Source organism: Ranitomeya variabilis, chromosome 1 (assembly GCF_051348905.1).
Source record: "Ranitomeya variabilis isolate aRanVar5 chromosome 1, aRanVar5.hap1, whole genome shotgun sequence".
In the NCBI taxonomy this organism is placed as follows: Eukaryota; Metazoa; Chordata; class Amphibia; order Anura; family Dendrobatidae; genus Ranitomeya; species Ranitomeya variabilis.
In genome coordinates this window covers 1,011,287,239-1,011,575,596 of record NC_135232.1, presented here as the reverse complement: position 1 = coordinate 1,011,575,596, position 288,358 = coordinate 1,011,287,239, and the positions used below count along the sequence as shown (strand labels likewise).

Sequence of the window (288,358 nt, the reverse complement as noted above, 5' to 3'; positions counted from 1 at the left end):
GGGCAAGAGCAAACCGCTGGCACGAGAACAGCAAGGCTTAGCTCGAGCACAAGTCCCACAGGACTGCACAAATGACCGCACATCCCTTGACAAGGAAGGCCACCAAAAGGACCTGGCCACCAGATCTCTGGTGCCAAAAATTCCCGGGTGACCTGCCAACACCGAGGAATGAACCTCGGAAATGACTCTGCTGGTCCACTTATCCGGGACAAACAGTCTGTCAGGTGGACAAGACTCAGGCCTATCAGCCTGAAATCTCTGCAACACACGTCGCAGATCCGGAGAAATAGCTGACAAGATAACTCCATCTTTAAGAATACCAACAGGATCAGCGACTCCAGGAGCATCAGGCACAAAGCTCCTAGAAAGAGCATCGGCCTTCACATTCTTTGAACCTGGTAAATACGAGACAACAAAATCAAAGCGGGAGAAAAACAATGACCAGCGGGCCTGTCTCGGATTAAGGCGTTTAGCAGACTCGAGATACATCAGATTTTTGTGATCAGTCAAGACCACCACACGATGCTTAGCACCCTCGAGCCAATGACGCCACTCCTCAAATGCCCATTTCATGGCCAACAACTCCCGATTGCCCACATCATAATTTCGCTCGGCAGGCGAAAACTTCCTAGAGAAAAAGGCACAAGGTTTCATAACAGAGCAACCAGGGCCTCTCTGCGACAAAACGGCCCCTGCTCCAATCTCTGAAGCATCCACCTCAACCTGAAAGGGAAGTGAGACATCGGGCTGGCACAAAACAGGCGCCGAAGTAAACCGGCGTTTCAACTCCTGGAAAGCCTCCACGGCAGCAGGAGCCCAGTTAGCTACATCGGAGCCCTTCTTGGTCATATCCGTCAAAGGTTTCACAATGCTAGAAAAATTAGCGATAAAACGACGGTAGAAGTTAGCGAAACCCAAGAACTTCTGTAGACTCTTAACTGACGAGGGCTGAGTCCAATCAAGAATAGCTCGGACCTTGACTGGGTCCATCTCCACAGCAGAAGGGGAAAAAATGAACCCCAAAAAGGGAACCTTCTGTACACCAAAGAGACACTTTGAGCCCTTGACAAACAAAGAATTTTCACGCAAAATTTTAAAGACCAACCTGACCTGCTCCACATGCGAATCCCAATTATCAGAAAAAACCAAAATATCATCCAGATAAACAATCAAAAATTTATCCAGATACTTCCGGAAAATGTCATGCATAAAGGACTGAAAAACTGAAGGTGCATTGGAGAGCCCAAAAGGCATCACCAAGTACTCAAAATGACCTTCGGGCGTATTGAATGCGGTTTTCCATTCATCACCTTGCTTAATGCGCACAAGGTTGTACGCACCACGAAGATCTATCTTGGTGAACCACTTGGCACCTTTAATCCGGGCAAACAAGTCAGACAACAGCGGTAAAGGATACTGAAATTTGACAGTGATCTTATTTAAAAGCCGATAATCAATACAAGGTCTCAAAGATCCGTCCTTTTTTGCCACAAAAAAGAATCCCGCACCAAGAGGGGAAGAAGACGGACGAATATGTCCTTTCTCTAGAGACTCCTTGATATATGAACGCATAGCGGTATGTTCAGGTACCGACAGATTAAACAGTCTTCCCTTAGGAAATTTACTGCCTGGGATCAAATCTATAGCACAGTCACAGTCCCTATGAGGAGGCAGTGCACTGGACTCAGACTCACTGAAGACATCCTGATAATCAGACAAATACTCCGGAACTTCCGAAGGCGTAGAAGAAGCAATAGACACAGGCAGGGAATCCCCATGAATACCACGACAGCCCCAACTTGAGACTGACATAGCCTTCCAGTCCAGGACTGGATTATGGGTCTGTAACCATGGCAGCCCTAAAACAACCAAATCATGCATTTTATGTAAAACCAGGAAACGTATCACCTCGCGGTGTTCAGGAGTCATGCACATGGTAACCTGTGTCCAATACTGCGGTTTATTTGCTGCCAATGGCGTAGCATCAATACCCCTAAGAGGAATAGGATTTTCTAATGGTTCAAGAGTAAAACCACAGTGCTTAGCAAATGACAGATCCATAAGACTCAGGGCAGCACCTGAATCTACAAACGCCATGACAGGAAAAGACGACAGTGAGCAAATCAAAGTTACAGACAGAATAAATTTAGGTTGCAAATTACCAACGGTGACAGGACTAACAACCTTAGCTATACGTTTAGAGCATGCTGAGATAATATGTGTAGAATCACCACAGTAGTAGCACAAGCCATTCCGGCGTCTATGAATTTTCTGCTCATTTCTAGTCAGGATTCTATCACATTGCATTAAATCAGGTGTCTGTTCAGACAACACCATGAGGGAATTTGCGATTTTTCTATCACATTGCACCGAATTAGGTGTCTGTTCAGACAACACCATGAGGGAATTTGCGGTTTTGCGCTCCCGCAACCGCCGGTCAATTTGAATAGCCAGTGCCATAGTATCATTCAGACCTGTGGGAATGGGAAAACCCACCATAACATTCTTAATGGCTTCAGAAAGGCCATTTCTAAAATTAGCGGCCAGTGCACACTCGTTCCAATGTGTCAGCACGGACCATTTCCGAAATTTTTGGCAGTACACTTCAGCCTCGTCCTGCCCCTGAGACATAGCCAGCAAGGCCTTTTCTGCCTGAATCTCAAGATTGGGTTCCTCATAAAGTAAACCGAGCGCCAGAAAAAACGCATTAATATCAGCCAATGCCGGATCTCCTGGCGCCAGCGAAAAAGCCCAATCCTGAGGGTCGCCCCGTAAGAACGAAATAACAATTTTTACTTGCTGAGCAGAGTCTCCAGATGAACAGGGTCTCAGGGACAAAAACAATTTACAATTATTCACAAAATTCCTAAACTTAAACCTGTCTCCGGAAAACAGTTCAGGAATCGGTATTTTAGGTTCTGACCTAGGATTACTGATAACATAGTCTTGTATGCCCTGCACACGAGTAGCCAGCTGGTCCACACTTGTAATCAAGGTCTGGACATTCATGTCTGCAGCAAGCATAGCCACTCTGAGGTAAAGGGGAAGAAGAAAAAAAAAAAAAAAAACTCAGAATCTTCTTTCTTATAATCCCTCTTCTGCAATGCATTAAACATTTAATGTTGGCCTGGCAAACTGTTATGACCCCAATGGCGAGGGTCTCAGAGGAACGTGGAAGTCTGCAGAATACAAAAATCCAGCTCATAGGGCAGTGGTAGCTGGGTTGACCATATATCTACTCCTAACGCCAACACTAGAAGTAGCCGGGGATCATTCCTACGTTGATTCTAGATGACACGCTCCAGCCGGAGAATCTAGCTACCCCTAGTAGAGGAAAACAAAAGACCTTTCTTGCCTCCAGAGAAGGGGACCCCAAAGCTGGATAGAAGCCCCCCACAAATAATAACGGTGAGGTAAGAGGAAATGACAAACACAGAAATGAACCAGGTTTAGCACAGAGAGGCCCGCTTACTGATAGCAGAATAAAGAAAGGTAACTTATATGGTCAACAAAAACCCTATCAAAATCCACACTGGAAATTCAAGAACCCCCGAACCGTCTAACGGTCCGGGGGGAGAACACCAGCCCCCTAGAGCTTCCAGCAAAGGTCAGGATATATATTTGGAACAAGCTGGACAAAAATACAAAACCAAAACAAAATAGCAAAAAGCAAAAAGCGGACTTAGCTGATATAACTGGAACCAGGATCAGTAGACAAGAGCACAGCAGACTAGCTCTGATAACTACGTTGCCAGGCATTGAACTGAAGGTCCAGGGAGCTTAAATAGCAACACCCTTAACTAACGACCCAGGTGCGGATAAAAGGAATGACAGAAAAACCAGAGTCAAAAAACTAGTAACCACTAGAGGGAGCAAAAAGTAAATTCATGTGCCAACATGTATGAGGACACTGTGACCAGAAAAGGCGCTGCGTCTGCTGGGGATCGCTTGTGAGGTAAGTATGAAAAAAGTTTTTTCCTTTATAAAATTAATAAATGGGTGAGGAGAGGGTGAGGAGGGGATGAGGGGGGTCTGCCAATCATGAAAGGGGAATGCCAATGATGGAGGGGGGTCTGCACATGATGGAGGGGGGTCTGCACATGATGGAGGGGGGGCTGCACATGATGGAGGGGGGCTGCACATGATGGAGGGGGGCTGCACATGATGAAAGGGGGGCTGCACGTGATGAAAGGGGGGCTGCACATGATTAAAGGGGGGCTGCATATGATGAAAGGGGGCTGCATATGATGAAAGGTTGGCTGCCAATGATGAGGGTGCTGCAAATGATGGAGGGGAAATGATGGAGGGGTGCTGCAAATGATGGTGAAGGGTGCTGCAAATGATGGAGAAGGTGCTGCAAATGATGGAGGAGGTGCTGCACATGATGGAGGGGGATCTGCACATGATGGAGGGGGGTCTGCACATGATGGAGGGGGCTGCACATGATGGTGGGGGGCTGCACATGATGGAGGGGGCTGCACATGATGGAAGGGTGGCTGCACATGATGGAGGGGGGCTGCACATGATGGAGGGGGGCTGCACATAATGGAGGGGGGCTGCACATAATGGAGGGGGGCTGCACATGATGAAAGGGGGCTGCACATGATGAAAGGGGGGCTGCACATGATTAAAGGTTGGCTGCCAATGATGGGGGTGCTGCAAATGATGGAGGGGAAATGATGGAGGGGTGCTGCAAATGATGGTGAAGGGTGCTGCAAATGATGGAGGAGGTGCTGCAAATGATGAAGGAGGTGCTGCACATGATAGAGGGGGGGTGCTGCAAATTATGGAGGGGTCTGCACATGATGGAGGGGGGCTGCACATGATGGAGGGGGGCTGCACATGATGAAAGGGGCTGTCAATGATGAAAGGGGGGCTGCCAATGATGAAAGGTTGGCTGCCAATGATGGGGGTGCTGCAAATGATGGAGGGGAAATGATGGAGGGGTGCTGCAAATGATGGTGAAGGGTGCTGCAAATGATGGAGGAGGTGCTGCAAATGATGAAGGAGGTGCTGCACATGATAGAGGGGGTGCTGCAAATTATGGAGGGGGTCTGCACATGATGGAGGGGGGCTGCACATGATGGAGAGGGGCTGCACATGATGAAAGGGGCTGTCAATGATGAAAGGGGGGCTGCCAATGATGAAAGGTTGGCTGCCAATGATGGGGGTGCTGCAAATGATGGAGGGGAAATGATGGAGGGGTGCTGCAAATGATGGTGAAGAGTGCTGCAAATGATGGAGGAGGTGCTGCAAATGATGGAGGGGAGCAGCAAATGATTGGGGTACTGCAAATGATGGAGGAGCTGCAATTGATGAAGTGAGGGAGAAGATGGAGGGCTGCACATGAACGGAAGGGGACTGCACATGATGAAGTGGGGGACTGCACATGAATGCACATGGTGAAGTGGGGGAGAATGGGGGACTGCAAATGATGAAGTGAGGGGGATTGCAAATGATGAATTGAGGGGGAAGAGGACAGAAAATGATGAAGTGAGGGGCGGGGGACAGCAACTTAATTGAAGGTGGGTGATGGGGAGATCAAATGAAGACCTGGGGAGAGCAAATAATGAATTTTGAGGGTGATGGGAGAAAATGGTGTATTGAATGTGGAGGGAGAGCAGTTGATAATGGATAGAGGGTGGGGTGGGAGAGAAAGAAGACATTACAATGAATTGGGATGGAAGGAGCATGTAAATTTAAAAAAGTGGGGAATGTGCTCTGTAAGTGGGCTCTAGAAAACTGTGTAATTTTATGCAGAGACGTGTCCTGGCTGGAAGAAATGTTGGCGGTCTGCACTGCATGAAAAAGAAAAGCAAAGATAAAGGACTTCAGCTAGAGACGTCACTGGTGAGTCAGTGTGTTACCTGTATACTGACACTATACACTCTATTACCTGTTCACTGTACACTATATACAGAGCTCCTGTGTATAATGTCACTGGTGATCACTGTATTACCTGTACACTGACACTATATACAGAGCTCCTGTGTATAATGTCACTGGTGATCACTGTATTTCCTGTACACTGACAATATATACAGAGCTACTGTGTATAATGGCATTAGTGTTGTGTGTTCTTATTAATGATCAGTATTGTAGCATTTGGTCACTATGTGGTGGTAGTATGTGATCTGGCTATAGTGTGGCGGTATTTCTCCCTGTATGTGGTATTATTTGGTCAATATGTGATGATAATATGAGATCTGGTCATGGTATGGAGGTATTTGTTCATTGTATGTGGTATTATTCGGTCACTATGTGGTGGTAATATACTGTAAGGTCTGGTCATGGTGTAACGGTTTTTGTCCCTTGTATGTGGTATTAATGGTCATTTTTAAAAATATATGTGACTCAATCCCTTAAAGAAAAATAAAAATATAAGATACAGACCAAAAGTTTGGACAAATATTCTCATTTAAAGATTTTTCTGTATTTTCATGACTATGAAAATTGTAAATTCACAATGAAGGCATCAAAACTATGAATTAACATATGTGGAATTATATACTTAACAAAAAAGTGTGAAACAACTGAAATTATGTCTTATATTCTAGGTTCTTCAAAGTAGCCACCTTTGGCTTTGATGATTGCTTTGCACACTCTTGGCATTCTTTTGATGATCTTCAAGAGGTAGTCACCGGGAATAATCTTCCAACAATCTTGAAGGAGTTCCCAGAGATGCTTAGCACTTGTTGGCCCTTTTGCCTTCACTCTGCGGCCCAGCTCACCCCAAACCATCTCGATTGGGTTCAGGTCTGGTGACTGTGGAGGACCCCATCACTCTCCTTCTTGGTCAAGCAGCCCTTACACAGCCTGGAGGTGTGTTTGGGGTCATTGACCTATTGAAAAATATATGATGGCCCAACTGAACGCAAACCGGATGGAATAACATGCCGCTGCAAGATGCTGTGGTAGCCATGCTGGTTCAGTATGCCTTCAATTTTGAAAAAATCCTCAACAATGTCACCAGCAAAGCACCCCCACACCATACAACTCCTACTCCATGCTTCAGGGTGGGAACCACGCATGTAGAGTCCATCCGTTCACCTTTTCTGCGTCTCACAAAGACACGGTGGTTGGAACCAAAGATCTCAAATTTGGACTCATCAGACCAAAGCACAGATTTCCACTGTTCTACTGTCCATTCCTTGTGTTCTTGAGCCCAAACAAGTCTCTTCTGCTTGTTGCCTGTCCTTAGCAGTGGTTTCCTAGCAGCTATTTTTCCATGAAGGCCTGCTGCACAAATTCTCCTCTTAATAGTTGTTGTAGAGATGTGTCTGCTGCTAGAACTCTGTGTGGCATTGACCTGGTCTCTAATCTGAGCTGCTGTTAACCTGCGATTTCTGAGGCAGGTGACTTGGATAAACTTATCCTCAGAAGCAGAGGTGACTCTTGGTCATCCTTTCCTGGGGGGGTCCTCTTGTGAGCCAGTTTCTTTGTAGCGCTTGATGGTTTTTGCAACTGCACTTGGGGACACTTTCAAAGTTTTCCCAATTTTTTCGGACTGGCTGACCTTCATTTCTTAACCCCTTAATCCCCGAGGGTGGTTTGCGCGTTAATGACCGGGCCAATTTTTACAATTCTGACCACTGTCCCTTTATGAAGTTATAACTTTGGAACGCTTCAATGGATCTTGGCGATTCTGAGAATGTTTTCTCAAGACATATTGTACTTCATGATTGTGGTAAAACATTTTTGATATTACCTGTGTTTATTTATAAAAAAAACAGAAATTTGGCAAAAATTTAGAAAATTTTGCAATTTTCCAACTTTTAATTTTTATGCCCTTAAATCACAGAAATATCTCACACAAAATACTTAAGAAGTAACATTTCCCACATGTCCACTTTACATCAGCACAATTTTGGAAACAAATTTTTTTTTTGTTAGGGAGCTATAAGGGTTAAAAGTTGACCAGTGATTTCTCATTTTTACAACGAAATTTACAAAACCATTTTTTTTAGGGACCACCTCACATTTGAAGTCACATTTAGGGGTCTATATAGCAAAAAATACCCAAAAGTGACACCATTCTAAAAACTGCACCTTTCAAGCTGATCAAAACCACATTCAAGAAATTTATTAACCCTTCAGGTGCAGAAGCAATGTGGAAGGAAAAAATGAAAATGTAACTTTTTAGTCACAAAAATGATCTTTTAGCAACAATTTTTTTATTTTCCCAAGGGTAAAAGGAAAAATTGGACTGCAAAAGTTGTTGCTCAATTTGTCCTGAGTACGCTGATACCCCATATGTGGGGGGGAACCACTGTTTGGGTGCACGGCCGGGCTCGGAAGGGAAGGAGCGCCGTTTGATTTTTTCAACCTAAAATTGGCTGGAATTGCAATCGGATGCCATATTGTGTTTGACGAGCCCCTGATGTGCCTAAACAGTAGAAACCCCCCACAAGTGACCCCATTTTGGAAACTATTGTAAATACAGGGTGCACTATAGCCGTTAAATAAAAAGAAAAGGTGCTAGGCTAAGTCCAATGTAATTCAACACCAAAAGAAAAGAAAAAAGAATGGACTAAATCAAGCCTGCACAACCATATACCAAAAAATACCAAAACATGTTTATTGAACACCACAAAAAAGACATTAAAAGCATCTAAAATACAACTATGTGTAAAACACCCCAATATAATCTCCTAGATATACAACAGTAATATATAGCAGCCAACCATATTACACATATAGTGATATATATCACTGAACCTGAATATATAGTGTAAAAATACATTACCACATAGATGACAGAATGTGTGGCACCTAGGTCACTGGAAAGTGTAGCCCTAAAGGATTGAAAGAGACCTAGATAAATGAGGCAAGATTCCCCACTGGAAGATCTATAGAATCGGCATATCGCCGAATGGACACTTTACTGGATCCGCAATCCTGGTAAGTATAAATCAGCAAGTCAGGGAATAAGGCCAGAGCTGCAAAGTTACAAAGCCACATGCCATAAATGGCCGATCAGTGGTCGACTCAGAGCCGCATCTGCGCATGCGCCGACCATGTCCTACGGAGGCCTCCGTATCTTTTCCATCTCTCCACACGCGGCTGCATCTTTGCTCCGCCTCTCTCCTGCCGCTCCACGTTGGAGCACACCGGTATGCTATGACATAGATTTTGGCTCCTATTTATATGTGGGTTCAACACCAGATACCCCACTTCCCCTGACGAAGCCGCAGCAGCGGCGATACGCGTGGGGCTCTGCTTTTTACACCCTCTCCTGACCACTGATCGACCATTTATGGCATGTGGCTTTGTAACTTTGCAGCTCTGGCCTTATTCCCTGACTTGCTGATTTATACTTACCAGGATTGCGGATCCAGTAAAGTGTCCATTCAGCGATATGCCGATTCTATAGATCTTCCAGTGGGGAATCTTGCCTCATTTATCTAGGTCTCTTTCAATCCTTTAGGGCTACACTTTCCAGTGACCTAGGTGCCACACATTCTGTCATCTATGTGGTAATGTATTTTTACACTATATATATTAAGGTTCAGTGATATATATCACTATATGTGTAATATGGTTGGCTGCTATATATTACTGTTGTATATCTAGGAGATTATATTGGGGTGTTTTACACATAGTTGTATTTTAGATGCTTTTAATGTCTTTTTTGTGGTGTTCAATAAACATGTTTTGGTATTTTTTGGTATATGGTTGTGCAGGCTTGATTTAGTCCATTCTTTTTTCTTTTCTTTTGGTGTCCCATTTTGGAAACTAGACCCCCTGAGGAACTTATCTAGATGTGTGGTGAGTAGTGTTGAGCATTCCGATACTGCAAGTATCGGGTATCGGCCGATACTTGCTGTATCGGAATTTCCGATACCGAGATCCGATATTTTTGTGATATCGGGTATCGGGTATCGCAACAACATTAATGTAATAATGTGTAAAAAAGAGAATTAAAATAAAAAATATCGCTATACTCACCTGTCCGACGCAGCCGGGACCTCAGCGAGGGAACCGGCAGCGTTGTTTGTTTAAATTTCGCGCTTTTACTTGGTTACGTGAAGTCCCGGCTTGTGATTGGTCAGGGCGGCCATGTTGCCGGGACGCGGACCAATCACAGCAAGCCGTGACGAAATTACGTCACGGCTTGCTGTGATTGGTCCGCGTCCCGGCAACATGGCCGCCATTAACCAATCACAAGCCGTGACGTCACGGGAGGCTGGACATGCGCGTATTTTGAAAAGCGCGCGTGTCCAGCCTCCAGTGACGTCCCGGCAACATGGCCGCCATTAACCAATCACAAGCCGTGACGTCACGGGAGGCTGGACATGCGCGTATTTTGAAAAGCGCGCGTGTCCAGCCTCCCGTGACGTCACGGCTTGTGATTGGTTAATGGCGGCCATGTTGCCGGGACGCGGACCAATCACAGCAAGCCGTGACGTAATTTCGTCACGGCTTGCTGTGATTGGTCCGCGTCCCGGCAACATGGCGCCGTGACCAATCATAAGCCGGGACGTCACTGAAGGCTGGACACGCGCGCTTTTCAAAATACGCGCATGTCCAGCCTCCCGTGACGTCACGGCTTGTGATTGGTTAATGGCGGCCATGTTGCCGGGACTCGGACCAATCACAGCAAGCCGTGACGTAATTTCGTCACGGCTTGCTGTGATTGGTCCGCGTCCCGGCAACATGGCCGCCCTGACCAATCACAAGCCGGGACCTCACGTAACCAAGTAAAAGCGCGAATTTTAAACAAACAACGCTGCCGGTTCCCTCGCTGAGGTCCCGGCTGCGTCGGACAGGTGAGTATAGCGATATTTTTTATTTTAATTCTTTCTTTTACACATTAATATGGTTCCCAGGGCCTGAAGGAGAGTTTCCTCTCCTTCAGACCCTGGGAACCATCAGGAATACCGTCCGATACCTGAGTCCCATTGACTTGTATTGGTATCGGGTATCGGTATCGGATTGGATCCGATACTTTGCCGGTATCGGCCGATACTTTCCGATACCGATACTTTCAAGTATCGGACGGTATCGCTCAACACTAGTGGTGAGCACTTTGAACCCCCAGGGGCTTCACAGAAGTTTATAACGCCCAGGCATGAAAATAAAAAATTATATTTTTTCCACAAACATGATCGTTTAGTCCTCAATTTTTTTATTCTCCCAAAGGTAACAGGAGAAATTGTACCACAAAAGTTGTTGTACAATTTGTCCTGAGTACGCTGATACCCCATATGTGGGGAGGGACCACTGTTTGGGCGCACGGCAGGGCTTGGAAGGGAAGGAGCGCCGTTTGATTTTTCAACCTAAAATTGGCTGGAATTGCGATCGGACGCCATGTTGTGTTTGACGAGCCCCTGATGTGCCTAAACAGTGGAAACCCCCCACAAGTGAACCCATTTTGGAAACTAGACCCCCTGAGGAACTTATCTAGATGTGTGGTGAGCACTTTGAACCCCCAGGGGCTTCACAGAAGTTTATAACGCCCGGGTGTGAAAATAAAAAATCCTATTTTTTGCCCACAAAAATGATCTTTTAGTCCCCAATTTTTTATTTTTCCAAGGGTAACAGGAGAAATTGGACAACAAATGTTGTTGTCCAATTTGTCCTGAGTATGCTGGTACCCCACATGTTGGAGAAAACTACTGTTTGGGCACACGTCAGGGCTCGGAATGGAAGTAGTGATGTTTTGGAATGCAGGCTTTGATGGAATGTTCTGCGGCCATCATGTTCCGTTCGACGAGCCCCTGATGTGCCTAAACAGTGGAAACCCCCCACAAGTGACCCCAATTTGGAAACTATACCCCCTAAGGAACTTGCCTATATGTGTGGTGAGAACTTTGAACCCCCAAGTGTTTCACTAAAGTTTATAACGCCCGGGTGTGAAAATAAAAAATCCTATTTTTTGCCCACAAAAATGATCCTTCAGTTCCCAATTTTTTAATTTCCCAAGGGTAACAGGAGAAATTGGACCGCAAAAGTTGTTGTGCAATTTGCCCTGAGTACGCTGGTACCCCACATGTGGGAAAAAACTGTTTGGGCACATGTTGGGGCTCGAAAGGGAAGTACTGACGTTTTGGAAAGCAGACTTTGATGGAATCGTCTGCGGGCGTCATGTTCCGTTTGCAGAGCCCCTGATGTGCCTAAACAGGAAAAAAACCCACAAGTGACAACATTTTGGAAAGTAGACCCCCAAAGAACTTACGTAGATGTGCCAACTTTGGAATTATTCTATTTCCTGTAAAGTAAATTAGTAATGCATGGAGGAGTGGTACAATTTAAAGCAATCCTTCATACACAGGCCAGGTTTGTCGGGGCAGGTGTCGCATTGATAGATGGTGTCCCTTCGAATTCCTCTTTTGTAGCACACTCGGCACCTTTTTTGCGGCTTACCTTTTTTTTCAGTTGGCGGGACCACCCCAGGAAAATGCTGGCCTGGTACGATACGTGCACCTTCAGTTCCATAAGTACTGGGGACCGCTCCTTCCCTCGTGCCAAACATCAGGGCCTTAACCACTGCCTCCTGGAAATGAAGGTACGACGTATCGGTGTTGCGTACACATCGTGACAGCAGGAAAGCGTTGCGCATTGCCATTTGTACAATGTGCACGGACAGCTTTTTGTACCACACCCTGGCCTTTCTCAAAGTACTGTACGGTTGGAGGAGTTGATCGGAGAGATCAACACCCCCCATGTTTTTGTTGTACCCCAGTACGCAGTCCGGTTTGCAGACCTGTGCAGAGGTCCCCCATACAGTGCTGAGGGCGCTGCCATCACCGTGTATGGTGGTCAACAGAAGGACATCCCTTTTGTCCTTGTACTTGAGAACCAGCAGGTGGTCGCTACATTGGGCTTTGCTCTCACCTTTTCTGAGAATCTGCCCAAGTAGCATCTTCGGGAGGCCTCTCTGATTTTTGCGGACAGTACCGCAGGCTGCGGTACCTCGCGCAAAGAGAGATTTGTAGAGTGGGATGCTGGAATAAAAGTTATCGGTATAGAGGTGATAACTAGGGTTGAGCGACTTTTATTTTTATAGGATCGGGTCGGGTTTCACGAAACCCGACTTTCTCAAAAGTCGGGTCGAGTGAAATCGGCCGATCCTATAAAAAAGTCGGGGTCGGGGTCGGCCGAAACACGAAACCCAATGCAGTGCAATGGGATACTATGGATCCCAGGGTCTGAAGGAGAGGAAACTCTCCTTCAGGCCCTGGGATCCATATTAATGTGTAAAATAAAGAATCAAAATAAAAAATATTGATATACTCACCCTCGGACGCGCCTTGGTACTAATCGGCAGGCTTCCTTCCTAAGAATGAGCGAGTGAATGACCTGCGGTGACGTCGCGGCTTGTGATTGGTCGCGAGCGGTCACATGGACAAGCCGCGACGTCATCTAAGGTCCTTCACGCGCTCATTCTTAGGAAGAAAGGCTGCCGGAAAGAAGCAGGGCGCGTCCGAGGGTGAGTATATACCTAATAGGAATATACTCACCCTCGGACACGCCCTGCTTCTTTCCGGCAGCCTTCCTTCCTAAGAATGAGCGCGTGAAGGACCTTAGATGACGTCGCGGCTTGTCCATGTGACCGATCGCGAGCAATCACAAGTCGCGACGTCACCGCAGCTCATTCACGCGCTCATTCTTAGGAAGGAAGCCTGCCGATTAGTACCAGGGCGCGTCCGAGGGTGAGTATATCAATATTTTTTATTTTGATTCTTTATTTTACACTTAAATATGGATTCCGATACCGATTCCCTATATCGCAAACATATCGGAACTCGGTATCGGAATTCCGATACCAGATTCAGAAGATCGCCGACCTCATGGCCGACCCCACACAGGGGTCGGGTCGGGTTTCATGAAACCTGACTTTGCCAAAAGTCGGCGACTTCTGAAAATGGCCGACCCGTTTCGCTCAACCCTAGTGATAACCTTTATCCAGCAGTGGGTGCACCAAATCCCACACAATTTTCCCACTCACTCCCAGGATAGAAGGACACTCAGGTGGTTCAATCCTGGTGTCCTTCCCTTCGTAAACTCTACAGCTGTGGGTGTACCCTGAGGTACTATCACACAGCTTGTAGAGTTTGATTCCGTACCTGGCCCTTTTGCTGGGCAGGTATTGACGGAATTTGAGCCGCCCCTTAAAATTAATTAAGGACTCATCCACGCAGATGTCCCTTTGAGGCACGTACAATTCAGCAAACATTTTGTTGAAGTGTTCGATGACTGGCCGAACTTTGAACAGACGGTCAAAGTTGGGGTCATCTCGTGCGGGACACCGTGCATTATCGTTGTAATGCAGGAACTTATGGATGGCCTCAAAATGCGTCCGGGTCATGACCATTCTGAATACTGGAGTGTTATATAAAATATCCACACTCCAATATTGCCGAAGTTCAGGCTTCTTCAGGATCCCCATGTGGAGGACCAGGCCCCAAAACTGCATCATTTCAACTGCGTTTACAGGAGACCAGTTAGAATATGATGAACCCGAGTTTTGGTCCAAAAATTGCCGAGCATACATATTAGTTTGCTCCACCATGAGGTTGACGAAAGCCTCAGAGAAAAAGACTTTGAAAAAGTCTAGTTCTGTGAGGCCGGTGGTGTCAAACTTGATTCCTCATTCTGCCACAAAATCAGGAATCAGTGGCTCGTAATTTTCGGGTTGCGAGGTCCATATGGGGTCCGCAGTGGTGTGCTCTGGTTCGTTTTTGGGAATGGTGGGCGCTTCTTCATCATAAATGATGGGCGCCGGCTCATCTTCTGTCCTGCGGCATCTGCGTGGCGGTTCCGCAGGGCCGGAGGAGGAAGATGAGTGGGAAGAGGATGAGGAAGAATCTGAAAAATAAAGAAAAGTGGGATCCTCTCCCTCGCTATCAGTGTCGGAGGCAAGGAAAGAATATGCCTCCTCCGCTGAATAGCGCTGTTGGGACGAACGGGACGAGCGGGACATTTTTTTTGTAAGTGTGGTGCTTGGGTGTACTTTATTGGTAACTATGTATAAGTGTGGGGGGGATAGTGCTTGGTGCAAACTACTCTGAAAAGAAAAAGCTAAAGGAAAAAAAAATACCTGTGAAAGAAAAGTCTAAAACAGCAGGCCCTAGCTCTGATAAGTGAAACGCGTCACTTATCAAAGTTTGGCGGCTGCTGGGTGTGTGAATTGGGATGTGAAAAAAATGGCAGGCACGAGAGCTCTGATAAATGAACCGCGTCACTTATCAAAGTTCGGTGGCTGCTGGGTGTGCGAACGCTAATGTGAAAAAAAACGCAGGCACAAGAGCTCTGATAAATGAACAGCGTCACTTATCAAAGTTCGGTGGCTGCTGGGTGTGCGAATGGGGATGTGAAAAAAACGGCAGGCACGAGAGCTCTGATAAATGAACCGCGTCACTTATCAAAGTTCGGTAGCTGCTGGGTGTGCGAACGGGGATGTGAAAAAAAACGCAGGCATGAGAGCTCTGATAAATGAACCGCGTCACTTATCAAAGTTCAGCGGCTGCTGGGTGCGTGCACAGGGATGTGAGAAAAAAACGCAGGCACGAGAGCTCTGATAAATGAACCGCGTCACTTATCAAAGTTCGGTGGCTGCTGGGTGTGCGAACGGGGATGTGAAAAAAAAGGCAGGCACGAGAGCTCTGATAAATAAACCGCGTCACTTATCAAAGTTCAGTGTCTGCTGGGTGTGCGAACGGGGATGTGAAAAAAAAAGGCAGGCACGAGAGCTCTGATAAATGAACCGCATCACTTATCAAAGTTCAGCGGCTGCTGGGTGCGTGCACAGGGATGTGAGAAAAAAACGCAGGCATGAGAGCTCTGATAAATGAACCGCGTCACTTATCAAAGTTCGGTGGCTGCTGGGTGTGCGAACGGGGATGTGAAAAAAAACGGCAGGCACGAGAGCTCTGATAAATGAACCGCGTCACTTATCAAAGTTCAGCGGCTGCTGGGTGCGTGCACAGGGATGTGAGAAAAAAAAGAAAAGGAAGGCACAGGCTAGACACGGCGGCGGGGTGAGCGCATGGAGATGTGGGGGAAAAAAAAGGAAAGCACGGGTTAGACGCGGCGGGGTGAGCGCACGGAGATGTGGGGAAAAAAAAAAGAAAAGGAAAGCATGGGTTAGACGCGGCGGCGGGGTGAGCGCACGGAGATGTGGGGAAAGAAAAGGAAAGCATGGGTTAGACGCGGCGGGGTGAGTGCACAGAGATATGGGGAAAAAAAAGAAAATGAAAGCACGGGTTAGACGCGGCGGCGGGGTGAGCGAACGGAGATGTGGGGAGAAAAAAGGAAAGCACGGGTTAGACGTGGCGGGATGAGCGCACGGAGATGTGGGGAAAAAAAAAAGAAAAGGAAAGCACGGGTTAGACGCGGCGGTGGGGTGAGCGCACGGAGATGTTGAGTAAAAGAAAGGAAAGCACGGGTTAGACGTGGCGGGATGAGCGCACGGAGATGTGGGGAAAAAAAAAGAAAAGGAAAGCACGGGTTAGACGCGGCGGTGGGGTGAGCGCACGGAGATGTTGAGTAAAAGAAAGGAAAGCACGGGTTAGACGCGGCGGGGTGAGCGCACGGAGATGTGGGGAAAAAAAAGAAAAGGAGACCGGGTAGGGGCTGTTAGCACTTACCTTTTGTAGTCTCTCTTCTTTCTTTGTTTTTTTTTTCTTCTTTCTTCTTTCTTTCGCCAGACAGGATCTGGCTGTGTGACCGCTCAGCAGGAGTCCCTCAGCTAGAGTGAGGACCCCTACAGAGCGGTCCCACAGGTCACCTGCAGGTGACAGACAGGTCACAGAGCGGTCACACCGCTGCTGTGAGCTGTCATTGGTGGGATCGAATAATCACATCGATCCCACCAATCCCTGCAGGGCTTGGTGACCATGGCAACTGCCTAGGATCCCTCCGATCCTAGGCAGGTCACTGCCAGGTTACCAGCAGGGCACACAGCGGTCATAACGTGACCGCCGCTGTGCCCTGTGATTGGCGCGATCGTCGATCACATCGATCGTGCCAATCAGCTCCTGCAGGCCCTGCTGGGCCTGCACTAGGCTCTGGCCTACGATCGGTGCTATTGCAGCACCGATCCAGGCCATTACAGCAGGGCATAGAGGTACCGCCGCTGTGCCCTGCGATTGGCGCGATCGATACAATCGGCGATCGCGCCAATCTGGGGGGTTTTTGCCGGTGCCTGGTGTTGCCAGGTACCGGCCCTAGGATCGAGTATATCGGTACTCGATCCTAGCCTGCGACCTCATTGTTACAGCCGCTCCAATTGGCTGAAACAATGAGGAACGCTGTGATTGGCTGTTCAGAATTGAACAGCCAATCACAGCGATCCAGAGGCCTGGGGGGAGGAGCCAGGCCCCGGGATGTCAGCGCCATCTTCCTCCAGGTAAGATGGCGCCGGAAGTTTAATGCGATCACCGCGACTTAAGTCGCGATGTCGCATTAATCAGTATGACGTACTATCCCGTCGGTGGGAATTAAGGCCCACCCCACCTCGACGGGATAGTACATCATATGGGATTAAGGGGTTAAAGTAATGATGGCCACTCATTTTTCTTTACTTAGAATTTGTATTATGGCCAGAAAAAAACAGCTAACAGTCTATTCAGTAGGATTATCAGCTGTGTATCCACCAGACTTCTGCACAACACAACTGATGGTCCCAACCCCATTTATAAGCCAAAAAATCCCACTTATTAAACATGGCAGGGCACACCTGTGAAGTGAAAACCATTCCCGGTGACTACCTCTTGAAGCTCATCAAGAGAATGCCAAGAGTGTGCAAAGCAGTCATCAAAGAAAAAGGTGGCTACTTTGAAGAACCTAGAATATAAGACATAATTTCAGTTGTTTCACACTTTTTTGTTAAGTATATAATTCCACATGTGTTAATTCATAGTTTTGATGCCTTCAGTGTGAATTTACAATTTTCATAGTCATGAAAATGCAGAAAAATCTTTAAATGAGAAGGTGTGTCCAAACTTTTGGTCTGTACTGTACCTAAAAAGAGTATTGGATATTTTAAAAAATGTTTAATAGGTTAGAGTAGGGCCCAGCCAAGAGAGTCTACCTTGTTATGGTAGCGGCTTAAAAATTCTTTTGGCCAAAACAAAAGCTGCTGGCTATCTATGTGATCTGGTGTCTGCTGGGAACTGTTAACCCCTTCATGGCCTTGGGATTTTCCATTTTTCCGTGTTTGTTTTTCGCTCCCCTCCTTCCCAGAGCCATAACTTTTTTATTTTTCCATCAATATGGCCATGTGAGGGCTTATTTTTTGCGGAACGAGTTGTACTTTTGAAAGACATCATTGGTTTTAGCATGTAGTGTATTAGAAAACGGGAAAAAAAATTCCAAGTGCTGTGAAATTGCAAAAAAAGTGCAGTCCCACACTTATTTTTTGTTTGGCTTTTTTGCTAGGTTCACTAAATGCTAAAAGTGACCTGCCATTATCATTCTCCTGATCATTACGAGTTCATAAACACCTAACATGACTAGGTTATTTTTTATCTAAGTGGTGAAAAAAAATTCCAAACTTTGCTAAAAAAAAAATAAAAAAGTGTGCCATTTTCCGATACCCGTAGCGTCTCCATTTTTCATGATCTGGGGTCGGGTGAGAGCTTATTTTTTGTGTGCCGAGCTGGCGTTTTTAATCATACCATTTCGGGGCAGATACGTTTTTTGATCGTCTGTTATTGCATTTTAATGCAATGTCGCGGTGACCAAAAAAACGTAGTTCTGGCGCTTCTAATTTTTTTCTCGCTACGCTGTTTAGCGATCAGGCTAATGCTTTTTTTATTGATAGATTGGGCGAATCTGAACGCGGCGATACCAAATATGTGTAGGTTTGATTTTTTTTTTATTGATTTATTTTGAATGGGGCGAAAGGGGGGTGATTTAAACTTTTATATTTTTTTCACATTTTTTTTCCTTTTTTTTTCTTTTTTTTGCCATGTTTCAATAGCCTCCATAGGAGGCTAGAAGCTGGCACAACGCGATCGGCTCTGCTACATAGCAGCGATCATCAGATTGCTGCTATGTAGCTGAAATGCAGGTGTGCTATGAGCGCCGACCACAGGGTGGCGCTCACAGCTACCGTGGATCAGTAATCATAGAGGTCTCAAGGACCTCTATGGTTACTGTACAGAAGCATCGCTGACCCCCGATCATGTGACAGGGGTCGGCGATGCGTTCATTTCCGGCCGCCCGGCCGGAAGCGCCGGTTAAATGCCGCTATCAGCGTTTGACAGCGGTATCTAACTAGCTAATAGGCGCGGGCGGATCGTGATTCTGCCTGCGCCTATTGCGGGCACATGTCAGCTGTTCAAAACAGCTGACATGTCCCAGCTTTGATGCGGGCTCACCGCCGGAGCCCTGCATCAAAGCGAGGGTTCTGACCTTGGACGTACTATCCCATCCGAGGTCAGAAAGGGGTTAATATCAGAATGGTGAGGATGTGGTGCAGAAGACGAGTTTTTCCAAGAAAGCGGGCGGTGGGACTGCGGAAGGTTCGCGGTGTGGAGACGGAGCTGGGGGGTGGAGCATGGCTGGAGTCTCAAGTGGGCCCGAAAATGTTGCCAGAATGAGGCCCCGAAATTCCTAGTGGCAGCCCTGGACTCGAATATTAAGGACTTAAGGCCTAGTGGGAAATACCAGTGACCCCCGCTAGGGTCAGTGTAACAATCAGAGGAGTTTACAGAGACTACAACGGGGTCAGGCATAGTACTGAGAATGGCAACTGTTAAGCTGAGGCATAAAGGCATGAATAGTCATTTAACTGCTAGATAATAAGAACATTAAGAACAGTGTATATAATAGATTGTTGCATAGATATCATATTTAGTCTCATCGCAGTGTCGTGACAGTGTCATAATATACTGTATTGTCCTTGCTACTGTTACAAACAGTATAGTGTTTACTTGTGTGTGTATATACACACATACATATATATATACACATACATACATATATATATATATATATATATATATATATATATATATACATACATACATACACACACACACACAGATATATATATTTTCTTTGTGTCTTAGTCAAATAGTGTTCATTAAGTACCCCTGTCTCCTCATTGTCTGCGTTATTACATTCAATTATATTAAAAGAGGAAAATTAGTCAATTCTAATTATTAAACAATAAACATATGATCATCACACATAAAAAGTTCTTTTTAGATTTAGTAAACAAAAAAAAAATGTAATTTGCAGAGCAGCCAATATATCAATATGTAAACACATGGGTTAGTGACAAGTAGTCCAAATAAATGAGTGCCGGTCACGATATCCTGGCATAGAGGGCAAGCGTTAGGTAAAGAATTTGCTGTAATAAACAGAATTTCATATTGTAACAGCGAGTAGTCGGTTAAATTGAAGGGTGTTATGGATCTGTCAGAATCACAGACATGTGACTGCCTCTATACAAGCTAATTGCTACTGACATGTGATCCGATTAAAAAGACCCAGTGAGGATAAACTTATTGCACAGGCGCGCAGCGGCTAAGTCTCAGAACGCCGCATACCAGCACCGTCCACCCAAGCCAGGTCACGTGGAGCGGCTGGCAACTAGCCATCACCACGCAGCCAGGCATATGGGAGGGCGACGACGGCACACAGCGGAGAACAAAAATAAAAAGACCACGCATAAAAATAACTTTTTATGTGTGATCAACTGAGATAAAGTCTTTTCATAGGTTTAATAATTAGCATTGACTCAGTTTCCTCTTTTAATATAATATATTGTTGAGTCGCTGTTTCCTCACAACATGAAATTCGCATATAAAAATAAATAGATGTAAGGTAATACACCTTGATAAATATGTTTTGGGGATTATATATACAATTTATGCTTTCTGTGTTTATCACAGCTTCCAGCTCCAAAACAGTTATGGACTATAAAGCACGTGAGCAGACCTGGCTTACATGTATCAATGAGATTTTTAGTGACAAATCCAAAGTATCGGTGGCAAGTTTCAGCAGGGATACACATGAGGCAACCAAGAGACTTAAAGATTTACTATACAAACGCACCCGGGTTTGGGGGAACAGTGCCTTCCTAAACAAATATATTGAAACAGGTCTGACACCGAGGGGACTTAGAGTCCAGGTGTTTCCATCGTTTGAGGTAGAGGATATAGTTATTTGGCAGAAGTGGGAGGAATGTGCTAACACATGTTCCAGAGGGTTCATGGAGTTATTGGCCCAATTTAATAAAGACACAATAGACACCTTGGAAAAAGAAATTGAAATAGTTCAAAACATACTGAAACAGGAACTCTCTGAGACAGATTTACAAGTATTAAATCATGAGATTGATAGTTAATTTCAGAAATGGGAGAAGGATGTCTGTTCAATTAAGACTACAAAATTTCAGAGAGATATTGGTGATAAGCAGACCAACACCATGTATAGGTGGAATCGCAAGTCACCAAGGCATACAAAGGGATCTAGGAGAAGATCCATATCTATGTCTATGACATCTCATGCATCAAGTGAAGAATCTTCAAAATCACAAGTAAAAATTATAGATCCTCACAACATGTTTCCGAACAAAGAGACCCAAGTGGTCAAGCGCAAAATTACACAGCCCAATAGACAGGATAAAAGGAATAAAAATAATCATCTAGAGGTAATTAATTTATCTGAACATGTCCTTACCCAGACTCAAATAGAGGTTCTCTCAAAAGGACTGACTTTCTCACCAACCAATAACTTTGATTCTTTCACAGCGATAACAGACCTCTTCTTGTTTTCAAGAAAACTCATTCTCAAAAAATTACATATAAAAGGAACATGCGAACAACAACATGCTGACCAAACAGAGGAGGAGGCCTTAAGAGCCCTTGAGGAACTTTTGAATGAGCAGGATCCAATAACTGCAGGTACGTACCCATGGTCCACTCGCTTCCCCCCTTGTCAGTCTGTCTGGCTGTTGACATATTCACCAGGTTAGTCATGGATGACTTTAAACAAATATCACAGGTACGGAGAACTGATAATCTCACGGCCCGACAGCGGGTTTCCCTGAGAGAACTTAAAAGTTATGGTGACATTGTCTTCAAGCCGGCTGACAAGGGGGGAAATATAGTTTTGTTGCCGCAACACATGTACGAAAAGGATGCATTTAAGCAGTTAAGAGATAAAAAAAACCATAGTTACCCCTTGAGTGTAACCCACTGGCAGCCTTCTCAATGGAATTGGAAATGATTCTACATCAGGCTTTAGAGAAGAGAATCATTCCCAAGAAAGTCTTGGATGACTTACTAATTAAGTCTCCAAGAATTCCCACAGTATATTTTATACCAAAAATCCATAAGGATCCGTTGAGTCCACCGGTGCGGCGTATCGTGTCCGGCATCGGGGGGGGGGTTGTGTGAACCCATCTGTAAATTTATAGATTATTATTTGAAACCACTTGTGGAATCCCTCCCCTCCTATGAGCGGGACACGATGGACGTCCTGGCTAGGATTGACGGTATGTGTTGTGAATTCTGCTTTTGGGCTCCCTCCGGTGGTTGTAGGTGGTAATGCAGTTGTCCCTGAGTTGCAGTCCTGGTCAGGTGTATCTGCTGATTGCAGTTCTGACTGGGGTATTTAGGCGTGCAGGATTCATTAGTCCTTGCCAGTTGTCCATGGTTGTTGGGAGGTTTTGGTCCTGGTTTGGTTCCTTCTGCCTTCTGCCAAATCAGCAAAGATAAGTGTCTGGTTTTGTTTCTGTGGCACACATGCTGTGTGCTTAATAATTCTGTGCTATTCAGTGTTTTTTTTTGTCCAGCTTAGATTGTGTCAGTATTTTCTCAGTCTTGTTGGATTCTCTGGAGTGGCAGATATACATTCCATGTCTTTAGTTAGATTGTGGAACTTTTTGTATTATCTGCTGTGGATATTTTTGGAAGGGTTTTAATACTGACCGCTTAGTATTCTGTCCTATCTTTCCCTATTTAGCTAGAGTGGCCTCTTTTGCTGAATCCTGTTTTCTACCTGCGTGTGTCTTTCCTCTCCTACTCACAGTCAATATTCGTGGGGGGCTGCCTATCCTTTGGGGTTCTGCTCTGAGGCAAGGTAGTATTCCTATTTCCATCTATAGGGGTATTTAGTCCTCCGGCTGTGTCGAGGTGTCTAAGGTTTGTTAGGCACACCCCACGGCTACTTCTAGTTGCGGTGTTAGTTCAGGTTTTGCGGTCAGTACAGTTTCCACCTACTCCAGAGAAAGTCCATGCGGCTCCAAAGTAACCAGATCATAACAGTACAACTGGCCCACTATGAGTTAAATGCATCTCAGAAGAAGGGAAGAAAGGTGTTGAGTCATTTTTTTTCTGCAGTTTGCTTTGCCTTTTCTTCCCTCTTTTTCTCTGGGTGGCTAAGGAGTCTTGTGTTAGCATGGATGTTCAGGAATTAGCTTCTCATGTAGACCAGCTTGCTGCTAGGGTACAGGGAATTTCTGATTATATTGTTCAGACTCCTGTTTTAGAGCCAGAGATTCCTACTCCTGATTTGTTTTTTGGTGACAGGTTCAAATTTTTGAGTTTTAAAAACAACTGTAAACTGTTTTTTGCTTTGAGACCTCGATCCTCTGGGGATTCTATTCAGCAGGTTAAAATCGTCATTTCCCTGCTGCATGGTGATCCACAGGATTGGGCATTTTCCCTGGAATCTGGGAATCTGGCTTTGCTTAATGTAGATTCCTTTTTTCAGGCTTTAGGACTATTATATGATGAACCTAATTCTGTGGATCAAGCGGAGAAGACCTTGTTGGCCCTATCTCAGGGTCAAGAGGCGGCAGAATTGTATTGTCAGAAATTTAGAAAATGGTCTGTGTTGACTAAATGGAATGATGATGCTTTGGCTGCAATTTTCAGAAAGGGTCTTTCTGAATCCGTTAAAGATGTTATGGTGGGGTTTCCCACACTCGTCGGTCTGAGTGATTCTATGTCTTTGGCCATTCAGATTGATCGGCTCTTGCTGGAGCGCAGAACTGTGCACGCTGTGGCGTTGTCCTCAGAGCAGAGTCCTGAGCCAATGCAGTGTGATAGGATTCTGTCTAGGACAGAACGACAAGGACTCAGATGTCAGAATAGGTTGTGTTATTATTGTGGCGACGCTTCTCATGTCATTTCAGTCTGCCCTAAACGGACAAAGAGGATCGCTAGTTCATTTACCATCAGTACTGTACAACCTAAATTTCTGTTATCGGTGTCCCTGATCTGCTCATTGTCATCATTTTCTGTCTTGGCGTTTGTGGATTCAGGCGCCGCTTTGAACTTAATGGACCTTGAGTTTGCCAGGCGTAGTGGTTTCCCCTTGCAGCCCGTGCAGAACCTTATTCCTTTAAGGGGCATTGGTGCTACACCTTTGGCTAAAAATAAGCCCCAGTTTTGGACACAGGTGACCATGCGCATGGCGCCAGCCCATCAGGAAGATTGTCGATTTCTAGTATTGCATAATTAACATGATGCTATCGTGTTGGGTTTTCCGTGGTTGCAGGTACATAATCCTGTGTTGGATTGGAAGTCTATGTCTGTGACTAGTTGGGGTTATCAGGGGGTTCATAATGATGTTCCTTTAATGTCCATCTCTTCTTCTTCCTCTTCCGAAATTCCAGAGTTTTTGTCTGATTTTCAGGATGTATTCGATGAGCCCAAGTCCAGTTCTCTTCCACCACACAGGGACTGTGATTGTGCTATTGATTTGATTCCAGGCTGTAAGTTTCCTAAGGGCTGACTCTTCAACCTGTCTGTGCCGGAACATACCGCTATGCGGAGTTATGTTAAGGAGTCTTTGGAGAAAGGGCATATTCGGCCATCTTCTTCACCGATGGGAGCGGGATTTTTTTTTGTTGCTAAGAAGGATGGCTCCTTGAGACCCTGTATTGATTATCGCCTCTTGAATAAGATCACGGTCAAGTTTCAATACCCTTTACCTTTGCTTTCCGATTTGTTTGCTAGGATTAAGGGGGCTAGTTGGTTTACGAAGATAGACCTTCGGGGGGCATATAATCTTGTTCGTATTAAGCAGGGTGATGAATGGAAAACTGCGTTCAATACGCCCGAAGGCCATTTTGAATACCTTGTGATGCCGTTCGGGCTCACTAATGCTCCATCTGTTTTTCAATCTTTCATGCATGATATCTTCCGGACTTATGTTGATAAATTCTTGATTGTATATTTGGACGATATTTTGATTTTTTCTGATGATTGGGAGTCTCATGTGGAACACAAAATTTGTTTGTGAAGAGGTCTAAGTGTCTCTTTGGGGTGCAGAAGGTTTCTTTTTTGGGTTTTATTTTTTCTCCTTCATCTATTGAGATGGATCCGGTTAAGGTTCAGGCCATTCATGATTGGATTCAACCCACGTCCGTAAAGAGCCTTCAGAATTTTTTGGGTTTTGCAAATTTTTATCGCCGTTTCATTGCTAACTTTTCCAGCGTGGTTAAACCCTTGACCGATTTGACGAAAAAAGGCGCTGATGTGGCGAATTGGTCCTCTGCGGCTGTTTCTGCCTTTCAGGAGCTTAAACGTCGATTTACTTCTGCTCCGGTGTTGCGCCAACCGGATGTTTCCCTTCCGTTTCAGGTTGAGATTGACGCTTCTGAGATTGGCGCAGGGGCCGTTTTGTCCCAGAGGGATCATGTTGGTTCCTTGACGAAACCGTGTGCATTCTTTTCCCGTAAATTTTCGCCTGCTGAACGCAATTATGATGTCGGCAATCGGGATATATAGCAAGAAAGAACAATGGAGTACATGTCCATAGATAAATAAATACAACTTTATTTGAACACAAGTTCACAAAATACAAATATGTATATACAAGTAAGTCAAGACAAACATAAACATATTCAGATTGAGAGAAACCGGGTAGCACAGACCAAAAGCTAGTGTGGATCATGAAAGACGTCATATACCGCCATAAAGTGCATAGTGCAAATGTAACGGGCATCAAGTATATTTTGTTGATTTATTTCTCCCCTGTAAACTCTCCCCACTGTGGTAAGAGTATGGTGGAGAAAATTAGATATTTACCCTCCACTTTGGGCTTATTTCTCGGCAATCGGGAGTTGTTGGCTATGAAGTGGGCATTTGAGGAGTGGCGACATTGGCTTGAGGGAGCTAAGCACCGTATTGTGGTCTTGACCGATCATAAGAATTTGATTTACCTCGAGTCTGCCAAGCGGCTGAATCCTAGACAGGCTCGATGGTCCTTGTTTTTTTCCCGTTTTGATTTTGTGGTCTCGTATCTTCCGGGTTCCAAGAATATTAAGGCTGATGCCCTTTCTAGGAGTTTTTTGCCTGATTCTCCTGAGGTCCTTGAACCAGTCGGCATTCTGAAAGAAGGGGTGGTTCTTTCTGCTATTTCCCCTAATTTACGACGGGTTCTTCAGGAATTTCAGGCTGACAGACCTGATCGTTGTCCAGTGGGGAAACTGTTTGTTCCTGACAGATGGACTAGTAGAGTGATTTCTGAGGTTCACTGTTCTGTGTTGGCTGGTTATCCTGGTATTTTTGGTACCAGAGACTTGGTTGGTAGGTCCTTTTGGTGGCCTTCTTTATCACGTGATGTGCGTTCTTTTGTGCAGTCCTGTGGGACTTGTGCGCGGGCCAAGCCTTGTTGTTCCCGTGCTAGTGGGTTGCTTTTGCCATTGCCGGTCCCTGAGAGGCCCTGGACGCATATTTCTATGGATTTTATTTAGGATCTTCTGGTTTCCCAGAGGATGTCGGTTATCTGGGTTGTTTGTGACCGGTTTTCTAAGATGGTTCATTTGGTGCCTTTGCCTAAATTGCCTTCCTCTTCAGATTTAGTTTCATTGTTTTTTCAGCATGTGGTTCGTTTGCATGGTATTCCGGAGAATATTGTGTCTGACAGAGGTTCCCAGTTTTTTTCTAGGTTTTGGCGGGCCTTTTGTGCTAGGCTGGGCATTGATTTATCTTTTTCCTCTGCATTTCATCCTCAGACAAATGGCCAGACCGAGCGAACTAATCAGACTTTAGAAACTTATCTGAGATGCTTTGTGTCTGCTGATCAGGATGATTGGGTGGCTTTCTTGCCATTGGCCGAGTTTGCCCTTAATAATCGGGCTAGTTCGGCTACTTTGGTTTCGCCCTTCTTTTGTAATTTTGGTTTTCATCCTCGTTTTTCTTCGGGGCAGGTTGAGCCTTCTGACTGTCCTGGTGTGGATTCTGTGGTTGACAGGTTGTAGCAGATTTGGGCTCATGTGGTGGACAATTTGGTGTTGTCTCAGGAGGAGGCTCAACGTTTTGCTAACCGTCGTCGGTGTGTTGGTTCCCGGCTTCAGGTTGGGGATCTGGTCTGGTTGTCTTCCTGTCATGTTCCTATGAAGGTTTCTTCTCCTAAGTTTAAGCCTCGGTTTATTGGTCCTTATAGGATTTCTGGGATTATTAATCCGGTGTCTTTTCGATTGGCGCTTCCGGCCTCTTTTGCTATCCATAATGTCTTCCATAGATCTTTATTGCGGAAATATGTGGTACCCGTAGTTCCCCCTGTTGATCCTCTGGCCCCTGTGTTGGTTGATGGGGAGTTGGAGTATGTGGTTGAGAAGATTTTGGATTCTCATTTTTCGAGGTGGAGGCTTCAGTATCTTGTCAAATGGAAGGGTTATGGCCAGGAGGATAATTCTTGGGTTTTTGCCTCTGATGTCCATGCTGCTGATTTGGTTCATGCTTTTCATCTGGCTCGTCCTGATCAGCCTGGGGGCTCTGGTGAGGGTTCGGTGACCCCTCCTCAAGGGGGGGGTACTGTTGTGAATTCTGCTTTTGGGCTCCCTCCGGTGGTTGTAGGTGGTAATGCAGTTGTCCCTGAGTTGCAGTCCTGGTCAGGTGTATCTGCTGATTGCAGTTCTGACTGGGGTATTTAGGCGTGCAGGATTCATTAGTCCTTGCCAGTTGTCCATGGTTGTTGGGAGGTTTTGGTCCTGGTTTGGTTCCTTCTGCCAAATCAGCAAAGATAAGTGTCTGGTTTTGTTTCTGTGGCACACATGCTGTGTGCTTAATAATTCTGTGCTATTCAGTGTTTTTTTTTGTCCAGCTTAAATTGTGTCAGTATTTTCTCAGTCTTGTTGGATTCTCTGGAGTGGCAGATATACATTCCATGTCTTTAGTTAGATTGTGGAACTTTTTGTATTATCTGCTGTGGATAGTTTTGGAAGGGTTTTAATACTGAACGCTTAGTATTCTGTCCTATCTTTCCCTATTTAGCTAGAGTGGCCTCTTTTGCTGAATCCTGTTTTCTGCCTGCGTGTGTCTTTCCTCTCCTACTCACAGTCAATATTCGTGGGGGGCTGCCTATCCTTTGGGGTTCTGCTCTGAGGCAAGGTAGTATTCCTATTTCCATCTGTAGGGGTATTTAGTCCTCCGGCTGTGTCGAGGTGTCTAGGTTTGTTAGGCACACCCCACGGCTACTTCTAGTTGCGGTGTTAGTTAAGGTTTTGCGGTCAGTACAGTTTCCACCTACTCCAGAGAAAGTTCATGCGGCTCCAAAGTCACCAGATCATAACAGGTATGACCCTTGATCGGGAAATGATACTTGTAACGGCCGATATTGAGTCGCTGTATACATGCATCCGACATCATGATGGACTCGAGGCCTGTTGCTTTTACCTTGCTAACAGCAACTGGGATGGCCCCATGTGTAACCTCATAATGGAGCTACTCAATATATTTTAACTCACAACTTTTTTGTATTTTTGAGACATCCTTTATCTGCAGCATTGCGGCACTGCAGTGGGGGCTACCTGTGCGCCCACCTTCGCAAATCTCTTCCTTGGTTACTGGGAGAGGGGGGTCTTTGGGGGAGGGTGCCCAGGCCGCGGACCATGTGCAGTGCTGGCTGCGGTATATAGACGATCTCTTCATTATTTGGCAGGGTAGTGAACAACAACTACAATGCTTCATGGATGGTTTGAACTCCCACAAGTTTAATATCAAACTGACAGACAAATGCAGTAGGACCGAGGTGGACCTCCTGGATATCAAAATATCGGTTTATGGACACCTGCAATTGCAGACGGATGTCTATTAGAAGCCCACGTTGGTCAACTCATTACTTCACGCGAGTTCTAGCCATCCAGATGCCACCATTAGGGCCATCCCAGTGGGCCAATTTCTGAGGATGAGGCGCATATGCTCATCTGAGGAAAGGATTGAATGCCAGGCCGAGGACCTCAGGGACAGATTTCGGATGCGTGGGTACAGCAATAGATGTATTAGGAAGGGCTATATGCGGGCAAAAAAAAGCAATCACACTGCACTTTTACACTGCCAGACAGTGAGTAAAAAAGATCTACATTTAATGGCCAATGGGCACAAATGAGAGAATGCCTTAAATGCCATTGAAACATACTGCAAACTGATCCTGCTGTATCCCTTTGATGACAGCAAGAAGAGGTCAAAACCTAGCTGACATCTTAGTCCAGAGTCATTATGTCCCTGAGACTAGGAACCCTTTTAATTCTTGTGGCCCACCACAGGGATGTTTTCCCTGCGGTAACTGCATAGTTTGTAAAAACATCCTGCAAACTACTACCTTTTCATCGGCCAATGGCACACGTCACTGTCATTAAACAATATATCACATGTACTATTATATTAAAGATTCAAGAGAAGTACTCAAAATATTTTCCAGAAAAACTTGGCAGAGCAATTTTTCATGGCTCTGCTTGTAATGAATGGAAACGTAGGCACAGAAGTTGAAGTTCACATTCGTTTTTATTTAGATTTTATGTGGAACCTCGGGACCACGGTCAGGGGGCTCCGAAGGGGGCGTGACTACGTGAGCCCCAGACACCCGTGGTAAGTCCCCTCGAATAGGGACAGAGTGGGAAGCCTGGGGGACATGGGTGCTACCTCCAGTTAGACCCCGAACTTGTGGCAGCTGTCCCAGCAGGACAATCGGACAAGCAGGGTTAGCGGGAGACGTGGAGCTATCCAGGTGATACCGGGTGTACGGGTAGAAGCTGGTTCCAATGGTACTGGCGTTGTCCGGAGATGATGATGGCAGGTTGGCAGGACAAGGCGGGATTGTGTAGATAGAACAGTCATCGTCCAAGATAGCCAGGTAACTGATAGCTGATGATCTGTGGAAACAGACAGTATAAGTGGAGTACTAGTGAAAGCACTACAGAAACAGGAGCACATGCAGACAGGAACCGGAAGTAAGCAACAGTGGATACTTGTTGCTCCGGCGCCCTCCTAATGGTAAAGGAGCTAGAAATAGCAATGAATAACACGCCATTGGCTAGAAGCATATTTTTAAAAATGCGCACTGTCTCTTTAAGAGACCGGGAACGAGCGCGCGCGTGCCCTAAGCACTCTGCCCGAGAACCTGCTGGCAGCACGCCAGGAAGCAGGAGAGGGAGGAGGAGGGGAAGCTGCATCCTGACAGCTTGGAGCCAGCACAGAGCGGGAGTCCCGGCGGGGACCCCGCAAAGGTACAGAGACCGGACCGGGTGTAACAGTATCCCCCTCTTTATGCCCCCTCTTTTTCAAGCCTGCCTAGAATCTTTTCAGAAGAGGAGCCCCGATATTCTCTTTAGGCTCCCATGACCTCTCCTCAGGACCAAAGCCCCTCCAATCCACCAGATAATAGATCTTACCCCTTACTCTCTTAGTGGCCAAGATATTCTCTACCTCAAAAACATCCTCCTCACTGATGGTATTTGGAGTGGGACCCCAGTCTTTAAAGAAGGAGCTCAAAACTACTGGTTTGAGAAGGGAAACATGAAAAGACTTAGGCACACGTAAAGAAGGAGGCAATTTCAATTTGTATGAAACTGCTTTAATTTGTTTCAAAACTTCAAGTGGACCGATGAATAGGGGACCCAGTTTGTATGAAGGCATCTTCAGATGGATATACCTGGAAGAAAGCCACACCTTATCTCCAGGCCGAAAGATTGGAGCATCCAGACGTCTCTTGTCCGCATGCCTCTTCATAGATTGTGAGGCTTTCTCCAAGGCGACTTTTGTGTCACTCCATATTTTTGAGAATTCCCCAGTAAAAGTGTCAGCTGCAGGAACCCCTGAAGACCAGGAGATGGGAAGAGAAATTCTGGGTTGGAGTCCAAACACAATCTGAAAAGGAGATTTTCCGGAAGATTCACTTACTTGATTATTGTACAAAAATTCTGCCCAAGGCAGCAACTTAGTCCAGTCATCATGATGCACATTGACGGAGTGATGCAGGAATCCTGTCAGGATTTGATTGGTCCTCTTTACTTGCCCATTGAATTGAGGGTGGTATGCAAAAGAGAAGTCCAATTTCACTTGCACAGATTTACAAACTGCTCTCCAAAATTTGGAGGTGAACTGGACACCCCTGTCGGACACAATGTGGAGAGGAAATCCATGAAGACGGAAGATGTGCTGTATAAAATGGTCAGCGAGCTCAGAAGCAGATGGAAGACCAGGCAGCGGAACGAAATTAGCCATCTTCGAGAACCGATCCACCACTACCCAGATGACTGAACAGCCAGAAGAAACAGGAAGATCAGTAATGAAATCCATCGCGATGTGCTGCCAGGGAACAGTAAACATAAAATTCACCGCACTCTCTCTAGATTTTTTATGCAAAATTTAGTATGAATTTATTATACATAAACTGGGAGCGTAACAGAATATTAAAGCATATGCGATTTTTTATACAACGTTTCGGCTCAACCAGAGCCTTTGTCATGTAATCGCTGTAAATAAAAAGAAAAGAAAATATGCAAAATACAATGAATAAACAATAAAGTAACACATGTCAAAGGTGTCAAAATAGTGGATCATCCTAATCTAGAAAAAAGGAGAAGAAAGTTCATCTACCAACAATAGTGATGTATATAAATCGGTGGAGATGGTGAAAGTGGAGTATACGAATCGTCAAGCAACGAACAAAAGGAATTAGCGCAATGATCCTGAGTGCCCTGTGAGTAGGAACAATCATGTGAATAACGTAACAATGTACAGTGTGACAAATATATACAGCCTAAAAGAGAAAGAGAGCAACACAAAGGAACCATATAAAATACACCATAACATCACAGCAACAAGATAACAACCATTAAGGCTATCTTCACACAAATTGTAGACAACAGAGTAGTCATTTACCTTATTCCAGATAAGATAGAGAAGGGAGAAACCTTTACCTTATACTGCCAGGGAACAGACAGAACAGAAAGAGGTAATAACTGCCCGGAGGGCAGATGCTTAGCAGTCTTGTAGCGAGCACACGAAGGACAGGCAGCAACGTATCCCTGGATATCTTTTCCCATGGTGGGCCACCAGTAGTAACGAGAAATGAGTTGCAGAGTCTTCCTCTGACCAGCATGACTGGCCAACTTAGAAGAGTGACCCTAGCGGAGAACTTGAGTCTTGTCAGAACTAAATACAAGAGTCTTACCCGGAGGACACAAATTTAGACAGCTCAATGATGTGTTGCAGTTCTTCCTCGGAGTTGGGAGGCAGGAATGCTCTAGAGAGTGCATCAGCTTTAATGTTCTTTTTATCTGGACAAAAATGAAGAACAAAATTTAATCGAGCAAAAAATAAGGCCCAGCGAGCCTGGCGAGGATTCAGTCTTTGAGCGGATTGAAGATAAGTGAGGTTTTTATGATCAGTGAAGATGACAACCTGATGAAGAGCTCCCTCAAGGAGATGACGCCACTCCTGCAGGGCCAACTTGATTGCCAACAATTCTCGATTTCCTACAGAATAATTTCTTTCTGAAGTGGAAAAAACCTTGGAGAAAAAAAACACAAATAACCATCCGACCAGTAGACGACTTCTGGGTGAGAGCAGCTCAAGCACCTATAGAAGAAGCGTCTACCTCAAGAAAAAAATTGTTGATCAGAATGCGGACGATGGAGAACAGGTGTGGAAGAAAAGGCCTGTTTTAGAGAAGCAAAAGCCTCCTCCGCCTCAGGAGTCCATTCCTTGGCGTTCGTACCTTTCCGGGTCAAGGCCGAGATGGGAGATACTCGGGTGGAAAAAATGTGGAATAAACAAACGGTAATAGTTGGCGAACCCCAGGAAGCATTGTATGGCTTTCAGGCCGGATGGACAAGGCCATTTTAGGATAGCGGATACCTTCTCCGGGTCCATCTTTAAACCTGTGGATGAAACTATGTATCCAAGGAAAGGCAGAGAGGCTTGTTCAAAGAAACACTTTTCAAATTTAGCATAAAGTCTGTTCTCCCTGAGTCTTTGTAACATCAGACGTACTTGTCTCCGGTGAGAAGCTAAATCTGGAGAGAAGATCAGGATGTCGTCCAGATAAACAACAACACAGGAATATAGCAGATCTCTAAAAATATCATTAACAAATTCCTGAAAAACTGCAGGTGCATTGCTTAGGCTGAACGGCAGTACCAGGTGTTCGTAGCATCCATCCCGGGTGTTAAAGGAGGTCTTCCACTCATCTCCCTCACAAATGCATATCAGGTTGTAGGCTCCTCTAAGGTCCAATTTGGTGAAAATTTTAGAACCCCTAAGACGGTCAAACTACTCAGAAATTAGTGGCAACGGATACCTGTTCTTTACCATAATCTGATTCAGCCCCCGGTAATCATTACAGGGCCGTAGAGAACCATCTTTTTTCTTCACGAAGAAGAATCCTGCTCCAGCTGGTGAGGATGACATCCGGATAAATCCCCTGGCCAGGTTTTCCTGGATGTACTGAGACATGGAGTGAGTCTCTGCTTGAGAAAGAGAATAAATTCGCCCTCGAGGAGATGTTCCGTGGAGCAGATCAATGGGGCAATCATACAACCTATGTGGAGGTAATTTCTCTGCCTCCTTTTTCCTGAAGACATCAGCAAAGGACCAGTAAGAAGGCGGTAGACCCGGCACAGCAGTGGGCTGGACTGGAGGAAGAACAGGACGGACGGGAATGATACACCGATCCAAACAGAAGCCTCCCCAGCACAGAACCTCTCCCGTCTTCCAATTTAAGACTGGTTCATGTATCTGAAACCAAGGTAGGCCTAAAAGCAAGGGGTGAGATGAATCTGGCAACACATAAAAGCGGATTCTTTCAGAATGCATTGAACCTACCCAGAGTTCCAAAGGCTCAGTCTGGAACCGAACGAACTCGGACAGGGGTTTACCATCCACGGATGTCACCTGCAACGGCTCCAGAAGATGCTGGACTGGAATCTGATATCGATCCACCAATGCCTGCTGAATGAGATTTCCAGCAGCTCCGGAATCCAGGTGACAGAGTTCTGAACATTTTACCTTGCCAAAGGCCACAGAGACAGTTATTTGCAGTGAGAGAGAGAGAGATGATCCTTACCTAGGGTAGCCTCTCTTACAGACCCTAGGCACTGGAGTTTCCTGACTTCTTTGGACAAGTGTGGATATAATGCCTGGAACTGCCACAGTAGAAACAGCTCCCCTCCAGGTGGCATGCCTCCTGGCGGCGGTTGCCCAAGCTTACACGATACACCTCCATAGCCATAGGTGAGGGAGACGAATTTGAGGAAGTTGTGGATTTAGGAGTATTAGAACCTTGATGATAGGACCCCTTTTCACGTTTGGTCTCCTTGGATCGTTCTTGAAACAGTAGATCAATCTGAATTGCCAGGGAAATAAGGTCAACTATAATTGTACGTATGTCCCGTCCCGCCAGCTCATCCTTTATTCTTCCTGAAAGGCCCTGCTAGAAGGTAGCTACCAAGGCTTCATTGTTCCAGGATAGTTCAGACGATAGGGTTCGAAACTGCACTGTACACTGAGCCACTGTAAGATCCTCCTGTCGTAGTCGAAGAAGAGCTGAAGCTGTCGACGTAGCACGACTGGGTTCATCGAAGGTCCTGCGAAATGCCTCTAGAAAGGACTGAAGATTAGTAACCACAGGATCCATTCTCTCCCACAGCGGATTCAACCAAGCAAGAGCCTCTCCATCTAGGTGAGACATGATGAAGCCCACCTTGGCCCGATCAGAAGCAAACATATGCCCCAGGAGTTCAAAGTGTAACGTACACTGGTTAATGAACCCCCGACACTGAACAGGATCACCACGGAAGCGGTTGGGAGCTGCCAGGCGAGGGCCTTTACTTGCAGTACAGCTAGATACCTGGATACCAGAAGCAGAGACAGGTGCAGTCGAAGCGACCAGGGTATCCATGCGAGCAGACACGTTGTGCAGAAAAGACATGATCTTGTCCTGTTGGCCCTTCAGATGGGTAACTTCTTGACATAGCTCCACGGCCGGTAGAGTCTGGGATCCAGTGGGTTCCATGGCCGGAGCAATCTGTAATGAATGGAAACGGAGGCAGAGAAGTTGAAGTTTGTCACGATCCCTTAGCCGCGGCCAGCAGTTTGTCACGAAATCCACAGGGATTCCTGACCACTGCCACCAATATGTCACGGATTGGGGTGACACTAGACCAACAGACGGCTATCACATGTGCAGGGGGCTTATCTTAGTTATTCCTCCACTGCCACAATGTGATGGAAAAAGAAACACACACAAGGCTAGGGACCTCTTAGTTTACAGCAGGGGCTTATTTTAGGTATCCCACTGCTCTTCAATATACCATGAACTGCAGGGATTTATGTATATCCCGCTTACAGTTCCACTTAAACCTTGCAGCTCTCTGGCGCCCCCCTTACTGTCAGGTCAGATTAGGTACTGCACCTAGGGTAGTTAGTCGCCAGAAATGCTGCCTGCTATGTACTGGCTATTGGGCACGCTGCAGCGACGCGATAACTACTCCCACTCAGGCAGGAACAATAATTATCAAGCCGCAGTCGCTACAACACCCAAAGGCCTGCACACGGTAGTGCCGCCACCAGCTTCGATTAAACGGGTCCGAAGCTAACCCAAAACAGTAGCGTAATTCCCTTCCGGAGACAGGGTATGTGTTAGAGCAGGGAGAACGAACTAGTATTAAATATTATACCCCATAAATGATTTTCAGGCAGTGTTTATATAAAAAATATACAAGGATGTTACAAAAGAGACAATTGCAAATTTGTACAAGGTAATTATAAAAAAACAGGGAATAACATGAGAAATCACACTTACAGTTGTTCAAAGCATTGCAGGCAACAGGCTAGGGGAGTTTCCATCTATCCCAGTGCATTAGCACTCGCAGTCAGGTCGCTTCAGGTAAAACTCACATCTGACTCCTGGAAGCCTGCCAGCAACTTATAACCTGCAGCATGTGACATCACAGAAAGGGCTGGCTTTTCCACACCCTCCTACCTCTTCAGTCTGAGTACTTCAGCCGCAAAATTTGTCTAAGTTCTATAACTCCGCTACAAAACATGTCATCGTCATATCACACCCAGCATTCATCTCGGATTATCGCTGGCATTCTAATGAGATCAAATATGTCCTATTTGGGATGTATATTTACCGAGAAATCCCTACTTCTTTACCTGATGGAGTTAAAAGCTGATGCTTAGAGTGAGGGGTAGGTCGACCGAGGGAGATTCCAAATATGTATTTATCATTCTCCTATCTTAAATAGTTTGCCTAATATCTTACAATAACCGAATAAAGGACCGCATGGTTTAAAAGGGATTTGTGCCTATGCAAGCATAATGAACCTTCCTGGGAGTGGGGGCAGGGCAGAGCATTGAGAAGAGTAGCTTCACACACAAGCTTCAGGTTACCCAGTGTCTGCCATGTGTTTTTGGGACCATGGTCAGAAGTGCAAAAATCCGTCAGCTATGGTTTTTACATTATCGTGACATACATTTCCCTCACACCTCCCCCTTCTGGTGTGCGCTACGGAGGCAGGACCACTCGGTGCTCCTCCATGCGCACCTCAACAGGTTCACCCCAGCGGGAAAGTCCATCTGCATTCCCATGCTCCCTGCCCGTTTGGTGTTCAATGGTGAAGTCAAACTGCTGAAGGGCAAGGCTCCAGCGTAGCAACCTGCCGTTGGTTCCACACATGGTGTTTAGCCAGAGCAGAGGGTTGTGGTCAGTCACCACAGTGAAGGTGCGACCGTACAAGTAGGGCTGCAAGCGCTGCAGGGCCCAGACTATGGCCAGGCACTCCTTCTCGATGGTGGAGTAGGCCACTTCCCTAGGCAAAAGTTTCCGGATCAGGTACAACACGGGGTGCTCTTGGTCCTCCGAGTCAACCTGGATGAGCACAGCACCAAGGCCAAACTCGCTGGCATCGGTCTGTACCAAGAATAGTCGACTGCTATCGACTGCTTTCAACACAGGGGCATTGCACAGTGCTGTTTTCATTGCCTGGAAGGCCCCTTCACAGCCATCTGTCCAGTTGACGATGTGGGGTAGCTTCTTCCTGGTGAGGTCCGTCAAAGGTTTTGCCAGGCTACTATAGTGCTGTACGAAGCGCTTATAGTACCCTGCAGTGCCCAGGAAGGACATCACCTGTTTCTTGGTCCCGGGAGTGGGCCAGTTCACGATCGCGCCCACTTTGTCAGGCTCTGGCTTTAGGGTGTGTCCGCCTACCCGGTGCCCCAGGTAGTGAATCTCCCTCATGCCCATCTGGCACTTTCCCGGCTTGAAAGTCAGTCCTGCTTGGTGAATTCGCCTGAGCACCTCCTCGAGAAGCTGCAGGTGTTCCTCCCAGGAGGGACTGAAGATGGCAATGTCATCCAAGTAGCCACTGCGTACTTCTCCAGTCCCTGAAGCAGGAAGTTGACCAACCGCTGGAAAGTGGCAGGGGCATTCTTCATGCCGAAGGGCATGACCGTGGACTTGTACAGTCCAAAGGGTGTGATAAAGGCGGATTTCTCCTGCGCCTCGGGGCTCAGGGGAATCTGCCAGTATCCTCGACTCAGATCCATTATAGTCAGGTATTTTGCGCCAGCTAACTTCTCAAGCAGCTCATTAATGCGCGGTATTGGGTGTGCGTCAGAGGCTGTAATGGCGTTGAGCCCCCTGTAGTCCACGCAGCATCGGGTAGTCCGGTCCTTCTTTGGCACAAGAACTACAGGTGAGGCCCACGCGCTCTTTGACCGTCGAATCACCCCCAGCTGTAACATCTCATCGATCTCCTGGCGCATAATCTGCTGCACCTGGTCAGAGATTCGATAGGGTGTTCGCCGTAGTGGGGTGTGATTCCCGGTGTCCATATCATGGATGGCTAACTCAGTCCTCCCAGGTCGGTTGGAGAACACGACCCGGAAGGGTTCCAGTGTGGTTTGCAACTGCAACCGCTGTGGTTCAGTGAGCGAGGCGCTTACCTCCACGTCCTCAATGGACCCACGGGCCTTGGCTTGGGCCAGCATGTCCAGGAGGGTGTCTTCCTCCCCATCTTCGGGTAAGCTGCAGACCGGTAGGACGAAAGGTTCACGTTCGTGATGAGCCTTCATCATGTTGACGTGAAAGGCCTTTCGCCTACCCCGAGCGTGGTCAAGCGTGACCACGTAGGTGACCGGGTTGAGCTGTTGGTGGACGACGTACGGGCCCTCCCAGGCTGCCTGAAGCTTATCCGTTGGTACGGGGACCAGCACCCACACCTTTTGACCCACGTGGTAGGTCCGCTCCCGGGTGTTCTGGTCGTACCAGTGCTTCTGATCAGCCTGAGCCTGCATCATGTTGTCATGCACCAACTGCGTCAAGGTCTGCATCTTGTCACGAAAGCACATGACATACTCCACTATGGACACTTCAGAAGGGTTCGGCTCCTCTCCCCAGGATTCTCTTACCAACCCAAGGGGTCCCCGGAGTCGCCTGCCATACAGGAGCTCGAAGGGGGAGAACCCCGTCGAGGCCTGCGGAACCTCTCGGTAAGCGACAGCAGGTGTGGGAGATACTGCTCCCAGTCACGCCCTTGAGTCTCAACCAGCATGCGTAGCATCTGTTTGAGGATACCATTGAAGCGTTCACACAAGCCATTGGTCTGTGGGTGATACGCACTCGATACCAGGTGCTTCACCTGCATTCTCTTACAGAGAGCCTCCATTAGGCGAGACATAAATTGGGTCCCTTGATCAGTAAGCATTTCCCTGGGAAATCCTACATGTGAAAAGATGGCCAACAGGGCATCCGTCACCTTATCTGCCCTAGTTGACGACAGAGCTACTGCCTCTGGGTACCAGGTAGCGTAGTCTACCACAGTAAGAATATATCGCTTTCCAGAGCTGCTGGAGACGGCCAGCGGGCCCACAATGTCCACCGCGATCCTCTGGAAAGGCTCCTCTATCTCTGGCAAAGGGATCAGGGGAGCCTTAAGAGCAGGCCCCGCCTTCCCCACTCTTTGACAGGTGATACAGGAGCGGCAGTAGTTTGACACATCTGTCCCCATCTTAGGCCAATAGAAGTGTTGAGACAGCCAGGCCTTTGTTTTGCTGATCCACAAGTGTCCAGCTAGCGGGATCTCATGGGCAATCCGCAACAACTCACCCCGGAATTGCTGCGGGACGACCAGCTGTCTTTCCCTCAACCACTCCTTTTGTGTTTCTCCGGGTACTGTCTCCCGGTACAACCTTCCTCCTTCCCAGAACACCTTCTCCTTATCAGTCTCGGAGGAGCGCATCCCGGCGAGTTGTCTCAAACTCTCTAGGCTCGCATCTGTGTGCAGAGCAGCCTGAAACTCCTGGCCAGGGGAAGCCAGAAGCGATGTCAGGGTCCCTTCCCCACGGGAACCCTCTGGGACCTACTCTGGGTCCCCCTCTGGTTCAGTCACAATGATGACTGAGGAGGGTCCGGGAGGCAGACAGTTATCTGCGTTCCGGGCACTCTGACTGCGGGTGACAGAAGCTACGTAGGCTGTCTCCCCGGGGGTTTCTACAGACCCATCAGCCGACGCTGCTATGGGCTCTACCTCCCCATCCACCCCCATTACCTCAGGAGCATTGCTACTGATGGGCCAGTTACCTTCCTCGGTGGCACTGGTCAATTGCATGGCATCACCTTCCTCACGGTTCCCATGTATCTCCCCATTTCCGGTAGCACCGACACTTGCCCCTGCTAGGGGTTCCTCAGCCGTCTCACTCCGCAGAGAGACGTGGCTGAGCACTCCTGTACCTACGGACACATCAACTTTCACAGAAACATCATTATCAGGTACAGTTGGCACAGGTACAACATTTTCACCATCAATCCTAGGGGAAAAATGATTATCAGATGCATCATTACAAGATAAAGCATGGTCAGGTAACACATGCGATTTCCCATCATCATCATCATCATCATCATCAGGGTTAACGTTACCCTCATTAGTAGATTGGGGAGGGGTGTCATCGACGTAGTATGCAACCAACCTCCCCAAATCAGTCCCCAACAAAACATCAGTGGGCAAATTATCAGACAGCCCCACTTCCTTCACCCCGCTCCCGGCACCCCAATCAATATAAACCCGGGCCATCGGTAAGGGACAGCTGATGCCCCCAATCCCAGTGACAGTTAGGGTTTTCCCCGGAATGATTTCTTCAGGGGCCGCCAGTTCGGGTCGGATGAGGGTTCGTTCAGCCCCGGTGTCCTTGAGGCCTGTTGCAACATGACCTCCCACAGTGACGTGCTGTACGTTGTCACACACCCTCCCAACCACACCACCCACCAAAAGAACTGCTGCATTAGGCCCTGAGGCCTTGGCTGGGAGGTTCTTCTGCTTGTTTGGACAGAAGGTACTGATATGACCAGGCTGCCTGCAGTGGTAACACTGGCGAAGTTCGGTGGTAGGTCTGGTGCTGTTGGCCACGGGGACAGGACCTCTGGTGTGTTGGCTGGCTGGGGTACTGGCGTTGGTTGTAGGCTTACCCCCTCTCCAGCTGGTGGTGACTGGCTTCCGCACTTCCGATCTACGGTTGGCCTCATAGGCATCGGCAATCTGCGCTGCTTTCGTCACGTCTTTGGGTTCTCTGTCCATCACGAACTGTCACACCTCAGCTGGGCAAAGATGGAAGAACTGGTCTTTGATCATCAGGTCTCGCAGCTGTGCAAAGGTGGTCACTGACAGTCCTTGGGTCCACTGGTCAAAGTGGGTCCCCAGTCCATGCACCACATCACTGTATCTGTCGTGTGGGCCACGTTGGAGGGTCCGGAACTTTTTACGGTACACCTCGGGTGTAAGCTGGTACTTGGCTATGAGGGCCTGCTTGATAGCCTCATAGTCACCATCTTGTTCTTGAGGGAGTGCAGCAAACGCCTCCAGAGCTTTGCCTCTCAGCCCTGGTGTCAGGTATCGTGCCCATTCTTGTGTAGGCAGCTGGTACTGTCTGCAGGCTTTCTCAAAGGCCCGCAGAAAAGTGTCCAAGTCCCTATCCTTATCCATCGCAGGAAAGTGCTCGGGCCGGGGCTTCGGTGTCTGAGCGTTGCTGGGCTCACGGCCGGACTGGGACGACCCCTGCATTTGCAGTCGGGCTAACTGCAGCTGGTACTCCCGCTCCGCTTGGGCCTCTTGCTCGGCTCACTGGGCCTCTCGCTCGGCTCTCTCAGCCTCCCGCTGGGCCTCTCGCTCGGCTCTCTCAGCCTCCCGCTGGGCCTCTCGCTCGGCTCGGGACTCGGCCTCCTGCCGGTATTGCTGAATCAGCTGCAGACGTCCCTCATGGTCGTCAGCGGGGAATTCTTTCAAGGCCGCCTGCAGGTGGAGGTCCAATTCGCCCGGGTTGCTAACGGGGCCAGCATTCAGTGGTTGAACCTCTGCGGCAGCACCATGTTCGCTGGTGCTGGCTTCTGCGGCTTCTGGGCTCTGAGAGTGGTCTAGAGCGGCTTCCCATTGCATCAGGACTGCGACCAGTTGGCTTTTGTTTTTGCTTGCATAGTCAATGTGCTGTGACTTGCATAAGGCAACAAGGGTGTCTCTGGTCTGCTGTTCATAAAAGGCTTCTCCCAGCCCAACCATGGTTGCCAAATAAAAGATAGGATAGAAAAACGAAGAGAAAGGGAGGGGATAATTACCAGTACACAATTGTCTCACAACTAATAAACACTGAGTTCGTTCTCCAAACGTATTTGCGCAGAGTCCTCGCAAGAACTTTCTGCAAGTTTTTAGTGAGAGGAATGATTGCTCAACCCAAATCACTAATGCTCTAATATCCCACCGCCTTGCCACCAATAGTCACGATCCCACCACTGCCACCAATTGTCACGATCCCTTAGCTGCGGCCAGCAGTTTTTCACGAAATCCACAGGGATTCCTGACCACTGCCACCAATATGTCACGGATTGGGGTGACTTTAGACCAACAGACGGCTATCACATGTGCAGGGGGCTTATCTTAGTTATTCCTCCACTGCCACAATGTGATGGAAAAAGAAACACACACAAGGCTAGGGACCTCTTAGTTTACAGCAGGGGCTTATTTTAGGTATCCCACTGCTCTTCAATATACCATGAACTGCAGGGATTTGTGTATATCCCACTTACAGTTCCACTTAAACCTTGCAGCTCTCTGGCGCCCCCCTTACTGTCAGGTCAGATTAGGTATTGCACCTAGGGTAGTTAGTCGCCAGAAATGCTGCCTGCTATGTACTGGCTATTGGGCACGCTGCAGCGACGCGATAACTACTCCCACTCAGGCAGGAACAATAATTATCAAGCCGCAGTCGCTACAACACCCAAAGGCCTGCACACGGTAGTGCCGCCACCAGCTTCGATTAAACGGGTCCGAAGCTAACCCAAAACAGTAGCGTAATTCCCTTCCGGAGACAGGGTACGTGTTAGAGCAGGGAGAACGAACTAGTATTAAATATTATACCCCATAAATGATTTTCAGGCAGTGTTTATATAAAAAATATACAAGGATGTTACAAAAGAGACAATTGCAAATATGTACAAGGTAATTATAAAAAAAACAGGGAATAACATGAGAAATCACACTTACAGTTGTTCAAAGCATTGCAGGCAACAGGCTAGGGGAGTTTCCATCTATCCCAGTGCATTAGCACTCGCAGTCAGGTCGCTTCAGGTAAAATCTCACATCTGACTCCTGGAAGCCTGCCAGCAACTTATAACCTGCAGCCTGTGACATCACAGAAAGGGCTGGCTTTTCCAGACCTTCCTACCTCTTCAGTCTGAGTACTTCAGCCGTAAATTTGTCTAAGTTCTATAACTCCGCTACAAAACATGTCATCATCATATCACACTCAGCATTCATCTCGGATTATCGCTGGCATTCTAATGAGATCAAATATGTCCTATTTGGGATGTATATTTACCAAGAAATCCCTACTTATTTACCTGATGGAGTTAAAAGCTGATGCTTAGAGTGAGGGGTAGGTCGACCGAGGGAGATTCCAAATATGTATTTATCATTCTCCTATCTTAGTTTGCCTAATATCTTACAATAACCGAACAAAGGACCGCATGGTTTAAAAGGGATTTGTGCCTATGCAAGCATAATGAACCTTCCTGGGAGTGGGGGCAGGGCAGAGCATTGAGAAGAATAGCTTCACACACAAGCTTCAGGTTACCCAGTGTCTGCCATGTGTTTTTGGGACCATGGTCAGAAGTGCAAAAATCCGTCAGCTATGGTTTTTACATTATCGTGACATACATTTCCCTCACAAAGTTCACATTCGTTTTTATTTAGATTTAATTTGGAACCTCGGGACCACGGTCCAAGGGGCTCCGAAGGGGGGCGTGACTACGTGAGCCCCAGATACCCGTGGTAAGTCCCCTCGAAGAGGGACAGAGTGGGAAGCCTGGGGGACACGGATGCTACCTCCAGTTAGACCCCGAACTCGTGGCAGCTGTCCCAGTGGGACAATCGGACAAGCGGGGTTAGCGGGAGACGTGGAGTTAACCAGGTGATACCTGGTGTACAGGTAGAAGCTGGTTCTAATGGTACTGGCATTGTCTGGAGATGATGATGGCAGATTAATGGGACGAGACATGATTGCGAAGATAGAACAGTCGTCATCCAGGATAGCCGGGTAACTGGTAGCTGATGATCTGTGGAAACAGACAGTATAAGCGGAGTACTAGCGAAAGCACTACAGAAACAGGAGCACAAGCAGACAGGAACCGGAAGTAAGCAACAGTGGATACCTGTTGCTCCGGGGCCCTCCTTATGGTGGCACCATATGCCATGGTGCAGGCGGCTCCGGTCACATACATGTAGTGTGAGGTTACACCATATACCATGGTACAGGCGGCTCCGATCACATACATGTAATGTGAGGTTACACCATATGCCATGGTGCAGGCAGCTCCGGTGATATACATGTAATGTGGGGTTACACCATATGCCATGGTAAAGGTGGCTCCGGTCATATACATGTAATGTGGGGTTGCACCATATGCCATGGTGCAGGCGGCTCCGGTCACATACATGTAATGTGAGGTTACACCATATGCCATGGTGCAGGTGGCTCAGGTCACATACATATAGTGTGAGGTTACACCATATACCAAGGTGTAGGCAGCGCCGGTCATATACATGTATTGCGGGGTTACACCATATGCCATGGTACAGGTGGCTCCGGTCATATACATGCAATGTGGGGTTACACCATATGCCATGGTACAGGCGGCTCCGGTCATTTACATATATTGTGGGGTTACACCATATACCATGGTGCAGGTCGAGCGTCCCCCACGTAAGGGCAATGGGGTACTCGGTACCAGGTCCCTTGGTTCAGGGGATGTCATGGTGGCCTGACCCGGTCCGTGGCCCTTTGAGGGACGTCCACTAAAAGGGAAAGTTTGTATAATGTTCGTGACGCCACCTGTGGTATTCGGTCAGGGTGACCGACGCTGCTTAGGGGTCCGCTGGGGTGATGTTATGGCAGCAAGATGGTATACCTTCCCACAGGTGAAGTGTGTCCCCAGGGCTTCCCAGAGTGTGGGTGATGGATGGCGGATGATGTAAGGCGCAGTGAAAAACGAGGACACAAGGTTGCAGTCTCTTTACCTTTTACTGAAGACTTCAGCATCCACAGTCCAGGGTACAGACCACAGGGTAGGCAGAGTCCAGCTGGTCTGAAGGCAAATCCAGAGTCCCCTTATCCAGGTGGAAATCAGTAGCCTTCCTCTAGCGCCTGTGCGTTGTAGTACCTCCCTGCTGAGCTTCTCGGTAAGGTCCTCACAACTATTTTAGATGGAATGTCTCTTTCTCTGTCCCCCAGATGGTATGGATAGGACAAACCCGTATGACTGCTGGCCTGAGACTTTTTACAGGGACCCTACGACGCCCCAGCCCCCACAAGTTGCCACCATGCCTCCTGGGTATATGATCGGGCAGCCAACGTGGAATTGACTGTCCTGCCGGTCTCTGGAGCAAGGCTTAGAGACTGTTGCTCCCTCAGAAGGAGGCGGCCTTTTGCAGGGCAGAACTCCCTCTGGTTTTCTCTCCTTGTGCTATGACTTCATTTCTCACCCGCTACAATACAATTCTCTTTCGTGTCCTTCCTTAGGATGCTGCCGCACGTGGGGCAGGCGCACCTCCGTGGCCCTCAGTCTTGGCCTCTGACAGGATCCCACCCCTGTCAGGGACCTCTCTGTCTGCAGCTCTGTGATGTTCCTCCTTCCCCTCTGTCTGCCTGACAGGGTGCTGCCTGGGAGAAGCCCAGTCAGCGTCTGCCTAACTTTCTATCCAGCCCACCAGTTTTACCTAATTGTGAGGAGTGCCCTAGTAGATAGGAGCAAGTCTCCCCCTGGTGGTCTGGAGTGTGAAGTGTAGTGTGTGGTTTGTGATACCTGGTAGGAAGATCTCCTTGATTGCCCCCAGACGTAACATCACTCCCACTGGTGGAAGAACGACATTACTGCAATGACCAGGGCTCTGGAGCGCTGCACAGGCAGCTCCGATCACATACATGTAATGTGAGGTTACACCATATGCCATGGTACAGGCAGCTCCGGTCTTATACATGTAATGTGGGGTTACACCATATGCCATGGTGCAGGCGGCTCCAGTCTTATACATGTAATGTGAATTTACACTATATACCATGGTGCAGGCAGCTCCGGTCACATACATGTAATGTGGGGTTACACCATATACCATGGTGCAGGCAGCTCCGGTCACATAGATGTAGTGTGAGGTTACACCATATACCATGGAGCAAGCAGCTCCGATCACATACATGTAATATGGGGTTACACCATATACCAGGATGCAGGCAGCTCCGGACACATACATGTAGTGTGGGGTTACACCATATACCATGGTGCAGGCAGCTCCGGTCACATACATGTAGTGTGGGGTTACACCATATACCATGGTGCAGGCAGCTCCGGTCACATAGATGTAGTGTGAGGTTACACCATATACCATGGAGCAAGCAGCTCCGATCACATACATGTAATGTGGGGTTACACCATATACCAGGATGCAGGCAGCTCCGGACACATACTGTACATGTAGTGTGAGGCTACACCATATACCATGGTGCAGGCAGCTCCGGTGACATACATGTAATGTGGGGTTATACCACATACCATGGTGCAGGCACCTCCGGTCACATACATGTAATGTGGGGTTACACCATATACCATGGTACAGGCAGCTCCGGTCACATACATGTAATGTGGGGTTACACCATATACCATGGTACAGGCGGCTCCGATCACATACATGTAATGTGGGGTTACACCATATACCATGGTACAGGCGGCTCCGATCACATACATGTAATGTGGGGTTACACCATATACCATGGTACAGGCAGCTCCGGTCACATACATGTTGTGTGGGGTTACACCATATACCATGGTGCAGGCGGCTCCGGTCACATACATGTAATGTGGGGTTACACCATATACCATGGTACAGGCGGCTCCGGTCACATACATGTAGTGTGAGGTTACACCATATACCATGGCGCAGGCAGCTCCGGTCACATACATGTAATGTGGGGTTACACCATATACCATGGCGCAGGCAGCTCCGGTCACATACATGTAATGTGGGGTTACACCATATACCATGGCGCAGGCAGCTCCGGTCACATACATGTAATGTGGGGTTACACCATATACCATGGTACAGGCAGCTCCGGTCACATACATGTAATGTGGGGTTACACCATATACCATGGTTCAGGCAGCTCCGGTCACATACATGTAGTGTGGGGTTACACCATATACCATGGTGCAGGTGGCTCCGGTCAGATACATGTAGTGTGAGGTTACACCATATACCATGGTACAGGCAGCTCCGGTCACATACATGTAATGTGGGGTTCAGTGGCGTAACTACAAAGTTATGGGCCCCGGTGCAAACTTCCAAATGGGCCCCCCCCTACCCCCCCCCTACCCCCCCTACCCCCCCTACCACCCCACCTTCCCCTAGATACGCCTCGGACTGTTGCAGGAATCTCCTGCACTGCAACATGGTGTTGGGTGCCAGCACAGCCCGCACAGTGGTATATCCAGCACAGCCCGCACAGTGGTATATCCAGCACAGCCCTCACAGTGGTATATAGAGCACAGCCTGCACAGTGGTATATAGAGCACAGCCCGCACAGTGGTATATAGAGCACAGCCCACACAGGGATATATACGGCACAGGGGTATATAGAGCACAGCCCCCACAGTGGTATATCCAGCACAGCCCGCACAGTGGTATATCCAGCACAGCCCGCACAGTGGTATATACAGCAGAGCCCGCACAGTGGTATATACAGCACAGCCGGCACAGTGGTATATACAGCACAGCCGGCACAGTGGTATATACAGCACAGCCCGCACAGTGGTATATCCAGCACAGCCCGCACAGTGGTATATACAGCACAGCCGGCACAGTGGTATATCCAGCACAGCCCGCACAGTGGTATATACAGCACAGCCCGCACAGGGGTATATACAGCACAGCCCGCACAGGGGTATATACAGCACAGCCCGCACAGGGATATATACAGCAGAGCCGGCACAGTGGTATATACAGCACAGCCCGCACAGGGATATATACAGCACAGCCCGCACAGGGGTATATACAGCACAGCCCGCACAGGGATATATACAGCACAGCCCGCACAGGGATATATACAGCACAGCCCGCACAGGGATATATACAGCACAGCCCGCACAGGGATATATACAGCACAGCCCGCACAGGGATATATACAGCACAGCCCGCACAGGGATATATACAGCACAGCCGGCACAGGGGTATATCCAGCACAGCCCGCACAGTGGTATATACAGCACAGCCGGCACAGTGGTATATCCAGCACAGCCCGCACAGGGGTATATACAGCACAGCCCGCACAGGGATATATACAGCAGAGCCGGCACAGTGGTATATACAGCACAGCCCGCACAGGGATATATACAGCACAGCCCGCACAGGGGTATATACAGCACAGCCCGCACAGGGGTATATACAGCACAGCCCGCACAGGGATATATACAGCACAGCCCGCACAGGGATATATACAGCACAGCCCGCACAGGGATATATACAGCACAGCCCGCACAGGGATATATACAGCACAGCCCGCACAGGGATATATACAGCACAGCCCGCACAGGGATATATACAGCACAGCCCGCACAGGGATATATACAGCACAGCCCGCACAGGGATATATACAGCACAGCCCGCACAGGGGTATATACAGCACAGCCCGCACAGGGGTATATACAGCACAGCCCGCACAGGGATATATACAGCACAGCCCGCACAGGGATATATACAGCACAGCCCGCACAGGGGTATATACAGCACAGCCCGCACAGGGATATATACAGCACAGCCGGCACAGGGGTATATACAGCACAGCCCGCACAGGGATATATACAGCACAGCCCGCACAGGGATATATACAGCACAGCCCGCACAGGGATATATACAGCACAGCCGGCACAGGGGTATATCCAGCACAGCCCGCACAGTGGTATATACAGCACAGCCGGCACAGTGGTATATCCAGCACAGCCCGCACAGGGGTATATACAGCACAGCCCGCACAGGGATATATACAGCAGAGCCGGCACAGTGGTATATACAGCACAGCCCGCACAGGGATATATACAGCACAGCCCGCACAGGGGTATATACAGCACAGCCCGCACAGGGGTATATACAGCACAGCCCGCACAGGGATATATACAGCACAGCCCGCACAGGGGTATATACAGCACAGCCCGCACAGGGATATATACAGCACAGCCGGCACAGGGGTATATACAGCACAGCCCACATCTCATCTCCCCCCCCCCCCCGATAATGGCCTCACAGTCCCGTTAAAAAGAAAAAAACCTCTCCTCACCTTTCCTTTTGCCCGCGCTGCTCCTGGCTCCTGTCTCGGCGGCTGAAGTCTGCCCAGGACACAGCAGGTGCTTTTTTTTTGGAAGTGCATCTGAACAGCAAGGTGGATTGCTGTTGAGGGGAGATAGAGAGAAAAAAAAAAAATCTATAAATCTTCAGCACAGCGAGTGTGAGCGAGCTGAGTGTGACCTGAGCGTAAGTGTGAACGGCGGTAAGTGTGTGACTTGTGACTCAGTGAGGAGGTATTTGGAAGGCCTTTAACAAATACCTGTGTGAATTTGTGTGAGTTGCTGAATTGGGAGTAGCTATATTCATAAGGAGTTAACTTAGGGTGGGGGCTCATAATTAAGGGGATATAAGGGGCAGCTGTTTGGGGCTCAAGTCCTTTTTGGAAGTGCATCTGAACAGCAAAGTGGATTGCTGTTGAGGGGAGATAGAGAGAAAAAAAAAATCTATAAATCTTCAGCACAGCGAGTGTGAGCGAGCTGAGTTTGACCTGAGTGTAAGTGTGAACGGCGGTAAGTGTGTGACTTGTGATTCAGTGACTTTGGAATCAGGGAGTTTCCAAGGGAGGAATTGCTTCTGTTTTTTTTTATTTAATTAATACTTTGTATTTATTTTTAATTAACGTTTCTGTGTGGTGCAATCCCCATTAGGAAATGTGCTCCACAATTGTTAATGCCATCCAGTGCATATCTTGCCACATGTATGCAGTCCTTGACCAGCCGGTCGAGGGTGCATACTGCTGTGCGAGATGTGAGCACATTGTGCATTTGGAAACCCAGATTCTGGATCTAAATGTGCAGCTGGCAACACTGAGATCCATAGACAATATGGAGAGGAGTCTTCTGCTCACAGAGCAGACGCTCAATGGGATAGATGAGGAGGGGGATGGTAGGATGGAGCTGCAGGACAGTGTGGCAGTTAGCTGGGTGACAGATAGAAGGCGGGGTAGAGGGAAGAGTGCCAGGGAGGCTAGTCCTGATCTGGCACACCCCAATAAGTTTGCTAAGTTGGCAGATGAGGGGGGTGCCAGTACAGGGGTAGCACTGCTGCAGCCAGGCATGTCCTCTGAAAGCCGGAGGAGTGACTGCTCCAGTAAGGAGGGAAATAGGAGAGCAGGGCAGGCCAGACAGGTGCTGGTAGTGGGGGACTCAATTATTAGGGGAACAGATAGGGCAATCTGTCACTAAGACAGGGATCGTCGGACGGTGTGCTGCCTACCTGGCGCTCGAGTCCGACACATCGCTGATCGGGTGGACAGATTACTGGGTGGGGCTGGTGAGGACCCAGCGGTCATGGTGCACATTGGCACAAGTGACAAAGTTAGAGGTAGGTGGAAGGTCCTTAAAGATGATTTCAGGGAATTAGGCTGCAAGCTGAAAGCAAGGACCTCCAACGTGGTATTTTCCGAAATACTGCCTGTGCCACGTGCCACGCCAGAGAGGCAACGGGAGATTAGGGAGGTTAATAAGTGGCTCAAGAATTGGTGTAGGAAGGAGGGGTTTGGGTTCCTGCAGAACTGGGCCGACTTCTCAGTTGGCTACAGGCTCTACGCTAGGGACGGGCTGCACCTCAGTGGGGAAGGTGCAGCTGTGCTGGGGGAGAAAATGGTTAGAAGGTTGGAGGAGTGTTTAAACTAGGGATTGGGGGGGAGGGTATTCATTTTATAGGAGGGGAAGATAGTGCAGATAGAGACCTGGGCACAAATAAGGAAGTTGGGGGTGGCGGAGGCATGGGGGGTGGGGTTAGAACAGTTAGTAATTTAAGAAAGAATAGAGGTACAGAGAGGAACATCAAGTGTATGTATACTAATGCCAGAAGCCTCGCCAACAAAATGGATGAATTAGAACTAATGTTGTTGGAGCATAATTATGACATGGTGGGAAATATCTGAGACGTGGCTGGATGAGAGCCATGACTGGGCTGTTAACTTGCAGGGCTATAGCCTTTTCAGAAATGACCGTACAGATAAGCGAGGGGGAGTGGTGTGTCTATATGTAAAATCTTCCTTAAAACCCATCCTGCGTGATAATATAGGTGAATTTAATGAAAATGTAGAGTCCCTGTGGGTGAAGATAAGGGGAGGGGGAAAAAATAATAAATTACTGATAGGGATTTGTTATAAATCTCCAAAAATAATGGAAGCAATGGAGAATATCCTCGTAAAGCAAATAGATGAAGCTGCGACTCAAGGAGAAGTCATTATTATGGGGGACTTCAACTACCCTGAAATAGATTGGGAAACAGAAACCTGCAGTTCCAGCAAAGGTAATCGGTTTTTGACAACTATGAGAGACAATTACCTTTCACAACTGGTTCAGGACCCAACAAGGAGGGGGGCACTGCTAGACCTAATATTAACCAACAGGCCAGACCGCATATCAAATATAAGGGTTGGGGGTCACTTGGGGAATAGTGATCACAAAATAATAAGTTTTCATGTAACCTTTAACAAGATGGGTAGTAGGGGGGTGACAAGGACACTAAACTTCAGGAGGGCAAATTTCCAACGGATGAGAGAGGATCTTGGTGCAATTAACTGGGACGATATCCTGAGACATAAAAGTACACAAAGAAAATGGGAGACGTTTATTAGCATCCTGGATAGGACCTGTGCACATTATATACCGTATGGGAATAAACATACTAGAAATAGGAGGAAACCAATATGGCTAAATAGAGCTGTAAGGGGCGCAATAAGGGACAAAAAGACAGCATTTAGAGAATTAAAGGAAGTAGGTAGTGAGGAGGCATTAAATAAATACAGAAAATTAAATAAATTCTGTAAAAAGCAAATCAAGGCAGCAAAGATTGAGACAGAGAGACTCATTGCCAGAGAGAGTAAAAATAATCCCAAAATATTCTTTAACTATATAAATAGTAAGAAACTAAAAAATGACAGTGTTGGCCCCCTTAAAAATAATCTGGGGGAAATGGTGGATGAGGATGAGGAAAAAGCCAATATGCTAAATGACTTTTTTTCATCAGTATTTACAAAAGAAAATCCCATGGCAGACAAAATGACTAGTGATAAAAATTCCCCATTAAGTGTCACCTGCTTAACCCAGGAGGAAGTACAGCGGCGTCTAAAAATAACTAAAATTGACAAATCTCCGGGCCCAGATGGGATACACCCCCGAGTACTGCAGGAACTAAGTACAGTCATTGATAGACCATTATTTTTAATCTTTAAAGACTCCATAATAACAGGGTCTGTACCACAGGACTGGCATATAGCAAATGTGGTGCCAATATTCAAAAAAGGGGCAAAAACTGAACTCGGTAATTATAGGCCAGTAAGCTTAACCTCTACTGTGGGTAAAATCCTGGAGGGCTTTCTAAGGGATGCTATACTGGAGTATCTGAAGAGGAATAACCTCATGACCCAGTATCAGCACGGGTTTACTAGGGACCGTTCATGTCAGACTAATTTGATCAGCTTCTATGAAGAGGTAAGTTCCGGACTGGACCAAGGGAACCCAGTGGACGTAGTGTATATGGACTTTTCCAAAGCTTTTGATACGGTGCCACACAAAAGGTTGTTACATAAAATGAGAGTAATGGAGATAGGGGAAAATATGTGTAAGTGGGTTGAGAGCTGGCTCAGGGATAGGAAACAAAGGGTGGTTATTAATGGAGCACACTCGGACTGGGTTGCGGTTAGCAGTGGGGTACCACAAGGGTCAGTATTGGGCCCTCTTCTTTTTAACATATTTATTAATGACCTTGTAGGGGGCATTCAGAGTAGAATTTTAATATTTGCAGATGACACTAAACTCTGCAGGGTAATCAATACAGGGGAGGACAATTTTATATTACAGGATGATTTATGTAAACTAGAAGCTTGGGCTGATAAATGGCAAATGAGCTTTAATGGGGATAAATGTAAGGTCATGCACTTGGGTAGAAGTAATAAGATGTATAACTATGTGCTTAATTCTAAAACTCTGGGCAAAACCGTCAATGAAAAAGACCTGGGTGTATGGGTGGATGACAAACTCATATTTAGTGGCCAGTGTCAGGCAGCAGCTGCAAAGGCAAATAAAATAATGGGATGTATTAAAAGAGGCATAGATGCTCATGAGGAGAACATAATTTTACCTCTATACAAGTCACTAGTGCGACCACACTTAGAATACTGTGCACAGTTCTGGTCTCCAGTGTATAAGAAAGACATAGCTGAACTAGAGCGGGTGCAGAGAAGAGCGGGTGCAGAGAAGAGCGACCAAGGTTATTAGAGGACTGGGGGGTCTGCAATACCAAGATAGGTTATTACACTTGGGGCTATTTAGTTTGGAAAAACGAAGACTAAGGGGTGATCTTATTTTAATGTATAAATATATGAGGGGACAGTACAAAGACCTTTCTGATGATCTTTTTAATCATAGACCTGAGACAGGGACAAGGGGGCATCCTCTACGTCTGGAGGAAAGAAGGTTTAAGCATAATAACAGACGCGGATTCTTTACTGTAAGAGCAGTGAGACTATGGAACTCTCTGCCGTATGATGTTGTAATGAGTGATTCATTAATTAAATTTAAGAGGGGACTGGATGCCTTTCTGGAAAAGTATAATGTTACAGGGTATATACACTAGATTCCTTGATAAGGCGTTGATCCAGGGAACTAGTCTGATTGCCGTATGTGGAGTCGGGAAGGAATTTTTTTCCCCATGGTGGAGTTACTCTTTGCCACATGGTTTTTTTTGCCTTCCTCTGGATCAACATGTTAGGGCATGTTAGGTTAGGCTATGGGTTGAACTAGATGGACTTACAGTCTTCCTTCAACCTTAATAACTATGTAACTATGTACTGTCAGAGGCAGAGCGGGGAATGATGGGAGAGGGAGCGTCAGGTGACGCTCTCTCCTCCATCATTGCATTGAACTATACCGGTGTCATAGACGCCGGTATAGTTAAATGCGGCGGCGGCAATGGGGGGGGTTCCGGGGGAGGAACAGTGCAGCGGCCCACTACTGGCATCGGCTCTTCTGGCATTTGCCAGAAGTGCCCGATGGCCAGCCTGGCCCTGCTCTGACCTGCCGGCCCGGGGCCCCTGACCTGCGGGGCCCGGTCGCAATGGCTCCGGTCACATACATGTAATGTGGGGTTACACCATATAGATAATGCAGGTGGCTCCGGTCACATACATGTAGTGTGAGGTTACACCATATACCATGGTACAGGCAGCTCCGGTCACATACATGTAATGTGGGGTTACACCATATACCATGGTACAGGCAGCTCCGGTCACATATATGTAGTGTGGGGTTACACCATATACCATGGTACAGGCGGCTCCGGTCACATACATGTAATGTGGGGTTACACCATATACCATGGTACAGGCGGCTCCGGTCACATACATGTAATGTGGGGTTACACCATATGCCATGGTCCAGGCGGCTCCGGTCACATACATGTAATGTGGGGTTACACCATATACCATGGTTCAGGCAGCTTCGGTCACATACATGTAATGTGGGGTTACACCATATACCATGGTGCAGGCAGCTCCGGTCACATACATGTAGTGTGGGGTTACACCATATACCATGGCGCAGGCGGCTCCGGTCACATACATGTAATGTGGGGTTACACCATATACCATGGTACAGGCGGCTCCGGTCACATACATGTAATGTGGGGTTACACCATATACCATGGCGCAGGCGGCTCCGGTCACATATATGTAATGTGGGGTTACACCATATACCATGGTACAGGCAGCTCCGGTCACATATATGTAATGTGGGGTTACACCATATACCATGGTACAGGCAGCTCCGGTCACATATATGTAATGTGAGGTTACACCATATACCATGGTGCAGGCAGCTCCGGTCACATACATGTAATGTGGGGTTACACCATATACCATGGTACAGGCGGCTCCGGTCACATACATGTAGTGTGGGGTTACACCATATACCATGGTACAGGCAGCGCCGGTCACATACATGTAATGTGGGGTTACACCACATACCATGGTGCAGGCAGCTCCGGTCACATACATGTAATGTGGGGTTACACCATATACCATGGCGCAGGCGGCTCTGGTCACATACATGTAATGTGGGGTTACACCATATACCATGGTGCAGGCGGCTCCGGTCACATACATGTAGTGTGGGGTTACACCACATACCATGGTGCAGGCAGCTCCGGTCACATACATGTAATGTGGGGTTACACCATATACCATGGCGCAGTCGGCTCTGGTTACATACATGTAATGTGGGGTTACACCATATACCATGGTGCAGGCAGCGCCGGTCACATACATGTAGTGTGGGGTTACACCATATACCATGGCGCAGGCAGCTTAGTCCTCCCCTGCCAGTGAGCTCAGCAGGGCACCCGCACCATGCACTATGCCCGACCCGCACACTTGGCAGAACAGCTGTTCATCGTTGGTCCTGAGACGTCTTTCCCTAATTCCAGCCCCTGGAACTGACAAGAGGGAGGAGATGAGGAGGAGACACTTCCAATGAGGGGATGAGGGGGAGGACTAGTGAGCGCAGCCTCCTCCTCACACTGCCTCAGACCTGCCATCCCTGTGTGCTTCTCATTATCACCCCCTGCTCATGCCGACCACTGCTGTCTCCTGATGCCAGGCAGCACTGCCCCCCACACACGTGTGCCCCCCGCTCTGCGCCCGTCCCCATGCTGGCACTACACCCTGCAGCAGCACTAGATTGCCGCGGGCTCCTCGGATGTGCCATCTCCTGAGACCACTTTCTCCTGCTCCTTGGCCACCTTTGCTGGGAAGAGGCTGATGCTGGGGGACTTGCTGCACTGAGTGAGGGGATTACTGGCGCTCTCTGTGCCCTGACCCACAGCCAGGATCTGAGCCTCAGTCCGGACTGGAAAATGCACTTGCTGGAAGTCGCGCTACTCTTCCTATACACAGTGCTGATTCAGGGGGACGTCGCGTATGAGTCGGGACAGGGCTATTACGACGATCCGGAATTTGGCGACTTCAAGGTAAGAAATGGCTGGGGAGACTGTGTGCAGTGCGGTGGCAAAGCTGGGTGCCAGCTGTGCCACCCCAGGGCACCGGGACGCCGCTGACAGCACAATGGCACTTACTGACAGGGCACCAGATGCAGCTGTGCCACCCCAGGGCACCCACACCCAGCTGACAGCGTAGTGGCACCTACTGACGGCACCAGATGCAGCTGTGCCCCCAGGACACCCAGACCCAGTTTACAGCACAGTGGCACTTACTGACAGGGCACCAGACCCAGCTGACAGCACAGTGGCACTTACTGACAGGGCACCAGACCCAGCTGACAGCACAGTGGCACTTACTGACAGAGCACCAGATACAGCTGTGCCCCCCAGGGCACCCAGACCCAGCTGACAGCACAGTGGCACTTACTGACAGGGCACCAGACCCAGCTGACAGCACAGTGGCACTTACTGACAGGGCACCAGACCCAGCTGACAGCACAGTGGCACTTACTGACAGAGCACCAGATACAGCTGTGCCCCCCAGGGCACCCAGACCCAGCTGACAGCACAGTGGCACTTACTGACAGGGCACCAGACCCAGCTGACAGCACAGTGGCACTTACTGACAGGGCACCCAGACCCAGCTGACAGCACAGTGGCACTTACTGACAGGGCACCCAGACCCAGCTGACAGCAAAGTGGCACTTACTGACAGGGCACCCAGACCCAGCTGACAGCACAGTGGCACTTACTGACAGGGCACCCAGACCCAGCTGACAGCACAGTGGCACTTACTGACAGGGCACCCAGACCCAGCTGAAAGCACAGTGGCACTTACTGACAGGGCACCCAGACCCAGCTGAAAGCACAGTGGCACTTACTGACAGGGCACCCAGACCCAGCTGAAAGCACAGTGGCACTTACTGACGGCACCCAGACCCAGCTGACAGCACAGTGGCACTTACTGACAGGGCACCAGACCCAGCTGACAGCACAGTGGCACTTACTGACAGAGCACCAGATACAGCTGTGCCCCCCAGGGCACCCAGACCCAGCTGACAGCACAATGGCACTTACTGACAGGGCACCCAGACCCAGCTGACAGCACAGTGGCACTTACTGACAGGGCACCCAGACCCAGCTGACAGCACAGTGGCACTTACTGACAGGGCACCCAGACCCAGCTGAAAGCACAGTGGCACTCACTGACAGGGCACCAGATTCAGCTGTACCCCCCAGGACACCCAGACCCAGTTGACAGCACAGTGGCACTTACTGACAGGGCACCAGATGCAGCTGTGCCACCCAGGGCACCCAGACCCAGCTGACAGCACAGTGGCACTCACTGACAGGGCACCAGATGCAGCTGTGCCCCCCAGGACACCCAGACCCAGTTGACAGCACAGTGGCACTTACTGACAGGGCACCAGATGCAGCTGTGCCACCCAGGGCACCCAGACCCAGCTGACAGCACAGTGGCACTTACTGACAGGGCACCAGACGCAGCTGACAGCACAGTGGCACTTACTGACAGGGCACCTAGACCCAGCTGACAGCACAGTGGCACTTACTGACAGGGCACCAGATACAGCTGTGCCCCTCAGGGCACCCAGACCCAGCTGACAGCACAGTGGCACTTACTGACAGGGCACCCAGACCCAGCTGACAGCACAGTGGCACTCACTCACAGGGCACCAGATTCAGCTGTACCATCCTAGGGCACCCAGACCCAGCTGACAGCACAGTGGCACTTACTGACAGGGCACGAGATGCAGCCGTGCCACCCAGGGCACCCAGACCCAGCTGACAGCACAGTGCAGTGGCACTTACTAACATGGCACCAGATGCAGCTGTGCCACCCAGGATACCCAGACCTAGCTGACACCACAGTGGCACTTACTAAAAGGGCATCAGATGCAGCGGTACCACCCAGGGCACCCAGACCCAGCTGACAGCACAGTGGCACTCACTCACATGGTACCAGATGCAGCTTTGCCACCCCAGGGCACCCAGACACAGCTAAAAGCACAGTGGCACTCACCGACAGGGCACCAGATGCAGCTGTGCCACCCCAGGAGAACCAGACCTAGCTGACAGCACAGTACAGTGGCACTTACTGACAGGGCACAAGATACAGCTGTGCCACCCCAGGACACCCAGACCCAGCTGTCAGCACAGTGGCACTTACTGACAGGGCCCCGGGTGCAGCTGTGCCACCCCAGGGCACCCAGACCCAGCTGACAGCACAGTGGCAGTCACTGACATGGCACCAGATGCAGCTTTGCCACCCCAGGGCACCCAGACCCAGCTAACAGCACAGTGGCACTCACTGACAGGGCACCAGATGCAGCTGTGCCACCCCAGGAGAACCAGACCCAGCTAACAGCACAGTGGCACTCACTGACAGGGCACCAGATGCAGCTGTGCCACCCCAGGAGACTGAGACCCAGCTGACAGAACAGTGGCACTCACTGACAGGGCACCAGATGCAGCTGTGCCACCCAGGGCACCCAGACCCAGCTGACAGCACAGTGACACTTACTGACAGGGCACCAGACGCAGCTGACAGCACAGTGACACTTACTGACAGGGCACCAGACGCAGCTGACAGCACAGTGGCACTTACTGACAGGGCACCAGATACAGCTGTGCCCCCCCCAGGGCACCCAGATGACAGCACAGTGGCACTTACTGACAGGGCACGAGACGCAGCTGACAGCACAGTGGCACTCACTGACAGGGCACCAGAAACAGCTGTACCATCCTAGGGCACCTAGACCCAGCTGACAGCACAGTGGCACTTACTGACAGGGCACCAGATACAGCTGTGCCCCCCCCAGGGCACCCAGACCCAGCTGACAGCACAGTGGCACTCACTGACAGGGCACCAGAAACAGCTGTACCATCCTAGGGTACCCAGACCCAGCTGACAGCACATTGGCACTTACTGACAGGGCACCAGATGGTGCAGGAGGAGCTGAGGTCGGTGTTTGCAGATCAGCGGAGTCTCAGGGCAGAATATTTGGATTTTTTCTGGATTCAAAGACATTGCAAAAGAAAAGAAGCTCAGAAACTGCACTTTGGCCTGATGCCATGAGCTGAGCAGATATTAGTTGTTTGTTGCTTGTTGATGTAGCGTTTGTTTATTTGTTTGTTTCGTTGTTGCTTTTTATCAGTAAATCATCTGCGTGTCCACTAATGGCTTCACACAAGCGTTCATCATTCTGGTTTATATGAACCAAAAAACATAAGTTTCGCAAAAGTGCCTCCTTATTATGCTAGATACAAATGGCTGCACCCGGAGCCCGTTCACTACAAGGGGCCTCTATTTGGCTGTCACCCTGCAGGACGTCATTTTAACAGGAAAAAGTTTAGCATTTTCTTCCTGAATAAATATGTTTATTGCAAACAAAGCACAAAGAAAAGTACAGCAGCAAGGCTTAACAAAAGGCAAAAACAGAATAAAAAAGTCAGAGGAGATGGAAGAACGGTGTGAGCTGTATGGGTCATTGGTGACCATGACACTGGTGGAGGTGTTTGGGCCTTGCTCATGTGGGGCACATTTGGTAGTTCACGGTTTATTGATAGTAGCCTTCATTTGTACTGTGTAGTAAATGGAGCAGAATGACGTTTAATAACTTGGAGAGATTCACTAATCTCTGTAGTAAATGGCTATTTTACCGGGGAGTGTAGAATACAGAATTTTAAAAAATCACAATTAAGATTTTTAATTAAATCGGTGCATTTTTTGTGTATGAGAAAACTCACTGACGTCTGAATGAGGCCTTATAGTATTTTATTAAAGTGTCATTCTCATAGCAGATGCATCATTTTAGTCCAATGAGTTTTTGAAGAAAAAAAAAATAATAATAATAATAATAATAATAATTCTCCATTGTGTTGTTTCATTGTTTATTTACAGCGTTAGTGCATGTGCACACGGGACGTACAATATATACAGCAGGTTTTCCATCCCAGTTTCTGAGTCTGAATGTTATAGCTGCAGCATTGAGGATGAGATGCCATGAAATTCATAACATAAATGGATGAGATCTGCAGATTTGAAATACTAAAAAAGTCAATTTATGCTGCAGATTTTACCCTTTGTAACGTAAATGGTGGAAATATATGTGAAATCAGCTGCATTTTCTTCCCCCCTGAATCCACAGAGGGTATTTCTTACTGACCGGTGCCTTCCATGTTGGCATGGCGTTCAGGAGTGTACTGTACTTTGGATTGCCTTGTGTGTGTAAGTATGCCCCTGTGGGATAAGGGAATTCGATTTGGGGTCCCACAAGGGACAGGGACTGATGTGAGCGATGACAATCTCCATACATCCTAGCTGGGTCCAAAGGCCATTCTGTCAGGGCATCAGTGGGGGTCCGAGCTCGGGGAACCTCAGCTATATCATTTTCTGACATTCCATGAGCGGTGAACTAGCAGCACAGTGCACCCATTTGTCCACACACAGGTTAACAGGCATTTTATGACATGCTAAGAATTCCTCCCAGTATAGCAGCACGTGTTTTCACTCACTTCAGCCTTTCAGACACAATTTGTTTCCATAATATGAAAAGCTTTTATGTTTTTATGAACAGCTCAGTAAATGGAGTAGGACTGCTTGCCCGATCCTCCAATGTGCCTTGGTGGGGTGGGGTGTACATGATATTATGGAGGTTTAGCTCCCAGACCAGGGGGCACAGAGTTAGGATTTCCTAATGCTAAGTAAACGTAGACATCAGGAGATAACATTATTTATTCTGCAGATGGGAGCTGCAAAGGTGTAGAGTCAGAGCTGACATTCACCCTATAAGGTCTGACATGGTTTTTTTTTTTTGGATTTCTATTTTTCTTTATGTTTTCCATATTATTTGCACAGTGTTCATTCATTTAGTTGTGCATTTTGTGGACAGATGGATTTGTGTTGCCATAAGGTTGTTCCATTTTTTGTAGAACTGTTGTAGATTCCTTTACATTGTTGTATCGTAAACAGACTGATGATTTCTTTGTGACAGTAAGCAGTGGCTCTCGCGGTGTTGATGGCACATGTGGCAGGTCGTGCTGTGGTTTCCCAATGTTTGTGCAGTTTAGGATGTAGAACATTGTATATGGCATTCCTGGTGTTTATCTGTGATACGTGAGGAAACATAGTTATCAAACAGTGGATTAAAGAATTCACAGGAAATCCCAACGTGAAGAATATTCTTTCACCGCCTGTTTACAAACAGATTACTCCATTCTCCCATTGCAAACATTGCGTGTCTGAGTAAGTAGCTAGCAGCACATTGTAGTGACAGTGCGTAGGAGCGGCCTCTGGACCTGTCAGACCGCACCAGCTGCTTGTACCATACACCGGCTAGGAATCACCGGGACCGGGATTACAGTGCTTAGGATACAGCACCACAAAGCTGAAGGAATAATCCAAGGCTTCACGTCTTTAGTAACGCTTACACTACTCTTCCAAAAAAAGCATTTTGACATTTGCAAGTTTTTTTTTTTTTCATTTTGGATTTTTGGCAGCTTTTTCCATCCCTAATCTCCCAACGCTGTGGGTTTGTGTGTCACTTGGCATTTTTAAGATTTCAGACGATTATTGCCTCAAGTTAATCATTGACTTTCAAAAACAAAACTACTTTAATATCTTTTTTTAGAAGAATCTAAATTCCATTTTCCTACCACTCTCACATCCTTATACTGCTGACACTTCACTCTCCGCTGCACAGGCATGAAGTCTATCCCAGTCCCTATCTGTAATAGTCAACTTAATTCGGATGGCTTCACATTACTGGGAGTGCCAGTTGGGTTCCAGCTCTGAATTGTCTCCTTTTTTTGTATTCCTTGGAGAGTAAAGCTAATTAAGACGTTGAAAAAGTCATCCAACTGCAGTAAAGTAGTTGGGCAGAAAGGAATGCCGAACACCATTAAGGAATAGTTGCAGACAAAAGTCAGATCCGTGTCTTGCAGCGTATGGAACCTGCTCTCTTCCCAGGCAGAGCAAAATTGTGGCAAAAGATCAGCGTCAACATTTTAGACATTCAGACAGAACAGGTACATGACCCACGGACATCAGTGTTCTTCATGGATAGCACATTATATTCTGTTGGGCTCTTCACATGTCAGTGTACCCAAAAATCATAGGGACTCGTCTGTTTTCCATTCCAAAGAAAATGACTCATACAAGTCTATGATTCCGGGGAAATGATGGACCGCACATGATAGTATGACAATATTCTTTTTATTTGGGAGGATTATTTAACAATTTCTGGGAAGGGGATTATAGTTATAGTCAATAAGGTGAGTAATAAAACATAACAGAGTGATCTAAAACTTCTATTCTTCTGTTCTATTAAACAATGAAGTAAGAAGATATACAGGTCCTTCTCAAAAAATTAGCATATAGTGTTAAATTTCATTATTTACCATAATGTAATGATTACAATTAAACTTTCATATATTATAGATTCATTATCCACCAACTGAAATTTGTCAGGTCTTTTATTGTTTTAATACTGATGATTTTGGCCTACAACTCCTGATAACCCAAAAAACCTGTCTCAATAAATTAGCATATCAAGAAAAGGTTCTCTAAATGACCTATTACCCTAATCTTCTGAATCAACTAATTAACTCTAAACACATGCAAAAGATACCTGAGGCTTTTAAAAGCTCCCTGCCTGGTTCATTACTCAAAACCCCCATCATGGGTAAGACTAGCGACCTGACAGATGTCAAGAAGGCCATCATTGACACCCTCAAGCAAGAGGGTAAGACCCAGAAAGAAATTTCTCAACAAATAGGCTGTTCCCAGAGTGCTGTATCAAGGCACCTCAATGGTAAGTCTGTTGGAAGGAAACAATGTGGCAGAAAACGCTGTACAACGAGAAGAGGTGACCGGACCCTGAGGAAGATTGTGGAGAAGGACCGATTCCAGACCTTGGGGAACCTGAGGAAGCAGTGGACTGAGTCTGGTGTGGAAACATCCAGAGCCACCGTGCACAGGCGTGTGCAGGAAATGGGCTACAGGTGCCGCATTCCCCAGGTAAAGCCACTTTTGAACCATAAACAGCGGCAGAAGCGCCTGACCTGGGCTACAGAGAAGCAGCACTGGACTGTTGCTAAGTGGTCCCAAGTACTTTTTTCTGATGAAAGCAAATTTTGCATGTCATTCGGAAATCAAGGTGCCAGAGTCTGGAGGAAGACTGGGGAGAAGGAAATGCCAAAATGCCTGAAGTCCAGTGTCAAGTACCCACAGTCAGTGATGGTGTGGGGTGCCATGTCAGCTGCTGGTGTTGGTCCACTGTGTTTCATCAAGGGCAGGGTCAATGCAGCTAGCTATCAGGAGATTTTGGAGCACTTCATGCTTCCATCGGCTGAAATGCTTTATGGAGATGAAGATTTCATTTTCCAGCACGACCTGGCACCTGCTCACAGTGCCAAAACCACTGGTAAATGGTTTACTGACCATGGTATTACTGTGCTCAATTGGCCTGCCAACTCTCCTGACCTGAACCCCATAGAGAGAATCTGTGGGATATTGTGAAGAGAAAGTTGAGAGACGCAAGACCCAACACTCTGGATGAGCTTAAGGCCGCTATTGAAGCATCCTGGGCCTCCATAACATCTCAGCAGTGTCACAGGCTGATTGCCTCCATGCCACGCCGCATTGAAGCAGTCATTTCTGCCAAAGGATTCCCGACCAAGTATTGAGTGCATAACTGAACATTATTATTTGATGGTTTTTTTGTTTGGTATTAAAAAACACTTTTATTTGATTGGTCGGGTGAAATATGCTAATTTATTGAGACAGGTTTTTTGGGTTATCAGGAGTTGTATGCCAAAATCATCAGTATTAAAACAATAAAAGACCTGACAAATTTCAGTTGGTGGATAAAGAATCTATAATATATGAAAGTTTAATTGTAATCATTACATTACGGTAAATAATGAAATTTAACACTATATGCTAATTTTTTGAGAAGGACCTGTATTCAAATGATAGTATCAATGCACAGTCCATGTGCCGTCAGTGAGTAACATTGTAGTGGATAGGAAAAGCTTTCAGGGTTTGTTTTTCGATCAGTAAAAAAATTACTGATGGGGAAAAAAGTAACACAATGATCAATCATTGATGACTAGAGATGACAGAACCCAAACTGTAAAATGGGTTCTAAACTCCGAACATGGACTTCACCTGGAAGTCCGGAAAGAGAGAGATTTTCCTCCATGAGGTTCAGGCTCAGGTACAGTTCTGGTACCCAAACTACACAGTGGAGGGTACTAGAACCAGAACGTCCACAGGTCCGTTCATCTCTACTGATCCAAATCACTGCAGGATCACGGGCCGTGTTTTTACGTGTGAGAAAAATGTCAGACGTGTGACTAAGGCCTTGATTGTAGCTTTATCGGTGTTTTATTTCTCTGATATACATAATAAACACAAATCAGAACGTTGAGAAGTCGCTAGGTCTACTTGTGTCTAGGTTCGCATAGTCACAATGACACAGTGATATTTAATTGCTCTATTAAATTATTTCGCTCCAGATATGTTCATTGTAAGCATTTTTATTTCTTTCCATAATATACCCTATAGTAAATGATTCATAGTTTTTACCATGTTTGTTGTAAATACTGATAATAATTACCAAATCTTATCCTTTAAATGTTATTTCCCCATCAGCAATCAAACCCAATCCTACCTGCTAGCAGAATGGAAGGGAAAAAAGATGGCAGATATTTAATGTGACATGTCGCAAAGGAATACATTATATTGATACCGTATGATGTGCTGTCTCGTGCACTTGCTGTGGATTGAGGTCCTTCCCACATATTGGCATTACACACAGTGTAGAGGAGGGAAGCAGCAAGTGTCGCAGGCAAAAGTACGAAATATGTGGCTAATTAATGGTCAGTGTGTAATTATAAGGCGGCCACAAAGGGGGCTAAGAAAGCGCAATACTTTGCTAATAATCATGTATGAAAGGTAAACAGATGGACACAATGTTTAGCTATTAAAGGGACCGCTAGCTAAAACATTCATCGCTGATCTGCTGGTCGAGACCCCCACCATACGATAGAATGAAGGATCCGTACCATGCACAGTGGAATCCATTAGTAATCTATGGGACTGAAAAAAACACAATTTGTTGTGAAGCTTCTTCTGTCTTTTTTTTTTTAAAGTCCCAGAAAGATAGGAAAATCCCACAGCCCTATAGAGAAAATCATCTGTATGTGTCAGGCCTCATTCAGACATCAGTGATGGTTCTGGTACACAAATAACCAGTGGGATATTCATCAGTATTTTGGATCAGATTTTGCCGCTAGATTTTCAGAATTGATTTTTTATTATGAAAAAATAATTACATTACAAAGCTTCTCCCAGCCATTGTACACATGGATGAGAATGCGTCAGTCTTCACCGGCCCATACACTTATATGACTAATTATGATTACATGCCTGCTTTTTTCCCTACCACTTGGCCCACAAGAGACGATGATAAGTACATGTTCTATCCCTGCACTGCCCAGATCGAACACATGCATGAAAAACAGATGAATAAGGCATACAATTACTGCACCCGACTCTGGATCCATTTCTCAGCAATGCTGCTTTAATTTTATGGCAGGCACATATACCTACAGTGTAGGACACATATGACAATAAATTAGCCTTTTACAAGACGAGTAACAACCAGATCCTGCGGGCATATGCTTTTAGACCATAAAAAGACCAGATTTTTGCTACCCAATCTGAGAGCAGTGTTATGTAGGGGCAGAGACCCTGATTCCAGTGATATATCACTTATTGGGCTGCTGGCTGCAGTTTTGATCCAATCACATCTACTGCAGATCTACCAGTTCTCATGATGCTGAGCTCTGCATAACCCCGCCCATGCCACTGATTGGCTGCTTTCTCTGTACTGTGCATAGGCAGAAAGCTTCCAAACAGCAGTGGAGGAAGGGGTTATGCAGAAATCATGAGTAGTGAGAATTACATGGCAGCAGGTTTACTAGTCCTGTAGTGATAATCTGCACTGCAAATAAAACTTTGTCAAAATTACACCAAAGCAGACCAATAACTGACACATCATTGGAATCAGGGTCTGTATCAATATTATGCTGCCCTCAAATTAGGTGGCAAAAACCTGACCACACTTTCCCTTTCGTGACCATTAGTCATCCACCACTCTTTAGTCACTAGTGTATGGCCAGGTGTAGTTCAGGAGCCACTTACACTATCCCCCAAATAACAGGTTAATTTTTGTAGTAGCCAAGCAATAAGAAATTCCACTGACAGCAGATTTCTGTGCATTTTGGCTACCTGATTCCTCGGATTCTTCCAGCCCTGACTGTTTTTTCTCTTTCCTTTTACTCTTCCAAACATAATTGACTTGTGCAGTGAACCGCATCCTCTGTATATCCAAGAAATATTGCTTCAATCTTGTCATTTTAACTTCAAGTGTTTTCGGGAAGGATTTATTTGTTAGTTTTCCTTGTAGTTCTTGATGCTGTCAGTTGTCTTTGCCAACACTAAAGCTCTTACATCTTTTAATAGACACATCAAATGCCATCACTAAAACATATTCTTAAAGGGATATTCCAGGGAATAAAAACAGATTCTATACTGACAGAAGCACAATCTATGTAATATATAGCTAATAAAATGTCTGAATTATATTTCTGGCTCCTTCCCACTTAGCAGAGGATTGGTGGCTCTCTACTGTGATAAAGTTACTGGCAAAGTACTGGAGATATGTATCACTGATGATGTTAGCCTCAGTGATATGTACCGAGGAAAATTATCCAGCACACTAAGCGCTGAGAAGGGTTAATCGGCCTTGTTTAAGGGCTAGGTTTAGTGAACAGCTGTAGAGTGGGTGGGAGGCTGTTCACCATATCTCCACCTCAGGGTGGAGTCCAGAGGATAAATACACAGCCTTCTGGATCATTCAGTGTTCAGTGTCTTTGGAGACGAGATCTCCAGAGCTGTATTCATGTTAAAGAAAACTTTACCGTGTGCTTGTTTTTCTTTGTTTTTTTTTTCTTCTTCCTTTTATATGACGCTTTGAGTATCCCAGTGCATGCTGGGATACTGAAAAGGAGCATCATCAAGGGGCAGTGACCTTGCTTTCAGAGACTGTGCTAGTCCCTGCTCTGTCACTGTGTGATGTGCACAATGACACTGCGCTCTCTCACCAGCTCAGATTAGCAGTAACGAGCCTGCAACAGAGCACACTGTCAGTGCACGTTGTCAAAATACCCGGCGTGCAGAGACCAGCAAAAACTAGTAAAACAATTCAGAATTTTTAGTAGATGTATAATACAAATATTATTTAAAAAATATATTCCTTGAAACACAACTTTAAATTAAAGGAACACTCATGTCCATCTATGACATGACATTCCAAAGACATACTGATAGGGAATTTAGATTGTGAGCCTCAATGGGGACAGCGATGATAATGTGTGCAATCTGTAAAGCGCTGCGGAATATGTTAGCGCTATATAAAAAATAAAGATTATTATTATTATATTATTATGATAGTATTCCAATATAAGTAGCTATATGACTTTCCTAGTGGTACACATTGAAGATGGTAGGTTTTACACTTTCCCTAACCCTCCTTATAGATATACATTGCACGTTGCACATTTCATCTTGTGTTTTTTTTGTTACACTAAAAAGATGTAAGGTCTGGTTTCCGACATACATCTCTACCTAAGTAGCCATAGCCAGAGCATGGGTGCCTTCCAGTATCACAGAGCACGCTCCTAAATACCTGTATTACTCGTATATGTTTATTATGCCAGTGACACACGGGCTCTAATCGACATTTCACATTGTTTCTGAAAACATTCTGCAATTAATTTACCTTGAAACATAATTCAAGGAGATTTAGCCTATGCCTGCTTTGACTTTAGAGGACTTTGAAGTGGTACAGTACTTTCTTACATCATGATCATCAGGTATCATGTAAGGAAAACAGACAACGCGTTCCTGGTGGCTGTTTCTAATCAGGTTCGAATGATCAGTTTATGTGGATTCCCATGAGGATTGGATAGTGAAACAGCTGTAAAGTCTAAACCTAGGACTTAGTGCACATGGGGTTTTCTGTACCTTCTGTAGCAACCCGCATAGATTTGTGAGACCTACTCAAAGATGAAGACTAATCTTATTTAGTAACGAATATGCTAAAAAAGGAAATCTGCAATTAACGTTTTTCATTCAAAATGTGTTGTCCCCCCAAAAAAAGCTAAAATAAAATCATTCCCAAAGTGCGAATTATTAGGTGTCTCCCTTCTGCATAACTTGCTATCCACTGCCTGCTGTCAAGTGTAATCCATCTCCAGCAGAGAAGGCACTGAGCCAGATTACAGGAAGTCTGAGTGGGTCTTTGTATACCTGCCTTCCTGCTGTCAGTTTGAGCCAGGCAAGCCATTGGACAATGGCAGGAGTAAAACATAATGGGATGTGATGGGAAAGAAAGTTCTAGCTCCTATAGTGCTGGCAGGTTTCTGAAGAGGAGTGACCCACTCAAAAAGAGTGGATGGCGAGTTTCAGTGCAGGAGAATTGGGACAGTTTCTGTAAATATTAGAATGTCTTGTTTTGTATGAGCGGACTGGCAGGCTTCAATGATAGCATGTAATCTCTACATTACCAATGTGTATAGTAGCTAATAGGTTGAGTATATTAGTACTGTTTCTGATCGCACACGTTGCGTATTGTTTATCACAAAGCTTAAAGGGTTTTATGATGGTGCAGATTTACCATGAATCTGCAGCATGTCAATTCTTTTCAGCGTTTTTGCTGCAGATTTATACTAATGAGTTGGGAAACATCTGCAACAAAAACGCATGTAAAAAACAAGTCAAAAATGCATCAAAAACGTGACAAAAGCTTGCGTATTTTTTACGCTTTATTTTTCCCTCCAAGAGATGCAGAAATGGTGTAGAAACCTCTGCGCCAAATACTTAATGAGCGCACATACCCTCAGATTCAGGACAACACAGAAATGTCAAAGTTTTGTCCAGTGGACGACCCCTGTCTTCATATCTAAAGTGGACTAGTTGAATTATGGAACATTACACAGCACTTGCCTCCCAGAGCGGCTCTGCCCCGTGATCTTGGCCCCGTGTCTCCTGACAGTCCTATGACTGGCTGCAGCCGTCACACGATGTAGTCAGTGGCCTCTGATCATCTGCAGCCTTTTCAGTATTCTGTGAGAGCGGATGTCACTGGAGCGGCACCAGTCCGGGAGGTAAGTATATGTTGTTATTATTTTATTACTGCTACTTAGCATTAATGGACCAGCCCTTTAAATGACAGACTCATCTTACAGCCTGAATCCATTTCCCACCTCAGTGGAGTGACAGCGCGTATAATGCTCCATATTGAATATACACAGTGTACCAGCACAGAGCGTGTTCGCCGTTACATGTGAGCGGTAAGAGGGGCAGTGTTATGTAAGAGGGGAAACGCGTGTGATTACATGCCGCTATTTATTGGGAAGCCATGGCCGTGTACGAGACCATCACATCATGTAAGGGCGGTGCAGCGAGGAATGGAGCAGTAACACTCTGCATGTGAGGAAAGCTTACAGATCGGCCATAAACATTTCTACAATTATTGCCTTAAAAAAGGTAAAAGCCAGAGGGAGAAGCGGACACGTTAGCCATCATGGACACTCTCCGCCCCCAGGAGAAGTTTGACCACAAATACTCGGCTTGTCCATCACCATCATATGATGGAGAACTAATAGAGGGATTAAAAGCCACAGCTGGTTAATAAAGAGTGGGCACCATAAAGGGTATCCCATCTTGGGATGAAAGTCTGCAGTCACTATGTGTTGACCGCACACTGTAACGACCCTGCAGTGCCGGCGGGGAGAGCAAGAGGAAGATGTCACATGACTGCAAGTATATGATTTGCATACATACGGTCACATGCCGACTAGACGTGCTCGGCCTCACTCAGTTCACTTATATTGCATTAGTTGGAATATAGTGGGATATATACAAATGATAGTCTTGCGGTCATGTGACTGCCCGGCCTAGGAGATTCCTGACAGAGTTCATGCTGGAAGGACTTTCATCCCAAACCTGGACAACACCTTTTAAATTACTATTTTTTTGATGCATTTGTTTGCATACTGTTGGTTTAACATGCGGTGCAGATTGTCTCATCGCAGGATTTGGCTGCTCAGTTATATTTAACGCTTCTGCTTATACTGATAACTGGAATATCAGATGATCAGATGGTTAGATAACGCAGCAGTGCCCCCTACTGGATGACATATCTGTCTGGGGAACTCATCTCTGTACTTTTTTTTTAAATCAAATAATTTTTATTGAAAAACTCCAAATACAAATTTTCCATCTTTCAAATAACATAAATGACATAATAATATACAAAACATACATAAACAAAGTAACTCATTGTCATTTCCCTTACCCACCCTAAACACAAATGCCAACATTCCACAGAGCACCATATTCATTGAAAGAGCAGTTCTAGAATAACAGAGTATAACATACGTAGAAGGAAAAAAGAGGACAAACAATTAAAGGAAACCTGTCAGCAGGATGGTGCTGAGTAACCTACAGACAGTGTCAGATCGGCGCCGTTATACTGATTACAATGATACCGGCGGTGATGAAATCTGTCTTGTGGTTGTTGTTTAATCTGTATTTGCTGTTTTCGGTTAATGATATGCTCGTGCTCCGGGGCGGCCTGTGGGGAGTTCATGTGGTGCTCTACTTACATGTGCATCCTTATGGGCTTATGACAGGTCATTGATGATTTAGGGACCTGTCCCCCTATTTTATATACTGCATATAATAAGTGTTGGCTTTGAAAAAAAAAAAATCTCCCTGACTTGAGATTTATGCTGCATGAATCAGGCCCTGGCTGCATTATTGAAGCCATATATGTTTTACTCTGAAAGGTTTAAGAGAAAACATATTTTGAGAAGAAGCCAGCCTGGGCCAGTGCGGCTCAGATACCTAATCTGGGGTAGGTCTATGGCAGCTAGGGAACTGGAAAGGTGGGGAGAAGTCACTCAGAAGACTACCTCCCTTAAACTACTCATCCAAACCACATAGTCCTTAAAGGGAACCGGTCAGCAGGTTTTTGCTATGTAATCTGAAGACAGCATGAGGTAGGGGTTAAAACACAGATTTTATGATTCTAGTGATGCCCGTCTTGTCAAACTCGAGGTATTGTTTACCTGTAATGGTTGCTTTAGCTCCAGTAATCATTGTTCAGACACAGCAGCACTTGCCTCCTAGTCTGACACGCCCCCTCCTGTGATAGGCTACTCACTGTCTATGGACATTGTATATACTGGTGTGGGCAGGGTTAGCTTTCTCAGCTCTGCTTCATGCTAAATCTAAAAACTTTGTGTCAGAACTGCTGAACCCAGTAAACTAAGTGACACAACATTGGATTCAGGGTCTTGTCCCTACATCAGGCTGCTCACATATGAAGTAGCAAAAACCTGCTGACATATCGGCTTTCCACTACTTGGAAAATTTCTTCTGAATCCATAGCACTCGTCCGTATTACGGACTAGTGTGACCCCGGCCTTATACTCAGCTCCTGTGCCACCACCTTTCCAGAGATATCCTGAGAATCACTGCATCACGTTGTTATGTCACGCTATCCCTGCGGCCACTCAGTGTTGGTTTTACTCTCCCTGTCTTTTGCTCTCTCACTTTCTCCGGATGTGTGTGATATGTCTGAAGGTGAGGAGAGTGAACATGAAGGTAGTATGAAGAGAGCACTAGAAAAGCATACATTCATAATGACAACAATAATGTCATATAGATATTACCTGAAATGCCCGACGCGCGTTTCGCCAACTTACACAGAGCCATTGATTTGCTGCAGGGCTGATGATGTGATATGAGCACTGAAGGCAATAACATAGAGGGATCAATGGCAGAGACCCTGGGAGGAAAAGTAAAGCATAGCTTGTTTTTTTTTTATCACAAACTGCAGTCAGGTTTTCAAAAAAAACAAAAAAAAAAACTGTAATAATTTAAAAAACATTTTTTATTATATTTTACTAAATTTTTTAGTCTCCTTTTGGGGAATGAATTACTTTTGATTGTTTCTACTGTGTAGTGCGATACTTAGGTATTGCAGTGCTTCATATGTTCTCCAATGAAGTGCAGCCTGGTGTACAAATATGGCGGCGACTGGATTTTTCAGAAGGCCCGCATTTGCCATGATAACACATCAGTACCATGCAATCACAGTCTCTTATTCATGTAAATGCTGCTGTAAGTGATTGATATTGGTATCTAAATGCTTTTACAGCAGCACTTACTGATATTAGAAGTCGGGTAAGAGAAAGTTCCTGGGTAAATTGCAGATTCCCTTGTGGCCCAAACAGGTGAAGGGGATTACCGTATTTTATATTCTAGGCCGTTCAAGCATGTATAGGGTCATAGTAAATTCATGTTGCTCCTGGTGGTCCAGTTTTTCAGGGGGCTCACTAGAAAATGAAAGCCCTAGGCAATTGCCTAGTTTGCAATCCCTAAAACTGTCTAACGTTGCCTAAAGCCCCCTGTACACTTTAGATAGTACTCCACCTACCATATCACCACCTACAATGATGTATCAAAGGTTCCCGTACACATTAGACTATTGGCCGAACCAGTTGGGTTGAGCCAACTTTGGTCCAATATGTATGGGGGCGGTTACTACATTTTGGAAAGATTAAAACTATCAACACTAGCGTGTCTCACTAAGAGATGGGATCTACAGTGAGACATGTGGAAAGACTGACCAGCATCATTTATTGGGCTATTCACGACAGGGAATCTGTGCACTCTGCATACAGTGGAGCGGGTATAGATGTCACATGGCCATTCTATGGCTAATTGTTCTCAAACCTAGACTGAGTATTTTTAAGACTTTGTTGTAACAATATCCCAGGAGATGAAAGTCCTTCCAGTAAACAGCTAATAGGTCCTGAATGAAATGGGACTTCCTTCATTTAAAATCTTGTCATGATTCACTCAGGAAGCACACGAGTGTGAAAAAAAGAGGAAACAACTTTCACAAGAAACTTGGGGAAATGCACAGTACACAGTGTGGTGCTGCCATAAAGCGCTGCTGTCTTCAGAAGTAGAAATCATGTCTTGTAACATTTCTATGCAGCTACTAATGCGTATGATCATATTTGGGATTTGGACAAATTCTGTATGGTGCAGATCCATAATATACAAAGTGCTATTATTGCGTGGAGATTTCGGTGTCTCGCTGTGACACTTGGTCAGAGATGGCATTGACTTTTTCTGCTGTCTGTCGTTGTGCTTAGGTGCTAGATGGGAGCTCATTGCAGACCCAAAGTCGGTCACTCAGTTCACCTGACCTGTAATATCTAAGAAATTCTTGCATTCATCGTGAAATAGCATTTCTCGAGCATATTTTCTTTTAACACTGTTTTACGCTCCCCTCTATTAATTCCTCCTGGAAATTATTAATAAATTGCAGTGGGGTGTGACTAGTTAAGTGTGTCCCTACACATGCTGAGTCTGCTGACTGGAAAAAGCCATAGACCTTTCACAAGAAGAATGATAGCACTCAGTTGCCATGTATTTGTACATTTTGCAAAGGAATAAGTGAGGAATTACACAATGCAGTATTATGAGATAAGATGCTCCAGAAATGTTACTTGTGAGGAACTCAGAAGAGATATATGAGCCGGTGACAGGTTTTATTTAAATATTTTGAAAGCTGTTGTGGGGCTAGATGATAAATCATGTTTCTTTAGAACAGGAGTAGGTATTTTATTTCAAATATTAGAACAGACTGACCTGGTGGACAGCAGTGTGAGCAGCATCTTCTTACCTCAGTACCCTCGAATCTCCATTGTTAGATCAGATAGAAAGGGTGGACAGCAGTGTGTGCAGCCTCTTCTTACCTCAGTACCCTGGAATCTCCTTTGTTAGATCAGATTGACAGGGTGGATAGCAGTGTGTGCAGCCTCTTCTTCTCAGTACCCTGGAATCTCCATTGTTGGATCAGATAGAAAGGGTGGACAGCAGTGTGTGCAGCCTCTTCTTACCTCAGTGCCCTCGAATCTCCATTGTTAGATCAGACAGAAAGGGTGGACAGCAGTGTGTGCAGCCTCTTCTTTCCTCAGTACCCTCGAATCTCCATTCTTAGATCAGATAGAAAGGGTATACAGCAGTGTGTGCAGTCTCATCTTTCCACAGTACCCTCAAATCTCCATTGTTTGATCAGATAGAAATGGTGGACAGCAGTGTGTGCAGCCTTATCTTTCCTCAGTACCCTGGAATCTTAGTTGTTAGATCAGATAGACAGGGTGGACAGCAGTGTGTACAGCCTCTTCTTTCCTCAGTACCCTGGAATCGTCAATGTTAGATCAGATAGACAGTGTGGATAGCAGTGTGTGCAGCCTCTTCTTACCTCAGTACCCTTGAATCTCCATTGTTAGATCAGATAGAAATGGTGGACAGCAGTGTGTGCAGCCTTGTCTTGCCTCAGTACCCTGGAATCTCCATTGTTAGATCAGACAGAAAGGATGGACAGCAGTATGTGCAGCCTCTTCTTTCCTCAGTACCCTCGAATCTCCATTCTTAGATCAGATAGAAAAGGTATACAGCAGTGTGTGCAGTCTCATCTTTCCACAGTACCCTCAAATCTCCATTGTTAGATAAGATAGAAAGGGTAGACAGCAGTGTGTGCAGCCTCGTTTTTACTCAGTACCATGGAATCTCCATTGTTAGATCAGATAGAAATGGTGGACAGCAGTGTGTGCAGCCTTATCTTTCCTCAGTACCCTGGAATCTCCGTTGTTAGATCAGATAGACAGGGTGGACAGCAGTGTGTGCAGCCTCTTCTTTCCTCAGTACCCTGGAATCATCAATGTTAGATCAGATAGACAGTGTGGATAGCAGTGTGTGCAGCCTCTTCTTACCTCAATACCCTCGGATCTCCATTGTTAGATCAGATAGAAATGGTGGACAGCAGTGTGTGCAGCCTTGTCTTGCCTCAGTACCCTGGAATCTCCACTGTTTTAACAGATAGACAGGGTGGACAGCAGTATGTGCAGCCTCTTCTTACCTTAGCACTCTGGAATCTCCAGTTTTAGATTAGGTAGAAAGGGTGGACAGCAGAGTGAGCACTCTCTTCTTAATGCAGTACCCTGGAATCTCCAGTTTTAGATTAGGTAGAAAGAGTGGACAACAGAGTGAGCATCCTCTTCTTAGACTGGGATCATATAGCATTTTTTCCTGCTTTCAGTGACCCATTCGGGGCTTACGTCCAATGACCCTTGCAAATTAGGATTCAGACGTATGTGCTGATAGGACCGTTAACTATAATGATGCAGACTGAGTCACCATGTACTCTGTTGTCATCATTTTCGCCCATATATACCTTTTGCAGACAGACACTAAGACGTAGTTTACAAAGTCTTGCTGTCTACCTCCAATAGGCTTATAAGGACGAACATAATGCACGACTGAGCTCATGATGACTCCATCTGCATCATTATAGTTAATGGCTCCATCGGTGCATACGCCTGAATCCCGTTTTGCGGGGAGTTCAAACAAAAGTTCTGATGAGTCCACTGAATGAGGAAAAAAGTGCTATGTGTACCCAGCCTTACATTGGCACCCCTAGTTATCTCCAGTATTAATACAGAGACATGGTGTACAGCAGTATGAGCAGCCTCTTTTCACCCCAGCACCCCTAGTTTCGCATGCGCTAGATAAAAAAGACATGGAGGACAGCAGTGTGAGCATTCTCTTCTTATCTCGGGATATCTAGTATAACCCAGTATTAGATAAGAAATATAAGGTTAGCAGCAGTGTGAACAGCCTCTTATTACCTCTTAGAACAAAATATCCACATAGAGAACATTTTCCTACACATGAACAGGGGTGGGCAGAGTTTCACATGCATCGGTCATACTAAAACTCTAGGACAAGTTTCGGTCTTGGTATCAAGCCAGTGGCCATTTTAATGTGCTAGTGCTTAGTAGACAAAACAGATTTTTTTTTCTAATTCAAGACATTTAAGAATTTATTCATAATTACATTTTCTTGCTTTCTTTTTTCTTATTTCCAGGAAACTATTTTAATCATTGACCGTTCATCAGTTATCATATTGAGCTGTAAAGTTATAAGTGAGGGTTGCATTCTTATTGCACTTGGGTACTAAGACGGCTTGTCCATCTTTCTTTTTACAATTATTTTTCATTTTTCTGCTTGTACACTTTCTTTCAATATACAACTTTATAGGGAAACTATATGATGAACTGTCTCCTTTTATGTTCACTAAGAGTCGTTGTATGTCTTGTTTTAGGCATCTTTTGCATAGTAAACTTTTCCCGCTGTCCAAGGAAGTAGAGGTTTATATGGAAAGAAACCCAAACCACTACTACACCATTCTTTTGCCTGTGAGAGGTTTGAGTGAAAGATTTCCACAGCAGATTGTTAGTATGTGAGCCAAGTTTAGTGACTGCAGGAAGATTTATGGAGTAAAAGGGGAAGTGGTCCTGTACTGTGAGAAATGTGTTATGGTCTAAAGGAGAAACCAGCTAAAGTCATTGTGTGACAGGACTTGGTAAATCGCCAGGCGTGTTGTAGAATTAGAGCTAATGCAGCAACAGAGCAGGTAGAAATACTCCATAATTGAGAGACCTCACCATCACCAATTGTCAGATCAGGTAGAAATACTCCATAATTGAGAGACCTCACCATCACCAATTGTCAGATCAGGTAGAAATACTCCATAATTGAGAGACCTCACCATAACCAATTGTCAGATCAGGTAGAAATACTCCATAATTGAGAGACCTCAACATCACCAATTGTCAGAGCAGGTAGAAATACTCCATAATTGAGAGACCTCAACATCACCAAGTGTCAGAGCAGGTAGAAATACTCCATAATTGAGAGACCTCAACATCACCAATTGTCGGAGCAGGTAGAAATACTCCATAATTGGGAGACCTCACCACCACCAATTGTCTGAGCAGGTAGAAATACTCCATAATTGGGAGACCTCACCATCACCAAGTGTCAGAGCAGGTAGAAATACTCCATAATTGAGAGACCTCAACATCACCAATTGTCAAAGCAGGTAGAAATACTCTATAATTGGGAGACCTCACCGTCACCAAGCGTCAGAGCAGGTAGAAATACTCCATAATTAAGAGACCTTAACATCACCAATTGTCAAAGCAGGTAGAAATACTCCATAATTGAGAGACCTCACCGTCACCAAGCGTCAGAGCAGGTAGAAATACTCCATAATTGGGAGACCTCACCGTCACCAAGCGTCAGAGCAGGTAGAAATACTCCATAATTGGGAGACCTCACCGTCACCAAGTGTCAGAGCAGGTAGAAATACTCCATAATGGAGAGACCTCAACATCACCAATTGTCGGAGCAGGTAGAAATACTCCATAGTTGGGAGACCTCACCATCACCAAGTGTCAGAGCAGGTAGAAATACTCTATAATTGAGAGACCTCGACATCACCAATTGTCGGAGCAGGTAGAAATACTCCATAATTGGGAGACCTCACCGTCAAGAAGTGTCAGAGCAGGTAGAAATACTCTATAATTGAGAGACCTCAACATCACCAATTGTCGGAGCAGGTAGAAATACTCCATAATTGGGAGACCTCACCGTCACCAAGTGTCAGAGCAGGTAGAAATACTCTATAGTTGAGAGACCTCAACATCACCAATTGTCGGAGCAGGTAGAAATACTCCATAATTGGGAGACCTCACCGTCACCAAGCATCAGAGCAGGTAGAAATACTCCATAATTGGGAGACCTCACCGTCACCAAGTGTCAGAGCAGGTAGAAATACTCTATAGTTGAGAGACCTCAACATCACCAATTGTCGGAGCAGGTAGAAATACTCCATAATTGGGAGACCTCACCGTCACCAAGCATCAGAGCAGGTAGAAATACTCCATAATTGGGAGACCTCACCATCACCAATTGTCAGAGCAGGTAGAAATACTCCATAATTGAGAGACCTCAACATCACCAAGCATCAGAGCAGGTAGAAATACTCCATAATTGGGAGACCTCAACATCAGCAACCAGCGTAACAGATTAGCAGATGAAGGGAGATTGGGTGCCTTCAAGATTAATTGCAGTGGTATTCTCTGGTTAAATGTAACATGGACACATTTAACTCAATATCTTATCAGGTATAAATGGCTTCTGCTTGTTTGTATTTTAAGAAGAAATGTTGTATGTGCCACTTGTGTTCAGAAAGGAATAACATTATTGAAGCATTATGGCATTTGGAGAATTTTTACAAATGGATGAACGTCTCAATATACAATGGTGAATACATGTTGTGATACAAATTGTCCTTTTGGATTGTATTGGCAATGACAAAGAATTGCCTAAAGTTGTAATATACAGCATTCTTTTTGACTAATGCTAATATTTTGTGTATATGAATCACAGTTTGTAATAATTTCAATGATAATAATTTCGGTGATCTGAAATGTGGTCAGCCACTCAAGTCTCACGTCAATCTTAAAAGGATTCTGTCAGCAGGTTTTTGCTATATAATCTGAGAATAGCATTATATAGGGGCAGAAACCCTATCTCCACCAATGTATCACTGACTGGGCTGCTTGGTGCAGTTTTGATAGAATCCCTGTTTTTCTGCTGTACATGTGGCAGTGCTCTGAATGCTGAGTTGTGTGTATCCCCGCCCACACCTCTGATTGGCAGTTTCCTGTGGATACAGTGCATTGTCAGCAAGCTGCCAATCAGTGGTGGGGGCGGGATTACACAATTTAGCTGGATTGGCCTAGCAGTGATAGTCTCCTGTTGATAAAACACTGATTGCACTAAAACCTACAACACATGGTCTACTACGCTGCGTATTTATGCAGCATCAAACCCGCAGTGGACGGATGTTACAGCATAGTGGATGGGATTTCAAGAAATCCCATGTCCACTATATGTGCACAGACGCCCATGGAGACAGACATGCGGCGCATCTTTCCAGACTGCAGCATGTCTATTTCTCTGCAAGAGAAATTTCACCAATAGAATGTATTGGATGCGGTAAATCAGTGAACACATGCGGATTCATGTGCGTGCAGTAGACGGCAGCGCTTTGTACGTGACGAACATATGCTGCATCCAAAGCGCTGCCAGTTCCGGATCGTGGGCACCCGACATAAGAAGTAAATACAAATCTTTAATGATACCAACCACATATGTGCTACTTTTATCTGTAAAGCCAATACTTTGTGCCGACCTCATTGTATACAGCCACGTCTACATCTTATTTTGAAATCTGATCAAATGTGTTCAACTTATTAAAACAAAGGAGATTTGTATGTGTAGCAGATACTTCATGTAAGCTGGAAACATGACAAGCGACCTTCCCCAGTACAGGATAGCCTTCCAGTGCATTTGAACTAATTTTAGCACTTAGATGTTGTAAATTCTCCTTTTCTGTGGGTTTTATTCCAGCACTTGACTCATTACTGCCTGTACGCTCTGGTTCCTGCTGCAAGCGAGCCAGGTCATATTATATAGTGAGCCAAACCGTGTACAAAAAAGACTGGAAAAAAGGAAGAGGCTGAAAGTGATAGTAACAATTTGTATTGTGTGTCCACCAAGAGGAATTGGACAATATCTGATTGCCTGATGAAACGATTGTATTTTGTGTCCCAGCCTTTGAATTTGATGAGAGCTCAAGACAAACAAAAAGTAGACGGATCATCCCTTTCTGGAGCTTTTTTTCTGCTGTTCAACTCTGCGTCTTTACATTTGCTCTTCTCAAATCAATTTTGTTTTTATTAATAGCATTTGATGAGCTGCTGATTAACCCCTGATGATGCTAAATACTGGTTTTGTTTTATTTTCCTTCACTTAAATATAACATCCACATCGTAACTCCAAACCAAACTGTTATTCCTTTTATTGCACATGTTAAAATGTATTTAGATATAAAAAGTGTCAACATTTTTGTGGCAATTCTAATTTAAATTGTCTTTTTCCTAAGCACTAAAAAGCTGCAAACCCATCAGATAACTGAAAGCTTCATCTCTTTGCCTGCCTCCATAAACACGCACACCCCACTCAGCCGGAGGTGCTTGCATTCTCTATTGGTTGAAGAAAGTTAGCTTTGGTGAGCACTTATTAAAGGGAATCTGTCAACAGGTTTTTGCTTTGCAATTTGAAGACAGCGTGCTGAAGGGGTTAAGACATATTTCAGGATGCCTCTCTTATCATTCTCTGTTTTTATTTGCTTACAATGATTGTTTTAGCACCAGGAGCTTATCATTGCTGGGACTAGTGCCTCCTGGTCTGACACGCCCCTCCTGTGATAGGCAGCTCACTGTCTATGGCCCTGGTATATACAGAGATGTGAGTGGGGTTAGCTTTCTCAGCTCTGCTTCAGTCTAAATCTAAAAACTTTGATTGGGTCATGACGGCTGCACCCAGTAATCTAAGTGATGCATCATTGGATTCAGCTTCTTTTTGTCTACATCATGCTGCCCTCAGAGGAGGTAGCAAAAACCTGCTGACAAATTCCTATTAACTGTTGTTTGTGCAATTAGAAAGTGCTCAAATACATTACATGATCAGCTGATCGCAAAATTAGCAACTGATTTTACTTAAAGGGAGCCTGTCACCCCCAAAATCGAAGGTGAGCTAAGCCCACTGGCATCAGGGGCTTATCTACAGCATTCTGTAATGCTGTAGATAAGCCCCCGGTGTAACCTGATAGATGAGAACAAGAGATTAGATTATACTCACCCAGGGGCGTTCCCGGTTCTGTTCTGGGCATCGCGGTCCGGTCCGGGGCCTCCCATATTCTTACGATGACGTCCTCTTCTTGTCTTCAGGCTGCGGCTCCGGCGCAGGCGTACTTTGACTCCCTGTTGAGGGCAGAGCAAAGTACTGCAGTGCGCAGGCACCGGGAAAGGTCAGAGAGGCCTCTCCCGCGCTTAAAATGAAAAATATATGAAACACAAAAACCTAATTTAACCAATAGGTCATTTTCTGATGATAGCTAGTTTCCCTTTAAGGCAGGGTGTGCACTCTGCAGATTTAATACAGTATTAGGGCATAAATTGTAACCCCTATGGGGTTTTTGCTAGCCCTCCAATCTGTTACATGATATTATCTTTATTCTTGAATTAATCTCTTTTTGAGCTTATTAATTATGTGATATGTATTACTTTCATACCTGAATTAATTATTTTTTTACCTACCAATCATATGATATAAATATTTATATACAGAATAATTTGTGCATAGATTAGTTTCTATAGTGATGGGACATTACTTTGTGGTGCCCCTTGATTTTTTGGGGGAATTTTCATTTGTGGCTTACCCACCATTTATCTCTGTGTCTGTCATGTTTGATATATATGTGTCCTTTTAAGCTATCTAATAAAAAAAAAATAATAAAAAAAAAAAAAAAATATATATATATATATATATATATAAATATATATATACAGTACAGACCAAAAGTTTGGACACACCTTCTCATTTAAAGATTTTTCTGTATTTTCATGACTATGAAAATTGTAAATTCACACTGAAGGCATCAAAACTATGAATTAACACATGTGGAATTATATTCTTAACAAAAAAGTGTGAAACAGCTGAAATTGTCTTATATTCTAGGTTCTTCAAAGTAGCCACCTTTTGCTTTGATGACTGCTTTGCACACTCTTGGCATTCTCTTGATGAGATTCAAGAGGTAGTCACCAGGAATGGTCTTCACTTCACAGGTGTGCCCTGTCATGTTTAATAAGTGGGATTTCTTTCCTTATAAATGGGGTTGGGACCATCAGTTGTGTTGTGCAGAAGTCTGGTGGATACACAGCTGATAGTCCTACTGAATAGACTGTTAGAATTTGTATTATGGCAAGAAAAAAGCAGCTAAGTAAAGAAAAAAGAATGGCCATCACTACTTTAAGAAATGAAGGTTAGTCAGTCCGAAAAAGTGTGAAAACTTTGAAAGTGTCCCCAAGTGCAGTTGCAAAAACCATCATGCGCTACAAAGAAACTGGCTCACATGAGGACCGCCCCAGGAAAGGAAGACCAAGAGTCACCTCTGATTCTGAGGATAAGTTTATCCGAGTCACCTGCCTCTGAAATCGCAGGTTAACAGCAGCTCAGATTAGAGACCAGGTCAATGCCACACAGAGTTCTAGCAGCAGACACATCTCTACAACAACTGTTAAGAGGAGACTTTGTGCAGCAGGCCTTCATGGTAAAATAGCTGCTAGGAAACCACTGCTAAGGACAGGCAACAAGCAGAAGAGACTTGTTTGGGCTAAAAAACACAAGGAATGGACATTAAACCAGTGGAAATCTGTGCTTTGGTCTGATGAGTCCAAATTTAAGATCTTTGGTTCCAACCACCGTGTCTTTGTGCGACGCAGAAAAGGTGAACGGGTGGACTCTACATGCTGGTTCCCACCGTGAAGCATGGAGGAGGAGATGTGATGGTGTGGGGGTGCTTTGCTGGTGACACTGTTGGGGATTTATTCAAAATTGAAGGCATACTGAACCAGCATGGCTATCACAGCATCTTGCAGCGGCATACTATTCCATCCGGTTTGCATTTAGTTGGACCATCATTTATTTTTCAACAGGACAATGACCCCAAACATACCTCCAGGCTGTGTAAGGGCTATTTGACCAAGAAGGAGAGTGATGGGGTGCTGCGCCAGATGACCTGGCCTCCACAGTCACCAGACCTGAACCCAATCGAGATGGTTTGGGTGAGCTTGACCGCAGAGTGAAGGCAAAAGGGCCAACAAGTGCTAAGCATCTCTGGGAACTCCGTCAAGATTGTTGGAAGACCAACCTCTTGAAGCTCATCAAGAGAATGCCAAGAGTGTGCAAAGCAGTCATCAAAGCAAAAGGTGGCTACTTTGAAGAACCTAGAATGTTTCAGTTGTTTCACACTTTTTTGTTAAGTATATAATTCCACATGTGTTAATTCATAGTGTTGATGCCTTCAGTGTGAATTTACAATTTTCATAGTCATGAAAATACAGATAAATCTTTAAATGAGAAGGTGTGTCCAAACTTTTGGTCTGTACTGTATCACAATACAGTATTATCTAAATTAATGAGATTTTAAAACTCTTATCTACACATTGCAGAAATTTTCCTAACATAACCTGATACGCCACACTGATTCTAAAGTCTGCAGTTTGTCAATTCTTTGTGTGGATTTTATTGTGGTCTTTGCTCTGGCAATACATAGTGTAAAATTCCCTTTAAAGTCAGCAGGTGACCTGTGCAGATTTTTCTGCAGAAATGCTGTGGAAACGCTGCAGATAGGCAGTAGAAAATGCACATCAAATCCACAATGTGTGCATGCAGCCTAAGGGTACGTTCACACAGGACTTTTTTGCTGCTTTTTTTTGCTGCTTTTTTTTATGCTAATTTTCAGCTGCTTTTTACAGTACCAGTAAAGCCTATGAGACTTCAGAAATCTCATGCACACACGTTGGTTTTTTGTTTGATCAGTATTTTCTGCTTTGCTGCTTTTTTTGGACATAGGGCATGTCACTTCTTTCAGCGTTTTTGCTGCGTTTTTGCAGCGTTTATTCACCCATTGACTTGAATGGGTGATGAAAAAAACGCTGCAAAAACGCATGTAGCATTATTTGCTGCGTTTTTTGTGCAGAAAATCATGGCCAGCAGGAAGGGATCTCACAGCCAAGAGCTTAGGGGTGTGGTTAGTGAGGTGTGAAGAGCCATTGTGAGTCATTGTGAGGTGTGAAGAGCCATTGTGAGGTGTCCTGATTGTGATCTATTGTGAGGGAGTTCCTGGTAGTAAGGTGTGAAGAGCCATTGTGAGGTGTGAAGAGCCATTGTGAGGTGTCCTAGCAGCTGAAAATTGGCATAAAAAAAGCAGCAAAAATCTGCAGCAAAAATCTGCAGCAAAAAAGTCCTGTGTGAACATACCCAAAAAACGCACCAAATACGCACCAAAATAACGCACCTAAATTAGCATTAAAAAAAGCAGCAAAAAAAAGCAGCAAAAAAGTCCTGTGTGAACGTACCCTAAGTCTAACAGAGGTGTAATTTTTTTTTAACCGTTTGTTTTAAATGCTTGGTTTAAAAAAAAAAAAAAAAAAAAAAAAAAAAAAATCAATTGATATAACTTATATTCATATTATTTTTCATTGTTTACTGTGTAACGGCACTGGTAAACAACCACCTAGTAAATTGTGCCGTTTGATGAGTAATGTGTTCAGTGTGTATTGAGCTGTATATCTTGTAAGCATAGTAGAAATGTAGCCACTTTGCACGCAGGGCTGTGGAGTTGGAGTCGTAGAGTCGGAGTCGGTGTCCATTTTGGTGGAATCAGAGTCGGTATAAAATGGACAGACTCCGACTCCTAAAATGTATAATAAATTGGTCACATTAGTATAATGCAGGAAGTGCTGTAAATGTTTTCATAAGAATTTGAGAAAGTTATGAAATGTCCTATAAATGTCTTCTGTTCCAGATCTCAGGATCTCGGCTTTTAGTTGAGATGAATCTGTGCTGCACTTTATGTACATGCTCAGTAGTGATCAGTGCTGTGGATTGGAGCTAAGATGAAACTGTGCTGCTCTTTATGTACATGGTCAGCAGTGAGGCAGTGCTGTGGAGTTGTAGCTGAGATGAATCTGTGTTGCACTTTATGTACATGCTCAGTAGTGACCAGTGCTGTGGATTCTGAGCTGAGATTAATCTGTGCTGCACTTTATGTGCATGCTCAGTAGTGAGGCAGTGTTGTGGGGTCATGGATGAGATGAATCTGGGCTGCACTTTATGTACATGCTCAGTAGTGAGGCCATGCTGTGGAGTTGGAGCTGAGATGAATCTGTGCTGTACTGTATATCCATATCCCAACCTCAGTAGTGAGGCTGGGATATGGAGTTATAGGTGAGATGAATCTGTGCTGCACTTTATGTACACAATCAGTAGTGAGGCAGTGCTGTGGAGTCGGAGCTGAGATGAATCTGTGCTGCACTTTATGTACATGCTCAGTAGTGAGGCAGTGTTGTGGGGTCATGTGTAACGGGGTCTACCGTGCTGGAGTACCTCTTTAGTACCACCCTGTGTTTCAGGAGGTCCACTTTGCTTTAGCTGGAGTCTGAATGAAGGACGCTGGCTGGAATTCCTTGATTACATGGGCGCATATAAAATATCACTGCTTCTCCACGTATTTCCAGTATGACAACACTTTACTCACAGGACACAAAATATATATCACACAGGTACAGAGCACAGGCCTATTGAAAAGCGGCAGGCCAGACATACATTACAATAGCCGCAGGGGGCCGGAGCCTGCCGAAATTTACTGTGGGAATTACAAAGGTGGGAGAGGTCAGAAGGGGGATATCTTGTCCCCTCTGCCCAGGGGTGCAGCCTGTGGGCTGATGCATTAGGGACATGCCTCTCACATGGAAACTATTATACATACATATAATTGCACAACATATTCTGGGTACTGAGGGGTTCCGTAACACCATGCATGAGATGAATCTGTGCTGCACTTTATGTACATGCTCAGTAGTGAGGCTGTGCTGTGGAGTCTGAGCTGAGATGAATCTGTGCTGCACTTTATGTAGATGCTCAGTAGTGAGGCCATGCTGTGGAGTCTGAGCTGAGATGAATCTATGCTGAATTTTATGTACATGCTCACTAGTGATCAGTGCTGTGGAGTCTGAGCTGAGATGAATCTGCTGCATTTTATGTACATGCTCAGTAGTGAGGCAGTGTCCTGGAGTCCGAGTATGATGGCGCTCAGCAGTTCGCCCAGGTGAATCTCACTGAAGTTTATATCCAATGATACAGCAGTTTGTGGGTGTACTTACTTATGATTATTTGTATCACTTATGGTTCTTTAGAATTTATAGAACATTGTCTAATTTTATATTGTTACCACAAGCAAATCAGTGAAATGTACTAAAGGAAGGTACATTTTAGACTTATGAAGCTTCCATACATTGTCCATCCCTGTGACTTACAATCTAATCATGTGCTAGCCTGGAACTTTCCTGTAAAGTTTGGTTTAGGGAGAATTGCTCCATGTGCCACATGTCATGTAAGAGTAATGAGGTGTATATTACACAAGAAAGCCTTGGCGTCCCTCACTCCTCTGTATTGTGTTCTCTTTTGGATGTACACATAATGGCAAAACTTGCAAAAAGTTAAACTAATGAAAATAAGTATCTAGTTACCATGGCTTGTGACTTATTTATCCCTTTTTCCACAATAAGCTTTCTACAGAATCCTTTTACTAAGCTATTTATTATGGATTTCTAGGTCATGTGTTTAACGTGGATTTGTCAGAAGGTTTCACAATATAAATTGCATACATTATTTAATAGGTCTCTTAGACCTGATGTCCATGGTGTACTTATTTTAAAAAATTCTTGTCACAATGACTGTAGAGTCCTCTGTGAAAGTTTATCTTGATCTCTGCACACCCAGCCTAGGTGATGGGATGGATGGAGATTGAATATTGCTGTATTTAATAATGTGCACAGCTTGTATAGTGATATCTGGTGACAGATCCACCTTAAATGCAGTATTGAATGGGAGATCGTGCCTGATGTAGAAGATTCAATACTTGTACTGACTGCACCTCACAGCTCTTATAAAAATTGACATCTATAATATTTCCTGTTTTTTTTTTTCTTATCCAGGTATGCAATTTTCACAGCAGCAAATATTTTTGAATGTGTGTCCTCATTAAATGCTCATTTACACTTTTCGATAATTGGCAAAAGAGTACTCATAATAATTCTCATTCGTGATTATTGGCAGGATCGGCATCAGCACCTTACGCACCCCCCAAGTGTTGGGGCCCTGAGCAGGCGAGAGGGCCCACTCACCATCGGGGACACCAGCACTCTATGGGGGCCCAGTGCCAGCTGCGGCGTCTTCTGCGTCTCCTGACGTTTCAGGTTAGAGGGCGCAGAGACGTCACATCTGTGCATCCTCTGCCTGAGCAGTCAGGGCAGAGAGCCGGAAGAGGCTGACGCTGAGAAGTCTGGAGCAGAGCAGCGGCCAGTGAGGAGAGGTGAGTATTTCATTTTTTTATTATTTTTGAAGCATTATATGGGGCCCATCATTTATTGGAGCATCATATGGGGCCCATCGTGTACTGGAGCATCATATCGGGCCCATTATATCGAGAATTATATGGGGCCCATTATATACGGAGCATCATATGGGACTGGTGTTATTAATCTGGCAAGGGGCCAATATCCATGGCCCTTACCAGCCTATTAACCCCTTTACTACCCAAGCGAGTTTTCACCTTCATGACCAGGCAAAATGTTACAATTCTGACCACTGTCCCTTTATGTGGTAATAACCCTGGAACGCTTCAGCGGATCCCAGTGGTTCTGAGACTGTTTTCATGTGACATATTGTACTTCATGATAGTGGTAACATTTGTTCGATATGACTTGCGATTATTTTTGAAAATATCAGAAATTTTGCGAAAATGTCAAACTTTTAATTCTTATGCCTTTAAACCAGAAAGTTATGTCACACAAATTAGTTAATAAATAAAATTTACCAGATTTCTACTATACATCTGCATCAAATTTTGTTTAGGAAGTTAGAAGGGTTAAAAAATGATCATCAATTTCTCATTTTTCCAACAAAATTTGCAGAACTATTTTTAGGGACCGCATCACATTTGAAGTGACATTGGGGGGCTATATAACAGAAAATACCCAAACGTGACACAATTCTAAAAACTCTAGTTGTTCAGAACCACATTCAAGAAGATTATTAACTATTCAGGTGCTTCATAGTAATTAATAGAATGTAGAAGGAAAAAATGAACATTTAACTTTTCTTTCATTAAATTTTACTTTAGTCCCAATTTTTTTTATTTTCACAAGGGTAACAGTAGAAAAATGGACCCAAAAAGTGTTTCTCAATTTCTCCTGAGTACACCAATACCCCATATGTGTAGGAAAATTATTGTTTTGGTTTACAGCTTTTGACTTTTGGAGCACAAAATTTGCTGGAATCATTAGCGAACACCATGTGCATTTGGAGAGCCCCTGATGTGCCTAAACAGTGGAAACTCCCCACAAGTGACTCCATTTTGGAAACTAGAGCCCCCAAGGAACTTATCTAAATATGTGGTAAACATTTTGAACTCCCAGGTACTTTACAGAACTTTATAACATAGAGAGCTGTGAAAAAAATCAAATTTTACCCACAATTGTTACTTTAGCCTCAATTTTTTTTTTCACAAGGGTGACAGGAGAAGATGTAACCCAAAATATGTTGTGCAACTTCTCCTGAGTACACTGATACCCCATATTGTTGGGAAAATTATTTGTGTGCATTGCAGGGCTCGAAAGGGAAAGAGCACTGTTTGACTTTTTGAAGGCAAAATGGTCTGGAATCAAGAACGGACACCATCTCGGATTTAGAGAGTCCGAGATCCATCCTTAACAGTGGAAACCCCCACAAGTAACCCCACGTTGGAAACTAGCCCCCTCAAGGAGTATATCTAGATGTGTGGTTAGCACTTTGAAACCCAGGTGCTTCACAGAAGATTATAGCATAGAGCCGTGAAAATAAGAAATATAATTTGTCCCACAAAAATGTTTATTTGGTCCCAAATTTTTAATTTTCACAAGGGTAACAGGAGAAAATGGAACCGAAAATTTGTTGCGCAAATTCTCCTGAGTACGCAGATATCCCATATGTTGGAGAAAAATACTGTTTGGGCGCATGGCAGGGCTCAGAAAGGAAGAATTGATGTTTTGGAATGCAGACTGTGAAGTAATGGTGTGCGGGTGTCATGTCGCATTTGGCGAGCCCCTGATGTGTCTAAACATTGGAAATTACCCCACAAGTGACCTTATTTTGGAAACTGGATCCCTCAAAGAATTTATCTAGACGTGTAGTGAGCACCTTGAACCCACAGGTGATCACAGAATTTTACAATGTTGAACTGTGAAAATGAAAAAAAGAATATTTTCCCCACAAAAATGTTTTAACCCCAATTTGTTTCATTTTCACAAGGATAGCAGGAGAAAATGGATCCCAAAATTTGTTCTGCAAATTTCCTGAGTACACCAATACCCCATAATTAGTGTTGAGCATTCCGATACCGCAAGTATCGGGTATCGGCCGATACTTGCGGGTATCGGAATTCCGATACCGAGATCCGATACTTTTGTGGTATCGGGTATCGGTATCGAAACAACATTAATGTAATAATGTGTAAAAGAGAGAATTAAAATAAAAAATATTGCTATACTCACCTCTCCGACGCAGCCTGGACCTCACCGAGGGAACAGCAGCTTGCTGTGATTGGTCGCGTCGTGGCCACATGGGCGGCACGCGACCAATCACAAGCCGGGACTTCACGTAAGGAAGTAAACGCGCAAATTTTAAGCAAACAACGCTGCCGGTTCCCTCGGTGAGGTGAGTATAGCAATATTTTTTATTTTAATTCTTTCTTTTACACATTAATATGGATCCCAGGGCCTGAAGGAGAGTTTCCTCTCCTTCAGACCCTGGGAACCATCAGGGATTCCGTCCGATACTTGAGTCCCATTGACTTGTATTGGTATCGGGTATCGGTATCGGATTGGATCCGATACTTTGCCGGTATCGGCCGATACTTTCCGATACCGATACTTTCAAGTATCGGACGGTATCGCTCAACACTACCCATAATCAGTTTTTGCATTCTCTTGTTTTGAAAGCTACAATTTTCCTATATTTCTACCAAGAGAGTCATGTTATGGCTTGTTTTTTTGTGGAATAAGTTGCCATTTTTATTGGTAGCATTGTCGGGCACATGAAATTTTTTAATCGTTTTCTATTCTGATTTTTGTGAGGCAGAAAAAACAAAAACTATCAATTCAGTAATTCTGCATGTGGTAAAATTGATAAGGCAGCTTTATTCTTTGGGTCAGTACAATTACAAGCGATACTACATTTAAATGATTTTTTATGTTTTTGCGCTTTTACTATTCTACAGAAAAAAATAATTATTTTTGCATCGCTTTATTCTGAGAGCTATAACTTTTTTTCTTTTTCCACTGATGGAGCTGTATTGGGGCTTGTATTTTTGCGAGATTAAATTACGTTTTCATCTATACCTTTTTATGTACATTTGTCTTTTTAATTGCATTTTATCCCACTTTTTGTTCAGCAGTATGATGAAAAAAGCATAGCTTTTTGCCCTTTTTTTTACGATTTTCACTGAAGGGGTAAATTAATGTGACAGTTTTGGGTTGAGTCCCTACGGACACAGCAATAACAAACGTCCTTTTTTTGGTTTTATTTTTATTTATTTTTTGTTACGTAAAATTGCAAATTTATGGGTACAATATATTTTTATTTTTTGTTATCTTTTGATCAAATATTTTTGCACTTTTTTTTACATTTTTAAAAAACTTTTTTTCTTAGTCCCTTTATGGGGACTTTTTACAGTGCGATTGCTGGTATAAAGCACTAGCATTGCAGTGCTTTATAAGGCCTGGGTCACACTGCGAGAGCATCGGAGTCAATATGCAATTGACACTCGGCTCCACCTGTTCTGTGAGCGGGAGCCAAGTGTCAGTACTCTGTACCCCGATCATCTCACATGAGAGAATCGCAGCACAGGTGTGGAAGAGATGGAGAAATTAATTTCTCTATCTGCTCTGCTGCCGGCGTTGGTGGGAATCCCACTGTACTCAGGTGATATCCGAGTGTAGTGTGATGTTTCACACGCATTCATGGACTGGTGGGTACAATCCGAATTTTGCATGCAATCACAGCATTTATCATTGTATGTGGTATGTTGTATGTGGTAAATCCTGAAGAAGGGGCCATAGGAGCCTTGAAACGCGTTGAATAAACCACTGTCTTAATTCTACTATCAACTGGAACCTCATCATTATTGCGGCAGCACGGATTTAATCCACATTTCCTATAGTTTACAGCATTTATCATTACGAATACCTTAACGACCTTCCTGACCATGCTCCGTAACGTTTCAGAGTCAAAAGTACATGGCTGTCTGTGCATATGGCAGCAGGTATCGGCTGTCAGGTTCTCTTTACTTATGTCTATGGCAAAGGATTTGGAGCGTTGTGTCAAACACAGCTCAAACTAATATATATTTATGTTGGTCAAACGTTCACTGTAATGATATATTGAGGAATTAATTGACAAAAATATAAAAACTAAAAGGAACTTTTTTTTAACATCCCAGGCCTTTATATAGTAGTAGTCGGTCTCGCTATAAATTCTTTGCATTCTGTCAATGAGACAAATGACTAAAACTGGAAATGTTATTTACATTCCGTTCATTAAAATCTTGCAAATCTAACTTTCCTTTGTCAAAAATGTAATCTTTTTAAAATGAAGGCGATGAAACAATGTGAAATGTACACTTTTTCCATTTCCCTGTTTGCCATTTGTATTTTCCACTTGTATTAAAGTACAGGTTCCACGCAATAATATTTCACTAGATTAATGAAATCCATACTACTTCCGAGGACATAGCACAGGGTTATGTTTACTATCTGGGATGGGATATATAACCCAACATCACTCATATGTATATAAAAATGTTGGAAAAATCATTAACTCACTAGGATGCATCCATCATTGTAACAAACACTGTGTTTTCCTTGCTGAAACTGCAGCTTGCCATTTGTCATGTGGAGGAACGCCTGCTTCTTTCAACACATATTTTGCTTGCCATTTATTTTCCTAATTACATTTTTTTCTGTGTTAAAACCAGGGATCCATAGGTTGATGCAAATATAGTTCTTGATTTGTATATTAGATAAATAGTGATAACTTCTGTGTTCAAATCTGTTTATTTACTATTTTTTTATATACAGTATTTTATGCTTTATTCTGAAAACGTTCCAGTTTGGCATCATAATGTGTATTTATTTATTAAAATACTATCAATTATGCCCAAAAAGAATGTAGTAACTCGATCAAATATGAAAATACTGAGAACACAGAATCCACTTAGTAAAAGGTACATTTTATTAATCAAATACTATGTTAAACTATATATACTATAAAATGTTAAAATATTTGATTCATAAAAAATACCTTTTATTAAGTAGCATGGACTCTGTATTTTCATATTTTATGCTATTGTTCACATCTGTTCTGGAAGTTCCATTCAGACCTTTTGTCACCACTTCCAATAGAAGGGAGCAGCCTAGAACTCTACTCTTACCGCCAGGATGATTGCACCCCGACGGAGCTCAATCTTAATTGGAGTTAGTCCAGTGCCAGTAGGATCTGTCATAAACTTCATCAAGAATAATATTTTGATTTCTGTTATGGCTGAAACCTCCAATCCAGATGTGATCATAGCCCAATATTTTATCAATCAGATTATACCGTACGTTGGATTTCAGGCCATACCACGCAATAATGTTTATGAAGTAGCACATAAAATGAATAGTTCACACTGTGGCAATAAAATGCATGTTACTACCTAAAGTGAGGTTTTAATGGTAGTTTTTAAGTGCTGAATTTTTTTTTCTGGAAGATGCAGTTCTTGAAAGTTGGGCTTTTTTAACCACTTAACAACCGAGGCAAAAAACAATGGTTTACCATCATACCGCCGAACAAAAAGAGCAATAAAACAAGATCAAAAAGAAGTATGTAAATAAAAAATGGTACTGCTGAAAACGTAATCTTGTCATGCAGAAAACAATCTACATCAAATCGTCAGTGGTAAAATAAAAAGTTATAGCTCTCAGAATAAAGCGATGCAAAAATAATTTTTTTTTTCTATAAAATAGTTTTTTTTGTGTTAAAACACCAAAACATAAAGAAATTATATAAATGGGGTATCGTTGTAATCATACTGACCCAAAGAATAAAGCGACCTTATCAATTTTACCACACGTGAAATGGTATAAAAAAAAATAATAAAAAAAAAAATTTCCTGAATTTCTGTTTTTTGTTTATACTACCTTCCAAAAATTAGAATAGAAAGTGATCGAAAAATGTCATGTGGCCCAAAATGATACCAATAAAAATATCAACTCGTCCCACAAAAAAGAAGCTGTCACATGACTCTTTTGGCCGAAATATGGAAAAATTATAGCTGTCTAAATACGGTGATGCAAGTTTTTGCAATAAAAATCATCTTTTAGTGTGTGACAGCAGCCAAACATAAAAACCTGATATAAATCTGGTATCACTGTAATCGCACCGACCTGAAGAATAAATGCGCCTACTCACTTATACAGCACGAGGAACGGTGTAAAATATAAATAAAACCAATTCTTCACCTGCTGGGGATTTGTTCATTCTGCCTCTCAAAGATTGCAGTAATGCTCGGCACACATTTGTCTTGCACTCTGCTCTGAGCACTTATACCAGGGTTTCCATGTAAATCTCTGAAACACGTAAGTCAGAAGAAACCCCCGTATTAAGATTCCCTATAATGAGGCAGATGGAGTCACTGTGGACACCATGGGACCTGTGATTTGGCGGTGTCTGTCTTTTTAGGCAAGCATAAAAGCGTGGTTTTATGAACCGCTGAACAGAGGCCAGATGGAGTCCAGAGTAACTCTGCTGCCTCATTATAGTGATTGTATCCCTCGGGGGTTTCACCTGTCATGTCACTCGGAGATTTAGATGAAAACCCCAAAGTAAGTGTTTGTCAGGACTCTGAACATTTTTTACCTTTTGTGCATTACTGCCCTATTCCAAGATGGCGTCTTTGGTCTCATGTGCACTGTGTCTTCCTGCTATAAAACTCCACCCCAGCCTTCAGTCTGTGCTAGAGTATTCTGCCTTGCAACCAGCACCTGACCTCTGATTACTCCCTGGCTATATACCTGCTCCTGTGAACCTGTGTGGTGATCCTGCTACTCTGCTCTGAGTTCCTGCTGCATACACCAGTTCCAGTAATCCTCCTTCATCTGCTGCTCGTGTTTACTTCCATCTGCATTTGCTGGACATGTAAGCTGTTTCTGCTCTGCAAAAACCTGAGACTATTAACCAGGTCTTCCTGGTTGAGCTGAGATGCGATTTGAACTGCCTTATAAGCTTATCTGTCTGTGTTTGGACTAAGACAAGGATTTATTCGTGTCAAGTATCCTCAAGAATAACTTTGCTTCATAGACTTTCTGCTTGATTGCATTTTCCTCTGAATTTTCCTATAGACTGCTAAGCTGCGTTTAATATTTACACCAAGTGTTGTGGACTTGAGTTTCTCTCTGCACCTGTTTGAATCACCGTGCGATAATATAGACTTTACCACTTATAAAACTGTGTCCTGTAGTTGTCTTGTTCCACGCAAAGAGTCTCCTGAGTTATCCCCTATAATTATTACAGTGTTCAGTGTAGAGCGCCGGATAAATGTGATCCTAAGCATTATTTTTTAATGTTCCTAATAAGAGCTTCAACTCAATCCATAAAAAAGCAAGTCCCCACTTAGGTCTGTCATCTGTTAATGTAAATATAGGGGGCCTCCATGGTACTGGTAGTACAAAGGCTCTGGAAAAGCGAAATGGCTCCTCACGCCCAAAAGAAATTCAAAACATTCTGCGCTCCCAAATCCAAATGTCCCCTTCCCTTCCTTCTGAGTCCCAGTGTGTCTAAACCACATTTAACACCCACATGTTTGGCATTTCTGTAGTGATGATAGCAAGCCTAATTTATGGGTGCGTGTCTCCAGAAGCATTAGCTAGGCACAATGTACTGGTTACTACAACGTTCTGGTCACTTCAACATACTGGGCACTACAATGGCAGTTTGCAATTTACACTCAGCAACATCCCCTACTGCTTGTTTCTGGAAAACACCCATGGAGTCAAAATTGTCACTACACCTGTAAATATATTCTCAAAGGGTTATAATTTCCAAAATGGGGTCACTTGAGGGGGTATTCTGCTCTTCTAGCACTCAGGGGCTCTGTATATAGAGTCCACAAACTATTCTAGGAAAATCTTTCCTCCAGGAGGCAAATATCACTCCATCCCTTTCCTAGTCTCTCCGTATGTCTAAGCAGTACTGTACAGCCATATAGGGTATTTCTAAATTCAGAAGAAATTGTGGGACACATTTTGGTGCCATTTTTACCCATTTCCCAGTATGAAAATGTAAAAATTGGCGCTAACACACAACCTTGTGGAAAAAGTGTAAATTATTTTTTCATCACTGCCAAATGGGTTAAAATTCTGTGACACACCTGTGGTGTCAATATGATTGCTGCACCCCTAAATTAATTAATTGAGAGGTGTAGTTTGTAAAATGGGGTCATTTATGGGGGATTCTGCTGTGTTGCACCCTCAAACCTGTGCAGCAAAATCCGCTCTGAATATGGCACTCCTTCCCTTCTGAGTCTTGCACTGTGCCTCAAAAGTAGTTTTCAACCACATATGGGGTATTGGTGAACTCAGGAGAAATTGCGCAACAAATTTTGGGGTCCTTTTTCTCTTGTTATTTTTGTGAAAATACCAAATTTGAGGCTAAAAAATATTTTTGCTGGAAAATAAAAATTTTTATTTTCACGGCTCAATGTTATAAACTCCTGTGAAGCACATCTAGATAAGTTCCCTGAGGGGGTCTAGTTTCAAAAATGGGGTCACTTGGGGGTTTCCACTGTTTGGGAACATTAGGGGCTCTCCAAGCACGACATGGCATCCTCTAATTGTGCCAGCAAATTTAACATTCAAAAAGTCAAATGGCGCTCCTTACCTTCAGAACCCTTCCGTGCCGCCCAAACAGTACTTTTTCTCCACATATGGGCTATTGGCATACTCAGGAGAAATTGCACAACAAATTTTGTGGTGCAATCTATCCTGCTACCCATATGAAAATTCTAAATTTGGAGCTAAAAAACATTTTTGTGGTAAAAATGTGATTTTTTTTTATTTTCACATGTCAATGCTATAAACTTCTGTGAAGCACCTCTTGTTTTAAAGTGCTCAATACACATCTATTTTCTCCTGTTACCCTTGTAAAAGTAAAAAAAAAGGATCTAAAAGAAAATTTTTGTGAAAAAAGTTAAAAGTTTATTTTTTCCTTCCACATTCCATTAATTCCACTGAAGCACTTGAAGGCTTAATAAACTTCTTGACTGTGGTTTTGAGTTCCTTGAGTGGTGCAGTTTTTAGAATGGTGTCACTTTTGGGTATTTTCTGTCATATAGACCCCTCAAGGTCACATCAAATGTTATGTGGTCCCTAAAAAAATGGTTTTGTAAATTTTGTTGTAAACATGAGAAATCGCTGGTCAACTTTTAACTGTTACAACTTCCTAAGAAAAAAAAATAATTCAAATATTGTGCTGATGTTAAGTAGACATGTGGGAAATGTTATTTATTATCTATTTTTTGTGACATACTTCTATGATTCTCTGATTTAAGGGCATAAAGATTAAAAGTTTGAAAATTGCAAAATTTTCACCAAATTTTCGATTTTTCACAAATAAACTTGTCGTATCAAAGAAATGTTACCAATATCATGAAGTACAATATCAGAAAGCAATATCAAGAAAACAGTCTCAGAATCGGTGGGATCCATTGAAGCGTTCCAGAGTTATTACCTCATTAAGTGACAGCTGTCAGAATTGAAAAAATTGGCCTTGATTGGTCTTGATGGTGAAAACAGGCTTCGGAGTGAAGAGGTTAATATTGGCCAATTCTTCTACAGCATATTTATTATATTTTTTTGTGAATGTTTCAGCTCTCGTCTGCATCCCAGAAAAGCAGTAAAGTCATATGTAATTTCCTAACTTTTTCTTAACTGGTCCTGAACGTGGGGAATTTTGATGTAATCCTTGGAGACACTTCTCGCTCACTTGGGGATATAGTTATAGTTATACGTCGTCTTGTGCCTCAGACTTGCATGGAGTCTTACGAAAACAAGCAGTTGACAAGTGTTTTGTTTTATGTCAGACTCTTGTTGTTTTAAACGTCCCTTTGTTCTTTTTATGGAACACAAATATTTTTGGGAAAACCACAAACTATTTGGCTGTTATATGTGATCTTTCAGAAATATCAGCAGTGTGCCTCATAAAATATATATTTTTTCTAATATATGAGACCACATTAGTAATGTGTGGGACATTTGTGAGATGTGCTGGGACATTTTAATTGTATTCTTCTGAATAAAATATTACACCCAGGCTAGGGGTAATTTCAGGTCATGTGTTTTATAATATGTATTTACTTTTACAGAGGGATGCAAACTGTTTTGCTGTGTTGATTCTTTTCTAAAATGGATCCTATTACTTAGATTCTATTTTCCAGTCTTATTCTATGCCGTCTAACTCTGTCCTGTGCCATTAGCTGCCAGTTTTATGTAAAATCATCTTGCGTCATGATGTTTAATAGGCTTGGTCCATTTATTAGTCACTCTCTCCCTGGTTTACTGGCAAGAATGATGTTGCATTTCAGAATCCTTCTAGTAAGGTAAAGGTTATGGACACATACTGTATACAACCATTTTCTTTTATTGTAGTGACTAGTGATGCATTTAAAATGTACGATATGAAGAAACTTTTCAATAAGTGTTTCTATACCTCCTATGCAAGGTAGGGAAGTATGGCTGCAGGATGGGACTCCAAAGGGTTCGATGTGTTACCATGGCTAAACATACTGTAAGAGCTGAAGAAACAATACAATAGGATTTTTGAAAACTAGTTTTATTCCACATTTTTTCTTTTTGTTTTTTTCAGTTTTTAGCAACTTCCAGGCCACTCATGAGCGCTGATTCATCAAGGTGTGTGTATGCCATAATTCAGGCCTAAATCATCTTAATAAATTGCTGTACTTTTGTACAACTCGCAAGTTGTTCAAAAATATTGTGATATTTATCATTTTTCATTCCAGCCTGGGCTAGCTACGCCAATATGGGCACAGCATTGTTTGGATATGGGTGGGATAGGACATGGCTAAGCCCATCTGCCAACTCATGAACAGTTACTTCTCTTAGTGCTATATGTAATTACAGAACTGTACTCAAGTCATTGACTGGTTGGGGCGAATGCCAGTCAACAGATGTGACTAATTCATTAAGTGGCTTGTGCCTCTTAATGAATTGAGGGCATCATACTCGTGCCAGGCCCTACATTACGACTACTGTGTGCAATGCCGGTCTAAATTAATTGGCCTCATACACTTTAACTGTTCGGGAGGTCAATATATTGCCTTGCAATGATGTTCTAATACATAGTAAGCAGGAGCAGATAGCCAGATGTCAGAACAGCTGAACTCACCAGAAAGAAGTCAGAGATAGTTTATTACTGTCTCTGCCTTCCAGATGGCTGTATATACTACATATACAGATTAGTGGGTACTGACGTTTCTTTCTCTAAAACCAGCAATCATGTGATTGCCGGGTGCCGAGACGGAGCAAGAACTGCTTGCCACTAATAGCTCAGATCTGCAGTGCAACCAATTGCAACCAATGTTGCAATAAAAAACGTAATTCTGGTGTTTCGATTTTTTTTCTCGCTACTCCGTGTACCGATTAATTCTTTCTATATATTGATAGATAAGGCGATTCTGAATGCGGCAATACCAAATATGTATATTTGATTTTTTTAATTGTTTTATTTTGAATGGGGCGAAAGGGGGGTGATTTGAACTTTTATATATTTTAAATTTTTTAAATATTTTTAAAAACCTTTTTTTTACTTGCTTCAATAGTCTCTATGGGAGACTAGAAACTGCTCTATGCAGCAGATATGCTCTGCGGCGCTCATAGGTGTCCGGCTATGACAGCCACAGGGGTCTCCTGCCAACCCATTCTTCGACCCGCGGTCATGTGAGCAGGTGCCAATGGGAGGTGGTAATGACACGCTTCCTGGGGTGCATGTTAAATGGCGCTGTCAGAGTTTGATAGCGGCATTTAATATGCTAATGGCCACGGGTAGATCACGATTACACCCGCCGCTGCTGTTAGGGGCACATGTCAGCTGATCAGATCAGATGTCATGTGCCGGAAAAGGTGCGGGCTCTGGCTCTGAGGCGTCCAGTGACAGACACTGCCCTTCATTGGACGTTAAGGGGTTAAAGGAGTAGTCCATAATTTTTACATACATTGTTAATGGGCCCAGGATGAGTCAAAAGTAAAGCAAAAACACCATACCAACCAGCTGTGATCCTCAGCTCTGCTGTCAGCGTGCCACACCAGGTTTCACATGACCTCTGGAGCCAATCAACAGCTCCTTTTATATTGTGTTAAGAAAAAAAAAATACTGGCCCCGAATCCATGAAGACCGGTGATTTTGTCACCATTCTTCATGAGGTGACGAGGTGGAGGCCAACCATCCTGATTCATGAAGAGTTGCACACCTCTTAATGAATCGGGAACGTGTACGTCTCCGTGTGCTATGCCAAAATTCTCAGATTTCTGGCCTAGGAAATGCCACAGCTAATCATGAATTAGAGGAGCTGTGGTATTGGGCCCCTGCCGTGCCCCTGAACCTTCTTGCCGTGCCCCATCTTCCGCCAGCTCCGCCTGTTTTGATGGAGCTGGGAGAAGTTGGCATGAAAATGACAAAAGTGGAAAAATGTTTGAGAACCTCTGAGGTGCACAAAACTTTTACCACTCTTCAAAGCAATTTACGTCAGAATTCTGAAAACATTTCTTTGCTGTATCGGGGCAATGGTTTCCTCAGAGTGCAGACACCACTCTTACTTCCATTGTGAAGCTGACATACTGTTAAGTTTTAAGCCTAATATTCAGAAACATATCACACATTTGGTCTTAACACAGATTTAGATTTCTTAGCAGATAATCATAGATTAGTATTTAGTTGTGTGAATTTATTCAGGTCTGCATTTAAACAATTTTCTACATCCTAAACTGGCAGTTAATAATGTAACCATAATCCATGTAAAAAATAATTTATTACTATAACAAGACAAAGAAAATGGACACATTTATTTTCTACTTCTTAGCAATTAACAAATGTGTAGCTGCCAAAATTCTCCAAACTACCCACCAAATATAAAGGAACAATGAAACAACAAGTCCAGTATATAATCCAAGTTCAGGATTAGGTAGTATACATTGCAGGACGATCACTGAGATTAGTCACTTTACGTCCTCCCATAATGTCCGGGCATAGGCCTAGCCCCACCACATATGTATCGTAATAAAGGTTTTTTTTTTCTTGAAGGCAGACGCTAAAAATCTGGGTATATCATATTGGTGAAAATAATGCAGATTTTGTTTAGGGGTGATGCCAAAATAATTATATCCCATGTATATTGCTAACACAAAATGTGTACATTTCATGGGATATAACTTGATGCCAAGCATTTTTAGTGGAAGCCGCATTCCAATTTCTCCCCAAGTTCTGAATAGATTTTTTTTTTATGTTTCACAGCCCTTATATCAACGCTTTACAATTTAATGACTATGGTATGAACGCTGCACTATATAACACTACATACCAATCTCCTAAGGTGGAAATACTGATGAAAAAGCTCTTAATTTTTAAGGTTCCTTTTTCCAGGTCAGAAGGTTCCCTCTACCACGAACGCTCAGCTAATTTCAAAAAAGAAAATTATCCAGTTGCCTGTACGTTATGGATAAAATCGATGATTTAGGCCACATTCACACTAGCAGTATTTGGTCAGTATTTTATCTCGTTATCTGAAAGCCAAAACCAGGAGTGGGTGATTGTTCCACTCCTGATTTTGGCTTACAGATACTGATGTAAAATACTGACCCAATACTGAACATGTGAACGTGGCCTTATTCTTATTCATTTAAAAAAGGGTATCCAAAAACATTTACCAAAAATATTTGGAGAAAAGGGGGAGACATGGGAGGAAAAAACATGTAATCACCAGATGCTTTTCGAATAAGACATGTTCTTAGACTTTGTGTGAATAAGGCTAATAAAAATAACCCTGCCCACACCACTGATTGGCAGCTTCCTGTGTACACTGTGCATAGGCAGAAAGCTGCCAATCAGTCGTGCGTGTGTGGGCAGTGTGAGGCTGTGGCCTCTGATACAGCTAGGGGGCGCTGTTTGTTCTCCCCAGAATGTGCATGCAGACGGATGAAGTCCATAGGTGTGCATGAGAGTCACGGATTTCCGGTCCAGGTTTTCCATGTGGCTGAAGGCCACAGGTTTGTGTGTGTGTTTAAAAACCCTGCAGTAAGGCCGGTTTCACACTTGCGTATGGAGCAAGCTGCGGAGGGCTGCGGACTTCCTCCGTGAAGCCCCGCCCTCCGCCGCTAGCTCCGCCTACTTCTGCATGCGGCCGGCATGCGGCCTGTGTACCTATATTTAACATTAGGTACGCAGGTCGTGCCGCAGTATGCGGAGGCTGCCGCATGCGGCGTTTTGACGCTGCAGCTACCAGCATAGGACGCAGCCTGTAGCATTTTTTTTTTTATCTGCAGCGTCAAAACGCCGCATGCGGCACCATCCGCATTCTGCGGCAGATCCTGCGTACCTAATGTTAAATATAGGTACATAGGCCGCATGCAGAAGTAGGCGGAGCTAGCGGCGGAGGTGCGGCGGGGCTTCACAGAGGAAGTCCGCAGCCCGCTGCAGATCAGGTAAACGCTAGTGTTAAACTAGCTTAAGGGGTATGGGTGTGTCAGGTCAGATGTGCGAGGTGCACGTCAGTGTCAGTCTGTTGTGTGCTGGTCTGCAGAGTGCATGGAGGCAGAGGCCAGCAGAGCCAGCACCCAGGGCAGCTGAATAGCCTGGCACCCACAGCGTACACAGAGATGCAAGTCGTCCATGGTACTGGTCTCAGATGTGGACAGTCCTGTGCCCGGAGGTGGATGTCCTGTGCCCGTAGGAGTTGGATGTGAACAGTCCTGTGCCCGAAAGGTGGATGTCCTGTACCCGAAAGAGGACTAGCATGTGTAACGATTGCAAACAGGTGGATATGGTGCCCGGCTGCTATCCGGAGGATATCCTGAACTGTGTACGACTGTGTGAGTAAAGAGTCTGTAAAGAGACTGTGATACAGCGATGCAGGACACCCACGAGAACTAGTCAGAGGAGGGCTGGCGTGTGTAGTGTCTGCAACATATGAGGCTGTGTGTATGGAGACGTATAGAGACTGTGAGATGGCATGCGGTCGCCCAGGGAAACTGGACAAGGGAAGTCTGGCCTGTTTAGAGTCCGCAAATCTAAAGCCATGTGATATGTATTGCTTTGAACTGGTGTAAACTGGTCACTGATAATATCCACTGAAGTTATATGCATTTATGTGAATTGGACTTTAATGCTGTGAAGAAACACATTAAAAGAGACTTTTGTGTTTGAATTTGTGGGTCACTGCTTCTTCACTGCGTATGATGCTACTGCAGCTTTACAGCAGTTATACGGGGCTCAGCATTCAGAGAACTGCTAGATCTGCAGCAGATAAATAGGGATAAATAGGGATTGCATCAAAAACGACAGCAACAGCCCAGGTGGAATAAGGATCTCTGCCCCTGTATTATGTAAGGCTAGGTTCACATTTCGTTTTTGGGTGATCGCTAACGGACAGCGTTGCACGGCGAAAATGTCGCAATTAACGCCGTGCAACGGGTCCGTTAGCGCACCCATTGACAGCAAGGTTCTTTTTGTCTGAAGCGCATCGCTAGCGTGTGCCTTTTTCGGCTCGCGCTAGCGATGTGCCGTTCTTTTGCAGCGCGCCTCGGACGCTGCTTGCAGCGTCCGCAGCGCGCCCGAGGTCCGTTCCCCGCTCTCGCAGATCGGGGATCTGCGAGAGCGGGAACGTTAACGCGACCCCTAAAAATACATTGCGTTAGCGCAATCCGCTAGCGCTCGCGCTAAACGGATTGCCCTAACGCAATGTGAACCTAGCCTTACTCTCAGTTGGGGTAGCAAAAACCTAGTGACAAATTTCCTTTAACACAATCACTGTTGTCACTGTTTAAATTGTCTTAACTTGTATTGAATTTATTGTCTGTACATGTCCCCGCTTAATTGTAAAGTGCTGCGGAATATGTTGTAATCCTCTTAACACTAGAGATCCTTTAAAAGTCTGCCATTTGATTGGCCTGATAACACACGTTGCCTATATGCTGCCCATATGTTGCCCGGCCTGATGCAATTTCCACAAACAAATATGGCGGATATCAGCACTTTTGGCCAATTTTTAGCAGCATTGGAACTATTTCATTACACATTGTCTATGGTAATGTTTACCAGGTAGAAACCATAAAATGGCATTGTAACATGTGTTTGTATGAAATCTATGCTGGAGCTCAAAAGGCTGTAAATAGATTTCCTGCACATATTGTTACTCCAATCTGTTTCATTGATCCAGTGGAATGTGGTGGCTAGATTAAGCAATACTTTTTGACAGTGAGGGTAATCAATGAGTAGAACAAGCTTCCACGAGAGGTGGTGAGTTCTCCTTCAATGGAAGTCTTCAGAGGCTGGACAGACATTTGTCTGAGATGGTTTAGTGAATCCTGCATTGAGCAGGGGGTTGGACACGATGATCCAGGAGGTCCCTTCCAACTCTAACATTCTATGATTCTATGACATTTGGCATTTCCACCCCAATTTCTCCCAGCTTCAACAAAATGGTCGGACCAGGACAGGGTAGGACGCCACAGCTCATTTAACTTCTGAGCTCTGACTGGAGTAAGGTTTCAGACTTGGTGAACCTCTTCATGAATTACCACAGCCTGATGATTTTCTTCCTGGTCTTGATGAATCAGGGCCCTAATGTCTATAAAATTGCATTTAAAGTATCAAGCTAACCACTTTCATATCTTATTACTAATGGTAAATTGTTGACAAGACATAGGAAGGATTCTCTCTGCTGACCCAACTGAGAGCAAGGAGCTCATTTACTGCTCAGGCACAGGGACCGACCAGTGTCTATGCCACCTCCCCCAATACATGCAAAGTTATAGTACAATAATGGATATGTTTGGTCTATTTGCAGCTTAAAGCATTAATTTCAAAAGACCATTTGGCAGATTAGTTCATTTGCAAATTGTGCATTTTTTGAAAATTATGACTTTCAGAAATGTACTTTGCAGGGTTCTTCTCATTCTCTGTGTTCAGGAGTTCACCGTTCCCCAGTCTTTCTGCCTTCTGCTGCTGGAGCAGCGTGCGTATGATTAATCAACAGCTCCAACCAGTGGCAATGTTAGACACCCGAATAAACAGGATTGAGATCAGACCGCTGTGCTTGGACTGGCCACGCCTCTCCTGACCCGCGAGTGAAAGCTTCATATATTTCTATGCAGCTGTCATGCTTGGGGCGGGAGGGCCACTGAGCAGTCCGTGCATTGCGGTCAGCCCTCGATCCGATTTATTCTACCTTTATACTGCCATCTGTTTGCGTCCTTACACCTCTAAGCTGAACTGTGCTCTTTGCATCATTCTAGACTAGAACAGTCAGTATCCTATCACCTTGTTAGGTGTCTAAATAATGGAATGCTCGAGCAATAAAAGAAAAAGTAAAAATCCCTTCATTCTTGGGAATGAAGCTCCTGACGCTAGATGTACATTACAAAGTTGCTTTGCAGTTTTACCCTTTTAATACACTAAGAATAACTCTTAGCTAAAGTATGTTTTGTTGTTTTCTAAATCCAGCATGCAATTCCATGGATATAGACCTATTGATTTTCCTTGTCTTTACCAATAGGGAGTGACTCATAGGGTAATAATGGAGGGCAGCCTAAAGTCACGCCCCCGGGGAATCATGTGATCCACGCCCCCTTGGTAAAAGCCATAGCAAAATTGTACTACATATAAAGGATAATATCACTGAAACCGTAAGGTAAATTTAGGAAAATCAGAACAGAAAAAAAACCAGGAAATTTGGGAGCAGCAGGAGTAAAATTAGAGCAAAACCTGACCATTTGTGACCTAGTCCCTAACATTACAATGTTTAGCAATGATCCTATGCTAAATGCCACCCTTCATGCACATTTTTAGGCTCTTTCCTTTGGATGTACAATGAGTGTATACAATATACAAGCACGCGGAGGGTTACTGTTACAATCCGACCTCTAATCTCACGAACTGATGGCGATTGGACCCTCTACAATAAGCTCTTACCTATTGTACATGTTACATTGCCTAATGGAAAAACACCAACGTTACGTCTAAACAGTATCACAAATGCAGAGCAAATACCATGTAGCAATGGAATAAGGTCTTTAATGTGAAAGGCTTTGACTTTCTTGGTGACAAGGACTTCCTTCCTTCCTTTATTTGTCATTAGCAGGGGTTACAGTTACTTAAGAGTAATACATAGAAGTCAGACGTTTTCTAGAACATTAATTATTGTGTCTATTATTTCTAAAAGCTGCAAAAGAAAAGTTTGAAAAACTACAGATTTTGCCATCAGCTTTTTAATGCTAATTTACATTTTGACTTTTTTTTTCACTTTGTTGGGTAAATAAATAAAACAATTTCTTTTTCTCAGCATGTAAAAGAATAAATGTTGACATTGACTTCTTCTAGTAGTATGCTATTCTTACCCCAATCTGCCTCAATTATTAAAAAGAAAAAAAATATACGGTATTTATCTATGGACTATATAGACTGCAGCAGCCATTCAGATGTGCTGCATGGATTTTCATCACCAGCTTTATTGTTAGAACTAGATGGTGGCCCGATTCTAACGTATCGGGTATTCTAGAATACAGTGGGGCAAAAAAGTATTTAGTCAGTCAGCAATAGTGCAAGTTCCACCACTTAAAAAGATGAGAGGCGTCTGTAATTTACATCATAGGTAGACCTCAACTATGGGAGACAAACTGAGACAAAAAAATCCAGAAAATCACATTGTCTGTTTTTTTTATCATTTTATTTGCATATTATGGTGGAAAATAAGTATTTGGTCAGAAACAAACAATCAAGATTTCTGGCTCTCACAGACCTGTAACTTCTTCTTTAAGAGTCTCCTCTTTCCTCCACTCATTACCTGTAGTAATGGCACCTGTTTAAACTTGTTATCAGTATAAAAAGACACCTGTGCACACCCTCAAACAGTCTGACTCCAAACTCCACTATGGTGAAGACCAAAGAGCTGTCAAAGGACACCAGAAACAAAATTGTAGCCCTGCACCAGGCTGGGAAGACTGAATCTGCAATAGCCAACCAGCTTGGAGTGAAGAAATCAACAGTGGGAGCAATAATTAGAAAATGGAAGACATTCAAGACCACTGATAATCTCCCTCGATCTGGGGCTCCACGCAAAATCCCACCCCGTGGGGTCAGAATGATCACAAGAACGGTGAGCAAAAATCCCAGAACCACGCGGGGGGACCTAGTGAATGAACTGCAGAGAGCTGGGACCAATGTAACAAGGCCTACCATAAGTAACACACTACGCCACCATGGACTCAGATCCTGCAGTGCCAGACGTGTCCCACTGCTTAAGCCAGTACATGTCCGGGCCCGTCTGAAGTTTGCTAGAGAGCATTTGGATGATCCAGAGGAGTTTTGGGAGAATGTCCTATGGTCTGATGAAACCAAACTGGAACTGTTTGGTAGAAACACAACTTGTCGTGTTTGGAGGAAAAAGAATACTGAGTTGCATCCATCAAACACCATACCTACTGTAAAGCATGGTGGTGGAAACATCATGCTTTGGGGCTGTTTCTCTGCAAAGGGGCCAGGACGACTGATCCGGGTACAAGAAAGAATGAATGGGGCCATGTATCGTGAGATTTTGAGTGCAAACCTCCTTCCATCAGCAAGGGCATTGAAGATGAAACGTGGCTGGGTCTTTCAACATGACAATGATCCAAAGCACACCGCCAGGGCAATGAAGGAGTGGCTTCGTAAGAAGCATTTCAAGGTCCTGGAGTGGCTTAGCCAGTCTCCAGATCTCAACCCTATAGAAAACCTTTGGAGGGAGTTGAAAGTCCGTGTTGCCAAGCGAAAAGCCAAAAACATCACTGCTCTAGAGGAGATCTGCATGGAGGAATGGGCCAACATACCAACAACAGTGTGTGGCAACCTTGTGAAGACTTACAGAAAACGTTTGACCTCTGTCATTGCCAACAAAGGATATATTACAAAGTATTGAGATGAAATTTTGTTTCTGACCAAATACTTATTTTCCACCATAATATGCAAATAAAATGATAAAAAAACAGACAATGTGATTTTCTGGATTTTTTTTTCTCAGTTTGTCTCCCATAGTTGAGGTCTACCTATGATGTAAATTACAGACGCCTCTCATCTTTTTAAGTGGTGGAACTTGCACTATTGCTGACTGACTAAATACTTTTTTGCCCCACTGTATGTAGGTAGTATACAGCACAGGCTACGTACTATATTGCACAGTGACGTAGTATATAACACAACCGATGTAGTATATAACATAGCTACGTAGTATATAACAGAGCTACGTAGTATGTAACACAGCGTACATAGTATATAGCAGAGTTACGTAGTATATAACACAGCCACGTAGTATATAACACAGCCACATAGTGTATTGCACAGGTATGTAGTATATTGGTCAGCCACGTAGTATATAGCAGAGCCACTTAGTATATTGTAGAGCCACATAGTACATTGCACAGGCACGTATTGTATTGCACAGCTACGTAGTGTATTGCACAGCTATGTAGTATATTGGTCAGCGATGTAGTATATAGCAGAGCCACGTAGTATATAACATAGCCACGTAGTATATTGCACAGTCGACGTAGTATATAACAGAACGGACACAGCCACATAGTATATTGCACAGCTACGTAGTATATAACACAGAGCACGTAGTATATTGCACAGCCACGTAGTATATTGGACATCCACGTAGTATATTGGACAGTCACGTTGTATATTGCACAGTCACATAGTATATAGCACAGAGATGTAGTATATAACAGATCCCATGCAGTATGTAACACAGCCCACATAGTATATAGCAATGTGGCCACTATATGCGTGGTTAAAAAGACTTAAAATAAAAAATAAACATATACTCACCTTCCGAAGGCCCCTGGAAGTCCTGGCGCCTGTGAACGGTGCATGCGGCAGCTTCCGATCCCAGGTTGGTATGAGTGCAGGACCTGTGATGACGTCACGGTCACATGACCGTGACGTCATGGCAGGTCCTTCTCGCATAGCATCCTTGGCACCGGAACCTGCCGCTTGTACTGCTGAAGACAGCATGCGACGTCAGAAGGTGAGAATAACCTTACTATAGGCAGCATCAATAGTATAAAGTTGGTCACACAGGGTTAATGGTGTGCGTTACACCGCGGCATAACGCGGTCCGATAGCACTGCCATTAACCCTGTGTGAGGGCTGACTGGAGGGGATTATGGAGCGGGCACTGACTGCGGGGAGGAAGAAGCGGCCATTTTGCCACGGGACTGTTCCCGTCGCTGATTGGTCGTGGCTGTTTTGCCGCGACCAATCAGCGACTCGGATTTCCATGACAGACAGAGGCCATGACCAATGAATATCCGTGACAGACAGACAGAAGGACAGATGGAAGTGACCCTTAGACAATTATATAGTAGATAATTATGATTTTCATTGTCGGCAGACAAGCAATTTACAATGTTAGACCTTAAAGGGAATCTGTCACCAAAAAAATCGTATATGAGCTAAGGCCACCGGCATCAGGGGCTTATCTACAGGTTATATTATACTCACCCAGGGGCGTTCCCGCTGCGGTCCGGGTCCGATGGGCGTCGGGTCCGATGTTTTTCTTACCTTTCAGGTTACATCAGGGGCTTATCTACAGCATTACAGAATGCTGTAGATAAGCTCCTGATGCCGGTGGCCTTAGCTCATATGCGATTTTTGGGGTGACAGATTCCCTTTAATTCAGTTTCCATGTTGCAAAATAACACTTCAGTAAAGTATTTTTCCGACATGTCCAAAAGTTACAAGCCTTGTATGAAATCATTACAGAAAGTGTGTTATCAGAAATTTTTGAAATCTGACCAGTGTCACTTTATGTGGTAATAACTCTGCAACGCTTCAATAAATCCCAGTGGTTTTGAGATTGTTTTTTCGTGACACATTATACTTTATGATAATGGTAAATTTAGGTCAATATGTTTTGTGGTTATTTATAAAAATATAAAAAATTTGAGATAAATGTTAAATATTAGCAATTTTCTAAATTTGAATGATTATCCCTTTAATCCAGATGGTCATACCACAGCAAACCATTAATAAATAACATTTCCCTCATGTCTGCTTTACATCAGCACCATTTGTAAAATGTTATTTTATTTTGTTAGCATTTTAGAAGGTTTAAAAATGTATCAGCAAATTTTCATTTTTTTTCAAGGAAATTTACAACATTTATTTTTTTAGGGACTTATCCATGTTTGAAGTGACTTTAGGGGTCCCATATATTGGGAAACCCCCAAATGTGATAGCATTTTAAAAACCGCACCCCTGACCTGCTGTCAGGTAGTTTATTAACCCTTCAGGTGCTTTACAGGAATTAATGCAATGACAGAAATGAAAATGTGTATTTTTACCACCTAAATGCAATCTAACTTCTGAACAGATTACTAGAGCTGTCGGACTGTAAGGCCGCTAATTGGTTGTGAATTGCCATGGCAAACATCAGGACCGCACAATCATGATCTGAGGGCACCAATTTGGATAAAGAGGAAGCCCCCACACTCTGTTAACCATTTATAATGATGTAGTCACTATTGACGGCAGCATCTAAGGGGTTAAACAGATTTAGAAGGTGCAAATACTGATTGTGGCTGATGCAGCAAGCTATAGTGCACAACCGACAGCTGCAGGATTGTCACCTGTATGGGGAGACTATTCTCTTATATCTCAGGTCAGTTAAAAGACGTATTGGCTGTCATTAAGGGGTTAAATCAGATCCTTGTGTTACATTTTTAGTCTAAAATCTGTTAGCAATATTTTTTTTTCCATTTCTCACTATTAAAAAACAAAACAAAAAGAAATCTTGCAATTCTCACACTGGCCACTGATTTTTTTTTAGACTCTTAACTTCCTGTTGTTTCTGGAAATCCACGTGTACACTAGCAGCAATGGCACAGGCTCAAACTCTAAGTTTCGTGCTGAAACATCTAATGAGCATGTGGAAAGGTCCTTCTGAAGGGAAGAGGAGCAGGGTCAGTTGTGACTTAATCTTTTATTTTTTATAATAATCTTTTATTTTTATATAGCGCTAACATATTCCGCAGCGCTTTACAGTTTGCACACATTATCGTCGCTGTCCCCGTTGGGGCTCACAATCTAAATTCCCTATCAGTATGTCTTTGGAATGTGGGAGGAAACCGGAGTACCCGGAGGAAACCCACACAAACACGGAGAGAACATACAAACTCTTTGCAGATGTTGTCCTTGGTGGGGTTTGAACCCAGGACTCCAGCGCTGCAAGGCCGTAGTGCTAACCACTGAGCCACCATGCTGCCCATGACTTCACCTATTGTGATTGGTGGATTCTGTATTATCAGCTGTACTGTATGGCGAGTTGTTACTTGTCATTGTAATCCTGTCTCTGCTGATAATGAGCCGTAATCGAGAGGATGATAGGTGCGTCAGTCGTGTCAAAAGGAATCTATAAGTGGTAGATGGTGGAAATGTTGTCTATGACCTGACGAGATCCAGTCTTGAGCAGGTGAATTCTCTCAGAAACAAATGTTTGTCCTCCCGTTTCATACTATGGAGGTCAATAAAGGCTAAAAATATCCATCTCCCAAAAGCAAATCCACTGTCTCATAGTACAATAAAAGGAGAAACTCTGGAAACCTGTGACAACCATGATGAAGAAAAGTGGTTCTTTCTGAAATTTGTAGGACATTTTTTGTCTCTCCTGACCTCCATAGATTACTGTGACGTCACTAATGGAGCTCTAACATTTGTTTTCGAGAGCTCTCAGAGTTGGATCCCATCATGATGTTTGACGACACAACCACCCTCTACTAGCTTGTACCCATATATGTATTCTTGGCATATCACTGGAGCTATGATAAGAGGGTGGATTACCTGATACCTGTGTAGAGTGCGGGGCGCACATTGAGTTACTGTAAACTTTTATACTATTGATAATATTTTTTAAGTACCGTAAGTAGATGCACTCTTATTGCCCGCTGCTACCTGAGAGAGCATGGATCCCTATCATACACTCATACACAGCATTTCTATTGTTAGTGTGTTGACTCATGACCATTAGGGGTGGTGATACGGGGCTTCTGGTCTAAAACTGGTCAAAGAACGGATAATTGTTCTTACAGCAGTATGCATGCACGCGTCCCATTGCAGGTTATTTTATATCACGTTAGACTGACTCAAATCAAATAAAATGTTCTATGAATTTATATATTTATAGTCCTTGAAGCCAATCTGATTAGCGATTATTGCTGGTGTGACGGCTTTATATGTTATCTATAACCAGCATAATTTACCATTTCCCAGAAATGGCACCTTTGTGAAACATGCGAAGGAATGCTGCTGCCTCTATATCAAGCGCTGCACAATGTCACAAAGCCAGATGGTTTTCACATAGCAAAACAGACAAAGCTGATACTAGAAATGATTGATAAAAAGTGATTGCATCCTCTACCCACACATTGCACCTCTCCAGACGTATGGATTTCATTATTAGGTTTAGCACAAAAAGCTGTACACAGTGCAGAAGTTATTATTTTATGGACAAGAATGAACTGTCAGACTCCTCAGTATAATAAATAAGATAATGGTGTGCTATATTTTTAATATTTTTTCTTTAGGCTGAATATATTGATGTAGAATAGCAAGCGTAAATAGTAACTAAAGTTTTTTAAAAAGTTGTAGCCACTTTTTGTAGACTTTATCAATGGAAATTCACATCCTTAGTGGTGACCAGTCACTCAAAAGATGTGAAGGAAGTGCTTAGAATAGTCGTATGGGAAAAAAATGCTGTTACTTAGTGGTCGGATTTTGTAAAAATAACAAAATAATTCATATTCACCTGCAGTCACCCTCCTGGTTCCAGCTCAGGCCGCTCCATGGTCGGTGTCAGAAGCTGTAACCTCACCTTTCAACCAGCCACCAGACCACTATGTCACGTAATAGGCTGCAGTGGTCAGGTGACATGAACTGCGTGTCATTGGATGCTTTTCTGGTGACATGCGGTCAGATGACCTCACCGCAACAGCCTATCATGAGTCGCATTAATTCTGTGGCTGGTTGAACGGTGCGGTCATCGCCTCATTGCTTATGCAGACTCCGGAGTGGCTTGCATTGGATCCAGGAGGGTGACAGCAGGTAAGTATCATTTATTTATTATTTTACAGAATCCAACCCCTTAGCTTATAAGCACCTTTACTTTTTCCTGGAAGAGTGTAAACAACATATCAAAACTTTTTTAAAACTTTAGCTCCTCTTCTAATTCTGAAAGCCGCTGTTGTTCCAAGAAAATTATTATTATTTGGCTATGTATTTTATGCTTATAAGGGTTGTTCAGTGAAGACATCTCCTTTCAATATGCCCTATTAGGGAAACGGATTTAATAGGGGGGTGTCCCCCTTTATTTGGTGGAAAGCCTCTAATAAAGGGCATCTCCTAATAAAGCAGACGTGACCTGTCTATGTATATTACCTGGTGTGTATTTCTATATTACCATAATAACCAGAATTCCGAAATCATATAAAAAATATCTGGGAAAGAGTATCAGTATATATAGTAAATACCCAGATTATTTTATATCCGCTCCATAAACTGAAATGCAAAAAGGAGGAGAACCAGGAGCATATAGTAAAGGTATATACAAAAAAATCTTTATTAATACAAAGCATTAAAATTTGAACAGCAGTAATAATAGCATGCATTCCAAGACATCACAAGAAAAAAAGGGGGACACAAATCCCAGACCTAACCACCCCCGACCTAAAGGGCATAATTGTGTAAAAGACTAGGAGCAACAGGCTCCATGAAGCCAATGATAATGGCACGGGAAGCAAAAAAGATTACTGCTGTGCCAGGTAATAACAATGAGTCTCAAGCAAATGCATCATGCTGAATACAATAAGTAGCCCGTACCACAGCAGCAAAAACAGTAGACCATGAGCTTACCCGTGCAGTGGGGAGGAGAAGTGAGGGAGTCCCGCCGGTGAGATGGCCCCGACGCGCGTTTCACAGCGCTAACACGCCGCTTCCTCAAGGGGATATGGAATATGATGGAAAAGGACCTGCTTATAACCCCCCCTGACCTTATTCACATGTCCAGCGACCGCCAATCGCAGTGGCGCTAGCGGCGCATGCACACTGCGGCAGGAAAGCCCGACATGAGGACCAGGCGTCCAGCCAAGCACGCAGGTCCAGAGAGAAAATTCCAGACCCGAGTACAAGGCAAACAGATATCCGCCCACATGCCAGAGCCGCCCGCACGCAGGGCGATGCGCTCGGCCACAGGAGGGCATGCTGTGGTGGAACAATAGAAATTGAAAGTAGATGCTAAAACTAAGTACAAAGAATGTCTATAGGGTGACAGTATGGACAAATAAAGGCCGATGGCCCGCATCTAGGCACATAAGTACAAACAAATAAATATATGTATACAGTTAAGTCCATATATATTTGGACAGAGACAACATTTTTCTAATTTTGGTTAAAGACATTACCACAATGAATTTTAAACAAAACAATTCAGATGCAGTTGAAGTTCAGACTTTCAGCTTTCATTTGAGGGTATCCACATTAAAATTGGATGAAGGATTTAGGAGTTTCAGCTCCTTAACATGTGCCACCCTGTTTTTAAAGGGACCAAAAGTAATTGGACAATTGACTCCAAGGCTATTTCATGGACAGGTGTGGGCAATCCCTTCATTATGTCATTCTTAATTAAGCAGATAAAAGGCCTGGAGTTGATTTGAGGTGTGGTGCTTGCATTTGGAAGGTTTTGCTGTGAAGTAAACATGCGGTCAAAGGAGCTCTCCATGCAGGTGAAACAAGCCATCATTAACCTGCGAAACAGAAAAAACCCATCCAATAAATTGCTACAATATTAGGAGTGGCAAAATCTACAGTTTGGTACATCCTGAGAAAGAAAGAAAGCACTGGTGAACTCATCAATGCAAAAAGACCTGGGCGCCCACGGAAGACAACAGTGGTGGATGATCGCAGAATAATCTCCATGGTGAAGAGAAACCCCTTCACAACAGCCAACCAAGTGAACAACACTCTCCAGGTGGTAGGCGCATCAATATCCAAATCTACTGTAAAGAGAAGACTGCATGAAAGTAAGTACAGAGGGTACACTGCACGGTGCAAGCCACTCATAAGCATCAAGAATAAAAAGGCTAGACTGAACTTTGCTAAAAAACATCTAAAAAAGCCAGCACAGTTCTGGAAGAACATTCTTTGAACAGATGAAACCAAGATCAACCTCTACCAGAATGATGGAAAGAGAAAAGTATGGCGAAGGCGTGGTACAGCTCATGATCCAAAGCATACCACATCATCTGTAAAACACAGCGGAGGCAGTGTGATGGCTTGGGCATGCATGGCTGCCAGTGGCACTGGGTCACTGGTGTTTATTGATGATGTGACACAGGATAGAAGCAGCCAAATGAATTCTGAGGTATTCAGAGCCATACTGTGTGCTCAGATCCAGCCAAATGCAGCCAAACTGATTGGTCGTCGTTTTATACTACAGATGGACAATGACCCAAAACATAAAGCCAAAGCAACCCAGGAGTTTATTAAAGCAAAGACGTGGAATATTCTTGAATGGCCAAGTCAGTCACCTGATCTCAACCCAATTGAGCATGCATTTCACTTGTTAAAGACTAAACTTCAGACAGAAAGGCCCACAAACAAACAGCAACTGAAAACCACCGCAGTGAAGGCCTGGCAGAGCATCAAAAAGGAGGAAACACAGCTTCTGGTGATGTCCATGAGTTCAAGACTTCAGGCAGTCATTGCCAACAAAAGGTTTTCAACCAAGTACTAGAAATGAACATTTTATTTAAAATTATTTAATCTGTCCAATTACTTGGGGTCACTTTAAAAACAGGGTGGCACATGTTAAGTAGCTGAAACTCCTAAACCCTTCATCCAATTTTAATGTGGATACCCCCAAATGAAAGCTGAAAGTCTGAACTTCAACTGCCTCTGAATTGTTTTGTTTAAAATTCATTGTGGTAATGTCTATAACCAAAATTAGAAAAATGTGGTCTCTGTCCAAATATATATGGACTTAACTGTATATATATAAGATGTAACTAATGATAGTAAATAATCATAATATAGTCCATTCCTGCACAAGAGTGTGACATCGCAGATATATAATCACATGACGCAAATGGCGAAAAAACTGTGCAGAAGGCTTCATGTATGCTGGGCAGGCACTTGATGACCAATACTTTTTAGAAAATATCCACATATACAGCTGGCCCGGGTGATAGCATATGGCTTCCAGTAGTAGGTAACGTGACAAGGAAGGAAGGGGACCAAAGCAGGGCCCAGATAGAAATCATTACTGGTAATAAAAAAGAGAAAAAGAGAAAATACAAGTTAAAAACAACATAAAAACAAAACTGATACCCACCGGAGGGAAAATGATGGAAAATAATGATGGGAAATAACACTGAGAGACAGGAGTACGGTCTGCTAAAGATAGGGAGCGAAACTAAGGGATTCATTGAGACCTTTGGGGGACACGGTGTCGAGCATAACAATCCACTTCGTTTCAATCTGTGCTAGCCGTTTTTTGTTGTCGCCGCCTCTAATGCCCAAATGAAGCACATCAATCCCCCTCACCTTAAACAACTTCTCATTACAGTTATGGTGTGACCTAAAATGACGGGGGATTGTTTTGAGGTCTATCGCCGTGGACACTGTCCTGGCCGCGCCAATGTCCCGCACATGCTCCCGTACACGAACTCTGAGTTCGCGAGTAGTAAGACCAATGTATATCCTGGGGCAAGGGCAAGCAGCATAATATATGACATTAGTGGTGCCGCAGGATATACGTTGTCTAATTTGGAATACTTTGGAGCCATCGCTTGAGGCAAAATCGGAACAGCGCAGGACATTAGCGCAGGCAAGACAGTGCCCACACGGAGTGCATCCCGGATGAGGACCACCCGTACCAAAAAAGTTTTTTTCCGGGGCTGGAATGTAGTGACTCCTCACCAACATATTACTGAGATTGGTGCCCCTTCTGGGGGTCATGAGGGGAAAGGCACCCAGGGCAGCACACAGGGAAGGCTCAACCTGAAGAACAGGCCAATGCTTTTTCAGGATAGAGCGCATCCTCTCCCATTCATGATTGTAGGTGGAAATGAACCTGATGCGTCCATCACCACCCACAGAACGGCTTCGGGTATTAGAGTACAATAGGTCACCCCGTGGAGTTTTGCGAGCCCGGTCATACCCAGCTTTTATGGACCTGCGGCTGTACCCGCGGGCCGCAAATCTGTCCTTCAAATCAATTGCCTGTGACACAAAGCTGGCCTCAGTAGAGCAAATCCGCCGCACCCTGAGGAACTGTCCGACAGGGACGGCCCTTATGGCGGCTGGATAATGGGCAGAAAAGGCATGCAATAGAGAGTTAACGGCGGTCAGCTTCCTGTACACATCCGTCTGGATGCGCCGGTCATTTCTGCAGTCTCTGGGGATAATTGGCCACTCTTTCTCCTGGGCATAGCAGCTGATGACCAAGGTTTCTGAAGTTAGACCCATGAAGAACAACTAGTAACCAGGCTTCAATGTGAATAGAGCAAGTTTTGAGGACAATATCTGTGAAGAGACAGTTACTTGTACAGATGTGAATCAGTCTACCCCATCAGTCCATGTGAGTTGATCTATTCACGTCTCCAGGGGCAGAAGGTTTAGTTTCCACCTTGTTGTTGGGGGTCTATAGTCTGAGGCCAGTCTCTTTTAAAATTAAGGTTTTCCATGGTTTGGCTCATAGATTACTATAATAATTTATAAATTATCCCTTCCTATTTCCCAATTAAATTGTTTTTTTTTTCAAAGCCATAAAATCTCCGAATCTAAACTCCATTCCCTTTTTCCGAAAAATGATCTCAGTTTTGGATGCCATTGGATGTATCTGTTGGGAATTGCACATTAGAAACCTTTTATTGTTGAGTAGAAAGATGTATTTATATCACAGAGCTCTGATCTAGTTATGGCCTTCTGAAATGAAAACAATACTTATCCTAACAATTCTGGCAAGCGGACTTACAAAAGATTACAAGAATCAAGGGTATGATTTCTGTAAACAGAAGATTACAGCAGTACAAACTGGATAAAATCTCAGTTCAAAACTTCAGTCAAAGAAAATGCTGTATACTGTAGCCTGCCTGCAAAATGACGATAAGAAGCTAAAGCGCCAGAAAAATTCTAGGCAGATTGTAGTAAATATCACACATATTCAGTGGGCGAATGTAGGAAAATTGAACTTGTCAGTAGTTCAACTTCAGGCTTTGGGCCTATAACTTTAAGAAATCATATCTCAGCCAAATTCCTAATCTGGTTCTAGCAAATTTCCTAAAGAGGTTGTTCCAGTTACAAGTCTTACGGTTCTTTAAAGTTTTATCCACCTCTTTAAAACCCTTAAAGGGAACCTGTCACCACGAGAATGCCAATCAATCTGCAGGCCCCATGTTATAGAGCAGGAGAAGCTGAGCAGATTGATATATAGTTTTGTGAGAAAAGATTCAGTACTTTCTGCTATTTCCTTTTCAGTGAGCAATTCTATCAATAACTGAGAGCCTTCTTTCTATGCACACTTAAACATACAAAGCTGTCAGTCACTGTTAGAACTTATCACTATCATGATTCCTCCCCTCAGTGTGTCATGGGCACAGTGCGTGACAGCTCAGTCGTCCAATCTGGTGCAGGGGTGTGCCGAGCTGTCGGTATTTTGATACACAACTCAGCTGTCCAATCAGAGACTGTGGGGTGCTGGGCTTCTTGCAGGTGCTCCCTGTTTCTAATTCCTTGCTACTTAGCTCAGCCCTCAGCTCAGATCTCTGTCAATTGAATGATGCTGTTTGCCTGCTTTCTGTGCTCTGTTCATTGATCTATGGCTGCCTGACGTTGCACCTAGTTCTGACTATCCGCTTGTTCAACCGCTTTGCTCCTCTATCCTTCTTGACTTTGGACTGTGACCTGATTTTATCTTTTCCCTTTTGCTTATTACGTGCTCTCTTGGTATCTGACCCTGGAACGTTTGACTATCCTGCCTCACAGCACTCACTTCACCAAAAATCCCAGACAAAGCTTTAAAGAGATGTAAATCAAAATCTAGATGCCACGCTAACAGGAGGAACTGTGACTATGAGTGAATCTCAGTCACCTACCTCGCTGTTGTAAACTGACGTCAGTTTACAACAGCGAGGTAGGTGACTGAGATTCACTCATAGTCACAGTTCCTCCTGTTAGCGCGGCATCTATATTTTGATTTACATCGGTTTACTATTGTTTGGCAGGGGTGCACACCACGTGCCAAGGTGCCTGCGGCTGAATTTTTGGGCCAAAGTGTAGCGCCAGTGTGTTATTTTACAAAGCTTTAAAGAGGTTTACGTGATTGAAAGACAGATTTTACTGACTCTTTTCTGACTCTTTTCTCACAATTCTATATATCAATCTACTCTATTTCTCTTGCTCTATGACATGGGGCTTGCATAATGTCCTGTATTTTTATGGTGAGAGGTTCCTTTTAATAATGGTCCAGTGATGTGGAAAAAAACAAAATAAAGATAATCAATACTCAAAAAAATTTTCAGTACCACTACTTCATACTCAGAGGTTTATTCCACCAGTCTCTTGAGCTCAACATCTGGCGGGAGAGACACATGAACACTGCAGCCAGTCAGCAGCCACTGATTGGCTGCAGTGCTCACATGATACCACCCTGCTTTGACACCATGATTCAGACATTAGCCATCATTTAGATTGCAACATTGAATCACACCAAACACTCACATCACAAACAAACACCAATAAGTTTATATATTTTACACCGTGCCTACATAGTGTCTACAAGAACTTTAGTCTGAAGAATGCTGCCCTCTTCTCTAATGGTGCTCGTTACATGCTATAGGCATAGCAATAATGATTATCACAAGACAGTGCCTGAATCTTTTATAATGGACAATCAGTTAGGTCATGTTTTATAGTCGCGCACCTGTAGACATGTGTGGTATACACTCCTCACATCTTATTATTTTTCCCAGATTATTTTTGTATATATTTATATTGAATTTCACTGAGTTTGCAATTCTGCCCCAAATAAAAAAATTTGTACAGTTTTTGCTTACAACAACTTTACAATGTTTGCGTATAACAATCCTTTACGTTATATTGTTGTACATGTTATGTTCTGCACTCTCGGAAAATGTTTATTTTGGTATTATAGGTTCAGTTGGCAGTGAAGAGTGTCAATCGTAAAACATTTGTTAATTCCCCCTCCCTGTTTTAGTATTTTTGAGAGTACAAGCTCTCGTTGGTGCAGATAATTGTGGTATACATAAACTATGCACATTTTGAGCTATTACAGCTTTTGTCTGTAAACCTCAGCTTGTTTGTGGGTTTTAGGTGTAAATGTACATTTAGATAAAGGTAGATACAGTGATTGAAAAAAAGGAAAAAGTATTTCAGCTCACCCATAGACGCATTCGTTGTAATCCACATGAGATCCGAGCACGGAAAAATGTCTCTGTCCGACGTTGAAGCTTGTATGCAGGAGAAAAAAAGGGATCCAGCTCCAGGAACTGGATCCCTTTTTTTCTCCTAGATACAGTGATTAACAACAATCATCAGATTGGGTATTGGGGTGCACTTTCTTTTCAAGGTCCATAGTCTCTGTGTTTTATGGGTTATCACATTTTCCAAAGTAAAACCAGATTTTTTTTTTATCCCTATAGCTCAGATAATTTTATAAATATTTGTATATACAGTATAGACATACACCCAAACGTATGAATTTTGTACTTACTGACGTTTTATTTTTAAGTGTGGTTTTATCTAATTTTTAAGTTTCAAATAATACTTTTAGTCTCTAATATCAGAATATGCATTTTTAATATGCAAATTTCCTCTTCAGAGGAAGAGAACTAGAACTCTAGTGCCACTTATTGGAAGTAGCAATCCTAACAGTGTCAACTCTTTAACCAGCCTTGCTATATGATTTAGGATTACAGCCAAAACCAGAATCTTCATTTGAAGACATGGTGTTTCGGGGTATTGCCTGTCATTAAATTTTCGCTATTATTCAAATTGCATGAATTTGCGGAGTGGCATTTTGACAGTGTACCAGTTGTCTACTTTCAGAAAATAGATGATTATGGGGATTAGTGTGATCTCATTATTTTATAATTTAGGTATTATTTATACATATAAATAATGTGAACAATATCCTGCTTACCAGAGCTGCAAAATGTACATAATTCCCTGGTAGCAAAAATATTAAGAGGACTTATAAGTATGCAATAAACTTAAGAAATGATACGAGAACTAAAAATAGAAATTATTATTATTATTATTATTTATTTATATAGCACCATTAATTCCATGGTGCTGTACATGAGAAAGGGGTTACATACAGGGTTATAGCTATCATTTACAGTAAACAGGTTTACAGTGACACACTGGTACAGAGGGGAGAGAACCCTGTCCTTGAAATAAAAGACTTTTCTCCTAAATTAAATGATTTCTTTCACCAGATTTCTCAAAGTTCCTTCCTCTGTGAGGCACCAACTGTACAGTGGGGTGCTGATTCTTTACAGTATCTGGATGATAATAATGAGTCCAGTGCACACATCTGGCAGGATCTGGCTCTTGAATAGAGTTAATCTGGGCCTCTCACCATTACAGTTGATCCAGTGCCTGAGCCCTGAATCTCCAGCCCTTTCATTTTTGTAAATTTTAGTTAAAGATTATTTTATAAAACTAGCGCTGCTTAACTGCATTATCTAGCCGACATCTCAACTCATGTGTGCCAAGGGTTGTCTGGGTTGGCTCACCAGAAGCTGTTGGGTATCATAGATTATTTATTAATAGTGATGGGTGAGCAAATCGTAATGCTAGGGCATTTTTCTGGCAGACCATTCTGTGAGGTCTGTAGGGGAGCGGAAATGGATGGAAATACTTCTGACATGGAATTTGAACAGCATTGTGAAAACCCCAGGACACATCTCTGATTCCCAGGTCGCTACTGGGAACAGTGTAGTCAGAGTATTATGTCACTTTTACGGACTGACAATGAGGCATACAAAACCGAAAATAAAATAGATTTTTCAGGAAAAAAGGTTAGGAAACATTATTTTCTGTATAATGACTTGTATAGAAGTCAAAAGAAAAATAAAACACAAACCGACAACTCTAAACTATATTTCCTTGTAATTTTTAGCAATAAATAAGTAATTTAAAAAAATTAAGTGGGATTCCCCCTATTTTTAATAACCAGTTAAGGCAAAGCAGACAGCTGAAGGCTGATACTATCAGGCTGGAAAGGGCCATCGTTATTGACCCCTTCCCAGCTTAAAAACACTAGCCCTCAACTGCCCCAGAACTGGCACATCACATTAGATGCACCAATTTTAGTGCCCCTTCTCAGCTCTTCTCACTTGCCCTAGTGGCAGTTAAAGTTATGGGATAAGGGGTTGATGTTAGCAGCTGGCGCAGACACCAAACCCTAGGTTAAGCAATAGAGAGGTGTCAGTCAGACACCCCAATTATTAACCCTATAAGTAAAACTCAATAAACACATTAATTTAGCAAATTGTCTCTTCAGAGAAACACATACCGTATATACTCGAGTATAAGCCGAGATTTTCAGCCCAAATTTTTGGGCTGAAAGTGCCCCTCTCGGCTTATACTCAAGTCACGGTCGGCGGGTGAGGGGGGAGAGGGCATTGAGGCATACTCACCTGCTTCCGGGGCTACTGGCGCTGTCCCTGCAGTCCCACAGTCTCCGGGTGCCGCAGCTCTTCCCCTGTTCAGCGGTCACGTGGGACCGCTCATTAGAGAAATGAATATGGACTCCACTCCCATAAGGGTGGAGCCGCATATTCATTTCTCTAATGAGCGGTAACTGTGACCACTGATAGAGGAAGAGGCTGCGGCACTGAAGACCAGCTGTCCGGGGGAATGAGCGGGACGCCGGGAGCAGGTAAGTATTACATATTCACCTGTCCGCGTTCCACCCGCCGGGCGCCGCTCCATCTTCCCGGCGTCTCTCCGCACTGACTGTGCAGGTCAGAGGGCGCGATGACGCATATAGTGTGCACGCCGCCCTCTGCCTGATCAGTCAGTGCGGAGAGACGCCGGGATGGGACGCTGAGGAGCTGCAAGCAAGAGAGGTGAGTATGTAATTTTTTTTTTATTGCAGCAGCAGCAGCAATGGCACAGTTTCTATGGTACATCTATGGGGCAATAATGAACGGTGCAGAGCACTATATGGCACAGCTATGGGGCAATAATGAACGGTGCAGAGCACTATATGGCACAGCTATGGGGCAATAATGAACGGTGCAGAGCACTATATGGCACAGCTATGGGGCAATAATGAACGGTGCAGAGCACTATATGGCACAGCTATGGGGCAATAATGAATGGTGCAGAGCACTATATGGCACAGCTTTCTATGGTACAGCTATGGGGCAATAATGAACGGTGCAGAGCACTATATGGCACAGCTTTCTATGGTACAGCTATGGGGCAATAATGAACGATGCAGAGCACTGTATGGCACAGCTTTCTATGGCACAGCTATGGGGCAATAATGAACGGTGTAGAGCACTATATGGCACAGCTATGGGGCAATAATGAACGGTGCAGAGCACTATATGGCACAGCTTTCTATGGTACAGCTATGGGGCAATAATGAACGGTGCAGAGCACTATATGGCACAGCTTTCTATGGTACAGCTATGGGGCAATAATGAACGGTGCAGAGCACTATGTGGCACAGTTATGGGGCCATAATGAACGGTATGGAGCATCTATTTTTATTTTTGAAATTCACCGGTAGCTGCTGCATTTTCCACCCTAGGCTTATACTCGAGTCAATAAGTTTTCCCAGTTTTTTGTGGCAAAATTAGGGGGGTCGGCTTATACTCGGGTCGGCTTATACTCGAGTATATACGGTACATACACAGAAAAGTCCTTTCTTTTATAAAAAAAAAAAAAACCCCAGACACCCTCTTTCCCCAATTTATTTCCCAAAAAAAATCCAATGCTGGTCCCTTGTAGTACAATAGATTCGCCATTGTCCACATCGATGTCCAACAATGGGCCAGGTCCAAAATTCCAGTATATAAAACCCCGTTCTCAGGCTTCATAGGCTGTCACCAGCACACACTGCCGGATCTTGTAGTGCTCTGCAGTAGCCGGCAGTGTCTTTGACAGCGTCTGTGACCAGCAGTAACCTTCCTGACATCACAGTAGTAGGACTTTTGCTCTACTCCCAGAATGAGAGCCAGCATTAGCTACTACAGGATATAAAGCTTTGTTTTGTGAATGAGGCTTCATATGCTGCGGACGTCCAAACGGTGATCGTGGCACCTTGAACTACATCAGACCCGCTCGAGACCTTTACTTTCTAATGAATGATAAATGAGGGGTATTGTCCGGGAATGCTTTTTAAATAAGGGACTTTTGTGTGTTTTATTTGTTTTTACAATAACTCATCTGCCAGTTAAGAAGATGTAAGCTGCAGATGTTAAGATGCTTAATGAATATTCACTGGTTACCCCACCCTTCTCTCGGTGCCGAGAGATGGACGGGGGAAGCAGTGAATATTAATTTTATTCTCTGATGTCAGAGGTCAGTGGGCCGAGCACCGAGTTCCTCGGTTCTTAGATAGACCCAATGACGCGATGCAGCCTGACAATCACAGTAACGCCAGTAGCCAACATAGCTACTGGATTATGGTATAGCAGGCAATTCCCGCATGTTGACTGGCTTTTTAACAGCCGCTAAATATGCGGGACATGGACTCGAGCATTGTGCTGGAGCACCCCCGATACTCGGCCAAGTAACAAGCATGCCCTGCGATTCATCTTACATTCAAGCTAAGTGCAAAATGCAGGCCAAGGTTTGAAAAGTAAGAAGCTGCCTATGATGCATGTACATACAGTATGTAATGCATGTTTATTACTTATTATTATTATTTATTTGTTGCCTGCAGTAACCACCGATCGACCAAACCACTGCACGGCCAGCTCTGCCCTCACCTACTGTATTCTCACCCATCCCTTGTAGATTGTGAGCCTTCGCGGGCAGGGTCCTCTCTCCTACTGTACCAGTTGTGACTTGTATTGTTCAAGATTATTGTACCTGTTTTTATTATGTATACCCCTCCTCACATGTAAAGCACCATGGAATAAATGGTGCTATAATAATAAATAATAATAATAATAATATGTACCAGCCTGTGTATGTATGAGATGGTATGTATTATCGTATGTATTATAGAGAGAGAGAGCGAAAGACTGTGTGCATCTGTGTACATGTATGTAGTAAATGTGCATGGTTTGTAGTGGGTGTGCATATGGTGGTTATTTAGTCAGTGTGCGTTTGCAAATGTGTACAATTAAAAATTTGCATATTTGTGCATTAGATGGCATTTATACATTTTAGGCATGCAGTATTATTATTATTATAAACTTTCAACACAAGACATTATTTGCCTCCTTTTAACGTATATATCAGAAAAAGATCCCAACATATACTTCTGATAGATGCAATACAGGGTCTTCCGAGATGGCAATCTGCGCCGCCTCCGGTAACCATTTTCATGAGGCCTGCAGCAGGGAACTCTATGGGAAAGGGGACTCCGCTCATTGGTGCAATCATCTAATGAGCTCCAAGGCACCGCTGCATCACCTCTCTCCTGCCTCCTGAAGCAGAGCCTGTCTCCTGTGACCCTGCTCCTTCGCCGCTGAACCCCCAGTAAGCTACCATTAAAACAGACTATAAGACACACCACCATTTTATTTAAAAACATTTGTTTTCCTATATTCCCCCCCCCCCCAATTGGGGTGCATGTTATAGTCCGGTGCGTCCTATAGTCCGCAAAATACAGCATTTTGTTATATTACAACCTGGGTTTAAAATTTGTCATAATTATAAACTACTATGTAATGCATCAGCTCTAAATAGTCTAAGTTGCTGAAGTGAAGCAAGAAAGTGAAGCAAGAAAATTATAGCCATAAATTAAATTTATGGGATCAAACAACTAAAAATTGGCATGTACATATATATTCACCTGTCACTGGTTTACCGTGACAAAGGGGAGCTAGAAGACGGCAGCATCTGGTTCCTCCTACTCTGGCACTATTTAGAGGCATTTTACCTTAATATTAAACAATGAAGGTTTCTTTTAGCAATGCAGGGGTTAATCTGCTCAGTTGAGAGTCCTGGAAGCTTTCCTCCATTAAGGCTCTCAGCTGTTCACTCTTGGCCACTCCCATCACCTGTGTATTCTGGGCCCTAGCAAGCACTTATTACCAGAGCTAGCTTCATGCTGCATGGTTAGGAAATGGTAGTTTGATGTTGTTTGAGAAGGCGTTTAGTGGATTTATCTGAGACTGTTGCTAGGTTTTGGTTGTATGCTTCCTTTTCTTCTCGTACTTTGGTTTTACCCCATCCTTCACTCCTCTGTGTTTACCTCTGTTGTTAATGTGTGTATATTTGTATGATTGGTATTTTCCTTTATCCCTGTTTGTATTACCTTATTAGTCTGGTTCGTGTATTACAGTACACTACTACTCCCGTCTTCACTGGGTTGGGGAAGGGTACAGACTGAGGGTGGATTCTGGAGCTAAGGCATGGTACGTGGCACCGGCATCTTCACCATCAGAAGTAATCTGGGGAACTGGGTGAGCTTGGGCGCCCCTAGCATTAGGGACAGTGAAGTAGCCCCTGGTCCCAATTCTCCCGGATGAAAGAAAATATGAAAGTCTGATCCCAGCCTCACTGTAATGTAGTCACTCTGTGTTTTGATTGTGTCCAGGTTTGACAGCAGCAGCAATGGAGACGTCACTAATCTTGGTGTGGTAAACACTGGACAGTCTTAGAGATACACAGACAAGATCTATAATAGCAGTGTGAATCAAACCGGAGCATTACTATAATCAATTTCCGTGTTTGTGCTTCTACTGTAACTGTTTTTTTGTCTCATTTTGATGTCATTTAACATTTTTCCATATTGAGTATTTCTTTCAAGTAACCAGTCTCCGTGTAAGTACAGGATAAGCAGGGTTCTTTTCAACATATCTCTCATTCCTGATTAATGGCGAAGCCTGCAAAACATGTAAAATGGAAAGAAAGTACAAAAAAATTATATAGGAAAGACAATATAGACAAAGTAACCACCAAGGAGCAACTCCATGTTCTCTGCCAGGCATTATACATTTATTTTCTGTCCAAAATCTCAAATTAATTGCACCAAATGTATTAGAATGAGGTTGTTTGTTGCTGAAGTGGAAAATAAGTAGTAGATAATGATACATATTCATCACAATTTAGTGCGAAGTTCATCGTTCTTCACTGTATACCCAAATGTAGAAACATGGATTGAAATCAACGTCTGGATCTGCTGACAGTGCCAAGTAATGCAATAGGTGGAATTCAGAGGAAGATGTAAAAGCGTTACATAATGACAGGATGAGGGATGGGGGCGATATATAGCATTTTAAACAAAATCGAGATAAATGATTTGCAATGCACCGGGGTACCAAAAAAGGATATTTTTCAAGAGATTTTGGATTAATATAGTGGAGAACGAAAATGTCTGAATCATGCCAAGGAGACTTGATGAATGCTAGTGTGATTGAAATATGGTTAAAAGTATCATGTCGCCCTCCGCAGAACATATAAATCCTCTCTCTGAACAGAAACACAATAGACTGTGTTATGATAATCATTACCTTTAGAGAATACCCGATTCCCTCAGGGTCCTTTACAGAAAGTGTATTGTGAGGATAATGAAAAAAGACCTAGCACTCAACTTGATGCTTTAGTGAAGTATTTATTGTAGTACCCAACAAACGTTTCGGTCTGTCATATGGACCTTCATCAGTAACGTACTATGGTGAGACTTGCGTGTGGAGACAATATAGTCCCAGGGTACAAGTGGCGCCTTAGGTAAATGCTGAACCTGTTTAGAGACTGTGGAGGATGTCCTGTGAAGCGCCGTCGTCAGACGCGGAGTCCACCGCTAGTCCACCTAGACTAGCGGTGGACTCCGCGTCTGACGACGGCGCTTCACAGGACATCCTCCACAGTTTCTAAACAGGTTCAGCATTTACCTAAGGCGCCACCTGTACCCTGGGACTATATTGTCTCCACACGCAAGTCTCACCATAGTACGTTACTGATGAAGGTCCATATGACGGACCGAAACGTTTGTTGGGTACTACAATAAATACTTCACTAAAGCATCAAGTTGAGTGCTAGGTCTTTTTTCATTAGTATATTAAGGTGTGGGAGCCTACCTTAGCACCATCCTAGCAGTTTGTGCACACGCCTTTTTCTCTTACGGTATTGTGAGGATAAGACACACAAGTATTTCTGAATATATTACCATGACAGATTTCTGTGTTCAGTTTATCCTTAGAAATTGAAGGAGAACTCCACTTCCAAGGCTGGCATTGTGCACCCCAGCCATATTGAACAGGGGGATGGAGTTAAAGGCATTTGATTCATTACAAGACATATGCCACTTAATGAAAAGTGGCTGCACTAAATCAAAATGATTGGCATCTGTCACAAAGCGTCGTTTTGCAGAAAAAACGCATCCTGCAAAAGTGCTTGCATGATGCGTTTTTTCTCCATTGACTAACATTAGCGACGCATTGCGATGGATTGCCACACGTCGCAACCGTCGTGAGACGGTTGCGCCGTGTTGTGGCGGTCCACCGGGAGCAAAAAACGTTACATGTAACGTTTTTTGCTCCCGACGGTCCGCTTTTTCCGACCGCGCATGCGCGGCCGGAACTCCGCCCCCACCTCCCCGCACTTCCCCGCACCTCACAATGGGGCAGCGGATGCGCTGGAAAAATGCATCCGCTGCCCCCGTTGTGTGGCGGAGACAACGCTAGTGTCGGTGACCTCGGGCCGACGCACTGCGACGGGCCGAGCCCGACGCTAGTGTGAAAGTAGCCTTAGGGTAGTGCACGTGGAAAGCCAGATAGTAAGATTCCAAAAATATCTCGGTACTCACTGTGTACTGCAAATTAGTTTGACTTTTTTTACGTGATTGCAGACCTTTGAATCCTTACAGTGTGCACACCGCATGCTGTCAGGATTACGCAGTAATTTGTATACTTCTGGCCACCTTCCGACTAGCATGCTCCGTCTCACTTCACTTGTATTGGGTGCGGCTGAGCATGTCTAGTTGGAATGTAGTCAGACATCTACAATTCGCTTACTTGCAGATACATGAATGCTTTCTTTCACTGGCATCACTTGAGAATCCCAACAGCCTCTCGGTTCTCTACTCTTTTAGAAACATTGTTTTTCACCACTTAGAGAGCCACAGGTTCGTGTGACATCACAATAGCATATACATTATTTTCTCACTGCACCCAGTGTGTTTCTATGGACTGCTGCTACTATGCCATGGTGTGTACCACCACTAAGGCTTAATCTTTTGGGACCTATTCTCTTCAACATATTTATTAATGATCTGGTTGAAAGTTTACACAATAAAATATCAATATTTGCAGGTGATACAAAACTATGTAAAGCAGTCAATACAAGAGAAGATAGCATTCTGCTACAGATGGATCTGGGTAAGTTGGAAACTTGGGCCGAGAGGTGGCAGATGCAGTTTAACAATGATAAATGTAAGGTTATACACATGGGAAGAAGTAATCAATATCACCATTACACACTGAATGGGAAACCACTGGGTAAATCTGACAAGGAGAAGGTCTTGGGGATCCTAGTTAATAATAAACTTACCTGGAGCAGCCAGTGCCAGGCAACAGCTGCCAAGCAAACAGGCGGTGCATTAAAAGAGGTCTGGATACACATGATGAGAGAGAGCATTATACTGCCTCTGTACAAATCCCTAGTTAGACCGCACATGGAGTACTGTGTACAGTTTTGGGCACTGGTGCTCAGGAAGGATATAATGGGACTACAGTGAGTGCAAAGGAGGGCAAGAAAATTAATAAAGGGGATGGGGGAACTACAGTACCCAGAGAGATTAGTAAAGTTTAGATTATTTAGTCTAGAAATAAGACGACTGAGGGGTGATCTAATAACCATATATAAGTATATAAAGGGACAATACAAATGTCTTTCTGAGGATCTGTTTATACCAAGGAAGTTGACAGTCACAAGGGGGCATACTCTACATCTGGAGGAGAGAAGGCTTTTACACCAACATTGAAGAGGATTCTTTACTGTTCGGACAGTGAGAAACTGGAATTCCTTGCCTGAGGAGGTGGTGATGGCGAACTCAGTCGAGTGGTTCAAGAGAGGCCGGGATGTCTTCCTGGAGCGTAAGAATATTGTATCATACAGTTATTAGGTTCTTTAGAAGAACGTAGATCTGGGGATTTATTCTGACGGAACATAGGCTGAACTGGATGGACAAATGTCTTTTTTCGGCCTTGCTAACTATATTACTATGTTTAGAATGGCTTCATGATTACTCCAAAATGTCTCAGATAACAGCAAGGAATTCTGTTAACATGGCTTTACTATATATCATAGCTTCTTACTCTAGTGAAAGTCTTGCTAGACTCTGTCTATTCTCCTTAAATGTCTTCTTTTGTGAAACCCCAATTAACCTTGCATTTGGCAAGTGTTGGAAAATTGACTGTGAGTAATTGTATCACATTTTTTTCCTACAGAGTCCAACTAAGGTTATTTCCCCCGTCAGAGATTCTTGTAATTTTGCTTAGCTAATCTTCACACCCTTAGGCTGCTTCAGCTTTGTGAGATGTTTTATGCTCGGCGCAGGTTACTAGAGCTGTGGGAGAATTGGTAGGGGTAATGACTGAATTCTGTAATCCTGTTCACACTACGGAGGAGCTGACGACTTTATTCAAAAATGTTCCAGATGATAACATTGGTAGGTGACACTCACCGATTACGAGAACCAAGTGGAATCAATGCCTAGAAAATGTATCCCATTCCCAACTCTCTTTGGACAACTGTTCAGAAATGACAAATGTGTCAGAATCTTTCACCATTCCGTCTTTCTTTTTCCGTCACAATGCGTTGTTTTGTGAAAAAAAAACGATCCAGCAAATGTTTCTGCTGGATCCATTTTTTTCTCATAGACTTGTATTAGCGACGGATTGTGATGGATGGCCTTCCGTTTCATCCGTCGTAAAATTGATGTCAGACGGGCGGAGACAATGCACATAGAAACGTTTTTTGTGTACGTCAGAAAATCGGTCAGCAGGAATCCAGCGACGGATGCTGTCTTTTGAAACTGAGCATGTGTGGAAGAATTTCCCGTCAGGGAAATTCTCTCTAAATGTTTACTATTGATGCTGCCTATGCAGCATCAATAGTAAAAAGATAATGTTAAAAATAATAAAAAAAAATTAAAAAAATTGTGATATTCTTACCTTCCGGCGCCCCCCGCAGCCTTCCCGCAGCCACCACAGCCTTCCCAGTGCTCGCAATGCTGCCGGCAGCTTCTGTTCCCAGTGATGCCTTGCGAGACAATAACCTGTGATGACGTCAGAGCTCTTTTTGCATTAATTGCTGCATCAATATGACGTGGCATGGAGGCAATCAGCCTGTGGCACTACTGAGGTGTAATGGAAGCCCATGTTGCTTTGATAGCAGCCTCCAGCTCGTCTGCATTGTTGGGTCTGGTGTCTCACATCTTCCTCTTGACAATACTCCATAGATTCTCTATGAGGTTAAGGTCAGGCGAGTTTGCTGGCCAATCAAGCACAGTGATACTGTTGTTATTAATCCAGGTATTGTTACTTTTGGCAGTGTGGACAGGTGCTAAGTCCTGCTGGAGAATTAAATTTCCATCTCCATCACTGTGTCAAGCCGCTCATGACCAATAGACAATGCCTGAAGCGTCTTACCTGGGTGAAGGAGAAAAAGAACTGGACTGTTGCTCAGTGGACCAATGTGTTGTTTTCAGATAAAAGTTAAATTTGCTTTTCATTTGGAAATCAAGGTCCCAGAGTATGGAGGAAGAGTGGAGAGGCACATAATCCAAGCTGCGTGTGGTCTAGTATGAAGTTTCCACAATCAGTGATGGTTTGGGAAGCTATGTCATCTACTGGTGTAGGTCCACTGTGTTTTATCAAGACCAAAGTCAGCACAGCTGTCTACCATGATATTTTAGAGCACTTCAGGCTTCCCTCTGCCGACAAGCTTTTTAGAGATGGAAATTTCATTCTCCAGAAGGATTTGACACCTGTTCACACTGCCAAAAGTGCCAATACCTGGTTTAACAACAACAGTAACACTGTTCTTGATAGGCCAGAAATCTCGACTGACCTTAACCCCATAGAGAATCTGTGGGGTATTGTCAAGAGGAAGATGACAGGCACCAGATCCAACAAAGCAGACAAGCTAAAGGCTGCTATCAAGGCAACCTGGGCTTCCATAGCACCTCAGCAGTACCACAGGCTGGTTGCTTCCTTGCAACGCCGCATTGGTGCCAGTAATTGATGCAAAAGAAGCTCAGACCAAGTATTGAGTGCATTTACTGAACATACATTTCAGTATGCCAACATTTTATGTGTAGGCCAACATTTCGGATTTTAAAATCATTTTCCAAGCTGGTGTTATAAAGTATTCTAATTTACTGAGACAATAACTTTTGGGTTTTCATTGGCTAAGCCATAATCATCAACATTAACAGAAATAAACACTTGAAATAGATCACTCTGTTTGTAATGACTCTATATAATATATGAGTTTCACTTTTTGTATTGAAGAACTGAAATAAATTAACTTTTAGATATTCTAATTTTGCAAGAAGTCCCTTTATCTACAAAATTTACTTTTAACCCTCCTCTGTTCTTTGGCAAACTTCAGACGGGCCTGCACATGTGCCTTCTTGAGCAGGGAGACCTTGCGGTCACTGCAGGATTTTAAACCTTTACAGTGTGTTACCAATCGTTTTCTTCGTGACTGTGGTCCCAGCTGCCTTGAGATTATTAACAAGTTCCCCCCGTGTAGTTTTAGGCTGATCTCTCACCTTCCTCATGATGAAAGCTACCCAACGAGGTGAGATGTTACATGGTGCCCCAGATCGATGTCGATTGAGTCATTTCGTATTTCCTCCATTTTCTTACTATTGCTCCAACAGTTGTCTCTTTCTCAAAACCAAAACCAAGACACAAGGATTCCTAAAATATAACTTTTAATATATAAAGTTAAAATGACAAAGTTCTATGATTGAGGACAACACAATGAAATAAATACCAGCAGGGGAACTAACTGACCCCTACCAAATACCCTACTCTTATCCACTACCTATTTGCGGGGGTAGGCACCCTAGATTTCTGCGGTTGGCGCCCCCGCTCCACGAAGACTGGCCCTGTTGACCCTACAAATACCCTATAGTCCCTAAAAGGTAGTGTCACAGATAACACATCGACCCAAAAAACAAAAAAATATCATAAAAAATAAACAAAATGGTTTGTGTACAAAATAAGAAGAAAAAATAAAAAAACAAACCCAGCAGAAAAACTCAAAAAATAGTTATAGCCAAAGGCTGAAGACCCTTAATAGGGTATTCATCTACAGTATATAGTTTTTATGAAATATACAAAAAATAATTATTATCCCATTTATACAGAACAGTTCATATACACTCACCGGCCACTTTATTAGGTACACCATGCTAGTAACGGGTTGGACCCCCTTTTGCCTTCAGAACTGCCTCAATTCTTCGTGGCATAGATTCAACAAGGTGCTGGAAGCATTCCTCAGAGATTTTGGTCCATATTGACATGATGGCATCACACAGTTGCCGCAGATTTGTCGGCTGCACATCCCAAAGATGCTCCATACAAGGCAGGATGGATCCATGCTTTCATGTTGTTTACGCCAAATTCTGACCCTACCATCCGAATGTCCCAGCAGAAATCGAGACTCATCAGACCAAGCAACGTTTTTCCAATCTTCTACTGTCCAATTTCGATGAGCTTGTACAAATTGTAGCCTCAGTTTCCTGTTCTTAGCTGAAAGGAGTGGTACCCGGTGTGGTCTTCTGCTGCTGTAGCCCATCTGCCTCAAAGTTTGACGCACTGTGCATTCAGAGATGCTCTTAGGCCTACCTTGGTTGTAACGGGTGGCGATTTGAGTCACTGTTGCCTTTCTATCAGCTCGAACCAGTCTGCCCATTCTCCTCTGACCTCTGGCATCAACAAGGCATTTCCGCCCACAGAACTGCCGCTCACTGGATTTTTTTTCTTTTTCGGACCATTCTCTGTAAACCCTAGAGATGGTTGTGCGTGAAAATCCCAGTAGATCAGCAGTTTCTGAAATACTCAGACCAGCCCTTCTGGCACCAACAACCATGCCACGTTCAAAGGCACTCAAATCACCTTTCTTCCCCATACTGATGCTCGGTTTGAACTGCAGGAGATTGTCTTGACCATGTCTACATGCCTAAATGCAGTGCGTTGCCGCCATGTGATTGGCTGATTAGAAATTAAGTGTTAACAAGAAGTTGGACAGGTGTACCTAATAAAGTGGCCGGTGAGTGTATATTATATATAGTATCTATGAAGTATACAAAAAGGAAAATACCATTATCCTATTTATACAGAATAATCCAATCAAAAAGGACCACCCAGATCACAGTAATACCATAATGAACCTATTATAAAAAATTAGCAAAATAGTTTATAAAGAAAATCAGAAAAAATTAGAAAAAACAAACTAAACAAAAAAACAAAAATAGTTGTATAGCCAACAGGCTGGGGGCCCTTAGTAAGTTTTTCGTATACAAATATATAATTTTTATAGAGTATAAAGAAGAAAGGTATTATTCTCTCATTAACACAGAACCGTTCAATCAAACAGAGCCCCTCCAGACACACTGCATACCATATTTGCTAATTACGGTGGTCTACTAATTTTTTATCCAAGAACTAACGTATTATAAAAAATTAGCAAAAAACTGTATGAAAAACATAATGAAAAAAATAAAAAAACAAAACTAAACAAAAAAACTGAAAGATAGTCCTGTAGACAAAGCCTGAATACCCTTAGTAGGGTGCTCCAACAAAAATATCTTCTTTTTGGGGCAAATGGAGAGGGAAAATTAATGTCCCATTTATGCACAAGACTCAATTATGGGGAACCACTCAAATGACAATAGTATCAATATAAGAATCTCACACAATGGTGAAGTCAGCCAAAACTAGATGCAAAAAGGCCCTCATAGATTGGCTAGTTCTCATTTAGAACAGAATGTATAATAATACAGTAGCGGCGCTCGTGAGATGGAAAAAGATGGCTGCGGGTACTGCTCCTTACCACACCAAGGAGAAAAAAGGAGGGGTAACTGCAAAAGAATGATATATAGTATACTTCAAAAACAATGTCTTTAGAGTTGCATATATATCTGTACCTGCGCTAAAACTATAAGTTTAGCGCAGGTACAGATATATATGCAACTCTAAAGACATTGTTTTTGAAGTATACTATATATCATTCTTTTGTAGTTCTCATTTAGAGTAGAGTCATTATATAGGGTGGAAACCCCAGAGTGTAATGAAGAAAAAATTCCTATCCCGAGGAGATGTATAAATAATAGTCATTTAGATGGCCTTATCATATGCAGTTCAAGCAGTTATTCAGCCACATGAAGCGCTTTTACACAGAGAGGAAAAAATGAAGACGTGGTCCATCTGATCCATAGAAGTCCTTCAATACCGCTGTGGATATCAGTCCAGTAATCATTTGGATGTCCACATCCTCTACAAACAGAATAGTCATTGATTAATAACAGGCGCTGTGGATATCACTTCAATAGTAGTTTAAATAGTCATATCCCATGGCAGCCATATTCCATGCGGGGTTCATACGATATTCTTAGATGTGATCCAACTTGGGTATTTCTACAGGAGCTCTCAGGAATTTTGACATTAGCATTAGAACAGAGACTTATCTCTAGGAGTGAGTTGACTTTCTTTTACCTAAATCACCCACTATTGCTACATTTTATGCTCTCCCTAAGGTGCATAAGGGCACCAACCCATTGAGGGGTCGTCCGATTGTATCAGGGGTGGGTGCTTTAGCACAGAACTGTAGCATCTACCTAGATAAGCTCTTGCGCCCCTTTGTGTTGGCCCTCCCCTCGTACATCAGGGATACAGGTGACCTCCTTACAAAATTGGAGGGTATCACAATTGATGATGACACGATCATTGCCTCGATTGATGTCGAGGCACTGTACAGTAGCATCAGACACCAAGATGGTTTAAAAGCTGTGGAATTTTTCCTGAGGGAGAGGGGTTTACATCTTGGGCCACACAATGATTTCCTGATGGGGCTCCTAAACTTTGTGCTGAGGCGGAATTTTTTTCTCTTTAACGGGAAGTTTTACCACCAGCTCAGGGGCACAGCAATGGGGAGCCCCTGTGCCCCCACTTATGCTAATTTGCTCCTGGGCTGGTGGGAGGACACATTTGTCTTTCGAGATGAGGATGATCTATGGGGCCCCAGAATAATTTTCTGGGGCCGTTACATAGATGATATTTTGTTTTTTTGGAAGGGGGACATTGAGTCCTTTAAAGGATTTATGCAATACCTCAATAGTAACATCGAAGGTATGGTATTTACATACGAAATTGGGGTGGATAAGATCACCTTTCTAGATGTCCTCGAGACAAAGTGATGGCTTCTTGAGTACCACCATATTTAGGAAACCAACGGCAACTAATAGCCTATTAAGGTGGGAGAGCCATCACCCGTGCCCCCTTAAGAGAGGGATCCCTAAGGGGCAGTTTCTTAGACTGCGCAGAAACTGCTCTAGGATGGGTGACTTCGAAACAAAATCCCTGGACCTTAGACATCGGTTTGAAGACGGGTTATCCCAGAGATATTGTTGATTCCGCTTATCATGCTGCACAAAGCACAAATCGTATCTCTTTGTTGATACGGAGAAGAAATGAGGATGTGGCACCAATTACACGTTTAATCGGGACTTATGATGATCAATCGGGTCGGATTTCTCCGATTTTGAGGAAGTATTGGCGAATTTTGAAGTCTGATCCTGAGATTAGTGAGCACATATCTCCTTATCCCTCGGTTACATACAGACGTGGTAGGTCAATTAGGGATATAGTGGTACGAAGCCACTTTGAACCCCCGAAAAGGCCAGGCACTTGGCTAGATAACAGGTCCCTTGGAACATTTAGATGTGGACACTGTTCCTTTTGTAAACACATTAGAGTCACAAATACGTTTAGAAGTTTGGCTACTGGGAGAATCTTTCGGACAAGACAGTTTGCGAACTGTAGAACAAAGGGGGTGGTGTATCTCTGTACTTGTGGGTGTCCCAAAGACTACGTGGGAAAAACAAAACGTGAATTTCGCGTCCGTATTGGAGAACATTTGGGGGATATTAGGCACAGAAGAGAAACCCCCCTGGCTCGACATGTGAATACAGTGCATGGGGGTGACCCTGGGTCCTTGTCTTTTATGGTTATGGAGGTCATCTCTCCTTCTGTCAGATTGGGGGATTGGGATCAAAGAATTGTTCAACGGGAGACAAGGTGGATCTATCTGATGGGGTCGGTGAGCCCCTCTGGCCTCAATGAACAGCTGTCCTTCGTTAGTTTCATTTGACACGTTCTAAGTTATGTATTGTTAACTGCCAGGGTAATTGGGGCCCTTTTTTTCTATTGTTATTCATAATAGGAAATGATCATAATTGGTATATTACAGTTCTGTTTTTGTTTTTTATGCTTTATATTTTGTTCTCATTTCACTTCATATAGTATGAGGGTATTTGTATTTGGTTATTGATACTGCTTTGATCGTTATTCCCTGGGTGGTCATATCCTGTCTGTACCTATTTAGGATTATCCTAGGCAACATCGTGTCATTTAGGCCTTTGGATTTGTTTCCCGTTGTGTACATTTCTAATTATGAACTGACACAGTCTTTATATGCCATCTTGCATATGTGGTGGGCAGGGTTTGTCCGGCCCCTTTTGGGTGTCCGGCCTCCAGGTTTTGCTGATTTTAATGACCCAGTAGGTCTATATGTTATACACTATCTCCTGTTATATGAGGGCCGAAGTGTGATTAATTAATCATTTTTCGGCCGATGTAGTAAAGGTGCCTTTCAGCTGGCTGGAGCGCAGATGCGGTCTATATGACGCATGCGCTGTCTGAGGTATCATCGCAGGACATTGATTTTCCACGTCACTTCCTGTATTTGCATTCCAGCTAGAGGTATGACGGCGCATGCTCTGGTGGGCGGTGCCTATTCCCACCTTGACGCTGATGGTGTCGACGTCACTGATGTGGGCTGGAGCGCATTTGCGTTCCATTAGAACATACGGCGGTGGGCGCATACATCGGTGGGTGGAGATTGTTTCCACGTGGACCTGCAACCGGTAGGAGGCTATTTATATGAAGTGTTAGTGAGCACTTCCACCCTATATAATGACTCTACTCTAAATGAGAACTAGCCAATCTATGAGGGCCTTTTTGCATCTAGTTTTGGCTGACTTCACCATTGTGTGAGATTCTTATATTGATACTATTGTCATTTGAGTGGTTCCCCATAATTGAGTCTTGTGCATAAATGGGACATTAATTTTCCCTCTCCATTTGCCCCAAAAAGAAGATATTTTTGTTGGAGCACCCTACTAAGGGTATTCAGGCTTTGTCTACAGGACTATCTTTCAGTTTTTTTGTTTAGTTTTGTTTTTTTATTTTTTTCATTATGTTTTTCATACAGTTTTTTGCTAATTTTTTATAATACGTTATTTCTTGGATAAAAAATTAGTAGACCACCGTAATTAGCAAATATGGTATGCAGTGTGTCTGGAGGGGCTCTGTTTGATTGAACGGTTCTGTGTTAATGAGAGAATAATACCTTTCTTCTTTATACTCTATAAAAATTATATATTTGTATACGAAAACCTTACTAAGGGCCCCCAGCCTGTTGGCTATACAACTATTTTTGTTTTTTTGTTTAGTTTGTTTTTTCTAATTTTTTCTGATTTTCTTTATAAACTATTTTGCAAATTTTTTATAATAGGTTCATTATGGTATTACTGTGATCTGGGTGGTCCTTTTTGATTGGATTATTCTGTATAAATAGGATAATGGTATTTTCCTTTTTGTATACTTCATAGATACTATATATAATATATATGAACTGTTCTGTATAAATGGGATAATAATTATTTTTTGTATATTTCATAAAAACTATATACTGTAGATGAATACCCTATTAAGGGTCTTCAGCCTTTGGCTATAACTATTTTTTGAGTTTTTCTGCTGGGTTTGTTTTTTTATTTTTTCTTCTTATTTTGTACACAAACCATTTTGTTTATTTTTTATGATATTTTTGATTTTTGGGTCGATGTGTTATCTGTGACACTACCTTTTAGGGACTATAGGGTATTTGTAGGGCCAACAGGGCCAGTCTTCGTGGAGCGGGGGCGCCAACCGCAGAAATCTAGGGTGCCTACCCCCGCAAATAGGTAGTGGATAAGAGTAGGGTATTTGGTAGGGGTCAGTTAGTTCCCCTGCTGGTATTTATTTCATTGTGTTGTCCTCAATCATAGAACTTTGTCATTTTAACTTTATATATTAAAAGTTATATTTTAGGAATCCTTGTGTCTTGGTTTTGGTTTTGTAGTCTAGGATTCTATTTATATTTGTCTTTGGTTCTTTTTTGTCTCTTTCTCACTCAGCATGTTACTTATGGTTTTGTAGCCCATTGCAGCTTTGTGCAGGTCTATGATCTTGTCCCTGACACCCTTATAAAGCTCTTTGCTCTTGCCCATGTTGTAGAGGTTAGAGTTTGATTGATTAGTTGAGTCTGTGGACAGGAGTCTTTTATATAGGTGAGTATGTAACAGCTGTCTTTAATGCAGGTAACGAGTTGATAATGAGCGTCTAACTGGTCTGTAGGAGCCGGAACTTTTAATGGTTGGTAGGGGATCAAATACTTATTTCTCACTACAAAATTCAAATAAATTTATATAAGTTATACAATTTGATTTTCTGGATTTTATTTTTGCTATTCTATCTCTCAATGTTAAAATGATCCTACCCTGAAAATTATAGACTGTTCATGTCTTTGTCAGTGGGCAAACTTACAAAATCAACAAGGAATCTAATGCTTATTTCCCCCACTGTATAACACATCCAAGCACATATTTAAGCAGACTGAAACGTTTACTTACTATTGCAAAATTATATTTTTGCATTTTATATGAAAGTGATTGTTGACATAATGACATCGCTAATTGAAATAATAAAAAAGTTTGATACTATGATAGTAAGTTGATAAAAGAGTGTACATATACATACGTGGAAAAAATTATGTTTAACAGCGAGTTTTCCATTAAGTCTAGGAGTCCATCAGGTGTGGTATAAAAATATATCTAAAGAACTATATTATACATGTACAGAACTGTGCAGTCGTTTGGGCATGTGTGCGAAAAAATGCTGCAAATGAATAATTCTTTAAAAAATAGCACCTAATAACTAGCAGGTTGTTCCAAACAGCTTGCAGAATAAACCACTGATCTGTGGATGTAGGCTTGTGCAAATCCTTCTATTCATATAATCACAGACTCAATCATCTTAAGTTCAGGGCTCTGTGGGGTCATATCATTGCTTCCAAGAACTCCTTGATCTTTACACTGAAGATATATCTTAATCACATAGGCTGTGTGTTTGTTGTCATTGTCCTGCGGCAGGATAAATTTTTAGCCAATCCTGATGGTACTGCAAGATTGATAAGTATCTGCCTGCATTTCTCAGCATTACTACTGACCAAATCTCCAACTTAATTTACTGAAATGCAGCCCTAAACTTGAAATGAACCTCCACCATATGTCACTGTTGTCTGCAGACACTGTATTGCATCGCTCTCCAGTCCTTCAGCAAACTGCCTTCTGTTACAGACAAATATTTCAAATTTGGAATCATCAGTCCAGATCTGCTACCATTTTTCTGCACCAGAGTTGAAGTATTTTCATTATCATGCATAATTGGCCTTATTTCCATATGGAAGCTATGACTTTTTGGCCTAAATTCTTTTATGAAGACCACTTCTGATCAGATTTCTCAGGACAGTGGATGGGTGTTACTGATTCACACTCTTTGCTGCCAGCTCTGAGCTGATGGCACTGCTGGACATCTTCCAGTTTCAAAGAAAAGAATGATGTGTCTGCTGCATTGTTTCCTAATCAAACAACTACAGTCTGTTTTGGAATCTTTTCCAGGGAGAAACATTGTTGATGCAGTATAACTACCTTGTGTCTTGTTGCTGTGCTCAGTCTTGCCTTGTTGTATAATCTGTGGTAACATAAAACTGTCTTCCACAACCTCACCTTCATAGCAGAGTATGTGTTGCATAGTTTGGTCGCAGAAGAAACTTGTGAGAGTAGATTATATGGGGTTATTCAACTTTTATCTACACAGAACATGAGGTACATGCATCAGCTTCTTAATACAGCATAACAGGAAGTATGAAGAACCTTTTACCAGAAAAAAAGTGAAACCAAAGTACAACAAGTATATGCATTACATTCAACTAAGCATATAACAGTAACAACATCGCCATCTACTGTCAGAAAAGTGTAAACTCATCCTGCGCCCAAATAAAGGCCCCGTCTCACATAGCGAGATCGCTAGCGAGATCGCTGCTGACTCACTAGTTTTGTGACGCAACAGCGACCTCAGTAGCGATCTCGCTATGTGTGACACGTACCAGCGATCAGGCCCCTGCTGCGAGATCGCTGGTCATGTCGGAATGGCCTGGACCTTTTTTTGGTTGTTGAGGCCCCGCTGACATCGCTGAATCGGTGTGTGTGACACCGATCCAGCGATGTCTTCACTGGTAACCAGGGTAAACATCGGTTACTAAGCGCAGGGCCGCGCTTAGTAACCCGATGTTTACCCTGGTTACCAGCGTAAATGTAAAAAAAAAAAAACCGTACATACTCACCATCTGATGTCCGTCAGGTCCCCTGCCGTCTGCTTCCTGCTCTGACTGAGATCCGCCGTACAGTGAGAGCAGATCACAGCAGTGACGTCACCGCTGCGCTCTGCTCTCACTGTACGGCGGCTCAGTCAGAGCAGGAAGCAGACGGCAAGGGACCTGACGGACACCGAAAGGCGAGTATGTACTGTTTGTTTTTTTTGGTAACCAGGGTAAACATCGGGTTACTAAGCGCGGCCCTGCGCTTAGTAACCCGATGTTTACCCTGGTTACCCGGGTGCTGCAGTGGGACTTCGGCATCGTTGAAGACAGTTTCAACGATGCCGAAGTCGTTCCCCTGATCGTTGGTCGCTGGAGAGAGCTGTCTGTGTGACAGCTCCCCAGCGACCACACAACAACTTACCAACAATCACGGCCAGGTCGTATCGCTGGTCGTGATCGTTGGTAAATCGCTATGTGAGACGGGGCCTTAAGTCTGTATCTGTTGCACATCTGCCAACAGTATGACTTCTTGTTTTTGTTAATGTTTGTGTTTCAACTTACAAGATGAAAATGATGATCATTATAAACTCTTTAGTATAATTCGTTTTTCATACACCTGAATATAATCCTTCAAAATTCCTGACTGTCTGCAAGTGTACCTAGATATATTGATGCTGTTTGGAAAGCAAAGGGTGATCACAGCAGATATTGCTTTGATTTAGATATATATTCATTTGCTCACTGTATATTTTATTAATTAATGAAAATAAACTATTAACTTCTACTTTGCAGCAGTTTTTCCACACCTGCTTAAATCCCTTGCTGATTTTGTAAGTTTGTCCACTGACATACAGTGTGATTTTCTGTATTATATTTTTGATATTTATCTCTCAATGTTAAAATTAAATTGTTTATGTCTTTGTCAGTGGGCAAACTTACAAAATCAGCAAGGGATCAAATAATTATTTCCCCCACTGTATATCTTCCACTGGGAGCTACTTAAGGTCTCTTTCACATTTCCGTCGGCCCGACGTACCGACAGACGTTGTGCAAATAGTGTACAACGTGGGCAGCGGATGCAGTTTTCAGACGCATCCGCTGCCCATTATGAATTCCTGGGAGGAGGGGGCGGAGTTCTGGCTGCGCATGCGCTGTCGGAAATGGCGGTTCCGACTGACGAAAAAACGTTACATGGAACGTTTTTCGTCACGACGGACCTCAAAAGCACGACGCAGCTGTTGCACGACGGATGCGACGTGTGGCCATACGTCGCAATGCGTCGCTAATGAAAGTCTATGGAGAAAAAACGCATCCTGCGGGCAACTTTGCAGGATGCGTTTTTTCTCCAAAACGACGCATTGCGACATTGGCCAAACGACGGAAGTGTGAAAGAGGCCTTAAATATAAGCACCAAGATACTAAAATGAATGCTTTCAGTAAGCTTGGCAGTATAGTACTCTCATTGTTTCTTTGTTCTAGGCTTTCAGTAGATGTGAGATAATTACTAGGCTAGGCTATAGGATAGACCTCACTATAAGATGCACACCATGTTTAAACAGCAGAAAATAGGAAAACACATTTCCTACTAATTTAAACGTGTGTGGTGGTGTAAGAAAATGGAGGGGTCAATACCACTACATTTAATGCACTAGGGTAGAATAAAGAGGTAATAGCGCTCTTGTTAGTGTTTCTCTGCAGCATGTGTATTATACACACTCCAATTGTGTATAAAAACAAAATAACCAGATCACTCCTGGCGTCCTGAAGGCCGGAACTCAAGGGATCAGTGGCAATAGAGTACGGAAAAGGAAGGAGGTTCCAGTTTCTTCATTGTGCAAAAAAAACGTATTAGAATATGAAAAGGATTGCATAATCAGGATATACATGGCTATGGAATCCTTTTAATGTTCTAATACATTTTTTGCACATTGAAGAGGCTGGAATCTCCTTTTTTCCTTACCGTATTATACACACTCTCATTAAGTACACTCTGTGCAGCAAGCACATATGCACAATGCTGCATGCACAGTACATGCACACTCAGCTCTGCTATATATTTACACAGCTCTGTTCCTTACACACACAGCTCTGCTACATAAGCATACACATACAGCTCTCTTACCTACACTGAAACACATAGCTTTGATACACACAACCCTGCTATAAAAACACAACTTTGCTTCACCTACACAGCTCTGCGCACATTCATCTCTCTTACACTCACACACAGACACAGCTCTGATATGTGGACTCACTGCTCTGCTTCATGACATACAGCTCTGCTATATACATACACCCACACATACACAAACACTCACACTGTATAAACTATTCCAATTTGAAGTGTGACAGATCACATGACCTGAAAGATTCTTCTGCTAGTCAGGACCTTCAGAATCCATGCAGCTTTAGTGATGTGCATGTCTGAGTTGCTTTCTCCTGCTCTGCACCAATCAGACTAATCCGTATGGACTGGAGTAGACAGAACTGTGCCACGATTAGTTCTCTCGATGATCAGCAATGCTGGGTCAGCAATCTTCTTCGTCATAGGAAGCCGGTTCCAGCCTATATGAAGCACACACTTTTTAGCAAGATTTTTTCTTGCTAGAAAGTGTTTCTAATTGTCCAAAAATATAGTAGTTAATGGATTCTATATCTTTTAACATTATTGCATGCTAAATGCAGAGAATTTGATAAAGTTTTCATGTAACGCTGTTGATAAGACTAGCAGATCTTTAAGGTTAAAAATAGCTCAGGTAAAGAAAATGAGCAGCCTACTCTGTGACCTCCAGCCACTGATATAGACTGTATAACATAAGATAGGTTATTGTCATCATCTAGTTATACAGAATGTTTGAATATTTCATTATCACAAGCTTGCCATTTTGGCTACTAGAAGATTATAGCCTCTTACAGCCTATGTAATATTACACTCCTCAATATCAGTCCCCTGCCATTTCTGTGCTCCTCAGTACCTAGATCTCTGCCTACCCAAGATTCCAGGATACAAAACGCTTTTTGGAATAACTAGGCTCCGAGATGTTGTGGAGGAGTCCAGGACATTTACCAAATCTTCCAGGAGTCCAGGAGATTTCTCCTTGTTCTGGGAACTTCCTGGATATTTTGGGAGAGTTTCTCAAGTATCCTTTCTCAGTTGATAGAATCAGTTCTGAGATGATGAGCAGGACAGTTTTGCAATACAACCTGCAAACTATTGTCATTCAACATTTACCTATTTTTTGTTATGTACAGTCGAGAAAACTAATCCTCGCTGCAGGGATTATTTGTAAGTGCATAAACTATTTCTGTAATTCTTTTTAAATAACAATTGAACTTTTGTCCACGGCTAAACTGGCAGTATCAAGCGTCCTTTACTGTAAAAACTCATTATGGTATCAGCAGTCACAACTATTTAACTGACACAGAATGAATGCAACAAGTGGACCACCAGTGTCACCTGTGTTATCTCAGGAAATAGGGTTTAATACATTTAGTTCTCCTAAGAATTTTTATACGTTAAAACCTGCACAGGTGGCCACATTAAAATTACGCATTATTATTTTTCCCAAAACATACTGACTGAACAATGTAGGCTTGTAAATATGTATATAAAACATCATACTAATATCGACCAGAACTAGTTCAGAGAGTCATCTGTAACTTTTCTTTTGTCAAATTAAAGCATACGGACTTTACCACAGTAAACTCTCATTCAAACATTCGTGAAACACGGTTAGAGCACGGATCGCAATGCACATTCTGGCCATCGGTGTCCTTCCTGAACTTGGCACCCTCATAGGCATATACAGCGGATGAAATAAATATTAAACCAGTCACCAAATATATTTCTAAACGTGCTGTTGGCATGAAATTATCACCAGATTTCGGTAACAATCCATCCAATCCATGTAAAGAAAGGTAAGAAATCCATGTAAAGAAATCAAACCATAGATGTCAATAAATTAAGTTATGTGTAATAATCAGGAATGACACAGGGAAAAAGTATTGAACACATTAAGAAAAAGAGGTGTAAAAAGTCATGAATCCAACTGAAATCTATCAGTATCAGTACTGGTAATTAAAAACAATTCTACCACTTAATGAAAAATACTATCAGTTGGTTCAACTGATGGCCTATAAAAAGGTGTCCTATTGACAAAGTGCCACAGAAGAAACATCTTATCTCATGATGGGTAAAGCCAGGGAGCTGTCTCAAGACCTATGCACCCTTATTGTTTCAAAACATACTGATGGCATCGGGTACAGAATAACTTCTAAGCTACTGAGGAAGTTATGCGTAATAATAAGAAATGACCTGAGAAAAAGTATTGAATACACTTACTGAAATACTGTTTGTTGGTGATGACAACTTCAAGACAACTCCTGTATGGAGAAACCATTACTCAGGTGTGATTTTAGCCCCTTCTTCCACACAAACACTCTTCAGATCCAAAAGGTCCCGTGGGCTACTTCTATGATTTCTTAAGCTTTAGTTCCTTCCACACATTTTCTATTGGGTTCAGGTCAGGTGATTGGCAGGGCCATTTTAGCAGCTTTATTTTTCTTTCTCTGAAATAAATTAAGAGTTTATTTGGCTGCGTGTTTGAGATCATTGTCTTGCTGAAATGTCCACACTCTTTTCATCATCCTAGTAGATGGCAGCAGATTTTTATCAATGTTACATATGTTTATTCATCCTTCCTTCAATCATATGAAGTTTGCCAGTGCATATGTTGAAAAACCCGCACAATGATCTTTCAACCTCCAAATTTCATTGTTAGTATGGTGTTTTGTGGTGATATGCACTGCTTTTTGGTCTCCAAATATGATGTGGTATTCAAAGAGTTCAATTTTGGTCTCATGTAACCAGACTAAATTCTCCCAGTATTTCACAGGCTTGTCTAAATCTTGTGGAGAAAACTTTAAACGCGCTTGAACATGCTTTTTGTTCAACAATAGAGTCTTGCGTGGTGAATGTGCATACAGACCATGGAGGCTGAGTGCATTACTTATTTTTTCTTTGGAATACCGTATATACTCGAGTATAAGCCGAGATTTTCAGCCCAAATTTTTGGGCTGAAAGTGCCCCTCTCGGCTTATACTCGAGTCATGATCGGTGGTGGGGTCGGCGGGTGAGCACTGTCATATACTTACCTGCTTCCGGGGCTCCTGGCGCTCCCCCTGCCTGTCACACTGTCTTCGGTGCCGCAGCCTCTTCCCCTGAGCGGTCACGTGGGACCGCTCATTAGAGAAATGAATAGGCTGCTCCACCTCCCATAGGGGCGGAGCCGCCTATTCATTTCTCTAATGAAGCGGTGCCGGTGACCGCTGATAGAGGAAGAGGCTGCGGCACCGAAGACAGGCAGGGGGAAGGAGCGGGACGCCGGGAGCAGGTAAGTATGACATATTCACCTGTCCTCGTTCCACACGCTGGGCGTCGCGCCATCTTCCCGGTGTCTCTCCGCTCTGACTGTTCAGGCAGAGGGCGCGATGACGCATATAGTGTGCGCGCCGCCCTCTGCCTGATCAGTCAGAGCGGAGAGACGCCGAGAAGATGGCGCCGAGGAGCTGCAAGCAAGAGAGGTGAGTATGTTTTTTTTTTTTTTATTATTGCAGCAGCAGCAACAGCTATGGGGCAATAATGGACGGTGCAGAGCACTATATGGTACAGCTATGGGGCAATAATGGACGGTGCAGAGCACTATATGGCACAGCTATGGGGCAATGGTGCAGAGCACTATATGGCACAGCTATGGGGCAATAATGGACGGTGCAGAGCACTATATGGCACAGCTATGGGGCAATGGTGCAGAGCACTATATGGCACAGCTATGGGGCAATAACGGTGCAGAGCATTATATGGCACAGCTATGGGGCAATGGTGCAGAGCACTATATGGCACAGCTATGGGGCAATAATGGATGGTGCAAAGCACTATATGGCACAGCTATGGGGCAATGGTGCAGAGCACTATATGGCACAGCTATGGGGCAATAATGGACGGTGCAGAGCACTATATGGTACAGCTATGGGGCAATAATGGACGGTGCAGAGCACTATATGGTACAGCTATGGGGCAATGGTGCAGAGCAGTATATGGCACAGCTATGGGGCAATAATGGACGGTGCAGAGCACTATATGGCACAGCTATGGGGCAACGGTGCAGAGCATTATATATATGGCACAGCTATGGGGCAATGGTGCAGAGCATTATATATATGGCACAGCTATGGGGCAACGGAGCAGAGCATTGTATATATGGCACAGCTTTATGTGGAGTATCTATGGGGCAATGGTGCAGAGCATTGTATATATGGCACAGCTTTATGTGGAGCATCTATGGGGCCATAATGAACAGTGCAGAGCATTATATGTGGCACAGCTTTATGTGGAGCATCTATGGGGCCATAATGAACGGTATGGAGTATCTATTTTTAATTTTGAAATTCACCGGTACCTGCTGCATTTTCCACCCTAGGCTTATACTCGAGTCAATAAGTTTTCCCAGTTTTTTGTGGCAAAATTAGGGGGGTCGGCTTATACTCGGGTCGGCTTATACTCGAGTATATACGGTAATTGTACCTGCAGATTCCAGGTCTTTCTGTAGATCTCCGCAGGTGGTCCTTGACTCTTGGACAACTCTTCTGATAAATCTTTTCTCTCCTCTGTGTGAAATATTGCAGAGAGCACCTGTTCATGGCCAGTTTATGGTGAAATTATGTTTTTTCCACTTCTGGATTATGGCCCCCATCAGTGCTCACTGAAACCCTCTGTAGTTTAGAATTGTTCTGTTTCTTCTGTGGAACCTTGTTAATAAGACACCTTTTTATAGGCCATCACAGCGTATCAAAACATTTTTTAACCCCTTTCTGCCATTGGACATACTATCCCATCCATGTGACCTGGGACTTAATTACCATGTATGGCATAGTACGTCATACGCTGACATCCTGCACTGTGTGCCAGGAGCGGTTACACACACTGTCAGCGATCTGACACTACACAGTGATGTCCCACCCTGGGACAAAGAAAAAAATAAAAAAATAAAGTTAACATGTGTAAAAATATTTTTTTTTAAATTCCTAAATAAAGAAAAAAATATATTGTTCCAATAAATACATTTCTTTAAAAACAAAACAAAAAAACAATAAAAGTACAAATATTTAGTATTGCCGAGTCCGTAATGACCCAACCTATAAAACTGTCCCACTAGTTAACCCCTTCAGTGAACGCAGTAAAAAAAAAAAACGAGGCAAAAAGAATTCTTTATTGTCATACCGCCGAATAAAAAGTGGAATAACACAGGACCAAAAAGACAGATATAAATAAATACGGTACTGCTGAAAATGTCATCTTGTCCCGCAAACAACGAGCTTCCGTACGGCGCCATCAGCAAAAAAATAAAAAAGTTATAGCCCTCAGAATAAAGCGATGCAAAAATAATCATTTTTTATATGAAATAGTTTTTTTGTATAAAAGCACCAAAACATAAAAAAAATATAAATAAGGTATCGCTGTAATCGTACTGACCCGAATAATAAAACTGTTTTATCAATTTTACCACATGCAGAATGGTATAAACGCCCCACCCAAAAGAAATTCATTAATTGCTGTTTTTTTTCATTCTGCCTCCCAAAAATCGTAATAAAAAGCGATCAAAAAATGCCATTTGCCTGGAAATGGTACCAATAAAAATGTCAACTCATCCCGCAAAAAACAAAACCTTACATGACTCTGTGGGCCAAAATATGGAAAAATTATAGCTCTCAAAATGTGGTGATGCAAAAACTATTTTTTGCAATAATAACGTCTTTTAGTGTGTGACAGCTGCCAAACAAAAACCCGCTATAAAAACCAGTTAGAAATAGTAAATCAAACCCCCCTTCATAACCCTCTTAGTTAGGAAAAAATAATAAAATAAAAAAAGTATTTATTTCTGTTTTCCGGTTAGGGTTAGGGTTAGGACTAATGTTAGGTTTGAGGCTAAAGTTAGGGTTAGGGTTGGGGCTAAAGTTAGGGTTAGGGTTGGGGCTAAAGTTAGGGTCACGGTTGGGGCTAAAGTTAGGGTTAAGGTTGAAGCTAAAGTTAGGGTTAGGGTTGGGGCTAAAATTAGGGTTAGGGTTTGGGCTAGAGATTGGGTTAGGGTTTGGATTATGTTTACGGTAGGGATTAGGGTTAGGGGTGTGTCAGGGTTAGGGGTGTGGTTAGGGTTATAGTTAGGGTTGGGATTAGGGTTAGGGATGTGTTGGGGTTGGGGGTGTAGTTAGGGTTGGAATTAGGGTTAGGGGCGTATTCAGGTTAGGGGTGTGGTTATGGTTAGGGTTGAGATTAGGGTTAGGGGTGTGTTGGGGTTAGGGTTGGAGTTAGAATTGGAGGGTTTCCACTGTTTAGGCACATCAGGGGCTCTCCAAACACGGCATGGCGTCCGATCTCAATTCCATCCAATTCTGCATTGAAAAAGTAAAACAGTGCTCCTTCCCTTACGAGCCGTGCGCCCAAACAGTGGTTTACCCCCACATATGGGATATCAGCGTACTCATGACAACTTGGACAACAACTTTTGTGGTCCAATTTCTCCTGTTACTCTTGGGAAAATAAAAACTTGGGGGCTAAAAAATCATTTTTGTGGGAAAAAAATGATTTTTTATTTTCACGGTTCTGCGTTATAAACTGTAGTGAAACACTTGGGGGTTTAAAGTTCTCACAACACATCTAAATAAGTTCCTTGGGGGGTCTAATTTCCAATATGCGGTCACTTATGGGGGTTTCTATTGCTTAGGTACATCAGGGGCTCTGCAAACACAACGTGACGCCCGCAGACCATTCCATCTAAGTCTGCATTCCAAACGGCGCTCCTTCCCTTCCGAGCTCTGCCATGCGCCCAAACAGTGGTCCCCCCCCCACATATGGGGTATCAGCGTACTCAGGACCAATTGGACAACAACTTTTGGGGTACAATTTCTCCTGTTACCCTTGAGAAAATACAAAACTGGGGGCTAAAAATCATTTTTGTGGAAAAAAAATATTTTTATTTTCACGGCTCAGCTTTATAAACTTTAGTGATACACTTGGGGGTTCAAAGTTCTCACAACACATCTAGATAAGTTCTGTGGGGGGACTACTTTCCAAAATGGTGTCACTTGTAGGGGGTTTCCACTGTTTAGACACATCAGGGGCTCTTCAAACGCGACATGGCGTCCAATCTCAATTCCATTCAATTTTGCATTGAAAAGTCAAATGGTGCTCCTTCCCTTCCGAGCTCTACCATGCACCCAAACCCCCACATATGGGGTATCAGCGTACTCAGGACAAATTGTACAACGACTTTTGTGGTCCAATTTCTCCTGTTACCCTTGGGTAAATAAAAAATTGGGGGCAAAAAGATAATTTTTGTGAAAAAATATGATTTTTTATTCTTTTGGCTCTACATTATAAACTTCTATGCAGCACTTGGAGGTTCAAAGTGCTCACCACACATCTAGATAAGTTCTTTAGGGGGTCTACTTTCCAAAATGTAAGAATTTCGCACAGCCATTGAAGATGAGTGGAGCAAGATTTCACAGGACACAATAACCAACCTGATCAACTCTATGTAAAGGAGATATGTTACACTACGCGAAGCAAACGGTGGCCTGATACTGACTGGTGATCTGATATCCCCGGATATCCTCCAATACTGTAAAGGTACCTTCACACTAAACGATATCGCTAGCGATCTGTGACGTTGCAGCGTCCTGGCTAGCGATATCGTTTAGTTTGACACACAGCAGCGATCAGGATCCTGCTGTGATATCGCTGGTCGTTGAACAAAGTTCAGAACTTTATTTGGTCGTCAGACCGGCGTGTATCGTCGTGTTTGACATCAAAAGCAACGATACCAGCGATGTTTTACACTGGTAACCAGGGTAAACATCGGGTTACTAAGCACAGGGCCGTGCTTAGTAACCCGATGTTTACCCTGGTTACCAGTGTAAAATGTAAAAAAAACAAACAGTACATACTCACCTTCGCGTCCCCCGGCGTCCGCTTCCCACACTGACTGAGCGCCGTAAAGTGAAAGTGAAAGTACAGCACAGCGGTGACGTCACCGCTCTGCTGTTAGGGCCGGCGCTCAGTCAGTGCAGGAAGCGGACGCCGGGGGACGCGAATGTAAGTATGTACTGTTTGGTTTTTTTACATTTTACGCTGGTAACCAGGGTAAACATCGGGTTACTAAGAGCGGCCCTGCGCTTAGTAACCCGATGTTTACCCTGGTTACCCGGGGACCTCGGCATCGTTGGTCGCTGGAGAGCGGTCTGTGTGACAGCTCTCCAGCGATCAAACAGCGACGCTGCAGCGATCGGAATCGTTGTCGCTATCGCTGCAGCGTCGCTTAATGTGAAGATACCTTAAAGCTGCACAGTTTAGAATGACCTTTTATTGTGACTAGCCTAAGGCATATCTGTACAAATAATCATGCTATCTATTGAGCTTCAAGATATGCCTGACCAGTGAGATGGATGGATTATCTCGGAACAGGAGAAGGGCTCACTAGCACAGATTTAGACAAATTTGTGAACAATAATTGAGAGAAAAAGGCTTTTTGTGTACCTAGAAAGAGTCCTAAATCTGTGAGTGTCATGTTGCCGAGGTTGATGGACACAATGAATTGGAGAATTTATGCGCTAAGAACCTTCATTTCTTGTAAGTATATCTTACTGAGTAATGCTGCCGTCACACTAGCAGTATTTGGTCAGTATTTTACATCAGTATTTGTAAGCCAAAACCAGGAGTGGAACAATCAGAGGAAAAGTATAATAGAAACATATGCACCACTTCTGCATTTATCACCCACTCCTGGTTTTGGCTGAGAAATACTGATGTAAAATACTGACCAAATACTGCTAGTGTGACGGCAGCCTAACAATACAGCTTAGGCTGGTTTCACACTTGCGTTTTGATCTGCGTTTTAAAAAAAAACGCATGTGGTGAAAAAACGCATGTAAACGCGGCAAAACGCCGCTTTTTTTAGACGCATGCGTTTTTGCATGCAGAAAAAAAATGCGGTGTTTTGCGGCGTTTACATGCGTTTTTTCCTGCGTTTTTTAAACGCATGCTGAGAAGTGTGTGACAGCTGCCAATCATCAAAATCAACTAGAAAACCCACTAAAAACAGAAATAGCTAGGGTTAGGGTTAGGGTTAGGATCCCTAGTAACCCTAGGGATCCTAACCCTAACCCTAGGGATCCTAACCCTAACCCTAACCCTAGGGATCCTAACCCTAACCCTAAGGGTTAGGATCCTAACTCTTACCCTAAGGGTTAGGGTTAGGATCCCTAGGGTTAGGGTTAGGATCCCTAGGGTTACTAGGGATCCTAACCTTAGGGTTAGGGTTAGGATCCCCAAGGGTTTTCTTGTTTTTTCTTGTGTTTAGGGTTAGGGTTAGGGTTAGGGTTTTCTTTTTTTTTCTTGTGTTTAGGGTTAGGGTTTTCTTGTTTTTTCTTGTGTTTTTCTATAAAAACGCATGCGTTTTTAATGCAAGCAAATGCATGTGCTTAAAAACGCATGCGTTTACATAGACAGCAATGCATTTTTTTGCCGCGAATAAACGCATGCGTTTTTTTGCGGCAAAAAAAAGCCGCTAGGAATTACTACAGGTTGCATTTCTGCAACTAAACGCACATGTCAAAAACGCATGCGTTGCCGAAAACGCGGCAAAACGCATGCTAAAAAAACGCAAGCGTTTTTAATGTTAAGTATAGGAAAAAAAACACATGTGTTTTTTAGCGCTAAAACGCTGCAGATCAAAACGCAAGTGTGAAACCAGCCTTAGACCTCATTCTTCCAGTGTCTCCATACATCTTGGCCCTTACAGAGTGCTGCTGTGTTTTTTTTTATATATATATCATGCAGTCATTGCAGCTTGCACCTGTTTACATTAACGGAGGTGCGTTTCAGTTTTTTTTTTACTATAGATAGATATAACACTCTCTTGGCTTTTTCACATACCGTAAATTAAATAATATTATTCCAATGTGAGCTCATTTGTTTGGGAGTACATACTTTAGATATGACAATGCATTGTAGGGAAGCTTTCCAAGTAGAATAATCTAATTCATTGTTTATTATAAGGCAGTAAAATGTAGTAATAAATATTTACAGCACTAATGATTTATTTGTGTTATTCTTATGTCATGTTTCAGTCTTAGGAAAAACAACACTTTTCCTTATTTTCTGACTCTTGCGGAATGGTTGGCTGTAATTGACTTCAGATCAGTATTTCGACCTTTGCTCCACTCCATATGCAGCTTTCCACACGTCTTGACAAAATTCAGATTGTTGTTTTAATTATTGAAATGTTCAAGGCGTACATGTGCTGGAACGCAGGCATCAGTAATTACCACATTTATTTAACTGTGAATTGACTCCGCTTTAATGTGCACATCCTAGTAGGAAAACTGTCGTTCTAGTCAAAGATAAACAGGAAAAAGTATTTAGATTGTGATGGTTTATGGAAATGTACCAGACAATTTATTGGATAAACTGAGTGATGTCAATTTAGAGTGGACATTCCAAAATGAACACAGGAGGACAGCACCAGCACCAGTAAACAGACACTGTGCGTGGAAGTGCTTCATTCTCCGATGACAGCTGTAAACACATTACATGGTGAATTGTGCAATGATGCATCACCATCCAGCTACAGTTCAGCTTCTTGTGCCTGCAACTTTTCATTTTGAAGATACTTTACATAATCTGCAAGGCCTTTTTCCTTTATGTGAAGCAGTATGTTTCTTTAGCCAGAGCCCGGATGAGATATTGTGGTGCAATAGGCAGACCAGGCAAATTGACCTCTACCACACTCACACACTCCACTCCTAGAATCAAATTGAAACAACCTTACTTACGTACCTGCTGTATAAAATCTGCAAACAGTCCTATTCATGAATAGTCATTTAAATTGCTAAATAAACCTGCTGACACTACCTTAAAGGGAACCTGTCACCAGGTTTGGCCGATACGAGTTACATCCAGCCCCCTTCAGGGCTTATCTACAGCATTCTATAATACAGTATATCTGTCCCCGATCTGACCTTCAAAAGAAGAAAAATAATTTTTGTCATACTCACCTGGGGGTGGTCCCGTCCGATGGGTTTCGCATGTCCTGGTACGGCACATCTCATCCACTTGCAATGCCGTCCTCCTGCTTGCTTCACAGGCTCCCCAGAGTTGCGCTCCTGCGCAGGCGTACTTATCTGCCCTGTGGAGGGCCGAGCAAATTCCTGCAGTGCACAGGCGCTGGGCCTCTCTGACCCACTTTATTCTGCCCACAACGGGACAGATAAGTGCGCCTGCGCAGTAGCGCAATGCCGGAGAGCCTGTATGGATGACGCAGGGACATGTCATCTTCATGAAGCAAGCAGGAGGGTGACATTGAAAGAAGATGGGAGGCGCCGGACCAAAACCAGAGACACCCATCACACCGAACCGCCCCCCAGGTGAGTATAATAATAGTTATTTTTCTTCTTTTGCAGGTCGGATCTTGGGTTGGGTGCTTATATACAGCATTGTAGAATGCTGTATACAAGTCCTGAAAGGGGGTGGCCGTAACTTGGATTGGCCAAACCTGGTGACAGGTTCACTTTAAAGGGAACCTGTCATCTTAAAAAACTCTATAACCTGCAGATATGGGGTTAATCTGCTGTTTAATAGCGTTCTGACACCATGCGGTACCAGCACTGAGAGCCCCTCTGCCAGGGGGAAATTAACATTATCCCCTTCGGCAGTGTTAGACTTTACTATTTAAGGACCAGGCTTATTTGGATCATAACACTTCCTTCCATTAGATGTGCGGGTACATCCAATGTCAAGGTTCTTGTGTATGATGCCGGCTCAGTAGCTAAGCAGACACTGGAGGTCTTATATAACCTGCATCTGCCTCTAACAGCATCTCACTCCTGTTAACCTCTTAAACCTCTGAAAGCTTTCATGTGCCCAGAGTCTCCCACTATGCAATCTCGGAGTGCTGATGAATTTCCACATTCAAATAGTTTCTTCAAACTTCATCTCTAGCTCCACCTATTGAATATTCACTGAAAAAGTCATCAAGCGCAAAGTAACCCTGTGGCCGAGAGTGAATAGATATCACTCTCCCATCATAATCACCAAAATAAGGTACCGTATTTTTCTGACCATAAGACGCACTTTTTTCCTCCAAATTTGGGAGGAAAGTGTGGGTGCGTCTTATGGTAGGGATGTAGCATTTGGGGAGGGGGGCTGTCATGGTTCCCAATGTCAGGGAATTAAACACCTAACACGGGCAAAAACAGGACGAGCTCTAGGGTGATGGAACCTGAGCTGACCGCGATCCTGAACCTCAACACTCAACTAACAGCAGCCGGGGAACGTTCCTGGGGGGACTCTAGACGTCTCGCGCCAGCCGGAGATCTAGCTACCCCTATCAGAAGAATCACAGACCTATCTTGCCTCCAGAGAAATATTCCCACAGAAATAGCAGCCCCCCACATATAATGACGGTGAAATGAGAGGAAGGCACAAACGTAGTTATGAAAACAGATTCAGCAAAATGAGGCCCGCTTAAGCTAGATAGCAGAGGATACAAAAGGTGAACTGCGCGGTCAGCTTAAAACCCTTCAAAATACCATCCTGAAATTACTTGAACTCATGTGCCAACTCATGGTACATGAGTGGTAATTTCAGCCCACTAGAGCAACCAGCAGCAGAGAATTACATATCTGCAAGCTGGACTAAAAACATGAAAGCAAACATGAAACAGGGAAATCCAGACTTAGCTTGTCTTGAAGGCCTAGGAGCAGGTAGCAAAGGTAACAGAGACACACTGATACATTGATAGCCGGCAAGGGAATGACAGGAAAGCCAGGTTAAATAGGAAACACCCAGCCTCAGATGGACAGGTGGAAACCAGAGACCGCAACCCACCAAAGTCACCCAGTACCAGTTGTAACCACCAGAGGGAGCCCAAAAACAGAATCCACAACAGTACCCCCCCCTTGAGGAGGGGTCACCGAACCCTCACGAGAACCCCCAGGGCGATCAGGATGAGCTCTATGGAAGGCGCGGACCAAATCAGTCGCATGAACATCAGAGGCGACCACCCAGGAATTATCCTCCTGACCATAACCCTTCCACTTAACCAAATACTGGAGTTTACGTCTGGAAACACGAGAATCCAAGATCTTCTCAACAACATACTCCAATTCTCCCTCCACCAGCACCGGAGCAGGAGGCTCAACCGAAGGAACAACGGGCACCTCATACCTCCGCAATAACGACCGATGGAACACATTATGAATAGCAAACGATGCTGGGAGATCCAAACGAAAAGATACAGGGTTAAGAATCTCCAAGATCTTATAAGGACCGATGAACCGAGGCTTGAACTTAGGAGAAGAGACCTTCATAGGGACAAAACGAGAAGACAACCACACCAAGTCCCCAACAAGAAGTCGGGGACCCACGCGGCGACGGCGATTAGCAAACTGCTGAGTCTTCTCCTGAGACAACTTCAAATTGTCCACCACCTGATTCCAAATCTGATGTAGCCTGTCCACCACCGCGTCCACTCCAGGACAATCCGAAGGCTCCACCTGACCAGAGGAAAAACGAGGATGAAACCCCGAATTACAAAAGAAAGGAGAAACCAAAGTAGCAGAACTAGTCCGATTATTTAGGGGAAATTCGGCCAGTGGCAAAAAGGCAACCCAGTCATCTTGATCAGCAGAAACAAAACACCTTAAATAAGTTTCCAAGGTCTGATTAGTTCGCTCCGTCTGGCCATTCGTCTGAGGATGGAATGCAAACGAGAAAGACAAATCAATGCCCATCTTAGCACAAAACGTCCGCCAAAATCTAGACACAAACTGGGATCCCCTGTCAGAAACGATATTCTACGGAATCCCATGCAAACGAACCACGTTCTGAAAAAATAAAGGGACCAACTCAGAGGAGGAAGGCAACTTAGGCAAGGGTACCAAATGAACCATCTTAGAAAAGCGGTCACACACAACCCAGATAACGGACATTTTCTGTGAGACAGGGAGATCTGAAATAAAATCCATGGAAATGTGCGTCCAAGGCCTCTTCGGGATAGGCAAGGATAACAACAACCCACTGGCCCGAGAACAGCAAGGCTTAGCCCGAGCACACACTTCACAAGACTGCACAAAGGTGCGCACATCCCTCGACAAGGAAGGCCACCAAAAAGACCTGGCCACCAAGTCTCTAGTACCAAATATTCCAGGATGACCAGCCAACACAGAAGAATGGACCTCGGAGATGACTCTACTGGTCCAATCATCCGGAACAAACAGTCTTTCTGGTGGACAACGATCAGGTTTATCCGCCTGAAACTCCTGCAATGCACGTCGCAAGTCTGGGGAGACCGCGGACAATATTACCCCATCCCTAAGGATACCAGTAGGCCCAGAGTCTCCAGGAGAGTCAGGCACAAAACTCCTGGAAAGAGCATCTGCCTTCACATTCTTTGAACCTGGCAGGTATGAAACCACAAAATTGAAACGAGAAAAAAAACAACGACCAACGAGCCTGTCTAGGATTCAGACGCCTGGCAGACTCAAGGTAAATCAGATTTTTGTGATCAGTCAAGACCACCACACGATGTCTAGCACCCTCAAGCCAATGACGCCACTCCTCAAATGCCCACTTCATGGCCAAAAGCTCCCAATTACCCACATCATAATTGCGCTCGGCGGGCGAGAATTTTCTAGAAAAGAACGCACATGGCTTCATCACCGAGCCATCGGAACTTCTCTGTGACAAAACCGCCCCCGCTCCAATCTCGGAAGCATCAACCTCAACCTGAAAAGGAAGTGAAACATCTGGTTGACATAACACAGGAGCAGAAGAAAACCGGCGCTTAAGTTCCTGAAAGGCCTCCACAGCCGTAGGAGACCAATTAGCAACATCAGCACCCTTTTTAGTCAAATCAGTCAAAGGTTTAACAACACTGGAAAAATTAGTAATGAACCGACGATAAAAATTAGCAAAACCCAAGAACTTCTGAAGACTCTTAACAGATGTAGGTTGTGTCCAGTCACAAATCGCCTGAACCTTGATGGGATCCATCTCAATAGTAGAAGGAGAAAAAATGTACCCCAAAAAAGAAATCTTCTGGACTCCGAAGAGACATTTTGAGCCCTTTTACAACAGAGAATTGGCCCGCAGGACTTGAAACACCTTCCTGACCTGTAGAACATGAGACTCCCAGTCATCAGAAAACACCAAAATATCATCCAAATACACAATCATAAACTTATCCAGATATTCACGGAAAATATTGTGCATAAAGGACTGAAAGACTGAAGGAGCATTAGAAAGTCCAAAAGGCATTACCAAATACTCAAAATGGCCCTCAGGCGTATTAAATGCGGTTTTCCACTCATCACCCTGCTTTATCCGCACAAGATTATACGCACCGCGAAGATCTATTTTAGTGAACCACCTAGCCCCCTTAATGCGAGCAAACAAATCAGTCAATAATGGCAATGGATACTGATATTTGACTGTAATCTTATTCAGAAGGCGATAATCTATACAAGGCATCAGGGAACCATCTTTTTTTGCCACGAAAAAAAAACCTGCTCCCAGAGGGGACGAAGATGGACGAATATGTCCCTTTTCCAAGGACTCCTTAATATAATTCCGCATAGCAGTATGCTCTGGCACTGACAGATTAAATAAACGACCCTTAGGGAACTTACTGCCAGGAATTAATTCTATAGCACAGTCACAATCCCTATGAGGAGGGAGCGAATTGAGCTTAGGCTCCTCAAAAACATCCCGATAGTCAGACAAAAACGCAGGGACCTCAGAAGGAGTAGATGAAGCGATTGAAATCAGAGGTGCATCATCATGAACCCCCTGACATCCCCAGCTTAACACAGACATTGTTTTCCAATCCAGGACTGGATTATGAGTTTGTAACCATGGCAGACCAAGCACTAGTACATCATGTAAATTATACAGTACAAGGAAGCGAATCACCTCCTGATGAACGGGAGTCATGCGCATGGTCACTTGTGTCCAGTACTGCGGTTTATTCATAGCCAATGGTGTAGAGTCAATTCCCTTCAAAGGAATAGGAACTTCCAGAGGCTCCAGACTAAAACCGCAGCGTTTGGCAAATGACCAATCCATAAGACTAAGGGCAGCGCCCGAATCCACATAGGCATCGACGGAAATGGATGACAGTGAACAAATCAGAGTTACAGACAAAATGAACTTAGACTGCAGAGTACTAATGGCAAAAGATTTATCAACCTTTTTTGTGCGTTTAGAGCATGCTGATATAACATGAGCTGAATCACCACAATAAAAACACAATCCATTTTTCCGCCTATAATTATGCCGTTCACTTCTGGACTGAATTCTATCACATTGCATAGTCTCAGGTGCCTGTTCAGAAGACACCGCCAACTGGTGCATAGGTTTGCGCTCCCGTAAATGCCGATCAATCTGAATGGCCATAGCCATAGACTCATTCAGACCTGTAGGCGCAGGGAACCCCACCATAATATCCTTAATGGCCTCAGAAAGACCATCTCTGAAGTTTGCAGCCAGGGCGCACTCATTCCACTGAGTAAGCACCGACCATTTCCGAAATTTTTGACAATATACTTCCGCTTCATCATGCTCCTGAGAGAGGGCTAATAAAGCCTTTTCAGCCTGAATCTCCAGGTTAGGTTCCTCATAGAGCAATCCCAGTGCCAGAAAAAACGCATCCACACTGAGCAATGCAGGATCCCCTGGTGCCAATGCAAATGCCCAATTCTGAGGGTCGCCCCGCAGGAAAGATATTACAATCTTGACCTGCTGAACAGGGTCTCCAGAGGAGCGAGATTTCAAAGAAAGAAAGAATTTGCAATTGTTCCTGAAATTCAGGAAGGTAGATCTATCTCCAGAAAAAAACTCTGGAATAGGAATTCTAGGTTCATACATAGGAGTGTGAACAACAAAATCCTGTATGTTTTGAACTTTTGCAACAAGATTATTCAGGCTGGAAGCCAAACTCTGGACATCCATGTTAAACAGCTAAGGTCAGAGCCATTCAAGGGTTAAGAGGAGGTAAGAAGCAGCTGGACAGCAATTAAGGGCTAGGCAGCAAAACTCTGAGGGAAAAAAAAAAAAATTCCCTTCAACACTTCTTTTTCTCCTGCTTCAGCCCAAACAATTAACACTTTGTGGGCCGGCTATACTGTCATGGTTCCCAATGGCAGGGAATTAAACACCTAACACGGGCAAAAACAGGACGAGCTCTAGGGTGATGGAACCTGAGCTGACCGCGATCCTGAACCTCAACACTCAACTAACAGCAGCCGGGGAACGTTCCTGGGGGGACTCTAGATGTCTCGCGCCAGCCGGAGATCTAGCTACCCCTATCAGAAGAATCACAGACCTATCTTGCCTCCAGAGAAATATTCCCACAGAAATAGCAGCCCCCCACATATAATGACGGTGAAATGAGAGGAAGGCACAAACGTAGTTATGAAAACAGATTCAGCAAAATGAGGCCCGCTTAAGCTAGATAGCAGAGGATACAAAAGGTGAACTGCGCGGTCAGCTTAAAACCCTTCAAAATACCATCCTGAAATTACTTGAACTCATGTTACCATGAGTGGTAATTTCAGCCCACTAGAGCAACCAGCAGCAGAGAATTACATATCTGCAAGCTGGACTAAAAACATGAAAGCAAACATGAAACAGGGAAATCCAGACTTAGCTTGTCTTGAAGGCCTAGGAGCAGGTAGCAAAGGTAACAGAGACACACTGATACATTGATAGCCGGCAAGGGAATGACAGGAAAGCCAGGTTAAATAGGAAACACCCAGCCTCAGATGGACAGGTGGAAACCAGAGACCGCAACCCACCAAAGTCACCCAGTACCAGTTGTAACCACCAGAGGGAGCCCAAAAACAGAATCCACAACAGGGGGCAGCAGTGAATGGGATCGCACTGTTATCCCACTTCAGGAGGCAGAAAAATGTCCCCACTGCCGGGAATCAGCGCTGGGGAAACCATGTGGTCCCGATGATTAAATGCAGTGAATATTCATTAGCTACTCCCCGCCCACCTATCAGCTGAGCGGTGAGCCGGGAGCAGCAAATGAATACTGCACTTAAGCAGCAACACACATGGTTTCCCCAGCGCTGATTCCTGCAGCAGCTGGAGAGATCCGTGTGTCCGGGGGAAGAGGAGGCAGCAGCAGCAGGGTCCGGGGGAGAGGAGATCGCTGTATACCTGCCTGGGCTGGACGCTGAGTGCTGTGCAGTGTGCACAAGGAGGACCTGTGATGATGTCAGAAGTGGGCGGGCTGGAGCATCACATGGCAGCACAGAGCCCTCCCTCTTCTTGACATCACCACAGGTCCTTCATACTCCCCACTAGAATCTGCAGGATTCCTCTTATAACCTGTGCTGTGCTGTGGAAAGGCAACAAGAGGGAGGGCTCTGTGTGTGCAGTCATGGGATGCTTTTACCTCACCACAGGCTGGCTGCCAAAATTAAGAGGTTAGTCTTTCCAAAACACAATAAAGCACTCTGCCACTCCTTTAGTGAACTATAACTCCCAGCATGTCATAGGATCTGCAGGACATGCTGGGAGTTATAGTTCTCCCATGGGATTTTAAAGCAGCACTCCAGTGTTATTTTGCAGTGCTGGAGTGGTGCTTTCAATATAAGCCCTGTGCCCCCATTCTTATACTCACCCTCCAGCATCTTCATATAGTACTTCACAGACACCACACTGGTCCCACAGCTTCCAACATAATAACATACTATTATATATAATAACACCACATATAATAGTATGTTATTAAATATTTGACCACATTTTTTTGCTTCAAATATTTTTTTCCCTATTTTCCACCTCTAAAACCTGGGTGCGCCTTATAGTCTGAAAAATACGGTAACTGAATGAGAATACTCCCAGATATCATACATGCAAACACATGGAGTAGACACAAAATCTCACCAATCCTTATAAAACAGTTCATTTATTTAATTAAATAGTACATACAAATACACCAACGTACATATTACAATAAATACTCAAATACAGGAAGTACATAAGGAAAGAACTAGTGGTAAACCAGGGAATCAGCGGGAGATAAAGTATAATCCCTCATGGTAACAGCATGACTCCAGTTCTAAGACGCAGCCTATCAGTAAATCTATCCCACAGTTACATAGTTATATCAACCATTGGTCCAGAGCTGCAGTTATTCAATCAGCATGCTTACCCATGAATTGGGGTGACTCCCACGGCTTCCCAAACGCCCCTGACGCGCGTTTCACGGTCCAGCTTTCTCTATTGAATGTAGCAATTCTAAAAGTCAATCCTTTAACGAGCCTTGCCACATGACTTGGGATAAGAAGCAAAACTTCAAACTCCATTTGTTGATGTATTTCAGGGTATTTGCAAGTTCTCAGTGCAAAGCACTTAGCTAGGTGAGAGGCCTCTGACTGGTGAGGGAACGCTGGATGGGTTCTCATGACAGCCGGGGCCTGTTGAGGGCCTCATGTGCCTGCCATAATGGTGCTCCTGTGAAGAATTGTCTTTTCCTCCAATAAAAAAAAAAAATAAAAGTTTGATATCGCTGCATTTCTAAAGCTTAATCTATCAAAATCTGAAGTTATAGAAGCACTTTCCCCATCAATATTTTTATCCTCTTAATATATTGCAGTCATCATATTATATAGCAGTGTGTACTTACAATTGCTTATTTTGCCTTTCTAGCCAGCTAATTCTTCTCTTTTCCACTAGTTCAGTGACATCACATAATTAAAAACAGACTAGCTTCTTAGTTCTTTGTAGACTGGGGGAGGAGAGAGAAGCTGGGTAAGGAGGTGATGAGGAGAATGATAAATGCAGGGACAACAGACTTACTGTTTTTACATAGAGCGGAGGAAAGAGTAGAATTAACTGGGTAGAAAGGCAAAATGAGCAATTGTAAATAGACAGTGCTGTATAATATGATGACTGAAATATATTATGAAGATCAACACACAACTCCCTTTAACATAAAAATGATGGACACTGTAAAAGCAAACCCCTAAAAATCATAACGGTATTGCCTTTTTTCTTAGTAATTTTACCACAGTTGGAATATTTTCTGTGTTTTCCAACCCATTGTATGTTCAAATGAATAGTATTATTCAGAACTATATCTTCTTCCACAATAAAACCCTCATACAGCTATGTCAACAGAAAAATGAAGGCTCTTGGAAAATGGCAAGGAAAAAATGATAGTCTTTGACTGGAGGAGAAGCATTACTGGTGCAGAGCACGAAGGTGTACGCCACTTACTGGAGGTCCTAAATTCATTTCGGCTGGTGCCTTTTAATGAAATTGGTTTCGTGTACTATGTTATCCCCTTTCTGCCCTCGGACGGAATAGTACTTCCAAGGGCAGAACCCCCGCTTTGATGTGGGCTCCGTCGGTGAGCCTGTTTTGAACAGCTGACATGTGCACGCAATAGGCACGGGTGGAATCGCGATCCCCCACACCTATTAACCAGTTAAATGCCGCTGTCAAACTCTGACAGTGGCATTTACCAAGCACTTCGGGCCATCCGGCCGGAAATGCGTGCATCGGTGACCCCCGTGACGCGATCAGCACGTCGGCATAACAACCAGAGGTCTATTTGAGACCTCTATGGTTGTTGATGCCGGATTGCTATGAGCGCCACCCTGTGGTCAGCGCTTATAGCAATGCAGTAATTCTGCTACATAGGGGCGATCTGAACATCACCTCTATGTAGCAGAGCCGATCAAGTTGTGGCAGCTTCTAGCCTCCCATGGAGGCTATTGAAGCATGCCAAAATTAAAAAAAATGTTTTTATAAATATGAAACAAAATAAAAAAATATAACTTTTATTTTTCTGTCAATATGGACATGTGAGGACTTATTTTTTCGGGACAAGTTCTACTTCAAACTACATCATTGGTTTTAGCATGACGTATACTAGAACACAGGAAAAAAATTCCAAGTGCGGTGAAATTGTAAAAAAGTGCAATCCCACACTTGTTTTTTGTTTGGCTTTTTTGCTAGGTTCACTAAATGCTAGAACTGACCTGCCATTATGATTCTCCAGGTCATTGCGAGTTCATAGACACCAAATATGTCTAGGTTCTTTTTTATCTAAGCGGTAAAAAAAAAATTCCAAACTTTGCTAAAAAAAAATTTCCGATACCCGTAGCGTCTCCATTTTTCGTGATGTCGGGTGAGGGCTTTTTTTTGCGTGCTGAGCTGATGTTTTTAAAGATACCATTTCGGTGCAGATACGTTCTTTTGATCGCCCGTTATTGCATTTTAATTCAATGTCGCGGCGACCAAAAAAATTTAATTCTGATGTTTTGAATTTTTTTCTCTCTTCGCCGTTTAGCGATCAGGTTAATCTTTTTTTTATTGATAGATCGGGCAATTCTGAACTCGGCGATACCAAATGTGTAGGTTTGATTTTTTTTTTTTTTTTTTGAATGGGGCAAATGGGGATGATTTAAACTTTTATATATATTTTTTTTTCATATTTTTAAAACATTTTTTTTTTTGCCATGATTCAATAGCTGGCACAACTCAATCGGCTCTGCTACAGAGGAGCGATGCTCAGATTGCTCCTATGTAGTAGAATTGCTGCATTGATATGAGCGCCGACCACAGGGTGGTGCTCACAGCAATCCAGCATCAACAACCATAGAGGTCTTCAATAGACCTCTGGTTGTCATGCCGACGCATCGCTGACACCTGATCACGTGACGGGGTCAGTGATGCACTCATTTCCGGCCCGATGGACGGAAGCGCTAGTTAAATGCCGTTGTCAGCGCTTGGCAGCGGCATTTAACTAGTTAATAGCGGCGGGTGGATCGCGATTCCACCTGCCGCTATTGCAGGCACATGTCGGCTGTACAAAACAGCTGACATGTCCCGGCTTTGATGCGGGCTCACCGCCGGAGCCCGCATCAAAGCGGGGGTTCTGATCTCGAACGTACTATCTCGTCCGAGGTCAGAAAAGGGTTAAATCACCCCCCTTTCGCCCCATTCAAAATAAAGCAATAAAAAAATCAAACCTACACATATTTGGTATCGCTGCGTTCAGAATCACCCGATCTATTAATAAAAAAAAGATTAACCTGATCGCTAAATGGCATAGCAATGAAAAAAAGTCAAAACGCCAGAATTATGTTTTTTGGTCGCCGCGACATTGAATTAAAATGCAATAACTGGCGAGCAAAAGAACGTATATGCACCAAAATTGTATCATTAAAAGAGAAAGCTCGGCACGCAAAAAATAAGCTCTCACCCGACCCCAAATCACGAAAAATAGAGATGCTGCGGGTATCGGAAAATGGCGCAATTTTTTTATTTTATATTTTTAGCAAACTTTCGAATTTTTTTTCACCACTTAGAAAAAAAAGAACCTAGACATGTTTGGTGTCTATGAACACGTAATGACCTGGAGAATCATAATGGCAGGTCTGTTTTAGTGTTTAGTGAACTTAGCAAAAAAGTCAAACAAAAACCAGTGTGAAATTGCACTTTTTTTGCAATTTCATCACACTTGGAATTTTTTTCCTGTTTTCGAGTACAATACATGGTAAAACCAATGATGTCTTTCAAAAGTAAAACTCATTTTGCAAAAAATAAGCCCTCACATGGTCATATTGACGGAAAAATAAAAAAGTTATGACTCTGGGAAGAAGGGGAATGAAAAACGAAAAAGCAAAACCTAAAAAAGTTCTGGAGGTCATCAAGTGGTCAAGACTGGTGTAGAATGAGCTTGCATTACAGTAGTCGTGATCAATTGGCACAAAGGGTACATGATTCACCCACTTACTGGACCTAAAGATATAACTGCTAGCTACACAGTATGTGCTACCTATTTCAAGAACACATGACAGCCATGCGCCACTTACACTTAGACCACAAAATGCACAAGTGCCATTAACACACAGGACATATACCATAAAATGACCACTCACAGTACACATTAATCAAACATACTTCCAGTTCTGTTATTTCCAAATGCTGATCCTTAGTAGAACCCCAGGTTTCAACAACAGACCACCTCCAAGTTTGTAAGTCCCATCCACTTTCTAATTAAACCATGCGTCCTGTCAAATGTTGTTAAAGGGATTGTTTCATCTTGGTCACCCCCTGACGAAGGCGGACACCGAAACGCGCGTCGGGGCTTGGCACATCCCAGGGACACTTATCCTGTCCATCTTATTCAGCAGCAGGTAATACCAGGTGGCTTTCATTTGACCTTTACTTTGATTTTTGTTTCTTGGGGCATTTTTGTCTCCTTGCTGGGTACTTTATAGCTTACTGGTCACTATGTGACTATGTCACTATGACTATTATATACCGGCTAGATTCATCGCCAATAGTTTGCACCAATATTTATTATCAGCATCTTTATTTGGTCTCTTTTTTAGCCACCAATTGATTAAAGTTTGCACATGCACTTTATTATTATTTTTTATTTGGTAAATCTGTCTGATATATATTCTATGGCCTATTGACACAGGTATGCACGTATATGTTGTCCCCACACTGGGTTATATATTTATATATTTATTCATTTTTAGTGCTACTATTTATATGTCCCTGGTGTTGTGCTTTTTATGGTATTTTTCCCACTGTTACACTATATTATATATATTTTAATAAATATTGTAATTTATACTACATTTTGGACTTTGTTTCGTTTTTTTCTTTGTTTTTTCTATATGTTTTCCGATTGTCCGATATACCTTCCATTGGTGCACATTGGTGGTTATAGATATAGATATATATTTTCTCCTCCCATGTACAATTACTATATGCACCGTGCCTTGAGATATATCTATCTCTCAATGGGTAAAATTGCAAAGTGCATATTTACGGTATCTCTTATTAAACATAATCTCCATTTGCAAAAAATGAAGAGATTTTTTATTATGTTATGTACTGCTCATTACCTAGGTTATCAGCCACCTCTGTATTGTATCAGAGGTGGCTTGTTTTATGAGCAAAGAGCACGTGGTTGCAAGGTTCCTGTATTCTCTAAAGGTACCTTCACACGAAGCAACGCTGCAGCGATAGCGACAACGATGGCGATCGCTGCAGCGTCGCTGTTTGATCGCTGGAGAGCTGTCACACAGACCGCTCTCCAGCGACCAACGATGCCGAGGTCCCCGGGTAACCAGGGTAAACATCGGGTTGCTAAGCGCAGGGCCGCGCTTAGTAACCCGATGTTTACCCTGGTTACCAGCGTAAAAGTAAAAAATAACAAACAGTACATGCTCACCTGCGCGTCCCCCAGCGTCTGCTTCCTGACACTGACTGAGCTCCGGCCCTAACAGCACAGCGGTGACGTCACCGCTGTGCTTTCACTTTCACTTTAGGGCCGGCGCTCAGTAAGTGTCAGGAAGCAGAAGCTGGGGGACGCGCAGGTGAGCATGTACTGTTTGTTTTTTTTACTTTTACGCTGGTAACCAGGGTAAACATCGGGTTACTAAGCGCGGCCCTGCGCTTGGTAACCCGATGTTTACCCTGGTTACCAGTGTAAAACATCACTGGTATCGTTGCTTTTGCTGTCAAACACAACGATACACAGCGATCGGACGACCAAATAAAGTTCTGGACTTTATTCAGCGACCAGCGACATCACAGCAGGATCCTGATCGCTGCTGCGTGTCAAACGAAACGATATCGCTAGCGAGGACGCTGCAACGTCACGGATCGCTAGCGATGTCGTTTCGTGTGAAGGTACCTTAAGCCATCAATCAAGATGAAAGCCTGCTGCAGCCTGGCAGCACTCCTGAAGAAAGAAGATGAGACAAACCCTTTAACTTGACTGCAAATTGCATCAAGACATAAGAGTCCTGCTTAGTGGCAGAGTCACTCCTTAAAGTGGGCTTGGGTTGTCTGTGTGAGATATTCCTTCTGAAGATATTTTAGGAGAGGTGCCAGAAGTAGAACACCCTCTATAGTCAGAACCAAGTACTGCACTGAGAGTCCCAAAAAGAAGCCACGTGACAGGGTAAACTTCATTCAAGTTGTTTATTCAGTCTCTTCCAACATAAGGCACTTGACTGTATTAACATAAACAATTACAGTTTTTTTACAGGACTGATAACGACTTCCAGTTTGCCAGGGTGCAGCTGGGTTCATGGCACATACAGAGGTCACTTTAGTGTACACCAGACTTGCATCCCCACTTATGGAAATTCAGCACTCTGAAAACCTCTCTTTCCTCTCAGCAGTACTCTGAACATCTCCTAACTACACCCTAGGCTCTTGTCACTGCAGTGACTTTCCCGTCCCTCATACTGCTCTCCTCCCCTAGCCTGCAATCTCCCAAACTTGGGTTTTATTTCCCTGCTAATTACAGTGGTCATCAATCTCTTTATAATCTATGTTCAACCCGCCTTGGCTAGTTAGGCATAGCTACCTCAGGCGACATGCATTCTCCCTCCTTTCTCAAGCTTCTATCCCACTTGGGAATACTCGTGGTCAGGGTGGTCTCCTTTTCACGCTTTCTATACAAAACAGCCACACAGGCAATCTCTACTCTGGCAGCCAAGCTAAACTGATACGCCCACGCTCCCTATATCATCTGATTGGTGCAATGTAGTTATACTTGTATACATTCCTACAAATGACCCCAAATAGCAGAAAGAATTTAAATACTCCCACCATTACAATGTGCCCAGAATGCACCAATACACACCACACATTTTCCTGCCAATCACTACTACACCACACTCTCATTCCCTCAAGGATTCCACTGGTCAGATCCATTCTCACATACTACGTTTCTCCCCAAACCAACGTCCACGCCCAACATAAGAGCAATAAATGTATAAAACTAAAAAAGGGGTCAACGCCAACATGACTGCACACAGCATAAATATATTTCCAAAGGGAGCAATATGGCCTAACATCGTGGCAACACATTTAGTAAGATGGTAACGAGACTTCGTCTTCACCCTCTTACAATCTATATATATAATCGCCAGTTGGGACTTCCGGCTGCTGTCCTCGAATCCCATAAGGCACCGCGGCAGTCTCACTTGCAGAGGCGCAGTTCGTTGCCGCAAGTCAGTCACGAACTGCGCCTGCGCAAGTGACAGATATACGTCACCGCTATTCCCAGTAACAGCCATAACTGCACGGTGTACCCGCGCATGCTTAGTTACGATTTTTAATTACCTCACGCAGCACAAACTTCTCCACAGTCCCATACTGTGTATCAATTTTTTCTATCTTGTTAATTTCACCACATCCCGATGCGATAGCATTGGGCCTATTTCTAGTATGACATAGTGTTTGCAGTGTTAGCTTTTAATTTTTATGACTCGTACTCATCTGTGTTTAAAACAGACAAGTGCAATCCGATAAAAATCAGATTGCACTCTAACTAGCGTTAGTCAATGATTCTATGCACATCTGCTATTTTTTTTCTCACCTCGAATTGGACTGAGAAAAAAATTTTGGCATTCTGCGAGTGGCCACGATTTTTGGACGAGATTCGGCTATGCAAATCAATGGGTGCAAGAAAAAAAATCGCATGGCACAATGTCGTCAGCCGAGTACAGTAAATTCACAATCCGAACCATAAGAATAGAATAGATATATAGATAGAATAAAGAAAAAATAGGATGGTGTTCACAAATTTTTATTATCCAGCTGAGGGAAAGCAGACAGGTGAGAGCTGGTCTTAATAGCTTGAGAAGGGGTAATACACATGGAGCTTCCCAGGCTATTGATATCAGCTTAAAGCTTTCTACTTAGCCTTTACTGGTTACTAACAAGGGGTGACTCCCCAAAAAAATCCAGATTGTGTGTTGAGCAGTGGCATGATGCGACTGCTCAGCAAGCCACACACGTAACACACATCAGCACTAGATATTGCAGGAGCATTCTCACGCTGTTGTCTCAGTGTGCTTCATCTGGCTTGCTGAGCGATTGCATCATGCCACCGCTCAACAAGTTCTTCATGGGAGAGCATCATCACATAGGGATTATTTGGGAACTGGTTAGGATTACTTTGTGTTTTTATTTTGATACTAATAAATGGGTAAAAGATGGTTGGGGAATTTTTATATCAAATAAAGGACTTTACTCTGTGTTTGACTTTATTACATTTGACTATGGGGTTTGTGATGGGGGTGTCTTATAGACCCCTCCCTCCATTACTAATCCCTGGACTTGTCAGCTGACATTACAAAGCTGACATCAATCCCAATACTATTACCCCACTTGCCACTGCACCAGGGCAAGTGAGAAGAGCATAGGCTAAGTGCCAGAATTGGTGCATTAAATGGATGGGCCATTTATGGGATGGCTGAGGGCTGATGTTCTTAGTCTGGGAGGGGGCCAATATCTATGACCCCTTCCTCAGCTATTAATAGCTATTTTATATAATTTTGAAATAAATACAACTACAGAAAACAACACACGTAAAGCTCTGATGATATATCTCAATTACATCTTTTTATCTATCTATCTATCTATCTATCTATCTATCTACTGTATCTCTGTATATAAGATTGTTTCATTAGTTAGTAAACTATCTTGAAATGACAGAGAATTACAGTATGTAAAAGCTGATGTTAAAAACTCATTGCATACGGATTGCATACGCATGTGAAACAGATGTCATACAGATGCTCCTTGAAAAAAATCCCACTACACCCGCATAACACTCGTCTGACTTTTCAGGAACAACATCGGGCTGATTTTATTTAAGCTGATGAGTGTGAGCCCTTAGCCTTCCTGTACTAGAAGCTATGACAAAATATTTTAGCCACAGTGGTTTATTATATGCAGTTCACGCTTGTCTACTAATGATATGATTACTCTTCATCAATTAAAATGATTCATGTTCACCTTGAATTATGCAGTCAGGGCAGTAAAATGCAGATGGTTGTCTTGCGGTATTGGGCAGCATTTTTAGGGTGGTAAGAAATGTTACAGTTTAGCACTTTTTTTAACAAATTGGTCTAATGTTGAATCTTTCTTCACGTTACTTACTGAATCCTGCATTTGTAGGCTGATAAATCATTCTGCATGGCCCATAATATATATCATATTGTTTGTGTTTTAAGCACATCATTGTTCTCATGAGGCCATAAAGTGGCCATTAATCGTACAGTTTCACATACAGTCATATCACTTTTTTGTCAATGGTGATATAATGTTTATTGATATCTTATATACCATTTGTAGTTTGTCACAATATGATTATAATAAATGAGGGGTAATTTAAAGTTAAGGTTTACATGTGTAGCCTATTAGCTGAACAGTATTCAAAAATGTAATTCATCCATCTCATAGACAGGTCTTGTGAGTAATACAATGACATATAAACTGTGAAAGACGCTTCAAGCAAAAAAAAAAAGATTGAATACCTTCTTAAAGGAACACTAAAACTAGAAATAAATGATAAAAGTTATCAGGAAACCCCTGTGGAGAACCCAGGGTATAGTGTCTTCTGATTTTAGTGGAGAAACATTGTAATTGCACTGGCGCTTCATAATAAAATCTATCCCCAGCTGTGTGATCTTCCCATAGCGCCATTTGGTTTATAGATTTTTATTAATATATGTCCTCTGAGCTCTACTATATTTAGCTAGCAGAATGATTAGAGTTATGACTTCGCTAAAAGCTGCAACTTTTGGGGTCATGAAATGCAAACTTACCTAATGTTTAACTTCTTAATGGCACTTGACGTTCATATCTGTCATGTCACTTAGAGTACTCTGACGGATATATATGTCACGTGATCTCACAATACAGCTTCTGTGCTGAAGTGATCAACTGCAGAAGCCCGTTTGCAATACACATCTGGGCTCCTGCTGTAACTGCTAGGATCAGCATTCTCACAGATTCCAGCAGCGTTGTACTGGGACAAAAATGCAGGCCAAGCCCACATACTATTACACTCTCCACTCCCCAATCAGAGATTTTTGCTTTACTTAATCATAGAATCTTAACCCCTTCACCCCCGGAGCTTTTTCCGTTTTTCCGTTTTCGTTTTTCGCTCCCCTCCTTCCCAGAGCCATAACTTTTTTATTTTTCCGTCAATTTGGCCATGTGAGGGCTTATTTTTTTGCGGGACGAGTTGTACTTTTGAACGACATCATTGGTTTTACCATGTCGTGTACTAGAAAACGGGAAAAAAATTCCAAGTGCAGTGAAATTGCAAAAAAAGTGCAATCCCACACTTGTTTTTTGCTTGCCTATTTTGCTAGGTTCACTAAATGCTAAAACTGACCTGCCATTATTATTCTCCAGGTCAGTACGAGTTCATAGACACCTAACATGACTAGGTTATTTTTCACCTAAGTGGTGAAAAAAAATTCCAAACTTTGCAAAAAACAAAACAAAACAAAATTGCGCCATTTTCCGATACTCGTAGCGTCTCCATTTTTCGTGATCTGGGGTCAGGTGAGGGCTTATTTTTTGCGTGCCGAGCTGGCATTTTTAATGATAGCATTTTGGTGCAGATACGTTCTTTTGATCGCCCGTTATTGCATTTTAATGCAATGTCGTGGTGACCAAAAAAATGTAATTCTGGCGTTTCGATTTTTTTTCTCATTACGCCGTTTAGCGATCAGGTTAATGCTTTTTTTTATTGATAGATCGGGCGATTCTGAACGCGGCGATACCAAATATGTGTAGGTTGGGGGTTTTTTTTATTGATTTATTTTGATTAAGGCGAAAGGGGGGTGATTTAAACTTTTATATTTTTTTTATTTTTTTCACATTTTTTTTTACTTTTTTTTTTAACTTTTACCATGCTTCTATAGCCTCCATGGGAGGCTAGAAGCAGGCACAGCCCGATCGGCTCTGCTACATAACAGCGATCATCAGATCGCTGTTATGTAGCTAAAATGCAGGTGTGCTGTGAGCGCCGACCACAGGGTGGCGCTCACAGCCACCGGCGATCAGTAACCATAGAGGTCTCCAGGACCTCTATGGTTACAATGTACAAGCATCGCCGACCCCCGACCCCCGATCATGTGACGGGGGTCGGCGATGCGCTCATATCCGGCCGCACGGCCGGATGCGGTAGTTAAATGCTGCTGTCTGCGTTTGACAGCGGCATTTAACTAGTTAATAGCGGCGGGTGATCGCGATTTCACCCGCCGCTATTGCGCGCACATGTCAGCTGTAAAAAACAGCTGACATGTCGCGACTTTGATGTGCGCTCACCGCCGGAGCGCACATCAAAGCGGGGGTCCCGACATGTGACGTACTATACCGTCACATGTCGGGAAGGGGCTAAAATGTTAGAATTGGAAAAGACCCCGAGGGTTATCGCTAAACCATCTCAAGCAGATGTCTGTCCAGCCTCTTTTTTAAGACTTCCATTGAATGAGAACTCACCACCTCTCATGGCAGCTTGTTCCACTCATTGATCATCCTCACTGTCAAAATTTTTTTTCTAATATCTAATCTGTATCTTCTCCCTTTCAGTTTCATTCCATTGCTTCTTGTATTTTCATGTGCAAATGAGAATAATGATGATCCCTCAACACTGTGATATCCCTTCAGATCTTTGTAGACAGCTATTAAGTCACCTCTTAGCCTTCTTTTTTGCAAATGAAACATTCCCTTATCTTTTAACCGTTGCTCGTACGACATAGTTTGCAGTCTACTCACCTTCCTGGAAACAATTCTCTAAACTTGCTCCAGTATTTCAATGCCTTTTTTTTGTGATGTCCAGAACTGGATGAGACCAAACCAAGGAAGAGTAGAGGAGTATAATTGCTTCACTTGATCTAGATTCTATGCTTCTCTTAATGTTTTCCAGAACTGTTTGCCTTTTTTGCTGCTGTATAATACCTTTTCACGACTCATGTGCAGTTTGTGATTTATTAGTATACCCATGTCTTTTTCACATGTGCTGTTGCTTAGTTCTATTCCTCTCATTCTGTAGATGTAATTTTCATTTTCCTTTCCCAGATATGGAATATTGCATGTCCTGTTAACTACCATTCTATTAGTTGCTGCCCATTGTTCAAGCCTATCTAGATACTTCTGAATCCTTTTTCTAGTGTTAACTATCCCTCCCAGCTTTGCATCGTCTGCAAATTTAATTAGTTTACCTTCAGTTCTCCTATCTAAATTATTCATGAAAATGTTGAACAACACTGGGCCAGGACAGAGCCTTGTGGTACCCCACTTGAAACATCCTTCTAATTGAATGTGCAACCATTTATCACCAGTCTTTGAGTATGATCACTGAGCCAGTTATGAATCCACCTAACCGTAGCCTTGTCAATCCCATACTTGGTCATTTTTTCAATAAGGATAGCATGAGACTTGGTCATGTCTCTCAACACTCTCTAATGGTGCAGCGGTGCATATTTATATAGTGCTCTTCAGAACTGCGCAATCTTCAAATTTCAATTGTTATGCCCTTAAACCAGAGAGTTATGTCACACAAAATAGTTAATAAATAACAATTACCACATGGCTACTTTACATCTGCATCATTTTTGAAACATATTTTTTTTTGTTAGGAAATTAAAAAGGTTAAAAATTGATCTGCAATTTCTCATTTTTCCAGCAAAATTTACAAAATCATTTTTTTAAGGACCGCATCAAATTTGAAGTGACTTTGGGGGCTATATGACAGAAAATAACCAAAATTGATGCCATTCTAACAACTGCATCCCTCAAAGTCCTCAAAACTACTTTCAAGAAGATAGCTATTCATGTGCTTCATTGGAATTAATTAGTGATGAGCGAATATACTCATTACTCGAGATTTCTCAAGCATGCTCGGGGGTCCTCCGAGTATTTTTTAGGGTACCGTCACACATTGAAATTTTCATCGCTGCGACGGCACGATTCGTGACGTCGCAGCGTCGTATAATCATTGCTCCAGCGTCGTAGACTGCGGTCACACGTTGCAATCACGGCGCTGGAGCGATGCCGAAGTCCCCGGGTAACCAGGGTAAACATCGGGTAACTAAGCGCAGGGCCGCGCTTAGTAACCCGATGTTTACCCTGGTTACCAGCGTAAACGTAAACAAACAAACCGTACATACTCACCCGTCGGTGTCCTTCAGGTCCCTTGCCGTCTGCTTCCTGCTCTGAGTGCAGCCGTACAGTGAGAGCAGATCACAGCACCGCTGCGCTCTGCTCTCACTTTCCGGCCGGCACTCAGAGCAGGAAGCAGACGGCAAGGGACCTGAAGGACACCGACGGGTGAGTATGTACGGTTTGTTTTTTTACGTTTACGCTTGTAACCAGGGTAAACATCGGGTTACTAAGCGCGGCCCTGCGCTTAGTTACCCGATGTTTACCCTGGTTACAAGCGAAGACATCGCTGGATCGCTGTCACACACAACGATCCAGCGATGTCAGCGGGTGATCAAGCGACGAAAGAAAGTTCCAAACGATCTGCTACGACGTACGATTCTCAGCAGGGTGTCTGATCGCAGTAGCGTGTCAGACACAGCGATATCGTAACGATATCGCTAGAACGTCACGAATCGTAACGTCGTAGCGATGGAAATTTCAATGTGTGACGGTACCCTTAGTGCCCGGACATTTAGGTTTTCTTACCGCAGCTGAATGATTTACATCTGTTAGCCAGCATAAGTACATGTGGGGGTTGCCTGGTTGCTAGGAAATCCCCACATGTACTTATGCTGGCTAACAGATGTAAATCATTCAGCTGCGGTAAGAAAACCTAAATGTCCGGGCACTAAAAAATACTCGGAGGACCCCCGAGCATGCTCGAGAAATCTCGAGTAACGAGTATATTCGCTCATCACTAGAATTAATGCAATGTGAAATTATACTTTTTTCACCAACATTTTGCTTTAGCCACTTTTTTTTAATTTCACAAGAGTAACATGAGAAAATGGATGCAAAGTTTGTTGTGCACTTTCTTGTGAGTATGCCGATACCCCATATGTGGGGGAAAACTATTGTTTGGGTGCTCGGCAGGGCTTGGTTGGTTAGGAGCACCATTTCCCTTTTTGAACGCAAAATTGCCTGGACCCCATGTCAGATGTGGAGAGCCCCTGATGTGCCGAAACAGTATAAACCCCCATAAGTTATGCAATTTTAGAAACTAAACCCCTCAAGAAATTTATCTAGACATGTGGTGAGCACCTTGAACTCACAGGTGCTTCACTGAATTTTACAATGTTAAACTGAAAATTAAAAAATAAAATCCTTTTTTTCACTCAAAAATATTGGTATTGCCCCAAATTTTTCTTTTTCACAAGGGTAACAAGAGCAAAATGGACCAAAAAATTTGTTTTTTAATTTGTCCTAAATACACCGATACCCTATATGTGGTTGAAAACTACTTTTGAGGCACATTGCAATGCTCAGAAGGGAAAAAACAGTAAATCTGAGTTCAGATTTTGATTAAATGGTTTGAAGTTGTCATGTCACATTGACAGAGCACCTGACGTGCCAGAAAAGCAGAAACCCCATATGTGATGTCATTTTACAAACTACACCCCCCCAATGAATTCATCTAGGGGTACAGAGAGAATGCTGACATCACATTTGCCTCACAGAAAATTATACCATTGGGCACTGAAGAAAAAATAAATACATTTTTACTGCTAAAATGTTTTATAGCGATAATATTTATTAATAATGGATCTCTCAGTTTCTTGGGCAATTTCTCCTGAGTGCGAAAATACCCTACATGTTAACAAGAAATGCTTTTCAGGCACATTGGTAAGTTCAGAAGGGAAGGATCACCAATATTATAGTGCAGATTTTACTATTATGGCTTGCGGATGCCATGACCCACTGGAAGACCCCCTGATCTGCCAGAACAGCAGAACCCCCCCATAAGTGAACCTGTTTTGTAAACAACACCTCTACATTAATTAATCTAGGGGTGCAGTGGTCATATTAACACCAAAGGTGTGCCACAAAATTGTATACCATTGGGCAGTGAAGAAAAAATAATTACATTTTTACAACAAAGATTTAGTTTTAACCCCAGATTTTACATTTTACATAGGGGAATGTGTAAAAATGGCACTGAAATTTGTCTCACATTTTCTGCTAATGTGGAAATATTGCATATGTGGCTTTTCAGTACTGCTTAGCCACACGGCAAAGACTTTGGAGGAACTGAGCGCTATTTGACTCTTGGAGCGCAGAATTTCCTAGAATAATTTGCCGACCCCATATATGGAGCCCCTAAGTTCTGGAAGAGCAGAATATCCCATCAAGTGACCCCATTTTGGGAATTTATCTACAGGTGTAGTGATGATTTGTTTCCATAGGTGTTTTCCAGAAACAATCAGCAGTAAATGCTGTGTAAATTGCAAATGTGCTATTGTAGTGCCCATACATTGTTGTGCCTAGTATGTTGTAGTGCCCAGTACATTATGCCCAGCTCATGGTTCTGGAGATATGCACCATAAATTAGGCGCACTCTCATCACTACAGACATTCCAAAAATGTATATGCTAAATGTGGTTTAGGCACACTGTGGTGCTCAGAAATGAAAGGGACATTTGGATTTAGGATTTAGAAGTGCAGAATTCGCTGTATTTCTTTGGGGGATGAGGAGCCATAGCACTTTTCCAGGGTCTTTGTACTACCCTGAAAGTTGTCTATATTTCCATTGACAGATGAAGCACCTGAGTAAGGACTTGCTTTTTTTGTAAATTGAGTTGAAACTTTTATTGGGAAAATGACATAACATTTTATATCACGTTTATCTTGTGCTCTACGCTGAGCACTTAAATCAGGGTTGTCATCTAAATCTTCGAGTGACGTGATTCAGATGAAACTCCAGAAGGATCCATTCACTATAATGAGGCAGCTGAGTTACTCTGGACTTCGTCTGGCTTCTTTTCAGTGGTGTCTTTCTTTTCAGAAGTACATAAACTGTGGCAGACCGCATTTTCACGCACGCACCACTGAATCACAGGCCAGTCGGGGTCCACAGTTCCTCCAACTGCCTCATTATAGGAATCTTCCACCGGGTGTTCCATCTGAATCATGCATTTCAGTGATTTACCGTACATGGAAAACCCGGTGTAAGCACTCAGCATAGACTGCAGGATAAATGTGAGCCGAGCCTTACTGCAATCTTTGGAAGGCAGAATAAACAAATGAATAGTAGGTCAAGAATTGGTGTTTTTAATTTTTTACACTGTTTCTCGTGCTGTATAAGTGATTGACTTTATTCTTAAGGTCGGTGCGATTACAACGATATCAGATTTATATCGGGTTTTTCTGTTTGGCTGCTGTCACACACTAAAAGAAGACTTTTATTTTCCAAAAACTAGTTTATGCCTCTCCATATTTTGGGAGCTTTTATTTTTCCATATTTCTTCTGACAGAGTCATGTGAGGCGTTTTTTTTGCGGGACGAGTTAACATTTTTATTGGTACCATTTTCGGGCACATAAAATTTTTTGATCATATTCTACTACAATTTTTAGGTGGCAGAATGAACAAAAAACAGTAATTCGAGAAGTGTTTTTTATTTTTTTATGCCATTCTGCGTGTGGTAAAATTCAAAAGGCAACTTTATTCTTCGGTTCGGTACGGTTACAGTTATACCACTTTTATAGAATTTTTTCACGTTTTAACACTTTTTAACAATAAAAACTATTTTATAGAAAAAAATAATCATTTTTGCATCGCTCTATTCTGAGAGCTATCATTTTTTTATGCTAATGGAGCTGTATTAAAACTTTTTTTTTGCAGGACACAATGACGTCTTCAGCGACACCATTTTTATTTACATTTGTGATTTTGATCGCGTTTTATTCCACTTTTTGTTCAGCGGTCTGATTTTTTTGCTTTTTTTACTGTGTTCACTGAAAGGATTAACTAGTGTGACAGTTTCATAGGACGAGTCGTTCAGAACACAGTGATACTAAATATGTTTACTTTTTTGTTTATTTTTTTACATAAAAATAATTTATGGGTAATATATATATATATATATATACTTTAATTATGTTGTGATTTTTTTATATATTTTTTCAATTTATTTTTACTTTCTATAACTCTTTTCACTTAGTCTCTCTATGGGACTTTAATTTTTAACTAGTCTGATTGTTGTTACAAAGCATTGCAATGCATTGCAATGCAGGAGTATTAGGGGATCAGCATTTATTGGGTTAAATTGCAAGGATCGGTTTATCCTGGCAATGAGAACCAAATATCAGCTGTCATATTCTTTGAACACAATGCGGTGATCATGTGCACATAGCTTCTGTGCTTGCAAAATCAGCAGGACATATCAAAACATCCAAGGTCGGAAGTCGTTTCCACACAGAACAAATGCATATGTCAAAGGTTGTAAAGGGTTTAAACCCATCAGCCAGTAAAATGAACCCCAGCAAAGAAATGTCCTGAACAGAAAATATAAATTTCTCAATTTTAGCAAACAGAGATTTCTCCCTCAATCTTTGAAATACTATGCATGTTCTTGGTGAGAATCCAAATCCAGAAAAAAAAAATTAAATATCATCATTGTAAATCACAACATATCAACCAATGCAATCAGAAAAATTATCCTTAATAATGTTTTGAAATACTACTGGTGCTGTTTTCCACTCACTATCCTTCGAGATATGCCCCTTCCATAAACTTTCGTTTACTTAAATTTTCATGAAACGTTCAGGCCCAGACAAATTGTACCGGCGAGCTTTAGGTAATTTGGCTTTAGTGACAAGATTAATAGCACAATCATAAGGATAAGGTAACGTGTCCACCTCTCTTTCAGAAAACACATCTCCAAAGTCTTTCAGGTATCCCGGTGGATCCTCCAGACTAGCAGAGCATATTTGTACAGAGCTGAGACGTTTCTTATGACAATTGAGGCTTCCCTTAAGGCTGGTGTCACACTTGCATGTGCAATGCGAGAGACTCACGCGAGTCTCGCTCCTCAATACCCGGCACTGCCGCCAGCTCTCAGGACCGGGGTGTGCTGCTGCATGCATTTCTATGCAGCTGAATGCTCCGATCCTGAGTACCGGTGGCAGAGACATGTATTGATGAGAGAGACTTGCCTGAGTCTCTCGCATTGCACACGCAAGTGTGACACCGACCTAACAGTCTCCTTCTGACACCAATCAATAACAGGATTGTGAATAAGCAAACATGGACCACCCTAGCAGGTAAATTATCCAAGAAAAAATAGGAAATGGATTCAGAGTGAAGTGCTCCCACTTGAAGTGTGAATTCCACCGTTACCCATTTAAATAAGTTCTGGAGTTGCAAAGTTTTGTCAATCTCAAAAACTTCAATAGGTTTTTTCAGACTAACTGTCCCTAATCCTAATTTCAAAACCAGTACCACATCAATAAATTTACCTGGAGACTCGCAGTCAGTGAAAGCCAATGCTGACAACACGTGGTTTTTGAAGAAGAAAATTGTATTAAACAGTACTTTATCTTAGGAGAAAAAAGGTACCTGAAAGTGTGAGTGACTCCCTCAACAACAATCACCCAGATAAAGGCATTTCCCCCTGTCTTTTTCGCTTTAGGGCGAGTAGGACGGTATTTTAAAAAATGTCCTGCAAGACAACAGTATAGACAGAGTCCGAGATCTTGTCTGCGTCTTTTCTCCATTGCAAAAAAATTGGCAACTGCAACCTCCAATGGTTCTACCTTAGGTAATTGGATCTTCTCTGGTCAAGTATAAGGGGCACCTTGCTGCTCACCACATCTCTCGTGGATTCTGCGGTCCATCCATATGGGACATGTAATTATCTTTGCCTCAGTGACTTGGATCCTGTCTGGTTTGTCATAGATCAAATCTAAGGTATCAAAAAAGGTGTCAATAGAAGACCACTCTGAGGCTTGTGGGGGCAAAGAAAATGCCTGAGTCTGAGGGCCCCCTAGCAGTTTGAACATGATAATTCCCACCCAGTGGAGCTCATTCCTTGAAGACCAAAGTTGCAGGGTAAAAAATAGCCTACAGCTTGCCCAGAACACCCTAAACTGTTTTTTCTTTACTGAAAATTTATCAGGGTTGTTACAGGTTCAGGAGAGACCAACTATACATCAGAAGATGAGGATGTCACAGCCATTGCCAGCTGTGGAGAGCTGTAGGATGTTTTCATAAAACTAATTATCTGACCCTGGAACGGATATTTCGGCAATTCAAGACTCTTGCATTCCTTAGTGAGATTGTGAATCATCTGCTTCAAATTCGCCACCTGGTCACAAAAAAGACAAATGGAGTGAGGTGGTGAAGTTAAAGGGTACATGATCAAAAGCTAGGAGGGTATGCCAAAGCCAAAGGAATGAAATAAACGGAAAGTCATGAGCGAGTCCTTTGGTAACTATGGTCAGAATACATCAAAGACAATAGGGGTAAGTCAAAAGAGTGCTCAAGGGAAATACAACGTCAGGCATCAAAGAACAGAATGTATAAACTCAGAGCACGGAGCAAACACACCGCTTGAGCAAGTCTACAACTGGCAAGGTCGGCTAATAGCCAGCCAGCTCAAATAACCAGGTAATTACCCAGAATGGGTGACACCTGGAAAATCCTGCAGGCCCTGCCAGATTGGGCAGCTGGACTGTTATTCACAATACCTACAGTTGATCCCGCCCCTATCCAATATATGGACTGAGCTGTCCATCCCAAAGTGGAATCGTGACAGTGAGACTGCGGTATATACATAGGAGACTGTGACTGAGGTATAGGGGGCTGTGACAATGGTGTATACATCATAAATAGGGCTGTGATTGTGGTGTATACATCATATAGGGGGCTGTGACTGAAGTGTATACATCATATAGGAGGCTGTGACTGCAGTGTATACACCATGTAGGGTACAGTGTCTGCAGTGCATACATCATAAAGGGGCTGTGACTGCAGTGCATACACCATGTAGGGGGCTGTGTCTGCGGTGTATACATCACATAGGGGCTGTGACTGCTATGTATGCATCATATAGGGGGTTGTCACTGCAGTGCATACATCATATAGGGGGCTGTAACCGTAGTGCATACATCATAAAGAAGCTGTGACTACAGTGCATACACCATGTAGAGGGCTGTGTCTGTGGTGTATACATCACATAGGGGCTGTGACTGCTATGTATGCATCGTATAGGGGGTTGTGACTGCAGTGCATACATCACATAGGGGCTGTGACTGCTGCAAGCACTAATAAAGGTTGGCCAGGACTCACCCGGATCTTAAAGATGAGGGCAGATGAGCAGATCCCACAGGAATGCACGCCAGGGATGCAAGCCGGGCACGAACTCCGCTCACAGATAAATGTTCTGACATTGGTACTGCCAGAGTCAGACTTGGTATCATCTCTGTGGGCACACGCACCCACTGAATGCGTTCGGTCTGGGCTTGGATTCTAGCTACCACTATAATACAAAACCATAGAAAGTTAACACTTTATTTGTGCAGCAAATAATAGTAAAACGTATAAATGCAGGAATAGTGAAAAATTAAAATACAACAGAACTTCGGTTTGTTTGTTGTTATTTCTTCAAAAAAAGAGTCACTAAATGTTATTTAATAAGTTATATAGACACCGAAATGCTGTCATTGACAAACACAACTCAACCTGTAAAATCAAGTTCGCATAAAGTTGCATCAACAAAAAGTGGCTCCTGGAATGTGATCATGAAGAAATGAAAAAAAAAAATGTCTGGCCTAAAGGCCCAAAGTGGTCAAGTCCCTTGGGATATCTGCACATGTTATGTATTTGCTGCAGAAATTTATGCATCAAAGCCGTGTCTTTTTGCAGGAAAAACGCTGCAAAAAAAATGCACATTTTGTTGCGTTTTTGATTATTTTTTTCCAGGTGTTTATTCCTATTCATTAAAATGGGTGAAAAACACTTCAGAAATGCGGAAAAAATTGGCAGAGAAAATAAGCAACATGTGCATGAAAAACAGGAAAAACTCAGTACAAATGTGGCAAAAATGTGACTTGTAAACATACTCTTAAGCGGTTAAATTAAGTGTTTTTGTTACATGTATTTTTTTTTAAATATATACCTTTCATATTTTTCTTTGTTAAAAAACAAAATTAATAATCATACAATCTTCACACCGGCCGCTAGGACTATTTGGGCTATTTAAAGGGAACCTGTCAGCACGTTTTTGGAAGATGGGATAAAAATAGCGTTAAATAGGGGCAGAGGTGGGCGTTACATTAGTGTGTTTGTTATGCGTTTATTACCCACCTAAGTTGCCGAAATACCTTTGCAAAGTCTCCGTTTTCGCCTGTCAATCAGGCTGGTCTGGTCAAAAGGGCGTGTTGTCTTCCCCCAGATTTTGCGTAGTTTTCCGTTGGTGGCGTAGTGGTGTGCGCATGCCCAAGGTCCCGAATCCTCTGCCAGGGGATTTAAAAGAGTGCGCTGTTCGTTATTTCATTGGTGATCGGTGGGCGCGGCCATCTTCCTTTGGCCGCGCGTGCGCAGAAGCGGCGCTCTGCTGGCCGCGGCTTCAGGAAAATGGCCGCCGTGATATCCATCTGCGCACGTGCGGCATCCCGCGGCCATTTTCCTGAAGCCGCGGCCAGCAGAGCGCCGCTTCTGCGCACGCGCGGCCAAAGGAAGATGGCCGCGCCCACCGATCACCAATGAAATAACGAACAGCGCGCTCTTTTAAATCCCCTGGCAGAGGATTCGGGACCTTGGGCATGCGCACACCACTACGCCACCAACGGAAAACTACGCAAAATCTGGGGGAAGACAACACGCCCTTTTGACCAGACCAGCCTGATTGACAGGCGAAAACGGAGACTTTGCAAAGGTATTTCGGCAACTTAGGTGGGTAATAAACGCATAACAAACACACTAATGTAACGCCCACCTCTGCCCCTATTTAACGCTATTTTTATCCCATCTTCCAAAAACGTGGTGACAGGTTCCCTTTAAGGCAATAAGTATTTCTTGAGTTTTTGATGTTACAGATTTTCTGCAGCTATTAGGTCTTAGGCTACGTTCACATTTGCGTTGTGCGGCGCAGCGTCGGCGATGCAACGCACAACGCATGCAAAAACGCATGCAAAACGCAGCTTTTTGTGACGCATGCATCCAATTTTGGCCTGATTTTCGGCGCAAAAAAAATGCAACATGCACCCTGACGCTTGCGCCAAAAATGACGCATGCGTCACAAAACGCAAGACAACGCATGTCCATGTGCCCCCATGTTAAATATAGGGACGCATGACGCATGCGCCGCTATGCTTCGCCGAACCTGCGCCCGACGCAACACAAATGTGAACGTAGCCTTATAAGTTTCATTTTTTCATTGCGTTTTTTTTAGAGAATTTTTATATGAGTTTATATCATGTTTTTGGCGCTGAGGTTTTTCTCTCTTTTTGGTATGTCCAGTTGATTTGTTTTTGATATCTATTGATATACTCGTGTGGTTAACAAGCATGTGCTTTTTTTACTTGCAGATTTTCTGCATCTAATGCAAATCTATGGGAAAATCTGTACATAAAACTCAAGAGTACGTGCAAGAGAAATTCACATGTTGTGGATTTCAAACATGCACCGCAGGTCAGTTTATGCTCAGGGTTGGCAACCATCCAGAAATTCCTGGACAGTCCATACAAATAGGACACTTTTTTCCTGCCCCTAAAAAAATTGACCTGTCCATAATTTTCTGCAAAATTTGAGAATCTTGTTTAGATTTGATATGACTGGAATTATCAACATTATACAATTCACAGTTAATGCAGCTGATGTCTTCAGATCATAATTATGGGCTGTATACATACTCTATATCACTTACAATATAAATGATTTATTACGGTATTGCAATGTGCCCATAACAAATGTTGGCTGATTTTTTGATAACCTGGCCAGAAAAAATAAAAAATCAAGTTGGCATCTCTGTTTACACTTCATTTTAAAAAAAAAAGCAAAGTGAGCATGAGATTTCTATAAATCCCACCACTTTGCTGGAACTGTAAGACAGTGCTTTTTTTGTGCAGCCAAAATTTGCAGAGTAAAAACTCACCAACATCTCATTGTAGAAACTTAACCTTAGACTCCTACTTCTCGTCCTCTATGGGACAGTATATGGTGGTTCCCTCAGCATCAGAGGCAAGATTACAATGACTGATAACTAGTGATAGGCAAACATGCTCGGATAACACGTGCTCGGATAATATATTCGAGTCCCTGTGGCTGCATGTTTTGTATTGGTAGACAGCCGCAACACATGCATGCAGGGATTGCCTGTTTGTTTGGCCATCCCCGCATGTGTTGCGGCTGTCTACCGACACAAAACATGCAGCCGCAGGAAATCGAGCATATTATCAGAGCATACCAAAGATACTTGGATAACACACCATCCGAGCACGTTTGCTCATCACTATTGATAACACCTAAATACACAGCTGTTAACACAGAATCCACCAATCACAATAGATACCGTATTTTCCGGCGTATAAGATGACTTTTTAACCCCTAAAAATTGTCCCAAAAGTCGGGGGTCGTCTTATACGCCGGGTACGGGGTGTGCAGGGAGCGATCCTGGATGTTCCCAGGGTCTGAAGGAGAGAAAACTCTCCTTCAGGCCCTGGGATCCATATTCATGTAAAAAATAAAGAATAAAAATAAAAAATATGGATATACTCACCCCTCCGAGAAGCCTGGCTGTCACCGCTGCAAGCGTCTGCCTCCGTTCCTAAGAATTGCAGAGCGTGAAGGACCTTCGATGACGTCGCGGTCAGGTGACCGGTCACATGAGCGGTCACGGACCAATCACAAGACCGCGACGTCATCGAAGGTCCTTCACGCTCTGCAATTCTTAGGAACAGAGGCAGACGCTTGCAGCGGTGACAGCCAGGCTTCTCGGAGGGGTGAGTATATCCATATTTTTTATTTGTATTCTTTATTTTTTACATGAATATGGATCCCAGGGCCTGAAGGAGAGTCTCCTCTCCTTCAGACCCTGGGAACCACACGCCGTATAAGATGACTGGGCGTATAAGATGACCCCCGTCTTATACAGCGGGCATATCCCAAATTCCATATTTTATATGGAAAAGTTGGGGGTCGTCTTATACGCCCAGTCGTCTTATACACCAGAAAATACGGTATATCACCTCTCCCGCAATTTACTCTCCCTTCACAATGACTTTGGTACACATTCACAAGATGCACCGATACAAGGGATAGAGTCTGAGACTGTTCATTGTATCTTTGTACATGTGTTGTTTCCTGAAACATCATGAAATTAGAGTATAAGAAAACACCTGTAGTCAATGTAAAAAAAAGTAAGATTTCTCATTTTTATTTGTAACAAAAATTGTGATGTAGGGAAAAAAACATTGCCAAAAATGTATAAAAATACATTAACGGGAACCTATCACCAGGTTTGGCCGATATAAGATGCAGCCACTGACTTTCAGGGCTTACCTTCAGCATTATATAATGCTGTAGAAAAGCCACTGATCTGACCTGAAAGATAAGAAAGATAAGTTTTATTATACTCACCCAGGGGGCAAATAAGTACACCTGCATAGGAGCACAATGCAGGGGGGCCTGTGAAGCAAGCAGGAGGGTGGCATCACAAGAAGATGGGAAGCTCCGGACTCGGACCTGCGACACCCATCAGACCGGACAGCCCCCCGGGTGAATATAATAAAACTTATATTTATTATCTATCAGGCCGGATCAGGGGCTTATCTACAGCATTATAGAGTGCTGTAGATAAGCCCTGAATGGCGATGGCCATATCTTATGTCGGCCTTTAAAGACAAAACAATATGTAATTTTCTGATAAAACATTCCCTTAAAAGTACCCATGGACATTAGATAACTGTTGGCCGAAGTATCGAGAAATATAGCTGATGGACAAATGAGTCAATTCATCTGTATGTCTAGCTTTAGAGTATGTTCTAAATCCATGGTATATTTGCCTTTCAGAAATACTGTACTTGTGAAGATCATTTGTGGCAGAAATCCACAGCAGAAACTCAGATTTCTTCCTTGTATTAGCACGCACATTTGAGAGATTTGTTCCATTGTAGATTGTTGGAGATAATAAGCAGCTTTTCAGTGTCTGCGCCAATAATGGTTACGTTGATGATTACGTTTATAATTCCACATTATTAAAGCATGTGAATGGTGAGCAGAATTTTGACTGAATCCATCATGTGTGTGCTAAGCCTACAGTCAGTCACGTTTGTAGAAGACCTGGGTAGCGACTGGTCTCTTGGTAAATCAATACAAGAGTTTATGGTAGGTCATGAAATTGCAGTATTAAATCCCTTTTACATATGACTATGGTTGGTCGCACCAACAGGATCATTACTTAGTGAACAGCCAATAAAGAAGCAAATATTTGCTTATCAGCTTATCACATCTTTTACGTGAGCATAAAAATTATTGATTGTTGGCAGCACACACCCAGTGTAAAGCAGAACGTGATTCTAACTACAATGACAATGTGGATAAAAGGATCATTTAAACTTATCTCCCATTGCTAGGTAAAAATGGTTCTTAAAGGGTTTCTAGCCGCACAGAATGACTGTTCAAGTACAGATGCTCTGCGTACCCATGGCGTGGCCACACATTTAAGGGCACCTTCCCACCTACGTGTTTTCCACCTATTTCCACCATTCTTCTTTGATTGACAGCTCTGGCTTTACGTAGCGTGAAAAGGGCGAATATATAGGGAAAACAAGTAGGTGGGAAGGTGAACTGAAATGTTTGGTCACACCAAAGGTGCAGTGAGTATCTGTACTTTGTTTTAACAGTCATTCTGTGTTGACAGACGCCCCTTAATGAGTTTTGATTGAGTTCCTATATCATTGAATGACGCTCATTATGAACTGTTTATTTGATGGTGTAAAAGGTCCGTATAAAAGAAGAAGCCAACCAGGATGTAGACATTCGCGTGTTCTGTAAGTAACTTTCTTCTAATGTTCATACAGAGTGACAAAGAAGTGCTGGCTTGCTGTGAATTGTCTGAATAATTATCTGCAGCTGACTAATGCTTATTACACTGTGCTGTGACTCACTTCTGTGCTAGGGGCAAGAAGAGCTGCTGTCTTCAACATCTGTTTACATGGCACATACTATGTCACAGAAAATAATGATGAATTTAAAGGAAAAGCTTATCAAAATAATCTTATCTTTAGAAGTTATCACATATCCATACAGATGTCAGTCTGACCCCAGCCAATCCCGAGAGCAGGGTTAGGAAATGCTCTGTCTCAATGATGAGTTGGTTAGACATGCACAGCATGGCTCCTTTGTACTGCCAGAGATAGTGAACAACATCATTCTTATTTTTCCAGCAGTCCCATAGAGGACTAATGGAGCCCTGGTTTTCAGCTTACATTTTAGAACGATTCATTATTCATGTAAAAAATAAACTTCATAAAACTTTAATGATTTTTTTTTAGTACAAGTAATATGGATGATCCTTGCAAGCAGGATAATGGTGCACTGAACCAGAGAGGAGGTGCAATGTATCCATAACAGATAGCAGATAAACACTCCACATCATGGGATGTCATCAAGTGTAGAGCCTCTTTTTATCCTTGACAGAGTACAGATGTCTCCGTTCGGCTGGTGGCATTTTTAAAAATAGTTCTCCAGACCTCACCCACTCATAAAAGCTGCAATATTTATACTAGAAGTATATTATGGAATTGCTGAGAATGACTGGATCAATAAATCAAATGTATCTCTACATCATTACAGCATGTTTTTACTTGAGATGGACTAATTGCCCACCATTTCTAGGATTACTAACCTGGGATTCCTTAATGCTTCTTCTTTGTTTAACTCGACTGCAGGCATCAGAGATGTATGAAATACACAGAGATGTAAAACAATACTTTTAATAATGCAAAAGTAGAAAGAAAGAGTAAAACAAAAATTCAGGACTCTTGCAGGTTCAGTCTTTAGTGGCTCAGAAGTTTCTTTTTCCCAAGTGGTGCACTGTCCAAGATGGGAGGTAGGAACTTTGAATCGGGGAGCTCCACTCCATAACACTGGGCACAGCATCTTCTATTTAGGCAATGAAGGAAACAATTCTCTTGATATTATTACAATCACGGTGTAATTAGAGAATAAACTAGAAGCATCAAACCATCCAATTATGTTTTTGGGTAACTGCCACATATGTAGTAAATGAAATGAACTCCAGTGAGAGGAAGACACAAGCACTACTTTATTGTATGAAGCTGTGGGTCTAGATTATTGAATACGATGTTATATAGTTACTTGTGCTAAAGTCTCCAGATAAGGGTTAATTTTTGTTATGAGTTATTTTATCTTTTCTGATTAATGTTGTACTAGTAGTCGGGGATTCCATTTTCTCAAAAATTTAAGTATAACATTTATATTACGTTCTTGGCATAATCTTGATTTTTTTTCTTGTTAGCAGTCATTCTGCACTGAGCAATTAGCCCATGTATTTATGTAATGCTAATCATCATTAAATGCAATCAGTCCTATTGGGACATTGCACTTTAAACATTAAATGAAGGCGCCACTTCATAACCTTGTGCACTTATAATTACCGTATATGGGCCCCATCTGATCAATTTATTTATCCATCTTTTTATGTATGAAATTCTAAAATAATGCAGCACTCCAAATGTTTATTGTCAAAGAAGGTGGATTCTTTGCTCACTTTATGCAATGTTTCAACTATGTTATCTGTGGCTTTATTTATCTATCTATATTTGACTACCGTATATATATATGAAAAGATAAATGTCAGAAAAATCACTTTTTTTTTATAACACACTGTATTAATGCAACAATTCAAAAGTTGTGATTGATATGTGTGTAGCCATATCAGTCACCAATCCTGGCTATTTTTTCCTGAGTTTGCAGCATCCCTTCACTGATGTCTGACACCTGCAACAGTTTGTTCTAAAGTTCAGACTTTGGTTGGGGTCAGGCAAACATATGAATAGTCATCTGATTTTCATCCAGAAATCTGAGAAGATTTTATTCCAGCATTGTCAACTACTACCCCTGGCAAAAATTATGGAACCGCCGGCCTTGGAGGATATTCATTCAGTTATTTAATTTTGTAGAAAAAAAGTAGATCACAGACATGGCACAAAACTTAAGTCATTTCAAATGTCAACTTTCTGGCTTTAAGAAACACTAAAAGAAATCAAGAACAAAAAATGTGGTAGTCAGTAATGGTTACTTTTTTTTAACCAACATAGGGGAAAAATTATGGAATCACTCAATTCTGAGGAAAAAATTATGGAATCACCCTGTAAATTTTCATACCCAAAAATAACACCTGCATCAAATTAGATCTGCTCGTTAGTCTACATCTAAAAAGGAGAGATCACACCTTGGAGAGCTGTTACACCAAGTGGACTGACATGAATCATGGCTCCAACATGAGAGATGTCAATTGAAACAAAGGAGAGGATTATCAAACTCTTAAAAGAGGGTAAATCATGCAATGTTGCAAAAGATGTTGGTTGTTCACAGTCAGCTGTGTCTAAAATCTGGACCAAATTCAAACAACATGGAAAGGTTGTTAAAGGCAAACATACTGGTAGACCAAGGAAGACATCAAAGCATCAAGACCTAAAACTTAAAGCAATATGTCTCCAAAACAGGAAATGCACAACAAAACAAATGAGGAACGAATGGTTGGAAACTAAAGTCAACGTCTGTGACCGAACTGTAAGAAATCGCCTAAAGGAAATGGGATTTACATACAGAAAAGCTAAACAACAGCCATCATTAACACCTAAACAGAAAAAAACAAGGTTACAATGGGCTAAGGAAAAGCAATCTTGGACTGTGGATGACTGGATGAAAGTCATATTCAGTGATGAATCGTGAATCTGCATTGGGCAAGGTGATGATGCATCTGTTAGCCAGCATAATTACATGTGGGGGTTGTCTGGTTGCTAGCTAACAGATGTAAATCATTCAGCTCTGGCGCTAAAAACTAAAACTCCGAGCACTAAAAAATACTCAGACACCCGAGTGTGCTCGGGAAATCTTGAGTAACGAGTATATTCGCTCATCACTAGTGCGGTTCCAATGAGATTCATAAAGATGACTGCCTGAAGAGAACACAAATTTCCACAGTCATTGATGATATGGGATTGCATGTCAGGTAAAGGTACTGGGGAGATGGCTGTCGTTACATTTTCAATAAATGCACAATTTATGTTGATATTTTGGACACTGTTCTTATCCCATCAATTGAAAGGATGTTTGGGGATGATGAAATCATTTTTCAAGATGATAATGCATCCTGCCATAGAACAAAAACTGTAAAAACATTCCTTGAAAAAAGACACATAAGGTCAATGTCATGGCCTGCAAATAGTCCGGATCTCAATCCAATTGAAAATCTTTGGTGAAAGTTGAAGAAAATGGTCCATGACAAGGCTCCAACCTGCAAAGCTGATCTGTCAACAGCAATCAGAGAAGTTGGAGCCAGATTGATGAAGAGTACTGTTTGAAATTGATTAAGGGTACCTTTACACAGTGCAATTTTGATCGCTACGACGGCACGATTCGTGACGTTGCAGCGTCGTAGACTGCGGTCACACGTTGCAATACACAGCGCTGGAGCGATAATTTCATGACGTATTTGCGATGTAGAAGCCGTTGGTTACTGTGCGCACATCGTATACAACCTGTGTCACACGATGCAATCATGCCGCCACAGCGGGACACTAGACGACGAAAGAAAGTTTCAAACGATCTGCTACGACGTACGATTCTCAGCGGGGATCCGGATCGCAGTAGCGTGTCAGACACAACGATATCGTAAATGCATCGCTGGAACGTCACAAATCGTGCCGTCGTAGCGATCAAAATTGCACTGTGTAAAGGTACCCTAAGTCCATGCCTCAGAGACTCCAAGCTGTTATAAAAGCCAGAGGTGGTGCAACAAAATACTAGTGATGTTTTGGGGTGTTTTTTGTTTTTCTATAATTTTTCCCCTATGCTTGATTAAAAAAAGTAAACATTATTGACTACCAAATTTTTTGTTCTTGATTTCTTTTAGTGTTTCTTAAAGCCAGAAAGTTGCCATTTGAAATGACTTAAGTTTTGTGCCATGTCTGTGATCTGCTTTTTTTCTACCAAATTAAATAACTGAATGAATATCCTCCAAGGCCGGCGGTTCCATAATTTTTGCCAGGGGTAGTATATGCCATCCGGCTGACTGTATTTGCCATCTGTGTAACATCCATGTGGCATCCGTACTTATACATCAAGTTTTAAAATATACACGAACAACTAGTTTCCTAAGTTAATAATTTCAATGTGTCCGTAAAAATCGGGTGCTACACAGATGTTCCATTGGGGATCAAATTAGAGATGAGTTGATCAGGCAAAATTCTAATTTGCCTGTTCACATTTTTTTCCAAAAAATGTAATGTATCTTATTATGCTTTGGGGTCTCACTAGACTTGAGAACATAATAAAAATTATATTAAAAAAAATGAAAAATACTTATACTAACCTTACCTCTCAGGCCTGTACACTACTCAACACCACTCATCTGGTCCTTGCCATCTGATGACCCTTTACCATTCAGAAAAATGTTGGCCAGCAGCCACCATTTTGCTGAATCAGCATGGAAGAGAATTTAAAAAATAAATCAGTGTTTTGGCAAATGCATATTTTTGGAAAACAGAGTAGAATTAAATTCCACTCGCAGTTATTCACTCAATTCTTGAACACGCATAGACTGAAATCGACAAGTTTCATCCAATATGCAATGGCACGTAAAAGTTTGAGGACCCCCGGTCAAAATTACTGTTATTGTGAACATTTAAACAAGTTGAAGATGAAATCATCTCTAAAAGGGCTAAAGTTAAAGTTGACACATTTCCCTTGTATTTTAGGCAATATATATATCCTACTATATAATTGTCTAAGGGTCACTTCTGTCTGTCTGTCTCGGAAATCCCGCGTCGCTGATTGGTCGCGGCCCGAGGCAGCGACCAATCAGCAACGGGCACAGTCCGGCCACTAATTGGCCCCTCCCTCCTCCCCTGCAGTCAGTGCTCCCTCCCTACTCCCCCCTCAGTCAGCGCCCATGAGAGATGGGAGGGTTTGGCTACCCATATACCTCACCCCTGGGTAAGGGGCATAACCATGCCTATCTGTGTTTGTTTCAGGACCTGTGGTGATGTCAGAACCACATGTCTAATCATGTGACCGGTACCTGGGTGTGGTTTCAGGCTACATAATGGAGGTGTGTTCGGCACATGGCTGTGAGTGTTTTGGGAGTCTGTGAGTGTGGATAGAGATCCCTGTGTCCAGGCGAGACACTACAGACAGGAGTTTGTGTGTGTGGAGGAGAAAGCCTCCACAGTGTGTTAAGGCTCCAGGACTGGGCCTGCGTGCTGGACATAGCACAGTCTGTGTGCCTACAGACCTGAGAGAGCGGAGCTCCGTTATGGACATTGAGGTCTCATCCGTCTGATGTAAGACTGTTTACCCGTTGTTCATGTTGCTATGTGGTTTATGGAGCAATAAACCCAGTGAACTTTGAAAGGAACGTGTCTCCTGCGTGTCAGCCGTTGCACCTGAGCGAGTGAACCCCTACAATTGGTGTTCGAATGCGTGCAACGATCCAAGGAACACAGGTTGCAGCACTGGCTGGTCTGAGCCAGAGGAGTGGACGGTCTTGACAACCGTGAGTAAAGACTGACCGGGGTCAGTAAGAAACTGCTGTTTTGGGATACCTCTGAGGAGAAGAGGGATCCGGGAACCTGTGTGGCCGGCACCAACAGGTAACGGACAGGTGTCCGTGTGTACTGACCGGGGTCAGAGTGGAAATAAACAGAGACAGTTTGGGCATCTCTGAGGCTGAGGGGTGTCCAGGAACCCGTGAAGTTGCCAACGGGTGACGGTCTGAAAACCGTGTATTGTACTGACCGGGATCAGTGAGAAACTATGTTTGGGCTGTGTTAAAGCCAGGTGTGTAACAGACCGTAGTCAGTGTTATTCTGACCGGGGTCAGTGAGAGACTGTGTTTTTTTTCCTATAAAGCACGTGTGCAAGTGCTTGCTGTGGACCGGCAAGTCCATGTATTTGTTTTTTCCTTCTCTGATCAACTTGCTGTGGCTCGGCGGGGCCACGAAGACTGAAGGCGTCTGGCGGTAACTCGGCAGGGTTACGAAGTTTGCAGTGGATCGGCGGGTCCACAAAGTCTGCGGTGCAGAGTCTTGTGAAGTGTAGCTGCAGTTGCAGCAAAGAGAAAAAAAAAAGACATTGCTGGTTTAGAGTGTGCAGACTCTTAAATGGCCAGAGTCACATTGGTGTGCTGTGCGAACTGGGGCCTGAGAGTGCTGTGGGAAGTCCACGGGGTGTACCCCAGAGTGGGGTGGTGTCCCTAAAAGGGGGTGGAGTCCCCAAAACGGAGCAGTGCCCAAATAATTATGGTTGGCCAAAAAGGGGCTGCGTCTCAAAAGGGGGTAGTTGCCCAAAAGGGGGTGGAGTCCCTAAAAGGGGTGGTGGCCCTTAAGGAGAAAATGGTCAACAAGGGGGCGGTAACCCAAAAGGGGGTGGAGTCCAAAAAAGGGGTGGCGGCGAATGCGCTGATGAACTGTTGCCGGGTTCAGTGTTCGAACAGCGCATGTTCAGAATATTGTACTGACTTTTCATCTGACAAGATGACAGAGAGCTGTTCTGTAGAAGTCAATGGAGTGTGCGTGACTGGACTTCTGGACTCAGGGAGCCTGATGACGCTGGTGAGCGCCACACTCCCTGTCTATCTGATTCCCGGAAGGAAGATGGAAGTCCACTGCGTTCATGGGGTTGCTAGGGATTATCCGGTGTCCAGGGTAATCATTGAGATGCCCACTATTATTACCAGCCATGATGTACCTGTAGTCTCAGACTTGCCATTCCCTGTGGTAATAGGCCAGGACTTTGAAAGGTTTTGGGACTTGTGGGAGGAAAGAGGAGTGTCTGATTGCTCAGAACGGAGTTGGAATGACCCTAAGGGAGCTTCACCACAACAGGCGGCTGTAGTGATTCCGAATCGTGTGATGTGTGAAAAGGAGATAGCGACACCTAAGGTCGATAGTCCAGAGTTCCGGGTGACTGGAAGAAAGTGTGGGTTTGACACTTGTTTAAATGGGGAATTGCTGTTCCAGCATGACAGATTGAGAGGGGGTGACTCCTATCCTGACTGTGACTCGAGCGCAAAGGGAAAAGAGTGCAGTAAGGAGGAGCCCAGTAAAAATCACAGATCTTCATTTCGTCGCGGGAGACGCAAAAAGGTGGGACAGGTTACTGTTATGATTCTAGTGGTAGAGAATCTCTGGTATTCAGACTAAGTCCGCAATAACATAGAACTGCTCTAGGGAGGTGGAAACTGGGCTAACCGCATAACTGATCCTAACACACAACTAGAAGTAGCCGGTGAACGTGCCTACGTTGATTCTAGACGTCTCGAGCCAGCCGGAGAACTGACTACCCCTAGAGGGAAAATAAGACCTCACTTGCCTCCAGAGAAATTAACCCCAAAGATATAGAAAGCCCCCAACAAATAATAACGGTGAGGCAAGAGGAAAACACAAACGTAGAGATGAACTAGATTTAGCAAAGTGAGGCCCACTAATCTAGATAGGCAGAAAATAGAAAGTGAACTATGCGGTCAGCAGAAAACCCTGCAAAAACATCCACGCTGAGTATTCAAGAACCCCCGCACCGACTGACGGTGTGAGGGGAGAATAACAGCACCCTAGAGCTTCCAGCGAGCTAGAAAATCACATTTTGAGCAAGCTGAACAAAAAAACACTGATAATGCAAATGATCCAAAGTATGCAAACTGGACTTAGCTTTTCTTGCAAGAGACAGATGGCAAGGGAATCAGGAGGAGACCAAATAGGACTGAATACATCGATACCAGGCAAGAGACTGAGTCCTAAGGAGGACTAAATAGGGAAAACCCACAGCTTAATGAAACAGCTGAAGCCCAGGCATGCAGAAAGACATGACTCATACAATACCATTAGTGACCACCAGAGGGAGCCCAGAAACACAGTTCACAACAGGTTACACCCTCTGAGAAGAGAGATGATGAGGAAGAGACAGGGTCAGGTACAGATCAGGTTACTGTCTTTGATAAGGAGGTCACTTTACCTCTGATAAATCCCAACACGGAGGTGGGGCTGGAATTAAAACAGACCTGTGATAGTCCCATATCTGCAATGCCCGGGAAGGCTGAAGTGGCTCAGTATGAAGGCTCCAGAGTACCTGATCCTGAAGAGATGAAGATCTCTGAAGTTACTAAAAGTCAAGAGGTACCTATGAGCGAACAGAAAGAGAGCCCTTCTTAAAATCTAATTAGAGAATTGGTGGTGCGACATGTGCTGGCCAAAAGAGAGCAGGACCATGAGATAGAGCTGCTTAAAGAGACAGTCGAGCAAGAAAGGATCCTGAGACTGGTATTTGAGCACAGAGTGGATGAGCTGGAGAAGGAAGTCTCTGAGCTCAGAGGTCACCTATCAGCGTGTCAAACCATGAATAGGGCCATATTGAAAGATATGGACGTGCTCAGAGTGGCTCAAGAAAAGCATCAGCAGGAGCTTTTCCAGAGAGAGGAGGAGCGTTGCTGCCTGGTAGAGGAGTTGCCAATGCCCATCTTGGTGAAGGTTCAAGCAGAAGAAAAGACTGAGGAAGAGTTTGTGCTAAAAGCGGAACAAGACGTTCACCCGGTTGTGGCAGATGTCCGTGAAGATGAGACCCCGCTCTTCAAGACCGTGATTGATGTACCCGAAGAGGTGCAAGAAGCCTGTACCAGTGAAGGTGTGCATGAAGCATTTAGAAAGGCAGTAGAAGCGTGTAGTGTGCACTGGGCACCTGAGACTCAGCAATTGGTCATACTGTCGACTAGGGAAGTCACAGTGAAGCGGATGGCTGTCCTGAGGGATATGCACCTACACTGCCTCCGTACAAAACAGAGGATCATTTTGAAGAATGATGAAGCCGTTCGACGTTTGGAGCGTGAAAGGAAATCTCTTAGTCGGCTGGGCTTTGTAGAAGACACAGTCCAAGTACCCAAAGTTCTGGTGGCGAAAGTCATTGGGAAACTTGGGAGAGTGATGCAGGAGATGGTGGATAAATCCTTTCTGAAGAGACTGAGGATACCGGCTGATGAAGAGGTCCAGGTCATGGGTGAAGATGGGATGGTTCTGTTCCTGGTTGTCGGATCCAGAGAAAGTCTTAGGAATATCCGCATGCTCCTGGAATATCGCATGGCATACCTAAGGGAGGTAGAACAGCTGAGACTTGAGAGACTGCAAGTTAATAAACAGCTGCCAGAGAGGCGAAGAGGTGCTCTAAAGCCTGGAAGTCCTCAAGCTGAAGTTAACAGAGGATATAGACTTAAAGAGAAGAGCTGCTCTCCGAAGAAAGGCAATAGGAGAGATCAACGACCGAGAGAGAACCGAAGGTGGCCTGATGAAACAGGTAGAAGCAGTGATGCCTCAGTTAGGTCATGGCTAAGTGACCTAAGCAGGAGATCCTGTAGCAGATGAGATGACAAAGGGTCATCGTTGGCAAAGGATGTGACGGAAAGGGATGACGAATGCCGATGAAAGGGTTCAATAACAGGCCCTGACTTAGACAGATGGTTTGACTGTCAGGGACGACTGAGGGGTCTCTAGTCGGTTTGGGACAAGTGCCAAGCCCCACGGCTTTAGGCAGAGGGGGGAGGTATGTAGCGTGGCTAAAGGTTGTACAGTCAACGGGAGGTATGTATCACAGAGAAGGCTTGTCGCTGTGATGTAACCCGGAGTGTTTTCTGTAATGCACATAAAGCAATAAGGAATTGTTTCGTATATTTGGGTCCGGGTTATGGGTAGCTATGAGAGATGAGAGGGTCTGGCTACCCATATACCTCACCCCTGGGTAAGGGGCATAACCATGCCTATCTGTGTTTGTTTCAGGACCTGTGGTGATGTCAGAACCACATGTCTAATCATGTGACAGGTACCTGGGTGTGGTTTCAGGCTACATAATGGAGGTGTGTTCGGCACATGGCTGTGAGTGTTTTGGGAGTCTGTGAGTGTGGATAGAGATCCCTGTGTCCAGGCGGGACACTACAGACAGGAGTTTGTGTGTGTGGAGGAGAAAGCCTCCACAGTGCAGTGTGTTAAGGCTCCAGGACTGGGCCTGCGTGCTGGACATAGCACAGTCTGTATGCCTACAGACCTGAGAGAGCGGAGCTCTGTTATGGACATTGAGGTCTCATCCGTATGATGTAAGACTGTTTACCCGTTGTTCATGTTGCTATGTGGTTTATGGAGCAATAAACCCGGTGAACTTTTAAAGGAACGTGTCTCCTGCGTGTCAGCCATTGCACCTGAGCGAGTGAACCCCTACAAAATATGTATATGTATATATATATATATATATATATATATATTTATATATATACATGTATGTATGTTCATCTTTTACATTTGTTGACAATTGCACAAGTTTGACCACCCTGTATGGTTAGTACCTATTAGCACTCCCTTTTGCAAGTGTCACAGCTTGTAAACGCTTTTTGTAGCCAGACAAGAGTCTTTAAGTTCTTGTTTGATGGATTTTCATCCCTTTTTCCTTGGAAAACTTCCAGTTCTGTAAGATTCCTGGGTCGTATTGCATGCACTGCTATTTTGAGCTTAGCCACAGATTTTCAATGATGTTCAGATCAGGGGACTGTGAGGACCATTGTAAAACCTTCAGCTTGTGTCTTTCACGGTAGTTTATAGTGATGAGCGAGTGTACTCGTTGCTCGGGTTTTCCCGAGCACGCTCGGGTGATCTCCGAGTATTTGTAACTGCTCGGAGATTTAGTTTTCATTGTCTCATCTGCATGATTTATAGCTGATAGACAGCTTGAATACATGTGGGGATTCCCTAGCAACCAGGCAACCCCCGCATGTACTCAGGCTGGCTAGCAGCCGTAAATCATGCAGCTTCGTCAACAAAAACTAAATCTCAGAGCAGTTACAAATACTTGGAGACCACCCGTGCGTGCTCGAGAAAATCTGAGCAACGAGTACAGTCGCTCATCACTAGTAGTTTATTGTGGACTTTGACATGTGTTTAGGATCATTATGCATTTGTGGAAGCCATCTTCTTTTCAACTTCAGCTTTTTTGCTGATGGTATTATGTTTGCATCAAGAATTTGTTGAAATTTAATTTAATCCATTCTTCCCTCTAACTGTGAAATGTTCCTTTTGCCATTGGCTAAAACACAACCCCAAAGCATGATTGATCCACTCCCATGCTTAATAGCGAGATGTTCTTTCCTGAAATTCGGTGCCCTTTTCTCTCGGCACACACTGTTGATCATTCTTAGACCATAGTTTTGGTCCTCGTCTCAAGTAGTTAGATTGGTTGGTCCTCAATCTGGATTACTAGATCAGTTTATGTACCGATAGGTATACAATAGATTATCAATCATAAGATAAAACATAACATTGAAATTTTAAGAATAAGACATTAAATTTTTCAAAATGCTCAAAAGTAATGTCATCTATGCCAGATGAGCGGATGTGTTACGTTCAGAACGCTTACACGGTATCTAACAGGTTATCCGTATTATTACTCATGTCAAAAATGAGAACTTCATTTATTTCCAAATTTATTAATTCATTCAAAGACCTAAATGTCTGTGGGAGGAAACATGGAAAATAATTTCAAAATGATTTATTTTCTGATGAGTGAAACAAATGTGGTTATATCTTGTGTGACTAAACCAATATGCGCTTGGATGAAAAATTCTCTTTTGCTATAAAAAAAAAATCCTGTAAGAATTTCCTGTGGGAGGATGTGGTTCATTGCTGAACTCCTTAGTAGTTTGCTTGTAAGTACCAGTAAATGAACACAAGGGATGCATGACATACCAGCCTTACTGCGAGTCATAAAAGTAAGGTACTGTAGAGGTGACCGAATGTAAATTCCTACATTCACAGAACTTTTAGTGACCTTGTTAAAACTTCATGTTAGATATTGTTATTCCTAGCTTATGTTTCTCAGATACTTCCCAGGGTTGTTCATCAACCATGTAACGCTCTGGGAACCCTGTACTGGTGTGAGATAAGGGTGTGGATATAGTGTGTTGGGGTGAACTCAAACAATGCTTTGCATTAAAGGGTCTGTCCAGATCGAGACAATGGCTCCAATTCATCATTTTCAGTCACCTTCCTTTTTTTGTCAGGTGGTATTTGTTGTTGTTCTTTTTTTTAATTCTTCAATTTGGTGCTTGTGATTCATGAATTTGATGCAAAATCAAAAATGTGTTGGTTTTTTTTTGCACTGAACTGTTTTTGCAACTACCTAGCTCAAAAGACCCTGATTTCACAAAACAGCACCAAAATACTGGTGTACTCAAAAATACACCAGGGAGACTGGAGTGGATTTGCACCAAATTTTGTGACTTATTAAAAATGACAATTGATGAATCGTGTAAGCATTTAGAATTGCTAGACTCAGCTCATAAAGCAGAAAAAAAGCATCTAAAATAGACTTCTAAAAAGCCTCAAATAGTGATGTACCGTATATACTCCAGCTCCAGTGTTTCCTATTTCATGTAAATTCTGCAGCCCCAACACCTCCTTTATGATGTACATGTTCCTGCCCCAGTGTGCCTTATATCCTGTATATGTTGCAGCCCCAGTGTCTACTATGTGGTGTATATTTTTCAACCCCAGTGCATATCTTTGCACGTCTCATGAAAAAGAATTAGTTCCATCACATTACTGGTGAGTTAAGTGTTTGACCAAGTATAGCAGGCCATTTTCAAGTTGCTACGTTTGTGCAGCACCCAAATGATGATATGAATATCCACATGGCCCATGGTCAGAAAAAAGGCTCCCTACCCCTGACTTAATTAATGTCCTCTGGCTTTTCCTTTCTGTTTCACCTCCCTCCACAAATTTGTTGTCTGAAATTTCAGTTTGAACACCTGCTTTATATAATCCATGCGACATCTGTTAATATTATACTTATTAAATAATAAGAATTTTATTGATATTGCGCCAACATATTCCAAAGCACTTTACAATTACTTTACAATTTGTCTCTGTTATACATACTAGCTACTGATAACAGGAAAATGGACATTACTTAAAAAAAGCAGTTGAACATTTTTTTCCATCCCTGAACGAAAAACATTTCATTACAGCATAAAAACCTCATGCGATCAGTGAAACACAGTGGTGATAGGGGTCAGGGCTGCCATCATGGCATTACTGCCCTTACTATCATATGGTGCCCGGTGAGCCCCCTGCTCACCGGGCCCCAGGGGCAGGAGGATCCTGCCGGTTCGGTAATTGAAAGTGTGTCCTCGGACCAATGTTTAGTTAAAATTTATTGCTGTGCGGGCCTGCATGGCAATAGATATCAGCTGCCAGCCAATCACAGGCCAGCAACTGATGTTGGCATGCACATTGAGTCCGCAGCTCAAATGGATGGGGAGACCACGACCAGGTAAGGAGAAAGTTTTTTTGTTTTTTTTTTACTGAAAACAGTAAGCTGCAATATATAGAAAGATTGGGCAGGAGAGAGACAGATGGGGTAGGATGGAGACAGATGGGTTAAGATGGAGACAGATGGGACATGATGGAGACAGATGCGGCAGTAACATGAGACACATGGGGCAGGATCATGGGACACATGGGGCAGGATGGAGACAGATGACGCAGGATCATGAGACACAGGGGGCAGAATGCAGAAAGATGAAGCAGGATCATGGGACACATGGGGCAGGTTCATGGGACACGTGGCAAGATTGAGAAAGGTGAGGCAGGATCATGGGACACATGGGGCGTGATGGAAACAGATAGGGCAGGATCACAGAGAAGGATAGGGACAGATATTGCAGGATAGGGACATATTGGGCAGGATGGGAAAGATGGGGCAGGTTGCAGACAGATGGGGCAGGATGAAGACAGATGGGGCAGGATCATGGGACACATGGGTTGGATGGACAAAGAGAAGGGAGGATTATGGGACACATGGGGCAGGATGGAGATGGATGGGACAGGTTCATGGGACACATGGGGCAGGATGAGGCAGGTTCATGGGACACATGGGGCAGGATGGAGACAGATAGGACAGGATCATGGGACAGGATGAAGAAAGATGGGACAGGATCATGAGACAGATGTGGCAGGTTGGAGACAGATGAGGCAGGATCATGGGACACATGGGGCAGGATTATGGGACAGATGGGGCAGGATCATGGGACAGATGGGGCAGGGTGGAGACAGATGGGGCAGAATGGAGACGTCAGATGAGGCAGGATGGTGACGTCATATGGGGTAGGATAGAGAAGTCAGATGGAGCAGAATGGAGACGTCAGATGGGGCAGGATGGAGACATCAAAAGGGGCAGAATGGAGAAGTCAAATGGGGCAGCATGGAGATCTCAGATCTCTTTTTATGTACTTTTAGATCTTGTTTGAAAGTCTGGTGTAGTTTTAAGTCAAATTTATCCAGAAATATGGAAAATTTTGAAGGGTTCACAAACTTTCAAGCACATCTGTCTGTGTTTTGTTAAAGAAACTGTAGTTACCGGTAATTTGAATGACGAACGAGCTACAGTACATCCAGAGGGTAATTGCTCACAAAAGTTGATACATATCCTCACTGCATTTCCATAGTAGTGGTCTTTTTGGTCTCGTTGTCTTTACTGTTGGTAAATGACTGTCCATATTTTTTTCATCATTGCCCCAAAATGCACCGATGGCAACTCTGATAAAGGAAAATTATTGGAAGCATGTTTTGGTAGTTTTTATTTGATACAGGCAACTTATAAAAGAGTTTTCGTTACTATTCCGCTATATCTGCCAATATTATTTCATTCATATTTTTATCAAATTGTAAATATGATTTGATTCAGCCAGTGTGGTAATGTGAGAAAAACAGCTATTTTCTGGTATTTATACTGTAAGTTAGTATTACACTTGAGTACAACTTAAAGAATTCATATCCAAGAATTATTATTGCATGCATTATGTTACAGTAAACCGTAAAGGAACAAATTAGTGCAGAAATTGGTTGCACACATTAACTTTTTTAAAGTTTTTCCTAAGAAAATATTATTTTTAGAAATTTGAAAGGTTTCGAGGAACTAAGTCAATTATTACTCTTCATCTTTCTTAATGGAGAAAAGGACATTCAGTTATTAAGCCAGAAACCAAGTATATTCTGTTTTTGTTAAATAAGGTCTAGTTAAACAGGGCTGACGTCCATCACATATAGCCACCAGCAAAGGGTACAGATGATTATCGGAGGTGCCGGGTGTCGAACCCCCACCAATCTGATATTGATGACTTATCCTAAGGATAGGCCAGCAGTTTAAAAGGACTGGACAACCGCTTTAAAGTGATGCCATTCTAATGATACAGTCATTCATGGTAATGGTACCGTATATAGAATAATAGGTGTGAATATTTTCATTATAGTTTTTTTTCTGTGTTGGTTCCACTCCTGATTTTGGTTTTTAAATACTGATTCCAAATAAAGACTGTGTGAATACGGACTTAGAGAAGTTAGAGTGCCTCTTAGGAGATCATGGACTCTTATGAGCAAATTCTCTGTGGTGTGGAATATATCAGCTCTAGAAAAATAGGGGATACTAAATAAGAAAGTCTAGAACACTTTGCAGTTATTTCTATAACTGTTGGCTGACTGAGTAGAGTATCGGATGAATAATTTTTACCCAGAAATGTGCTCAAACTAATTGTCAATGCTTAATGGTTATACAAAGTGCAGGTAAGTCACTGAGCTAATTAGAATGATCCCTCATGTGTTAGCTGTCTTGCATTCAGAGTCATGATCAAAGTCATTTTGGATTTTTGTTTTCTAAAAACTATGGTTCTATTACTGTCATTCAGACATCCGTGTTTCCAGTACGTGTGGCATCTGTCTTTTTCACAGATACCACATGTACCCATTATAACCTATGCTACTATGCACATCTGTGTTTTTACAAGGACCGTGTGTCCGTGCAAAACACACAGAGATACTGTATGTCCATTTTTTTCCTGCCCACCCAAAAAAGTTTGCCTCATCACTGAACATAATGTTCTGTGTAAACTGAGGGTCTTGTTCCAATTTTTGTTTTGCCCATTCTGTAAATTCAGCCCGCTGATCTGGGTCATCCTATTTTAGATGCTGCAGCAGCTGGATTTTGTAAGGGTGCCATTTGTGAGTAGCTAATATCCACCGAAGGGATGTTCGACTGATGCCAGATCGGCGCACTGAATTTGCAGAATGAGCAAAACAAAAATTGGAACAGGACCCTCAGTTTACACAGAACATTATGTTCAGTGATGAGGCACACTTTTTTGGGTGGGCCATTTATATGGGAATTGTGACAGTTTTCTTGTGTAGGGGGTCTTTCATTGAAATCTGCTGCAATGAGCCAGGTACTGCGTTCACCAAACATCTACACAATTTCTATCTGCTTCACACGTGTTAACCTCTGCGACTTGTCAATGGCTTTAAACAAAGAGAAACTTGTAAATAACTCATGAAAGAATAAAGTTACATTAAAACCAAGCACACCATTGTTTTTCTTGTGAAATTCTCCATAAGTTTGATGTGTCACATGACCCTCTTCCCATTGGAAAAAATAAAGTTGGATCCAAAATGGCTGACTTCAAAATGGCCGCCGTGGTCACCACCCATCTTGAAAAAATTTCCCCCTCCCATGTACTAATGAGCCACAAACAGGAAGTTGATATCACCAACCATTCCCATTTTATTTAGGTGTATCCATATACATGGCCCACCCTGTATAACTCATACATAGTCACCGTTCCTAGCTCAGAAACAGGTGAGTCGTTGCAACGCACAGTGTGTGCACTGGGGGGATTCCTAAGTCTGCAGTCGCACAGAGTGACTGCAAACTTATTGATTTAGACTGGACAACCCCTTTAACATTGCAATAGGAGAAGCTTTGTAATTTTTTTCTTTTTGTGTCCATACCGGAAAAACACTGATGGTAAAAAGGGACACATCTGCCAAACACTGATGACACACTGATGGAAAACACTGATGACACCGGTACCATTTTTTTTATGTAAAGGAGGCCTAAAACTGAATTTTTTACAAATATCATTAATGCAAATAAACAATGTAACCTGAGTTGCACTTCAAAAGTGATTAGAAATTTGACAAATAAAATACAAAATCAGGTAGTTACCATATTTTGCTCATAATGTGCAATTAGTAACATGAGGTTATTAGTTGTATACAAATTAGGCTATGTGCACACTCTGTGGATTACTCTGCAGATTTTTCCGGACTGATTTTGGTAAATTTGAAGGAAATCCGCACTGTGGAATTACCGCGGATTTACGGGGGGATTTTTTGCATTTTTTGTGCGGATTTCACTTGCGGTTTTACACCTGCGGATTCCTATTGAGGAGCAGGTGTAAACCGCTGCGGAATCCGCACAAAGAATTGACATGCTGCAGAAAAGGCAACGCTACATTTCCACTCGGTTTTCCATTTGTTTACTTGGTACTGTTAACCCAATCCGCTGCGGATCCGCAGCAAAATCCGCAGCGTGTGCACATACCCTTATACCCATGATAAAGGAGAATTTCTTTCCTTCTTGTTAATATCCTTTCTTGTGCTGAGTTTGCCCGTGAAGTTTGTGTTCCGCTAGCCAGTTATCCCCTGTTGTGCCTCTGTTAGGAATTATTTTAGGACAACATTTTTGGTTTTGTTTTCCAAGTTGCTGTAGAAAGTTTTATTTTTAGAAAACGCCTCCTTGATTTTGCATAACAATAACTGTTACTTTCATTATTTATATATGCAAGCCGCAAAAGTCAGCAGTTCTGGGACACACATGGTTTGCATTCTCTGCCACATTACAAAACATAAACTAATCTGATCCACATTAAATCCCACTTAGTTAAGTGTCAGTGATCAGATCTATCTCAAGTAATGAATGCTAAGTGCTCATTAGGAAATGAATGCTTAATGCTCGCAGACTGTGGGCTAGCATTTCTCCAACTTCATTTACTCTATGCCCAAAGGTAAATAGCTGAACACTTAACACAATTAAAATCTACTTTTATCACTAACCAGACATTTAGAAATAACATTACAGTCAAAAAGTATTTATGCGTTGATGCAATTAGTGTCCGTACATGAATACAGCACTGGGACAATTAAAAGAAAACTTCAAAATATTATAATCATAGGTTGGGTCACCCCAGGACATTAATCCAACTTATCATTTTCTTAAAGGGACTAGCCACTGCTTTTTTATTAATGGTTTATCCATTGGATAAGCCATCAATATCTTCGCATCTTCGCCTATCATCTGTCAGCGGCACCAGACGGAGGCTCAAGATGCTGCTGAAACACATCACCTCTGTCAATTCTATAGTAGTCATGGCCGTATACTGCAGATCCACCACTTTTCAACATTCAAGTGAGTAGAGGGTGAATCTGTAATACCCGGCCGGGGCCTCTATGGTTTTGACCGAGCTGCTGTGCATCCTAAATGTCCAGCCGCCGCCGGTTACAGCTGATCGGTGGGTGTGCTAGGAGCTGTACCCTCACCGATCAGATATTGATGGCCTACGCCTAGGCCATCAATAAACAAGTAGTGACCAAACTCTTTAACGGTTAGAAGCTCTATCTTCTCCTTTCTTACCCCAATACTATAATTGCTCACTGCAATAGTGGCTTTTAGCCACGAAAGCTAAACTGCAATTCTAGTGACTGTGATACTCCATGATGCCATTTAGAAAGTGAAATTCTGAAATTGCCATTTAATTACAGAAAGTGCAGATAAAAGTATTTATGAACATATTTTCAGTATATTATAATATTTTTTTTATTGCTTAGAGTGATGTGTAAAATTTACGGCAGCTTAACTTCAGCCATACTGGTATTATGTAGTACCTAAATGATAGCAACACAAACGCTCAAGGTAACAGTATTATATATCAATAAAACAAAAGGAAAAATATAGGAATACTGTCCAGCTCTGCAGGGGGAAGGGGTGGCCATCATACAGGTGTTTGAAGGGGCTCAAAGGTCTCACTGCAGCTTAAAAAGACATCTGTAATGTAAATTATACAACACATGGTAGGTGGGGGGTCCTCGTACAGGTTTTTTATTGCATCCAAAAAGCTTTAGGTTATACATCTGTTGTAGACAATAGATTGACAAATTAACAATTGGTAATATTTAAGATATGATACTTGTTTGAGTCTTGTCATTTCACTTAAATGGTATCACATGGAAATAATCCGTAATGTTATCTCTGTATCTCACTGGTTTACAGGCGCCTTTAAGCTACTCCTAGTTCACAATTACCTGGATTTTTTAATCAGAATTTAACAATAGATTGGCCAGCAGATTAGCATACAGACAAACCCCATTGTACATGGAGCTGATCTGTGAGTTTTAGTGCCCAATTGTACAGCACTAATTAGAGCGGAGGTCCAGTGAAGATACGTGGGGGTCGGACCCCTGGGACTTGCACTGATCACTAGCCTGGGACTCCTTTATCCCTATTAGAATACAGCTGCAGTGCACAGCACATGCTTGACCACCACTTTATTCATTTTCTATGGGGCTGACAAGTGCTGTTCTCAGCTGTTTTTGGCAGCCCCATAGAGAATGAATGGCATGCATACTGCAGCTCCATTTTATAGGGATAAACGTGCCCCATTCTGCTGATTAATACCTGGACCCTGCATCCATGTACAACTTGTATTGATCGAAGAAAGGTTTGTTTTACTGCCACCTATTTTTTCCTCTTTGTCCTGGACTTTGTACGCTGATGGCTGATGATTAGTGCTGGTCCCAGTGGTTGGACCTTACTGATCTATCACCTATCCGGTCAATAAGTGATACATTACTTTCATCAGACAATTCTTGTAACAATAAATAATAATACAAAAAATAAGTTGGTATTAATTAATGAAATTCATTGTGTGGTTACTATACCTTACAGATGTTTTCCTGAGCATGTGGCTGGATATTGGCAGGTTCGGTCTGGATTTCGGTACATATTCCAACAATTAGGCTCTTTCCTTCTTCTTCATTTCTGCTGTTTTACTCTGTAATAGGAGCTGAATAATGACAATGAAGGTAGCACTAAATGTGTCAGATGACACAATAGGCACCTGATGGTTCCTATTGACTATAATGAGGTCCGTCCGGTTTCTGTTATGATGTCCATCTTTTTACCAGACAAAATATCCTAGAAAGCCAATACAGTGGACTGAACTGAAGCCTAAACTGCTCTTCATATTAATTGTATCCACAATCTATAAACATCTATAGGTCACAGTCATGCTACGTCTTCAAGCCTGTTGTAGACACCTAAGGATATTAGCGGTCTACCACAGATGTCTATAGGAAGAAAGGGATAATCATTAAATCTCTGACCATAGAATAAGGAATCTGTGGCATTAAGCTTTATCCCCTGTGATTAGTAGTATTTTGGTTATCTTATACTTGACCTGGTCAAATATGTCTTAAGGTGACCAGTAGGGCATCGATAAGTAAAATGTCAAAGTCCACATGTTTGGATTGCTTGTCATGATTAAAATACTTTTAATTACACAGGAAAACATTTGGATTTCATGTGCAAGGAACAGCTTGTAGTCAACAAGTCGAGCACATGGAAATAAGTGCACGGAGACATGTTTATAATTCCTGATGATATAATGTTAGCATTTGCATATGTAAGACACTGAGAGAAATATTAGTCTCGATTTTAGAATATTTTAAGTAGCAGTGATTGAACATTTCACATCTTGCCCTTCATGTAGCGGTGGCATTACTGAGCCTGACAGATACTATTACACAGTGTCAACATCCGTCCAGCGCGTCGTGGACCACTGCCAGGAAGCTAAGCATTTTAACCTTACAGTACTTGTTGAGAGGTCATCAAGAAGAAAAGTGAGACTGCAGCTATTGAAACAAATAGTATCTACATCAGGATGTCGTTTTTTTTCTGTCTCCAAGCAAATTTATTTTTCAGAATCAAAGCTTCAGGGTTAAATGTACAGCTCGATGTGTTGGGACATTACATCTAGAATCTCTGAACAACCATGCTAATTTTACAGTGAATAGCACAGATTGTGTAACCTTTTATTTTTCGGCATCGCCTTATGTTAAACATATTGTGGCATAATCTGAATATGCGCCAACAATATAAGGAGAATTAATTGCAGCATGTGTGGCAAAGGCGCAAAGTCAACTCCCCAGTCTTTTCTGGAGATCCAGCCCTTTGTGTGCAGAGACGTGACTAAACTGAGATTTCATACAGACATTTCGAATGCTCTCTGGAATAAACTCTCCAAATGACTGGGCACTTCTGAAACGAGACAACCACATGAAGACACATGCTGGTAGCGCAAATGTCAAGAACTAGCAAGAGTTTATTGGGGGACATCCCAATCATCCCTGTCCTAAGTATTCTAATGAGTGTTCCTGTTCTTTTATTATATTATCTTCCAAATTCAAGTTAGATCTGCCATGACTTCTATCTGATGGCATTGAATAGTTTTCTATAGTTTGATTCATTATTTTCCTGTAAAAAAAGTTGAAATTCTGCCACGGCACATGAAAACCTGAGAATATGCTCGAGCTCAGCAATTCCTCTTCTTTCCTATTCTGTCTGTGAATAGGATAGACCAGGAGTCAGATCCATGTTATAGTATACCTTATATATCAGTGGGGTCACTAGAGAAGGTAAGAGCACAGCAGTGCTGTGGCTGTGCAGTGTACTGTGAGGCCTGAACACATTCAACCATTCCTCAGGTGCCCACCATCATTTATGATAGCACACCACTTTCTTGATACAAAATAATTAAGTTTTGTCCTTTTTTTTCCAGGATCATCCCGACAAGGAGCTGGAAGAGCAACTCCGATCTGTATCCAGTGTGGATGAACTAATGACATTACTCTACCCTGAATCCTGGAAAATGTTCAAGTGTCAGTTAAGACAGGGACAGTCCAGCTTCGATACCAGAAGAGATGGCAATCTTAAATTTGCAGCTGCACATTCCAATTACAATGCTGAAATCTGGAAAAGTGAGTGAACTCTAGACTCCGTTTTACCCATTGTGTCAGGCAGTGTCTGATTAGAGGCCAAATAATCATTCTAAAATCCAAAAATTGAATGAAAATTACTGTTACATTAAAATAAAATATTTTTTAAGCCAATCTAAAACACTAATATGTTTGTATTAGTTACCAATTCAGTTCTTTAAAGCTGCATTGCCGTCTGGAACCATAAAATACGATGTACAAATTAGAAAATTGCATGCTGAGATATTTTTCCTTCTTACCTGTTTTAGGATTTAAATTCCCTTCAGTATGTTGTCTGGTCTCCATGGAAAATGCTCCTCACTGCAGGAACCGCTATGGACTTGGCTCTGCTTGCCTCTTCCTCGCCATGCACACGCCGGACGGTGGAAGGCTCATGAATGTATGTGCATTATTCCACTGACTGCCGAGGAGATTGTGACAGCATTCTGACTGACTTACTAGTAATAAATAGCAGAATTGTCAAATATTCCAGAAAAAGGAAATACTGCAATGAAGATAGACGGTCTTTACTGTCCCTGATGACTTTCCCAGACGACAATGCTGTTTTAAAGTTAGAATTTGCATGACGTTATATGGTCTCAATTGTTGTATGTAAAGCAAAGCGTTAACCTACCTCACCCTAGTGTAACAGTGGAAATGATCGGTGTGCTGACATAGGGGTATAATAATATTTTTATTATTCATTTATTTTCTGTTAGACACAGGGCCACAATGGTATATATGGCGTCAGCTGGTTAACAGTTCTACAATCTCTTGTTTGGTTCTCCTAAGATGGCACGATGCTGTATGGCAGTTATTGTGCCTAATGTGCCGAAATTGGCAGGCATTTTTTTCTACTATATCTTAAATAAACTAGCTTGTGAACTGATACTACTGGCCCTCATACACATTACACTAATGTCTTCTGAAACTGTCAATATTGGCGGAATCAGCCAGAAGACCAATGTGTATGGGGACTTTGTGACTCTACCCTGACTGCCTGTTGGGTTTCACAGAATATATGACTTTCACCAATCCAAGCATTCATATATTTGCAGGAATCGAGGGAGATATGTGTTGGTCGATCGATTGTTTGGCTGGCAGCTGTCAAAAGTGGCCATGAGGGACTTTATACCTCCAGTTAATCTGAGGACTTGTTACTTACCTTAAATTCAGATATTTTATTACATTTCTCATGTGCATATTTCATGGCAAATTCCTGTTCTTTCTAGCAACCAGAGGATTAACATGAGATCAAACCACATACAAGCTTTGCATGGCAACCTTAATCCAATCAATCCACCCTGAATCAGTTAAAGTCCCGTTCCACAACTGCACTTTTGTAAAACTCCCTATAATTCACAGTCATAATAGAATATTTCACTTTTTCTGTACATAATTAGATATTTTGATTAATACACATAATATGTAAGAAACATAATCTCCAGAAGTCAAAATGAACCTGTCAGCACTTCATAATACAGTATTATGTGTATTTTTATGCCTTTTTTTGCTGTGTTCTTAGAGGAAATGCATTCTGGCAGGTTGCCTTCACACTGTGATATTGATATTCTGCTGTCCCAGAACTTCTGACCAGAGAACCTCTGGATGAATTGGCAAAAGCTTTTTCCATCGTATATGAGGTCAATATTCTGAAATCTGGATATAGGGTAGGAACAACCTGTACTATTGTACTAAAGTCATTGGCATAGGTGGGATTTAAACTATTTGTTTGGTCGCACTACTATAAAGGGAGACAGGCTAGATGAGTAAAACCATCTTGAACAGTTTCTTCCCATCTTTGTTTTTGCTCATTACACTGAATATTTGTCTTTTTATGTTATAAAGTATTTTCTTATTATTCTATGCATTATTGATCCCCTCAATCTATCCATTGTAACTTTTATTGAAACAAGGTCCTCGGCTGCATGAAAGTGACTCAGGCAGACAAAACATATCTATGATGACTGCTAATGACATCCCGTCATCATGGACAATGTGATTTTCATTCCAATTTTTGTGTAATATTATTGTTATGAATCCAAAATTATATTTCATATTGGTACCATTGAGTATGTGGAATATGTCTTTTTTTATACACCATACATTATACGGACAGTATTAACCCCTTTGGGACCGGCCAATCCTTCATTTTTACAATTTTGTTTTTTTCCTCCTTTTCTTCCAAAAGCCATAACTTTTTTTTTATTTGTAATGAATATAGCCATATGAGGGCTTTTTTTTGCAGAACCAATATTACTTTTTAATTTTAATGTATTATATACTGAAAAACAAGAAAAAAATCAAAGGGGGATAAAATTGTGAAAGAAAGGCAATACAGACATGATATTTTTCCACCCATGGAGCTGTGGGAGGGCTTATTTTATGTGTGCCAAGCTGTAGTTTTCATTGATACCATTTTGGTGTACATAAGATTTTTTTTATTTTCAACTTTGACTTGAATTCGAGCTATACATAGTAACATAGTAACATAGTTATTAAGGTTGAAGGAAGGCTTTAAGTCCATCCAGTTCAACCCATAGCCTAACCTAACATGCCCTAACATGTTGATCCAGAGGAAGGCAAAAAAAAAACATGTGGTAAAGAGTAAGCTCCACATTGGGGAAAAAAATTCCTTCCTGACTCCACATACGGCAATCAGACTAGTTCCCTGGATCAACGTCCTATCAAGGAATCTAGTGTATATACCCTGTAACATTATACTTTTCAAGAAAGGTATCCAGTCCCCTCTTAAATTTTAGTAATGAATCACTCATTACAACATCATACGGCAGAGAGTTCCATAGTCTTACTGCTCTTACAGTAAAGAATCCGCGTCTGTTATTATGCTTAAACCTTCTTTCCTCCAGACGTAGAGGATGTCCCCTTGTCCCTGTCTCAGGTCTATAATAATAATCTTTATTTTTATATAGCGCTAACATATTCCGCAGCGCTTTACAGGTTGCAAACATTATCATCACTGTCCCCGTTGGGGCTCACAATCTAAATTCCCTATCAGTATGTCTTTGGAATGTGGGAGGAAACCGGAGTACCCGGAGGAAACCCACACAAACACAGAGAGAACATACAAACTCTTTGCAGATTTTGTCCTTGGTGGGGTTTGAGCTCAGGACTCCAGCGCTGCAAGGCTGCTGTGCTAACCACTGCGCCACCGTGCTGCCTATGATTAAAAAGATCATCAGAAAGGTCTTTGTACTGTCCCCTCATATTTATACATTAACATAAGATCACCCCTTAGCCTTCGTTTTTCTAAACTAAATAGCCCTAAGTGTAATAACCTATCTTGGTATTGCAGACCCCCCAGTCCTCTAATAACCTTGGTCGCTCTTCTCTGCACCCGCTCTAGTTCAGCTATGTCTTTCTTATACACCGGAGACCAGAACTGTACACAGTATTCTAAGTGTGGTCAAACTAGTGACTTGTATAGAGGTAAAATTATGTTCTCATGAGCATCTATGCCTCTTTTAATGCATCCCATTATTTTATTTGCCTTTGTAGCAGCTGCCTGACACTGGCCATTAAATGTGTTTGTCATCCACCCATACACCCAGGTCTTTTTCATTGACGGTTTTGCCCAGAGTTTTTGAATTAAGCACATAGTTATACATCTTATTACTTCTACCCAAGTGCATGACCTTACATTTATCCCCATTAAAGCTCATTTGCCATTTATCAGCCCAAGCTTCTAGTTTACATAAATCATCCTGTAATACAAAACTGTCCTCCTCTGTATTGATTACCGTGCAGAGTTTAGTGTCATCTGCAAATATTAAAATTCCACTCTGTATGCCTCCTACAAGATCATTAATAAATATGTTAAAAAGAAGAGGGCCCAATACTGACCCCTGTGGTACCCCACTGCTAACCGTGACCCAGTCTGAGTGTGCTCCATTAATAACCACCCTTTTTTTCCTATCCCTGAGCCACTTACACATATTTTCCCCTATCCCCATTATTCTCATTTTATGTATCAACCTTTTGTGTGGCACCGTATCAAAAGCTTTTGAAAAGTCCATATACACTACGTCCACTGGGTTCCCTTGGTCCAGTCCGGACTTGATGGCGAATTGATGGATGAAAGCTTGGTAGGAAAATTGATCTTGTGCAAGCCTAGTTAGGTCCACCAGGGTCTTCTCCGCCATTATCTTGATAGTATCACGCCATCAGATTACTGGTCTTTCTCTTTGCCTTGTTCCTTCTATTCTTCCAACCATCATGTCCTTCTCTAGTGATTGCTGTCTTCGTTTGATGTGTCCAAGTAGGCAAGTTGTGACATGGTGATCCTTGCTTCGAGTGTATGGCTTGATTTGATTTTAAGGCATCGATTCTTCTTCTGTCTTGTTTCTTTATTGTCCAGGTTTCACATCCATATGTTACCACTAAAAAGACCAAACTATTTACAAGCTGTGTCTTCGTCATCAGTGAAATGTTCATCGATTTGAAGTCCTTGTTCAGTGACTTTATTGTTGATTTGACAATAGCTTCTATTGACTTCCAGTGTAGCTTCTATTGACTTCCAGTGTCTTGAGTTATCATCGATCAGAGTAGGCTGAAGTCCTTTTCAACTTCTAGTTTGTTGCCATCCATCTCAAATGTGTCCCAGTCTCACCTGGCAGTGGTCAATATCTTTGTCTTTTTTGTGTTGAGTATAAGTCTTATGTTCAAGCTTTTCATCTTGACACTCCATATTAAGTCCTTCAATCCATCTACGCTTTTTTATATCAATGTTGTATTGTCTGCGTATTTAAGATTGTTGATGATTCATCCAGCAATTTTAATTCCTTCTTCTTTTTCTGCAAGTCCAGCCTTCCTGAAAATAGCTTCTGCATATAAATTGAAGAGAAATGGTGACAGGATGCAGCCTTTTCTGACACTTCACTCTGCTTTGAATCATGCCGTGTCACCGTGTTCCGTTCGGACTGTTGCTTCTTGGTCAATGTAAAGGTTCCTAATGTGGCTGATCACAACTATATCCTTCATAGCATTCCAAAGTTTCTAGTGATCAACACAATCAAAAGCTTTGCTGTAGTCAATGAAGCAAAAAAAGATCTCTTTATTGTATTCTTCGGCTTTTTCCATTATCCATCTAATGTTAGCAATCACATCTCTGGTATTTCTGCCTTGTCTAAATCCTGCGTATTCCTCTGGCAGCTCTTTGTCAAAGTAAGACTGTAGCCGTCTTTATAGTATCTTCAGTAGCATTTTACTGGCATGAGGAATGAGTCCAATAGTCTGAAGTTTCCTCAGTTGGTAGCATCTCCCTTTTTCGGATTAGGACTAAACACCGATCTTGTCCAGTCTTTGGGCCATTTACTAGTTGTCCATATCTGTTGTCACAGGCGTATGATGACATCAAATGCTGCTTCAGAAAACTTTATTATCTCTATTGTAATATCATCACATCCAGGCACTTTGTTGTTTGACAGAAGCTTTATTGCAGCAATGATTTCGTCTTTCATCATGTTCGTCTCTCTATAATTTTCTTGATTGTATTGGCAATCATGCTGTTTAAATGCTGCTGTCAGTGACTAAGATTGGCATCTAAAAAGTTAAGAAGCATGTATGGCCAGGTGCTCAAAGCAGTTAAAGGGAACCTGTGAACATATTTTTAAGCATGGCAATAGAATTTATACCTTTTTTGGCTGAGCACCAATGTACCAATCATGAGAAATTTGTCAGATAAAACATATGCAAATTGAGTTAAAAATGCAGTACCCAGGAATGGCCACTAAACAGTGTTTAGCTGTGATGATCTGGCTCCATATATTTTCTACATCTAGTTGCCACAGATTGAAATGGTGGGGATATCTGGCGTCAGACCCCCACTAATCTGAATTGGTTACCTATGCTTAGAAATAAGTCATCAAAAGAGATGATCAAAAAATCAAAAAAGATTGTCGGGATTCTGGTCCAGTGGCTACAATTACAATAGCAGTCTGTGGCCACTATATCAGTGTCCTGCAACCTCCTCTTAACTCCCAGCAGTCCCAGTGTCTCTTCTGATTAGTATGCCTGGTGCTATGTCATGTGTTGGCTGCACCAGCAATGATGCACTATGGTTTCGCAGGTAGGAGGAGTTTTAGAGTTTTGTGGTCTGCAGGCCAAGCACTGCCAATGTGACTGCTGAACCATGGTCCTGTGAATGTTTTTAATCATCTCTATTTAGCAATATCAAATTAATGGACAACCCTTTTAAATATGCTTTGTGCTTCATTGCCTTGCCATTTTCAAAATCATTTGCCATGAATCAATGGAAATATACATGATTTAAATTCAAGAGCTGCAACAGTTTCCATTTTGGAAAGCAAGTAAAGCTAGAAAAAAATGGAAAACAAGCTTATTAAAAGGTTGTACAGCTGTACAATGCTGAAAATACACTTTACATAAAACTAGGAAACCTTTTTATATATGGGGTACCCGTCTCTAGGACCTTGTATAGGATTAATATGAGTTGAATTATACGTTGCATTTGAAATGCCAAGTGGGTGCCAAAGACATGAAAAATTAGTCTGCGGTCCAAGGTCTTCTGGAATGTGCCTGTGACCTCTTCTGTCCTTCTGAATTGTTGAAGGAAGAGGGGTGCTGTATGTATTGCAACTGCAAGTAATTTCCAGCCCCTCATTGGATTTTATTCTTAAAGTAATCCATGAATATTCCTCTATCTTAGGTATTGAAAGTGAATGGAGAAAAACCCAGTGCATGCCCCGAGAAGTATGTGTAGATGTGGGAAAAGAATTTGGGGCATCAACAAACACCTTCTTTAAACCGCCCTGTGTATCCCTGTACAGATGTGGAGGATGTTGCAACAGTGAAGGCTTACATTGCATGAACACCAGCTCTACGTACGTCAGCAAGACAGTAAGTTTTAATCGCACTTACCCTGTGATCAGAAACTGCAATGGGGAATAAATAAGAAGATGTAGAATCTGCTTAAATCATAGACATATTTTGTTGAAATGGATCCAACGTCTTTTTGGTTATTGAGGATATTGCTGTCACAACACTTTTGTCGCTTTGATCCCAGAGCTCAGTAGTTATAAAGCCGCAGTAGATCTTGTATTAGGAGAGAGAAGCGTTCAGTGAACCTCAGATTTGGCAGTGATTTGTGGGCTCATTGAGATCAAAAGAGAAGGAAATCTATAATGTATGTTTACCATTCTCATAAGAGAACTACAGGCAAATCTCAGAAATGTCAAGCAAAACTGTGTCATCCTGACCATGTTCAACTAGTCAGAGGATCGAAGGAATAGTTTTTAATTTTATGTTAAAGTATTAAAAACCTGCTGCTTTCTAGGTGAAAATGTAGACGTAGACTTTTTGTATTACCAAAGGCTTATGGAAGTTTTTTTTATTCAAACCGTTATACAATAGTGTGGTCCTGGGTTCATTTTGTTTGTTTTTTTTGCCAATTTTATTTTTGTCTTCATGTATAAAATGATTAATTTTCTAAGACCAAACTATGATCTAAAGTGCCCTCTACTGTTCAGCAACAAACATGCACATATAAACGTGCAGAACAGAGAATGCTATGGATTATATAGTGACCATGGAAAGGGAGCCATTCTCCTTCTCGGTATATGAACCTTCTCCAATCTCTCCCTCTCTTCTGATGGCAAACAACATTTTCAGAATAAAGTTTTCATAATAGAATCCTCTATTTTTTCTATTGAGTTACACATAAAAATCGACATTTGATATTAATAAGGATCTATGGCTTCAATGGATTTACAAACTCTGTGAAATTGTTAGATGTCATTAGACTAGAAAGTCTTAAAAATGCACCCAATTTATCACAGTGACTTGGGCTGAATGGTGTATTTTTTAGAGTATTTAGTCCAACTTTACGCCAGCTATTAGTTGGGTTACTTGTAGACTACTTTTTAAGCCAAAAAACAGGACCACAACATCAGTACATTTCATAGTAAGTAGAATTCTTCCCTCTATTTCGTTGTTCCAAAGTGCTGCTTTATTCACGTGGTGCATATACAGGAATAAAACCATTGATATCTGTTTCGAAATCCATATTCTTAGTCTTTACATGTATTGCCGATTCCTATGTTTGCACCATGTGAAAAAAGTGAGCACCTTGGAGTATAGTGCCAGAAATTACTTTATGTGCTTCGGTAGAGCTGCCTTGGAGGCACCACTTGATTATTTACTATTGAATGTGTGGTGAGTAAATTTGGTTAATTTTGCAGACACTTAGCCAAACATTCTTTTCTATATTCTAATCACCAAATGTCCAACTATAGTGTCTGGCACTTCACAATACATATATCTCAAAGCTCGGTCTGACCTGACAAGACAGCCGAAACAAAGCGATCCAGAAAAAGAATTAAATTAAAGGTACCTTCACACTAAGCGATGCTGCAGCGATATCGACAACGATGCCGATCGCTGCAGCGTCGCTGTTTGGTCGCTGGAGAGCTGTCACACAGACAGCTCTCCAGCGACCAACGATGCCGAGGTCCCCGGGTAACCAGGGTAAACATCGGGTTACTAAGCGCAGGGCCGCGCTTAGTAACCCGATGTTTACCCTGGTTACCAGTGTAAATGTAAAAAAAAACAAACAGTACATACTCACCTTCTGCTGTCTGTCACACGTCCCCCGCCGTCTGCTTCCTGCACTGACTGTGAGTGCCGGCCCTAAGGCACAGCACAGCGGTGATGTCACCGCTGTGCTCTGCTTTTACTTTACGGCCGGCACTCACAGTCAGTGCGGGAAGCAGACAGCGGGGGACGTGTGACAGACAGCAGAAGGTGAGTATGTACTGTTTGTTTTTTTTTACTTTTACAATGGTAACCAGGGTAAATATCGGGTTACTAAGCGCGGCCCTGCGCTTAGTAACCCGATATTTACCCTGGTTACTATTGTAAAACATCGCTGGCATCGTTGCTTTTGGTGTCAAACACGACGATACACGCCGATCTGACGACCAAATAAAGTTCTGAACTTTCAGCAACGACCAGCAATATCACAGCAGGATCCTGATCGCTGCTGTGTGTCAAACACAACGGTATCGCTATCCAGGACGCTGCAACGTCACGGATCGCTATCGTTATCGTTGCAAAGTCGCTTAATGTGAAGGTACCTTTAAGCTTTATTGTTTTCAATTCAAATCATATGCCTCTATGCCCAAAGCACCCTAACAAAGTGGGAGGCTGGATAGTACATATCAAACTCAATAGTCCGTAATACAGGAAAATGCAATTATAACCCTTAAGCCTATCTTGTATATTTATCGCTGCCTCAGCATACACATAATACAGATATAAGTAGAAACAAGGATAATATCTACCTGTGATACAGCGTCCCACCTCACCCCAACACGCGTTTCGCACCAAGCTTCTTCCGGGGGCACCCCCGGAAGAAGCTTGGTGCGAAACGCGCTTTGGGGTGAGGTGGGACGCTGTATCACAGGTAGATATTATCCTTGTTTCTACTTATATCTGTATTATGTGTATGTTTGTTAGGGTGCTTTGGGCATAGAGGCATATGATTTGAATTGTAAACAATAAAGCTTTAATTTAATTCTTTTTCTGGATCGCTTTGTTTCGGCTGTCTTGTCAGGTCAGACCGAGATTTGAGTTATATCCTTTTCTATATGCTATTTAAAGTTTTTAGTGAAACCCTTTTTTTTTTCGTGTTTTGCACCTGTTGTTTTGTTTGTCCCTTTTTTGTAACTATTTTATGTGTTTGTTATCTTTTATTTTAAGTTTACCATTTTTAGGAGGGTTTAGGCTTTCCAGATATTTTTGGCTGATTCATAATTTCTGATTTCTCAGAAAGTCGCAAAATTTTTGCGCTATCATAATCTAGTCCCGTACTGAAGAGATTTATTGTATGCCAGTGATTTTTGGTGCACACTTTTGCATCATTGTGTGAAACATAGTTGCAAAAAGGGTTAAGGAGAATAATAAAGATGATTTTTTAATTTGGACAAAATTCATAAACCCCATGCTCCATTTTAAATAATCTGGAGCAATAAATGACAATGGAAACAACAAGACAAAAAAGAAAAATGACTTTAAAAAAATGCAAATGACGAATCAGGGCCAAGTTGTGTAAGACCCTTAGTAAATGTGTCACATTGTACAGTATGAGCACCAGAATCCGTTGTCAATTTTTAACAAAATTGTGACATATTTTCGTTAGATTAATGCATTTCTCCCATAGTTGTCCTTGAGGAAAAATATGCCTCCTATGAGTTTTGTTGACTGTAATATTTTCTATGACAAAGGTTTATCATAAGGATACTAGATGGTGGCCCGATTCTAACGCATCGGGTATTCTAGAATATGTATGTAGTTTATTTATGAAGATTTATGAATAATGCAATGAATACAAAGGATTTTCCAGGTAAAATATATACATTATCGGTGAAGCGGTGTTTAAATCCCACGCCAATATCACTGATTGCTCGTGGCCGGCCGGGCGCGACCAATCAGCGAAGCGTGGTTCAAATCTCGTGCCAATTCACGGCTGGACTGCGCCGATATCGCTGATTGGACGCGGCCGGACTGCGCCTGTCGCTGATTGGTCACGGGCAGCTGGCGAGACCAATCTGCGACGCGGGATTTCTGTTACAGACAAACAGACAGAAATAGACGATTATATAGTAGATACCCAATGCGTTAGAATCGGGCCACCATCTAGTATTCATATAAACATTGGTGCTCACATTTATGTTTTAACCCATTGGACACACTGCCATTGTTTTTCTCCTGTCTTTATTTTAAGAGTCAAAACTTTATTAGTCATCTATCGCTCTATGACAGCTTGTTTTCTACAGGATGACTTATAGTTTTCAAAGACACCATTTATTTTACCATATGTTAAACTTTAAAATGGGGAAAAATTTTATTTTCTCCCTTACACACTGTACTCCATGTTGTTCTCTCCCTCACAGACTGTCCTCCATGTTATTCTCTCCCTCACACACTGTCCTCCATGTTATTCTCTCCCTCACAGACTGTCCTCCATGTTATTCTCTCCCTCACAGACTGTCCTCTATGTTATTCTCTCCTTCACAGACTGTCCTCCATGTTATTCTCTCCCTCACAGACTGTCCTCCACGTTATTCTCTCCCTCACAGACTGTCCTTCATGTTATTCTCGCCCTCACAGACTGTCCTCCATGTTATTCTCTCCCTCACAGACTGTCCTCCATGTTATTCTCTCCCTAACAGACTGTCCTTCATGTTATTCTCTCCCTCACAGACTGTTTTCCATGTTATTCTCTCCCTCACAGACTGTCCTCCATGTTATTCTCTCCCTCACACACTGTCCTCCATGTTATTCTCGCCCTCACAGACTGGCCTCCATGTTATTCTCTCCCTCACAGACTGTCCTCCATGTTATTCTCTCCCTCACAGACTGTTTTCCATGTTATTCTCTCCCTCACAGACTGTCCTCAATGTTATTCTCTCCCTCACACACTGTCCTCCATGTTATTATCTCCCTCACAGACTGTCCTTCATGTTATTGTCTCCCTCACAGACTGTCCTCCATGTTATTCTCTCCCTCACAGACTGTTCATGTTATTCTCTCCCTCACATACTGTCCTCCATGTTATTCTCTCCCTCACAGAATGTCCTCCCTGTTGTTCTCTCCCTCACAGACTGTCCTCCATGTTATTCTCTCCCTCACAGACTGTCCTTCATGTTATTCTCGCCCTCACAGACTGACCTCCATGTTATTCTCTCCCTCACAGACTGTCCTCCATGTTATTCTCTCCCTCACAGACTGTCCTCCATGTTATTTTCTCCCTCACATCCATGTTATTCTCTCCCTCACATACTGTCCTCCATGTTATTCTGTCCCTCACAGACTGTCCTTCATGTTATTCTCGCCCCCACACAGACTGACCTCCATGTTAATCTCACCCTCACAGACTGACCTCCATGTTATTATCTCCCTCACAGACTGTCCTCCATGATATTCTCTCCCTCACAGACTGTCCTCCATGTTATTTTCTCCCTCACACACTGTCCTCCATGTTATTTTCTCCATCACCCACAGTCCTCCATGTTATTCTCTCCCTCACACACTGTCCTCCAGGTTATTCTCTCCCTCACAGACTGTCCTTAATGTTAATCTCGCCCTCACAGATTGTTCTCCATGTTATTCTCTCCCTCACAGACTGTCCTCCCTGTTATTCTTTCCCTCACAGACTGTCCTCCATGTTATTTTCTTCCTCACACACTGACCTCCATGTTATTCTCTCCTTCACAGACTGTCCTCCATGTTATTCTTTTCCTCACACACTGTCCTCCATCTTATTTTGTCCCTCACCCACAGTCCTCCATGTTATTCTCTCTCTCACTCACTGTCCTCCAGGTTATTCTCTCCCTCACAGATTGCCCTTAATGTTAATCTCGCCCTCACAGATTGTTCTCCATGTTATTCTCTCCCTCACAGATTGTCCTCCCTGTTATTCTTTCCCTCACAGACTGTCCTCCATGTTATTTTCTCCCTCACACTGACCTCCATGTTATTCTCTCCCTCACAGACTGTCCTCCATGTTATTCTCTCCCTCACAGACTGTTCATGTTATTTTCTCCCTCACAGACTGTCCTCCATGTTATTCTCTCCCTCACAGACTGTCCTCCATGTTATTCTGTCCCTCACAGACTGTCCTCCATGTTATTCTCTCCCTCACACACTGTCCTCCATGTTATTCTCTCCCTCACAGACTGTTCATGTTATTTTCTCCCTCACAGACTGTCCTCCATGTTATTCTCTCCCTCACAGACTGTCCTCCATGTTATTCTGTCCCTCACAGACTGTCCTCCATGTTATTCTCTCCCTCACACACTGTCCTCCATGTTATTCTCTCCCTCACAGACTGTCCTTCATGTTATTCTCATTCTAGTATATGTATGTAGTTTATTTATGAACACTGATTGGTCGCGCCTGGCTGGCCTCGACCAATCAGCGACGTGGGATTTCGGTTACAGACAAACAGACCCTTAGACAATTATATATATATAAGATAAAAGGGGCAGCATGGTGGACTCAGTGGTTAGTTACCTTGAAGCACTTAGATCTTGGGTTTCAATCCTGCATTAAATTTGTATGGTCTTCAAATGTGTTTGGTTTTCATTTGGATGGTTCCACATATTCTGCAAAAACATTGGTGAGACATTATACTTTTAAATTACTATTGCAGATAGAGTATGGCCTCTATTGTCCTAAACTCAACTAGCTTCTGTTATTACCCGATTGGTCCCATTGACTTCAGTTTTTGGTAGAACAGTAGACTCCTGTATTCTCCTCTACCTGGACCCTAACTATTCATTTGTCCCCTTGTAGCATGGTGAACAGGATCTTATTGACTTTAAATAATATGTGAAAGTTTAATTCATCTTTATTTATTTTTTAAGTTTTAAGATATAAGTAAGATGTAGTGACTGACTCATTTTCTAAGTTTTATTATATAAGTAAGATGTAGTGACTGACTGTGAATGAAAATATGTATATACTCTTTCTCTTACAATGTATTCAGCTGTTGCTTAAGGTGAAACAGCAAGCGGTGACAAAATCGATGTGGTATGTTAATCCAAATCCAAGAGCTTCTAATCTTTGTGTACAGGCTCCTTACTAGTAGCCGGTTCCTCCTTAACATTCCATTGTTTGGAAAACACTTTACCTGCACTGTACTACGTGTAAAGTGCGATAGCTTTTGACAACAAAATTATGTTTTTATTTTTCTAGTTACCGTGTTAATTCCTTTTAAAGTTAAAAGATTATATATATTAAGACCCCAATTCATGGCATGATTGCTTTAAAAAGTTGAAAAAAGTTTGACCAAGAAGTTGCGATAAAATGTGGTAGCTCTTGTTGTTTTCATGTCGGTTTTGCCTTTCTCCGCCAGAATGCAGAGCTAGGGTGGGATGGGGGTATGACACCACTACTTCTTTAATTCATGACGAGCTGTGCTGTACATAATATCAATCCTTGACCGAAATAAGATTAGTGAGGCACATGCCACTTTTCATATGTGCCTGATTTATTTCATACTGTCATCAAGACTTGCATAAACAATGACGGTCTTGTATCGCAGCCTCGGTATTTACTTTACATTTCATTTAATTTTTTCAATCTACGTAAACATGAGACAATAGATATTCCATGATATTTTCTGATGTAATTTGAAATTAGCAACTTTTACAATAAATACTGATCTTAGGTGTTTTTGAAGCTCGACTGACAGTAGTTGGCTTACTTCTATCTGGGACTAAGCACAGACATAAGTTACCTATTCAGTCCTCCACCACTCCAGCATTGTCAGTCTGGTTGTCCGTTTTGATCCTGCAGACAGTTATTTGCCTCAATAGTGTGTATGGAGGAAGTGTAATGGCATTGAATATGTGAGTGATGGGTTATATTTTTATAATAACACATTTCTAGATTAAAAAGTAAAAATCCACGACATCATTAAATATGATTTTAGCAGTCATGAGAAGCAAGTGGGTGCTACAGGAGTGGTTGCCCTGAGTGCCAAATTCTGGTTTAATTTTGCCCCCCGTCCAAACTACTGCTTTTTCTTGAAATAATGCAGGGGCAAAGTTTGTGCCTGCCCAGTGACCAAGAAACTAGGTGATTAATGCAGCCAGGGGCAACTGCCATTGTGGCGTCCCCACGTTTCTACGTTTCTTATACAGCTGGGATAAGTTTATGATCTGCTGCTGTACTCTGCATAGTCAATGACTGACATAATAAATCTTTTAGTATGATGAATTGTGCTTTGTTATCTTGGTTAATGTCTATGCACAGTACAACAGTCAATGACAAACTCATCTCAAATGCTGCGCTCTTCATAGGCAGTAGTTGAGGTGACAAAGACTGTATGGTCTCCTCCCAATTATAGCTTAATTGTAACTCTAACTAGGGTGCGGTTTAGGAGTCCTACTAGGGTAAAAGCTAGGATTAAGGTATGTTAGGACTAGTGGAAAAGTTAGTTCTAAGCAAAAAGTTAGAACTGGAATAAGGGTTATGTATAGGGTTAGGATTAAGGTAAGAGTTTGGACTAAGGTAAGGGTTTGGACTAGGGATACTAGAGTCAGGGTTTGGACTATAGTTGGAGTTGAGATTAGGGTTGTGGTTAGAACTAGAGTTTGGTTTTAGGGGAAAGACTTGTGTTAGTAACTGGGATTAGTGATATGAGTAGGGTTAAGGTTAGGACTAGAGTTGGGATAAAGATTAAACTGGGGTTATGGTTAGAACTAGTGTTATTGAAAGGCCTAACATTAAGGCTATGGTTAAGTTTAAGACTAGTGCTTTAAAATAGTTACATAAAAAACACTAACTCAAAATATGTACAAATGAAAGGTAAAAGAAAAAAATAAAACGTTTATTGACTTTTTTTTAAATGTTATGTTTAATAACCCATGGGATAAGGGGCTTCAAATTCTATGTTTTGCCCAGGTGCCCAGGATGACAACCCACGCTAGGCCACAAAATGGAAGTAATTAAAGATGTTTAACAAAAATTTTAGATTCAGTTTTAGTCCTCATTAAATATAATTTAATGTATAGCTGCCCTTTATTATATTAGTATTTTCATTTAGTAGCACAATCTTTAACATTATATAATTGGGGTAAAATCTCAGGAAGAGCACTAATTACTCAAAGTTCAACTCTTTAATTTTTTTTTTTATTATTTATTTTCTGTCTGCACTTGCTGGCTGGAGCTGTCTGCTGACAGATCTGAGAGTTTTAAGTAGTCCTCTTTTTAACAGAGAAACTATATCACTAGAGCAGACATAATTAGTTTAGAAGGAATTTAGAGGGTCACAATATTCCCATAGAGAAATTCTGTTTCAGTAATAAAGAATAAAGAGAGAAATGTGATGTATCTCCTGTATTCATTTTAGGAAACTGCATGTGAAAAGAAGAAAAAGGAATAGGATGGCCGCTTCTTTATACTTTCATTTCACATCCTGCTTTTCATCCATCCAGTGTCTGCTCTTAACATCTTCATCTTTTAAAAGTATTGCCCTGGTCTTTTTCTCTTTAAAAAGCCTTAGTGGCTACCGGATAAACATAAGGTCATTCTTTTATCTTCAAAGCTCTTCCTCCTAAAATCTCAACCTAAATCTTTTCATGGAAAGGTAGTCCTCCACTCAACATCTAAGTGCTTGCTTTCTACACTTCCAACGCCCACAGAAAAACCATGACCTTCTTCGGGCTTTGACAAGACCCCAGAATAGTAGTGTATTTTGAGAAATATCACATATACATCTAAGATTACATCACCCATAAAATGCAACAACGTACTTGTAGTATGTACATGTTGCTAAGATATTATGCAGTTCACAGTAGCAGGTCTACGGCACTGCACAATGTGATCTAAGACCATGACCTCAGCCAGATCATGAATTAAGCAATTCAGTGTAGAGGTAAGTATCACAGACTATGTTTTCTCATTGTATCTGGATTTACACCAACTTTAATTATACAGTATATGTGTGACTGATATGTTCTGATATTTACATGTAGGATGTTTTGTTTGAGTTGTGATTACCCAAGGTCTGTTGTACTTTATCTGTCCAGTGATAGAAATAATTAAGGCTTTAGTAGATGTCACTTCCCTTGCCCCACATTGTGCACTGATGTTATTTGCTTGACAAAGGCCAGTATGGTCGCACTTCCTGTCGTTCCTTGTTCCCAATAAAATAAAATTGGCCGCCAGAGAAGTACAAAAAAATCTTTCCATAGCAAATCAAATATAACTTTTCAAATCGATGGGACTTTTGATTTTCTAATACTCGGCCAATTTAGCATTTCATTGTAACTGCTGGTTAAAGAAGCATTGGCAACAAAATATTGTTAAATAATAAATAATAATAATAATTTTTATTTATATAGTGCCAACATATTCCGCAGCACTTTACAATTAAGCGGGGACATGATATTTTTTAGAACTTTTCGTAAAACCACATTGCAGTTTAACATGTAAAAATCAGGATTTTACAATTTTGGCCTTTTGGCAGATGCGTTCCGAACAACAGTTCTTAGTCTGTTGTTCGAAACGCGTCTGTTCACATTACATTCCCATATGAAGGTTGTGATTTTTTTAATATATATACCTTTTTTTATGAAAGTTATTTTTCTAATATAGATTTAAAAAAAAAAAATTTTAACGGACCTCTCGGAGCTGGATTATACCTTCATGATTCCCTTGCAAATGGACTAGTACTGCCTTAGGCCTCTTTCACACGTCAGTGTCTCCGGTACGTGTAGTGACAGTTTTCTCACGTACCGGAGACACTGACACACGTAGACCCATTCAAATGAATGGGTCTATGCACATGTCTTTCACGGACCGTGTGTCCATGTGCAAAACACGGAGACATGTCTCTGTTTCTCAGGCAGCACGTACAACAATACATCCTGCACAAGTGCACACGGAGAACAGTGTGCACTCTCCTCCGTGTGCATGTACCGCCCGCAGGAGAGACAGCGCTACAGTAAGCGCTGTCCCCCCTGTGTGGTGCTGAAGGCGGCATTCATCTCTTCTCCCTCGCGGGAGAGAAGAGATGAATGATCTTTTTTTTTTTTGGGGGGGGGGTAAAAATAAAGTTGCTGGGACCTCCCGCCTCCCATCCCCAGTGCGCCGCCCAGCCCCTTGCAGAAGAAATACTCACCCGGCTCCCGTGATGTCTCCTCTCTCCTCTCAGCACCAGCAGCCTGTCCTGTGTGAGCGGTCACGTGGGACCGCTCATTACAGTGAGGAATATGCGCATATTCCTCACTGTAATGAGCGGTCCCACGTGACCGCTCACACAGGACAGGCTGCCGGCGCTGAGAGGAGAGAGGAGACATCGCGGGAGCCGGGTGAGTATTTCTTCTGCAAGGGGCCGGGCGGCGCACTGGGGATGGGAGGCGGGAGGTCCCAGCAACTTTATTTTTACCAAAAAAAAAAAAAATATTGATCATTCATCTCTTCTCTCCTGCGAGGGAGAAGAGATGAATGCCGCCTTCAGCACCACACAGGTTACGGTAGCGCTGTCTCTCCTGCATGGTCCGTGTGGTCCTCAGGTGGCACACGGGCGGCACACAGATGCCGCACGTGTGCCACACTGATGTGCCACGTGAGCACACGGACACGGATAACTCCGGTACCGATTTCTCCGGTACCGGAATTATCTGGACGTGTGAAAGGCCTTAAACTGCAATCTCTATATTATCTACAGTGTATAGAACCTGTATATTTTATTTGGCAAAATCTGTCTCTAAAGAACAATTATAGTCAAAGACCAACTGACCTGTAAATCGAATACATGTCCAGATGTGATCACAGATCTTCAGTACTTGTTAGTGGCTGAACAGTAATGCTTCCATGTGGATTAGCATTGCCAGAGCAGATCATAAACCGGGAAAATTGGAAATCTATTACGGTACCTATTATTTTTTTATCATTTTTGGTTTATAAAGGACTTTGTTTGACTTGTAGGGTCTTTTATGTCTGGGCTAAGATATAAAAGCCTGACATTTTTTTAAAAAAACAACAACCTATTAAAATAGTGGAAAGTCTATTCTGTGTAGGGAAACCATATGTCAAGGAAGGAAGACTACGATGAAAGCAGACACGGAGATTAATTATTTCCACCAATGATCTGTTCCTGTTTTGTGTCTTATGGAAACATTTTATAGAAGGTTTTTTTTCTGTTCTAGGAACAGAGAGTGCTTCAGGATCTTACTTTGCCAGGTACTCTACCATAAATATGATATGGGTTTATGACAGAAATTTCACGCAGCCATGGACCATCTGGTTTTGTTTGCAGAGACTTAATGATTACCCATACAAGTCATTGCTTATTGCCTTGTCTTGGGATCCTTTCACGTATCGCTGTAGCACTGAGACAGATACTCTATCACACCACTAAAACTGCAGCAAAGAATGTCCCACAGAGAATTTCTACCTAAACTATATAAGATCAGCAGCAGCATGATAATCTCGAGGCATAGAATGACAGCGTGTCTCGTCCAAACCACCGCCGAACTAGGAAGCATAGAAGTAATGGCAGCAATTGCTTAATAAATGCAGTAAAATCTAAGAAGCTTTATTCTACAAATGATGTGGCATGTCCACCCTGTTATGGATCTTTTGCGAGCAAATAACTTTACTGCAATTGTGATATTAGAATATGTCACTAATCAAATATGCAAATCAGTGCACAAATTTCATAGTGCATGTTGTCGGCAGCACATCCCCTTATGTGAATGATAATTTTTATTTACACTTAAAGGGCTTGTTCAACCTGGGGGTACAAGTCTGCAATCACTCCTTGTGACTTCAGACTTGTGAATCTTCACAGTGGCGTGCACAGTGCTTGCTGTCAGGATTCTGCAGTGCCAGCAGTGAGAATGAGCGGTTATGTGACCACAAGTATGCGAGTTGCATACTACTTTCCACATTCTGTATCCAGCCTCGCTCAATCCACTTGTATTGAGTGAGGCCCCGCACGTCCTGCCACCACATTACCGCATGTATGCAAATTCCATACTTGCCACTACGCAACCACCCACTCATGACGCCGCTACCAGAGAATCCTGGCAATGCGCAGTGTGCGCACTGTAAGGATTCACAGGTCTGCAGTCACATAGTGACTACAGACATTATACCCAAGCCTGGACAGGCCCTTTAAAAGTTACAGTCAATTGCATTTGATCACTAAGCCAGTTTACCCTGAGCAGTGAACATTGGTATGAACGATCATTCAGATGGACACCACCCTACATAAAGGTTCTTTATCTTTACACCTTTTCACAATAAGGTGTCGTGTGTGTACATGAGGAATTACACTATTTCTGGCCATTACATGACTTGCATCCTGCATTTTCACCAGTTTTCCCCTCTATAAGCTCTATCTTTTAAATAGTTTTTGACTCAGCTGACAAGAGGAGACAAACTGCTGTAATAAAAAAAAGATGGTTACCCACTTTTTATTCCTTAGATAACACATAGAGTGAAACAGTAGCTGAATAGAGGAGATTATACAAAAGTATTGAGCAGTGTAGGTATGAATCCAGATCTGGATGAGGTAATAGACCAGTTTGAAAGCTGAATACAATATCTCTATATTTTTTTCTGCCTGTTTTTTCATGCTGCTTCTTACTACTCTTCCCTTTTCACCAATCCATAGAGTATAATGTGATGGGTAACCAGACTCCACAGTGAGCTGACAGTCCATCTGGTCTTGAGCAAAAAGAGTTGTTTTTTTTTCTGAGTTGATGACAAATTAAAACAGGCAGGGGGAAGATGAAGAAGTATCTTATATGTGGATTAACAATCAGAATTATCTGATAATATATATTACATTTTCTTATATTTATCTGAACAATTGATATTTGCTGCATTTATAGAAAGTACACTTCCCTTTAAAACACTAAACTGTCATATCTACTTCATCTGGAGCAAGCATACCTGGGCTAATGAACTATGTTCTGCTTCATATGTGTCAAACTGTAGGGTCTACATACACTAAAGAAATTAAATATTCACATTCAAAGAATAATAATTCCCATCCTTTGTACACCCAACTGTACAATCCCTAAAGATACAGAAGAGCCACCATTTTAACATTTTTCGCCAATATATCTATTGAATTCCGAGCTGCCGCTTGGGGGCTTAACTTTATAAAGATTGTTTTCCAGACTATAAAAATATTTTCAGACAAATAAATTCCAAGCTGTCTTATTCAACATACTGAAACAATCACTGACAATGTGCTTAAATAATGTATTTTATCAGCGTTCGTGTCACCACATATGTAGCAATGCATTTTTCTATTATGAAGTGATAATGCAAACAGAATAACACATCTGGGCTCATTCTTCTCTATCCAGTGCAATGTTTCCCTGTAATATATTCATGTTTTAGGAATCTTAAGGTTTCGCTTGTCGTATACAATTACAATGAAGCACTTGATTCCAATCTCATTTTATTTTTAAACTTTTGATTTTCACCATGTGTCTCAATTTGGATGGTGCTAAAATCAATTTCAATATGGCTACAAATACATATAGTACATGTCGGGTTTACTTCAGAATTCATTAAGGGGTGATCATCTGAATATGATTACAAACCACTTTTGGGACAACTTTACAATTGCATGTAAAATACAGTTGTGCTCAAAAGTTTACATACCCCGGCAGAATTTTTGCTTTCTTGGCCTTTTTTCAGAGAATATGAATGGTAACACCAAAACTTTTTCTCCACTCGTGGTTGGTGGTTGGGTGAAGCCATTTATTGTCAAACTACTGTGTTTTCTCTTTTTAAATCATAATGACAACCCAAAACATCCAAATGACCCTGATCAAAAGTTCACGTACCCCATTTCTTAATACCGTGTAAAAAAATAAAAAAAACGGTTATGTTTTATTGCATACGCTCGTTCGTATTCATCGCTAGTGTGACCCCGGCCTAAGGCTACTTTCACACTAGCGTCGGGAACAACCCGTCGCTGCGCGTCGGGCCGACGTTCCCGACGCTAGTGTGGTCTCCGCCGCACAACGGGGGCAGCGGATGCATATTTCCCACGCATCCGCTGCCCCATTGTGATGTGCGGGGAAGTGCGGGGAGGTGGGGGCGGAGTTCCGACTGCGCATGCGCGGTCGGAAAAAGCGGACCGTCGGGAGCAAAAAACGTTACATGTAACGTTTTTTTCTCCCGACGGACCGCTACCATACGCCCAAACGCCGCCAAACGCATTCACCGTTTTGAAATGCGTCGCAAATGCGTCGCAAATGCGTCGCTAATGTTACTCTATGACGAAACAACGTATCCAGCAAAAACTTTTGCTGGATGCGGCGTTTCGCAAAAACGACGCATTTGCGACGTATTGCAGTTAACGCTAGTGTGAAACTAGCCTAATTCTGAAATACCGTTGTCTTATAATTCTTTGTAAAGCTCTAGGAAAAATCATGTTATTGCTGTTGTTTGTGGAAGGATATATATATATATATATATATATATATATATATATATATATTTTTTTTTTTTGCCAAGTTTAAGAAGCATATTATTTCTTCTGATTAAACCTCCTATGCCATTGATTAGGCGCCATACACATGCCTACATTTCATGCATGCAATGTATCAGTTTTTGTTTGTTTTGAGGGTTTTTTTCAGATAAAATACAAAAAAAGCCATGATAGTCTATATATGTTTTTTGAGAACTGCTGGAACTGAAAAAAAACTAGAGCTAATAATACATTCTTATTAACATTCATTTCACGCTTATCTGTCAGTCACCTCAATGAACAAGCAAAATGCTCATTTGTAGGGTGATATAATATTTTGCACAGTACAAAAGATAATGCAAACAGGACTTGTGCTGCCGAGGACCTTGATACCCTATGTGCACTGAGCGATCTATAACCGATCACTCAGTCAGCACCATTTACTTCGGTCTGCTTGTGTGAACATGCTATAGAGCGACTGCTGTTTGGTACAGGTTTACCGATCGGCTGTCCTTTACCGCTACTGGTCGGACTGTGTTAGCAGACCTTTAGACTTGTCTGATTTTGATCCAATTTGCATTTCAAAATCAATAATTAAATTCAATTGTTTACTGAAAAAATGGACAAGACCTAGATTCTGTCGAGCGTGTTCTGCCATTGGTAAGCCAGTTCAAATCCGACTTCTCTATTTTTCCACACTCCGGTAATAACTCCAGTTCTAACTCCTTCATAAATAGCCAATGATTAGTAACAACACATTTAATGTAGTAAAATAATAATATTAATTTATACTTTTTTTTTATAAAATATAAAATATTTATGTTATTAACTTTTGAAAACAAGTCTACATTTCTCTGAAACGTAATAAATTCATTCAACAATATTAATAATGAATACTATTTCAAACTCCACAAATCTGATTTTACATCCCTGACCAATTGTGCATCATTCTTTTGCTATCTGTTTTCCACTGTCCAATAGGTAGTAGAAGCTTGGAAACCTTCATATTTATTTTTATTTTTTTGATATATAAGAAAAATGGAAACATACCAAAAGCAAACAAAAATGGGACAAAAAAAGTGTTCAACATCTATCAAAATAAAAAATGATAAGGTGTGAATGAACCTTTAATCTCTTCAGCTCTATATCCTGTTTACAATGTGGTCTTACTATTAAGTATTTAATGAGTATTTTTTATACAGTATAGACTGACTTTTGTGCGTCATTTATGCCCTTTTTGGATACAAGTCTACGATGACTTACCTGCAAACATTTGCAAACATTTTTTTGTTTTTGATTACACCCATTTTTAATAAAAACGAAAAGAAGGAAAAAAAGTATTTTAGTGACTAACATATGGTGAAGTATAAAAGCTATCTGTTTACATATGCATGCTACATATACATTTTTAGACACATTTCTTACCATTTAATTTTTTTAAAACTAACTTATACCTCCACAAACATGGTGAGAAAATGGCTTTTACAGATTTTCAACTGAGATAAGTAATACTTTTATCTTGGATACTTCAATAACTTTTATGATCAACATGTTTACTCTTATTTCTCTAATAATTAAACAAAGCTCCATTACAACTGAGAAACTCAGTACTATAACATCTGTATGTTTCACTCTTTTTGCATTATCTTCTAGGTAGTTAACCTAAAATTGGTTATTGTTTCTTTTCTCTCAATTTTCCACAGCCCAGCAAAAACCTGCTACACTCATTAGGACAGGCATGTATTCCGTAGCACCAGTCTAGCCTCAAGCAAACCTATTCACGGAGAAATATATTGTGCACTGCTAGCATTTTCCTTTCTCCACATTTTCATGTTAATACATTTACAGTAATAATAAACTTGGGATAATACAACAAAATAAATAAATTACATTGTTCATTATACATATATATGTATGTATGATATTTAAGTTACTTTTACTTGATTATTTATTTATACCAAGACACATGCTAATCCTTTTCATCATTATTCAATTTTGTTTCTACTTTTACGGATTCCTTTGTGCCTGTTTTAGAAACTATTTGTCTTCAGGATTTGGTCCTATAAAATGATGCCGTTTCTTTAAGACAAACAGTAACCACTTTGCATTCCAGACGGGTCAGTTGTATAATCACAGCCGTGTCCTGAGAATTACTCACCATAATTAACTTTCTTTTTTTATTAACGGTAGGCGCTTTGTATTAACTCACAGATGGAGGAGTAGCTTGTAAAAACTTACTAACTGTTATGCTTCAATTCTATCTACTGAGTCGCTCATGGACTCAATTTAGAAAACTCATAAGATACGTTCTCGAAAAATACCGGACATTGTAACCTGAGACTCGAGGACTCCAGATCTAAAAATAACATATCACAGTATCGCAGTGTTTTACTTTGTGTTCTGAACATTTATACCAGAGATATATGTAGAATGTCTTGTATCAGGAAACAAACCATATGGTGATTATTGAGTTCATACACCGAATGTCAAGAAGTCATTTTAGTCTTGTCATCTAGAGATCCTGGTAATAATGGTATGTGGAGTGTACACCAAATTATCACACTTTGCTGAATATGTGGCATCAGCGACATCACTTTTCTAAGTGTGAAAAAAATATTAACTCGATTAACAGTGTATGCAAAAATGCAAGTCTCTAAAATCCTGTCCAGCTTTACTTGTTAGAAGTTAGTGAAGTTCTCAGCGTGATGTTCCTTGCCTGGTTCATAGCTGATCAGAGTTCTGGTTGGGCTCGTAGAAAGTCAATGAGTTCATAGGCTGCTAACTACACCTCTTTGAGGATGAGCCAAGCAGAGCCAACACAGCCAAAAATTATGACACTTTCATCATACTTTAGTGGTCTCTACTGCCTGATGTCCACCAATTGAAACTTCTGACATATCATTGAGTTGTCTAAGTTTTACTGGAGCAACAATTAAATATTACAGAAATACATTATTCTGACATGTGCCGTAGCATTGGGAGACTTGAGGTCACGGGTGCAGTTGCCCTGGGCACAAAATTCTTAGAGGTGCAAATTTTCAAAAGGAAAAAAAAAGAAGCTAGAAGATATGACGCACTGTACAAACTAAGGTCAGAGGCACTGTACAAGCCCAATATTTCTGTCCCAGTACCCAGGCGGATACCACTTTGAACTGGATTGATGCTAATACATGGCACCAATATAGTCGGAGAACAGAGAGCCAACACTCTTTGTCTTGTAGGCGGCAGGCAGTTGTTGGCTTATGCGGTTGTTATAGATCTACAGCCTACAAAATGGCCACTTTCAAACTCAATTAGCACAATAACATCAATGCATTGCGCCAAGCTGCTCTATGTAGGGAGAAGTGGATTTAGTCACTCAGATTCGGTCAGTGTTATCTTTGTTTTTTAAGGGTGTTGGCACAAAAGTGGCATTATTACTTTTGAAAGGGGCACTAAAGAGGCATAATTACTTTTTAAGGGGGCAATAACATTTTCTAATGGGGCCTAATACTTGCTATTCCCCTGGAGCTAGCAACCCACGTTATGCCATTGGGTGACCCAGAAGTCATTCCTGATCAAAAATCTAAAGTCAGAAGAAGAAATCTGAATCACAAACAGTTTTGGTCACAAGAAAAATAATGTACACAGTTCCTATACATAGTTGCTAGACAAATACAGCCATGGCCAAAAGTGTTGGCACCCTTGAAATTGTTTCAAAAAACAAAGTATTTCTCCCACAAAATTATTGCAATTAGATTTTTTTTGTTACACACATGTTTATTTACTTTGGGTGTATTGGAACAACACAAAAAAACTAAGAAAAAAAGGCAAATTGGACATAATTTCACATAAAACCCCAAGGCCGACAAAATTGTTGGCACCTTTCCAAAAACTTGGGTAAGCAACTTTGTTTCAAGCATGTGATGCTCGTTCAAGCTCACCTTTGGCAAGTAACAGGTGTGGGCAATATGAAAATCACACCTGAAACCAGATAAAAAGGGGAGATTTTGACTCAAGCTTTGCATTGTTTCTATACGGCACCAGAAATTATTACGGACCCATGTAGGTACAATAACTCATAAATATATAATTTATCAGGAGAACAATGAGTAAATACCAAAAGCAAATGATTCAAATATAACAATTGTTTTTATTTAATAACAAACTTGTTTACATTCAAAATAAATACATAGGTCTTAATAAAGAATTATGTGAATCACACCAAAGTGTTAGATGTGACACAGGGTGGAACATGCCAGACTAGGGTTACTACATAAATAATGAGGGATCCTTAATGCTTTTTACTGGGTGCCAATGAGTCCACTGAAAAAGTGCATCACTAATTGTGATTGCACTCCCTCCTACTCATACCACAGTATTCACACCATATGCTGTAAATAACTAAAGTAGGTGAATCGCCGGTTGCCAATGCAATCCCTCCTGTTTTTAACATATAACTTATACACCATATGCTGCGATTAGCTAATCCCTCATCAGTATACAAAAGTAACAACTGTATTTACCCATGATAAGGTCCAATGTCCGACTCCAACCTGTGTCAGGAACACAGGTTGGAGTCGGACATTGGACCTTATCATGGGTAAATACAGTTGTTACTTTTTCAGTGGACTCATTGGCACCCAGTAAAAAGCATTAAGGATCCCTCATTATTTATGTAGTAACCCTAGTCTGGCATGTTCCACCCTGTATTTACTCATTGTCCTCCTGATAAATGATCAATCTTTGCATTGTGTAGCTTTGTCTGCCACATTAATAATGGAGAATAGAAAGAGGAGAAGAAGAGTCTTAGAACTTGAGATCTAAAATTGATGAAAAATATCAACAATGTCAATGTTAAAAGTCCATCTCCAGAGATCTTGATGTTCCTTTGTCCATGGTGAGCAACATAAGCAAGAAGTTTACAACTCATTATAGTGTAGCTAATCTCCCTGGACGTGGACGGCAGAGAAAAATTGTTAAAAGGTTGCAATGCTGGATAGTGCGGATGGTGGATAAGCAGCCCCAATCACGTTACAAAGAAATTCAAGCTGTCCTGTAGGCTTAGGTTGCATCAGTGTCAGCACAAACTATCCGTTGACATTTAAATGAAATGAAATGCTATGGCTGGAGACCCAGTAGTATCCCACTGCTGACACAGAGACATACAGTCAACCTTAGTGGAGGTTCCAAGATTTTGGGGGGTTTACTTGCTGCAAAAGACTTGGGGTCGCAATGTAGTGACCACAGTCAGAAAGTTGGGTTTGTGTCCCTGGTCATGGGTCTTCCAGCAGGACAATGACCCCAAACATACATTTCTGGGTGTTCAAAAAACACCCAGAAATGGATGGAAACAAAGCACTGCAGTGTTCTGAAGTGGTCAGCAATGAATCTGGATCTAACACCTGTGGAGAGATCTTAAAATTTCTGTTGGGAGAAGGCACCCTTCAAATATGAGAGACCTGGAGCAGTTTACAAAAGAAGAGTGGTGCAAAATGCCAGGTGAGAGGTGTAAGAAGCTTGGTGATGATTTTAGAAATCGATTGATTGCAGTTATTTATTCCAAAGGGTGTTGAGGGTGCCAAAAATATTGTCCACATCATTACTGGAGTTTTGTGTGAAATTATGTCCACTTGGCCTTTTTTTCTCTTTTTTTGTGTTGTTCCAATACACAAAGGAAATAAACATATATAACAAAACGTGTAATTGCAATTATTTCCTGGGAGAAATACCTCATTTTCCGGAGCAATTTCAAGGGTGCCAACACTTTCTGCCATGACTGTATGTAGAGAGAAGTGCAATTTTTAATTTTTGGTTGGAGCTATAATTTAGTAAAAATTAACTTAAAAGTTGAGAAATTATACGATAAATTCTTATTTTGTGGTTTATTTGCTGTATATTTTTATCGTTAAAGAGATTAATTGTAAAGTTTCTCTCTCTGATATATGCTTACAGTATATATTTTTAGACATTTCTGAGCAAAGCTACAAGAATTCTACAAATACCCCCAGCAGCTAAAATAAATCAGTCCTACATTATTCACATACAGTATACTGACAGGATACCATAACTATTCCTACACATACAATTCACAAATGCCGTAGTGGGAAATGTAGAATGTACAAAACTGCCTAAAACCAGCCTTTGCATGTTCTGCCAAAGCATAGGAAATAAACTGGACATATATTTTGGGCTGCAAAAGATTCCTGCTTCCTACAGAAACAAATACATGAGTGACATATTTTGGAGGAATATTTTGAGCACCCTAAGTAAAGAGATCCCCTTTGTTTCCAACATGGTGTCAATGTTTCAACCTTGGTTTAGCCATTTCCAGTGTGAAGAAATGTTCCTGGCGCGTGTGGTTTTAATCTTCCCTGCTTGTGATCCGTGTCAAATTTAAAAGCTCCTAACAGGCTTCTCACATCGGACACAGCTTCTTTCAGAAATGTCAGAAATGTCTTTCTGCCAACAATGAAAAAAACCCTCTACTTCGCAACTGAGTAGCAAGAATTCCACGTTCCCCTTCTTTCTGCTGTGGAAAACTAATTTGTTTTGTCTAAACACCTTTGTGGCGTTAAAGTCATGGAAATGAACTGCTGGGAGAACGAACCTACAAAACATTATTACATATGTGGCATGGACAAGAGGAGGGGATTTTGGAGTAGGATTTGTTCAATTCGGAAATAACTAATCAAAATGATAGTAAAGTGTATAATTCTTAGTGTCTTCTGTATACACACTGCTGGGGTACACATCTGACAAATCAGTAAATGGTATTCAAGTTGATTTATGTACACATGTTCCTGCCTTGTTGAATGAATTTTAGTGCAATTTGTTAGGGTTTGAGGCATTTTTTAAGGTATTGTGATTTTTATTTTAGTTACACTTTTTTATAGAGGCACTTTCAGGAACAGATCTTACGATTGCGTCTTTCATTCAAATGAAACCATTCATTTTTCCATTAAATTACAATAAATAGAGAGGCTAAAAACTTGGATATCTAACAGCAGAAACTAAATTAACAAGTTGTGTAAGAATTATTCATGCAATGATAAAAGGGGCCACTGTCATGTGACAGTGATACTTCGGATGCTGGAAGAAACTAACTCAGTCCCCTGAAAGGACTCATTATGGTGCCCTCACATTAATAGTGGAGGTCATCAGCCCCATTAATTGTAGGAGAGTAAGTGATGGACTCCGCACTCTGCCACACTCTTCTAATGCAGATACATGAAACAAGAGGATTCTGACGATTTCAACCACCACCACCATTTAGAATTTTATACAAATTGTCAATACTAGGGATGAGCAGACCCAGGGAAGTTCGGGTTCATCAGGTTCAACTGAACTTTAGTCCAAAGTTTGGATTGGGTACCAGAATTGTAACCAAAATTGAACCTGAACCCAAACCCCATAGAAATCAATGGTGAACTGAACTTTGGAGCTGGAAAAATCTCTCTCTCCTTCTCTCCTCCCTAGATTTCCGAACTGTGAAACAGACTTTACAGTTTGGATTCTCTCATCTCTAGTCATTACATTAACCAGTAACAGACAAAATATGCCGCTTAATGTGCCATTATTCAATAATAATTCCACTTTATGCTTTTTAAGTTTTACATATGACTTTGTAACCTGCAGAAACTAAAACATACTACAATGTGAAATGATAAGTCACACAATCCATCCCTCTATGTAGACACTGCAAAAGGTGTTATTGAGACCCTCCCTTTGATGTGAGCTCCGGCACTGTGCCCATATTTTCTGGCACATGTCAGCTGTTTTGAATAGCTGACATGTGCCTCTAACAGTCAAGATGGATCCATCCGTGGCTCTTAACCCATTAAATGCTGATGTCAAATTCTGACAGCGGCATTTAACAAGAGCTTCCGGCAAGCGCGCCGGAAATCTCGCCCATTGGCGCTCCTGTCACATCACCACGGGTCACCAATGGGTTGGCATGACAATCATAGGTCTAAAGCAGACCTTTATGGTTGTCAGTGCCGGAATGCGCGGTGGTTGGCGCTCTTAACAAGTCAGCAATTCTGCTTCATACAAGCGATCTGATCATCACCTGCATGTAGCAGAGGCGATTGGGTTATGACGGCTTCTAGTCTCCCATGGAGACTACTGAAGCATGTGAAAAGTTTAAAAAAAAAGTTTTAAAAAATATAAAAAAAATAAAAAAAATAAAAATATATAAAAGTTCAAGTCACCCCCCTTTTGCCCTATTAAAAATGAAACAATAACAAAAAATCAAACATACACATATTTGGTATTGCCGCATTCAGAATCACCCGATCTATCAATATAAAAAAAGAATTAACCCGAGAATTAACCTCGCTAAATGGTGTAACTAGAAAAAAAGTCAAAACGCCAGAATCACGTTTCTTTGGTCGCCGCAACATTTCATTAAAATGCAGTAACAGGCGATCAAAAGAATGTATCTGCACCAAAATGGTATCATTGGAAACAGCAGCTCAGCGTGCAAAAAATAAGCCCTCATCCAACCAAAGGTCACGAAAAATGGAGATGCTACAGGTATCGGAAAATGGCGCATTTTTTTATTTTTTTTTTTACAAACTTTGGAATTTTTTTTCACTGCTTAGATAAAAAAGAATCTAGACTTGTTTGGTGTCTATGAACTCGTAATGACCTGTAGAATCATAATGGCTCGTGGGTGTTAGCATTTATTAAGCCTTGTAAAAAAGCAAACAAAAAACCATTGTGGAATTGCACTTTCTTTTGCAATTTCACAGCACTTGGAATTTTTTTTCCTGTTTTTCAGTACACAATATGGTAAAACCAATGGAGTCGTTCAAAAGTACAATTCGTCCGTCAAAAATCAAGCCCTCACATGGCCATTTTGGCCAAAAAATAAAAAAGTTATGGCTCTGGGAAGAAGGGGAGCAAAAAATTAAAATGCATAACCAAAAATACCTCTAGTCGTTAAAGGGTTAAAAAGGACTGAAATTTAATTACACATCACATATTCAGCAAAGTTATTCATCCAGACCGAAACTAAATTCGTAAAACTTCAAGCAAGTTTTTCATCTATGATAATAAGAGTCAACCCTTTATGTATGCTTTAGAATGTTAGCATTCTAGTGATGGTTAAGGTAAAGTTCCCCCAGAGCTCAATACTGACTGTTCATAATAACTACTGGTCTCCAGCTACAGCATGCCCACTAGCCATGTGGAAAATGACGTCATTCAGCCATTTGTAGCTGTAGAAATCTGAACTAAGTCATGTGTTATTAACATCTTTAAATCTGCAATTCTTTCTATTAAAACATTATACTATACTTGACTAATTACTGTTATCTACATAGCTAATTAGTAAATGCTCGGACATTAATAGCCTAAACCTTCTTCTTTTTTCCTTAGCTCTTTGAAATCACAGTCCCACTTTCTCAAGGGCCGATAAAACCAGTAACCATAAGCTTTGCCAACCATACGTCCTGTCGGTGCATGTCGAAGTTGGATGTTTACAGACAAGTCCATTCAATAATTAGAAGATCACTGCCAGCAACTCAAGTACAGTAAGTAGAAATGATTTAGCATATTCCTCTTCAGGGAAGGTTTCTATGATGTCACTCAGTAATTGTGAACAGGTTCATGGAAAGTTCAGCACTTTAGTAACCTATGAATACTGTGGATTTATCGTCAAAAACTTAGGAATTAAAAAAAAGTTACATCATAAAAGACACGTAAAGAACCAACTGCACAAAGTGTATGCTAATAGTTATAGTCAACTGAATAATATCACCGGCATCCAGTTATGGTAAGTCTACCGTTGTCCCTTCAGGTTCATCAATTTTTATACAAAATTAACAACAGTCCAACAATGGTGGGAGAACTTGTGGGATCATGTAAGACAGGGCAAATTATGCTATGTGTTGGGATCCAAGTGCAATCGTAACTTTCCTTTTCCTGATTCATAAAAGTCAGAACTAATCCCATACAACCTTCTTGGCTGCACAAGATTACATATCGGCTTTTATCAAGTCCACAATATGTGGACTTTTATCAAAAATCTAATTTATAAAGCTCCCTGGGATTGGGACACTATAGGCTCAGTCTGCACAGCATCTGTGCCCTGTGTCGGGGCATACACTCAGGAGCTATGCACCCGATAGTGTGCACGGTCAGGATGGATGCTGAGGCATCTGTCTACCTTAACTATCCACTGTAGAGAAATGTTCATTGCTTTCTATGTTTCTCTGCAGTGTCCCTCTGTATAGGAAAGTGCTATATATGGTTAAACAAATGGTATGTATGGAAATACTGGCCACACGGAGGCAAAAAGCACACAATGTCGACCTCCGTCTGGTATATGTCGGGAAAAGCCCTACACTATAGGCTAGGAGCAGTGCAGTGTGCACCTTAGTCTAAGAAATCAATGTCAACTAGAAATGTTTGACCGAGCTATCCAAAATAATCACCTCATAAAGTCAAAGTATTTATTAAATATGCATTTAAAAGGATCACTTAATAAATAGTCCAACCATACAAAAAGGTGTAAAAAAAAAAGACCATGACAAGTATGAATATCGTAGTATCCAAGACATATACTTAGAATAAGTTACTTGTGATGGGGGATAAGAAAGGCAGTAAAATAGAGGGGGCCTTGTGACACCTCCAGGGATCACAAATCATCTATCAGTTATCAGCATTCCCCCAGTCGGATGTGTCAGGGGCTTTAAGGAGACCAGATCAATCGGCGTCGGTTATACACGCGATAAGCCATGAGTCAGTAATAACAGGTGAAGCCTTCATCTTTCTCACAAAATGTCCCTGATTTTCTGTGAATTAGCCTTACTTGGTCATTACTAAGCTTCATACAGTTTCTGCTATTGGAAGCAGAATATGCTCAGTGATTAGCATCATTATCTTGCCACTCTGGGGTACTGATTTAAAAGGAACCTTTCAGCTTGAATTCCCAACAGGCCCCCTCCTCAGAGACATGTATGTGGGAATATGTTTTTCTTTGAAATGCTGGAGTAGTTTGGAGAAAAAAAAATGTTTTTTTTTAACATGAGACAAGCATGGGGAGGGGAGCCCAGAGAGAGTCCACTGAACTGCCTCTCTCTGGCTCCTCCCCACCCAGCTTGGCTTCATTGATTGGTTGCTTTCTATTTGCAAAAATAGAGAAAAATGTCTGGACTTTTTCATCCATACCGGATTTCCTCCAGCTTCCTGTGTACACTGTGCATTGTCAGCCAGCTGCCAATCAGTGGTGGGGGCGGGGTTACACTGTTTAGCCTGACTGCCTAGCACTGTAGTGTAGTCCTATAGTGTTAATTTCCTTCTGATAAAATACTAATTGTATTGACAAACAGCCTAATAAGTGACACATCCCTGTAATCAGGCACTTCTACCCTATATTATGCTGCTCTCTTTACATCTGACCTAGGGCAATATATTTGGAAGTTCGTCCTGTATTTTCTGGTGTCTCCACCAACACTAGAAAAACATAGATATACTGTAGGTTCATGATCTTCCTATGAAATTGTCTGTCACGTTTGCTTTTGAAGCACTATTAGGGGCAGATCTGAGTGATGACACTTTCTGTGCTCAGGTCTGTGGAAAAGTTTGAAACTTTGTGAGCTACATTAATGGCAGTTAGGGAATTGGAGGGCTCCCCTTGTGAAAAGAGTAGATTTTGGTTGTAGAATAATTTGTTTTTTCCATCATTTTTTCCGGTAGATTCTTTGGAATGTCTGCCACATTACGTCTATCAAAGACTATATGCAGAGTGGAGGCCTCGTTGTTTTAGGACTCCAATGTCCTGACTTGGTTTATTGTAGGGTAAGGGGGACGACAGCACCGCGGTACCTGCTTTCCGGGGCCGGAATTGTCGAGGCTGCATCTTCTTTTCCCGGGGGAGCAATAGTGAGCAGGACCTTCCTCCTGTCCTAGGGGGCAGGGAGATAAAAGGAGAACATGCGCGCAGCAGAGGAGTTTGGCGCCAACCCAGGGCAGCACGCAGTCAGGTGAGCGGCGCACTCCGCTTCCCCTCTCCACTGAGCACCGGCGCTGCAACAGGGCCCCACCGTCTACAGAGGGACCAGGAGAGAAGCCGGGCGTTCTGCAGCAATCCAGAGAGAGGGACCGCTGCGCTGAGGGGAGCAATGCGCTCAGCAGCAGCTCAGAGAAAGACTTTGCGGGAACAGATAGTGTGCAGCAAGGATCAATGAGTGCTGCGGCCCTGGAGCATCCATACAGCGCCGGCCTGTGCCCAAGCACCGCCACCGCCGCCGCTGACAGACTGTGAGGAGAGACATGCAGGGTGCCCGTTGGTCACCACGGAGCGAGGGGTGAAACGTTCTGGGCTAGTGAGTACTGTGTGCGTGCTGCCAGAGAGAGATCGGGTGCAGCACTCCGCCAGAAAAGCAGCGTGCCAGTGGTTGTCAGAGCTTCAGTCTTGACCGGAGCAGGCAGCGTGCAGCATAGAGAGAAGAGTGCAGCGTGCCCAGTATCTGACAGAGATCAAGGTGTCGTGTGCTTCATGACCGTGAGTACAGTGCACGTGTCGCAAATAGAGAACCGAGTACTGGATAGACTTGCGTAACCCACCATAACAGCTCATACTTTCCCGCTCACTGGAGACCCTGACTTCAGCAGTGTATATTTGCAGACAGGGCCGGCGTCAACACCCGGCCTAGCCGGGCAATTGCCGGGGCCCTGACGAGACAGGGGGGCCCACTCACACAGTCATAGAGCCATCTGGCTGCTTTAACCCTTTCTACCCTTTCAATTTGCGCTGGCACAAGCATCTTCTCACTGTCAGTGCAGGGCCAGGCACACATAGGGGTTAATTAAGGACACAGCCAGCGTGACATTGTGGACGGAGAGTTCTCCTGCTCTGAATCTCCTTGCTGCTGCACTCCTGAACTTATGGAGGAGACGGAGCTCCTACCAGCACCTGAGTGAGTGCAATGCTATATCGCTGTATGTTCTGACAGTCTGGGACTGGGTGACCTGGGGCGGCCATGGGCTGGGCGGCTGCAGCTGATATATATATACTACAGCAGCCTCCCAGCCCAGGCCCCCAGCACAGCCTGCATAGATACAGTGTATATAATATATATACAGGACAGGTGCTGGGGGCCTGGGCTGGGCGGCTGTTGAAGTATATACACTGCACAGTACCACTCCCCTGTATATATACACTGCATAGCACCACTCCTCCTGTATATATACACTGCATAGCACCACTCCTCCTGTATATATATATATATATACACTGCACAGTACCTCTCCCCTGTATATATACACCACACAGTACCACTCCTGTCCTGTATATATACACTGCACAGTACCCCTCCCCTGTATATATACACTGCATAGCACCACTCCTCCTGTATATATACACTGCACAGTACCACTCCTCCTTTCCTGTATATATACACTGCACAGTACCACTCCTCCTGTCCTGTATATGTACACTGCACAGTACCGCTCCTCCTGTCCTGTATATATACTGCACAGTACCACTCCTCCTGTCCTGTATATATACACTGCACATTACCATATCTCCTGTCCTGTATATATACACTGCACAGTACCACTCCTCCTGTCCTGTATATATACACTGCATAGCACCACTCCTCCTGTATATATACACTGCACAGTACCACTCCTCCTGTCCTGTATATATACACTGCACATTACCATATCTCCTGTCCTGTATATATACACTGCACAGTACCACTCCTCCTGTCCTGTATATATACACTGCATAGCACCACTCCTCCTGTATATATACACTGCACAGTACCACTCCTCCTGTCCTGTATATATACACTGCACATTACCATATCTCCTGTCCTGTATATATACACTGCACAGTACCACTCCTCCTGTCCTGTATATATACACTGCACAGTACCTCTCCTCCTGTATATATACACTGTACAGTACCACTCCTCCTGTATATATACACTGCATAGCACCACTCCTCCTGTATATATACACTGCACAGTACCACTCCTCCTGTCCTGTATATATACACTGCACATTACCATATCTCCTGTCCTGTATATATACACTGCACAGTACCACTCCTCCTGTCCTGTATATATACACTGCACAGTACCTCTCCTCCTGTATATATACACTGTACAGTACCACTCCTCCTGTATATATACACTGCATAGCACCACTCCTCCTGTATATATACACTGTACAGTACCACTCCTCCTGTCCTGTATATATACACTGCACAGTACCTCTCCTCCTGTATATATACACTGTACAGTACCACTCCTCCTGTATATATACACTGCACAGTACCACTCCTCCTGTATATATACACTGTACAGTACCACTCCTCCTGTATATATACACTGCACAGTACCACTCCTCCTGTATATATACACTGCATAGCACCACTCATCCTGTATATATACACTGCACAGTACCACTCCCCTGTATATATACACTGCACAGTACCACTCCTCCTGTATATATACACTGCACAGTACCACTCCTCCTGTCCTGTATATAGACACTGCACAGTACCACTCCTCCTGTATATATACACCGCACAGTACCACTCCTCCTGTATATATACACTGCACAGTACCACTCCTCCTGTATATATACACCGCACAGTACCACTCCTCCTGTATATATACACTGCACAGTACCACTCCTCCTGTATATATACACCGCACAGTACCACTCCTCCTGTATATATACACTGCACAGTACCACTCCTCCTGTATATATACACTGCACAGTACCACTCCCCTCTATATATACACCGCACAGTACCACTCCTCCTGTATATATACACTGCACAGTACCACTCCTCCTGTATATATACACTGCACAGTACCGCTCCTCCTGTATATATACACTGCACAGTACCTCTCCTCCTGTATATATACACTGCACAGTACCACTCCTCCTGTATATATACACTGCACAGTACCACTCCTCCTGTATATATACACTGCACAGTACCACTCCCCTCTATATATACACTGCACAGTACCTCTCCTCCTGTATATATACACTGCACAGTACCACTCCCCTCTATATATACACTGCACAGTACCTCTCCTCCTGTATATATACACCGCACAGTACCTCTCCTCCTGTATATATACACTGCACAGTACCGCTCCTCCTGTATATATACACTGCACAGTACCACTCCTCCTGTATATATACACTGCACAGTACCACTCCTCCTGTATATATACACTGCACAGTACCTCTCCCCTGTATATATACACTGCAGAATTTACAATAGCTATCACTCATGTAAGAAGTGAAATCTGGCATTGTACTATACCTATATTTCTCTGCTGTATCTGGGCATCATGAATCGTGATATATTTTAAAGGGGGGGGGGGGCCCACTGAGACTCTTTCGCCCGGGGCCCTCAAAAACCTGGAGCCGGCCCTGTTTGCAGAGCCACGTTGGGCTCGTATAGGACTGTGGCCCGTACCCTTGTCAGCCACTGCAGTATATGGACTAGGCTCAGCGGAAGTTACCGGAGACCGACTGTTGCCGCCAGAAGACGGGGCATTCTTGCACACAAGACCTTCCTGGAAAAGACACCGTGCCAGCCATTGCCGGCGCTATTGAGTTCCCAGCAGGGAACTGGAACTGTCATTACCTAATCCTTTATTCTTCACCTCACAATATCCTTTGCCATTTATCCTGTTTAATCCCTTGTTTAACCCATTACCTCCCTGCGTGGAGTATTCCCCTGTTATTAAACTTGTTAACCATTGCTCTGCCTCTTGTCTGTCACTGCATCCCGCGAACCTGCTCACAATAGCACAGATAGTTTGAAGGAAGCTTGTGATTGGCTGCAGTGAAACTCTTGACTGTTGCTGCCTGTAATGCATTTCAGTTGATATTCCAGTGCAGAGCTCCTCTATTGGAGTCTCAGCACTATGAGCCTGGTTCATCAATATCGGAGTTATTCATACCAGTCTTGATGAGGGGATGTACTGTAGTTAGGCGCTGCTAATTCATGAAGAAGCGTACACTTCTTCATTAATCAGTAGCACTGGACGAGTGGCATACACCTCCGTCTGTGACTCATCACAAATCCTACTCCAGCCCCTGCTGGTGGAAGATTTGTAACATAGCGAATAATGCCACTCATCATGAACTTGATGACCCCGTCCTGCCCCAGCAGAGGCGGGAGAAACTGGCATGGAGATGTCAGAAATCTTAGAATCATAGAATGTTAGAGTCGGAAGAGACCTTCAGGGTCATCGTGTCCAAACTCTGCTCAATGCAGGATTCACCAAACCATCTCAGAAAGATGTCTCTCCAACCTCTGATTGAAGACTTCCATTGAAGGAGAACTCACCACCTCTCGTGGCAGCCTGTTCCACTCATTGATCACTCTGTCAAAAGGTTTTTTAAGTGCCATAATTCTAGAGTGAAAGCTTTGATGGATCGGGCCATAATTCTAATGTCCAGTGACAAATTATCCCTTCTTTCATTGCAGATAACCCTAGAGCATTAAACTTATATTTTAGCTTTTTCCAATTGATAGAAATTATGAAACAACTGCTTTATATGAAGCTCTGGAGAGTCACAATCTACATATTAAAGGCTAAATCATAATCTTGTCGTCTTCTGCAGCCAATCACAAACTCCTGTCCGGAACATCTGTGCTGAGTTTGAGAAAAATGATGCTCATTCAGGGCAGCGACATGTGGGATATTGACCGGAGAGTCTCACACAGCTTCAGGAGCACTTAATACATGTGGCTCTTGAGATTTTCACGTTACTTTGTGCATAATAAAAGAATGTTTAAAGTGTGAACTGATTTATGCTGATGCTGCATTTATAGACAAATGCCTCAATGTGCATTACATATAAAGCGCGTTTGTAGCTGCGCTGGTTTGGTCAATGCTGCATACCTGAGTGTCACATTATACTGTGACACTACAAGGTGTAACCGGGGGATTTCACTAGATAAATACATTCAACAGATTGAACTTCAGTGCAGGAAAGAAAAACTTTAGTTTTCATTACTTTTCTGAATTTTGGAATTTTAGTATATAAATTAATAATGAGTAAATCATTTTTTTACATGACAATACATTTTATTGGGGCTGATTTGTAGGTTATGTATGATATAGAGCTTGTACGTACTTATTTTAGGGCTGTTTTGGTGGCTCATAGGTTAATAAACTAATTCATTTTCAGTATGTCACAGGTCCTATATAAGAGAGATTTACTGTTTTCTGAAATATCTGTTAAGAACTAGCAAAAAATTCAGTGAAACCGCAATAATGCATACAATTAGTTATGTATACTACGTATAAACGTATCCATTGTCTCTGAATGCAGTGTGAAATGTGTAACAAATATTAATGAGGTAACATTATCATATCAGTGGTATGTACCTAGTGGTGATTGTTAGTAAGTGACTGTATCATAACTTGATAATTATCTTTGTAGCCGCAAAGCTTAGAATCTGTCACCTCCAGGCAGAGGCGCAGCTAGGGTTTTGGTTCAGGGGGGCGAAGCTTCTGAGTGGGCCCCTAACCAGGTAACCTTGAATACAGTTGGGTGACACACCCTAATAATGGAGGAGAACCTCAGCAGATGACCGCGCTGTTACTGAAGATAATCTCTATATAAAGACCAACATAGATATTACCGCGATATGGTCAGTGGTAGATACCGGCCCTACAGAACATATAAGAGATCACTGCACAGTTATAGATGGTGACTTACCGCTGATGTCCTTTCTGATGGAATCGTTCACTTTTCCCGTCTTTTCCATGTGGCCCAAACCGACATGACAACTTCTTCCAGCCACGACTCGGCTGCAGAGAATACAACAAAGACACGTTTCACTTTTCACATTCCAGCCATCACCATCTATTCCTAACCTGCACAAACTCCTCATCCTGCTGATACCCCAATACTGAGCCGCTGCTGCCGTATGTGTCCTTATTACTGAACCTGATACCCCAATGCTGAGCCTCTTCTTCTGTATGTGTCCCTATTACTGCACCTGATACCCCAATACTGAGCCACTGCTGCCATATGTGTCCCTATTACTGCACCTAATACCCCAATACTGAGCCGCTGCTGCCATATGTGTCCCTACTATTGCACCTAATACCCCAATACTGAGCCGCTGCTGCTGTATGTGACCTTATTACTGAACCTGATACCCCAATGCTGAGCCTCTGCTGCTGTATGTGTCCCTATTACTGCACCTGATACCCCAATACTGAGCCACTGCTGCTGTATGTGTCCCTATTACTGCCCCTGATACCCCAATACTGAGCCGCTGCTGCCGTATGTGTCCCTATTACTGCCCCTGATACCCCAATACTGAGCCGCTGCTGCCGTATGTGTCCCTATTACTGCACCTAATACCCCAATACTGAGCCGCTGCTGCCGTATGTTTCCCTTTTATTATTATTATTTATTTATATAGCACCATTGATTCCATGGTGCTGTACATGAGAAGGGGTTACATACAAATTACAGATATCGCTTACAGTACGCAAACTAACAATTACAGCCTGATACAGAGGGGCGAGGACCCTGCCCTTGCGGGCTTACATTCTACAGGATGGTGGGAAAGGAGACAATAGGTTGAGGGTTGCTGCAGCTCTGGTGTTGGTGAGGCGGTAACTTTGGTAGTGGTGAGGAGGCAGCGGGGTCAGTGCAGGTTGTAGGCTTTCCTGAAGAGGTGGGTTTTCAGGTTCCGTCTGAAGGATCCGAATGTGGTTGATAGTCGGACGTGTTGGGGCAAAGAATTCAAGAAGATGGGTGATATTCGAGAGAAGTCTTGGAGGCGGTTGGGTGAGGAGCTAATAAAAGTGGAGGAGAGAAGGAGGTCTTGGGAGGACCGGAGATTACGTGAGGGAAGATATCAGGAGATTAGTACTGCACCTGATACCCCAATACTGAGCCACTGCTGCCGTATGTGTCCCTATTACTGCACCTGATACCCCAATGCTGAGCCACTGCTGCCGTATGTGTCCCTATTACTGCACCTAATACCCCAATACTGAGCCACTGCTGCCATATGTGTCCCTATTACTGCCCCTGATACCCCAATACTGAGCCGCTGCTGCCGTATGTGTCCCTATTACTGCACCTGATACCCCAATACTGAGCCGCTGCTGCCGTATGTGTCCCTATTACTGCACCTGCTGTGTGATTCTCTGTGCCTTCTAAATTCTAAAGCATCCCTCTATAATATAGTAATGCTGGGTGCAAGTGCCCTAGAAAACAGTGCCCATATTTTGCCCCCTAGAAAGTAATAATGCCCTGTGTGCCCCTATAACAATAAGTGCCCACTTTACATTTAATAATGTCCCGAGTCTCCCCCTGTACAGCTCCCCTATACACAGTATGATGCTCTCTTATACACAGTATAATGCCCCTCACTGTTATTACCACCCACACAGTATACTGACCCCTTGGTAGCCTCCAAACTGTTTGATGGCTCCAACACAGTATAATGTCCCTTCACTGTAATCCCCACACTGTACGATGGTGCCCGCACTGTAATCTCCACACTGTATGATGGCCCCCTAGATAGCCTCCATATAGTATAATGCACCAGATAGTCCTAAATGTAGTATAATGCACTCCCCGTCAGCCTCGATATAGTATTATGCACTCCCCATAGGCCTACTATAGATTGTATAGTGCAGATCCTGTAGTATAAGACAGCCGCACTATAGGCAGATCCTGTAATATAAGACAGCCTCCCTATAGACAGATCCTGTAGTATAAGGCAGCCCCCCTATAGGCGGATCTTGTAATATAAGGCAGCCCCCCTATAGGCAGATCCTGTAGTATAAGGCAGCCCCCCTATAGGCAGATCATGTACTATAAGGCAGCCCCCCTATTGGCAGATCCTGTAGTATAATGCAGTACCCCTATAGGCAGATCCTGTAGTATAACGCAGTACCCCTATAGGCAGACCCTGTAATATAAGGCAGCACCTGTAGTATAAGGCAGCACCCATAAAAAACAAATAAATACTCACCTCTCTTCCTCCACAGCTCTATGCCCCCGCTCATCTCCTGACAGCGGGCGCCGACTAGTGACGTCATCGCGCCCTCTGTCAGTGTCTGCGTCGGTGACGTCAGACGCTGAGGGGGGATGATGGGAGAAGGAGCGTAGCGCTCCTTCTCCCATCAATGCAATCAGCTGTATCGGCTAAATGCCGGTACAGGTGATCTTCCGATGATGGGAGGGGGCCCACTGCTAGCATTGGGGCCCCCCCCGCGCCTGCTCAGGGGCCCCATAGCAGCTGGGCAGCAGAGCAGAGAGATCGATTCTCCCTGCTCTGCCACAGAATGCAACTGTATCGGCGCACAGCATTAGAGTAGTGTAGCTCCCGGCCCGGGGCGCTTGCACCCTCTGCCCCCCCCGTAGCTACGCTACTGCGTCCAGGTATATGAGCTACATTTGGATAGCTAAAAATGTGCATACCGTGACTTAACCATCTCTTTTTAAAAGAGAATTTTATGGTTGAATAGATATACTGTATATTTCACCATCCATTAAAGAGGTGGCCCACAACAATGTATATTGTGCACATTGATTTAAGCCTTTCAAATAAGTCTTTTTGCAAACACCGTATGTTGACATATTTGTCTGTGAGTGGCGCTATCGCTGCTTGCTCAGTCCCGATCACGTGACCCCCGGTAATGTCATGTCAATTTCTGGACTCTAAAAATTGACCTTGCATCACCGAGGCGTGACACAGTCTCATGCACTCTGCCTGATTGTCTGGGCCGTGGGCAGTGTTTCACCACACGTCACAGCACAGCATCAAGCAGAGGAGAGAGGGAAAGATTCTACAGTGTGCGCTGGATACTCGGCTGTAACATGCGGTGAAACACCGACCACAGCCCAGACAATCAGGGGGAGTGAGTAAGACTAGGTTATGCCTCTATGATGCAAGGTCAACTTCCAGAGTCCGGAAGTTGACGTGTCATCAACGGCGGCTGCTGCCGGAGGTCATGTGATCGAGACTGAACAAGCAGCGATAGCGCCGATCAGAGGCAAATATGTCAACATAAGGAATTTGTAAAAAGGCTTATTTGAAAGGTTTAAATTGATGTGCACAATATACATTGTAGTGGCCCACCTCTTTAATGTCTCCTCACACCTCACATCATGATTCTTAGGAAACGTTTTTAGGGAGATTGAAGGCTTTCTAAAATGTTATCATTTTTTATTATTGATGGATGATAAATCTTTAAAATATGTGTATTCTTTATTCTTACCTCCCTTGTCAGACTGATGCACATTAATGTCTGCTTATTGCAATTTATGGTGATGAAATAAACAGATTTTTCAGGTTTTATTGCTGGTAGTCACACTCTTGCTACTTGTGACTTTTTTGCAATTTTTGAATGTAATTACTTTTTCAGGATTCACCTCCTATTTTTCAGAGAGGACACCTTTTATAGTTCAGTAGGGTTACTCCAGCAAACATGGAATATTAAGTCCAGTTTATAACATAAAGGCAGTTTAACCTCCTACCACGTGATCCGCACATCTCTAATAAGTCATCTCTAATACATGATACGTCCTGCCTTTGTAATGATCTCCTTATAGCACTTTGATCATTTGATGGATGTCTGTTGCGTTATGGTTAAAAGAGATTCATAATGACATCATCCTTATTAATGTCCTCTGTTAAGGCAAACATAAAACTGCATAACCTGCATAGGCCAGAGAATAATGTGTAATGAGGACTGAGAAACATTTTAATAATACTAACGTAACATTGAACTAAAAAATTACTATATCCTGAACTACACCAGGACAATATTTTTCTTTACTATTTTACCCTTTAAATATTATGAATTCATCCAACTTGCAATACTAAAGACAGTCTGTAGAAAGAGTGGTGCTGTTTCAGCCATGTTTTTCTAACTCCTAATCCAGTGACCTTTTTTCATAAGAGTAAATAACATTTTAACATTTTACTTTATCTCTTTTCAGCTGTCAAGTAGCAAATAAGACCTGTCCCCGAAGCCATATTTGGAATAACCATTTGTGCAGATGTATACAGCATCATGACATTTCATCGTATCATGAGGGATCAGGTAAGAGATTTCCCCCATGCGGAACACATTAGGAGAATATGCTCTCAGAATCTAATGAATTGTTTGTTCCTATTATCTACATCTCTAAGGATCTCTAGGGTCATTTTCTTGCTCATAAGTTATGTATTGCATAAATCATGTCTTGTACGGGATAATTGTACTTATTAGTAATGACGTAATATCATGTTAGGGCTCTGTGGATTCATTATTATGAATAATGTCGCAGTGTGACAACTTCTTATATTATCAAGATAAGAAAATTACAGCAGTGCAATATGATCTCCATTACAATAACATATATGCTTGATGTCAGAGGAATCTGTGTGTGTCTTCCATCCATCCATTTACAGTTATAGGATTTCTATGAATCTGATGACATTTCATTACTTCACCTCTACAGATCTTAGAGCATCTGTCACTAGACTCATCTTTATCCCTTTACTTATTACATTACTGCATAGTGTATTGTGCAAGATATAGAACCCAAAAACTAACTACATCAACTTCTAAGCTGGATCAAACCTATAATGTCCTTAACGTCAGCGGATTCTTTGTGCGTCTTCAATCCATCTCTTTAGAGCTAACAAATTTCTATCAATCTAATGTTGGTCCTGGATCATATCTAGCATATGTGGTCTAGGGAATAAGATGACATCTCAAACTTAAAATTATGTGCCGGGATTTAAAGGGAACCTGTCACGTAAACAAACGCTATTAACAAGCAGGTATAGGGTTCATTTCCAGGTTAATAGCCTTCTGAACCTGCCTGGTGGTCGCACTAAGAGCCTCGTTTCTGGGAGGATATTAACTTTATTCACACCAGCAGCGTTCAGCATTCAGCTACGGGAGCAACACTGGTGTGAGTTCAGTCACCACTCTTTGTATAGAGAGCGGTTGCTGTCACCACATCCCCAACCTTGACTGACAGCTTGCTCATCATTAGGGCCCCTAACTTAACACCTAATGCTGCCAGTAGGAATAAAGTTAATTTCCTCTTGGCAAAGGGGCTCAAAGTGCAGGCACTAGGGAGGTTCAGAACGCTATTAACCTTCCAGTTCACCCGATAAGTACAGGTTAATAGCGTTTTTTACATGACAGGTTCCCTTTAAATGATCATTGTTGAAGATTACCCATTGGTGTCCCCTCCATCTTGATATAATCTCTGAGACACAGTTTGAGAGATTTTTTAATCTAAATGCATCCGGAATCTGGAGTAATTTGTACCCCAAAAATTGTCTTTCATGACTTGCACCATATTTACGCTGCCTTGAAAAAGTATTCATAGCCTATGAACATTTCCACATTTTTATGTTACACACAAACTTAAATGTATTTTATTTGAATTTTATGTCATGTACCCACAAAATAGCACATATTTGTGATGTGTAAAGGAAATGATATATGGTTTTCTAATTATTTTAATTAATAATTAGTAAATTGAACCCAGCATTAGGCCTCAGAGGTTTGTTTGGAATCAAACAGCATCATGAACACCAAGGAACACACAAGACAGGTGAGGGATAAAGTTGTGGAGAAGTAAAGCAGGGTTATATTGTAAAAAAATAGCCCAAGCTCTGAGCATCTCACTGAGTGCTGTTCAATTCATACCCAAAAATGGAAGGATAATGACACATCTTCAAACCTGCCAAGACATGGCCGCATACTTAAACTGACATCCCAAACAAGGAGGGCACTAATTAGAGAGGCAGCCAAGAGGCTCACAGTCACTCTGCAGGAGCAGAGATCCACACCTATTAACTATATACTCTGTTGTGAATTCTGCTCTTGGGCTCCCTCCGGTGGTTGTAAGTGGTAGCGCTGCTGTCTCTGAATCGCAGCATTTATCAGGTGTGTTCACTTTTTGCAATTTTGACTGGGCTATTTAGTCTTGCTTCACCCTTTAGTCAGTGCCAGTTGTCCATTGTTCCTGGAGGATTCACATCCCTGCCTGGTCTCTTCTGCTTTGCAGTTCATTTCAACAAAGATAAGTTCTGGCCTTGATTTTTGCTGTCCACATGTGTGGCCTTATTGTTCAGTTCTTTTCCATGTTTTTGTCTTGTCCAGCTTGGTCTGTATAAGGATTTGTTTAGCCAAGCTGGTATCTCTGGAGATGCAGATATACCCTCCATATCTTTAGTTAGCTGTGGAGATTTTGTATTTTCTGTGGTGGTTATTTTCTAGTGTTTTAATACTGACCGCATAGTACTCTGTCCTATCCTTTCTATTTAGCTAGAAGTGGCCTCCTTTGCTAAATTCTCATTTCAGTCTGTGTATGTTTTTTCCCTCTCCTCTCACAGTCAATATTTGTGGGGGGCTGTCTATCCTTTGGGTATTTTCTCTCAGGCAAGATAGTTTTCCCTTTTCTATCTCTAGGGGTAATTAGTCCTCCGGCTGTGTCGAGATGTCTAGGGAGCGCTAGGTACATTCCACGGCTACTTCTAGTTGCGGTGTTAAGTTCAGGGTCTGCGGTCAGTACAGGTACCACCTTCTCCAGAGTACGTCTCATGCTGCTCTTAGGCCACCAGATCATAACAGTACAACTGGCCAACAATGAGTTAACCGCATCTCAGAAGAAGGGAAGGAAAGTGCTGAGCCATTTTTTTTTCTGTAGTCTGTTGTGTTTTTTTTTTTTCTTCCCTCTTTACCTCTGGGTGGCTCAGGAGTTCGGCGCTGGTATGGATGTTCAGGGATTGGCTTCTCGTGTGGATCAACTTGCTGCTAGAGTACAGGGTATTTCCGATTATATCGTTCAGACTCCGGTTTTAGAGCCTAGAATTCCAACTCCTGATTTGTTTTTTGGGGATAGGTCCAAATTTCTGAGCTTTAAAAATAACTGTAAACTGTTTTTTGCTCTGAAACCCCGTTCCTCTGGTGATCCCATCCAGCAGGTTAGAATTGTTATATCTCTGCTGCGTGGTGACCCCCAGGATTGGGCATTTGCCCTGGAACCTGGGAATCCGGCGTTGCTTAATGTAGACACCTTTTTTCAGGCGCTTGGGTTATTGTATGATGAACCTAATTCAGAGGATCATGCTGAGAAGACCTTGTTGGCCCTGTCTCAGGGTCAAGAAGCGGCAGAATCATATTGCCAGAAGTTTAGAAAATGGTCTGTACTGACTAAATGGAATGAGGATGCCTTAGCGGCAATCTTCAGAAAGGGTCTTTCTGAATCCGTTAAAGATGTTATGGTGGGGTTCCCCACGCCTGCTGGTCTGAGTGATTCTATGTCTCTGGCCATTCAGATTGATCGGCGCTTGCGCGAGCGCAGAGTTGTGCACACTATGGCATTGTCTTCCGAGTAGAGTCCTGAGCCTATGCAGTGTGATTGGATTGTGTCTAGAGCTGAACGACAAGGATTCAGACATCAGAATAGGTTGTGTTTTTACTGCGGCGATTTGGCTCATGTTATTTCTGATTGCCCTAAGCGTACCAAGAGAATCGCTAGTTCTGTTACCATCAGTACTGTACAACCTAAATTTCTGTTATCTGTGACCCTGATCTGCTCATTATCGTCATTTTCTGTCATGGCATTTGTGGATTCAGGCGCCGCTCTAAACTTAATGGACTTAGAATTTGCCAGACGTTGTGGTTTCCCCTTGCAGCCTTTGCAGAGTCCTATTCCTTTGAGGGGCATTGATGCTACACCGTTGGCTAAAAATAAACCTCAGTTTTGGACACAGCTGACCATGTGCATGGCGCCAGCCCATCAGGAAGATTGTCGTTTTCTGGTGTTGCATAATTTGCATGATGCTATTGTGCTGGGTTTCCCATGGTTACAGGTGCATAATCCGGTATTAGATTGGAAATCTATGTCTGTGACTAGTTGGGGTTGTCAGTGGGTTCATGGTGACGTTCCTTTGATGTCAATTGCCTCCTCCCCCTCTTCTGAAATTCCTGAGTTTTTGTCAGATTTCCAGGATGTATTCAATGAGCCCAAGTCCAGTTCCCTTCCACCGCATAGGGACTGTGATTGTGCTATTGACTTGATTCCAGGCTGTAAGTTCCCTAAGGGCCGACTTTTCAACCTGTCTGTGCCAGAACATACCGCCATGCGGAGCTATGTTAAGGAGTCCTTGGAGAAGGGGCATATTCGGCCATCTTCTTCACCATTGGGAGCAGGGTTTTTTTTTGTTGGCAAAAAAGATGGCTCCTTGAGACCCTGTATTGATTATCGCCTCTTGAATAAGATCACGGTCAAATTCCAATACCCTTTGCCTTTGCTTTCTGATCTGTTTGCTAGGATTAAGGGGGCTAGTTGGTTTACTAAAATTGACCTTCGAGGGGCATATAATCTTGTTCATATTAAGCAGGGTGACGAATGGAAAACTGCATTTAATACGCCCGAAGGCCATTTTGAATACCTTGTGATGCCATTCGGACTCTCTAATGCTCCATCTGTGTTTCAGTCCTTCATGCATGATATATTTCGGAATTATCTTGATAAATTCATGATTGTATATTTGGATGATATTTTGATTTTTTCAGATGATTGGGAGTCTCATGTGAAACAAGTCAGGATGGTATTTCAGATCCTTCGTGATAATGCCTTGTTTGTGAAGGGGTCTAAGTGCCTCTTTGGAGTACAGAAGATTTCTTTTTTGGGCTTCATTTTTTCTCCCTCATCTATAGAAATGGATCCGGTTAAGGTTCAGGCCATTCATGATTGGATCCAGCCCACATCCGTGAAGAGCCTTCAGAAATTTTTGGGCTTTGCTAATTTTTATCGCCGTTTCATTGCCAACTTCTCCAGTGTGGTTAAACCCCTGACCGATTTGACGAAGAAAGGCGCTGATGTGACGAATTGGTCCTCTGCGGCTGTTTCTGCCTTTCAGGAGCTTAAACGCCGATTTACTTCTGCCCCTGTGTTGCGTTAGCCGGATGTTTCTCTTCCTTTTCAGGTTGAGGTTGACGCTTCTGAGATTGGGGCAGGGGCCGTTTTGTCTCAGAGGAATTCTGATGGTTCCTTGATGAAACCATGTGCCTTCTTTTCTCGAAAGTTTTCGCCTGCGGAACGCAATTATGATGTCGGCAATCGTGAGTTGTTGGCTATGATGTGGGCATTTGAGGAGTGGCGACAGTGGCTTCAGGGGGCCAAGCACCATATTGTGGTCTTGACCGATCATAAGAATCTGATTTATCTCGAGTCTGCCAAACGGCTGAATCCTAGACAGGCCCGATGGTCCCTGTTTTTCTCCCGTTTTGATTTTGTGGTCTCGTATCTTCCGGGTTCTAAGAATGTTAAGGCTGATGCCCTCTCTAGGAGCTTTTTGCCTGATTCTCCTGGGGTCCTTGAGCCAGTCGGTATTCTGAAGGAAAGGGTGATTCTTTCTGCCATCTCCCCTGATTTACGACGGGTTCTTCAGGAATTTCAGGCTGATAAACCTGACCACTGTCCAGTGGGGAAATTGTTTGTTCCTGACAGATGGACTAGTAAAGTGATTTCGGAGGTTCATTGTTCTGTGTTAGCTGGTCATCCTGGGATTTTTGGTACCAGAGATTTGGTTGGTAGGTCCTTTTGGTGGCCTTCTTTGTCACGGGATGTGCGTTCTTTTGTGCAGTCCTGTGGGACTTGTGCGCGGGCCAAGCCTTGCTGTTCCCGCGCTAGTGGGTTGCTTTTGCCCTTGCCGGTCCCTGAGAGGCCTTGGATGCATATTTCTATGGATTTTATTTCGGATCTTCTGGTTTCCCAGAGGATGTCAGTTATCTGGGTGGTTTGTGACCGGTTTTCTAAGATGGTTCATTTGGTACCTTTGCCTAAGTTGCCTTCCTCTTCTGATTTGGTTCCGTTGTTTTTTCAGCATGTGGTTCGTTTGCATGGCATTCCGGAGAATATTGTGTCCGACAGAGGTTCCCAGTTTGTTTCTAGGTTTTGGCGGGCCTTTTGTGCTAGGCTGGGCATTGATTTGTCTTTTTCTTCCGCATTTCATCCTCAGACAAATGGCCAAACCGAGCAAACTAATCAGACTTTGGAAACTTATTTGAGATGCTTTGTGTCTGCTGATCAGGATGATTGGGTGGCTTTCTTGCCATTGGCCGAGTTTGCCCTTAATAATCGGGTTAGTTCTGCTACCTTGGTTTCACCCTTCTTTTGTAACTCTGGTTTTCATCCTCGTTTTTCTTCGGGGCAGGTTGAGCCTTCTGATTGTCCTGGGGTGGACTCTGTGGTTGACAGGTTGCAGCAAATTTGGGCTCATGTTGTTGACAATTTGGTGTTGTCTCAGGAGGGGGCTCAGCGTTTTGCTAACCGTCGTCGGTGTGTTGGTTCCCAGCTTCGGGTTGGGGATTTGGTCTGGTTGTCTTCCCGTCATGTCCCTATGAAGGTTTCTTCCCCTAAGTTTAAGCCACGGTTTATTGGCCCTTATAGGATTTCTGAGATTATCAATCCAGTGTCTTTTCGTTTGGCCCTTCCAGCCTCTTTTTCCATCCATAATGTTTTTCATAGATCTTTGTTGCGGAAATATGTGGTGCCCGTTGTTCCCTCTGTTGATCCTCCTGCCCCGGTGTTGATTGATGGGGAGTTGGAGTATGTGGTTGAGAAGATTTTGGATTCTCGTTTTTCGAGGCGGAAGCTTCAGTATCTTGTCAAATGGAAGGGTTATGGCCAGGAGGATAATTCTTGGGTTGTTGCCTCCGATGTTCATGCTGATGATTTGGTTCGTGCCTTTCATTTGGCTCGTCCGGATCAGCCTGGGGGCTCTGGTGAGGGTTCGGTGACCCCTCCTCAAGGGGGGGTACTGTTGTGAATTCTGCTCTTGGGCTCCCTCCGGTGGTTGTAAGTGGTAGCGCTGCTGTATCTGAATCGCAGCATTTATCAGGTGTGTTCACTTTTTGCAATTTTGACTGGGCTATTTAGTCTTGCTTTACCCTTTAGTCAGTGCCAGTTGTCCATTGTTCCTGGAGGATTCACATCCCTGCCTGGTCTCTTCTGCTTTGCAGTTCATTTCAACAAAGATAAGTTCTGGCCTTGATTTTTGCTGTCCACATGTGTGGCCTTATTGTTCAGTTCTTTTCCATGTTTTTGTCTTGTCCAGCTTGGTCTGTATAAGGATTTGTTTAGCCAAGCTGGTATCTCTGGAGATGCAGATATACCCTCCATATCTTTAGTTAGCTGTGGAGATTTTGTATTTTCTGTGGTGGATATTTTCTAGTGTTTTAATACTGACCGCATAGTACTCTGTCCTATCCTTTCTATTTAGCTAGAAGTGGCCTCCTTTGCTAAATTCTCATTTCAGTCTGTGTATGTTTTTTCCTTCTCCTCTCGCAGTCAATATTTGTGGGGGGCTGTCTATCCTTTGGGGACTTTCTCTGAGGCAAGATAGTTTTCCCTTTTCTATCTCTAGGGGTAATTAGTCCTCCGGCTGTGTCGAGATGTCTAGGGAGCGCTAGGTACATTCCACGGCTACTTCTAGTTGCGGTGTTAAGTTCAGGGTCTGCGGTCAGTACAGGTACCACCTTCTCCAGAGTACGTCTCATGCTGCTCTTAGGCCACCAGATCATAACAATACTCCTCAAATCTGGCCTTTTTAAGTAATGGCAAGAAGAGAGCCATTTTTAAAAACAAGCCATAAGAAGTCCCATTTGCAGTCTGCAAAATGCTATGTAGGATACACAGATAGAAGAAGGTGCTCTGGTCAGATGGGTACAATGTAGAACTGTTTGGGCTCAATACAAAATGCTATGTTTGGCAGACAAATAACAGTGCACATGAAAGCAACATCCCTACCATCACGCATGGTGGTGACAACATCATGCTGTGGGGATGATTTTATTCAGCAGGAACAGGGAAGCTAGTCAGAGTTCATGAGAAGATGGATGGAGCTAAATACAGGGAAATCCTGGAGGAAAATCTATGAGAGGCTGCAAAAGACTCGAGACTGGGGCTTAGGTTCACCTGAATTAATAAGTAATAGTACATGTAAACAACATATGTTACTTATACTATTTTGATCAAAAAAGTGTAAAAGCCACCCCACCGTGACAAACTATGCCCAATCAGGACAGGCCTGTTCTGTCTGTAGCATTGAAACCTTACTTTGTGTTAGTTGACCTAAATGTGAATAAGGACAGGGAATGACGGGGCTCAACTGTTGAGACACTTTTCCATGGGAAGCTAAATAGATAAAATGACTAGCTCAGAAAGGGGGGGCAACTCTCGGTTTGTACAAAGTACAAGAAACCAGAGCAAAACCAAAGAAATGAGCCGGAGCATAAGTTGGTATGCATGCAATGTGTAATAGCATGCTCACAGTGTGGCCATTTCACAAACCACACCCTCTTGACTACACAGACTTGTCTTAGTGCTCCTGTGAAATCACTACATGCAGGTGCACGTGTGGTTGGCATTATATTTTGTCAGCCAGCCATAATGCATGCATGCCTGCCCTCAGTTTGTCAAATACTCATTGGCATTCCACCTCAATGGTGATGCACCACATGTAGACGCCCTGATGAGAATGACATCTACTGTAGCTCATACAGTCATCTAGGAAAATGGTTTTCTCAATGCAAAATTAATATTGAATGCTATATTTTGCAAAATGAGCTAGTGTATTAGCTTTATATTTGTTTTTCTTTTTCACAGACTCCTCTGAAGCTTTCCACGATGTTTGTGGTCCAAACAAGGAATTAGATGAAGAAACCTGTCAATGTGTCTGTAAAGGTGGTTTGTTGCCTTCAAGCTGTGGTCCTCATAAAAAGCTGGATCGAACGTCTTGTCAATGCGTCTGCAAAAATAAACTTCTTTTATCTTCCTGTGGAACCAACAAAGAGTATGATGAAGAGAGGTGCCAGTGTGTGTGTAAAAAGACCTGCCCAAAACACCAGCCGTTGAATCCTATTAAATGTGCATGTGAATGTGTAGAAACGCCAAACACATGTTTCCTTAGAGGAAAGCGATTCAGTCATCAGACATGCAGGTATAGGAACTTATCACTGTAGAATTCACTGTAAAAAATGTAACTTTCTAGTATAAACTATATTTTTATCATGCATAACTTTTGTTTTCTCCTGAAGTCGTTTATGATTATTATAGCCATGCCAACATAGAGTATGTGAGGAGCTGGCCTTATTCTAAAGACTATGGTACCAATGCACATAGAGTGAAGTCCATGGCTCTAAGGGATGCAGACTTTTTCCAGTACGGAGCACCTGTTAGATCAACCTTATTGTTGTGTTTTATTAGAGATTTGCTCGCTCGTCAGTTCATCCTCAGGAATCAATGTTTCCATTCAATGATAGTAAGCAGAGGAAGACTTGCAGGCTGGATCTTATGCATACATAATGCCAGACCCAAGATTGCTAATCAAGGAAAGCAATTATTCTAATGTTCTCCCAGTCACTTTTCCCATTGTGTGGGTGGGGATAGTAGACCCAGCGGAGCCGTCACCACAGATGGTCTCACATGCAGTCCCAGGTGATGGGTTTCTCCTGAGGAACATACCTCCACCAATGCACAGTTAGCTTTGGGGGAAGAGGGGTGATCCCAGGGGAGGGTGAACAATAATCCACTTGCTTAAAGAGGGTGGGGAGAGAGACGTCGAGGGGTGAGGATTGATTGCTGAGGTCCTGGTGCCCATGGATGGATAGCCTATGGAGTTTGGAGATCGGTTGCTAGCTGGGCTGGTTCCCCCAGCTCCGGTTGAGGGATCTGTCTACTGGATTAGAGGAGGAGTCAATATACACCACACGCTCTTGAGTAAATATGCAAAAAGGTGTTTTATTAACGAGACATCAGTGGGAGCAAAATAAATTATACAAATGGCAAAAAGCGACTAGAAACTGAATGACGTTTCGACCCTCCCGGGCCTTAATTATAAAGTAGCTTAATCCAGAAGTATGAGCATACGGATAGTGTAAGGGCAAAGGAGTCCCAGAAAAATATGCAAGTGCTGCTGGTTGAGGCTAAGCGCCTATCAAAAGAGTAAATTTCCCAATGGACTGGGGACCTTTCACAGTCCGTTACACCAGCACCTCGCAGTATCAGGCACACAAATTTACCCCTTTACTGGATTGGACGAACTTTCTTAAGGACTGTTTCTGTTGGATACATGGGCTTTGGTTGTGTTACCTGTCATCTGGAGGAGTGTGAACTGTGACTACAGACTATACTGGAGGGAGATATGAAATTTGTTGGCAAAACCAAAGTTGGGAGACAGTGAGTATCGCCTTGTATGGGGGCAGTGGGACTATCTGCCCCAGGGAGGGAAACTTGTGGACTACTCGGGTGTTGTGAATTCCGCTCTTGGGCTCCCTCCGGTGGTTGTAAGTGGCATTTTTGTGAATTCTGTTCTTGGGCTCCCTCCTGTGGTTTTGAGTGGTATGGCTGCTTCTGGGATTTAGCATCAGCAGCTGTTTTCACTGATCGTCTTTCTGGCTCAGCTATATTAGTCTGGCCTGTTCACTCATTCAATGCCAGTTGTCAATTTTTCCAGCCTGGAGTCACGGCTCTTTGGATTTCCCTGACACTCTGACCAGTTCAGCAAAGCTAAGTCCTTGCTTGTCCTTTTGCAGTTCACTTTGTTGTTCAGCACTTTCTATGTTTTGCTCATTTGTCCAGCTTATCAGTATGAACCTATTCAGCTAAGCTGGAAGCTCTGGGCAGCAGAGTTTGCCCTCCACACCTTTAGTCAGGTGTGGAGATTTTTGCATTTCTCTGCGGTGGACTTTTTCTAGTTTTTATTACTGACCGCACAGTGTTCTGTCCTGTACTAATTCTATCTAGCTAGAAGTGGCCTCCTTTGCTAAATCTTGTTTCATACTACGTATGTCATTTCCTTCTCCTCTCACAGTCATTATTTGTGGAGGGCTGTCCTATCCTTTGGGGATTTTCTCTGAGGCAAGATAGCTTTCCTGTTTCTACCTTTAGGGGTAGCTAGTTCTCCGGCTGTGACGAGGTGTCCAGGGAGTGACAGGAACATCCCACGGCTACTGCTAGTGTCTGTGTTAAGATCAGGAACTGCGGTCTGTATAGTTACCACCTGCTCAGAGCTAGTTGCATGTCGCTCCTACATCACCAGACCATAACAGTACAACTGGCCAAAAATGAGCTGAATGCATCTCAAAAGAAGGAAAAGAAAAAGAGTTCTGAGCCATTTTTTTTTCTTAAGTCTGTTTTGTCTTTTTCCTTCCTCTTAATCTCTGGGTGATTCAGGATTTGGATGCGGGCATGGATGTTCAGGGGTTGTTTTCTCGTGTGGATCAGCTTGCTGCAAGAGTACAGAGTATCCAAGATTATGTTGTTCAGACTCCGGCCTTAGAGCCTAGAATTCCTACTCCGGATTTGTTTTACGGGGATAGATCTAAGTTTTTGAACTTTAAAAATAACTGCAAATTGTTTTTTGCTCTGAAACCCCGTTCCTCTGGTGACCCCATTCAGCAAGTTAAAATAGTTATTTCTCTGCTGCGTGGTGACCCTCAGGACTGGGCATTCTCCCTTGAGTCAGGGGATCCGGCATTGCTTAATGTAGATGCATTTTTTCAATCGCTCGGATTATTGTATGACGAACCTAACTCTGTAGAGCATGCTGAGAAAACACTTTTGGCCCTGTGTCAGGGTCAGGAAGCGGCAGAATTATACTGCCAGAAATTTAGAAAATGGTCTGTGCTCACTAAATGGAATGAGGATGCTCTGGCAGCAATTTTCAGAAAGGGTCTTTCTGAAGCCCTTAAGGATGTTATGGTGGGGTTCCCCACGCCTGTTGGTTTGAGCGAATCTATGTCTCTGGCCATTCAGATTGATCGGCGCCTGCGCGAACGCAAAGTGGTGCACCATATGGCAGCGTCCTCTGAGCAGAGACCTGAGCCTATGCAATGTGATAGGATTTTGACTAGAGCGGAACAGAGGGGATACAGACGTCAGAATGGGCTGTGTTTTTACTGTGGTGATTCTGCTCATGCTATTTCTGATTGCCCTAAAGGTATTAAGAGGGTCGCTAGATCTGTTACCATTAGTACTGTACAGCCTAAGTTTCTCCTGTCTGTGACCCTGATTTGCTCATTGTCATCTTTTTCTGTCATGGCATTTGTGGATTCAGGCGCTGCTCTGAATTTAATGGACTTAGAATTCGCCAGGCGCTGTGGCTTTTCTTTGCAGCCTTTGCAGAGTCCTATTCCCTTGAGGGGTATTGATCTTACACCGTTGGCCAAGAATAAACCTCAGTATTGGACTCAGCTGACTATGTGCATGGCTCCAGCACATCAGGAAGATTGCCGTTTTCTGGTGTTGCATAATTTACATGATGTTGTTGTACTGGGTTTTCCATGGTTACAGGTGCACAATCCTGTGCTGGATTGGAAATCGATGTCTGTGACTAGTTGGGGTTGTCAAAGGGTACATAGTGACGTTCCTTTGATGTCAATTTCCTCTTCCCCCTCTTCTGATGGTTCTGAATTTTTGTCAGATTTCCAGGATGTATTCGATGAGCCCAAGTCCAGTTCCCTTCCTCCACATAGGGACTGTGATTGTGCTATTGACTTGATTCCTGGCTGTAAGTTCCCTAAGGGCCGACTTTTCAATCTGTCTGTGCCAGAGCATGCCGCTATGCGGAGCTATGTCAAGGAGTCTTTAGAGAAGGGGCATATTCGGCCGTCTTTGTCACCATTGGGAGCGGGATTCTTTTTTGTTGCCAAGAAGGATGGCTCCTTGAGACCCTGTATTGATTATCGCCTTCTTAATAAAATCACGGTCAAATTCCAATACCCTTTACCTTTGCTCTCTGATTTGTTTGCTAGGATTAAGGGGGCTAGTTGGTTTACCAAGATTGACCTTCGAGGGGCATATAATCTTGTTCGTATTAAACAGGGTGACGAATGGAAAACTGCATTTAATACACCCGAAGGCCATTTTGAATACCTGGTGATGCCTTTCGGGCTTTCTAATGCTCCTTCTGTATTTCAGTCCTTTATGCATAATATTTTCCGCAATTATCTTGATAAATTCTTGATTGTGTATTTGGATGATATTTTGATTTTTTCCAATGATTGGGAGTCTCATGTGAAGCAGGTCAGGATGGTATTCCAGATCCTTCGTGATAATGCTCTATTTGTGAAGGGGTCTAAGTGCCTATTTGGAGTTCAGAAGGTCTCTTTTGGGGTTTATTTTTTCTCCTTCATCTATAGAAATGGATCCTGTTAAGGTCCAAGCCATTCATGACTGGATTCAACCCACATCTGTGAAGAGCCTTCAGAAATTTTTGGGCTTTGCTAATTTTTATCGCCGTTTCATTGCCAACTTCTCTAGTGTGGTTAAACCCCTGACCGATTTGACAAAGAAAGGCGCTGATGTGACAAATTGGTCTTCTGAGGCTGTTGAGGCCTTTCAGGAGCTTAAACGCCGATTTACTTCTGCCCCTGTCTTGCGTCAACCGGATGTTTCTTTCCTTTTCAGGTTGAGATTGACGCTTCTGAGATTAGGGCAGGGGCCGTTTTGTCACAGAGGAATTCTGATGGTTCCTTGATGAAGCCATGTGCCTTCTTTTCCCAAAAGTTTTCGCCTGCGGAACGCAATTATGATGTCGGCAATCGGGAGTTGTTGGCTATGAAGTGGGCATTTGAGGAGTGGCGACATTGGCTTGAGGGAGCCAAGCACCGCATTGTGGTCTTGACCGATCATAAGAATCTGATTTACCTCGAGTTGGCCAAGCGGCTGAACCCTAGACAGGCTCGGTGGTCCCTGTTTTTCTCCCATTTTGACTTTGTGGTCTCATATCTTCCGGGATCTAAGAATGTTAAGGCGGATGCCCTCTCTAGGAGTTTTTTGCCTGATTCTCCTGGAGTCCTTGAGCCGGTTGGCATTCTTAGGGAAGGGGTGATTTTGTCTGCCATCTCCCCTGATTTGCGGCAGGCGCTTCAGGAATTTCAGGCTGATAAATCTGACCGCTGTCCTGTGGGGAAGCTGTTTGTTCCTGATAGATGGACAAGTAAGGTAATTTCTGAGGTCCATTGTTCTGTGTTGGCCGGTCATCCTGGGATTTTTGGTACCAGAGATTTGGTTGCTAGGTCCTTTTGGTGGCCTTCCTTGTCGCGGGATGTGCGTTCTTTTGTGCAGTCCTGTGGGACTTGTGCCCGGGCTAAGCCTTGCTGTTCCCACGCTAGTGGGTTGCTTTTGCCTTTGCCTGTCCCGGAGAGGCCTTGGACGCATATTTCCATGGATTTTATTTCGGACCTTCCTGTGTCCCAGAGGATGTCTGTTATCTGGGTGGTTTGTGACCAATTCTCTAAAATGGTCCATTTGGTGCCTTTGCCTAAATTGCCTTCCTCCTCTGATTTGGTTCCATTGTTTTTTCAGCATGTGGTTCGTTTGCATGGCTGTTATGACCCCAATGGCAGAGGGTCTCAGGAATAAATACCAAGTCTGCAAACACAAAAACCCAGCTCATAGGGCAGTGGTAACTGGGCTGACCATATATCTAATCCTAGCACCACAAATAGAAGTAGCCGGGGAACGTGCCTACGTTGGTTCTAGACGTCTCGCGCCAGCCGGAGAACTAACTAACCCTAGAAGGGAAAAGAAAGACCTTTCTTGCCTCCAGAGAAAAGACCCCAAAAGTTGGATACAAGCCCCAACAAATAATAACGGTGAGGTAAGAGGAAAAGACAAACATAAGAATGAGCTAGGTATTTAGCAAAGAGAGGCCCACTAGCTAATAGCAGAATATAGTAAGATGATTTATATGGTCAGCAAAAACCCTATTAAAATAGCCATGCTGGATATTCAAGAACCCCCGAACCATCTAACGGCCGGGGGGAGAACACCAGCCCCCTAGAGCTTCCAGCAAGGTCAGAAATCACATTTAGTACAAGCTGGACAAAAATAGTAGCAAAGCAAGTAACTCAAAAAACAAAGAAGCAAGACTTAGCTTAATTTTGCAAGAGCCAGGACCAGCAGACAGGAGCAACAGAAGGATCTGATTACAATGATGCCAGGCACTGGACTAAGGATCCAGGAAGTTAATATAGCGACACCCCTGGACTAACGACCCAGGTGAGTGCCAAACAGAAAAAAGACAATCCCAGAGTCATACCACTAGTGACCACAAGAGGGAGCCAAAAAGTCTAATTAACAACAGTACCCCCCCCTTAAGGAGGGGTCACCGAACCCTCACCAAGACCACCAGGGCGATCAGGATGAGCAGCGTGAAAGGCACGAACTAAATCGGCCGCATGCACATCAGAGGCAACCACCCAGGAATTATCCTCCTGACCATAGCCCTTCCACTTGACCAGATACTGAAGCCTCCGCCTGGAGAGACGAGAATCCAAGATCTTCTCCACCACGTACTCCAACTCGCCCTCAACCAACACCGGAGCAGGAGGCTCAACAGAAGGAACCACAGGTACAACGTACCGCCGCAACAAAGACCTATGGAACACGTTGTGAATGGCAAACGACACAGGAAGATCCAAGCGAAAGGACACAGGATTAAGGATTTCCAATATCTTGTAAGGACCGATGAAGCGAGGCTTAAATTTAGGAGAGGAGACCTTCATAGGAACAAATCGAGAAGACAGCCATACCAAATCCCCAACACGAAGTCGGGGACCCACACCGCGGCGGCGGTTGGCAAAACGCTGAGCCTTCTCTTGTGACAACTTTAAGTTGTCCACCACATGATTCCAGATCTGCTGCAACCTATCCACCACAGAATCTACCCCAGGACAGTCAGAAGGCTCCACATGTCCCGAGGAAAAACGAGGATGGAAACCAGAGTTGCAGAAAAATGGCGAAACCAATGTAGCGGAACTAGCCCGATTATTAAGGGCAAACTCAGCCAACGGCAAGAAGGTCACCCAATCATCCTGATCCGCAGAAACAAAACACCTCAAATAAGCCTCCAGAGTCTGATTAGTTCGCTCCGTTTGTCCATTAGTCTGAGGATGAAAGGCAGACGAAAACGACAACTCAATGCCCATCCTAGCACAAAAGGATCGCCAGAACCTGGAAACAAACTGGGATCCTCTGTCAGACACAATATTCTCAGGAATGCCGTGTAAACGAACCACATTCTGAAAGAACACAGGAACCAGATCGGAAGAGGAAGGCAGCTTAGGCAAAGGTACCAAATGGACCATCTTAGAAAAGCGATCACATACCACCCAGATGACAGACATGCCCTGAGACACCGGGAGATCTGAAATGAAATCCATGGAAATGTGTGTCCAAGGCCTCTTCGGGACAGGCAAGGGCAAGAGCAACCCGCTGGCACGCGAACAGCAAGGCTTAGCTCGAGCACAAGTCCCACAGGACTGCACAAACGACCGCACATCCCGTGACAAGGAAGGCCACCAAAAGGACCTAGCCACCAGATCTCTGGTGCCAAAAATTCCCGGATGCCCTGCCAACACCGAGGAATGAACCTCGGAAATGACTCTGCTGGTCCACTTATCAGGAACAAACAGTCTGTCAGGTGGACAAGAGTCAGGTCTACCAGCCTGAAATCTCTGCAACACACGTCGCAAATCCGGAGAAATGGCTGACAAGATAACTCCCTCTTTAAGAATACCAACTGGTTCTGCGACTCCCGGAGAGTCAGGCACAAAGCTCCTTGAAAGAGCATCAGCCTTCACATTCTTTAAACCTGGTAAATACGAGACCACAAAGTCAAAACGGGAGAAAAACAATGACCAGCGGGCCTGTCTAGGATTCAGGCGTTTAGCAGACTCGAGATACATCAAATTTTTGTGATCAGTCAAGACCACCACACGATGCTTAGCACCCTCGAGCCAATGACGCCACTCCTCAAATGCCCACTTCATGGCCAACAACTCCCGATTGCCAACATCATAATTCCGCTCAGCAGGCGAAAACTTCCTCGAGAAAAAGGCACAAGGTCTCATCACAGAGCAACCAGGGCCTCTCTGCGACAAAACGGCCCCTGCCCCAATCTCAGAAGCATCCACTTCAACCTGAAAGAGAAGTGAGACATCAGGCTGGCACAAAACAGGCGCCGAAGTAAACCGGCGCTTCAACTCCTGGAAAGCCTCCACGGCTGCAGGAGCCCAGTTAGCAACATCAGAACCTTTCTTGGTCATATCCGTCAAAGGTTTAGCAATGCTAGAAAAATTAGCAATAAAACGACGGTAGAAGTTAGCAAAACCCAAGAACTTCTGAAGACTCTTAACTGACGTGGGTTGAGTCCAATCATGAATAGCACGGACCTTGACTGGGTCCATCTCCTTGCTTAATGCGCACAAGGTTGTACGCACCACGAAGATCTATCTTGGTGAACCACTTAGCACCTTTAATTCGGGCAAACAAGTCTGACAACAGAGGCAAAGGATACTGAAATTTAACAGTGATTTTATTCAAAAGCCGATAGTCAATACAAGGTCTCAAAGATCCGTCCTTCTTGGCCACAAAAAAGAATCCCGCACCAAGAGGGGAAGAGGATGGACGGATATGCCCCTTCTCCAGAGATTCCTTGATATACGAACGCATTGCGGTATGCTCAGGTACAGACAGATTAAATAGTCTTCCCTTAGGAAATTTGCTACCTGGAATCAAATCTATGGCACAGTCACAGTCCCTATGAGGAGGCAGAACACTGGACCTGGACTCGCTGAACACATCCTGATAATCAGACAAATACTCAGGATCTTCCGAAGGAGTAGAGGAAGCAATAGACACCGGCGGGGAATCACCATGAATACCCTGACAGCCCCAACTTGACACAGACATTGCCTTCCAATCCAAGACTGGATTATGAGTCTGTAACCATGGCAAACCCAAAACGACCAAATCCATTCTGACGTCTATGATTTTTCCGCTCATTTCTGGTCTGAATTCTATCACATTGCATCAAATCAGGTGTTTGTTTAGACAACACCACCAGAGGATTAGCGGTTTTGCGCTCCCGCAAACGCCGGTCAATTTGAATAGCCAGCGCCATGGAATCATTCAGACTTGTAGGAATGGAGAAACCCACCATCACATTCTTAATGGCTTCAGAAAAACCATTTCTGAAGTTTGCTGCCAGAGCACACTCATTCCACTGAGTAAGCACAGACCATTTCCGAAATTTTTGGCAATACACTTCAGCTTCATCCTGGCCCTGAGAAATAGCCAGCAAGGCTTTTTCTGCCTGAACCTCAAGATTGGGTTCCTCGTAAAGCAATCCGAGCGCCAGAAAAAACGCATCAATATTTGCCAATGCCGGATCTCCTGGAGCTAGCGAGAAAGCCCAATCATGAGGGTCGCCCCGTAAAAAAGAGATAACAATTTTAACTTGCTGAACTGAGTCTCCAGATGAACGGGGTCTCAGAGATAGAAACAATTTACAATTATCCCTGAAATTCCTAAACTTAAATCGGTCTCTAGAAAACAGTTCAGGAATAGGTATTTTAGGTTCAGACATAGGACTACTGGTAACAAAATCTTGTATGCTTTGCACACGAGCAGCAAGCTGGTCCACACTTGTAATCAAGGTCTGGACATCCATGTCTGCAGCAAGCTCAAGCCACTCAAAGGTAAAGGGGAGGAAGAGAGGAAAAAAAAAAATTCAGAATTTCCTTTCTTATATCCCACTTCTGCAATGCATTAAACATTCAATGTTGGCCTGGCATACTGTTATGACCCCAATGGCAGAGGGTCTCAGGAATAAATACCAAGTCTGCAAACACAAAAACCCAGCTCATAGGGCAGTGGTAACTGGGCTGACCATATATCTAATCCTAGCACCACAAATAGAAGTAGCCGGGGAACGTGCCTACGTTGCTTCTAGACGTCTCGCGCCAGCCGGAGAACTAACTAACCCTAGAAGGGAAAAGAAAGACCTTTCTTGCCTCCAGAGAAAAGACCCCAAAAGTTGGATACAAGCCCCCAACAAATAATAACGGTGAGGTAAGAGGAAAAGACAAACATAAGAATGAGCTAGGTATTTAGCAAAGAGAGGCCCACTAGCTAATAGCAGAATATAGTAAGATGATTTATATGGTCAGCAAAAACCCTATTAAAATATCCACGCTGGATATTCAAGAACCCCCGAACCGTCTAACGGCCGGGGGGAGAACACCAGCCCCCTAGAGCTTCCAGCAAGGTCAGAAATCACATTTAGTACAAGCTGGACAAAAATAGTAGCAAAGCAAGTAACTCAAAAAACAAAGAAGCAAGACTTAGCTTAATTTTGCAAGAGCCAGGACCAGCAGACAGGAGCAACAGAAGGATCTGATTACAACGATGCCAGGCACTGGACTAAGGATCCAGGAAGTTAATATAGCGACACCCCTGGACTAACGACCCAGGTGAGTGTCAAACAGAAAAAAGACAATCCCAGAGTCATACCACTAGTGACCACAAGAGGGAGCCAAAAAGTCTAATTCACACCACATGGCATTCCGGAGAATATTGTGTGGTTCCCAGTTTGTTTCCAGGTTTTGGCTGGCCTTTTGTGCTAAGATGGGCATTAATTTGTCTTTTTCTTCGGCGTGCCATCCTCAGACAAATGGCCAAACTGAGCGAACTAATCAAACCTTGGAAACCTATTTGAGATGCTTTGTGTCTGCTGATCAGGATGATTGGGTGGCTTTCTTGCCGTTGGCCGAGTTTGCCCTTAATAATCGGGCCATTTCGGCTACTTTGATTTCGCCTTTCTTTTGTAATTTTGGTTTCCATCCTCGTTTTTCTTCAGGGCAGGTTGAGCCTTCTGATTGTCCTGGTGTAGATTCCGTGATGGACAGGTTACAGCAGATTTGGACTCATGTGGTAGACAATTTGACGTTGTCTCAGGAAAAGGCTCAGCGTTTTGCTAACCGCCGTCGGTGTGTTGGTCCTCGGCTTCGTGTGGGGGATTTGGTCTGGTTATCCTCTCGTCATGTTCCTATGAAGGTTTCTTCCCCTAAGTTCAAGCCTCGGTTTTTTGGTCCTTATAAGATTTCTGAGATTATCAATCCAGTGTCTTTTCGTTTGGCCCTTCCAGCCTCTTTTGCCATCCACAATGTTTTCCATAGATCTTTGTTGCGGAGATATGTGGTACCCGTTGTTCCATCTGTTGATCCTCCTGCCCCGGTGTTGATTGAGGGGGAGTTGGAATATGTGGTTGAGAAAATGTTGGATTCTCGTTTTTCGAGGCGGAGGCTTCAGTATCTTGTCAAGTGGAAGGGTTATGGCCAAGAGGATAATTCTTGGGTGGTTGCCTCCGATGTCCATGCCGCCAATTTGGTTCGTGCTTTTCATTTGGCTCGTCCTGATCGGTCTGGGGGCTCTGGTGAGGGTTCGGTGACCCCTCCTCAAGGGGGGGTACTGTTGTGAATTCCGCTCTTGGGCTCCCTCCGGTGGTTGTAAGTGGCATTTTTGTGAATTCTGTTCTTGGGCTCCCTCCTGTGGTTTTGAGTGGTATGGCTGCTTCTGGGATTTAGCATCAGCAGCTGTTTTCACTGATCGTCTTTCTGGCTCGGCTATATTAGTCTGGCCTGTTCCCTCATTCAATGCCAGTTGTCAATTGTTCCAGCCTGGAGTCACGGCTCTTTGGATTTCCCTGACACTCTGACCAGTTCAGCAAAGCTAAGTCCTTGCTTGTCCTTTTGCAGTTCACTTGTTGTGGACTTTGTTGTTCAGCACTTTCTATGTTTTGCTCATTTGTCCAGCTTATCAGTATGAACCTATTCAGCTAAGCTGGAAGCTCTGGGCAGCAGAGTTTGCCCTCCACACCTTTAGTCAGGTGTGGAGATTTTTGCATTTCTCTGCGGTGGACTTTTTCTAGTTTTTATTACTGACCACACAGTGTTCTGTCCTGTACTAATTCTATCTAGCTAGAAGTGGCCTCCTTTGCTAAATCTTGTTTCATACTACGTATGTCATTTCCTTCTCCTCTCACAGTCATTATTTGTGGGGGGCTGTCCTATCCTTTGGGGATTTCCTCTGAGGCAAGATAGCTTTCCTGTTTCTACCTTTAGGGGTAGCTAGTTCTCCGGCTGTGACGAGGTGTCCAGGGAGTGACAGGAACATCCCACGGCTACTGCTAGTGTCTGTGTTAAGATCAGGAACTGCGGTCTGTATAGTTACCACCTGCTCAGAGCTAGTCGCATGTCGCTCCTACATCACCAGACCATAACACTCGGGGCAATGTATTTTGGCCATTTACCGGAGTTGTTGTAAAACCATGGACATAAGGAATAAAAAATAGTTGCATTGTTAACCTACCTAGGTGATTATTGCATCCCACAAATTCAGATCTTTACACTGTACAATGCGTATATCTCTATAAATATTTACAAATGCAATCTGGTATATTGTTATGACAATATATATAGCACAGGCTAGATTTCCTCCCAACTTTTGAAGAATGGAAATGGGTGTGACTCAGCTCTTAAAGAGGTTGTCCCTTTTCAGACTATCCCTGTCTGTGGTCAGTGGACTGTTATGATCCGGTGACCTTGGAGCCGCATGAGACTTTCTCAGGAGTAGGTGGAACCTGTACTGACCGCAAACCCTAAACTGTCACCGCAACTAGAAGTAGCCGTGGGGTGTACCTAACACATCCTAGACACCTCGACACAGCCGGAGGACTAAATACCCCTATAGATGGAAATGGGAATTCTATCTTGCCTCAGAGCAGAACCCCAAAGGATAGGCAGCCCCCCACAAATATTGACTGTGAGTATTAGAGGAAAGACACACGCAGGCAGAAATCAGGATTTAGCAAAAGAGGCCACGCTAGCTAAATAGGAAAGGATAGGACAGAATACTAAGCGGTCAGTATTAAAACCCTAAAAATATCCACAGCGGATAATACAAAATTTCCACCATCTAACTAAAGACATGGAATGTATATCTGCATCTCCTGAGAATCCAACTTGACTGAAATATCCAAACACAGTCTAAGCTGGACAAGAAAAAACATTGAATAGTACTGAATTGTAAAGCACACAGCATGTGTGCTGCAGAAACAAAACCAGACACTTATCTTAGCTGATTTGGCAGCAGGGCAGGAGGAACCAGACAGAGATGCAAAACCTCCAAGAACAATGGACAACTGGCAAGGGCTAATGAATCCTGCACACCTAAATATCCCAGTCAGAGCTGCAATCAGCAGGGACACCTGCCCAGGATTGCAACCCAGGGACAACTGCATTACTATCAACAACCACCGGAGGGAACCCAAGAGCAGAATTCACAACAGTGGACCTAATGATGTAGACAGACCTTAGGGTACCGTCACACTAGGCGATATCGCCAGCGATCCGTGACGTTGCAGCGTCCTGCATAGCGATATCGCTATGTTTGGCACGCAGCAGCGATCTGGATCCTGCTGGGATATCGCTGGTTGCAGGGAGAGTGGACGAACTTTCTTTCATCGCAACTCTCCCGCTGACACCGCTGGATCGCCGTGTGTGACGCCGATCCAGCGATGTCTTCACTGGTATCCATGGTAAACATCGGGTTACTAAGCGCAGGGCCGCGCTTAGTAACCCGATATTTACCATGGATACCATGGTAAAAGTAAAAAAAAAACACTACATACTCACCGTCTGTTGTCCGTCACGTCCCCTGGAGCTTGCCGTACTGACTGTCTCAGCGCCGTCCGGCCGTAAAGCAGAGCCCAGCGGTGAACCTGCAGTAACAGCGGTTCACCGCTGGGCACCGCTGTTACGGCCGGCCGGCGCTGAGACACAGTCAGTGCGGCAAGCGCCGAGGGACATGAAGGACGACAGAAGGTGCGTATGTAGTGTTTTTTTTTTTTTTTACATGGGGACTTCGGCATCGCTGAAGACAGTTTCAGCGATGCCGAAGTCGCTTGGTCGCTGGAGAGAGCTGTCTGTGTGACAGCTCCCCAGCGACCACACAGCAACTTACCAGCGATCACGTCGCTGGTCGCGATCGCTGGTAAGTTGCTTAGTGTAACGGTACCTTTAGGGCCACTTACCTTGGCTTAGGGCCACTGACCTCAGTGATTGATTGCCGCACTGTCGACGTGATATCAGTGTTGCAGCCAATGTCAAGCACCTGGTGCAGACGCACAGACTCACTTGTGGACCTAGGGATAGTGAGAAAAGCGTGATTTGTCATTTTTTTTATAGCAAACTTCAGCTAGTAACGGGATTTTCACAATTGAGACAATCCTTTTAAGGAATTTGGGAAAACTACAAATTCTAGCATGAACCCAACCTCTACAGCCTCCCGGGGATTTTTAACAGTTGTAGTTTAGAATTTGGTATTGGTTTGGCGGTATAATTATGCCATGCACTATAGGTATATCATTCACAAAGTGTAAACTGAGCTGCAGTGCATATTTGAAGTCCGTAACATATCAAGTTCTTTTGTGGGTACGCTAAGTTTAATTTGTGGATCTTCCCCATAGAATTGCATTAGATGCGTGAAATCCACAGGAAAAAACGCAAATGCGTTTTTATTGCTTTTCTGCTATAAAAACACTAAAAAAGCATGTAATATGCACATGACTATATCAATAAAGTTTTGTCAAAACCTAATACCGGAAAGTTTTTAAAAAAAGCAACAAATAGTAACAATAGTAACAACAAAACAGACCACAAAGAGATTTAAAAAAATGCAGTGTTAAAAACCTAATAGTGTAATAAAAACACATTTTTAAAAAAGCAAGTAACTTAATATACCTAATAGGTGCAGAAATACTGCAGAAAATCTGCAACATCACAGAATTACCGAATACTCATTATCGACACCTAGCTTTTCTCTTTTTTGAACCGTTATGAAATTTCAATTGTCATGTCCCTTATTTTGTTGTGGGTTCACACACCAAACCCGCATCTTTCCCCTCACATGATGGCTGATTTAATCAGCCATAATGTGCCTCTCTGACAGCGGCATTTAACACGTGCTGGCTGGGGGAAGCCATGTTCTGCGCTCCCATTGGCGGGCCTGTGACATGATCACGAGGCCCTGATGGGTTGTCATGACAGCGGGGGGGGGGTCTTCTGATGACCCTGTGTCTATCCTGTCATTACGGTGGCTGGCATTAATTGAAGATCATGATTTTAACTATACATAGCACAAGCAATCAGACGATCGCAGCTTCAAGTCCCCTGAGGAGACTATTAAATCCAGTGTAAAGTGAAAAAAATAGATGTAAAAAATATGAAAAAGGACATATTTTCAAATCACCCCCATTTTGCCTCATTAAAAATAAAGCTTTCTTAAAAAATATACATATTTGGTAAAGTCTGAGCTATCAAAATATAAAATAAATTAATCTGATTGGTAAATGGTCACAACATTGCAATATAATACCATAAGAGGTGATCAAAACATTGTCTCTACCCCAAAATGGTATCAGTAAAAAGCGTCAGCTGGGGCAAAAAAGAGAAGCCCTCACACAGCCCATATCCTGAACAATTAAAACATAACGGGTCCCTTAAAATGGCGACAAAACAAAGCAAAGGGTTTTTTTTACAGTCTTCCAATTTTTTTTCACCACTTCAATAAAAATAACCCTTTAAATATATGGTATTTTTGATCTTATACTGACCTGTAGAATCATATTGCTAGGTCAGTTTTACCATATAGTGAAAAAGTGAATAAAAAAAAAACAAAAACAGCTGTGAAATTGTAGTTTTATTGCAGTTTCAGCGCACATCAAATTTTTGTGCCTTTTTCCAGTACACAATATGGAAGAATGGATAGTATCATTCAAAAGTACAACTCATTCCGCAGAAATCAGAAATCAAGCCCTCATATGACTATGGTGATGGGAAAAAAAATGAAAACGGGAAAGCTCCATGTCATGAAGGAGTTAAGGGTAATAACTAGGGTTGAGCGACCTTGACTTTTTTAGGGTCGAGTCATGTTTCACGAAACCCGACTGTTGGAAAAGTCGAGTCGGGCGAAATCGGCCGATTACTGCGCAAAGTCGAGGATCGGCCGGAACACGAAACCCTATGCACGTCAATGGGGATTTTTTTTTTTTCTCTCTCCTCTCTCTCTCTCTCTCTCTCTCTCTCCCTCCATCCCAGCACAGAAAATTTCGTTTTACACATTCCAAATCGCTACTGCGCACGAGCGATAAAATGATGATAGGTGTGCACGCCCTAACCCCTATGTCATCACTCTGCCCACGCTCCTTCATTGGCTGTAAAAATGGCGCTAAACGCGTCATATGAAACGCGACTTTGGCGCCAAGATCGCGTACCGCATGGCCGACCCCACACAAGGATCGGGTCGGGTTTCATGAGACGCTGACTTTACCAAAAGTCGGCGACTTATGAAAATGAACGATCCGTTTCGCTCAACCCTAGTAATAACCAGTAATAACTTTTCATGGAAAAGCTCACTGGTTACTATATGGTCCGGTTGCTAATGTCCTGTAGAACTTATTATATGACTGGAAATTATAAGAATATGGTTGACTCCACTTATAATTCGGGACTCATTTTTGTTTTCTCTTCTAGCTGTAGCAGACCACCCTGTCCACCTCGACTGAAACGCTGTGACCCTGGTTTTTACTATAGTGAAGAAGTTTGCCGCTGTGTACCCACATTTTGGAAAATACCACATATGAACTAAGGGCCACAGAGCACATGATTATTTTGCCTCTACAAAGAAGGAACTCTTAATTTTATTCTAACTTTTGGATCCATGTTTGCATTGGAAGCCGCATGTGGAGCACGGACATGTTCATTGTACAGTATGTAAAATGGGACCCGAAGTGAAAAATCGACCAAGATTTTATTTTTTTTAAGGACTTGATGGGTCTTGTGCAATGACAAAGCAAGTCCATGGTTTTCCTGTGATTTTTTTTTTTTTTATCAAGATATTGACTATATAATTTATTTCCACTAAAAATATTGTGCAGCATTTCTGTTTATAGCAATAGCAATGTAAAGGTGCACTGTGATTAATATTTTTATATCATGTAAAATATGTTTAAATAAAAAACTGAAACTTGTGCTAAAAGCCACCAATATGCTCAGTTGGATTCTGTATCACACATCAAGAGTATCCATGCGTAAGACGATATATTTTTTTATTCTAAGTATTTTTGGATTTTGCAATTGAGATTCTGTTTCATAATGCGAAGTTGCCATCAGTATTGCACTGGCTTCACTTTCTAGGTCTCAAGTAAAGAAGCATTTGGAAATGGAAGTCTCCTAAGTACTGTACTTTATTGTACTTTATTGTCTGTCAATGTAAACCTCTAATGTGTTATCAGATAATTGGCGTTAGGATTAGTGCGCACACAACTAATGCAAGCTAGGTACATGTCAGTGATGGTTACTGTGATAGTGCAAGCACATGAAATGTTCTCTTTTAGTATTGGGGGGTTTCATAGAATCTTAAAATAGTTTCCTAACCCCAGAAACTGCTGTTTGAACATTGAAGCTCTGGGGTCCTCCACGTCCCTTGTTTAGCAGTAGTGCGGCAGCAGTGATATCATGTGACTGCTGCAGTCAGTTGTTGGCTTTAGTGGTCTGGTGCCGTACATGCGAGCCTCACCACTGAGGACAGTCACATGAATGTAAGGCATGACATTACTTTTTTTTTTTCATTTGATAACAATTTATATTACTTTTTTGAAACCCCTGACAACTTCTTTTGTCCAGATTGATATACTAACGAAGCAGTATGCTTTAGGTATATGGCAGATTTTGTACTAGTTATGACCAATTGTTACTTAAGAAAATGCAGAAAGTCAGCTTTAATATTTAAAGGTAAATTTATTGGTGAATTAATGTAATGTAGTAGTGGAGTACCTAAAAACCCAACTAAGGTTCCAGGAAAACTTCTTACTGCATATGCCTTCTATGCGTGAGCCTGCTCATCAGAACATCTGAGCCAAAAGTGTTCACATGGATTATTTGGACCTCTTTGCTGGCTCATTAGAAATTGTTAAGTGTTTACTAAATCATCTCTGATAGAGTAACAGCAGATGGGGAATACACCCAGTGACAATTAACAGGAATCTGACCCCAGGTTTTTTGACAGCGGCATGATGTAGGGGCAGAAACCCTAGTTTCTGTAATGTATAAGTTACTGGTCTGCTTGCTGTACTTTTGATAGAATCACTGTTTGATCTGGTGTTGATCTGTCAGTTCTCTGAATGCTGCATCCTGTATAATGCCAGCCACACCATTGATTGGAAGCTTTCTGAGCTCCTGAATATGGAGGATTGTGTGGCTGCAAGTTTACAAGTCCTCTGTTGATACTCTCCTGCTCATAAAACTTTGATAGAATCAATGCTACATTAAGCAGCCTAGTAAGTGACACATCACTGGTGTCAGGGTCTCTGTTGCTAGATTATGTTACTATCAGACTATGTGGCAAAAACATGGTTACAGATTCCCTTTACAAAATGACATATCATAGCAAAGCTTCAGCATAACTCTCTAACACCATATAATTTTTAAGTCCAATAATAAATACCAATAAGTTTACTTGGGGGATGGATGCTCGTCCTTGAGTGATAGTTCTGGTGAGTAGCTACAGCTACCACACGTTCATGGTCTGTCTGTATTTGTTCTGAGTCTATAGTTTTATCACTATGTTTGCGTATAGATATAAATGGGCCTTTGAACAACCACATGGCTCAGAAAACTGAGAACTCTGATTAGGATAACTACTCAGAAAACTGCTGATGTGTGTAATTCTGCAGGACTGATAAGAGCCCTGTCAGGAGCTTTCAGTGAAGGGGAGCGAGATGAGCAGCTAACTGCTGCATAGCAATCCATGGGCTAGAGAGAACTGACTGAAATGTTACGAGTAGTGATGAGCGAGTATGCTCGTTACTCGAGTTTCTCTGAGCATGCTCGGGTGATTGAGTATTTTTGGGTGCTCGGAGATTTAGTTTGCCGGCACAGGTGCATGATTTGCGGCTGCTAGACAGCTTGATTACATGTGTTGATTGCCTAACAAACAGGCAATCCCCACATGTATTCAAGCTGCCTAGCAGCCGCAAATCATGCAGCTGGGTTGACATAAACTAAATCTCTGAGCACGCCAAAATACTCGGAGACCATCCGAGCATGCTCGGAGAAACTCGAGTAACGAGCATACTTGCTCATCACTACGAGTTACGAGTTAACGCTTCTTCTGTAATTTAACTACTGCACACACTTGGCAAGGCTCTGGGGACCTAGCTCCATGGAATCAAGCTGTACATTATGTAAGACAAAAGCTCTCACAGCAGGAGAATGATAGCAGGTAGAAGAAGCAAGTCAACTGCAAATGTACTTTTTTTCATGCTGCCAAACTAACTACAGCAATTTAATAACATGAGAATACCCCTATAATTTATGTACAAAATGGTCGGTGCTTTGTTATTTAGGACTATATCCTATATATGAAGACATCTCTTGCATAGACAAAGTGATAAATATAGAAACCTGCAGTCATTACTTGTGGGGAACATGGGAGTTTACTGGTTACTGTTTTTTATTGAGTCTAATGTATAAACAGTATTCGTTAAGTGCCCTCTGAGGGTTATTTATTATTTTACATTATGCTTATACAAAGGTATTGGATCCTGGTCAGAAGAGCTCCACTCACTGTAAAGATATATTTGGTAGTTAATCAGTACAGAATTTCAGACTTATTTAAGATTAATTTATACCGAAAACAAAGTGGTACAGAGAATTCCTGTAAAATAATGATGCAAGAAATGTATGTACAGTATATGGCCAATGACATAAATAGCAAATATGAAAAATACATTTACCGTAACAAGAATGCTCTCTTGTTTAAACTGTTACATCAGAGAAAATGGATAAAATCATTTCTGAAAGTAAATTTTGCAATTTTGCATTTCTCTACTTTCAAATATTAGGATCTTTTCATGTAATAGTTGATTGCAATTTTATTTTTTTTTTTAATTTACACATATAATAGACGATTACTTACACATGAGTTGCTAAGTTAATATTCGTTATCAATTCCTTCTGTACGTCTCCTATATGTTGTATTTTAGGTATTTGATACCTACAGTGTGACATTGTATTTTATTTCAAGATGAACAACCCAATGTGCAGTGTCCTTGGACATACTCGCTTTGTGGCTATGAGATTTTGTTTTTAGACCTGGGACTACGCTTCCTACGCTTGTAACGGGTGAACTATTAATTCTAACGTGATGCTGGAATACATTAGAGGCTCGATTTAGTAAAGTGTGATGTTATGCAAGTAGTGAAATATTCACATATAGTCTTAGCCAAAATGAAAGAAGAAATGGGCCATTTTAGTATTTTCTATCCTTGTCGAAAATTCACACTTTAAAATAGATTTTGCTCTTAAAAAAAAACTCATGGCGACGTGTAGTCTTAATGTAATGCAAATAATTGCACTTTTGTAATTAATATTACAATTTTCTTAGGTGGGCTGTTTCAACTTTTGTGAAATCAGATTTGCTTTGTTAAACTTATGAAAACATGAATGTATGGTTATCACTCTCTGTGGTTATTATCGCCTGGTGATCACCACACTAAGGACATTCTCCCATATTTTTTTATTCTCGTACACGGATTTTATGCAAATATTGCTGATATGCTTCAGGTATCTGAAATTTGCAATAAATATTTTACGAAGGAAAATACATTTATATATTTGTTATTGTTTTTGTGCTTTTAGTTAATGTCTTTGATGCGTTTTTTGTACAGTGAATATGTTTTCTACCTGTTCTGATTAAAACACAGTGACATGTTATATTCTTTATATTTTGTGATGTCTTCCTGGTAGCTCCTTACTATTAAAAGTAAATTTTGAATAATTTTTAATAACCATTGAATGATTATTTGATTATCTCGCTAAAATACTGTAACTTTAGTTCCAGTCACCAGTATTATAAATGGCTCATGGGACGCAGGAAACCCTTTGCCATATTTTAGCTTGAGACACCATAGCTTTCGCTCACACCTTTGTATATGTAATAATTTTTGTTCTCTTGAAGGGGCTATCCAGTTAAACAAAGTATACTTAAATGTGTTCTAAATAGTAAGCTATAAAACATACAAATATGCTTCCATTGTCATAGCATCATTAATTTTAAGGTTTCTCTTCCTGGTTACAAGTTCAGCAGCTTAACTTGCAACCCTATTTTTCATACTGAAGGAAGGGGCTCAACAAATCACCAGTACTGCATGTGAAGGGGGTAGCTGACTATTTTAATGGCTAAGTTGTCACCTTTCTTTGTCATAGACAATGTCATAGCATTATAATTGAGTTGGCTTATCTATTGAAATGAATAGCCAGCTCCCTTCACACTTAGCATTGATGAGTTACTGACACAGGGATAGTAGTGGAGCAGCACATGTAAGCACATTAAAAGTGTTGTCCATTACTGGATAGCCTTTTGTTAATGGGCCAATGGAGGTAGAAAAAGATTGAGATGCTCATCTTGTGAACCTTTATCGCTCCTCCTTAGTCAGGGCTTCCTCCCATTTACTGACATCAACATTTAGCGGGAGCATCACATGAGTGTGGTGGAAAAATGTGGTAGAAAAATCTATTCCTGTGTACTAGAAAATACAATCTGTTGTCACATTCCCTAATAGTTCAGTATGTTATTAGGTTGATTCCCAAGTGAAAGGCCACTGGTTCAAATCGAGGAGCAGCCATGAATGTTTCCTAAGAAAAGAGAAACAGCATCATCCAGCTCATCAGTAGCAGTCTTTCGGCCAAGAAAATTGACAAAGTGCATCATGTGAGTGCCATGACAGTTGGAAGAATACGAAATGATGTCCGTTCATCCATTCAAAAGCCAAGAGGTCAACATCAAGGCAAAATATTGGAGTCAACAAGTTGGCTCATCACAAAGTCTATCAGTTCTGGCATGACAAACACGACAGTGGAGGTGGCTCGTATGCTACATAATGGTAAGATCACAGACATCCATGCAAACACTATGCGACGTACTTTATACAAGTCTGGAATGGCTCAAAAAAAGGTGAAGAAGTCTTGACTTCAATATCGTCATTAGAAGTGTCAGCTCGAGTTAACAGAAAAGTGAAAAATTGAAGAAACGGGTGATTTGGAGCGATGAGATAAAAATCAATAGACTTGGCTCTGATGGATGCAAAAGGGTCTGGAAGAAATGGGGCTAATGGATCTAGAAATTGAAGGAACTATCAAGTTTTGTGGAAGAAGCCTGATGATATGGGGTTGTTTCACAGCCAAAGGCATTGGATACCAAGATAGGATCGTTGGTGGTGTCAATGCTGAGCTGTATGTGAGTATTCTACAAGATGAGTTACTTTGTACACTCGATTACTATGGATATGAATAGGACGACATAGTGTTCCAGCAGGACCATGACCCAAAGCATTCATAGAGATTAGCAAAGAAATGATTCAATGATAATTAAGTAGAGGTGCAGAATTGGCTCCCACAGTCCCCAGACCTCCACCCAATCAAACCCTTGTGGGTAGCGTTAAAGAAAAAACTGTACATACTCAAGCGAGTCGACCAGCATGCACCAACTTTGTGAAAGTGTAGAAGAGACCTGGGATCAGATTTTTATCGAAACATGCTTGAATCTGATTGCAAGCATGCCCCAGAAGGATTCAGGCAGTGTTTAAAGCCAAAGGTGGACATACAAAATCATATCTTCACATGCTAAATAGTTGCAAGTCAAATTTATGTATCAGATAGCCAAGATGATTGTCTATAAAATCTCCTCCTCATCTCCTCTTCCTCTCACTGTCGGGGTACCTCAGGGCTCAGTCCTTGGCCCCCTTCTCTTCTCCCTCTACACAGCCCCAATTGGACAGACCATCAGCAGATTTGGCTTTCAGTACCATCTTTATGCTGATGACACACAACTATACACGTCATCCCCTGACCTTACCCCCGCTGTACTACAGAACGCCACTGACTGTTTGTCTTGTCTGCAGTCTCCAACATCATGTCCGCTCTCTATCTGAAACTCAACCTCTCCAAAACTGAACTTCTGCTCCCGCCTTCTACTAACCTCCCTAAATCTGACATTTCCCTCTCCGCGGGTGGCACCATAATAACACCCCGGCAGCAGGCACGCTGTCTGGGTGTTATGTTTGACTCCAATCTCTCCTTCACCTCCCACATACAATCTCTTACCCGCTCGTGCCGCTTACACCTAAAGAACATCTCTAGAATCCGCCCTTTTCTCACCATGGAGACGACAAAAACTCTCACTGTTGCCCTAATCCACTCCCACCTGGACTACTGCAATGCTCTATTAATTGGCCTCCCCCTAACTCGACTTTTCCCTCTCCAGTCTATCCTTAATGCGGCAGCCAGGGTCGTCCATCTGGCTAATCGTTACTCGGACGTGTCCGCTCTTCGCCAGTCGTTACACTGGCTGCCCATTCATTACAGGATACAATTCAAAGTACTTGTTCTCACCCACAAAGCTCTGCACAGTGCGACACCCCCTTACATCTCATCCCTCATTTCTGTATATCGGCCTAGCCGACCACTGCGCTCTGCAAATGACTTTCGACTAACCTCTGCACTAATCCGTACCTCCCAACTCCAAGACTTCTCCCGTGCTGCACCAATCCTCTGGAATGCTCTACCCCAAGATATTAGGACCAGCCACAACTTGCATAGTTTTAGGCGCTCGCTCAAAACTCATTTGTTCAGAACGGCTTATCACGTTCCCTAATCAAACTCATTTTATGTTTGTGTGTGTGTGTGTGTAGCCCTTTCACTATCTCCATCTATCTCCCACTCCCTGAAGATGGCTGGACCATCATTGTAAATACTTCATTGTAAATACACACCTGTACTTTGTATCTCCCCACCTCATTGTAGATTGTAAGCTCTCACGAGCAGGGTCGTCTTATTGTGCTTTATTACTGTATTGTTAAAGTTGTTACCTATGACTGCTTTGTTTGAAACTGTTAAACTGTAAAGCGCTGCGGAATATGTTGGCGCTATATAAATAAAGATTATTATTATAATTATTATTATAAAATAATGGTTGTCTCACGTTAGAAACAGTGGTGTATGGTGAAATATGGAGCCTGAACGTCAAATGTTCACAACATTGTTACCCTTTTGCATGCCAGTGTATGCTGGTATAGGCAGAGGCGTAGCTAGGGTTTCAGCTTAGGGGGGTGAAAAATCTGAGTGGACCACTAACTAGGTAATCCTGACTACAGCTACGTGGTGCACCTTAATTGTGAGTATAGGGGAAAATCACCAGATGATTGAAAATATATATATATATATATATATATATATATATATATATATATATATATATATATATAAAAACGAACACTGATATTCCTATATGGAGACCATATAGTGGTAGATACCAGTTCTGCAGACCATATAGGAGATCACAGTACAGTTATAGATAGTAATTTACAGCTGACATTCCTTCTTTTGGAATCGTTCAGTTTTCTCTTATTTTCTATCTGGCCTAGACCGACATGACAACAACATCCCCATCCTCTCACATTTACCCCCCAGTGATATGACATGTCTATCAATAAAATACATTTTATACCCACTTAAAGATTAAGGTTGCAGCAGGAACAGGAAGTATCGGAGTGAAATGCAGGCGGGCACTAGGACCCAGCGTGCCTGTCCTGAGCCAATCCCAGCTTGCACGGAGTGAAGAAAACTGCAGCCTGGGAGAAGCTCCTGAGATCAGTCAGCACAATACAGTGCAGGAGGGAGATTCTGCAACTGGCCACTGTGCTACCAGCGTGCAGATCTGTGTCAGGCACGGGAGCAGGCATTGTACTGTTCTCCTCCTGTGCTGTGTTGTGCCTCATCACTGAAGTGGCAGTGATGGCTCCCAGTGGGCCCCTTCATGTGAAGGGGCCTGGGGCAAAGGCCCCCTCTGTCCCCCCAGTAGCTACGCTACTGCGTATAGGGGATGTAACTTTTATGTGGTCATAGGTGGGAATGCCAATTTTATGTGGCTATAGATGTAAAGAAGAGATGTGTGTCAAAAAATATAGGACAAGCAGGGGCCATTAGTCAGTTTTGTGTATGTGGACCATCATCTCCATCATTCATGATGTACAAGGCAGATGTGGATTAGAACTAAATGCCAAAAATATATGCAGCCTTGATGTCTTCTGGTCCTGATATATGATGAGTGCGGCAACACAAAGTTTATGGATATGATGGAAGCCAACATGACAACGTCAGATGTGCAGTGTTTGTGCTGTTGCTTCAGCCACCTTATAAATGTTGTTTTATAGGGTGCAGTTTTTCTTATGTTTAATTTTCAGACATTTTTACCAAGCTTACACTAGAATGTCAGCTCTCCTGGGTGTAAAATTCTCCAAAAGTATTTATAATACATAATACAAATGGCAAAATGCC

General features: G+C 43.0%; 1 protein-coding gene across 1 annotated transcript; it reads left to right on the top strand.

Annotated features, from left to right (window-relative positions):
* The first annotated feature begins 55,561 nt into the window (after positions 1-55,561).
* VEGFC (vascular endothelial growth factor C) lies at positions 55,562-280,004 on the top strand. Its single transcript, XM_077279540.1, has 7 exons — positions 55,562-56,050; positions 209,893-210,091; positions 216,777-216,967; positions 241,443-241,597; positions 254,037-254,140; positions 262,722-263,055; positions 279,497-280,004. The coding sequence occupies exons 1-7, from the start codon at positions 55,937-55,939 to the stop codon at positions 279,609-279,611; spliced, it is 1,212 nt and encodes a 403-aa protein (XP_077135655.1). The 5' UTR covers positions 55,562-55,936; the 3' UTR covers positions 279,612-280,004.
* The last annotated feature ends 8,354 nt before the right edge of the window (positions 280,005-288,358 follow it).

What these genes read in the sequence shown, in the direction of transcription:
- VEGFC (XM_077279540.1), top strand. Translation starts at nt 55,937, where the DNA reads ATGCACTTGCTGGAAGTCGCGCTACTCTTCCTATACACAGTGCTGATT. An exon ending in CAATGCTGAAATCTGGAAAA is followed by an intron (nt 210,092 to 216,776) that starts GTGAGTGAACTC and finishes CCTCTATCTTAG; the next exon opens with GTATTGAAAGTGAATGGAGA. An exon ending in CTGCCAGCAACTCAAGTACA is followed by an intron (nt 241,598 to 254,036) that starts GTAAGTAGAAAT and finishes ATCTCTTTTCAG; the next exon opens with CTGTCAAGTAGCAAATAAGA.